The 213,896-nt window shown below is 36.9% G+C and overlaps 13 protein-coding genes, 3 long non-coding RNA genes and 1 other non-coding gene across 28 annotated transcripts; 10 read left to right on the forward strand and 7 right to left on the reverse strand.

The window, feature by feature from the left end:
• Nucleotides 1-40,250: 40,250 nt before the first annotated feature.
• Nucleotides 40,251-40,631, reverse strand: LOC134199870 (uncharacterized). Its single transcript, XR_009974524.1, has 2 exons — nucleotides 40,563-40,631; nucleotides 40,251-40,472 (listed from the first exon to the last, which is right to left on the reverse strand). It is a non-coding gene; the product is annotated as an uncharacterized LOC134199870 (long non-coding RNA).
• LOC101744612 (uncharacterized) lies at nucleotides 40,410-46,398 on the forward strand. The gene is made up of 6 exons (XM_004926493.5): nucleotides 40,410-40,946; nucleotides 42,370-42,578; nucleotides 43,466-43,601; nucleotides 44,161-44,426; nucleotides 45,057-45,165; nucleotides 45,793-46,398. The coding sequence occupies exons 1-6, from the start codon at nucleotides 40,904-40,906 to the stop codon at nucleotides 45,858-45,860; spliced, it is 831 nt and encodes a 276-aa protein (XP_004926550.1). The 5' UTR covers nucleotides 40,410-40,903; the 3' UTR covers nucleotides 45,861-46,398.
• On the reverse strand, nucleotides 41,856-41,960 carry Mir3253 (microRNA mir-3253). Its single transcript, NR_107538.1, has one exon. It is a non-coding gene; the product is annotated as a microRNA mir-3253 (primary transcript).
• Nucleotides 46,366-49,490, reverse strand: CPR140 (cuticular protein RR-2 motif 140). Of its 3 annotated transcripts, none has more exons than XM_021348229.3 (5): nucleotides 49,400-49,490; nucleotides 48,538-49,311; nucleotides 48,340-48,388; nucleotides 47,331-47,372; nucleotides 46,366-46,890 (listed from the first exon to the last, which is right to left on the reverse strand). In XM_021348229.3, exons 1-5 carry the CDS (start codon nucleotides 49,406-49,408, stop codon nucleotides 46,448-46,450), a joined length of 1,317 nt encoding a protein of 438 aa, XP_021203904.1. In that variant the 5' UTR covers nucleotides 49,409-49,490; the 3' UTR covers nucleotides 46,366-46,447. The 3 variants fall into 3 exon arrangements, with proteins under 3 accessions (XP_021203904.1, XP_012546125.1, NP_001166631.1); XM_012690671.4 differs by having other exon boundaries at nucleotides 48,199-48,388; NM_001173160.1 differs by lacking the exon at nucleotides 47,331-47,372 and having other exon boundaries at nucleotides 46,448-46,890; nucleotides 48,199-48,388; nucleotides 49,400-49,408.
• Nucleotides 49,491-54,778: 5,288 nt separating this feature from the next.
• On the reverse strand, nucleotides 54,779-79,588 carry LOC101744753 (facilitated trehalose transporter Tret1). The gene is made up of 9 exons (XM_004926494.5): nucleotides 79,263-79,588; nucleotides 63,449-63,584; nucleotides 61,333-61,547; nucleotides 60,649-60,793; nucleotides 60,039-60,177; nucleotides 59,254-59,420; nucleotides 57,804-57,999; nucleotides 57,372-57,555; nucleotides 54,779-56,744 (listed from the first exon to the last, which is right to left on the reverse strand). Exons 1-9 carry the CDS (start codon nucleotides 79,290-79,292, stop codon nucleotides 56,562-56,564), a joined length of 1,395 nt encoding a protein of 464 aa, XP_004926551.1. The 5' UTR covers nucleotides 79,293-79,588; the 3' UTR covers nucleotides 54,779-56,561.
• A 142-nt stretch (nucleotides 79,589-79,730) lies between these two features.
• On the forward strand, nucleotides 79,731-84,316 carry LOC134199871 (uncharacterized). The gene is made up of 2 exons (XR_009974525.1): nucleotides 79,731-79,846; nucleotides 80,818-84,316. It is a non-coding gene; the product is annotated as an uncharacterized LOC134199871 (long non-coding RNA).
• A 277-nt stretch (nucleotides 84,317-84,593) lies between these two features.
• On the forward strand, nucleotides 84,594-85,322 carry LOC119629250 (uncharacterized). The gene has a single exon (XM_038014437.1). It carries the CDS (start codon nucleotides 84,594-84,596, stop codon nucleotides 85,320-85,322), a length of 729 nt encoding a protein of 242 aa, XP_037870365.1.
• A 12,186-nt stretch (nucleotides 85,323-97,508) lies between these two features.
• LOC101744896 (retinoid-inducible serine carboxypeptidase) lies at nucleotides 97,509-100,971 on the forward strand. The gene is made up of 9 exons (XM_004926495.5): nucleotides 97,509-97,656; nucleotides 98,407-98,630; nucleotides 98,736-98,835; nucleotides 99,140-99,270; nucleotides 99,351-99,672; nucleotides 99,833-100,030; nucleotides 100,360-100,437; nucleotides 100,538-100,692; nucleotides 100,813-100,971. Exons 1-9 carry the CDS (start codon nucleotides 97,584-97,586, stop codon nucleotides 100,873-100,875), a joined length of 1,344 nt encoding a protein of 447 aa, XP_004926552.1. The 5' UTR covers nucleotides 97,509-97,583; the 3' UTR covers nucleotides 100,876-100,971.
• Nucleotides 100,972-101,521: 550 nt separating this feature from the next.
• LOC101745038 (retinoid-inducible serine carboxypeptidase) lies at nucleotides 101,522-114,075 on the forward strand. Of its 5 annotated transcripts, XR_005245303.2 has the most exons (10): nucleotides 101,522-103,296; nucleotides 104,547-104,776; nucleotides 104,928-105,027; nucleotides 105,108-105,238; nucleotides 105,698-106,004; nucleotides 106,548-106,724; nucleotides 107,094-107,171; nucleotides 107,524-107,678; nucleotides 113,187-113,299; nucleotides 113,804-113,937. XR_005245303.2 is itself a non-coding variant. In XM_004926496.5 (9 exons), exons 1-9 carry the CDS (start codon nucleotides 103,179-103,181, stop codon nucleotides 113,864-113,866), a joined length of 1,359 nt encoding a protein of 452 aa, XP_004926553.1. In that variant the 5' UTR covers nucleotides 101,522-103,178; the 3' UTR covers nucleotides 113,867-114,075. The 5 variants fall into 5 exon arrangements, 4 of the variants coding, with proteins under 4 accessions (XP_004926553.1, XP_062527550.1, XP_062527551.1 ...); XM_004926496.5 differs by lacking the exon at nucleotides 113,187-113,299 and having other exon boundaries at nucleotides 113,804-114,075; XM_062671566.1 differs by lacking the exon at nucleotides 113,804-113,937 and having other exon boundaries at nucleotides 113,187-113,504.
• A 3,171-nt stretch (nucleotides 114,076-117,246) lies between these two features.
• LOC101745231 (DNA methyltransferase 1-associated protein 1) lies at nucleotides 117,247-122,258 on the forward strand. Its single transcript, XM_004926497.5, has 8 exons — nucleotides 117,247-117,707; nucleotides 118,680-118,843; nucleotides 119,686-119,904; nucleotides 120,148-120,279; nucleotides 120,436-120,699; nucleotides 121,052-121,193; nucleotides 121,673-121,827; nucleotides 121,954-122,258. Exons 1-8 carry the CDS (start codon nucleotides 117,506-117,508, stop codon nucleotides 122,065-122,067), a joined length of 1,392 nt encoding a protein of 463 aa, XP_004926554.1. The 5' UTR covers nucleotides 117,247-117,505; the 3' UTR covers nucleotides 122,068-122,258.
• Nucleotides 122,259-122,816: 558 nt separating this feature from the next.
• LOC101745565 (rRNA-processing protein FCF1 homolog) lies at nucleotides 122,817-124,883 on the reverse strand. Of its 2 annotated transcripts, none has more exons than XM_062671568.1 (2): nucleotides 124,760-124,883; nucleotides 122,817-123,468 (listed from the first exon to the last, which is right to left on the reverse strand). In XM_062671568.1, exon 2 carries the CDS (start codon nucleotides 123,418-123,420, stop codon nucleotides 122,854-122,856), a length of 567 nt encoding a protein of 188 aa, XP_062527552.1. In that variant the 5' UTR covers nucleotides 123,421-123,468; nucleotides 124,760-124,883; the 3' UTR covers nucleotides 122,817-122,853. The 2 variants fall into 2 exon arrangements, with proteins under 2 accessions (XP_062527552.1, XP_004926557.1); XM_004926500.5 differs by lacking the exon at nucleotides 124,760-124,883 and adding an exon at nucleotides 123,561-124,411.
• Nucleotides 124,884-127,512: 2,629 nt separating this feature from the next.
• Nucleotides 127,513-129,358, forward strand: LOC101745713 (NADH dehydrogenase [ubiquinone] 1 subunit C2). The gene is made up of 3 exons (XM_038014355.2): nucleotides 127,513-127,842; nucleotides 127,970-128,113; nucleotides 129,241-129,358. Exons 1-3 carry the CDS (start codon nucleotides 127,683-127,685, stop codon nucleotides 129,288-129,290), a joined length of 354 nt encoding a protein of 117 aa, XP_037870283.1. The 5' UTR covers nucleotides 127,513-127,682; the 3' UTR covers nucleotides 129,291-129,358.
• Nucleotides 129,359-129,514: 156 nt separating this feature from the next.
• On the reverse strand, nucleotides 129,515-135,511 carry LOC101745864 (gastrula zinc finger protein XlCGF57.1). The gene is made up of 9 exons (XM_004926502.5): nucleotides 135,321-135,511; nucleotides 134,174-134,313; nucleotides 133,857-133,890; nucleotides 133,748-133,779; nucleotides 133,108-133,272; nucleotides 132,395-132,520; nucleotides 131,131-131,197; nucleotides 130,868-130,996; nucleotides 129,515-130,012 (listed from the first exon to the last, which is right to left on the reverse strand). Exons 1-9 carry the CDS (start codon nucleotides 135,429-135,431, stop codon nucleotides 129,608-129,610), a joined length of 1,209 nt encoding a protein of 402 aa, XP_004926559.1. The 5' UTR covers nucleotides 135,432-135,511; the 3' UTR covers nucleotides 129,515-129,607.
• Nucleotides 135,512-136,500: 989 nt separating this feature from the next.
• On the forward strand, nucleotides 136,501-155,789 carry LOC101746001 (aminoacylase-1). Of its 3 annotated transcripts, none has more exons than XM_021348254.3 (10): nucleotides 136,501-136,701; nucleotides 140,083-140,242; nucleotides 143,226-143,395; nucleotides 145,741-145,912; nucleotides 146,942-147,088; nucleotides 148,126-148,196; nucleotides 149,972-150,088; nucleotides 150,780-150,875; nucleotides 151,601-151,734; nucleotides 153,098-155,789. In XM_021348254.3, the coding sequence occupies exons 2-10, from the start codon at nucleotides 140,155-140,157 to the stop codon at nucleotides 153,300-153,302; spliced, it is 1,200 nt and encodes a 399-aa protein (XP_021203929.2). In that variant the 5' UTR covers nucleotides 136,501-136,701; nucleotides 140,083-140,154; the 3' UTR covers nucleotides 153,303-155,789. The 3 variants fall into 3 exon arrangements, with proteins under 3 accessions (XP_021203929.2, XP_004926560.2, XP_062527553.1); XM_004926503.5 differs by lacking the exon at nucleotides 136,501-136,701 and adding an exon at nucleotides 136,911-137,149; XM_062671569.1 differs by lacking the exon at nucleotides 136,501-136,701 and adding an exon at nucleotides 136,955-137,193.
• A 1,798-nt stretch (nucleotides 155,790-157,587) lies between these two features.
• On the forward strand, nucleotides 157,588-159,890 carry LOC101746289 (uncharacterized). Of its 2 annotated transcripts, none has more exons than XM_004926505.5 (4): nucleotides 157,588-158,386; nucleotides 158,614-158,961; nucleotides 159,136-159,314; nucleotides 159,706-159,890. In XM_004926505.5, the coding sequence occupies exons 1-4, from the start codon at nucleotides 158,266-158,268 to the stop codon at nucleotides 159,742-159,744; spliced, it is 687 nt and encodes a 228-aa protein (XP_004926562.2). In that variant the 5' UTR covers nucleotides 157,588-158,265; the 3' UTR covers nucleotides 159,745-159,890. The 2 variants fall into 2 exon arrangements, with proteins under 2 accessions (XP_004926562.2, XP_062527554.1); XM_062671570.1 differs by having other exon boundaries at nucleotides 158,042-158,341.
• On the reverse strand, nucleotides 159,518-161,721 carry LOC101746143 (39S ribosomal protein L4, mitochondrial). Its single transcript, NM_001309626.1, is given in 2 exon segments — nucleotides 159,518-160,534; nucleotides 161,026-161,721. Coding segments are annotated over 2 exon segments (855 nt in total). The 5' UTR covers nucleotides 161,664-161,721; the 3' UTR covers nucleotides 159,518-160,317.
• A 6,184-nt stretch (nucleotides 161,722-167,905) lies between these two features.
• Nucleotides 167,906-169,824, forward strand: LOC110385254 (uncharacterized). 2 transcript variants are annotated; one of them, XR_009974526.1, is made up of 3 exons: nucleotides 167,906-168,320; nucleotides 168,913-169,070; nucleotides 169,683-169,824. It is a non-coding gene; the product is annotated as an uncharacterized LOC110385254 (long non-coding RNA). The 2 variants fall into 2 exon arrangements; XR_002430555.3 differs by having other exon boundaries at nucleotides 167,906-168,028.
• Nucleotides 169,825-213,896: the final 44,072 nt, after the last annotated feature.

Raw genomic sequence — 213,896 nt, forward strand, 5'->3', positions numbered from 1 at the left:
AGGCTAAGAAATACTATTTAGGTTCGACCTTACGTTCCAAGTTGGAAAAGGGCTTTCACGGTGTGATGTTTGTGATGATAAGCTCTGCCAACCACTTAACACCAGGTAGGCGGTAAGCTCGTCTAGCCATTATTGTGCAAAAAAGAAAAAAAAGGTACTGTAAGTCGCAGTAGACAGTGGCTTGGCTCTACCCTTGGCGTCACTGATGTCCGTAAATGACGATAACCACTGGCCATCATGTGGGCCCTATATCCGTTTGCCTAGAAGATTAATTAATAAAAACTAAAAAGAATTCACAATGAATTCACTTAAATTGGGGTTAATCTATATTTTGACGGAAAGCTAATGAACTAAATTTTTTTGTATCTAAAATTCAAGTTGTACAGGGATTTCAAGATTATAAAAAATCGGAGCAATCTACTGACGTATATCAGGATTTTACTTTTTTCGTTTCTCTTTTACAGCCACAAGTAATGTTATAAGGTCAAGGTTTCCGTGCGACGTAATGCCCACTTCCCATCCGGCTTATAACAAAAATTTATACAATTTTTAGCATTAGTTTTTTTTTTTTGTACATAAAGCGGCTTTGTGAAAAGCAATAGTAAAAAAGCTAATTTTATTTTATCAAAAAAAATCGCGGTAATCCTTCTATTAAACATAAACTGAATAAATGTATTATTATTTAGTGAACATGAATGATTTTGTATGGTCACGGTGTGCAGTAACATTGTTGCTTATTGTTAAATATGTTTGTAGGTATTAAGAACAAATTTGTAAATAATAAGTTTATGTAGCTCAAGGTAAGCTAATATGAATATACTATATTGTGATCCATATTTGTGGTTATTTTATTTTACCTTTACGAGTTTTCATCTTACCTAAAATTTAATGTTTTTTTTCCTGAAATATGCCTCAATATAAAAAAAAATTGATGTTTTGATAAGTTACACAAGCAAGAGGTTTTAGTTAAAGGACCTCACACGTTATAAGCAATGACCTTATAAGTAATTCGGCAGTTGCCGTAATATTTTGGCAATTTTTTTATTACGTAGACGCCGTAGACCAAACATAAACTGCCACCGTCTACATTCAGACATGAGGCGGTAATCTCAATTATATTGTGCAAACTTTCTCAGTCTCCGAACTGAATGAATGACTCCAATGAATGTTTGCTATGCGACGAAATTTGGTATGATAGTGGTATTTTGGGAGGCAGAAGATTGCGCAAAGAATAGTGCTGTACAGATAATTTATTCTCTAATCTACTAAAAGAGCAGTAGTGGCTAGGTATTGTATATTGTATTGATTATTGAAGTCGTCGTGGCCTAAAGGATAAGACGTCCGGTGCATTCGCGTTGAAGCGATGCAACGGTGTTCGAATCCCGCAGGCGGGTACCAATTTTTCTAATGAAATACGTACTCAACAAATGTTCACGATTGACTTCCACGGTGATGGAATAACATCGTGTAATAAAAATCAAACCCGCAAAATTATAATTTGCGTAATTACTGGTGGTAGGGCCACTTGTGAGTCCGCGCGGGTAGGTACCACCGCCCTGCCTATTTCTGCCGTGAAGCAGTAATGCGTTTCGGTTTGAAGGGTGGGGCAGCCGTTGTAACTATACTGAGACTTTAGAACTTGTATCTCAAGGTGGGTGGCGCGTCTACGTTGCAGATGTCTATGGGCTCAAGTAACCACTTAACACCAGGTGGGCTGTGAGCTCGTCCAGCCATCTAAGCAATAAAAAAAATAAAAAAAATTCTATCAGGGTAAGATTATCTGACCATAAAACACGAATAAAATGTGTATGTGTTATATGCGTCTGCTTAAAATACGTAACTATATAGTTCAGAATATGGTTATATGTGTCCGGTCTTCGCGAATGAAATCAATTCAAACACACTGCTTAGTCCATCTGATGATGAGTGCTCACCATCGCTCATGGAGATCAGTAAGGGACACGAAACCTCATAGCGCTCGAGAAACACCGTCGAGCGGAGTTCATTTCAGAGTCTAATATGTGTATTATGAGTATATCTAATCTAATATGAGTATGCTGGAGAAATGATCTTGGGAAACGCACTGTGATTGAAAACAATGGAATGAACCATTATCTTCGGCGTGAACTATATATGTAAAGAAAATCCTTTTATCATTTAAAACCTTTTTAGAACTCTTTAGTTTTAAAAAAAGATTTTTCTTAGACGGAATCACTCACCTGCACCTCACTGACGGAATGCAGTGGAAAGAGAGCTCAATTTTAGTATAATAATACTGTTTAATCTTTTATATTAATTTTAAAAGAGATTAAGGGCGTTACATAAATGTTGTTTTCTTATTATATCATTTATTCTTTCGGAAGTATTCCATATCATTTTTTTTTATTTATTGCCACGATGGGTGAACGAGCTCACGACCCATCCGATGTTAAGGGGCTATTGGAGCCTACAGCATCAACAACACAAATACCCCCTCGAATCTAATGACCTTTATACTATTCAAACTGGAATGTGAACTCATTCGGACTCACAATCGCAATTAAAGTCTTGAGAATTTAAAAGTGTCTGGATCAACCAAAAACAAGAATTTTTATTTGACTGTTTTTTTAATAATACATTTAAAGTAAAACTGTACCTAAAAATATATATAAAAAAAACAGGAAGGAAAAATATTTTATTTAAATTTCCAGTATTACAGCTACCTTGAAGAATATGAGGTGTTTATTAACTCGAGGGAAAAACGAAAAATATATTTTGAGTAACAAACGCGATATTGACTTACATATGGACGGAATCATGCAAAATATGTAGATTCAAATTACATAATTCTTTTATACCGTGGGTTATTGAAATACTTGTTGAGGTATTCTGGTTGGATTTGGACCACAGCCATAATTAATGACTATAAAATTGACGCCACAGCCTTAAGTACATTCTGAATTGAGTTCTACGTAACTTATAAGCTTTAAACTAGTGTTTTAATTAAAACGACTTTTACGATTTAAGCTCGCGTCTATTAATTTTCTTTTTATTATTTCTCATAATTCGAATAATTTACAGTTTCTATCGTCACAAATGTCTAAGATATTTATTATTCGTTAACTCAAAAAATAAAATAAAAAAGTCGACATTTGATTATCGGGCTAAGGAGTTCCCGTATATCAAATCGGGCTAAGGAGCTCACAGTCCACCTGGTGTTAAGTGATCACTAGAGCCCATAGACATCTATAATTTAAATGCGCTACCCACCTTGAGATATAAGTTCTAAGGTCTCAAGTATAGTTACAACGGCTGCTCCATCCTTCAAACCGAAACGTATTACTTGCTTCACGGCAGAAATAGGCAGGGTGGTGATACCTACCCGTGCGGACTCACAAGAGGTTGTACCACTAGTAATTACGCAAATTAAAATTTTTGCGGGTTTGATTTTTATTACACGATGTTATTTATTCCTTCACCGTGGAAGTCAATCGTGAATGTTTGTTGAGTACGTATTTCATTAGAAAAATTGGTACCCGCCTGGGATTCGAACACCGGGTGCATCGCTCGACACGAATGCACCGGACGTCTTAGTACTTTAGGTCACGACGATTTGACATTGATGACATTTTCGTTTCTTTGCCCTCATAAAGAACTAACACTCGTATTGATGTCTGACTGTTTGAGTTGAATCTTCACTCATAAATACTTTATTAGGCCGACAGAAAAAGACGAAAACTTACGAATAACTACATTTCCAATTTTTTTCGTATGATTTAAATTTAGTTTCATTTTATTGAGTTAATAAGCAATTTGTTGTTTTTCACGCGTACTCGAAACGCTTTTTCAATCGTATTTTTGACTGGGTCTTTTCGCATGACCTCATTTAAGGAATAATTCTGATTCATATTTTTCCTGTTTCGGCCAGCTTTATACAACATTTTTATCCCTACATCGTATTAAGAAGTTTTCTTTTGAATTATTTCGCTTAAGTAAGAGACCTGAATATTTGGAATTGATGTAATATTATGATAAAAGTAACTTATTATAATATGTATGTAAATATAAACTAAATTACTTCGCCAGGTTTTTAAAACTCACAAAAAATGTATGTAATTCGTGTCTTAGTTTTCCGCACTTTCTGCGCACTGTTGAAAGATTCATAGCTGAATGAGTCTTTAGCTATGTTTAAATGTCTCATCACGAATTTATTTAAAACATTTTTTTCTTTAAATTCGATATAATAATTAATGATTACATCATATTTTAATGTATTATTTAGTATTAATATCCATCCATATTCAATTGATCTCAAATCGACAAACGCAAATAATCCAAACCTTCGATAAAACAAAAGTAATGTTGTACATATTTGAACACTGCACCAGGCTCCCATAGACACAGCCCACTGAGTTTCTTACCGGATCTTCTCAGTGTCTCGCGATTCCGATCCGATGGTAGATTCTACGAAGCACTGCTTTTGCTAGGGCCAGTGCTAGCAACGACCCCAGGTTAGAGCCCAGAGAGCTTACCTACTCCTTAGGTTACGCTAGCATAGCCTCTCAAGGCAACCAACTTAAGTAGGAAGAATATAAAAATTAAAAAAGAACCAGGCTAGCGATGCAACCAACCAATTCTGCATGAAAGAGATAGAAACTGTGCACCGCATACTTTATTACTCTTGTGGCCTAGCAAGGACAAGAATGAAAATCTTAGGAAACCGTTCACCGGACTAAAATGGACTGTATGCCCTTATCTCCAAATGCCATTTCAGGTTTTATGCGAGCGCTGTTTCAGAGGAAGAGAAGACAATAGGGAAATGACACAAAAGAACCCAAGGGACGTAATATCGGGAAACTGTTTGCGCAATTCCCAAAATGGCAAATAAAATAACGCTATACAAAATTTAGTTATACAACTTAAACGGTTTGGCTCCACTTAACAGCGTCTGTTTAATTTGGTCGATACAAGCAATAAACATTAAATATACAAACCGCAGATACATTTATAAGTACAAATACGAGAATTATAGAGGTCCGGCCGTTATTGGCCTCGCTACGAACAATTCGGAATAAATCATAGTTTCCCTTTGATTAGTCTAACCGCAATTCGTTACCGCTGCGGTGAGAACAGATTCTCTTTATTAATACCTTTAGGCCCATATTATTGTTAACTACAATTTCTAAATTACGTTATTGTCTATTTACTTTGTTATTTTCGTCACAATTCAGTCTTTGAAACAGTTTCCCGATGACTTCAGAGGTTTTCTAAGAAAATCTGAGTACCCGATTTAAATTATCACTGCTTGTCAGCAGAATTATTTGGCTGTCCAATATTTCCAAGCAATTGTTGAATTATGTAATTATTACGATCTATTCATTTCAAATAATATAAGTAGATTTCGAATTATTAGTTCTCATATCTCAGAAAAGTTGACATATCTCTGTAATTTTTTATTACTCCAAACAGCAATGAAATATACTAAAATCTATAAAGTGGTGGTTTTGAAAATATTGAATATTCAGTTACTCTTAAGACATACATAACCCAAATCAATATCAAAACACAACAGAGTTGCAAAAAAATCTAAAATAAACATTAAGTAATGAACTGAATAAGTGAATCGTGCCTTCAGCGATATATTGAAGATCAACCACCCCAGAAGCCTTTACTTAAATGTAGAACGAACGAATCGCGTCGATATATAATAACAGACACTTATTACAGTGAGAATGCGATATAACATTTTTAGGGAAATATATCGATAAGTTTAAAGCATTTCAAACATTGTATTTATTTGTCAAAGTCGACGTCAGGTTTTACATTGTGGTGTCTTTTATATTACTTAGTCCCACGGACTACAGTAGTATCCTGCGGAATGTGCACTCGTCGTATTTTCTCCTACAGCAAAGAGACAGAGCGTAGAGGGTGACAAGAATGAAAATTCCCACCACACGCTAAAAACGAGTCACTTTGTCGACTAGCGGAGAAGTATCCGACTTTCAAGGTTCAATGTCCGTGGCGTATGGAGTGATGTTTTATACTATAGTCTAAATCAGTGCCAATTTAAAGAAAAACCGTTTTTGATACACGTCAAGTGTCAGGCAAAAGAATAACACTGTGTAATAAATAAATAAATTTGGTAAAATCATGACTGCGTGCGTGTATCTTTCTATTTTAGTCGTCTTAGCATTTTGGTTTCAAATCTGAGCCTACAAGCATACAATTGAGATTTCGATCTCAATCAACCCTTTAAGCACGGCTATACGTCATATATACTTCGCCTTCCTCTCAAATATTTAGCCCACATTTACTACTAGAAATGCACGTTCGTTCTTAGTTTAAAACATGTATTTTTTTTCCTGTTTTCTATTATTCTGTACACATATTATGTATTTATACAGCTTTGCGTTTAAACAAACACATATACAAATAAATATCAGTAGTTAAAGGGTTTATCACCGTGAGCTGAGTTTCTCGCCGGATCTTCTCAGTGGGTCGCGTTTCCGATCCGGTGGTAGATTCTGCGAAGCACTGCTCTTGCTAGGTTCAGTGTTAGCATAATTCCGGTTTAAGCCCCGTGAGCTCACCTACTAGTTAAGGTTACGCTGAAATAGCCTCTCAAGGCCATCAGCTTAGGTAGGAAAAAAAAAACCTTAAGCTCATCAGGTCATTTAGTTCAACAAAATGCAAATCACTCCACCAATTTCTCAAACATACGAAACAAACGTAAAATTGAATTGAATTGAAAAGCATAGAAGCAACACACGCAAAAGATTATGATTCTCAAAACTTGTTCCACAACTTTCGAGTATTAACATAGTTTTGTGTCCCAGTCAATATTTAATAAGACAAAATGAACATATAATATCAAGCTCTAGACAACTTAAGGAAAGTATTTTTGTAGGTACAATTGACAACTAAACAATACACATTACGCTTTTTTTTTGTCAGGAGGAAATCACCGAACTTCCGCCCTCCACTGGGGATGGAGGGCGGGGCATTTCGGAGTTGAACCGACTAAAACCTCTTGTCGCTCAACAACCAGCATCCAAACCTCGCATGAGACAGAACTCATGAAAAGGCAAAGGGGGAAAGTGAAGCGTTTAGTGCGGAGCACATCTCTCCCATCACCCTCCCCTGGGGACGCCAGACTGGCGGTCGTCGGCGCCACGACCACCAGCTCTCTCGGTCGGCAGGCTATCCGAAGCCCGCCTAGATGGCGCCGGTTAGAATGGTCTACCCTACGGAATACCCCGCTGGGTCAGAACCAGCGTGGTTTGAGGATAGCCGGCCTTCCATCACCCGGATGCTCTTGCATAAAACGCGTGCAGAGCAGCTTGCACGTCGTCTTCTTAGGTTCCCTTCGCCGGTCTCCAGGCTGACATTTGAGGGAGACCCGAAACACTTAGAGGGCCAGGGCTTGGGCGAAATCCGCCTCCCTGGCCCCCGCTCGACGCTAGCTTTGTTTTAAAACTGTGTTAGTTTTAAAATTATAGCCTATTTAATATTTAACCTTACTTAAAACCCTTTGTTAAGATTATTAGGCAATTTAATTAATATTATTAATATTAAATAAATAAATAAAATTGGTATGTATTTTGGAGTTTACTCCTTAAGAATCGATTTACATATATAGGCCCGGGGTATGAAAATTATGGGGACCAAAATCGTACTAGAGAGTATAGCATGTCACACGAAATGCGTTATGCGCCTGATTGGCCATGGTGATGCGTGCGCGCGCCAATCAGGAGCCAACGCGCGGCCGCGTTATCGCAGGTGACGCCGGGCTGCTGCGCCGGCAGTCCGCCACAAAGCCTCGTACTGATCGCGCGTTTCTCTCATTATTGTATTTTCATATATTTGTTAGTCGTTTGTTTTGTGTCTCGTTAATTTGTTAATAATCTGTAGTGTATCGTGTTGTCGTAATATAGAACTATTTCTCGTATTGTTTCGTTTAATTTACCGACATCGTTTTGCTTGTGGCCGGACGCCGTTCGGGTTCGATTCCTGAACGTATCAACTGTTAGTGGGTTGATACCCGAATATAACCCGCTACAAATCATTTATTAATAAAGCTTTTTTAATAAATGCATATTTTACTGTATTCAACTGACACAAATTTATATTTATATCCAGTAAACTCCAGTCGTGCGTCGGAGCGGACACACACACTTTTTTTACTAAGCTGTATGTATGCATTTTTGTTTTGTTGACTAATGCCAATAAATCTTCATATATCCTTCCATCTTTAGATGTATTAAGTGCTATATACATAGATATTCGTGCAGTTTTCTCGGATTTTTGTTTTCTACGAGAAAAATTATAAAAGAATGGAGCTTGGTTGTTTATTATTATTAATCAAAAAGCTTAAAACATTATAAAATACATATTTTTTAAATACTATACAACACGGTAGTTAAAAGACTTTTATTAAGACCACTTAAATATGAGTTCACAGGGCATCTTAACAACAAAGCCAAGGGGGCTTTGATTATTTCATTTAGCGAAAGATTTTGAACCGTTTTGTATTTACTATCATACTGGCCGCTTGATGGTGAGTGGTTAAAACGCTCATAAGCGACAGCATTGTCAGGGGACACAAGTCAAGTCAGTAATACAGCAAATGTTTCCTTCCTCGTGTCGTACATTGTCAACATATTCAAAAGCTCTTTATAGAACTAGTCCAAAGTTTTCCTGTTAAAATTAATCTTATCAAAACTATTTAACATAATTACATAGCGAGGAAGCAGCGTACTTACATTAAAATTCATATAAGTTTTCCGTTCCCCTGAATAATACAACGATTTCAAAACAAATATATTTGTGTTTTCCATCATTTGTTCGACACGAAGCCGTTAAGGTATTCACAGTTTGTGTAAATTCAATCTTGATTTATTCACTATTCTGTATTGATGGCGAAACGGTTTGATATATTTATAAATAATTCAATCGACAGATTTCTTTATATATATTTATGTTTAACGGTAATTGATCAAGCGCGGAAACGACAGAATCCCCACGGATTTATCGTTTGCTAAAAGATTTATATATTAGAATTAATTCTTGAGTGCAAGTCTGTTTTATTTTAGTCGAAGCGGAGTGATTCAATATTACTTATTAAATAATGTAACAGCTATTAACGTTGAGCATAAAATAATAAGATTTTCGAATTATGTTATTAGTTTTAATTTAATGATAACGATGATGCTTCGCTCACTTTTTCAATTAAATTAATGAACCTAAAGGTCAAGGTAGCAGGGTCTATTATAAGTCCGCATGGATAGATACCAGTTACCACCATCCTGCCATCTCTAGCGCGAAGCAGTTATGCGTTACGGCTTGAAGGGTGACGAAGAAGCTATTCAATTCAATTGAAAATTTGCTCTCATACTTTAAGACAGGTAAACATTCTCGTTATTATATCCATAAGACCATTATGACCATTCTACACCAATTGGCCCGTGAGCTCGTAAATCCTTTCACCCAATACAAAAAAATGTACATTCTAATTTTATTGTAGAACCAAAATATATATGTAGTACATTTAAAAATAACTTTATTTATTAACCGCACCTGTGATCTAGTAAACTGTACTTTATCTGTAGGTTAGTGAACGCATATTAACATAGTAACTTCTTGGAACGACCCAACGTTCAAGAGAAGTCGAGGGAGACCACTAACCAGATGGGAAGATGACCTCAGACGAACAGCTGGCCCAAACTGGATAAACGTAGCATAGAATAGAGAGAGACGCCTGGGCAATAAATGGCTTATTATTATTATTATAACGTATTATTTACAAAAAAATCACAACAAGGGATTTTATCTTCTTCTTGACAACCTATATTCGGGGATGTGTCGCGGTGGGGTGACGACTCAGTTGAGCGCTTTGTGGTGCAGGGCTTGATAGAGGGTACAAGACCGTGCGGCAGATCACCGTTACGATGGACCGACCAAATAAAGGCAGCTCTAAACGGTCCCGTTAACGAGTGCACAAGAAGGGCCGCGGTACGCGAGGAATGGTGACGTCTGGTGAAACGCACCACCAGCCGAAATGATGACCACGACCACTCTGCCAAGAGTGCATGCGACTGAGAAGAAGAATGGGCGGAAATAATTTTTTTATCCTATGGTTTTTCTTTTATATTTTGACAATAATGAACCGAATTTTTACTGTCCTGATATTGTTAAGGGGTCTCAGTTCTTTCATCAGCAAAAGTTACGTCACATTTTAATAAATAAGCCTTCACTGCTGTTAAGAGTTTCACTTATTTAACTAAACATAAAATGATAACAATAAAGGCAAGAAAATCGGAAGATACAACAAAACAAAGAAACAAAAATACATTCAATAGAAAGTAACATATTATTGATACATAAATTGAGATTACAAAAAAACGACTTATCGATTGGCCATTAAGTTGAAACTAAGCGCACATTTAAAGCCCTCCTCCTACAACATCATGGTAAGTGAACGACACAGTGTGAGTACGAAACAATCGCCTATCGACAAACGCTATTATATATAAATGGTGTTGCGTGATCTAAAATCGTTTGCTGCTTGCATGTGTCTGCATTCAGCTATATTATAATAGAGGTCCTGTCCCTACTGTTTTCAGTATTAATTTTTGTATTATAGGATTAAGTATTGGGATGGTGTGGACATTTGTGATGAGATGAAATGAAAATGAGGTTGGTAAGAGTGTTAACTGTGAATGTGGAAGGATATAGAGGAAGAGGTAGAGACCTAAGAAGAAATGGATGGATTGCGTGAAAGACGATATGGGTAAGAGGGGAGTGAGCGAAGAAATGTTATATGATGGAAGAGTATGGAAGGAGAAAACATGTTGCGCCGACCACAGGTGACTGGGAGAAGGGCAGGAGAATGATGATGTGTATTAAGTATTGGTAGTAATCGTGACACATACATTGCGACCTCGCCTATTTAATTAGCAGTGTATTTTTATATTTGCGAAGTACTAGTGTCATCATTCACGTAATTTTATTCCAGCACATTGATGAGAGTAATGATGACTGATTAAAATAGATATATGCTTTAACAAAAACCGACTTCAAATAGAAAAAAAAAGATATTCAAAAACAAATTAATATACACTAAAAACAATAATCATCGAAATCGGTTGGCGTAATATTGAGTAATCTATCATCTATTTGTCGCGTACGTACTTAATGCAAATTTAAGACTTGTATGGTTTTCTCATGAATACCATTATCAGAACGGGTCTAAATAGGCCGACACGGGAAGCGTCAGCTTTCTAATAAAAAAAGAATCATCAAAATCGATTCACCCAGTCAAAAGTTATGAGGTAATAAAACAAAAAAAAAGAAATTGAGAACCTCCTCCTTTTTTGAAGTCGGTTAAAAACAAAAGGATGAGGGCTTATTAAATCAAAACCCTACAATTAATCTGAAGCAAGATACGTACTTTTATAGGATTCAGTCTATCGTAAAACAGAAATACTAAATTTCAAACTAAAAGAAATTTAATTTACATTGCTCGGTTTAAATTTTCAAAGGACAAATCGAACACTAAAGAATTTGATCTAAACAGATCTTAAAGTATTAAATTTGATTCGGAAAGTTAATTTTGTAGAAGAAAAAGTATTCTACGATTAAGTATTTGCGATTTTATACATTAATTTTACGTTTTAGAACCTAAAATTAGGAAAATAAGGTATTCCTAGACAACGCCAGTAGGGCAATTTATATAATGTATTTGCAGCAGCATTCTTAGTACTGATTGATTCCAAAAGGATTTGTCCCTTAATTCACCTCAACTGAAGTTAATTCTATTACTTCGGAGTGTATCAATAGTAATTGTAATTACTATAGGCTATTGTAATGTTCTCTTAGGACCTTAAAGCCTTATTGTACTGTTATTTATAATGTGGCTTGACTGTAATTCCTACTTTTAATAAGACAAGTAGTAACCAATTATCACTGTATGTGAAATAGGCAAATCATAAAGACATTGGTCATAAATTCACTGGTGATAGGACCTCTTGGAAGTCCGCACGGGTAGGTACCACCACCCCGCCTATTTCCGCCGTGAAGCAGTAATGCGTTTCGGTTCGAAGTGTGGGGTAGCCGTTGTAACTATCCATCCATCTAAGCAATAATAAAAAAAAAACATATTGGAACGAAGTTCCTTATCGCGCGTTGTGAAAGGGGGCTAGACGGAAAAAATTCTTACGAAAAGTTGTCACGACACTTTTTAGATCCGTCATTCTGACCAATCAACGTGTAGGCGCTTATCGCGTGACATTGCTCGTATCCGATTGGTCCGCGTAATGAGTACAGTATCTCGAGATAGCGTTTCAACAATAGTAATTTAGTTCATAGTATTGTTTTTTCTTCTTCATAATGCCGTAATTTATTATTATAACTTAAAAAAAAATTTACTATTCCTTCACTAATGAATCGAAAGGAACTTCGTTCCATCCGGGTGTCCCTTGACACCTCTGAAGTTTTATTATATCATAGCTACCGGCTTATAGTGCAACCCTACCACAATCAATTGCGGCACGTCCGCCCGCCCAACGCAACACGTTGCAATCACATTAACGAAACAACAAACATATTCATTAAACTCAATTGTTTGTTTCGCATTACAATAGGAAAGTGTTGTTTATGATACAATTATTATCGAATGTTTGAATGCGATTGATTGGTGCGAGGCTGTTAATTTAGTTACTGCTATGACAAACGGGACTTATTAAAAAGCTGAAAGATCAATTATAGAGGATACTCGAAGTTTCGCTATGAGATCGAATCAAGAAGAAATAAGGGGATTCGCAGAAGAACTAAGGTAAATCGCTCAAAGGATTGCGAGGTGAAGTGGCAGCTGACAGGCCACATTACTCAAAGAACAGATAGCTACTGAAGTCGAAAAGTTGTCTAGAAGTGACCGTGTACTGAAAAACCCAGCCTGAGTGGCCTCCCACCTCCTTGGACCACCTCCTAAAGGTCCACAGAATTCGCTGGATGTGGGCTCTCCAAGACCGATTATTGTAGCGAATCTTGAGAGAGGCCTATATCCAGCAGTGGACGTCTGTGAGCGTCTGATGACTACAAACGATTATTATTAGCAAATGTCGATGTTTTTAAGTTCCTCTCGGTACACCAGTTTTAGCAAACTTCATTCTTTTAGAAAACAATTACTTGGAGTTTTAGAAATGCTAGGCAGATCAAATCTATACTTAATATTATAAAGCTGAAGAGTTTGGTTGGTCGAACGCGCTAATCTCAGATACTACTGGTTCGATTTGAAAATTTTTTCAGGGTTAGATAGCCCATTTATTGAGGACGACTATAGGCTATATAACATCACGCCAAGACCGATACAAGCGGAGCACCAATAAATAATGTTTCAAAATCGGGTTTTTTTCCCTTTTGAGTGCTTCCACTGCGTGCGCTGCGGAAACGGTTAAAGTTTCGCTAATATAATGTATGACAGAATTGTTCCCCTTTGAAAGTTCTAAAAAAAGTCCGCGACAGCATATTATGACTATATTTTAATGTTGGCTCACTATAACCTTTTTTATGCTAACCAAATTTGTTCTAAAATAAAGCATTATTTGTGTAGGTGTTTTTATGAAGATGATATTAATCCCTATCCAAAGAAATACGTTATTCATTACAAGTATTTAATGTTAAAGAAATTTGCCCTCACTTGATTTTAATGAGTATCTCGCTATGAGTATTTTATTGAGTTTGAGAAGATATTGCATTTTTAAAATAATATCGCAGCAAAATAATGATCAAGCGTGTTATATCGATGTACAAGGCGCTGGCCGGGCGGTGCGCGGTGGCACAGCTTAAGAAAAATAACAATTAACACCCAAATCACTTCAAGATACTGTTGTGATCTGATTGTACTGGTTTCTAATTACGACTTACACAGTATATGCGTAATTACTGGTGGTAGGACCTCTTCTGAGTCTCCGCGGGTAGGTACCACCACCCTGCCTATTTCTGCCGTGAAGCAGTAATGCGTTTCGGGTTGAAGGGTGGAACAGCCGTTGAGCCATACTTGAGACCTTAGAACTTATATCTCAAGGTGGGTGGCGAATTTACGTTGTAGATGTCTATGGGCTCCAGTAACCATTTAACACCAGGTGGGCTGTGAGCTTATCCACTCATCTAAGCAATAAAAAAATAAAAATATTAATTGCTATTCTATGTCTTCGTTCTGCGACAATAGCTCAATAGCTCGTCCACCCGAAAAGACAATAAAAAAAAATGGGCTTGGAAAATTATAGATTTTTCTGGATTTCTCCAGGATCCCATCATCAGATCTTGATGATTACAGGACCATTCGGGAAGTCTACCTTTTCAAACAAAAAAATAATAATTATGAAAATCGGTTCAAACATTCTCGAGAAATCGTTGAGCATACGTAGACAAAAAACGGTGGTCGAATTGATAACTTCATCTTTTGAAGTCGGTTAAACAGTGTGATTTTGATACCTTAAATAGCTCCTTAACATTATATTATTCAAAAATATTTTCACTTTCTACGTAAATGAAGTCGCGGATAAAATTTTGCATTATGCCAAAGTAACTATTCCACGCGGACGAAGTCGCGGGCAAAAGCTAGTCCTCATATAAAGCGTAATGGAAGCGATTAAACTATTCTTCGAAGAATTAACTTCCCTCACGATTTAAGCACGTTTTACGGCTTAAATGATCAACTAAATTTTAAGACGTCTATGCCCAAGAAACTTAAATTAATCGAAATATTGGATATTATCGAAGTAATGAAATAAGCTCATAATACAGCGGTTTTTAAAACGGCCAGTAATTTACTTGAATATTAAATTTTATTTTTTTAACAATTAGTAAGGGAAGAGGCTCTATCTAGCTCTCTAGGCACACATCCAAAATACTAACACCTACAGTCTAATCTGGGGAAAACCAAATAAATACATATTAATCCATTCTATACTACAGTAATCCCTTAAATTAGGGCAGCGGGATTGCCTCGAGCAGGGAGAGATTGGGGGACATCGTAAGATGCATCAAGTCTGCCCCTTCCAACACTACCAAATGACGATCACGACCACTATGTCAAGGGTGACACGACTGAGAAGAAGAAATAGTACTCGAATTGGATCCACAAAACAAGTCCGCGAACTATGAGATGGTACAAGCTGTGCGGTGATTAAAATGCCTGAGACGGACCCCAATTTTTTTAATTAGTCAATCGTACATATACAGTTTCGATGACAGTGAAAAAATAATCAGTTGGAATTTATTTCTCGCGAGGCCTACTACACCGCGAGACCTACTACAACGCGAGACCTACATCAACGCGAGACCTACTACAACGCGAGGCCCACCATAACGCGAGGCCTACTACAACGCGAAACCTACTAAAACGCGAGGCCCACTACAACATGAGGCCCACTACAACGCGAGGCCTACTACAACACGCGACCTACCAATAAAAACAATATTGATCTATTATAATCTATTATTTGACCACAGACTTTATACAATAACAAAAGTTTCACAATTTATAACAAACAAACAGAACATTTTTATAAATATGTGTTTTGGCAAATACATGGTAGTCTGTTTAATGTTTGTGGATCAATGTCCGTATCTTACAATCGACATAACCTCAGGACGTTGACTGAATACTGGCCGTTTTCATCTGGCAAATAAATGAAACCAAATAAGTACACTTGTATAAGTGGCGAATGAAAGGCAATTACATGCAGCAGAGATGCGAATATTGCGATGTATGTATGTAGTAACGAGAATGGACAGAATACGGAATAAATATGTTAAAGGAAGTCTGAAAGTGGCACCTGTGACAGAGAAGTTGGAAGTGCGCGTTTATAGACATGTGATGAGACGAAATGACAATGAGGTTTGTAAGAGTTTGAACTTATGAATGCTTTAGCGGAAAAGGTAGAACTAAGAAAAAATAGATGGATTGCGTGAAAGACGATATGTGTAAGAGGGGAGTGAGCGAAGAAACGGTGTATGATAGAGGCGTATGGAAGGAGAAAACATGTTGCGCCGATCCCAGGTGACTGGGAGAAGGGCAGGAGAATGATGATGGGTGTGCGATTTCACGGCCCGCCTGGTATTAAATGGCTACAGGAGCCCATAGATATCTAAAACGTAAATGCCACCATTCACCTTGAGATATGAGTTGTAAAGTCTTAGTTTTAACACTACAACGGTGGCAAAATAGTGAAACATGGATATAAGAAGAGCAAAGATTAGATTTTTTTGTTTGTTACCGTTAGGTCCAGATAAAAGAAAATTCAATAAGGTTATTTATTATATAATAAATAACAATTCCCGAAGCGAAGCGAGGTCGGGTCGCTAGTAATTTAGTAATTCAAAATGTAGTTGGCGTATTACGAAAACGTGCTATTTATTCCGAAAGTAGCCCTAAACGATCCAAGTTATACCCAAACATCCGTGGGCATTAAAGCGATTTCCGGCTATAAACTACACGTGCATTGTTACAAAAGTACCGTAAGTACCTACCTACAATTTTATGCATGTACACAAACCAGAGTATCTATGTAGATTGTGTGTGAGTCATCAGTCAGGGCTGAGGGGAGGGCGCGTGTCTCGCAACACGACCCTCCTGTCGATAAGGAAGCGAGGGAACAAATTTAAACGGGAAACGCCTGAAAACGGCTCACGCTATTGTTGTACAAAACTCGTAGGGGAGATACGGGCAGGCCAATATCTCTCCGACTGTTAACATCGATATTTATTTTGTGTGTGAATTATAAACAAGCGTCCATCGGAGGACGTTAAATAAACTTTCGTAAAATTAATAGACGTTTCACAATTACAAAATAAGTGTATACCAAGATTTAAATGAAAGGTTTGTTGTTCTATAAACAAAGGGGGTTTGAAGCGAAGCTGCTTCAATGATTGTGGATCGAAATTACAATAAAATTAAAATTAAACAATGATAAAATGGATAATATTTTTTGTCAGCTTCTATTAATTATGGTATATATAAGTTGTTTAACAGTATTATAGTAGGTATTGTATTTGAATAACAGAAGTCATATGAAATGTTAATATGACTTTAGTTTCAAAAAAGGAAATAACCATATAAAAAAAAACTACTTAACTAGATTGTTACACATGATTAAGTATAATTACAAAATTAAATGAGGGTAAATAGTATGATTGATCTGCGTCGATATATTACATTAAAAATTATACGTATCTTTTGAATTAAGGCGATTCAGAAGACTAGGATAGTGGGGTCTATTGATGATACTCCAGTTCCTTGGCGTCAGTCGAAAAGTATTCGGATCAGATTTTGATTCCGGGAAGTTCCATGGAGCGTATTCCAATAGTCCCTATATTATACTATATAATATATATATTATATAATATTGTAATTAACAGTAGAAACGAATATGCATATCGAGCTTTTTATTTTAAGCGCTACAATAGTTACGTTCGTGTGAATCGTGAAATCTGGCAAAAGTTTTATCAAAGCTCAACAAGTGGTAAGTTGGAAAACACAGAGTCATTACAGTACGTGTAAGCTTACAAAATCTTGAAGACCGTAATAGTAGTAATGTACTTTTTAAGCAAAACATTTCTTGATAAGCTAGACTTAGAACATCAGAAGGACAATTAGCGTTTTGGAGCCAACTCTCACCCGTACCGGTAAAATGCAATTAATTTGTTGAAACATTGCGCATCGACATTCGAGAGAGAGAGAGAGAGAGATATATACAATGAAAAAATACAGAATACGGCTTTTAACTGTACGTGCCTGGTTTGGAAACTGCGATTCTTTCCTGCTAATAAATTCTCTTCGATCAAACGGATATTATAATTTTATTAGATTTTCTTGTAAGCCATCCTTTTGTATCTCATAAAAAAACGCTCATCAAGAAAAGGTAATAATAGTAGCTGCTTATATGGCTTCAAATTACGACTTACACAGTATTTGCGTAATTACTGGTGGTAGGACCTCTTGTGAGTCCGCGCGGGTAGGTACCACCACCCTGGCTATTTGTGCCGTAAAGCAGTAATGCGTTTCGGTTTGAAGGGTGAGGCAGCCGTTGTAACTATACTTGAGACCTTAGAACTTATATCTCAAGGTGGGTGGTGCATTTACGTCGTAGATGTCTATGGGCTCCAGTAACTACTTAACACCAGTTGGACTGTGAGCTCGTCAACCCATCTAAGCAATAAAAAAATAAAATCATTAATTGCTATTCTATGTCTTCTTTGTGCGACAATAAAAATATAAGTACTCAAAATTCTATAATAAGCATTTATTCTACAATGTTCAAGAAGCATTTTGTCTGTTATACTGATTATAATTAACTACATACATCATTAATAAGGCAAACCGCGATCTCAATCTTAATTACGATTAACTGGAAACACTGTTTCCCAGAAATAATTGTTAATGTCTACATTAAATAGCAAGTGTTTTAATGTAAGTACGACTTTTCCACTTGAACAATTTCGTGGTTTCTGTTAAATGTGTGATGTCACTTACAGATTGTAATGTAGGGCAACTTTAGGTATCTCTTTAGCCTACGGCCTACGAGAGAATTCGATAAATGCAATTATATTGCTTAAAACACAAAATGATTCCAAAAAAGTATATGCGTGACTTTAAATGAAAATACTCGCATCAATATCTAGGCAATTTTTTTAGGACAACATTTCTTTAAAATATTTATTGATCAACATTTTTATTAGCAGAATCACGGGTTTATGCTCAAAGCTTGAGTTTTACCGCTCAAATAGTCTTTAGACTTTTTATCGAATTATTATGTTTGAATTCATTGTAAGATTGACAGTGGCGAACTTGGCCCATGGAAAAGTGCATTTTTCATTTGATAGCTGACTTAGAGGTTTGTTTAAATAATTAAATTATTAAGGCTAACTGATTTAATTTTGAATAGGTTTAATATTTTAAAATTTAAACATATTCAGATACAAACTAATGTACACTGCTATGATAGATTTTTCATATAATGACAAAATCGATGTTTTCCTGGTTAATATATTGATGGCAAAAGGAAAAAAATTAATAGGCAATTCTGTTCATTTTTACCTTGTTTTGTCAGCCGAATCGTCATCGATTCGTATTTTTTTGGAGTTGTTGACGAACTTCATCGTTTGCTCAATTCTCGAAGCAGTTGGTTTATTTCCTAAATTACAAGAAAATCTGTCAATAAGAAGAAAAAAAGATTACATCTAATAGGTAATAAGCCTTGAGTTGTGAACGATTAAGGTCTTATTTCGTCCACAGGCCAAACATTAATTATTATAGACGTCAAAAAAAAAGATACTTTGAACTATAATATACATTTACAATGCTTTTTAAACTAATAAAATTTTATATATCATCCAATTCTAAACTATGTTTAATATTTCGAGTCTAAACTAACTATGTGGGTTTTACGGTAGGCAGCGGCTTGGCTCTGCCCCTGGCATTGCTGGAGTCCATGGGCGACGGTAACCACTCACCATCAGGTGGGCCGTATGCTCGTCTGCCTACAAGGGCAATAAAAAATAAATAAAAAGTAGGAACTGCTGCGATAACAGCGTTTTGATTTATACAGACTCCAGTAATTGATTCGTATGAACTCGAATATCCTACTTGTTGCGGTTAACTAGCTTACTCAGTCGTGACTTGCATCATAAATGGTGAGTCCCACGTGGACAAAACATTCGTATCTCCGCGCACCGATGGAGCCTAGGAGTGGTATGATGCGACGTGTTTAATGAGTCTTTGAACCGACTTTGAACCGTTTGACAACGTTAGATGTAACTAACGGTAACTAACTAAGAGGTAGGGAGTCCGAACGGGTAGGTACCAACACCCCGCCTATTTCTGCCGTGAAGCATAATTCGTTTCGGTTTGAAGGACGGGCAGCCGTTGTGACTATACTGAGACCTTAGAACCCATATCTCAAGGTGGGCGGCGACATTTACGTTGTAGATGTCTATGGGCTCCAGTAACCACATAACTTCAGGTGGGTTGTGAGCTCGTCCACCCATCCAAGCAAAAAAAAAACTAAAATAAATGTTCGTTCAATTACTAACATTGCCTGAAATGAATGAAATGGTGTACTTGTGTATGTGTGTAATTGTTGAGGTGGGTTCGTGGCCAACACCATATATAATGTTATATAGAACACTTTAATGTTATAGCCTGTTAATTTGTATAATGGTAGTTTACTGACGTTGTCCCGGGCGTGCTATTACCTACTCTAATTTCTTAAGTTCACACAAAGCAAGTTTGCAAATTAATCTGCCCAACCTTGCTTTATGACCCTGCCAGTAATATTCGATGGCCTTGTTGGTCTAATGGTTAATGACATACAACGAGATCCAGGTTCGTTTCCTGAACAGTATCCAGAGTAGATATCATTTTTTAAAAGGAGGACATATTTGGGATTTGTATATGTATTTCCGGCTCCAAAATACACAGGAATATCCTTTTTTTTTGGCCGGGGGCCTGATCACCTGCGGGGTCTCCACGACTAGGATGCGCGCGGGATATGTGGGGCTGGACGGTTCACAGATGCTGGGAGCAGACCGCGGGCTTAAGGAAGTTTTTTTTTAGTAAGCCCAGATTGACTCTGTACACCGTAACTTAAGTATTAGGTCTTTTTTTCCTACCTAAGCTGATAGCCTTGAGAGGCCATTTCAGCGTAACCTTAACTAGTAAGTGAGCTCACGGGGCTCAAACTGCTAACACTGACCCTAGCAAGAACAGTGCTACGCAGAATCTACCACCGGATCAGAAACGCGACCCACTCAGAAGATCTGGCGAGAAACTCAGTATGCTGTGTCTATGGGTTAATTCACTCGTCGAGCCCTTCGTCGCAAGCGACGGGTTCGACGAGGACGGTGACCGGTATTAGGTCAATGAGTATTCTAAACAAAATTTACTAAAATAACTACATTAATAAGCGTAAAGATTTTCTTCCAATTCAACCAATTCCATCCAATTTCCATCCTTTTTGCCTTCTAATCAGCCTCGAGGAGAGTTATTCACAATTTGACTGGTTGACGAGCTCACGGGGGTCAGCCTGAAAGAATCGCTAATATCTCTCCTAGCAAAGTCAGGGCATCGCTAATCTACCACCGGATCGGAATATAATGTCACAGAGAAAATCCGGCGAGAAACTTGTAGTTTTTTGGTCAATTTTCATGTTTGAACGCTTCGAAAAGTGCGACCAATACACCAAAAAGCACCAAAAAGGATCCGAAAGGACACGCTCCAAGATGCAAGTCAATTAAGTCTCAAAGGACAAAATCCAGTAATAAACTTAAATTAATAAATTAGTTCCACGTTAAATTATAGCGAACCGAGAATTGTCCGTTCCCACGTCAGAAAACTTTATTGCAATGAGATTAAAACTTAGTTACTTTGCCTGGCTGCATCCGTACTTTAGAGCTTGAACTATAAAACTTGGAAGTTTTTTTTTTTACAATAATGCGAAAGCCAAGCTTGTGGGTGGTTAATTCAAGAGAAATTTTCTGATAGGTTTTTGTGAAAATACTCTCGCGTTCTGAAGATCGGTTTTCTCATCTAAACAATAAATTGCTTCTCGACTACTAACCACTTCAGGTATGGAATATTCATATTTTCTCGCTTCAAATTTAAATGAACATATAGCTCACCGGTGTGATTAGTGCAAGTTTTTGACGTGACAACGTCTTATAATTTGATGAAGCCGGCTGCACGCACAAAAAACATGACTCATTGAGGCGTTCCATTTAAGGCTTGAAGTGCAAGCGAGAGCGCGCAACGAGCGACAAAGAGGCAAAATCGGCCTCCGCGTTCGGCAGCGTTCGACATCTGTCTCTCTCCTACTTGAGTGAGCGATGCATCCGCGTGGACAGCTGATATACAATAATACATTTACATGTTTTCGTCAAGTATGAAGTTCAGTGAAAAGTTAATGTGGTATCAATTGTCCATACAAAATATCTATCAATTAAATAAAATTAAAATTACGTAACGGCAAACGTAGTGGAGTTGCTCCAACAAATTTGAGTTAACTTTTACGCGATCGTAAAGTTAAAAAACTCACACTAAGCACACTGGTAATGAGTTAGGAACAAAGCTATCAGCAAAGTCAGGAGCAAAATTGAAACGCCGCCACGGATCTAAATCAAACAGTTCATAAATAATCAGCGGTTCTATTTGTCTATCATAAGTGTAGACAACAAGATGAATACAATACGCCCATTTAACACTACTGCAGTATATAATACAGCATAATCAAAATCTAGATTGTTTTGGTATAATGATACTAAATGTCTTGTTTACTAAATAAATTTAAATTATACTTTAGGTGGTGAATTATACGACCTTCAGGAAATTAAGAGCGCAATCACCATCGTTTTAAATATACTATTAAAATATATCATTATTGATGTCTTTCAATTGATCAGAGTGGCGTCTGGCGATATCTCATTTATTCGACTACATCAACATAAATTTATTACATATTATTATAATAATAATAAAATCTATATATTAATACGTGAAGCAAAAACTTTGTATCCCATTTTACGAAATTTGCGCGGACGGAGGAATATGAAATTTTCCATACTTATAGAGAATATAGAGAAGAAGTGCACAATGCTAATTTTTTTTTTAAATAATGCATAAAAGATACATACTATGCATTTGACGCACACGCGCATGCATAATATTTATTGTCAAACTTTTGTTCTTGACGTCTGTTGTCAAATTGAGATTAAATATTGTTTGTCTTTGTTAATATTTTTTATAGTGTAGTCTTGGCGAAATTTGTGATTATAGAAGTATATACAATCATAATAGTGTACAAACTTACATGTACTTTTAGGTTAGGAATATTGTGTTCTTTTTTTTTATAATAAATAAATTCAATTCCAATTATAGTCGAATTTCGACGACTGCGGGACCTCTAGTAATAATAATATAATAATAATATAAAAAATGTGTGTGTGTCCGCTCCGACGCACGACTGGAGTTTACTGGATATAAATATAAATTTGTGTCAGTTGAATACAGTAAAATATGGAAGTTACGTATTCTAGTGAGAATGATCCGGGAGTTGCGGAACACGTGGATGCGGTAATTAAGTAAGTCTATATAATTCACTTTTACAATTAATATATAAGTTGTCCATTCACTGATAGAAGGAATTGTTTATATTTAATAAGCTTTATTAATAAATGATTTGTAGCGGGTTATATTCGGGTATCAACCCACTAACAGTTGATACGTTCAGGAATCGAACCCGAACGGCGTCCGGCCACAAGCAAAACGATGTCGGTAAATTAAACGAAACAATACGAGAAATAGTTCTATATTACGACAACACGATACACTACAGATTATTAACAAATTAACGAGACACAAAACAAACGACTAACAAATATATGAAAATACAATAATGAGAGAAACGCGCGATCAGTACGAGGCTTTGTGGCGGACTGCCGGCGCAGCAGCCCGGCGTCACCTGCAATAACGCGGCCGCGCGTTGGCTCCTGATTGGCGCGCGCACGCATCACGCAATCAGGAGCCAATCAGGCGCATAACGCATTTCGTGTGACATGCTATACTCTCTAGTACGATTTTGGTCCCCATAATTTTCATACCCCGGGCCTATATATGTAAATCGATTCTTAAGGAGTAAACTCCAATAATAATTTTATTACATCCATAAAAATACGTTTACCGTTAATTCCTTTAATATTGCGTTACATATAAATTATCTTAATAGAATTCTGTCGCTATCGCCAACGAAACGTACATTCGCAGAATAAGCGGTCAATTAACCTATGCAAATTAAAATTAATTCTAAAATATTCGCGTCCCAGCAAACGTCAAGGGATAACTGAGGTGAAAATATAACTAGTTTGACCCGCCTCCGAGCCACTGTTCTGATTAACAAAAGTTTTCGGACTGTTTCATAAACGAAATGTATTTAAAGTTTTACCTACAGAGTCCGGAATCAGCTTACGTATATCTTCTAATGGTTTGTTGGTTCCATTTTCTTCTAATATCGAGGAAAAAGTATAATCATAAGAGATACTGGTGGTAGGAACTCTTGTGAGTCCGTGCGGGTAGGTACCACCGCCATGCGTATTTTTCTACCGTGAAGCAGTAATGCGTTTCGGTTTGAAGGGCGGGGCAGCCGGTGTAACTGTACTTAAGATCTTTAGAACTTATATCTCAAGGCGGGTGGCGCATTTACGTTGTAGATGTCTAGCTCCAGTAACCACTTAACACCAGGTAGGCTGTGAACTCGTTCACCCATATAAGCAATAAAAAAAAGGATATCTTAGAGGCAAAATAAAACAATGCAAAAATGGTTTTTAGGCAGAGACTTAACGCCTGGTATTGGTAATGGTAAAGAGTAACGAAGATAGTTTACCATCAGATGAGCCATATACTACAAAGGCAAAAAGAAAATAACTTCGCGACCAAATCGCAACTTCACTTACAGTAAATGAAAATTAACGTAAAGAAAAGTAAATAGACATCACTATTATTGAGTAAATAGGGAATGGATAACTTTGATAAAATAATTTCAAAGTCAAAAGTGAATTTATACATGAGGCCTTCATTGGATTTCATAGAATGTTACAAGTATGCGAACTCAAAATTTAATTATAAAAAAAAATAAAGATACGTCCAGTGTTGAGGGCCAGGCGAATTTACTGCGAGGCTGGAGTTAAATAATTTACGATCCATTTTAATCCCTAATGACTTCTAGTAATTACAATTATACTGAATAATTACTACAATAGTACATAAAGATTCACGCATTCAGACAAAAGACTTTACTGGTGGTAGGACCTCTTGTGAGTCCGCACGGGTAGCTACCACCGCCCCGCCTATTTCTGCCGTGAAGCAGTAATGCGTTTCGGTTTGAAGGGTGGGGCAGCCGTTGTAACTATACTGAGACCTTAGAACTTATATCTCAAGGTAAGTGGCGCATTTACGTTGTAGATGTCTATGGGCTCCAATAACCACTTAATATCAGGTGGGATATGTACTCGTCCACCCATCTAAAAAAAAAAAAAAAAACAATAAATGAATTGAACAAACTCGTGAAAATTTTATATAGTAAAAATTGTAAAAAGATCTTAACTAAGCTATTGCCTGGTTTGCAGACCAGTTTAAAGGATTTATAAGTTCACCTCCAATTCTCGCTTTATTATGATCGGGACCTAACTAGTCTTGTTCCCGAAAATGAATTCAAGCTTCACTACATACTTATAATTTTCGACAATTTTACAGCATTCATTGCTATTTGAGAGGTAAGTTTAACTAGCAAAAATCAAAGTCGAAGTTCGCTAGAGTCATTTAAAACTCGGCAATAAAAGTCTAGTCGACTAGGGTATAACAAATCAAAAAACTTTTCCCAGTCTGTTTCACTTTGAACTTTATTTTCTAAAAGAAAACCCACATATGAGTTAGACTCACCTTTTCTGGTATATTTTTATAAGCAATTTCTAATGTCGCTTGTTTCCTCAATACCAATTCTTGAAACAATTTTGCTAGCAGCTTTAAAATACTTTTAATGTTTTGAAACCAATTAATCTTATACCTTTAAACGAGCAATTTTGTATATCAATATATATATAATCTGAATCTCGGAAACGGTTCCAACGATTTTCATAAAATTTAGTATACAGGGGATTTCGGGGGCGATAAATCGATCTAGCTACGATTTATTTTCAGAAAATGTTGTTTTATTCGTGTTTTCAATCTATTGGCGAATAATAATACTATTTTTCTTAATTGAGGGCAACTAACCGCTTTAAAGACACAACAAGATGGCGTTATCAAAAAATAAAAATAAAACGTGCAAAGCTCGGTCATCATCTGGTAAAATGTAAATACAAGAACCGAATTCTTAACTCGCACCGAAACTGACAATCGCACGTTAATTTTCTCGTTAATGAATAACGACGTATTGCCTATTAATGAAGGCCCGATACACACGACCTCATTCCGATAGAGGCACCCGTCACGTGCGGACGTGCTCATCGTCCACTCGATCGCCCGGTCTTTGTTCGCCCGGCTTTTGTTAGCCCGGCCATTGTTCGCGCGGCCTGTGTTTGTGGTACATCTGCCGACTAAGTGCTCTTTCTGGAAGTTTTTATTTGTTTTGTTTCCTTTTGTTGTTTCTGTGTTCGTGGTACATCTGCCGACAAAGTGGTTTCCTGCAAGTATTTATTTGTTTTGTTTCTTTTCGTAATTTCTGTTTTGTTGTGCTTTTTCTTTGTCCTGTAGTAATCGCGCCACATTGCCACCTGTGTTCAATAGAACCGCTCAGGTCCGAGAAGTTGGGGCCTCGCCGCAAGGCGAGTGTTTTCAAGACCCGGGGCCGCGTCACCTGGGTACTCAGCGATCATGGACGCTGTATTCGCGGAATTCCTCCGACTTCGCCACCCACAGCTCGCCTCGGAGTTTCTGGCCTTCAAGGCCAATCACACTGCGAGCCCTCTCGAGGACTCCGCCGCGCTCGCTGCTCCTGCGTCGCCTGTACCTGCGTGCAGAGCTTCTGCATTGAGCACCGCAGCCTCTGTCGTGCCTGCCGCTCCCGTGTCGCCTATACTGGCGAGAAAAGCTGCTGCGTCGTCCGCCGTGACCATCGTTTCAGCTGAGCGATCATCCGCGGCCTCCGTCGCCCCCTCTAAAACACCTACACTTGCTCGTAGGTCGCCTGCACCCGCCTCCTCGTGCTCCGACTCTGACTCGGACATGGAGGTCGACCTCGCCCCCGCCTCATCGACGGATGGATTCACCCTGGTACAGAAGGGTAAGAAGCGTGCCGCGGAGTCTCGAGCTCCCGCGGCCGCTAAAATTAGCAAAGCCGTGAACGCGTCGCGCCCCCGCCCTCAGACTCCCGTTGCGCCCCCAGCCCGTGCCACTCCGTCGCCGCGTCCGGTGGCACAAAATAAAACCCAGACCCCTCCCCCGGTTATCCTTCAGGAGAAGGCAGCTTGGGATCGAGTTTGCCTGGCCCTTAAGGCCAAAAATATAAATTTCACGAATGCCCGTAACCTCGCGAACGGCATTCAAATTAAGGTTCAAACACCCGACGACCATAGGGCCCTCTCTTCTTACCTCCGTAAGGAGCGTATAAGTTTCCATACGTATACGCTCCAGGAGGAGCGCGAACTCCGCGTTGTAATACGCGGAATCCCTAAAGAGTTAGATGTAGAGCTCGTAAAAGCCGACCTGTTAGAACAAGGCCTACCAGTGAATTCTGTGCACCGTATGCACACCGGTCGCGGTAGGGAGCCATATAATATGGTTCTAGTCGCTCTCCAGCCTACCCCCGAGGGTAAGAAAATCTTTAACACACAGACCGTCTGTAGGCTCTCTGGTATCGCTGTCGAAGCCCCCCATAAAAAAGGCACTCCTAGCCAGTGCCATAACTGTCAATTGTACGGGCACTCTTCCCGTAACTGTCACGCGCGCCCCCGATGTGTTAAGTGTTTGGGCGATCACGCCACGGCCCTCTGCGCTCGCGACCAAAAAACCGCGACGGAACCGCCTAGCTGCGTCCTGTGTCGAACACAGGGTCACCCCGCGAATTACCGTGGTTGCCCCCGAGCCCCTAAAATAAATCGCCGCGTCGCCCGCCAAAACCGCCTCCGAGCTTCCGGCCCAGACATCAAAGCCTCGGCACCCTCTGCGTCGCAGGCTAAGCCAGCGTTCGTTCCGGCGGCGGTGCCCAGTGTCTCGGCCTGGGCAAAACCGCTGCCGTACACGAACACGGCTACAACTCCCTCCTCCGCGATTCGTCCCGCCCCCGCGACTCGTCCCTCTCCCGCGACTTGCCCTCCGACCGCGTCCGACAATCTCGCTTTAGCGATCGACTTCTTTCAGTCGATCAACTTTGAGCGCGTTAACGCTTTGGGCGACGCCATTCGCGCTGCCTCCACTGCACAACACTTTATCGCCGTTGTGCAGGAATACGCCGACGTATACGCGTCATTAAATACGTACGTCCTCCCCTCACTCCGCCGGTAATCAATGGCGTATATAAGTAGAATAAAGCCCCTATCCGTAACGATAGGATTTTTTAACGCTTACGGTCTCGCAAATCAACGTGATCAGGTTTCTGACTTTTTGCGTGACCACCAAATTGATATCTTTTTAGTGCAGGAGACCCTACTTAAGCCCGCGCGCCGTGACCCTAAAATCGCGAACTATAACATGGTCAGGAACGACAGGCGCTCTGCCCGTGGTGGTGGTACCGTCATTTACTATAGAAGAGCCCTGCATTGCGTCCCGCTCGATCCTCCCGCGCTCGCTAATATCGAAGCATCAGTGTGCCGAATCTCACTGACGGGACACGCGCCGATCGTTATCGCGTCCGTTTATCTTCCACCGGATAAGATCGTTCTAAGCAGTGATATCGAGGCGCTGCTCGGTATGGGGAGCTCTGTCATTCTGGCGGGCGACCTAAATTGTAAACACATCAGGTGGAACTCACACACCACAACCCCGAATGGCAGGCGGCTTGACGCGTTAGTCGATGATCTCGCCTTCGATATCGTCGCTCCGCTAACCCCGACTCACTACCCGCTAAATATCGCGCATCGCCCGGATATACTCGACATAGCGTTATTAAAAAACGTAACTCTGCGCTTACACTCGATCGAAGTAGTTTCAGAGTTAGATTCAGACCACCGTCCCGTCGTTATGAAGCTCGGTCGCGCTCCCGATTCCGTTCCCGTCACGAGGACTGTGGTGGATTGGCACACGCTGGGCATCAGCCTGGCTGAATCTGATCCACCATCGCTCCCGTTTAACCCGGACTCTATCCCGTCTCCTCAGGATACCGCTGAAGCCATAGACATCTTAACGTCACACATCACCTCGACATTAGATAGGTCATCGAAACAAGTTGTAGCGGAGGACTTCCTTCACCGCTTCAAATTGTCCGACGATATTAGGGAACTCCTTAGAGCTAAGAACGCCTCGATACGCGCCTACGACAGGTATCCTACCGCGGAAAATCGTATTCGAATGCGTGCCCTACAACGCGACGTAAAGTCTCGCATCGCCGAAGTCCGAGATGCCAGATGGTCTGATTTCTTAGAAGGACTCGCGCCCTCCCAAAGGTCTTACTACCGCTTAGCTCGTACTCTCAAATCGGATACGGTAGTAACTATGCCCCCCCTCGTAGGCCCCTCAGGCCGACTCGCGGCGTTCGATGATGACGAAAAAGCAGAGCTGCTGGCCGATACATTGCAAACCCAGTGCACGCCCAGCACTCAATCCGTGGACCCTGTTCATGTAGAATTAGTAGAGAGTGAGGTAGAACGCAGAGCCTCCTTACCACCATCGGATGCGTTACCACCCGTCACCCCGATAGAAGTTAAAGACTTGATCAAAGACCTACGTCCTCGCAAGGCTCCCGGTTCCGACTGTATATCTAACCGCGTTATTAAACTTCTACCCGTCCAACTCATCGTGATGTTGGCATCTATTTTCAATGCCGCTATGGCGAACTGTATCTTTCCCGCGGTGTGGAAAGAAACGGACGTTATCGGCATACATAAACCCGGTAAACCAAAAAATCATCCGACGAGCTACCGCCCGATTAGCCTCCTCATGTCTCTAGGCAAACTGTATGAGCGTCTGCTCTACAAACGCCTCAGAGACTTCGTCTCATCCAAGGGCATTCTTATCGATGAACAATTCGGATTCCGTACAAATCACTCATGCGTTCAACAGGTGCACCGCCTCACGGAGCACATTCTTGTGGGGCTTAATCGACCAAAACCGTTATACACGGGAGCTCTCTTCTTCGACGTCGCAAAAGCGTTCGACAAAGTCTGGCACAATGGTTTGATTTTCAAACTATTCAACATGGGCGTGCCGGATAGTCTCGTGCTCATCATACGGGACTTCTTGTCGAACCGCTCTTTTCGATATCGAGTCGAGGGAACCCGCTCCTCCCCACGACCTCTCACAGCTGGAGTCCCGCAAGGCTCTGTCCTCTCACCCCTCCTATTTAGCTTATTCGTCAACGATATTCCCCGGTCGCCGCCGACCCATTTAGCTTTATTCGCCGACGACACGACTGTTTACTATTCTAGTAGAAATAAGTCCCTAATCGCGAAGAAGCTTCAGAGCGCAGCCCTAGCCCTAGGACAGTGGTTCCGAAAATGGCGCATAGACATCAACCCAGCGAAAAGTACTGCGGTGCTATTTCAGAGGGGAAGCTCCACACGGATTTCCTCCCGGATTAGGAGGAGGAATCTCACACCCCCGATTACTCTCTTTAGACAACCCATACCCTGGGCCAGGAAGGTCAAATACCTGGGCGTTACCCTGGATGCATCGATGACATTCCGCCCGCATATAAAATCAGTCCGTGACCGTGCCGCGTTTATTCTCGGTAGACTCTACCCCATGATCTGTAAGCGGAGTAAAATGTCCCTTCGGAACAAGGTGACACTTTACAAAACTTGCATAAGGCCCGTCATGACTTACGCGAGTGTGGTGTTCGCTCACGCGGCCCGCACACACATAGACACCCTCCAATCCATACAATCCCGCTTTTGCAGGTTAGCTGTCGGGGCTCCGTGGTTCGTGAGGAACGTTGACCTACACGACGACCTGGGCCTCGAATCAATTCGGAAATACATGAAGTCAGCGTCGGAACGATACTTCGATAAGGCTATGCGTCATGATAATCGCCTTATCGTTGCCGCCGCTGACTACTCCCCGAATCCTGATCATGCAGGAGCCAGTCACCGTCGACGCCCTAGACACGTCCTTACGGATCCATCAGATCCAATAACCTTTGCATTAGATGCCTTCAGCTCTAATACTAGGGGCAGGCTTAGGGACCCCGGTAACCGTACTCGTCGAACTCGACAAAGAGGTCGACGTGCAACCTAACCCATGCATCAGCCCGCTGAGTTTCTCGCCGGATCTTCTCAGCGGGTCGCGATTCCGATCCGGTAGTAGATTCATTCGCGAAACAATTGCTCTTGAGTTGTTAGGTCTCCTTCGGAGGCGCTCGGGCAGTTGTTAGCAAATCCCACCCCTCTTGGTTGAGCCTTTGCTCGCCCACCTGTCCTGGTGAAACTGGAAAGGCCTTCGGGCCACCAGTAAACTTTCAATCATAAAAAAAAAAAAAAAAAAAACACACGACCGGAGGCCCAAAGCACAACGGCCATTACTCGAACTCGCACCGTCTTGTTTGTATTAGCTTGAATCTTTTATAAAGACATCCCGTGTCCCGCGACCCGTTTCTCTAATGATGATTTACTCGTGCGAGTTCCCACGGGCGATGTAATTTTCCCTTACTGAGGCTAGACTATTGTCCGAGCTAAAGTGAAAACAAATGAAGAAGCGGCTCGTTTTAATCATTCATCCGAGAGAGCATCGTGAGGTGGTCTTATTGAGATTTATGTGTCCTTTTATCGGTTAGTGTGGTGCACCCCGGGGGAAACGTGTAATAGCTTTTCTTTTATGTTTATTTGAACTGTTTCTGCATTAGCATTATGTTATTGTACTGTTTTATGGGACAAGAAAGACGTATAAATAATAATCTGCGGTGTCATAGGATGGAAATTATTTAGTTTCTAATAGTATTTTACGAAGGCAGCTGATCTAATGACTCGCATTATTCCCGTGAACATTACTGATATGCCAGCTATATTCAAATATTCTTTTCCTGTTCGATTTAAAGAAATAGATTTTTCGTTAGCGCAGAATACTTTTTTTTTATAAACGTTACAGATATATGCGACCTTCGCTTTTGTTTTCTGCTATTTCTACTTCTCTCTTACTAACAAATCCCTTAACTGTTCTGTCTTAAGTAGCGACCATACAACTCGTAAATCTGCAAGTTGAAATCGTTCTTATGGGCCAAAAAACAATCTTGCGTGCTGGTTTGTAGGGAACACGGCAGCTTTGACTTTGGTCTCTGTTTCAAGATATTTTTTCAAGTAGACGGGCTCACAGCATACCTGAGCAAGAGACCTTGAGTTCTAAGTGTCGTTTTTATAGTACAACGGCTGTCCTATTCTACCGAAACACATTATTGCTTTACTTCAGATTTAAGCACCGTACTTACCCGTCCGGATTCGTGTTAAATTGTGTAACACGATATTAGTCAACTACCCAATAATAAATTAAGGAATAATCACATTCTTTTATTTCTTTTTATTTAATTGCATTACGCTAGATTATCTAGCAAACTAATACCCCTCCTACGATAATTAATAATACAACTAGATGATGACCGATCTTTGCTCGGTTTTTTTTTTATAACGCCATCTTGTTGTGTCTTTAAAGCGATTAGTTGCCCTCAATTAAGAAAAATAGTATTATTATTCGCCAATAGATGTCGGAAAGAGTTGATTATTGAAAACATGAATAAAACAACATTTTCTGAAAATAAATCGTAGCTAGATCGATTTATCGCCCCCGAAGTCCCCTGTATACTAAATTTAATGAAAATCGTTGGAGCCGTTTCCGAGATTCAGATTATATATATATTAATATACAAGAATTGGTCGTTTAAAGGTATAAGATAACATTTTCTATCCATGTATCATTTGAAGACTCTACATGAATTGTTTGAAATATAAAAAAAAAAAAACTTAAAGCATTGAAATTAATTCTATAATGCCGACACCTTTTCACGCCCCACGTAAAATGACCATAATCAATCAACGGAACGTTTGTTAGATTTGTTTTATTATGCCAACTAAATGTTAATGGGGAACACCGCCGGATACCACTGTTCGCACCTGGATTTAATCAATCACAGTACTATGTAGGTTCATTTAAATTCTGACATAATTATTAAGGATTTAATGTGTTGCTACACTGAAAGGGCGCGATAAAAATTATTTATTTTTCTATGATCTTTTGACATCGATATGAGTGCTGCTCCAAGACTGCGAGAAAAGACTTGGTAAAACTTACATGATTTAGATAGGACTGAAAAAAGGTAAATAAGATATATTTTTTATAAATATTTCTTATTATATTGTTTTTCTACTATATTTATCTAAAATCTTATTAATTATACAATATTTGTCAAAAAAAGATATTAAAATTACAATTTAAAAAAAAACAGTATATGAAAATAGATTGCGTCTGCTGATAGCGGTGTCTACGATATAAGCCACCAGTGGTTAGGACTCCAGAGGGAGAAACCAGCGCAGTATTGAGGATAATTGCCTTCTGTATCACGCCTCTAACCCAGCTGGATAACAAAAATTTCTTGAGGTTTTCGCTATCAAGCCATGTTTTTTTTTTTATTGCTTAGATGGATGGACGAGCTCACAGCCCACCTGATGTTAAGTGGTTACTGGAGCCCATAGACATCTACAACGTAAATGCGCCACCCACCTCGAGATATAAGTTCTAAGGTCTCAGTATAGTTACGACGGCTACCCCACCCTTCGAACCGAAACGCATTACTGCTTCACGGCGGAAATAGGCGGGGTGGTGGTACCTACCCGTGCGGACTCCCAAGAGGTCCTACCACCAGTGATTACGCAAATTATAATTTTGCGGGTTTGATTTTTATTACACGATGTTTCCTTCACCGTGGAAATCAATCGTGAACATTTGTTGAGTACGTATTTCATTAGAAAAATTGGTACCCGCCTGCGGGATTCGAACACCGGTGCATCGCTTCATACGAATGCACGACGTCTTATCCTTTAGGCCACGACGACTCAACCGACACAACTGTTGGAACAATGATGGTTGAATCAACATGCCACATGGCGGTAGTCTCGTGGGCAAGGTCTGTTTTATTAATTTGTCCTTTTCTGCCTTGACTAAGTTCTCGTCATGAGGAATGGTGGTAATATGGTACAGCAGAATCAAGAAAACCCTATTATTATTATGATTGTTATTGTATGTAGTTACCACATGAAACCCTCTAAAATACATACGAAAATGATATCTTCACCTGAGTTGATTTTCAGGACTCCACACAAGGAACATGTGCACAGAAAGCTAAGCTATTTTCGTAAATCCAGAAGAGGATATAACTATATAATAGAATTTTCTCGAAATGGTCCTATTTAGAATACATATTTGCTCAGATGAACCTATTTTCTTATTGAACTCGCGCACATAAGCCCTAAAGCGGTTCCTTAATGAAAGGTTACAAAGAAAGCTACTTCTTTAATTTATAATGAAATATTAATTTGAACATACTATGTGTTTCAGGGTAGATCCAGGTCCCGAGGGTGTTCCGGACAAATCCATTACAACAGAATCGAATTACAAAACTCGATTCGGGAATCGTATTTAATGATTTCCCTGAATATTATTTTGTAAACCGCAGCCGGATAATTTTGTAACGGAAGGGTATATATGTATATCGTAGGGCGGGAAACATAATATGCAATCGTACTAATTTTTATATTGAAAATAATCGACGCGGTATCTAGGTTAGTTATATGAATAAAATCTTTGTGCACTACCTACCTTTTTATTGTACATATCACATATCGCATTCACGACCCGCCTGGTTTTAAGAGGTTTATAAGGACCATAACAACGTGAACTTCGTAGACGAGCAAGGATCCCAGGATCTTTTGATAGATGATATGAATTTAAAGCTTTTCCTGAAACTTTCATCGAAATCGCTACAGGCTTTTCGTAGTCTCTTAGTAGCGTACATAGTCACTCTCTATAAATAAATCATAGAAGTTCAGCTGTGCCCCTGACGTTGCTGGCGTCCATGAGCGACGGTACCCACTCCCCATCAGGTGGACCGTATGCTCGTCTACCTGCAATGGCAATAAAAAAAGACATATTTCGTTATTTCATCAATACGCGACTGTGCAAATGTAGCATGACACAAAACATTGCACGCCTCGATCTCCATCCATGCGGCTTCCACGTCATTACGGATCCTCCCGATCCATTAACTGTGTTTTTAAGTACCTCAAGCACCGGCCACCGAAGGGCTCGGCGAGTAAATTAACACAGACACAGCCCACTGAATTTCTCGCCGGATCTTGTTAGTGGGTCGCGTTTCCGATCCGGTGGTAGATTCTGCTGAAGAATGACTGAAGAATGACGCTGAGAAACACTGCTCTTGCTAGGGCCAGTGTAAGCAGCACCTCCGGTTTGAGCCCCGAGAGCTCACCTACACGCTAGGGTAGCGCTGATATAGTCTCTCCAGCCTATCAGCATAGGTAACAAAAAAAAAGCGGCGTCTATTAATTCATTGACGTTTCCAAAATCTGCCATCCGGGAACTATGAACAGAAAAAACGATATACGAAGCAATGGTCCTTAAATATAAGGACTAATCCAATCATCGTCGCTCAAGGACGACAGCAATGCCAAGGTCACAAGGTCAAGCCACTGCTTGTCAAATTATGTTATACCATTAATTAAAATCCATAATAAAATATTACCATACCATTAATAACCATTAATAACCAATATACCATTAATAAAAATAAAAGTATAATCTATTGTTAGGTTGTCTTTTATTCTGACCCCGAATGACGTCACGCTTAATGATGTTGTGTTCCGAGAATTTAACAGCGTGCGGGCTAGTAACAAAAATTAAGAGCTTTCGTTCCCCCATTACCGTCGTGATCTATCTGACATTCTGTATGTTCCATTACACATCCAGTGACCTTTAATAACCATGGTACACCTACTTTTAATCGTTAGCGGTGATTTGTATAATTAAATCGTAAAAATAATAATTTTTATTTCACGGATTTCAATTCACGGAAAATTCCATACGATCTATATCGGCCGCCGCGACAAGATCTGTTTTCGATATTTTGCAAATTTTTTTACAGTCTCCATAAATGCAGGATCAAAGCTATTTATACATATAAGCTAAGTAATAAGTAAAGTTAAACTAGCTTGGCACCGAATTTTTAAATATTTTTACTGACGGAAATCTATTCAGGTTTTCAGGCGAACGCAATGGAATACAAAATGTCGATTTATTTGCAAAAAAATACTTTAATGTGTACAGAATTAGGAGTTCCTGAAAAAATAACTTACTACTAATTATGTATAAATTTATATTAGCTATTGCTCTCTAATGTGAAAGTTGCGAACGTTTGCCTTAAACCCCAAATTGTTTTAAAACGATTATATTCCCGCTACTATTCAATTGTAAATTTCACAAAATCAAATCTCAAAACGCCTGAAGTTATTTTATTAAATATTTCGGAGTGAAGTAAGATATCATATGTTAAAACGGATTTGTACAATGGACCCTCAACGCATAGACCGCCCCCGAGTTAATTAATGCAGCCCGAAGCTAATATCAAACGCTACGAAATACTTGTCCATATGTCACCACTGTAATTATGATGCTTTCCTTTGTATTAAACAAAATGAATTGTCAGGCAAGTTTTGGAGATTATACTATAATCTAGAGAAGTATACCCATTTCTTATTGAGTAGTCGCATTGAATAAATCATGCTTGATGCTATAAATATAGAGTCAAATAAGATTGCAAAGAACAGAGCTAGCTTAGGAGCATTGAATTAGAAATATGCTACCGTGTCTTTAAACCCAGTCTTTGATGACTGGGTGAATCGTGGCGAAGGACGTCTCACCTTTCGTCTGGTGCAGGTGCTGACCGGGCACGGATGCTTCGAGAAGTACCTGCGCCGGATAGGGTCTGAGCCGACGACGAGGTGTCACCATTGTGGACAAGACCTGGACACGGCGGAGCATACGCTCGCTGTCTGCCCCGCTTGGGAGGTGCAGCGCCGTGTCCTGGTCGCAAAGATAGGACCTGACTTGTCGCTGCCTGGCGTCGTGGCGTCGATGCTTGTCGGCGATGAGTCATGGAAGGCTATGCTCGACTTCTGCGAGTGCACCATCTCGCAGAAGGAGGCGGCGGGGCGAGTGAGGCAAAGCTCTCCTCACTACGCAGAAACCCGCCGCCGCCGAGCAGGGGGTCGGGACCGGGGTCGTATCCGTGACCTGGCCCCCTAAGAGCTAGGGGTCCCACCCGTTTTGTGCGGGGAGAGACCCAGACGTGGGGTGGCGTGCTTTGCACGCTCACCCGCAGTAGGAAGCCGGGTGATGGTAGACCGCGTTCCCCCGACCGCTCTGGGGGAAGGTGTAACGCGGTGCCATCAAAGCGGGCTCTCGGCCCGCTGAACGAGGGAACCGGTGGTCGTGTCGCTGGCAGCCGCCGGTGCGGCGTCCGTGGGACGATGGGATGGATGTAATGTGCTCTGCGTCAACCCTGTCCCGCCGTTTCAATAGCCCCGACTGGGCTCCGGCCCGGTCCGAGGTAGGGCGCCGGCAGGAGTTTTTAGTGAGGTTCAACTCCCACATACCCCACCTGCCGCGCGGGTGGGGATCCGGCGATTTTATAATGTGGAAAAAAAAAAAAAAAAAAGTGTCTTTAAATACGTTAAAATTCGAGAATAAAAGACCACGCAAATGTTGTTAATTTATTTTCTATTAAAACTATTAGGCCAAAGAAAAGATGGCATTTGTATGGTCTAAGTGGGCTAAGATATTTTAGTTCTTGTAGTTTTTAAGCGCAATTGCTCGTAAATGACACTTAACTACAAGGTGAACGACACTGCCCATCGGGTTATACTGTCCTCTCAATGTAAGTTTCAACTCGCCACATAGTAAATACTTACTGGCATATTATATATTTACTGGAAAAACGGCAGTTTTAGCTTGCACAACCAATATTAGCTACGCTAGCAGACGAGCAAGCAGCTTAAAGCCAAATTTATAATAATGCGCCATTAATATTTTCAATATATTAGAAACGTAACGTGTGGTGACGGAGTAAGAATACAATGAGTCACAACCCCTATACTATCCCAGGGAGTTGTAAGAACCGACTAAGGGAATATGCACAAGACATCAGGGCAAGAGAAGGAAAACTCGAAATTAAACCCTGTGCCAACCCGTCTAGTCGCCAGCGTGGTACAGTAGGCTAAATACCTTGGAAATAACTGGAAAGATCACTTGGAGAGGCCTATGTTCAGCAGTGGACAGTGTAGGCTGTGATGATGAGAAACGTAACGATATACATACAAGGGACTGTACAATTGACCTGTTGAATTTATTAGAAAATTTATTTATTTAACGAGATATTTCAACGTAATTTTCACCAAATCATCTTACCGATTTAAAAATTGGTTCACGTATCAAGAGCCCGTGACCATACATTTTACTTTTATCTAAAATCGTGATTTGACAAGGGTTAAAAAATATTCCATTGATACCTAATACATGTTTTCCAAAGAGCGGCATCTAGCGACGTGTATTCAAACTAACGCAAAAGTAAAAGCCCTCGCTTGGAAATTAATTCAGTAAATTGACACCACAACTGAAAGCGCTGTATGAATTCGGTAATATATTGGTAGAAGAGCTTGCTATCCACATGGTGCTAATTAGCCAATGTAATCTATTGTACACAACAACAATAACTTCCATTTGTCAATATACAACTAGGAAGAGTATATAATCACTGCCTTAACTTTTTTTTTATGTTATTGCTTAGATGGGTAGACGAGCTCACAGCCCGCCTGGTGTTTAGTGGTTACTGGAGCCCATAGACATGTACAACGTAAACCCACCTTGAGACATAAGTTCTAAGGTCTCAAGTATAGTTACGCTGCCCCACCCTTCAAACCGAAACTCATTACTGCTTCACGGCACAAATAGGCAGGGTGGTGGTACCTACCCTTGCGGACTCACAAGAGGTCCTACCACCAGTAACTACGCAAATTATAATTTTGCGGGTTTAATTTTTATTACGTGGTGTTATTCCTTCACCGTGGAAGTCAATTGTGAACATTTGTTGAGTACGTATTTCATTAGAAAAATTGGTAGTCACCTGAGATTCGAACACCGATGCATCGCTCAACACGAATGCACCGGACGTCTTATCTTTTAGGCCACGACGACTTCAATAACTGCACTGGAATCAACATAGTGACAAAAGCAGACATCGTTAATTTATTGATTAGACTGGCTACCATACCACGATTCCTTGTTCGGAGATCGCAATCAATATTCGCATTCGATATTATGTATTTCGGTATTTTGATATAGCACGAACGTTAAATATATAATCATAAGTACTTTTTACTGTTCTTGAGTTATTTCACGAATCTCTCAAACCGTGTCGTCGTGACCACGAAAACTGTTTAGTATTTGAAACGTCGGAAATAACGAGTAGTTTTAAAGTAGTTACTGTTAAAAGAATAATTTTAATTATCTACTCTAATTGTCTACGTCTCGACAAAATCGAAGACAATAATTTGTTAAGATATTTGGTGTTAAGTATTTCGATGTAGCAACAATCTTTATTTGAGTTATTTGGTAATGCTTACTTGTACAATTAGTCGTAGGGCTTTATCCGTAGCCATGCCACGGAAATTCATAACTTAGGACCTTTCAGTATAGGATATTTTCATTATTTGCTCCTAGGATTTCCGTCGGAACATAAAATTCCATACTCATGTAATGAATTCTATAATCACATCCATATGACGTGTTGAATAGTCATACATTAATTTTCTAATAATAACCTACGTACCTACTGTGTTATCACAAGCATCAGCCATTATGAAGAAATAATATTGTTTAATAAAATCTAATACGGGATTTTATATGTTGCGCATTGCTGATGGCTCTGTCTTTTGCAAGTTCGCGAAGATAGGCAAAGATAGGCCAAACTCCCTTCTATTTCTAGCGCGAATCATTGGATCGGTCTTTTTTTAAAACGAGGATAGTAAAATCAATATAACAATACTATTAAAATATTGCCCTCATGTAATCGGAGATATACATATCCTTATGGATATGGGCTGCAGAATAAGTGGTCAACTAATAATATCGTTCAAGCTTATTGTTTTATGGTTTAACAGTGAAATGAAATGAAGTTCTTAGCCTCATTAAAGAAACTAAGTGAAACTTCTTATGTTTTATGGATTCGGGCCAATCTTTGAACACCAGCAGAACGATTGGAGCTCGTCGACCCGTCTACAATCATAAAAAAATATCCACAAATTCTACGCACATGTCAACCGTGACTCATGATTGTTATAGGGGAAATTGTTATCCAATTATTCATCAAAATTTTACCCCAAGCTGAACGTTGTTTAATCTTTCAATCTCTTTCTAAAAAAAACCGACATGTGCCATTATGCACATTTTGGGATACTTTTGACCGTAATAAAAACTATCTATAGAATTTTCGGTAGAGACTCTTATAGAAATATCCAGGTATTTTTGAAATAGCTTCATTTATTTTAGAATTTTTTAATTAAATAACTTTCATACAAGGTTGTAATAAAACCTACCCAATTAATTCTCATTAAATTTTATCTCCACCGCATCTTTTCATCAATAAACGTCCTTATTTTAGTATTTTCTTCGGTTTTCGCGTGTCGCAAACATTAGTAAAACTGCTGTTAATGTTTAAGGTTTTCGTAATCATCACCGACATCTGTTGGACAGTACGCAGGGATAATAATAGTTTAAATCACATACTTATTATCTCGGACAACTAAATTATCATTAAAAATAAATACGGAACCATAAAATTAGTCATATTCATGAGTAGAGGACTGTTATGAAAATGGATAAATGATAATATTCACTGGCGTACTTTTGTTTTTGACATTGGCAGCATTGTGGCGCGCATGCGTTGGCCAAACGCGACGGATTTAAATTTAGAAACGCGGCTGGACATAATTCTGCCGTCCTATTTCAATAGAGACACAAACGGGTTTTACACAAACAGTACGTAATTTCGATTAAAAATTAAAGCAAATCGTACTTTAAAATTATATAAAAATTATGATTCTGATTCGAGAAAATTACTATTAAACTATTGTGAAGTGAAGTGTAAATAGTATCAGTGATAAAACTGTGAAAATGTATGGCATTACAATCCTGATAATTTTGTTGGTAAAACAAGGTAAATTTATCGGTAACGCGACGAATTTGTACAGTTTTTGCTTAGGTCAAGAGTTTGCCCGTGACCGCAAAATAAAGAATTCGGACCGACGCGGCGACGTGATATGTGGAACTCTAAAATATATTTGAAAAACCCCACTAGATTTAACTGCGAATGTACTAATTGAAATACCGTTTAAGTTTTTCAAAGAAGCTGTCATTTCTATAATTATATTTAGTGAGGAGAAAAAACACTGATCCAAGTAGATTTTTTGAATATACATACTCTTGAATCATCTTTTCGTTTTCTTACAGTGTTATTGAATTCGTAGATAAGACAGTAAATTGTAATCTTAAAATTGAGGCAAGAAATATTGTTATATACTCAATGATTAGAATAGGTTAACTTATAATTGTCTTATCGCTTATAGCTATTCCGTCAATGCAACCATGTGTATACGACAAAGGGAAGATCTTCCACCAAGCGGGTGATATTTGCTCGGTAGACCGACGGTCCGAATGTTGTTGTTCGGAACTTGTATATATTCGAGCTTATCTTGAAAATTTCGTAAACGAGATTCAGGCATCTGTCAAATATCTTGTGTTCTGTGATGGCTACCGCCACACATGTTTAGAAATAAATAAATTAACACACGAGGACGGTGATTTCAAAAAATGTAACAAGTCGCTCACCTTTTTTTTTAACCCGACATTGTCACTATTATTATTTAAACACATTTGAAATAGCTGTCAATTATTAATCTACAAAACTAAACGAATTTAAATGTTACTTTACACAATATAATTACGCGAGTAAGAATTAGTAAACGCATATATGAAACCAACTAAGTTAACAAATTTATTTGTTATCCCTCTCATAAAAAACACGCCTTATCTCCAGTATGTTTTTTTACCGAAGTAGCCCAGTTTTTTTTTTTTCTTCTTTTTAAGGTATACCGTACACAGTGAGTTAAAGGTATCTTAGAACAAAATAATCCTTTATCAACTTACTATCAACGAGCACAACTATTAAAGCGATATAAATTAGACTTCCGACAATCGGTCACTGAATTTGATAATTTTTCATCAAAATCAAAACCGCTTATACTACTCAGTTCTCAGTCGCTCGTAACCTGAAAAACTTTAAAAGAATGCATTCGAAATGTCGGAAAAAATAACATTAAAATAAAACGTGCAATGTTATATTATACCAATAAACTAGTTTTAATTATGTCTACGACTCCAATAGACACAGTCCTCTAAGTTTCTCGCCGAATCTTCTCAGTGGATCGCGATTCCGATCCTGTGGTAGGATCTGTGAAGCACAGCTCTTGCTAGAGCTAGTGTTAGGTTGAACACGTGAGCTCACCTACTCGTCCGGGCGTCTCTAGAATAGCCTTTTAGGCTTCCAGCAATTAGGTAAGCGAAAAAAAGATGTTTTACAGATATCGTGAGGTCTGTGCGACTCGTGGAGCTCAGGGTTCCGACCCATGAGCGGGAAGGAGGCTCCGCGTTGCTCGGCTGCCAGTACGACCTGGAAGGGGATACCTTGTACGCAGTGAAGTGGTATAAAGACGGTAAAGAGTTCTTCAAATACGCACCGAGAATTCAAACGCCCATGAAACATTTTAAGCTGCCCGGTGTTCATGTTAATGTAAGTTTTCTTTCAATGCACACGCTTTCGGTAGGCAGCGGCTTGGCTCTGCCCCTGGCTATGCTGAAGTCCATGGGCGACGGTTATCACTCACCATCAGGTGGGCCGTATGCTCGTCTGCCTACGAGGGCAATAAATAAAAAAAAGTAACGATATAAGTATACCATGTCAACTAACAATTTTATTTAACGTGCTTTTCTATTTGCGACCCTTAAAACCTTTAAATTTAGGCCACGAATGTGTACGAATGAGGAATTAGTATTTCAGTACAATACAAATGACCTTTATGGATAAGGTCACAGTATAAATAGTTCAATAAAATCAAATACAATAAAATCAATTCAATAAAAAAAAACGGTAGGCAGCGGCTTGGCTCTGCCTCTGGCATTGCTGACGTCCATGAGCGACGGTAACCACTCACCATCAGGTGGGCTGTATGCTCGTCTACATATAGGGCAATAAAAAAAAAATTATTTTTTGAAAGCCTTATGTAATTGTATGTTATGTAAAGAATTACCTCGTATTTAATTGCGAATTAAGATTTATAGTGTCGTGGCTTAAAGGATAAGACATTTGGTGTATTCGTATCGAGCGATGCGGCTGTGCCGGTGTTCAAATACCGCAGCGAGGTACCAAATTTTCTAATGAATCGTACTTACCATATCTTCACGACTTCGACGATGAAGGAATAACAGAGTGTAATAAAACTCAAACCCACAAGAATCGACACTTAGACCTCATGTCGTAAGGTGGGTGATGACGTTAACGTTGCTAATATCAACGGGATTCGGTACCCAATAAGATTGAGGGGCCGAGAGCTCGGTTCACCCATAGAAGTTCACCCATAGAAGAAATCAAAACACTGCTTTAATTTTTTATCCACCTAGGAATCCCGATCCTCGACTACTGTTGTGGCTCTCGAAAATTTAACGCGCGAATCTGCAGGACTGTACGCCTGTGAGGTTTCAGGAGAAGCTCCTAGTTTTATGACGGCTCGTAGTGAGAAATATATTACAGTTCACTGTGAGTATAAATACTAATACATTAGGGTATAAAATTGATCTTATGGAGCGTCGCTTATGTTACTGAAATTTATGCTATATTGGTCTAAAAGTAACTTAAAAAACCTTAAAAAATCTTATATAAGTAGCGTCACATAGTGCACAAACTTTTTCTTTAATATCGATTCACTGAATGTCAAATTGAAATCGATAAAAAAATTGCTTAAACCACAAAATAAATTTTACAGAAAATGCTTTATTTTTATTGCATAGATGGGTGGACGAGCTCACAGTCCACCTGGTGGTAAGTGATTATCGGAGGCCATAGACATCTACAACGTAAATTCCGCCACCCATCTTGAGATACGAGTTTTAAGGTCTCAGGATACTTACAACGGCTGCTCCACCCTTCAAACCGAAACACATAACTGCTTCACGGCAGAAATAGGCAGGGTGGTGGTATCTACCCGCGCGGACTCACAAGAGGTCCTACCACCAGTAATTACGCAAATTATGATTTTGCGAGCTTGATTTTTATTACTCGATGTTAGCTTAATACTGATTAGATTTTTTCATTTCAGTAATACCCGATACAGGACCAAAGCTAACGGGCTTAAAAGACAAATATTTTCTCGATGATCTGGTAGTATCGAACTGCACTACAGCCCCCTCAACACCGGAAGCCCATTTGAAGTGGTTAATCAATGATAGGCCGGTTCTAAAGAGGTTCCTTCGCGGACCCTGGTACAGAGTTTCAGCGGACCGCCCCGATGCCATAGAAACTACATTGCAATTAAGATTCACAGTGACACCGTCAGATTTTGTCGATGGCGCCATGAAATTAACTGTACGTTTTATTCCCTACTAGCTGACCCGGCAGACTTCGTAGTAAGCCTTTGTATAAAATAAACTTAAAACAAACAAAAGGAATCTGTCCGACGGGGGACACATCAGAGGAAAAACAAAATTGTTTTTTTATTTTATTTAATTCCGACCATTTTCATATTTATCTACCTTTTAAACCTTCTCAGGACTTCTACAAATAATTCAAGATCAAAATTAGCCAAATCGGTCCAGCCGTTCTAGAGTTTTAGCGAGACTAACGAACAGCAATTCATTTTTATATATATAGGTTATTTAAAGCAAACAAATTATTATCTGGTCACAAAACTTTTAATTCAAAAACGAAATATTATAATGTTCGTAATTTTATTTTGTCCGTAATTTTATGTTATTTGTAATTTCAGTTTGAAACTTTTGGTAGCACATGTTTAAAAATGTTCGTATTTCGTTTCTAACATTTGTTACGTAACCTTTCATGGAATGACGAATTCTTCCGAAATTGAATGCTCGAATAAATATCTCTCTATGATTGTGATTTTAAAGAAATTATTTTCGTTGCCATAACATTTGCTCAGTTGTTCATAAAGGCAATCCAAATTCGATGCTAATAGCTCTGTTTCTATTATTATTTCAGTGTCAATCGACAATAGCACCACTGTATCAGCAAGAAACAACGTCCACTCATTATATAGATTTGCCACTCAGCCTAGAAACACCATCACCGGTTTCCTCTCCAAGTACAGGTAAATCTAAATTGTGTACAAATTTCGACATCATGGGTTTATGACTATTCGCTTGAAAACAATTTTTTGGATCTATCAGCAGAATCTGTCTTGACCTGTTTATTTTTTATAGCGTCTCATTGTCTCCAATTTAAAATTAATGTTGAGTTTGAAAATTTAGATACTCGATCTATTTGATCTAATATTCGGGATGATCAATATTTATTTGATCATAATAATGTTATGATGGAATACGGATAAGTACCGACACAATGTGTATTGAAGTAATTCGTTCTGATTTGAAGAATGAGACAGTTATTAAACGATTGGGATTTCGAAATTGAATGGTGGCATTCCGATAGATGGTGCATAAGTAACCACTTCCAAAGTACCACCAGGTAGACCACAAACTAGTCTCCCGATCAATTTTCAAAGAAAAATGCCACTGATAGGCTTCTGTATTTTCATAATATAGTTATATCTGCTTGTTGACTGTTTTCTGATGTTAATTGCGTTTTGGTGTGCAATAAAGTATGTTGTCTCTCTCTTTCAATATTTAATATTGTGTGAAACGAACATTAGAGCTTAAAAAATACCAAAAATAGTTTTATGTTTCACTTAAAGATAATCATGTTCTTTTCTTTACAGATCACGCCATCAAGACGAATTGGTCTATCTTAACTGTACTATTGTCCGTTTTATTTTTAAGGATATAAATATGGGTCCGTTGAAACACCTTGGACACCGCTTCGTGGAAAATGAATTTAGTCTACATGTATACTGTTACGTCAATTTTACGGAGCTCTAATTACCGTTTTGTCTAGACGTTGCAAATTTACTTTGGAGGACCTTAAGCATGCGTGAATAATTTTGACTTTATGTAATCCGAGAAACAGGACCTAGTGAGAAATGTGTAAAAAATTTAAGATACTCGTATTCCCTGGGGTCCAAGATGCTTTTCGTTGCATTTACGTACTAACTTTATTACTGAATTATAATTTTATGTATTTAATTTATGTAGTTTAATTCTTATTCTTCTTCTTCTTATCTTATATTATCAGCACGTTTACTAATAAATCGGTACTGCAATGAAATTGCGTCAATTTTTAGAAATAATTTAGAAATATATTATAATAGTAATAACTATATTTATTTTAAAGCTTTTATAGAATTACCATGTAAAAAAATACTGTCATCAAGTAAAATTGAATAATAATCACATTTTGAGAATAAAAACTTTATTTATACAGAAAATTGCACAGTCGTTTTTTTAATTATCGAAATCAATAGTGTTTTGCTTCCTTTAATATCCAGAGCCTCTAAGCCCATTAGGTCCACCACTTGGGTAACCATCACTTCCAGAAGTACCACCTGAGTTTCGAGAGCTTCCTCTTCCGCTGGCATTAGAAAAGTTACCTGGGTCAGCGGCAGACCCTCGACCATTTCCTCGTGGTCCGCCACTTGGATAGCCCTGGCTTCCTCCATTAAGTCTATTTGCGCCGTTATTACCCGATGAAAAACCTTGATTCCCGTTTTGTCCGGAACCTCCATTTGGGTATCCTTGATTTTGGCCATTCTGTCCACCACTGGGATATCCATTACCGGCTTGAGCATTAGAGCCTCGGAATTGACCAAATGTCTGTTCTCCTGATCCTCCAAAACTATCAACGTTGTTGCTCTGAAAACCTCCTTCATTGGGACCATTTTCAGTGTATCCTTGACTCAATCTTTGCGATTCCCCGAAACCTGTAGAGTAATAAGGGCTTGATTAATTTGATAAGTATTATATTGAACTACTACAATTCCGCATAGCAGCATTTAATACCAGTTGGTCTCTGAATCGGTCATTCCAAATCTCCACCAAAAAATATGTTACTCAAAATTTATAAAATAAGATTACAATGATAATAAAGGGCGCTGAATGAAAAAAACTATTTCAATTTATTTTCTTCGTTAGTCTCCGTGATTCAATGCTGTTCGGATCTACTGAATAAGTTTTATTATTATTATTTGGAATCTAGATTTCCTTATCTCTACACTTGTATGTTTTTGATACCCACTTCATAGGAAGAATCCTTAAATTAACACCTTCAGAGTGAAACATTCGCTTCAATTAATAGAAAAAAGAAAGAAGAAATAAGCTTTCAAGTTCAATCAAACTGTTAAACGAAAAAAAGTACACATACCACCCGATCCAGATCCTTGCCTTGACCCCCCATTTCCAGTACCTAATAAAGACGAAAAGATAAAAGGCCTTATTAATTTGCTGAGTTTTTTATCTCTTTGGACCGTACTTGTTTCTGATATTTACAAAATAAAATAAAAAGTAAACAAGGGAAGCTGACATAAAGCGATCCAAATATTTCTTATAAACGCTTACAAATAAAGCTAAAAGAGTTACCAGAGATATCTAAACCTATTGACGAATCCATAAGTGTTCGAATGGAAAAAAAACAATATCTGAGATAAACCATACTTGTTATGAAGCTACTACTGTGACTTCCTCATCATTTGTCCGATATATTAATTACCATAACTAGTACCTTTCTGCTGCAACCTTCGCTACGATTCCCTAAGACCACCACTCGGATAGATGATACTATCCTGCCTAACTCTAACGCAAAATAATCACACGGTACAAATTCGACAGAACCACAGATTCTTTACTGCAATGCAAGAATGAAGAATGAATGAAATGCAGCTGAGACTTTGGTATAATGCACCAAGATCAATGGTGGTAGTAGGTAAGAGTATCAGTAAGCACTAAGCATGAGATAGATAAGTCTAAATATTCGTCTGCTTATCGAAGCCATTTAAAAACAGTTTCGCAATAGTACCATACACAATATACACAATTCTACGAAATAATAATTATAAAATAGTGTACCCTAAACATACACATACTACTATTTCACAGCTGTGATCAACTCTTGCGATAAAAATAGACAAAGTTCATTTAAATGAACCAACACCCTGGAAGCGTTGAATAATTTTAATGGACTTCAGATATAAAGAGAAAACTCAGCATTAAGGCTGAGCAAAAAATAAACAAACCCTCATATCGAATCTGAGGCTTGTATCCTTCCAGGCCAGCCTCGTACTCAACAACCTGCTTCCTGCCATCTGGCAACACTACGTTATACTCCCCAGTGGCGAGATCGCCATCTCGCTGTTCTGAATGACCAAATTTAGTACCTGTCTGTTCATCGTCCACGTCATAACTAAACTGGTATTTTGCTGGTTCCTGAAATTTTCAAGTATGATTCATCATTAAATTGAAAATACTCTTAATACTGATTTTATTCAAAATAGTTTGGTTCTATGTCATTTGGTTTCATCTTTACTTAAATATTGATAAAGGGTTTAAGAAAATCAAAGATCTAAAACTCTTACATTATTGTCATCTCCTCCAAAACCTCCATTTCCTCCTCCAAAACCTGAACCACTGCCGCCGCCATTACCATGACTAGCACCGTTACCTCCGAATCCAGGCGTTCCATACGAAGAGGATGGTGTTCCACTAAAACTACTCTGAGAACCATCGGTCAAACGAGCTCCACCGGCATGACTACCGAAGTTTCCATTAGAATTTGAATCCGAATTGGAAGACCGAAATCCAGCAGTAGAAGGATTATAAGAACTACCAGGCTTCTGATCAAAACTCTGATTATCTGGTCCAAAGCTACCGCCATTAGAAGATCCGCCATTTCCAAAAGATTGTCTGCCCTGAGAATTGCTTGTCGGATGACTATTACTACTGGCACCAGGTTGGGAATGTCCACCGGTCAATCCCGAAGAGAATCTTCCATTTTGATTTGGAGTTCCATATTGTGAGTCTGGCTTTGCTTGTCCGGAACCCTGGCGTAGTTGTTGGCCTTGAGAAGATGACCCCGAACCAAAGCCTCCGGAAGAAGGTGGGCCATATTGTGTGTCTACACTGGATTGACCAGAACGACTAGGAGGCAGATAAGAGCTCTGGGGTTGGTTACTGGGACTAAATTGAGCTCCTGAACCTTGTTGATTATGTCCAGGAGCACCTCCTGAACCGGGAGGACCATACTGAGATGAAGGCCTTCCGTTTGCACTATTTGAAGGAGGTAGGTAACTGTTTACTGGTGGTTCACAACGGATTGCTGACCAAGCCAATATACTAATAAAGAAAGTTGACTGCAACATTAAACGTAAACATTATTAAAATTTAATAAACTATAAATTATCAATTCTTAACTAAAGTGTCAAAACAATTTTCACTCACTAAAATCATGTTTGAAGAGATCTCATGAAACTCAATATGGTATTTAACAAAATAAATCCTTGTGTGGATGTTTGTCACTGAACTTTGAGTTTGGAATACATTAAGGTTCACTAGTCCGTGCTTATATAGTCGGGATGGAACGGGTGAGCGTGATATCAATGGTAATGTAACACGCATGTCGTCGTGGCTTGGTCGAGTATCGTGCATCTACAAAGAAGCTCTCAAAAACAATTGCAAACGAAATTCAATTTTAATGAGCTATATTTTAATACCTATTTTTGCTAGCATCCTGCTCATTTATTGAAATATTCGAATATAAACAAAGCGCCATTGTGTGAGAAAATATTTCGGGCTTATGAAAACTACAGATATTGAAGTACACAGATTCGCGAAACTAAATTAAAAAAAAATCTTAAAAATCTTCTAAATCTGTCTTTACCTTAACAAGTGCACCTTTCAAATATGTAACATAAATTTTTAACATAATCTTTAATTTAAAATTACATTGAAATAGTTACCAACATTTTCATTTAATTCACCTATTGTTGTTGTATTAAAGATAATACAACCATTAAAAAAAATTTGTATTGTAAAATTGTTTTTAGTTTCCAAAAGTGTTTTTTTTTATTGCTTACATGGGTACACGAGCTCACAGCCCACCTGCTGTTAAGTGGTTACTGGAGCCCATAGACATCTACAACGTATATGCGCCACCCACCTTGAGATACAAGTTCTAAGGTCTCAGTATAGTTACAACGCAACGGCTGCGCCACCCTTCAAACCGAAACGCATTACTGCTTCGCAGCAGAAATAGGCAGGGCGGTGGTACCTATCCGCGCGGACTCACAAGTGGTCCTACCACCAGTAAATATTTGATATTATTTGCTAGTACCTCTAATTTCAAATTATGTTCACTCAAAAACTGCAAACTTTAATATATTTCTCGAAGGCAATCAGTGTAGTACTGCTATCACCATATATCAGGTATTTTATACAGATTTATTGAGAGCACATTTACGGATGTACACAATACAATATTGGTTCACGACCTGAGATTTATCTACGAACATATTTGGTGTCAAGAAAACAATATTCGCACGTAAGACAAAAAAGTTTAAGTTCGTTTACTTCAAACAAAAAAAAAATAGTATCCGAATTCGCATCTGATTGTGTATTTTTTTTAAGCAAAAACGTAATGTCTTTACTATGAAGTTAATAATACAGATTTCGAAAGATCGAGAGCTTAATGTTTTAAGTGAGATTAAGAGAGAGAGAGAGAGTATTCTTTATTGTACACCAAAAAACAAATAAACAGTGCGATACATTAAACACAAAAAGTACAATTGGCGGTCTTATCGCTAAGAGCGATCTCCTCCAGACAACTATCAGGTGGACAAGAATCATTTGGAAACGAACTACGCGCGGTGTACCAATCCAGTGAAATATATATGCATATATGTACACACACATACATATATATATCCGTAAATATAGATACAATTAATACACAATGTATTATAATATAATAATAATTATTAAAAAAATGTAACATTAATTCTTCGGCTTCCCTCGAACGAAGTCGAGAGCTTTCACTAGTCAATGTATAGGGCTTTATAGTCAACATATAAATCAGAACGTCTACATTTTGTAAATCGTACGAATCCGTGATGAAGTAATCGGTGCCTTCCCGCCAGTTAACGCGAGTCGTGCCGACGTGTGATACCATCACGCAACAGCGGCACAATCACACAGCTCTAACGAAGACGCTTTTAATGATCCGGGTCATAATCTATATACATAAACAGGGAAAGACAAAAACAGTTATATAACATATTTTTCTTTGTCGTCAACAAAAGAAGATTGTTATTTTTTATTTACTGTCTATTGATAAGCTTTGGTGTAAGCACTTTATTTAAACTTTCTCGTCCTCATTAGGGTAAACAAGTTAAGTACCACGGTAAGCTTTGTTTGTTAACTTAGTTTTTTTTGTATCCATTGATGAGTTTTAATATTTGTTTAATAAAAAAAAATCAGCACTGTTCGTTTTCTTAGATAAAGTATTATTTTTAATACACAAAATTAAAAAAAAACTTTAAATAAAGATAACGCATTTTAGGATAACAAATGAAGAAAAATTGAGTTTCATATTACGTTATATTCAGGAGTCTACATAATTTATTTACAAGTCTAAATTGATCCAGGAATATTGGAACCATGCATATGAATGAAGCGACGGAGAATCAGTAATAACAATATAGTGACATGCAATTTTCGCACGTCATCATTATTACTCATGCACTTGCTATTCATGCAAGAATTTAAAATAGGACACTCATTTTGTTCGCTCCCTTAGTAATTACAAACCAAAACCAATGACTAATCTTCTAATATTTTGCACACAAATCTTGTGTAGATTGTCCACAAGGTGCTCTAGTTAGAATATTTCGAAATACTCTTCACAATAACTAGCTTGCCATAAATACTGAGACAAAGGAAAAAAAAATATATTGCAAATAACATTTATTACTTTTACAGTGTGTTAGTTTAATACATAAATATAAAACAATTTAAAGTATAAACAGCTTATTCGAAGTGGTCTCCATTGGCTGCAATACAGTCCTTTAAACGTTGAGGCCAGTTATCAATAGAAGCACGCACTCTTTTCATGGGAAATTTTTTCACTGCCAATCGTACGGATTGTTTTAGGGACTCCAAATTATCATGGCGTTTAGAGCAAGCCGTACTCTCTAAAACTGACCATAAATCATAATCCAGCGGATTAAGATCTAGACGACGGCCAGTCTTCAACTCTGATGAAGTCCGAAACGTTCGTTTCCAACCAACACTGCGTAGACCGAGCTTTATGACCTGGCGCCGAGTCTTGCTGGAAGAAACATTCTTGATTATTGAACATGGTGTTGTTAAGGGGCTTCACTACCTTCTCAAGAATGGTATCTTGATACACTAGTGCCGATGTTTTGATACCTTTTTCACAAAAGTATGGCTCAGTCACTCCTTCATAGCTAATACCCCACCAAACCATCACTGAAGTCGGATAGTGCCCACGTTGCACTCTGTCGACTAATTGGGAAGCTTCCTTAAAGCTTTGAGCATAAATACGGTCATTTTGTTTGTTGAAATGTTGCTCAATTGTAAAAAAATTCTCATCCGTAAACAAAATTTTTCTATGACCTCCCTTTGCGTACCGCTTCAGTAGTTGTTTCGATTTTACCACCCTATTCTCTTTTAAATTATCAGTTATGAAATGACCAGTACGTCTCTAATAGGCTGCAAGTCCTAAGTTATCTTTTAAAATATGCGACATGGTTCTAGGTGCTATCTTCATCTCCCGAGATAAAATCTTTTGCTTTCGGACAGGATTTCTTCGAATTCTTTCCCTTACTGCTTTGACCACCTTTTTCGTACGAACACTACGTGGACGGCCAGGTCTTTTTCTGTCACGAACAGAGGAGGTCTCATTGCACCTATTAATAGCCCGGTACACAAACATTTTACGAATACCAAGCGTATGGAGAGTTTTAAAAATTGCATTTGGCTCCATACCTACTTTGTGTAATGCAATCACAGCGATTCGGTTCCTTTATCACCCCACTCCATTTTAATATCGCAAAATATTGTACAATGTATTGGCGCCAAAATGAGAAAACTCAATGAGCAATCATATAAAAATGACAGATTCCAAATTCAAATGTAATATTTTGTTTATTTTGAATTGTAACAGTATTTATGGCCAGACTAAGTATTCCCGCCGACAGGTCAGATTGCGCATAGAATTTATAACAACATTAAGTCTGAGGGTATTTGGAAAAAATATAGTAAAGAGCCGAAAATAAGTCTCTAGTAATGAACGTCGTTTGAAGTCGTCGTGGCCTAAAGGATAAGACGTCCGGTGCATATGTAGCGATGCATCGGTGTTCGAATTCCGCAGGCGGGTACCATTTTTTCTAATGAAATACGACGTACTTAACAAATGTTCGCGATTGACCTCCACGGTGAAGGAATAACATCGTGTAATATAAATCAAACCCGCAAAATTATAATTTGCGTAATTACTGGTGGTAGGACCTCTTGTAAGTCCGCGCGAGTAGGTACCAACCACCACCCTGCCTATTTCTGCCGTGACGCAGTAATACGTTTCGATTTAAAGGGTGGGGCAGCCGTTGTAGCTGTACTTGAGACCTTAGAACTTATATCTCAAGGTGGGTGGCGCATTTACGTTGTAAGTGTCTATGGGTGGATGAGCTCACAGCCCACCTGGTATTAAGTGGTTATCAGAGCCCATAGAAATTATTAATATTAAAACTTTAATAAACGTTTGTCTGAACATTGAGTAGCTTTGATCAAACGATTTCTCAGTGAAACTCAAATACCTTATACTATGTGCATACGTCTGCACGTCATATCGTTTGATTGGCTTCCTAATGAAAACAGGACTGTGGTTTTGGTTCGTTCCATCCCTTTGACTGATCAGACTGGAACAACTGTTTGATATTGCACTGCCAATTCTCTCTCCAAAGACGAGTATTGCGCTAATACTGAACAACAGTTTTGGTTTACTTAAAATTGCTTTATTTTTCGCACATGTGCGATATATATAATACGCACTCACTAATCTGAATTACTGTTTTCATTGATAAAATTGCAGTTTTGTATGAGAGAAAATTTTCATGTATTTTTTTTTAATTTCCATTGCTCACAGTATTCAACCTTTGTATTTTATTTTTATCTTTGTATTTATATTTTTCAGCGCAGTGACTATTTGTCGAAGATTTTCTTGAAGAAGTCAGCTAGATGGGATAGCTCTTCAATCATCAAATCATTCTTCGTCCGAGTATTGTTTTTTTTCCGGGAAAACAGCTGAATAAATTAAAAAAGAAAAAATGTGAGCAGTTCATACGCAATAAAACTGTAATCTTTAAAAGTAAAGTATCTCGTTTTCTCATCGGTTATATGCTACAGATATATGTTTAATTGTCTCTTTTTTTGTGTCGCTTTTCAGCTGTCATCGGATTTCTAGTCATAACGGCGCAAAATTACTGGTGGTAGGACGTATTGTGAGTCCCCACGAGTAGCTACTACCACCCTGACTATTTCTGCCGTGAAACAGTAATGCGTTTCGGTTTTAAGGGTGGGGCAGCCGTTGTACTGTAAAAACTGACACCTCAGAACTCATATCTCAAGGTAGGTGTCGGCATTTACTTTGTAGATGTCTATGGTCTCCGGTAACCACCGGTAAAAATCAGGTGGGTCGTAAGCTCGTCCATTCAACAAAGCAATAAAAAAAATTGTTTTTTTAAGTTTATGCTCACTATAAATATGTTATTTATTAAAATAAATTGATTAATAAAAAAAGTTTCGTATTTTTTGTGGTTTTTATTTATTTAGTTTCATATAAAATAAATAGACGTTTTACAACAATTAAAATAAAATACTTATCGCAGTAGTGAAATTTAATATTTAAATTAAAGTAATTTCTGTTTTGTGTTCACTTTCACAAAGTTCACTGTTACAATCATTAAAACTTATAAATTTTGAAGAGCTACAAAGTTATATGGCCTCACACATAAATAATGGATAAATTTCGAATTTCAGAATACGATTTATATAATTACAATGTTAATTTTTCAACTAATAAACATATAAAAATAAATTTTACAGAGAAAACATTCATTCAGCATGGTATAAAATTATAACGTTTAATTTCTTAGAAATATGTAAGAAAATATATTGGTGGTCGTTAATAGTGCATTCATAGACTTGTTTGTGATTGTTCATGGTAGAACAAAAAATAATTTATCAGATCGAATCTATTTTTATAATATAAATCGATTTTTTTAACAAATAAGCTATAGTTTCAACACAGTGTGACCGGTTATCTTGAATAGTAATAAATATTTAACACAACAGGGCAATAAAGGGTATGTGGCATTACATAGACTAAATTATTCGAGATAGATGATAAGAAAAAATATAACAGTAGAAGAGTATCTGTATATTATATGATCTACTTATTTTTTCAATGATTATATTAAAAAATTCTCAATTTAATCAATAATTTCTTATTTTAATCAGATTACACGACGTTTACGTCTTCGATAATGGTATTAGCTAAATATTAGCTAAATATAATTAACCAAACGTGAAACGTAAAATTAATTTAATTTAATATTATTTAACGTTATTAATCAATCACTTCAGTAAACATTCATAAATATATAATATCATCACACAACAACCTTATTTTATTTAATACTGCTTCAAATATACAAAAATAACAAATCAACAATATTAACGTTAATTCACTAACACAATTAATCTTTTAAATTCTGCTATATTATAATAATATATAATATATTGTACATAAGTAGTACTACACGTCATACGTCACAGCTAATGTTCTAAATTCGAATCATCTGCCATTTTCTCGGATTACTACTACTACTACTACTACTACTACTACTACTACTACTACAGTTGATATTTAATCTTTACTGTTTCCTTCTATGAGAACCATCACGCCAAACTATAACAATCTACATATATGTACATGCAAATATGCACCGCTTAAAGCTCATAAAACTCACCTCACTCATTCACTCGTGATGCTGTAAGGATTACGTACAAATTGACTACGAGATAAACTGACTAAAAAGGGGTACGCATACAATTTCAAAGTTTTATTTTCAATTGTGATTTTTTTGTCAACGGTACCTACATAAAACATAGATATAATTTAAATTTACTTACTCCGAACATCGGACCTTTATGAAGTCAATAAGAAAATAGTAACGGAGCTATTACTTTTTTTTTAAATAGACTATTATTCGGTTCTATTTTTTTAAATCGCAGAGGTTAAGAACCAACACTGCCTTTTATATTTGTTTTCGGAAGCAGTTCCAGTGCTCCCTGAATAGCAAAATATATGACCGCTTAGATACAGAGCGCACTAAGAAACCTAGACACCCATATTATTTACACTCGAAAAATGATACCATATACGGTATAAGGCAGACGGATTTAAAAAAAAAAACTAATGCTACGAGATGTGTGTAATTTAACTTCTTCAAAGATACGACCGGATTTTATACTAGTCAAATCATAAAACGTATATAGGAAATTCTCAAAAATAATACTGTTAAATTTAAAACACAGTTGCGACAGTCTGCATTTGCACTCGCTCTTTGGATTTCTTGCCGCGGAAGTGTTGTTCGATCTCGGCCAACGACTTGCCTTTGGTCTCCGGGACTAGGAACAGAACGAAGAAGAACGCGATGGCGCAGAAACACGAATACATCCAGAACGTTCCGGCTGATGTCAATACCCTCTGAAAGAACACAGTTATTTTCTTAACTCTGATTACATTGCTTTATGCGATTATTATATTTATTTATTAAATCGTATCAATAAAACGAAATACCATATTTTTTCTTCGCTTCATTAAAATGGATCAAGAATTTACGAAAATTAATTTATAGCAATTTTACAAAATCATTTTAATGTGTACTTTCCAATCTGTCTGTTCAAAATTCTCCCGTTTTAAAACATACTATTATGTTATTATACTTTCAACTTAAAATTGTGCCACACTGTTATGTTATTATATAATACTTTCAACTTGAAATTGTATCAGTATAATTATTACAAATCGATTTACTCTTTTTAATTCGTCATATTGATACAGAAAAACTTAAGAAAGAAATTTGAGTCTTCCTTAAGATAAATAAAATGCCAGCTGCATTTGAAAAAAAAATGTTTCATCTTAGCAAAGGTAAACTCAGCCGATTTTTTTTTCTTTTTTTTTACCCTTGTAGGCAGACGAGCCCTGATGGTGAGTGGTTACCGTCGCCCATGGACTTCAGCAATGCCAGAGACAGAGCCAAGCCGCTGCCTACCGCTGTCCGGTATCTATCCTATACACAATAACATTGTCAACTGTTAAGATAGAACTCACTTCAAGAGCATGATAAGACTTGATGACGGTGAACATGGACAGGAGATTGACGGCGCTGGCCATGGCCGAGAGCTGGGACCTGTGGTGCGCCGGGAACAACTCTCCGAGCAACAGGAACGGGAGACCACCAAATCCTAACGAGAACCCGACCATAAACACCACCAGACTTATTACGGGTAGGTATCTGAAAGTAAAAAATATTGAACATTTAAATATTTTAATTACTTTTTTACAATAATATTTAATACAGTTTTAATTAATAATATATATGATGATCACTAAATAACCTAGCCGTCCATGCGTATTTGGAATAGTCTCATAGGCTACCAATGATTACGTAGGGAGGGAAACCTGACCAAAATGACCAGTAGGTTTAAATGATAGTTTTAATTCTACTTGTAAATAGTTATAACATTACAATGACACACTTACCCCAAGAATGAAGAATTTTCGAACTCAAAATAGAATGCTGCTCCCATAGAGCCCATGGACATCGACATGATTGCCGCAGAGACGAGCAGCAAAGGCCTTCTGCCCGCACGGTCGACTAATAGCGTGCTTACACCGTTACACACCAACTGAACCAAGCCAATGATAATCGTCGCTGTCATTGCATCTAATTTGCTACCTGGGAACAGAGAAGCTCTTTGAGGATAATCATAAAAAAACAAATACTTTTCTCTGCCTAGACGTACTTTATGAGAATACCTATGTACATATGGAAATGCAAAATGTGGGTAGTGAAGAAAATTATCGAAATTACACAAATCGAAAACGATATCTTAAAAAATAATATCCAAATATGAATCATTCCGATCAGCAGTCAGATTATTCAAAATGTTCAGGGACAAAAATGTTTAACGAAATTCATTGATCAAGTAATATTGTTTTAAGATTTAAACGAACTGTTTTTTTATTCATTTGTAAAACCTAAATTAACTGGACTATATCTATTACCATGTCTCACTAAAATTATATCAGGCGCGCTTACATTGATATGCGATTTTAAACTTTAAAATAGAGACGGTAAGCGAATACAAGAGTTGTTTGAAATAGCGAGCTATTTTTATGTTAGACTTTCAATTGATATCCGATTTTAGTCACATCAGGGTATTCTACTTATACCTTCTTAATTAACAATATTTCCTATCTCTATTAAATTATACTGGTTTCCCATCTCTAATACATACTGGTACGGCGAATTGTAAGCTTATATGAATTTATCATCCTACTATATAGTTGTATCCGTCCGCTTCGCCGGGCATTTAAAATTAGCATTATTATTTCTCACCCCCACGAAGAGAAAGAACGGCCCCGCAACTGGTGTAGGGAGTCCAAAACTCATATAAATATCAGCCTATCCATTAAGCGGATGCATGATTCAGTAGTTATAACGAAACATCCGTAAAAACCACTGTAGATTTATATATTACTATAGATTTATTATTGTCTGAAGAGCATTTTTACGTTCCGATCTGAAGAGCGAGTCGGCCCTATTGCAATGCTGTAGATAAATCCAGCTCACATCTCAGGATAGCGCATAGTATTTTTTTTATTGCTTAGATATGTGGACGAGGACTCCTTGGTAACCACTTAACACCCAATATGAAGCCCACCTGGTTTTAAGTGGTTCCTGGAGCCCATAGACATCTACAACGGAAATGCCGCCACCCACCTTGAGATATAAGTTCTAAGCTCTCAGTATAGTTACAACGGCTGCCTCACCGTTCAAATCGAAACGCATTACTGCTTCACGGAAGAACGATGTTATTCCTTCACCGTAGAAGTCAATCGTAAAGATTTCTTAAGTACGTATTTCATTGGAAACATTGGTAGGCGGAATAATCAGATAGTTTATTTTTATTAGTGCAATTTTACTCACCAGCACTTTCGAAGATTTCCACAGTAAAGAAAATGACAGCATCGATACCACTGAATTGTTGGAAGAAGAGCAGTGCAAATCCAATGATGAGTGGTTTAATCACCACTGAAGAGAAGAACACTTTGCGAGTGAACAGACTTGGCTTTTCATTTAGATCTTCAGATTTTCTGGTAATTAAAGCAAAATTCCGCTTAGATAAATAATTTATAAGCACACTGATTGACTCACGATATTTTATTTGGCTGATAGACGAATTAAATATATTTTATTATTTATTCGTATTGAAGCGAGCCGTATTATATTTTATCATTATCTAAATTTTATTTCACCTCTCATCTTCATCATCTATCTTTTTAATCAGCCTTCTCCTGGCCCCTAATTTGATTTCTGGTAAGAGAAAGCTGTATGATGAGTTCATCGTGCAACTTCATTCTGTCGTAAAGCGACCATGCATAGCAGCCAGAATAACTCAATAATACCAAAAATACTTGTTATGGTTAAAATAACTGTAATCTCTATGCAATCCGGTTATCGACGTAATTTCGTGACAGTGTTTTGTGGTGTTTTTTTTTTTGAATGAAGGATTACTGGTAGCCCGGACACATTTGCAGTTTCAACGGGACAGGTGGGCTCAGCCAGGACGGGATAGGATTTGTTAGCAGCTGCCCGAACGCCTCTAAGGAAGACCTACAACTCGAGGACTACTGCTTTGCTTATTAAGTGTGGTGGTACTCTGGTACACTGGAGACACCATGAGCCGTAATCTAAAGTAATAAAAAACTTACTCGGGTGTATCATCTTCAACAGCTGCGGTAGCGCGAGCAGAAAGATGCAGCCACTTGATAGCGGGAGCGGGATCTTGGCCTTGCGCCTCCAGCCATACCGGAGATTCCGGTAGCGAAAATAATGCCAGGAAAAGGGCAACTGAAAGGATCAACAAATATTTATTATTAAAATATGAAGTGGTTACGGTATTTCTACGAAAACAAATGACTACCAAATTAGTACTTTCCGCTAAGGACGTCGATTGATAAGTCCATATTTGGAAGAATGGTGCGCGGAAAAAATGTCCTCTCTTAAAACGCTCATTTATTCTAGTAGATGGTAAAATAGAAAAAAAGAAGACTGATCAACTCTAACACTTCTTCCCTAATTTTCTTATATTTTCAATAAAAGTTTAGAGACTGAAAATTAAGCAAGAAAATGCTCCTTAAGCCGTATAATTGAGAAATAAAATGCAATTACGTTTTTAACATTGTAACAAGGATTAAGATATTTTAATACAATTTCTTAACTCACACTACGCGCACTTGTTATCTTACGATAATACTTAAAGACACGTTACTTAATTTGTAAATTAAAAAGCACTTTTGAACCTAGATCAAAATATCTTACCACAAAAGAACGCTGAGAAGAAAGCTAGATATCTCCAATAAAGCCAGTTTCCAGCAACGTAGGATAGCAAAATGCCCAAAGACATGGATAGGGTCGGTAAAGAACCCAATCGTCCACGGATCTCAGGGTCACAGCATTCGCTCACCTGTAATAAAAAAATAAGCCGTCAGTCAGAAGTATACTCGTGATCCTTCTCACCATTCCCAACGGAATATTCCGTAAATCCAAAACCATATCTATACTAATATACGAGTATAAATCTACAGTGATTTTTACGGATATTCCGTTACAACTACTGAACCATGCATCCGATTTACTTGAAACTTGGTATCCATTTAGAAAACACATGTACTTAATGGATAGGCTAATATTTATATGAGTGTTGGACTCCCTACACCAGTGTTGCGGGGGCGTTAATGATGAGAATCTTTGTGGGGGTGAGAAATAATAATGTTAATTTTAAATGCCCAGCGAAGCGGATGGGTACAGCTAGTATGGATATAAAACATGTTTATGTAACTATACTGACACCTTAGAACTTATATCTCAAGATGGGTAGCGCATTTACGTTGTAGATGTCTATGGGCTCCAGTAACCACTTAATACCAGGTGGGCTGTGAGCTCGTCCACCCATCTAAGCAATAAAAAAATAAAAATAAAAAATCAACAAAATTTATTACTTACATAAACTTGAGCTGGAGCAAGAGCGAAGCCGACGCATAAACCGGAGATCATTCTTCCCAGCAGTATCAAGGGGAAGTATTTGGCCAGACCGAGAATTATCCAGCCCGCAACCCACAGAGGCGCAGTGAGTTGAAGAGTCCGCCGACGACCGAGCCTCTGCATTAAGACTCCTGATAACAAGCTCCCAACAAACGCTCCTAGTGGAGGAATCGCACCTGAAATCAACAATTGCCTGATAAATATACATAACTAGCTGACCGGCAGACTTTGTAGTGCCTCAATCGATAAATAAAAGACCTAAACTTTTGTATAAAATAAACTTAAAACAAACAAAAGGAATCCGTCCGACGGAGAAAAATCGTTATTTTTATTTAATTCTGAACATTTTCATATTTATCTACCATTTAAACCTTCTCTGGACTTCCACAAATAATTCAAGACCAAAATTAGCCAAATCGGTCCAGCCGTTCTCGAGTTTTAGCGAGACTGCCAAACAGTAATTCATTTATATATAGATATACATAATATTGATTACCATCAGGAACTGTTATTTTAATCAAACGACATTATTCCACTCAATAACTCATTCGGTATTTGAAATCCGAAACAAACGGGTATCGAGATGAACAGTAAACGATGTTTTCAAAACATTAAGTCAGCAATGATCGCGTGTATTTTATTATAAGCGATATATTAATTTAATCAATAGCTCTATTCAATAACATTTCGCATTAATTAAAATGCTGAATTAATTTCGACACACGTATCTGTGATCAAAGAAAAATATAATCATAGGTACATAATTAGTTAATTATAATTCGTTCCTTTATATTTCTGATAGCAATAATAAATAATACACACAGAAAAACATTATAAAATCGACATATGGAACGTAAATCGACCGTCAAACTATCGCAAATAATTCGATGAACATGAACTAAAATTTGAACAGCAACTCTAAAATTACGGACTTGTTTGTACACCGTGCTTTCATGGATCGTTCACATTTCGTGGTAACTCAACTGGACAATAGCCTCTAATAAATAATTATTAAAAAATATGGTGTCGTTGACACTGAACACGCTAACGATTGATAAAACACGAGAAATAAGTACAGGCATCGCTAATTCGTTTTTCGCCATCATTAGCATGTACACAAAGTTTTCTTTTGAAGCAAAACACATATTGTTTTTGACGAAAACATCTAAATAATATGCCAGAAAAGGTGCTTATTCGTTCTTTTTGTACCTAGAACTGTTCAAATTTTACCATATTTATGAATGTTCAACTAATCAATAGTCACGTTCACTGCTAGTAGGACCTCTTGTGAGTCCGCGCGGGTAGGTACCACCACCATGCCTATTTCTGCCGTGAAGCAGTAATGCGTTTCGGTTTGAAGGGTGGGGCAGCCGTCGTTAGTTACGACTTGAGATCTTAGAAACTATATCTCAAGGTGGGTGGCACATTTACGTCGTAGATGTCTATGGGCTCCAGTAACCACTTCACACCAGGTGGTCTGTGAGCTCCTCCACACACCCACCCATCTAAGTTATAAAAAAAAAAAAAAGTAATACTTGAGTCATTAACGGCCTAGAATTTCCTAATTTATTTATCACCACAAATGAGCAGAGGGACGCACAGTTTATCTACCGTCAAGGACTTACCGGAGTCCGTAGATAACAATACCGCCAATTACCGTGAGATTTGAGGTTGAATTTAATAATTGTTGTCTCACGCTTGTGAGGGAGAGGAAGGGAATTCGCAAATGCTTCACAGCATCAATAGGCTAGCTTAAAATATACGTCATCAGCTGCGAATTTTATGACGTCACAGACATTCATACGTATTCTATAATCGCTTCGTAGAATTTTACGCAACGAATTTCATTCCTTTCTTGATCTGGTTGATAAGTTTTTGGTCTATGATAAGATATGGCCTACCCGATCACTAATAGCCAAGTCACTGCCTACAGCTGAATCATATCTGCAAACCTCGTTTGAAGAAAGACATGTTATAGAGCTCAAAAAATACCGTAGAGGGAAATTCATCCTAAAGCCCTATAGTATGTGGTAAAAAGGTCTCTGAAAACGCACAATAAACAAATCAAATTAATTACCGATCCATGATTTCTGCTCGCTACTCTGTATGATGTGTGAGTCCTCGCTTTCTATTGAGGGTATGGCTGATGCAGAGTATCCTCGCACCAGGCCGATTATAAGGAAAGATAGTGACGCACCCAAAGTCAGCCATAGCTGGAACAAAATGTATATTTTGAATGTCACAATTACAAATTAACGTTTCAAAAATTCACGCTGCGTCTCGTGGTAAGATTTTATTTTATTCAGGAGGAAATCGTCGGCGCCGCCTTGTCACATAGCAACAGGCACCGTGATGCCATGACCACCAAACCTCGATGGGCTGACGGGCTTTCTGAAGCCCGCCCAGAAACCGCCTCCAGCATGTACTCCGACATACTCCGCGCTGGTTCATAACCTACATGGGACGGAGAGTGCATCATACGTCACCCAGCCTGTCCCCAAGCCCGCAGGCAAAGCTTAACTGAATTCAAAATAGATCATGATTTACATAAAAAATCAGAATTATTAACTTAGGTTTCAAGTCTTAATTCAGTGCGCTTGATTTGCGCGAGGTATACGAATGATCACGCAAATTGACAATTGAACCAAGTTTCTTTTATTAAACGGCGGCGGCACTATCATCCCGCTTGGGTATTTACTATCATCCTATTTCTGTCGTGAAGCAGCCATGCGCCCCTATACAGTAAGCTTGAGACATCGACCCCATAGCTTAAGGTCGACGACAACACTCAAGTTTTGGCTCGTTTGACAATCGTTTGAAAAAATAATTAGAATTTTTTTGTGCTATATATACACAATAAGCAGACGCTGCCATTCCTTAACCTTTGCTCTGTTTCGTTAAATATTTACATTGTTTTGAAATTGAAATGAAACGCAAGATCTCGGGCGAATGAAAACAATACTGAATGAATAAATGAAATCAAAACATAGCGCGAACCGAGACTTCGAGGCGAACAAATTTCACAAGCCATAAGACTAGTGTGAAAAAGGTGCAAAAACATCATTCTAGATGTACCAAGGTACGATCTATGGAAATATGGTAAAGTCCCTTCAAATGAACAAGTTTCATAATCAAGAACGGTTTTTACCAACGGAACTCATTCGAACGTTTCTGACTTCATAAGACTGAAAACAGAATAACGCCCGCGTTATTGATCTTCATGGGAAATTGTAGAGAACGACATGATCTAAAATACATGATTGTTTAGAGACCCTAAACCATTCCAGAAGATTGGCTGTACTGAATTTTCGCATGGAAAAAGTGCATTTTTCTGCCGGTACCTAGCCATAATGTTTAAACATTGAATTAAAGACAATGGACATCGCTTTGCGTGAACTCCGTATTTAAAAAAATCTAAATTATAATATTATATTTACTAGCGAAGACTACACTGAAAGATCTTTCATATGATATTATAAAACATATTTCAAAGAATATTAGAAAAAATCTTACTCATTACAAACATTCATAATACTTTTCAAAGAAGTGCAACTGTCATACAATCAAATCCTATTATAATATCAGTTCAAGGACATTTCCTAGGTTCAAATACCAATTTGCTTGATGGCTTATCTAATGACTACGAAAATGATTATCTATTTAACAATCACGAGATCATGCACATAAAAATGAATGCCAATCGTGCGAAATATTCCAATTTTCTCGTAAGTGGTACAGAAATAGCTATGAATTCATATTGTCGAGGACTATTGTTAAAAAGTCAATTTAGTTGTCGTATCCTGTAAGACGGAGCATATGATAGCTGTCTTCCGTTGAGATATCAAGGTGTACACGCTGTGGGCGACAGTCAAATGACACATCAAATTCAATATTTTTAAATCAATTGAATGGAATTCGTAAGCGGTGCCTGCTAATAACAAAGAAACTGATCTAGAAAACTACTAGTTAACAAAGTCTTATCAAAATGTTTTCTTAACTATTCAAATCAATGTCTATTTAAATCAAAAATACAATATTGTTAATATTACTTATGACCGTAATTGCATCTCCAATCAACGCTCATAATATGTATAAATGTGAAACTAAGTGTGTTTGTTCCGCTTCTTACATCTTAACCATTGACATGAAATTTTACAAAAACAATGAACAGAATTGAACAGATTTGCAGTAGGCAGCGGCTTGGATCTGCTCCTAGCATTGCTGAAGTCCATGGGCGACGGTAACCACTCACCATCAGGTGGCCGTACGCTCGTCTGCCTACAAAGGCAATAAAAAAAAAAGTACAGCTAAAATACTTATCCTTATCCTTAAAATATTTATCCTTAGTATTATCTCCAGCGACACTGTATGTAAAAGACAGTCGGTATATAAGACTATGCCTCAAAATTAATTCAAACTAACCGTTAGTGGATTTAAGACGTCTCTCATCGGAGAATATCTGATCTCAGATATTCATGAAGACTCAAATCTAATGTCTTCATGAGTACGCTCATAAATACTCAGAATTAGCGTACCTTTTTTAATATCATAACATTCATAACAGACATTGTTATGTTTTGTGTTATGTTTCGTTATTACATTATTACAGTTTGACAATGATATTCACCATTTTTTTATTCTGATTTCCCTAATCTTACTTGACTTGTGTTTACTTTCCCTGAAAATTGAATGTTTGAATGACATTAGCAAATTTTCATAAGCGAAATCGGTGATCTGCCGTTATAGCGAAAGTACCCAAGTAATTATCCTATAAATGAATTTTGCAACAGATTTGTGTCGATTTAAAAGTCAGACAATACGCTTCCAGGTGTATTATATAGTATGTTAAACATTTATGAATGCATGACTAATCGTTCCGACAACTATTAAAAATAATAATGGATGATTTGTTAAGACTAGAATATGTGCGACGAAGTTTTTTACAATATCTTTTTCAATTGAAAACGTTTTGTATCATGAACAAACAGTATTATACAAAAAATTAAACGTGGCCCGTTTTAGTTTTGCCTCATTGCTTTACATTATCCAGTCGATTAACATATCTTAAACTAATTTTGTATTTATTTATTACTAGCGGAATATATTAAGTCTAGATATAGATTGGGTAGACGGGCTAAAGAACTCTCGGCCAGGCTGGTTTTAAGTGTTTACCGGAACCATCGGCATGACAAAGTGAATTTTAGGTATCCTTACTTGAAATGTGAGGTCTACATATGGCACTATGGAACCTATTATAGATATATCTACTGAGGCTAAATCAACGGCTGCACCTAAACCTTCCAGTACCTGCCCATGCGAGATTTCTTAATACACCATACCATACTATAATATACTATAATATACATACCATACCATAATATATATATTCTAATTCATTCAAGGTTGATTAACTTTCTTTTTTCTAAGCCAAATCAACAATATGAACATATTTTATCTACAAAGAGAGAGAGAAAAACATTGAAAACAGTCCACAGGCAGGTCTAATTTGTACAATAGGTCTTATCGCTAAAGGCGATCTTTTTCAGACAATCGTTTTCGTATAGGGAAATTCTGAAAATTATATCGCAGGTATGTTTGAACGTACCATTTCAACAATTTCAAAGTGATTTATAAAATAACCAAACCTTAAAGGACCTTAAAGAAATATAAATACATATTTAAAATAAATTAATAACTACACTATTTATGAAGACATATTTTCTGAAAATTTTATTAATATGATTTAATATTTTATATTACATACACGAGTGGTCTATAAATAGTATAAAGATAATCGCTTTAAATTTAAGCAAAGTATTTCCTAAAAATTCGCCGTAAACATAACGACTGCAATGTTGTTAGCCTCAATGCTCCATTAAAACAAACTAAGTCAGTGAGAATCATCTGGGCGACCTTTGCAACTTGATCCAATGGCACCGCAAAATAAGTGGGCACTTTGAGAAAAAAATGTAATTACAACGTTTATGGCAAGCCCGCTGTATGCACGGAATACAAACGGTTTTCCTCGATAGGGAATCTCGGATTTCCTGTAACTTTACTAAAACTAGAGGTCCCGCAGTAGTCGAAATTCGACTATAATTAATTGGAATTGTAAGTTTGTACACTATTATGATTGTATTTTATACTACATTATAAAAAATATTAACAAAGACAAACAATATTTAATCTATTCTCAATTTGACAACAGACGTCAAGAACAAAAGTTTGACAATAAATAAATAGTATGCATGCGTGTGTGCGTTAAATACATGGTATGTAGTTGTGTAATGTTTTCTTTATTGATTTAATGTATCTTTTATGCATTATTTAAAAAAAATATTAGCATTGTGCACTTCTTCTCTATATTCTCTATAAGTGTGGAAAGTTTCATACTCCTCCGTCCGCGCAATTTTCGTAAAAAGGGATACAAAGTTTTTGCTTCACGTATTAATATATAGATGTTTCAAGGGATACTAAATGTCGTATATCTCCTATCTAATGTTAATACTTCCTTATTACAGATCTGCATAGAGTCCATTATTGTCAATTCCTTTGAGTAGAGCCTTGATTTTTTTTGTCTGTGGCGTCGATTTGTAAGCAATCGTACTATAGCCCATCTGTCAAGTGGTTACATGGGCCTATAGACCTCTTGTGAGTCCGCGCGGGTAGGTACCACCACCCTGCCTATTTTTGCCGTGAACCAGTAATGCGTTTAATTTTGAAGGGCGGGGCAGCCGTTGTAACTATACTGAGACCTTAGAGCTGATATCTCAAGGTGGGTGGCGCATTTACGTCGTAGATGTCTATGGGCTCCAATAACCACTTAGCACCAGGTGGGCTGTGAGCTCGTCCACCCATCTAAGCAATAAAAATAAAAACATCGTATATAAATGCTACTAGGAATTCCACTAGCTTTGGGATGTGAGGGGAAAATTCATCCGATTGCAATTAACGCGGAGATCTGTTCTCCCCATTACCGAACAGGAGATATTTGGAGTACTGATTTGAAAAAAAATGTCTTAGTAAAATGGAATTTAAAAAAAAATTATTAAGTTTCATGGTTACCTTAGCGCATGAACAGTATAAAAATTCAGTAATGCGACATTCGCAAAACAATTTTACCTTATAAACATTGAAAATTGAATCGTCACGACAGCTGCCATTTTAGATAAGCAAAGATACATAGTACCGCCGGCCTTGTCGTAAGGTTAAACTACAGAAATCTAAACGATATATTATAGCAACATTTATATGGCTCTGTCGAAATTGCCGTAATTTTAGGCCGTACCTTTTGATTATCGTGTATCGTCCGAAAACAATCAAATTAATAAATAGGAAATAATAAGATATTGTTTCTTATTAACGAAATCCGACTTCAATGGTATTATAGCCTAATATAATGTGTTGTAATTGCCAGAAACTTTAACGGAAGTGCCACAACCAACTATGCTAAGTCAGATAAACTACGTCCGCAATTGAAAGCAAAAACAAATTATTTATTTATTAACATTTCGTGTATTTATAAGGTATTCTATATTACTCAACCAAAGGTAGTGCAGAGTAAATAATGTAATGTGCAATTAAATATACCAACAAATATATGTACAAAAAATAAATACATACTATACTAATACTTGTAGAGAAATCTCTGGGCTCACACTGATAGACACCTACTACCTGTCTCTGTTATGAAGCAACCATGGTTTTCGATCCGAAAGCTGGGATATATATAATTTAAATATGAAAATTGAAATTTCGACCTTGTGTCTCATGGTCGGTGTCGGCAATCCCGTTGCGATGTCTATGGACCGCTGGTATCTATTTAAATGTAATAAATGTAAATAATCAAATCAACAGACATTCATTTTATATATTAGGTTATGTTAACAAGATAAAAATTGAAAATATAATTTTTGTCGTTTGTTTTTTATTTATTTATTTCAGAAACGGGTGAACGGATGAGGTCAGTTTCCGAATCCCACCGCACGCACACCTTGGGACATGAGTTCTAAATCTCAATTGTATAACTTTACAGTACAATGGCCCACCTATAAAACCGGAAAGTACTATGGTTTCGCGGTATAAATATGCGTAAATAGGCAGTGTGGTGGTATGTACCCGTGCGGGCTCAGAAGACGTCCTACTACCAGTACTTGCGCAATTTTTTTACACTTTTTACTTTTCTATTATTACACTTTTTTTATTACACTTTTCTCTTTGTATGAACAACGTGGAAGTATTTTTTATTGCTTAAATGAGTAGACCAATTCACGGCCCAACTGATGGTAAATAGTTACTGGAGTTCTTAGACATCACAACGTAAAGTTTTTCATGAAAATGTGTTTAATTGATTTTTTCCTACTTATTCACCGGAAGCCTCTTAGGCTACCGACGAATAAGTAGATAGATCCAGCTTCTCGCGAACTGGTAGGGGAGCTCACGGGCTCACCTGCGAGAATTTCCTAACAAACCGAAACGCATTACTGCTTCAAGGCAGAAATAGGCGGGGTGGTGGTACCTACCCGTGCGGACTCACAAGAGGTCCTACCACCAGTAATAGATCACATCGCCGGGTAATGTTTTAGTCCACCGACGCTACAAAAACAACAATTACCATCACTTTGTTATATATAATAATACATAATTATTAGTTTACAAATCATATATTTCGTTCCTAGTACCTAAATTTTGCTTTCTATTGTATCTGTACTGTTTATCTGTTTTATTATTATTGTATCGATATTAAAAATTGGGTGACAGACGCAAAAATATATGCATCAAGGCCAAAAGATCGTAGTCTGTGCAGCTATCACTCAAAAGATAGCGATATGAGACACAAGACATCTCGTACTACGATTACTACACTACTTCCATATCACTTTCCGTAATAGTAGTATTGAGAAATTTGTTGAATTGAGAAGTTTTTTGTAACTAGTTTCAATCATGAGAAGGTACGGGTTGGCGAGTAAATTAACCCACAAAGACAGCTCGCTGAGTTTTTCACCGAATCCTCTCAGTGGGTCGCGTTTCCGATCCGGTGGTAGATTCTGCGAAGCACTGCTCTGCTAGGGCTAGTGTTAGCAACGTCTTAAGGGTAGAGCCCCGTGAGCTCACCTACTCGTTCGCGACCAGCTTAGGTAGAAAAAAGAAGAAGGTACTGGTGCGCCGCTTCTAAACACTATCGTGCCAATTTCTGCCGCGAATCAATCATAATTCATGGTTTAAAGATTAGAATTAAAATTATGGAATGGCGACTATGACCTCTAGTTTTTGTTGCATAGACAGGTAAACGAGCTCGCGGCTTAACTGGTGTTACGTGGTTACCTGAGCTCAAGGACATAACAATGTGAATCACGCCCCCCTTACCTTCAGTCAATTGAGGATTATATCTCAATCGTGTGGTAGTTATGCAAATAATTTTTTTGGTAGTTTCATTGTTATTATACGATGTTATTCCTTCATCGTGGAAATCACTGGTGAGCGTGATTTCTTTGTTTCATTAAAAAAATTGGTAGCTACCTGCGGGATTCGAACTTTGGCACAGTGACTTCGCTCGATACGCACACCCCACGCGTCTTATCCATGAGGCCACAACAAGTTCAAAGGCTTCGAAATCGTAAGTGAGAGTGAATAAGTCAGAGTAAGAGTAAAGACTAACATCGAGTCTTCGAGAGTTTTCGTGTGGTGTGCAGAACTTATAAAAATATATCGTACTATTTTTTGAAGCAATTAAAAAAGTAAAAGTTTAATCGAAAAATTGCTTGTTTTTTTCTGCTTGTGTATTTTTCTTCCGTAAAATGTTTTTTAGCCTCGCAATGGACAAATTTGTATATTAATATATTTTTTTTACTACTTTATAATACGAAAATTAATAAAAAAATTAGAATCAAATGAAATTCACAATGAACCAATTAATTCAATGAAGAAATGAAATCAATTAAATTCAATTCTGATCTTTAAAACTATACTACTTTGAAATTTTATTAAAACTTTTCGACTAATAAGTAGACAGGATATAAAACTGTCGTAAATTGAATTTTATGTAAAGATTAGTCACCATTAAATATTTATCTCTTGAAGAAATTTAATACAATACAAAAAAAAAATACCTAAGACAAAACATCAAAACTACTATGAATATTTCTACGGCCAGTCTTTAAACCATAAAGAGGATTCAAATATTCGAAACCGCTTAATTCAGTGCGACCTCGTTAGTCCATGTGCGTCACTAAAAACCATAAAAGTTTTTAATAAAATAACAAAACGTCCGTCGACTGCTTTTGCCAACGAAACGATCGTCACTTTTTTTTAATTATCTCTTTTCCTCGTCTAGAAACACGTTTTTTAAAGGCACGTTTATAAGACAAACGCAATTCTGCGGCTGGTTTGCTAATTAAATTAAATAAAAAATATATTCAAAAAAAGCAGATTAAAGTCGTAACCGACGGACGCAATTTGATGAATTTATTTAGTCCTATCTCTATTCAATGGAGGAAAATAATAGAGGTTTTACACTGATCATGTGTTATTTTATATGTATGTAGTTACACACATTCACACTCATTGATATTTACCTAATATTATACATTATACGACTTTTTATCTTGTGTAGAAATGTTCAACTTTAAAATTACACAAAAAATTCTGGATAACTTTCGAACGGAAATGTCACTTTATTTATTTATTTTACTGATTTAGTACGTTTTCCTCCTTCGAGAACACGCTTTTTAAATTTAAGATTGTTGCTACTCGAAATAACAATATTGACCTCAACGTTGTTTCAAGTAATTCAATGACAATTGTTACTTAAAAAGATTAAAGCCACGGAAGTAGGTGTATTCGTGAAGTAGCTGCCCTTGAGCTGTTAGGTCTCCATTGGAGGCACTCGAGCAGCTGTTAGCAAATCCTACCCCTCCAGGCTGAAACCCGTGCTCGCCTGCCCTGGTGAAACTGGAAAGGCCTAAGGGCTACAGGCAATGCTTCCTTCATTAAAAAAAATACACCCTAACCGATGGTGGTATGGAGGAATTTAGTTTCGGAAACAAAGATCCAGTTGGAGTCACTGATCTAGAAGATTAGTTAAAGGACGCGTAGAATGTAGTCTTGAGTCCAGTAACCACTTAACACCAGGTGAGCTGTGAGCTTGTCCACCTATCTAAGCAATAAAAAAAGTCTACGCGTCTACGTGTACGTACGTAAATAGTCTACGCGCTATGTTGCTGTTTCACGAAATTTAAACTGGCTAGACATCAAATAATTCTACACAGTAAATGAATAATAGATTCCGTTCACATTAAATTAGTAGTTGGTCAGCAGCTTTGGTCTTGCTACAATTTACTTACCAATTTGAAGTCGTCGTGGCCTAAAGGATAAGACGTCCGGTGCATTTGTTGTTGCGATACACCGGTGTTCGAATCCCGCAGGCGGGTACCAATTTTTCTAATGAAATACGTGCTTAACAAATGTTCACGATTGACTTCCACGGTGAAGGAATAACATCGTGTAATAAAAATCAATCACTGGTGGTAGGACCTCTTGTGAGTCTGCACGGGTAGGTACCACCGCCCTGCCTATTTCTGCCGTGAAGCAGTAATGCGTTTCGGTTTGAAGGATGAGGTAGCCGTTGTAACTATACTGAGACCTTAGAACGTATATCTCAAGGTGGGTGGCGCATTTACGTTGTAGATGTCTATGGGCTCCAGTAACCACTTAACACCAGGTGGGCTGTGAGCTCGTCCACCCATCGAAGCAATAAAAAAAAATAAAAAAAAGAAATTTGATCGGTAGAGATCAATTTTAAATTCTATGACAAGTTTCACGTCTACACTGAAGATCATTGAGGCTTTTGAGGAACCATTTTATTATATTAATTTCAATTCAGATTTATTGTTATTTATCACTAAGCCAACCATATATAATTTGTTATCCGGTTCAAGGTTAATCTATGAACGCATCGCATAACTTCATTTGATTCAAGAAGACACTCCAGATGATATAATAGATCCACTTTCACCTATCAATAACGTTATCAAAACTTGAAAGATAACGAACACTACAATGTTATCGGTTTTTTTTTTAATATGACCGTCTGGATTTAGATAAATGTTGATTTTTAACATAATGAACTTACTGGACTTTTTGGTCAGCAAGTAGATTATTTTTATCTCAACACAACTGGCATTTTAAGACGTCTTAGAGTAGGCATTGCGATATCACGTATCACGAAATAAGCAGAATTGTGATACTATCTAATATATCTATGCATAGAAATAAAATTGGTGTGTCTGTTTCTAATATTGAAATAGCCGCTTTTTACTACATGCATATAAATAAATATACGGTACAACACCAAAATAACATTTTTTACTATTTATGTCTGTCTGTTCATTCCGGCTAATCTCCGGAACGGCTGGACCGATTTTGATGAGACTTTCACTGATAGGTGATGATATAAGCAGTAACTTAGGCTACTTTTTTTAGACTAGCTTCGCCCAACGGTTACACCCGCGATACGACAATAAAAGTAACATCGCGGGACTCAGATATCAATAATAAAATTTAATGTTTCCGAAGCGAAGCGAAGGCGGGTCGCTAGTACACATATATGATGATATGATGACTACCCAAGTGAATTCGAAATTTAAAAAACGCTCTACCCGCGCTTCATATTAAGAATTAAGTAGATATCAGAGCATAGCTAATTGTGCGCATAAAAAAAAAAAAAAAAAAAAAAAAAAAAACACAACAGGTGAAACGAGTATAAGGAAATGAAAACATTGTTCTATCAACGATGACTGAATTTGTATGTCAATTAGGCTTACTACAATGCCTCATGAAGTCAAGAGAATGTCATCAATTTAATTATATAAAATATTATATTTCAAACGACTGAAGTTTTTTTTTCTTTTTATATTCACGTAAATTGTTTTTTTTTTTAATGATCGTAATAAACGCCATTTTTTTTTTCATTTTTAATTTTCATCGAACTTCCGGTTCCTGACCGGTTTCATTTTTTTTATTTTAAATTAAATTTTGGCATTAGATATGTATCTTAAGACCCACCCATGAGGTTGAAGTTTGAATTGTAAACAGCGATCGAAATATTTGTAGAATAATATGATAATATAATGCTGCCACTCCTACTCCGATGCCTCTATAAGTCGTTTTATACAAAACCAAAAGAAGAAATCGCGGTTGGATTCTAAGTTACAATACGACGCGAATGTTATTTCATAATGTTACAATGCGAAGAAAAGGGACAAACTATCATTGGCGGCGGTTACAGCAAAGTTTATTAGAGAACGAAGGAGACTATGGAGAGAATATAAAGCGGTAGGCAGCGGCTGGGCTTTGCCCCTAGCATTGCTGAAGTCCATGGGCGACGGTAACTACTCACTATCAGGTGGGCCGTATGATCGTCTACATACAAGGGCCATAAAAAAAAAGTAAACTAATAAGAAACGAATTAATCTTCCCTAAGCACGTGACTTTGGAATCTGAAAGATATCTGGCTTGTTATTTAAAATCATGTTAAACCTGTTGTCAAAGTTTGACAGTCTGTGAAGAATACATTTGACACTAATAGTATGTGAACGTCGAATTGTCAGCTCATATGCCAAAGCAGACTTCAAAAACCATACAATAGAATAAATTCATTTCACAAAGTATATGGGTTTGTAAGATCTCGTGTCTTTCTCGTTATAAATAAAAACAATCGAGTCTATTTTAATAATCTATCTGTGTTAGGTTGTGGATTTGGTAATGAAGACACCATGTCTTTTTTTTTCTTTTTTTTCCTATCTATGCTGATAACCTTGAGAGGCTATGTCAGCGTAACCGGGCGAGTAGGTGAGCTCACGGGGCTCAATCCGGGAGTGTTGCTAACTCTGGCCCTAGCAAGAGCAGTGCTTCACAGAATCTACCACCGGATCGGAAACGCGACCCACTGAGAAGATCCGGCGAAAAACTCAGTGAGCTCCATGTCGTAGTCTCCCTGTTTCTATGTGGAATGTTTTAAATTTCTTAGTGGGAGTAGTTGTGAAAATAAAAAAAATGTTGCGCACGTGTGACGTCATCGCCACGTCGGTACGGTAACTTTCGAAAAAACAAGATATTCCTACTACTCTTTAAACTCTACAACTCAATTCTCCATAATATCATATTATAACTTATTTCAATGGTTCAATATGACGTCACATTATGATAATTAATATAACTTAATGATCATTAAAATTTGAATGTTAAGCCCACACTTTTAACTAAAAATAATCGACACAGTCAAACTTGTATAAATTTTATAGCAAGTACCCAAGCGATATATAGAAAACGAACTTTCAAAACTTAAAAAGAAAACAAGTTAAATTATCCTATTTCTTTTTTTTATTGCTTAGACGGATGGACGAGCTCACAGCCCACCTGATGTTAAGTGGTTAGTGGAACCCATAGACATCTACAACGTAAATGCGCCACCCACCTCGAGATATAAGTTTTAAGGTCTCAGTATAGTTACAACGGCTACCCCACCCTTCGAACCGAAACGCATTACTGCTTCACGTCAGAAATCCTAATCCTAATTAATCCTTTTATTCCTATTATTTATATAATTCACACCCATCAATATAACATTTCACATCCAACCTATTCACAGTCACCTACAGCTACGCTAAGCAATAGTTGCAACACTGTAGGTCACAATGATAGACGTCACTATGGTAACCTTCATAATGGCAGCCATTGCCACGGTTATCGTATTAAAAGTATACATACTTAATATATTATTTTGTTAAAGGATACCTGTTCATTAAATTTTACTTTGTCATATTACGAGTATATTAGATTATAACAAAACGCACTGACGTCTTCCCTAAATATTATGATCTTCCTCAAACGTTACGTTATCAGTTAAACGCAATCTCTGAAAAATCTTAATCAATCATCGAAATTCAGTCATTTTTTTATCGTTCACTATATTTTTTTTATTCTACTGATTACTATCAAATTTTAAAAATCTTCTGGGTGCTGAAAGTGTCGACAAAGACAAAGATTTATAAGCGATTTATGTCTTTTCCTGATTTCTTCTTTACCATAATAATTTGCGCTACATTTCGAGAAAAAAATTTAATCGTCCAAACACGTTATTAAAGATCCAGAAGCCGTTATCACAGCATAAATATCATCGCCCGCCGTAACACCTACACTCAGCCAAACTTACACTGGAAAAATATTAACCTACCCTTCAAAACAGTACGCAGTATAAAAAAATGTAATTATCACTTACGTATATTATATATAATGCATGGTGTCTTTGAATTGTTCCCGACGATAATACAGTTGCATTAAAAATATACTGATACTTGGGGTCAATGGAACGCGGGAAGCGTTCGCTGCCTTTGCGTTACATGGCGTGTTTACGAAATATACACGTAGTGAAATCACAAGTAAATACTTCCAAAAATAAATCCAAGAGTAGTAATTTTTGTTACAATTACATAAATTATCTCTTTCTGCTTATTACAATTGATTCTTGTTTCGTAACTAACATTATCTTTGTAAACACAATACCGCGCGTCATAAATTATAATAGTGCTGCAAACTACATACACTTATTTTCAGGAAATTAATAGTGTTAATTCGCAATTTGACATGTTTTTGAGACGTGACATTGCAAGTTCGTCTTATCAATAACGACATTATATACTTTAAATTGTACAAAAACGCACTTGTACGTAAAACAAAAGTATGGTTACGCAAAATGTCACTTCAGTTGCGTTAAGGTTTTGGAACAAAGTTCCTTATGGGACAATGCGGAGGGGTGCTCTAACAGTGAAAAAACGTCCGTAACGTAAGATTTTTATTATTTATGTATAGTCTTAATATAATGGCTAGATAGTGTCTAATGTATAGTCTACGTGATGACGGTTATTATTATTCATATAAATAGCTGTTTCTTTGTATATTATTAATCATTATAAATCATTGTGAATAAAATAAAGTTGATAACTTTGTAAAGTAGTTTTTTTATCAATAAAAAAATCATAAAAAAAAAATGTATACCCGAATAATTATTTTCTTTATACCTCGACTAAAACTTAAAATTAATATTTTTATAATAAGGAACTTCGTTCCTATCCGGTGTCCCACGACACCACACATTATTTTATTTAAAGTTTTTGGTCCATGGTGACGGAGATTTCATTAGCAACAAGCAGGCAATTAAGAGACTCAAAAACCATATCAAATTTGTCATCGAAACGTTTGTATGAAGTTGGAAACCTTAGTGAGTTTGATGTTGTAACGTCGCATTCTACAGAATACCATTTACTTCCCCTAATATATAAAGAAAGGTCCTTTTGGATTTTATTAAAATTCGTCATCGTTCGTGACAAAGAAAACTGTGAATTATTCTGAAACTTCGAAAATATAATAATATAATAATGATTAAAAACGCGAGATTAAAACCGTAAAAATAGCTTTAAATATGTCTACGATTCACGTAAACTGAAGAAAATTCCTTTGGATATTTGTAGTATTCGTATTTCATTAAAGTTTTTTGTTAGTTGTATCAAATACAAAATTAGCTATATATTTATTATTTGTATAAAAACATCGTAATTCGAGGGTGGTTATTTCAGTTTTGAAACGCGACATTTATCTTTGTAATTTAAGGTCCGTTTTATTTGGTAATAGGATCAACAAATCGATGTTTTTAATTGAACTTCAATTAAGTTTATCCCATTCAAATAGATGAAGCAGTTTTTTTGCTATGATATTTTTGCCAAATTTTTAATTTTAAATGGCTCTCTTGTAAAGTTGCAAAAATTTCGCTTAAACCAAATAGGCTTTCACCCCTTCATTTGTATTATATATTTATGTATGTGTAAGAAGGTTTACGACCACAGCATTTCTGGCTTGTACAAGTCGTTGCAACGCAGCAAAAAAATGTTAGCCCTACCATGGCTATGAGACTGATGATATTATATATTTATATATTAGTTTCTATATATTTATTTATATATTTTTTGTTACTTAGAAGATTGATCGGGCTCACGGCCCACCTGGTGTAAGTGGTTACTGGAGCCCGTGCCGGAGCCCATGGACACAAAAACGCCACTTTGAGATATGAACTCTAACGATAAGTAATTTATGATGGCTATTCCCACCCCGTTCAAAGCACAACACGTTTTTTTTTTTAATTAAAGGATTACTGGTGGCCTTGAGGCTTTTCCGGTTTCACCAGGACAGGTGGGCGGGAAAAGGCTCAGCAAGGAGGGGTGGGATTTGTTAACAGCTGCCCAAGCGCCTCCAAAGGAGACCTAACAACTCAAGCGCAGTTGCTTCGCGAATGAATCTACTACCGAATCGGAATCGCGACCCGCTGAGAAGATCCGGCGAGAATCCGCCGGCAGAGCGGTGGTCCCTATGCGGGTTCACAAGACGCTCTACATACCAGTAAATATGCAAATCGAAATTTTTGCAAGTTTGGTTTTGATTTCACCACATTAGTCCTTAGTGAAAGTCGTTCGATATGTACATGCATCGATTAGGAACTTAAATAGAAAAAAATGTTGTGCTTGTCTGCGGGATTTGACCACCGGCACTGTCACATAGCTCCTACGCGAGTATATCGGGTGTTTTATACTCCAGGCCAAAACAGCTTAAAACATTTTACTGAAAGTAAGTTTTACTTCGCATTTAGTATAAATTTATTTAATAGAGCCTTTGTGACCCTATACTGATTAATCAATAAGTTAAATTCAGTTAAGTGACCAGCATCAGTAGCTAATATCGTTATCTATTTTGAAATAACTCCTGATGACCCATGATGAAAAACCTTTCGAAGATTGTTTTTGAAATTGATTTTAAAAAAAAAACTCACATAAAACAAAACTAACCTGTTTCAGTAAAGCCGGTGGCAATTTCATGATGACAATGTGAATATTGCAAATTTATTTGCAGTACTGATCTATAAGTGTCACTTAGTACTTTACGCGTTCAACAATCACGCTATATTAAATAATATTATCTTCTGTGCGACCGTTCGTACTGGCCGCCGAGACTGACTGCCTCACGATCAGCTCCCAAACATCTGTTTTGAGGAAGATATTTGTTATTGAGTGATGGTAGCGAGGCATTGTCAGCGCAGTCATGTGAGCTAAGCCTATACCGGGCTAGCGCACTAGGAGACGATAACTCGATAATGAATAACGCTCGCAGATTAACTGTGTCAACAAACATTGCTTTGTAGATTTTTATACTCATTTAATTCTATTTGAGCAACACATTGTCGAAAATGTTAACTAAATATTGCTGATTTTATTAATTTGCGTTCAAGAACTATTAACAAGTCGCAAACGGTATTAATTTACACTTGAGGGTAGGTAAAAATTTATATGCATATATGTAAGTCGTCGTGGCCTAAAGGATAAGACGTCCGGTGCATTCGTTGTTGCGATGCAACGGTGTTCGAATCCCGCAGGTGGGTACCAATTTTTCTAATGAAATACGTAGTTAACGAATGTTCACGATTGACTTCCACAGAGAAGGAATAACATCGTGCAATAAAAATCAAACCCGCAAAATTATAATTTGCGTAATCACTGGTGGTAGGACCTCTTGTGAGTCCGCACGGGTAGGTACCACCGCCCTGCCTATTTCTGCCGTGAAGCAGTAATGCGTTTCGATTTGAAGGGTGGGGTAGCCGTTGTAACTATACTGAGACCTTAGAACTTATATCTCAAGGTGGGTGGCGCATTTACGTTGTAGATGTCTATGGGCTCCAGTAACCACTTAATACCAGGTGGGCTGTGAACTCGTCCACACATTTAAGCAATAAAAAAAAAAAAACGATGGAGCTAAGCCATCGCGTAGTAAAATAGTAAAAATAAAGCCTGCAAAAAAAATATTCTATTACGCGTAATTCTTGATGGTAGAGCGTCTTCTGAACCCACACGGGTAGATACCACCACCCTGCCCATTTCTACCGCGACGCAGTCATGAATTACGGTTTGACGGGTGGCACGATGTTATATCATACAATTAAGACTTCGGCCTTTTTTATTGCTTAGGTGGATGGACGAACTCACGGCCCATCTGGTGATAAGTGGTTACAGGACCCCATAGGCATCAACAACGTAAATTCTACCATCCACCTTGAGACCTGAGTTCCATGTCTCAGTTTTTGTAGTACAGCGGTTTCTCCAACTTTTAAACTGAAACGGATTACTGCTTTACGTCTGAAATAAGCAGGGTGGTGGTACCTACCCGTGCGGACTCACAAGACGTATGTACTACCACTAGTAAAAAAATTAATGTCTCAAGGGTGGTCGCATTCACTTTGTGATGTCCATGGTTGTCGATAGTTAACACTAGGTCATGAGCTCGTCCAACTGTACAACCTTTACTTTTCTTCTATATATTAGATTTTGAATTGTTGTTTTTTTTGTTAAGGAGGAAACTGAGCTTGGACTTCCGGCTTCACGTTGACAACGGTAGACCGAACATGTTGGAGATGACTAAAATCCATAGCGGCTTTTGTTTTGGTTTGACCGAAAAAATAGTACGTGCCTGCCTAATTTGAATGCCGACACCATCGTATCGTTCAATAAGTGCACACCGACCATTTTATCCGTTAGGGCAAAAATACTTCAAAATCTACAAACTTTCTTCAAGACAAACTTCAAAACAAAACATTCGTTTGAAGTCGTCGCGGCCTAAAGGATAAGACGTCCGGTGCATTCGCATCTAGCGATGCGACTGTACCAGTGTTAGAATCACGCAGGCGGGTCCCAATTTTTCTAATGAAATATGTACTTAAGAAATGTTCACAATAGACTTCCACGGTGAATTAGTAATGCAATTCCGTTTGAAGGATGGAGCAGCTATTGTACTGTAAAATCAAACATTTACGTGGCGGCATATACGTCGTAGATGTCTCTGAGCTCCTAACCACTTAATACCAGGTGGGCCGTGAGCTCGTCCACCCATCTATGCAATAAATATAAATATATTATAATCCATATTTGTATACCTTCATGTACATACAATGTAACGAACTAATTTAATATACTGACTATTGTAAATGATACCTACAAATATTGACAAATAAATCACTGTGACTGTGACTTTTATAATATGCACATAAGATTTCGAATCAAATTCGTATATAACATGTTTTACACGTTTTATAAATTTCGCAAATTATCGCGGACAACTAATTTAAATTTTAGAATATGTATTTTTTGTAATGACGTCAAAGGCGTCAATCGATTTTTTTAAAACTTGCAATAACGATCGACCTGGATCAAATAATACGCGTTATTTAAATTTGCAAAAAATTTGAAGTCGTCGTGGCCTAATGGATAAGATGTCCGGTGCATTCGTGTTGAGCGATGCACCCGGTGTTCGAATCTCAGGCGGGTACTAATTTTTCTAATGAAATACGTAATCAACAAATGTTCACGATAGATTTCCACGGTGAAGGAATAACATCGTGTAATAAAAATCAAACCCGCAAAAATTATAATTTGCGTAATTACTGATGGTAGGACCTCTTGTGAGTCCGCGCGGGTGGGTACCACCACCCTGCCTATTTCTGCCGTGAAGCAGTAATGCGTTTCGGTTTGAAGGGTGGGGCAGCCGTTGTAACTTACTTGAGACCTTAGAACTTATATCTCAAGGTGGGTGGCGCATTTACGTTGTGGATGTCTATGGGTTCCAGTAACCACTTAACACCAGGTGGGCTGTGAGCTCGTCCACCCATCTAAGCAATAAAAAAAAAAGCATGAAGGACGAAATACGTAGTACAATCTCGAATTTGTTCAAGGCTATCGAAATGTTGCTCTACTCAACTACAGCTATGAATTATTTATTCGATTTAAGTGTTCAAAAAATTTCTACAAAAAAATCTGAACGAGTTTTAGAGTGGTCTGTTTACACCACATCCGCTTAATAACGATGGTTCGATGGTCTAACAACATAATTTAATTTCAATTGTTTTTTTTTTGTACAATATGTTTCATTTCAGTTTTACTCAAAAAAGTCGGTCGATATATATTTTTTTAACTCTTCTATTAGTTTGACCTGTATTATTATTTATTACTCTAGCCGTACTCGGCGCTTCGCTGGACATTCAAAATTAACATTATTATTTATTGTCATTATTATTAGGGAGTCCAACACTCATATAAATATTAGCCTATCCATTAAGTACGTGTATTTTCTACATGGATACCAAGTTTCAAGTCAATCGGATGCATGGTTCAGTAGTTATAACGGAACATCCGTAAAAACCACTGTAGATTTGTATATTAGTATAGATATAGTATATATTTGTATAAAATATTATTTTAACGTAACTTTCGCAAACTTCAAGATTTCACATTAATTTATAAATTTGTTCACGTATCGCCTAATACAACATATTCATTTTATTATTTTGGCGCAATATTACTTTCATTATTATTTCGGATTGGTATCAAAACGTTTTCAAACGCTTTGTGACCATTGCCACCACTACAGATGGTAATATGCACGCAGTAATTAATATACTAAGTAATAACCATTATTAGACATAATAAAATAATAAATAAATTTAATTATTCATGTTCCAAGCTGGACAGTGATCATACAAAAAAAACATTGAAAAATCTAAATAAATTAACTTCTCGTTTTGAATATTATTCATAAATGCAGTATTATTATTTAAATTTATTTCTGCGGTAGACGTTTTTCTATTTGAAACAAGTATTTTTATTGTTTCCATTAAAAGTTGTAGGAAGTTTCTTTTTAGCACTGTTATGTAGGTTTATTATAATTATGCGGATGGCGAATCGGTCTGATTTGTTTATTCTTTTCGATAAATCAGTTAACTAGACACGAACTCTCAAAGAACGTAATGGTCAGAGCAGTTCTTACGTGATTGGGCTCTGTCCGGCCTATACATTCCCCCTCATCCGTTTGCAGTGGTAACATCCTCATTTCATTTTCCAAACATTCGTGTCCTGATTTGAAAATGCAAAACATATTTCAAATGTCGTCAATTTCATGAAATCCCTCTTGTTTTTTTATTGCATAGGTTATAAGTGCTTTCTGGAGCCCATAGACATCTACAACGTAAAAGCGCCACCCACCTTGATATATAAGTTCTAAGGTCTCAGTATAGTTAGAACGGCTGCCCCACCCTTCGAACCGAAACGCATTACTGCTTCACGGCAGAAATAGGCGGGGTGGTAGTACCTACCCGTGCGGACTCAAGAGGTCCTACCACCAGTAAAGACGTATTGTACACCAGTGTGTACCCAGCGAAGCTTAAAGCTGAGCAAAGATGTAACTAATAATGCGTTGATTAGTAATTATAATTATTAAACAAAGTACATAACTATTCACTAATGTACCGAATAAGAAAATCAAGGGACTTTAATCACAGATTTCACAGAACATTTTAATTTATAAAAAAAAAAATCAGTTTAAAAGTAAAATTAATTAAATGTTTACTTTAATTGTCGTGATCAAGATAAATTATTAGATGTAAATAATGAAATGATTGTATGACCAAATTAAGCTTGCAAAATCTTCAAATTAATCGTACTTCTAGAAGTATCATAAAATACTTAGAAAGATTCCATTATATAGATAAACGTCTGGCTAATATAAAACGTAAAAAAATCGTTCAGACACTTTTCATTATGCAAAAACATATAATTTTCCAAATATCGTACCAAATAAATAAAGCAAACAACTTTAAAATCTATAGTCATATGCGGCTTTATGCCCATTCGCACGGTTGCTCTAATAAAATGGACACTTTAACGTTCAAATCCGAAACACGTGCCCGGAGTGATGTTAATTATCACGTGAACAGATAATAAATTGGTATATTATTTACATTACGTCTAAGCTCGTACACAAATGATGCAGGAAAATTTTAATAAAAACTGGTTCGATGGTTGATGTTTCATTACTGGATTGGGAACTTTGACCATAACCTAAATGGTTGCAAATTTATTTTAGTAAATAATTCGATGTATTACGTATGTATTACATTAACTCTGAAACAGTTCATGGAGAAAAGATGGGAGTATGCACAAAGTATTCATTCGCTCTTTGTTGAGTTTGCTAAAGCCTACGACAGCATAGATAGACCGACTCTATATAGAGTTCTCACGCGCTTTAAAATCCAACAAAAACTTGTGAGAATGGTGGAGGTTGCTACTAGGGAAAGTAGAATGACGGTACGAGTTGGCGCTTATCTTACTGATGAGTTTGACGATGTGACTGGACTCAGGCAGGGGGACGCTCTGTCACTAATGCTGTTCAACCTGGCACTTGAACACGTCATACGGAAAGTGAACACACTTAATGGCGGAGTGTGGCTCAATGGACAGCATAGGGTGATAGGAAATGCCGATGACCTCGCTCTACTTGGAGAAAGAAAGCAGCAGTGTTATAGACGCACTCAACTGCCTCCAACAAGAAGCTTCTCGGATTGGCCTTCGCGTGAGCCACGAGAAAACAGAGTATCTTCACATGCGTCGTACAAAAACATAAGACGGAAGCGAGAAAACCTAGTTGTAGGAAATACGAGGTTCAAAGGAGTAGCTAAATTCCGGTACCTTGGCTGCACTGTAACAGACACCAATGACAGGGAAGATGAAATCGAAATTCGTATACAAAATACCCTACGATGCAGTGCAGCCCTACACCCGGCTCTCTCTTCGAAGCTACTAAGCAGGTTCACCAAGATTCGGATATACAAGACTGTAGTCAGACCGATCCTATTGTATGGATGCGAAGCATGGTCGCTTACACAGAAAGAAGAGGCAAAACTTCTCGTGACGGAGCGAAAGGTATTGAGAAAAATACTAGGACCAGTTCGGAAAGAAGACGGTTCTTGGCACGTCCGGAAAAATAAGGATGTGGAGAGGCTTTTTGGTGAGCCAAATATTCTGGGTTAGATGAAGGAACGGAGGCTCGGATGGCTCGGACATGTAGTACGTATGGAGCAGGATCGAGCTGTGAAACGGGTGTACACGGGTGTACCGGAGGGACGCCGCCCCGTAGGGCGGCCCAAGTACCGCTGGTCTGACGCTGTGGAAGGAAATTTACGGGAGCTCCAAGTGTCGGACTTGCAAAGTGTTGCGCAGCGCCGAAATGAATGGCAAAGTTTATTGTCGGAGGCCAAGACCCACTTCGGGGTCATAGCGCCAGCTCAGTAGCAGTAGTAGTAGTAGTATTACGTATGTATGCATTGCGTGAAAGACGATATTTGTAAGAGAGGAGTGAGCGAAGAAATGTTATATGATAGAGGAGTATGGATAGAGAAAACATGTTATACCGACCCCAGGTGACTGGAAGAAGGGCAGGAGAATAGTGATGATGAATTCCATGCAAATATTTTTGCAAAATATTTAACTGAATTTCAGATAACACTGTACTGTCAGTGCCAAAGAGATCTGTCCCTTATTCCTAGGACGGTATTTTTTTCATTTTGCCATCTCTCAGGAATTGAGGCATGTTAATAAGGTAAAGTTCGATGAGCAAACTTATCTATGATTGATGTGCGAACTGAAATATGTCAGGATATAATGTTAATTTGAAAATTATAAAATACTATTGAACTACTAAATTGTTTCTAATTATGCACGTCCTAACAGGTTATGGGCCCAGGACGTTGCAGAAAGTGAAATAGAAATGATTTAACGATTAATTGTTTTAATAGGCGTAATCCGTTGTGTCAATTATTTCTTGATTTTTTTTTTGAAGTTGAAGAAACTACGAAATGACTTCTAATATTAATATTGATCGACTTACGGGTGATAACTATGACACCTGGAAGATTCACATGCGAGCTATTCTGAAGAAGAATGATTTGTGGGAATACGTATCAGGAAAAATACCGAAACCAATACATTCAGATTCTAAATATTCTGAATGGAATAAAATGGACGGAAAAGCCGAATCGGACATATTGTTAGCTGTCAGCCCGAGCGAGTTAATTGCACTGGATGGTTTAGACTCCTCTAAAGCAATATGGGACAAGTTAAAATCTATGTATGAGTCAAGCGGGCCAGCGCGAAAAGCGTCATTACTAAAGAGACTTGTATTAAATCATATGCCAGAAGATGGAGACCTACGAAAACATATTTCTGTTTTTTTCGACTGTGTTAAGAAGCTTAAAGAAATCGGATTGATAGTGATAGATGAGTTGCTTGCTATTTTATTACTTTATAGTTTACCGGATTCGTTCTCAATGTTTCGAACAGCAATGGAATAGCGTGATGATTTACCATCAACTGATGTACTGAAAGTGAAGATTATCGAGGATTATGAAGGTCGGAAGAGTAAGATAATAGACCAGAGGGCTTTGTTCGTCAAGCGTACCAATATTAAATCAAATGCCAACCCGAAGAAGAACTTCGAACAGCACACAACTAAAAACATTGAGTGCTATCGTTGCGGTCGTCTTGGGCATATGGCGAGAGAGTGCAGAACTAAAAACGTGAGTAAGCTTAAACAAAGCTCACATAAAGCAGAATGTAATAGTGATGATGAGCACAAGACAAATATGTTAGTAAGTACCACCAAAGAGGTGATGATAGCCGAGCAGAGAGCTCCTGTATGGTGTATTGACAGTGGATGTACGGGACATATGTGTAACAACAAACAGTTGATTAAAAATTTTACTCGAGATGATACAGACTTGAATTTGGCTAATGGTAAAACTACAAAAATTAGCGGATCGGGAAAAGTCAGTATTATGGTAGACACAGGCAGCGAAAAGCGCCATGTTGATATTAAAAAAGTGTTCTACGTGTCGGATCTACGAACCAATTTATTATCAGTTGCGAAGATGACAGATCACGGGTTTGAAGTTCGCTTCAATAAAAATTATGCAATTGTCATAGATGACAATAATAAGGTTCATATGCGAGCGGATCGAGTTGGTAACTTATACCACGTCCGAATGAGCCAAGATGATGTCAATAATGTTGAAATGGTGAAAAAACCTATAGATATGTGGCACGAGCGCCTCGGCCACCTTAACGAGCGTGATTTAAAGGCAATGGCAAAAAATGGCCTTGTCCATGGCATATCATTGAAGGACAACGAAAAATTGTCAGAGTGTGAAATATGTATAAGTGAAAAACAGACATGCACGCCTTTTTCTAAAGGAAGCGAAAATCGTACAAGTGAACTATTGGAGATCGTGCATACAGATGTGTGCGGACCAATGAGACAACAGTCTATGGGCGGTAAAAAGTATTTTGTCACGTTCATCGACGACAAATCAAGATGGTGTGAAGTATACTTTATTGCTAATAAAAGCGACGTACTTCAAGTTTTCAAAGATTACAAGGCTTACGTGGAAAAATTGACAGGAAAGAAGATCAAAAATCTACAATCCGATAACGGTCGAGAATACATTAACAAAGACTTTTATGATTTCTTGAAGAAAGAAGGAATAAGACGGAGGTTGACGGCACCTTATACGCCTCAGCAGAACGGGATTTCGGAGAGAAAGAACAGGACATTGCTAGAGATGGCCCGTTGTATGATGCGTCAGGCGGGAAGCCCTCCTGTTTTTTGGGCTGAAGCAATTAATACTGCTAATTACATAAGGAACCGATGCCCAACTGCAGCTCTTGATGGTCAAATACCATTTACCCTGTGGACAGGAAAGAAACCTACCGTAATCTACATGCGCGTGTTTGGATCGAAAGCGTATTATAAAAACAAAGGAACGCAGAAGGGAAAATTCGATTCAAGTTCAGAGCTTGGAATATTTATGGGCTATGCTACTGAGTCTAAAGCTTACAGAATACATGATCCTAAGACTAGAAGGATCGTCATTTCTCGCGATGTGAAGTTTATGAACGAGACAGCATTCTGTCATGAGTATAAAGAAATACGAAATGATGAAGAAGAGAATTTTGATGATTCGAAAATAGTCGTTGAATTGAAAGGACATGATCAGAAGAAGGAAGATCGAAAAACAAACCCCATGAGAGGGAGAGGAAGACCAAGGATAGTTCGTACTGGCTTAGTGGGAAGACCGCGCAAAGAGTATAAACCAGCTACTAATAGTACAGAGAGTGAAACAGAATCGGAGTATGAAGTAGATAATGAAGAAACGACAGCTGGAATTGCGATTATGGAACCTAAAACATGGAAAGAAATAGAAAAGACTGATGACGAACCTGAATGGCGAAGGGCTTTAGAAGACGAGTATTTGGCACAATTAAAGAATGTTACATGGGAAATAGTCCCACGACCGAAAAATAGAAAAGTGATAGGTAGCAGATTTGTATTTCAAACAAAGAATACAGGGAAGAAAGTACGGCTTGTCGCAAAGGGATGTTCTCAAAGGCCAGGGGAGGATTTTTACGAAACCTCTTCTCCTGTTGTAAGGTCTTCATCTGTGAGACTCATAGCTGCAGTGTCAGCTGAGTTAGGATTAGAGATGCATCAAATGGATGTAGTAACAGCTTACTTAAATGGTACTCTCGAAGAAGATGTATTTATGGAAATACCAGATAAACTATCAGATGTCTTAGAAAGTGTATTAGCAAACCAAAATATTGGATCAAAAAGAGATATTATAAGAGATAAGAATATACTTCATACAGCTAAACGCTGGAACGAAGCATTGAATGAGTGTGAGAATAATGTGTGTTTGTTAAAGAAGTCTTTGTATGGTTTGCGTCAATCAGGATTACAGTGGCATAAAAAGTTAGTAGGAAGGTTGAAGAATATTGGTTTTGAAGCATTACCACAAGAACCTTGTGTGTTTGTTGCGCAAAGGGATGAAAAAATGATGTTAATTGCTATTTATGTAGATGACATTATCCTAGCAACTAATGATGAGGTGTGGTTGCATGATGTTAAGCGTCAGTTATCTAATGCCTTTGAAATGAAGGATATGGGAAAAATCAGTACTTGTTTGGGTATCGAATTTTCACGTGATAAGGAGCATAGAGTGTATTTAAAGCAAGGTGCGTATATAGATAAAGTATTAGAGCGTTATGGTATGAGTGATTGTAAACCTATATCAACACCTATGGATGTGAACGTTAAACTAGAAAAACCCAACAGTGTAAACAATGATGTTATGAGTCAGTACCCTTACCAGAACCTAATAGGTGCCCTTATGTATTTGGCTGTATCTACCAGACCGGATATAGCTTATACTGTAAATTATTTAAGCCAATTTAACACTAATTATGATGTACAGCATTGGAAGGCAGCTAAGCGAGTGTTGAGGTATTTGAAAGGTACATCAACTTTCGGCTTAATGTATGAGAGGACAGGTGTACCATTGTTTGGTGTAGTTGATGCAGACTGGGGTGCAAATACGATTGATCGAAGGTCATATTCCGGTTTTGCATTTATTTTAGCAGGTGCCCCAATTACCTGGGAAGCACGAAAACAGCGTACCGTTGCATTATCGAGCACAGAAGCCGAGTACTTGGCGCTTTCTGAAGCAACTAAGGAAGCTATGTATCTCAGAAATGTGGTAAATAATATTGGTGTAAAATGTGGTTGTGTGACATTATTTAATGACAACCAGGGTGCTATGAAGCTTGCACAGAGTAGAAGCTATCATTCTCGCACTAAGCATATTGATGTTAGACACCATTTTGTTCGAGATATGTGTGAACAGAGTGTGATTGATTTGAAATACTTGAGTACAGACAAAATGCCTGCTGATATTTTGACCAAGGGCTTGTGTGGGACGAAGCATTATGAATGCATGAACAATTTAGGAATGATGGAATAATCATAATTGTCTGTAGTTAAAAGCTCACGACTTTAAGGGGAGGTGTTAATAAGGTAAAGTTCGATGAGCAAACTTATCTATGATTGATGTGCGAACTGAAATATGTCAGGATATAATGTTAATTTGAAAATTATAAAATACTATTGAACTACTAAATTGTTTCTAATTATGCACGTCCTAACAAGGCACCCTGCTTATTTCTGCCGGAATCATGCCAAGCTGATGCCTAGCGCTGACGAATAACATAATAACAAACTTCCACAATTAAGGATTAAGAACATGTAGTAAAAATAAACACAAAAAAAAATTATTCATTAAAACCGCTTAATTACTTTTATTTCTTTTAAATTGCTTATAACCTTGTCTTAAGCAATTAGCGTAACCCATATACATCAACAATGTATTATTATAAATGCCACCATCCACCTAGAGACATGAGATTCAGTTATACAGTACAACAGCTGCCCCACCCTTCAAACTAGCAAACATTATTACTTTGCAGCAGAAGCTCTACCGCCAGTAATTACAGGTTGTAAACCGTATTGTAAACCCGCACTACTAGTGAATACGACTAAATCTGCCCTAAACCGGTTACCATCTAGTTTAAAGGATAATACAGCTATCACTCTAAAGCAATAAACATCATGCATGTTAAAATATGAATAAAATATTAACACTAGCGGCCCGCTCCGGCTCCGTTCGGCTCTTTAACAAAAATTTCAACGATATTTGACATTGTTTTATTTTTTTAAATAAAAGAACACTTATTGCGGCACAACTATAATAGTTAGACATATGCTGTCGCTTGAAGCTTTTTCTAAATAATAATGTGCTCTACAAAATTCTAGTACATTATTTTATTCTATCATCAATAGTTTTGATGATAGCGATGTAAAGAATATTTTAGGTAATTTTTTTGCACTTTGGGTTACATTATTGGAGTTTTAGTAAGGATCCCTAATTTTTTTCAAAAACGATTATGTCTGCCTATGTCACTCGGGAATAGTATAGCTTCCAACAGTAAAAGAATTTTTCAAATCGGTTCAGTAGTTTCGGAGCCTATTCAATACAAACAAACAAACAAATCTTTCCTCTTTATAATATTAGTATAGATATTCTGTTTGACGTCTTCAATCACGTCATCATATTTTTGTTTTAGTCTTGTATGAGATTTTCGAAAAATCTCTATCGGAAAAGCATCCAAAAATTCCATATATCCAATTTCGTGACTTATATAAAAATGTATAATATGTATAATAAATACCACTATTTTGTAGACAATACTCAATTCGAACGGATTTTTGGCGGAGATATACGACGCTCGTCACTAATCACTAGACCTGGTGACGCATCTTGAAGCTACACTATCAGCTGATAATAAATGATAATAGCTCGGTTACAATAGAGACAAAAATCTAGACCAAAATCAATTTTCCCGTGAAAATCACTGCGACTATAAGAACTTAAGTATAATTTGATTTATACATTTGATTTATACTATATTTATGTTCCACGTATGTATATATTTTTTTCAAAACACTCTGTTTAAGACAATACACAATTTATTAATTTCTTATATCGAATCGTCTTCAAGTCTTGAGTGTTACAAGTGATTTTTTTTTTATTGCTTAGATGTGTGGACGAGCTCACAGCCCACCTGGTGTTAAGTGGTTACTGGAGCCCATAGACATCTACAACGTAAATGCGCCACCCACCTTGAGATATAAGTTCTAAAGATCTTAAGTACAGTTACACCGGCTTTCAAACCGAAACGCATTACTGCTTCACGGTAGAAATAGGCGGGGCGGTGGTACCTACCCGTGCGGACTCACAAGAGGTCCTACCACCAGTAATTACGCAAATTATAATTTTGCGGGTTTGATTTTTATTGCACGATGTTATTCCTTCACCGTGGAAGTCAATCGTGAACATTTGTTGAATACGTATTTCATTAGAAAAATTGGTACCCGCCAGCGAGATTCGAACACCGCTGCATCGCTCGATACGAATGCACCGGACGTCTTATCCTTTAGGCCACGACGATTTCGAATTTCGATTTAGTCGTAAAATACCTTCACATAAAACAATATTTTGGACGGTGCACGTGCGACATTCTGGCACCGTGCTAATGCCAAATGGATGAAAAGTACCAATCACTCGTATCGATAGTATGAATCACTTTCCGAACCAAAGTCTAGCGTTAGGAAATGTTGTGATCATCAAAACAGCGAAACGGCTACCTGCCATTGATTGCAAATTCCAATTGTAAACAGTTACTAAGGAAGCTATAGCCGCCCGCATTGAATTTCTCAATTAACTACTTTTTGCTAGTACCGATCAAGGCTATGCTTTGTAACTCTGTTAAGATTGTCACAATACGTGGGGCATTTTTTTTGTCTCATTCTATTACCATTAATTTGTATAGGTTAAGAGCATCTATCATTCTTTAGTAAAACTTCACGCGTAAAGTTTGATCACGATTTTACAATTTGATTTTTTTGGTAATTTTCCTTGACAAACTTAAATTGTGACGTAATTATTTTTTCAAATTCAGTTTTGTATTTGATCTTCTCGAAATTATTTCACCAAAATGAATAGCTAAAGAGTATTTTTATTAAATATACATAAACTTTTTAATTTTAATAAAATAAAAATTTATGTTTGCGATTGATGCCAGAAAACTTGTCTGAAATCTCAACAACAACTGAACCATACAATACAATGTTTTTACCTAATTGTTTTAACAAATTATTTATAATTAAAAATAAATAAAAGACATATTTTTTTAATTAACTTAATGAAGAATAATTAACGATCCTTCTCGTGCTAAATGGTTGACAAAGCCCATAGACAACACCTTGGGAGATGAGAATAAAGTCTTTTTTTTTTTTTTATTTATTGCCCTTGTAGGCAGACGAGCATACGGCCCACCTGATGGTGAGTGGTTACCGTCGCCCATGGACTTCAGCAATGCCAGCGCTGCCTACCAAATTCTCTTAATATCTTGTGATTACAGTGGATGATGCACAACTTCCGGCCGTAGCCCTTGTAACTTAAAGAACGTCTATTGTACCCTATAAGATCAAGCGTTATCGTGTAGGATCAGCGGAGCCGAACGATTAACCAAGTCTTGGTGGAGATTCGCGAGGCTATCCATCATTGTGTCCAGTTCCTCACAGTACACTAACGCAATGAGTTAGCTAGTGTCGTTTGGTAAGAAGCTGTGGTAAATTATACCAGCGTCAGACCACTAAACAGTGTCTTTATAGGACTAAGTTTTCGTTTCGGATATTACGTAGGTGCTGAACCAGAGTATAACTAACATGATGACCGCTTACGATTATCAAAAAGAATAAATAACCCAATGGGTTAGCTTCTCAGCGTTTCTGATCTGGTAGATTCAACGAAGCACTGCTCTTGCTAGGTTAGTAATTCACTTAGGTTGAACCCGTGAGCCCATCTACCAGTCCGCGCATAGTTGGAATAGTCCCTTAGACTACCAACGATTAAGTAGGAAAAATAAATAAATAAAGAATCAATTTTCCGTCGCAAGTGACATTGCGACTCAAATCCCTTTGTCTTTATGTCTGTTAAGCAACACCAAACATACCTTAACGCGTTCGTCGTACTGGCGATCATTTCTACCTTTTATATTTTACCTAGTATGACGCAAATGAACCAAAATTGTTTTGATGCTAACATTGAAAGCTGCTGCTAACTCAACAGTAGATTGAGTTGGTAACCGTACTCGTCGAACTCGACAAAGAGGTCGACGTGCAGCCTAACCCATGCATCAGCCCGCTGAGTTTCTCGCCGGATCTTCTCAGTGGGTCGCGATTCCGATCCGGTAGTAGATTCATTCGCGAAGCAATTGCTTTTGAGTTGTTAGGTCTCCTTCGGAGGCGCCCGGGCAGTTGTTAGCAAATCCCATCCCTCCTGGCTGAGCCTTTGCTCGCCCACCTGTCCTGGTGAAGCTGGAAAGGCCTCCGGGCCACCAGTAATCTTTCAAACAATAAAAAAAAAGTAGATTGAGTTTCGTCAACTTCGACTATCGCCTTTAATTCGTCGTTATTAGCTCTCCAGCGACCACGGCGTTCATTTTTAGATCAAAATTGCCATGTCGGAAGCGTTCACGCCAATAACGAGTCGTGCGTTCGCTTGTTTGTTGTGTTCACTTCGTACACGTTATTAATGTTGTAGGTACGCCATTTATGCGCCATTACTACAGCGACGGAACTCGTACTCCATAATTATTTGTGTATTTTACGTGTCAATATTGATGAACAAGATACAAATGTAAACAAAACGGTGAAAACAAAACACTAATGAATAAATAACTGAACTTGAAAATATGGTAGAATTTCATATTTTTAGAACAAAATTGGAATTTATAATTTATTACCAACCACACATAAATTATTTTTCAAATGTCCAGTATAAAATGGCAACTCCATAAGCAAAAAAAAGAAAGAAAAAAAACGGTGTATCGTGACTCCCTAATTTTTTATTTATTTATTATAAAAAGATTACTGGTGGGTCGGAGACCTTTCCAGCTTCACCAGAACAGGTAGGCGAACAAAGGCCCAGCCAGGAGGGGTGGGGTTTGTTAACAGCTACCCGAGCGCCTCCAAAGGAGACGTAACAACTCAAGAGTAGCTGCTTGACGAATGAATCTACTACCGGGTTGGAATTGCGACCCGCTGAGAAGATCAGGCAAGAAACTCGACGAGCTGATGTATGGATTAGGTTGCATGTCGAGCTCTTTGCCGAGTTCGACGAGTACGGTTACCGAGGTCCTGAAGTCTGCTTCTAGTGCTAGAGCTGTAGGCGTCTAATAATAGTGTTAGTGGACCGAAAGGATCCGTAAGGACATATCTAGGGCGATTACTGCACGAAACGGAGTCAGTCGATTCAAGGCCCAGATCGTCGTGTAAGTTGACGTTCCTGACGAACCACGGTGCTCCGACGGCTAACCTGCAAAAACGTGATTGGAGGGTTTCGAGGGTGTCTATGTGCATGTGGGCCGCGTGCGTGAACACCGCGCTCGCAAATGTCATGACGCGCCTTACGCAAGTTTTGTGAAGTGTCACCTTTTTCCGAAGGGACATTTTACTCCGCTTACAAATTAAGGGGTAAAACCTGCCGAGGATAAACGCAGTACGGTCGCGGACAAACTTTACGTGTGGGCGGATTGTCATGGATGCATCCAGGATAACTCCCAGTTACATAACCTTCCTGTCCCAAGACATGGATTGGCTTAAGAGGGTAATCAGGGGTGTTAGATTTCTGCGCCTAATGGGGGAGGAGATATGAGTTGAGTTCCGCCTTTGAAAGAGCACTGCTATGCTTTTCGCTAGGTTCATATCGAGGCGCCATTTCCGGAACCACTCTCCGGGGGCTACGGCTACGCTCTGGAGTTTACTCGCGACCAATATGGTGCTCCTTACCTCTACCTTCCATAGCTCTAATGGCCCAGTTAACGGTTCGAAAATATTTTCTTATTAATTTATATTTAAATATTTTATTTTATTTTATTAGATATTTACCCATAAATTTTAATTCAATTATTATACTTTTTAAGTGTTAAAAAGTGAACGACGGCTTTGCTTTAAATATTTGAATGACAATGTAAAAAATTTAAAAAGCCACGTTTTATGTATGTTCTTTTTTGTGTCAGCTGATTTCTAAGATCGTTTGTTTCATTGAAAACAAAACTTCATTCGTGGACACATAACTGACTGGATCAAACAATGGCAAAAGCAAAATTCACTGAAGCCCATTACTGAAATCATTAAAATACATTTAAAAACAAAACATTAACAATGTCAACCTTAAAGTCAGTAAGCAACGATAAACGTGGCTGTGCACGTGCTTTTTTATCGTCATCGTAGGCAAGTAACCCGTAAATAGTCTCGACATTCTTTGCAATCCAGCGCTTGGTAATTATTATGATTAGTAATTATTAAAATTATTAATTTCATTGAAATTGAAAGCTAATTCAATAAACAGGTTATTATTCACATTTCTTTATTTATTTATTTAAGGATTACCGACAGGGTTTACAGTAAGACATAAAATAACATTGACATGTATAGAGCAATTGATAACTGCAACTATAATTAGAGGCAATCACAGCATGCATTACATTAATATATCAATAGATATTTAACAATACTATTAATAATAATAAAAAATTAAAAACAAAAGAAAGACAACAAGGACAGTAATACCCGAGTACTCAGACCAAGGAACATTGATTAAAAAATCGATATAGAGTATCGATCTACCGAGCGCAATCATAGCACGAACCCTAGTGGTATCAATAACTAATCACTCTGTGCTGGGTGCATTATTTCAATGACGTATGTCTATTTCAATGTCACAAATATAAAAATCACGTGTGTAAATGATCTATGTACTGATACTATTAACGATATTTCGCAGGTAAACTTTGGTCTAGTATTATCATGTAGGTCATGGTAAAGTTTAATTGTACTAATTTTTATTTGAGGAAACCTTTTGCTGGTTGCTTCTTAAATTGACTATCGCAAATTTATAAGGACACAGTAACTATACAGTATCGATATTCCAAGATCACCATTTATTTGTTGAACGTATTCATAAAATCATAATAAACATATTAAGCAAATGAAATAAATTTGCAGTTTCGACGCACGACTGGAGTTTTTTATTATTTTTTCAGCATGGCAACGGCTACGATGTCATTTCTACCGGTATCGACTCTATAAAAACCTTCAATTATTAATTAAATGCATACATATAAAATGGAGCGGGTCGAAATGAAGTTGATCTAAATGAAATATGTAGTAAAAGTAAGAAATAATAAATAACAATTACGTTTTTTTTTATTGCCCTTGTAGGCAGACGAGCATACGGCCCACCTGGTGGTGAGTGGTTACCGTCGCCCATGGACTTTAGCAATGCCAGGGGCAGAGCCAAGTCGCTGCCTACCGCAAATGCCGCAAGTTATAGACGACTACGTCATTATGTTTATTACTACTGAATATATATATTTGATACACACATTTAACCATTACATTACACTTCCATCTTTTAAGCATAGTAGTAGGCCAATCGTCTTATGAAAATAATAATCATTTACAAAATTAATGATAACTAGCGACCCGCCCTCGCTTCGCTTCGGAAACATTAAAACACACATGAAACCAAAAAAAATAATAAAAAAAATAATAATAAAAAGTAGCCTATGTTCATCAGGGACAATGTCGGCTTCTAATGGAAAAAGAATTTTTCAAATCGGTCCAGTAGTTTCGGAGCCTATTCGAAACAAACAAACAAACAAATCTTTCCTCTTTATAATATTAGTATAGATATAGATTTACAAAATTAATGATAATAATTCGATGATAACGAATAATCTTTAGATAAATACTTTCAGTACGTTATTCTGCGTTGTATGACGAGTATTCATAAAAAAATGTCGCTTCTCTATTTCTTTTTAGCGGTATTGTTCAGTAAAAGTGTGTCAGGTGAGACAAATTACGAATCAGTTTGGCTTTATTTTTAAAACATTTTAATAGTTACACGTGATTGGTCTAAAAAGATGTTTTTCAATCTAATTTCGAAACCACAGAATTACTCAGCATTCGTAACAATACGTGTTTAAGTATTCATAACTTTGGATTTGAAATACATGAACCCCAAAATTAGATCTCTAATAGTTTGACAAGACCGTTCAAAAGTAAAAAAGATATTTCTTTAAGTGTTATAAATAATATGTAAATTAACGTTGTTTTTAAGTAGCATAATTAAGCAGTACTAGTTCTGGCCAGTCTACTCAACTGATGTTAGATTCCTTACGAAACCCATGATACATACCATAACAGACGCCTGATTTAATATAGCGAATAATAGCTTTCCTACTGTTTGTGCTAAAAGGCGTAAGATAAATTAAAATAAGGCAGGACAACAATTCCCTCGTTCTCGTTTCTTCGCCGAGTAAGGTCGGCACAACATAATTTTAGTCATCCGGCAGTTTGCTATCAACCCTGCTAGGGAGTGATAGACTTAGGGTTGGCAAACGATGACGAGAGTCAGGGAGAAGATTAAATTTGTAGACTATTAGGCGAGTATAGTAAAATTAGTATCAACGTATGACAAAGAAATACTTTCTGCTAAAGGTATCTTCGAATACGTCATCAAGCCTCATGGTCTATTGCAACTAGAGAGATTAATGTATCAGTCTGTAGGTTTATCTTAAAGCAACTTTTGACGTGCAGGTCAATTCGGTCCGTTTGAACAAGACTTCGGCTATGTGACGGTAAGAGAAGGAGCTCACATGTTTTGGTGGTTATTCTACACAACAGCTCCAGTAGAGAAATATACTGAACGTCCACTCATCGTTTGGTTGCAAGGAGGCCCTGGGGGCTCCTCCACAGGAATTGGAAACTTCGAAATTTTAGGTCCACTCGACTTGTCTTTACAAGAGAGAAATCACAGTTGGGTAAGAATTAAACTAGACAAGAATGAATTATTAGGTCTGCTTATTTTTCAAATCTTTGCAATACATTTTTAATGTATTAAAGCATAACTATTTTTTTATGTGCAGGTGAAGAATTTCAATGTTTTGTTCGTTGATAATCCGGTAGGCACTGGCTTTAGTTATGTTGACAATGTGATGCAATTAACTAAGACGAATGATGAAATCGGTAAGAAAGCTAACCTAACTAAATTTTGAGGGATACAATTTGAATTTCGATTGAATGGTTGAAAGTAGAGAGCACCATGCAGCAAATTTCCCGTAAGTGGGACCAACCAAGACAAGGTTACAAAGATTTTTCCGCCTCTACGTAAATTAAAAATGGACAGCTGAAAGAGAGGAATCGCGCTTGGTACTAAGACTTACCACTAAATGCGTGACAGCGTCGACCACTGATCCAATCTTGGGTCCTCCAATCCAACCAATGGATAACAAAGAAAAAGTAAATCTGATGTAATTAATATAATTTTCAGCTCTAGATTTCGTTGAGCTAATGCGTGGATTCTACAATAGACGTCCTGAGTTCAACGATGTTCCTCTCTACATTTACGGTCAGTCGTACGGTGGTAAAATGGCCATTGATATGGGTCTCCGCATGCATGAGGTAAAACAAGAACGTGGCTAATTTCACAATTAAATAACTTTTCACACATCTGACCTCCTTCTCACTTTTTTCCGGATTAGGCCGAAAAAGCAGGTACAATACGCTCAAACTTAAAAGGAATAGCGATGGGTAACGCTTGGATATCTCCAGTAGATTCTACTCTCACTTGGGGTCCACTACTGTTAGCTGCTGGCTTAGTAGACCAAGAAGGATATGAGGATATTCAAGCTGCCGCCAGGGAATCCGAGCGATTATTCAATGAAGGACAGTATCTTCAGTCCACGACTCAGTGGGCAAACACACAGCAGGTCGTATTCAGAAGAACTACAAGAGTGGATTTCTACAACATTCTCACTAAAATGGAAGTTTCCGCTTCTGTTCCAGACACTAGATCACCTATTGGTAAAAAAACTAAATTAATTTTCATATTTGTATTCTAATATCATCTTGAATATCTATCTACAGAGGAATGCTCTGAGAAATTGTTCTCCTTTGCGGTAGTTCGTGGCTTGACTACGCCTTGCATTGCACCTACTACTAATTATATTTTCTGGACTTTTAGAACTATCGCGGGATATGTTGATCCGCGATCGACCATACATGTCTCCTGTGAGACAGGATGAATTAAACCTGAACACTTTAATGAACACTCAGGTCAAGGAAGCTCTGAACATTCCAGACCATGTGACATGGGGCTCACAGTCTGGTAATGTTTTTAATATGCTCAGGGAAGATTTCATGAAACCAGTCACAGAAGGAAGTAAGTTTTTTTTTTTATTGCTTAAATGGGTGGACGAGCTCATAGACCACCTGATGTTAAGTGATTACTGGAGCCCACAGACATCTACAACGTAAATGCGCCACCCACCTTGAGACATGAGTTCTAAGGTCTCAGTATAGCTACAACGGCTGCCTCGCCCTTCAAATCGAAACGTATCACTGCTTCACGGCTGAAATAGGCAGGATGGTGGTACCTACCCGTACGGACTCACAAGAGGTCTTACCACAAGTAAAATAAGTTTATAAAGTACCATCGAACTCAGGATTAGAGTTTGATTAATAATAAAATTAAGGTTTTTTTTATTACAGTCGAAAAACTCCTGAATGAAACAGACATTATTTTGACCAAATATAACGGAAATCTAGATTTGATTTGTGATACACCTGGTACGTTTTAATATGATATTAGACTATGAAAAATCAAAATATTTTAAAGTAGTAAGATTTTGTATTGTACAAATTTATTTTTTTCCAATAACTTTTCTAGGTCAAATTTTATGGGTAGACAGGCTTCGGTGGCCTGGATCGGAAGCTTACAAAAATGCTCCTCGTCTTCCTATTTGGGAAAACAATAAACTAGAAGGTTATTATAAAGCCTTCGAGAATTTTAGATTCTTCTGGATCAATGTGGCAGGACATAGCGTAAGTTCAAAATTAAATCAAATGAAAATACATTATGGAGTATTCTTACTTTAGTGTTTTAATTAGATTAATCAAATATTTAAGGCTTTCAAAATCAACCAATTTTCTCTGATTTCACAGGTACCAAGGGACAACCCAGAAGGAACCAACGCTTTTCTACGCGATATGACTTCGTTTGGTTAAAACTACATTTCATATCGCTAATGCGCATTCTAAATAATAATAAAAATATAACTGAAAAATTTGTTCATTAAAGGAATGATTATTTTATACATTGAAGCTTCTTTTTGTTATTGAAAATATGAAACATTAGTTTTTTTTTATTGCTTAGATGGGTGGACGAGCTCACAATGTTAAGTGGTTACTGGAGCCCATAGACATCTACAACGTAAATGCGCCAGCCACCTTGAGATTAAGTTCTAAGCTCTCAGGTATAGTTACAACGGCTGCCCCACCCTTCAAACTGAAACGCATTACGGCTTCACGGCAGAAATAGGCAGGGTGGTGGTACCTACCCGCGCGGACTCTCAAGAGGCCTCTATAATTTGCGTGATACCAGCAGTAATTACACAAATTATAATTTTGTAGGTTTGATTTTATTACACGATGTTATTCCTTCACTGTGGAAGTCAATCGTGAGCATTTGTTGAGTACGTATTTCATGAGAAAAATTGGTACCTCCGCCTAGGATTCGAACACCGGTGCATTGCTCAACACGAATGCACCGGACGTCTTATGCTTTAGGACACGACGACTTCAAACAGTACAGTATTAAAAACATATACTTAGTCTGGCCATAAATACTGTTACAATTAAAAATAAACAAAATATCTATTGCAAATAACATTTATTACTTTTACAGTATGTTAGTTTAATACATAAATATAAAACAATTTAAAGTATAAAAAGCTTATTCGAAGTGGTCTCCATTGGCTGCAATACAGTCCTTTAAACGTTGAGGCCAGTTATCAATAGAAACACGCACTCTTTCCATGGGAAAAATTTTCACTGCCAATCGTACGGATTGTTGTGTTGTTAAGGGGCTTCGCTACCTTCTCAAAAATGGTATCTTGATACACTTGTGCCGATGTTTTGATACTTTTTTCACAAAAGTATGGCTCAGTCACTCCTTCATAGCTAATACCCCACCAAACCATCACTGAAGTCGGATAGGGCCCATGTTGCACTCTGTCGACTAATTGGGAAGCTTCCTTAGAGCTTTGAGCATTAATACGGTCATTTTGTTTGTTAAAATGTTGCTCAATTGTAAAAAAATTCTCACCCGTAAACAAAATTTTTCTATGACCTCCCTTTGCGTACCGCTTCAGTAGTTGCTTCGATTTTACCACCCTATTCTCTTTTAAATTATCAGTTAAGAAATGACCAGTACGTCTCTTATAAGTTGCAAGTCCTAAGTCATCTTTTAAAATACGCGACATGGTTCTAGGCGCCATCTTCATCTCCCGAGATAAAATCTTTTACTTTCGCACAGGATTTCTTCGAATTCTTTCCCTTACTGCTTTGACCACCTTTTTCATACGAACACTACGTGGACGGCCAGATCGTTTTCTGTCACAAACAGAGGAGGTCTCATTGCACCTATTGCCCGGTACACAAACATTTTACTAATACCAAGCGTATGGAGAGTTTTAAAAATTGCATTTGGCTCCATACCTACTTTGTGTAATGCAATCACAGCGATTCGGTTCTCTTTATCACCCCACTACATTTTAATATCGCAAAATATTGTACAATATATTGGCGCCAAAATGAGAAAACTCAATGAGCAATCATATAAAAATGACAGACTCCAAATTCAAATGTAATAGTTTGTTTATTTTTAATTGTAACAGTATTTATGGCCAGACTAAGTACATATTATCTGTGTATTTTATTTTATTCTCTTACAAAAACCGAGATTTAGGTAAAGTACTATCTATGCTTATCTACTTTGCATTATGAAAACTATCAATATTACAACTAGACAAGACTCATAGCTGAACTTTCAAATTTCTTGAAATTAAAGAAAAAAAAATCGAAAATTAAACAATCACGTTCTGTAATGTTTTTTTTTGTACACTGACTTGAATATTCTTGTAGTGAGTATTGCCATAGATTAATTCTTGCAATTGATACGTTTTTTGATACGTTTTAATTGAAAATCCACCCAAAAAATAAGCAAAATTGATGTCCATTACTGTTGTTTTTTTAATTTTAAGTCTTCAGTTTAATTTGACCGCTATGTTTTAATACTTTGACCTTGAAAAACAATTCAATTATAGGTACCTTTGAACTACATACCTACATGGATAACACAAGACGGAGTTGTTATCACAGAAATTAGGATAAAGTACTTCACTGTCGATATTTAATCTTTCTTCAAATTGATAATAAAAATTAACGTATTGTAATCGAATATTTTCGTGATAAATAAAGTGCACGCGTATCGTGCGTAATTACGAGTATAATTAAAAAAAAATAGCAAAATGTCGAGGAAGACTAACATAATAATAGTGTCAGTTATATTAGGTTTTGTGGCAGCAGCTGTGATTGGATTTCTAATATGGTGGCTGGTAACTGATACAGAGGAATTTACCATAATCAGTGAGTCACTTTTAAATTTCGTAATTTTATTTATCGTTCAAAAACGAAACATCTCCAAGTCGGAGGTAATTTTGTTTTTTGATTAAAAAGTCTTACTGATTCGGTCATCATCATTCTCCTGCCCTTCTCCCAGTCACCTGGGGTCGGCGCAACATGTTTTCTCTTTCCATACTCCTATAATAATAATATAATATGATCCATAATCATAATATACCATTTCCTCGCTCACTCCCCTCGTACACAAATCGTCTTTCACGTCTTTTACTGATTCAGTAGAAGAGCGAATTTTAGAATATTAGTTTTCGTTGAAAAGTATCTCTATACTTTTATTACAACTCGAAAACGGATATCTGTATAACAGATAACTGATGAATAAATGAACAAACTCACGGCCCGTCTTGTGTTAAGTTGTTATTGGAGCTAATAGACTACAACCCGAATTCTGCTATCCACCTTGAGACATGAAAAGTAGGTTTTTTTTTTATTGCTTAGATGGGTGGACGAGCTCACAGCCCACCTGGTGTTAGGTGTACTGGAGCCCATAGACATCCACAACGTAAAAGCGCCACCCACCTTGAGATATAAGTTCTAAGGTCTCAAGTATAGTTACAACGGCTGCCCTACCCTTCAAACCAAAACACATTACTGCTTCACGGTAGAAATAGGCAGGGTGGTGGTACCCACCCGCGCGGACTCACAATAGGTCCTACCACCAGTAATTACGCAAATTATAATTTTGCGGGTTAAATTTTTTTGTCTCAATTGTAGTACAACAACGAACTCACATCCTTTTTAAGCCATGCAATTATAGCTAAAGAGAATAGTCAGGGCGGTGATATCAACCCGTGTAAGCTCACAAGCCCCACCACCAATTAGTAATATATTATGATGAATAAAACGTGAATACATACCTACATATTCATACATATTTTAACTCACTAACACTTAAACGTTACGCTATTGTCCATACCTCAGAAGTGAAATTGTAATTTTACGGGTATTCCGAACCGAAGGTACTGACAGGTAGAATTCATGGTTATAGTAATAACTCCATTGTCTCCTGATATCTGCCGGAATAAAACACGAAATGGGCCACTGAAAATATCCATGGAAAAATCAAAATTAACATTTCACTTTTCCCCGTTTCTCCTTCAAAAACTTCTCCTTCCTTTAAGTTTCTTGTTTTTTTTTTTATGATCTTCCGAACTCATTATCCGGAGTGACGTCATAATGTAAATGTTTACTTCTAGAACTCGAAGGTGAAGGCATTGGTGATATTGAATACACAGCAGCATTTACGAGAATAAGGGGGAGCGGCGATATATTTTGGTGGTTCTATCCCACTCTCCCTGCTGTCAAAATCATAAAACCTATTATATTGTGGGTGGATGGCGTCACTGGTGTACCGCCTAGTCTACTGGCAAATTTCGGCATGTTCGGACCGTACGACTTCAACTTGAACCAACGGAACGATTCTTGGGTATTCAGTATTCTCACGATATTCTTCATTAATACATTTACATTTCAATATTTTTTTATATATATAAACTTGTGCAATTATTCAGCTACAGAAATAGACAAGACATCGTTACCGGCATGTATGGCATTTAATTTTCTTACACCGATTTCAGATTAATAACTACAATTTACTATTCGTGGATGCACCGCTTGGTACAGGATTTAGTACAGCCCAGAGCGACAGTCAGATTCCAGGGAACCTTGACGCGACTAGTAAGTAGAGAAAAACACTTGTGAAAATGTATTATCAATAGATTAGTGATATATTGCAATGTTTGGATTGTTTATTACAGCTGACCATCTGTTGTTTACCTTGGAATCATTTTACCGTCTTCATGAAGACTACGCAGATACCCCACTCTATATTTTCGGTGAAGGGCATGGTGCGCAAATAGCATTGGCTCTCGCCAGGAGGCTTGCCTCAGTAAGTAGCCTATTCTAATGGCATTTTGCGTTCTGTGAGCTTAGTGCGAGTTTTTTAACGTTCTCGATAGCGTAAAAGTTAACTCGAATTTGTATGGACTTGGTACGTTTCCCTACGTTTGACGTTAGGAGCGCTATTCCAAGTCGTTAAAAAACTCGTAATAAGCACACTGTACCGAAAATGTAGCATCATAGATAAAATATAATTGTACAATTAGGACTTCGACCTATAAATTCGAAGATGGGTCACGGCATTCAAGCTCCCAACGTGAGGTTCAAATATGTGATAAAAAACTACAAAATATTCGAAAGAGATTACCCATCTTTTAATGTCCTAGAAACGTAAGAAAGTCAATTAACCAGACGTTCATAGTACAGAATATGGTCACAGAATAGGTAAATTTACAGTTTACGTCGTCACGGACGATTAATTCATTTTTTTTATTTATAAAAATTTCAGACCGATCCACCTGGCAGGTTCCAGCACAATTTGAAAGGAGTCGTACTCGGTAACGGAATTGTTTCTCCTGCTCTCGCCTTGACCAAACTGGGATTTTATTTAGAAGAACTTGGTTACATCGATGCTAACGGGAGGGCGGCCATTGAGACACTTTCAGAAGACGTGAGCAGCTCGGTTAGTGGCGGTCAACTAAGAGATGCTTTTGACAAATTTATTACACTTGGAGATTTCGTGAATGAAAAAGCAGGCGCTGTCGCTGTTAACTTGGGGCATATAGTCGATAAATTGACACGGGAAGCGTCAAGAGGTAATTTATTTTCACACTTTAATTTAGTTCTCATGAAACATCCAGAAATATATACATAATTGGGTATGTCTAGGTACACTCTTTGCCATAAACATAAGGGGATCTCTTTCAATTCAGCTCTCATCTACTTTTTGTTAATTGGTCTGTAGTTTCATTACGAGATTGTATTTTCCGTTTTTTTTTTGATTTTGATGATCACACAGATATGCTGTCATGAAATTAGACTGGTGATGAACTTGAGAGACAGATAACGACACCCTTGAAACAGAACTAGTGAATTCATCCAGTTTGAGCGTATTAGATTTGTTTTAACGAGTACTCAATGGTCACAAAGATTGTTCCGTTAGTGTTTTAAAACTTACCTATGTTATTTTCCTAGGCGAACGTACTTCATTATTTACTTTTTTCAATAAGCTATTAACTAAACTATTATTAGTAGTATTGATAATGTAGCTAGTTTAGGGTCCAGTGACAATAATTACAAAATTACAGCAACAAAAAAATCCCTTAAAACTCGATTAAATAAATATTTTCTAATTTCAGATTATTTCGGTCAAAGACAATACATGCAGGAAAAATTCGGTTTAGACGCCTTTTCATTCATGCAGGAAACCGTGGCTCCTGCTTTGGGTATACCATCAGACGTTTCGTTTGACTACAACAGAGCTGCTGTCGTTGATGCATTCAGAAACAATTTTATGGCACCAGCCACACCTCACGGTCGGTGCACACTCTAAATAATCTATACTTAATATTATAAAGCTGAAGAGTTTGTTTGTTTGAACACGCTAATCTCAGAAACTACTCGTCCGATTTTAAAAATTCTTTCAGTTTTAGATAGCCCATTTTATTGAGGATAGGCTATAGGCTATATATATAACATCATTGTAAGACCAATACAAGTGGAGAGCCAATAAAGAATGTTTCAAAATAAGGGTTATTTTCACTTTCTACGTAGGTAAATGAAATGGGGAGTAATATTTAGCGTTATGCCAAAGTAACTATTCCACGCGGACGGAGTCGCGGGCAAAAGCTAGTGTCTAATAAAGATATTTTTTACTAGCTATTTAATATCCCTTTACGTTTCAGTTGAATTCCTTCTTAGAAACACGGACTTGAAGGTGGTAATTTATAATGGAAATCTCGATGCCGTTTCCAATACTCCAGGTATTTGCTTCGTAATTTTTATATACATTTTACCAACGATCCCATGCTATAGTTTGATTTCAAAATTAATTTGAAGGATTACAAAAACAATGACACAACTAATAAATAAATAAAAAGATTAATTTAATCTCTAAATATTTCACAGATACTGAAATTGGGTTGACGCGCACTTTGAAAAGATTGTCTTGAAAGTTTTGTTGTGAAAGTCTGATAAATTTGAAAAAAGCATAGAGTGGAAAAAAGTCAACTCTCCTGTTCCCCATTGAAGTGCCAGTGCTATAGCGATATCATGTCATTGTCATTGTGTTCTGCCCAAGGAATTTACACGTCTTTATTTACTATTTGATTTCAGGTCAACTAGAGTGGGTAGATAATTTACAATGGCCAGGTCAGGAAGAATTCAAAACTACTCCTCGACGAACTTTAGTAATTAACAGATTAGTAGAAGGCTATTTCAGGGAAACTCCGAGATTGTCATTCTATTGGATGAACGCAGCTGGTCAATCGGTAATTTATAAATAGTCTTTACAATCTAGCGACTTTCAATTAAATGACCCAAATATTTTCATTTCTGTCAGTCCTCTTAAATATTAAATGTGTAGCAAACCGACCGGTACGTCACTCTCGCGGCCGTATGCCCGCTCGCTATACATAGTTAGCATCTATGTCGATCTTTTCAACAGTGTATAATCTATGTTCCGGGCGCTTCCGTTTTGAGTGTGAATAGCGTGCGCCCGCGTCTAAATGTAATTATAGTTTAATATTGAAAATTGTTTGTGATAAAGGAAGATTAAAATTCGAAATTCGATATTGGTGACTAACCCATAGTTTTAAATACCCCTGAGATCTACCCCTCACTATATCTGGCTGCCCAACGTTTCCTAATTTTTTTCTTGCTTGGACTAACAAAATGGCGCGCACGCTTTTGTGAAAAATTTGCTAACTATTGTATGCTGTTGGTGCTTAATTGTAAAGAATGCCTTTAACTAGAAATCAAGATCGCCAGCAACGTCGCGAAGACGACGTTATTCCCGCTGCAGATGCAAATGCCAACGAAAATCACGAGGAGCATGATAGCCCCCATGATCGCCCCCACGCCGAATCACGTAGCAACAATTCTACGTTCAACTTGGATGATGTTTCAGCGTTGATGGCCTCGCTGCAACGTTCGCAGGCCGAAACATTTAAGAACATTATGTCGTACGTGATGGAACAAAGATCGTCGACTCCGGCACCTCCGCCGATGCCCCCAGTGAACGTAGGTCGTACCTTGGCGCGTTGCAGAGCTTCTTTCAGCGGTGCACCTGGTGAATCTGTTGAGGCCTTTATAGATGCAATTGAAAGCTATACAGAATGCGTTCAAGTATCTGACGCTAACATAATACGAGGCCTAGCCATGCTTTTGTCTGCTGACGCAGCTACGTGGTGGCTAGGATTAAAGCATCACATCTCCACTTGGAACGAAGCCAAAGAAAATTTAATATATGCATATGGCACCCGCCTTCCACCACATAGAATATATTTGGAAATATTTGCTTCCCCGCAGGATAACGAAAACACAGACAAGTTTGTTGCTCGTATTCGTGCGCTTATGGCAAAGCTACCGCAGGATGATATTACTGAAAAAGTACAACTTGATATGATATACGGGTTGCTTCATAATAGAATACGCACAAGATTGCGCCGTGAAGAAATCACATCTTTCAATTCATTAATAAACCATGCTCGGAATATAGAAGATTCGATAGAGGAGACTCAATCGAGACCAGTGTCGTCCACTAGTGGTGTGCGTTCGATCCGTGCCCAGCCGGCCCAGGCTGCGAGTCGGCCTGAACCGTGCGCCGCTCGTGCGAGTGCCCCGGCGCCGCGCGCGCGCTTTCCAAACTCCGCCGCGGCCGTCGTGCCCGCCACCGCTGTGCCTGTCGCTGTCGCCCAGCCTACCGTTGCCACGCCTGCCGCTGCCACGCCTGCCGCTGCTGTGCCAGGTTCTGCAGAGCAATTCGTGACCACGAAGAAACAGCGTCCAGTGTGCTCCTACTGCAAACGGTTTGGACATGCACGGGAACAGTGCCGTAAGTTAAACAACCGAGGTGAGCAAAGTCAATCTAACTTTTCCGAGGGTGTGCAAAATGACAATAATGCGTTTTATAGTGTTCAGTGTAATGTTAATAATACTAACACAATTAGTTCTAATTTACCTGTTCAGAATGCAATGTATGATGTTAAGCAGCATGACAAAAATAATTTTCTGAGTAATTTTGAATGTCAACAATTTTGTAACCGGGATGCAAATATTAATTATGCTACCATTAACAGAGGCTCTACTTCCAGAAAATCTTATTTTCATGCCTGTAATGATTCTGTGTCAAAGAATATTAACTGTAATTGCACTAGTAATAATGAGATGCCAACCTTTTGTGATTCTCATGTTTCATATAATCAGGATGTTCGGACAAAGTGTAAAAATTTAAATATTTGTTATAACCAGGGAACTAGACCTAAATGTAAGAACTCATTTTTACCTTATGATCAAATAATTGAACCAAATTGTAATAATTTAAAATTTTCAACTAACCATGACTGTGACACAAAAGGCAGTAAGTGTAATTTTGGAAAAATTAACGAATGTGTGGAAATTGATAATTGTCTGAATTTTAATTATTGTACATGTGAGGGAAGTGTTGTAGCGTCCGTGTACGACCGTGAGAGTGATAATAGGTATTTGCATTTACGGCCTATTTTCAAAATTCAAGTTCTCGGTAAACATGGTACTGCACTTATAGATACAGCAGCTAAGCATTGTATTGCTGGTCACACGCTGTATGCTCTCCTTCTGCATAAGGGTCACCCTCTTACTCCCTCCACTAGGCGAGTCAAACTTGCTGATGGGCATGTTCGGAATATGGATGTATTGACAACCATATTACCAGTGAGGTTAGAACACATAGTGATTAACATTCCATTTATAATCTTCCCTGATTCTAATGATAATGAAACTCTATTGGGTATTGATTTTATTAATGCTGCCAAAGTTATTATTGATTTTCATCGTCATGAATGGTATTTTAGTACTGATGCTAAGGTGCATTATAAATTACTTTTTGAACCTATGTCTCGTGGTGTGTGCATAGCTTCTGCTAACATGCTTCGGGATGATGAAGGCATGCACTTGCAATCAGCTGAGCGCCAAGCATTATCTGAGTTCCTTATTCGGCATGAAAGTATTTTTACAGCAGGGGGAGGTCTGACACCATTCATAGAACATTGCATAGACACCGGAGATCACCCCCCGATAGCTGTGCCGCCCTATCGCCTTAACCCTTCCAAGAAGGAGACGATGAAGAATGAAATAGAGAAGATGCTGGCAGATGACATCATTGAAGAGTGCGAATCCGCCTGGTGCTCTCCTGCATTGATGATACCGAAGTCCAATGGTAATGTAAGATTCTGCGTGGATTACAGGCGCTTAAATGAAGTAACCAAATCGGATACTTACCCACTCCCACGCATTGATGATCTTCTCCAGAGTACGAAGAAGAATTGTTACATGACCACAATAGACCTTCGTTCTTCATATTGGCAAGTTATGGTCCGAGAAGCAGACAGAGACAAAACAGCTTTTGTCTGCCCCCTAGGCACTTACCGTTTTAAAAGAATGCCGTTCGGCTTGAAGAATGCGCCGGCGACTTTCCAAAGGCTTATTGATCGTCTACGCTCCTGTGCTGCTTTGAAGGATGTTACAGTACTTGCTTATCTAGACGATTTGTTAATTATTTCAGAAGGATTCCAGCAACACCTACAAGATCTGGAAGCTGTTTTTGGACGTTTGTCTGAATTTAAACTTCACGTAAACAGAGAGAAGTGCACTTTTGCCAAAGAAAGGGTCCGTTATCTGGGCCACGTCATCACTCCAGACGGTGTGTCTCCTGACCCTGAGAAGGTCAGTGCTGTCCTTAATATGCTGGAACCATCTAACCTAAAACATTTAAGAACTTTTCTCCAAACATGCTCTTGGTTCAGGAAGTTTATTCCAAACTTTTCAAAGATAGCAGAACCGCTTACTCGACTGACCAAGAAGAATTACACATGGAGCTGGGGACCTGAACAAACACAGGCATTCAAAGAATTGAAGCGTCTGCTGACCACGGCGCCCGTACTTGTTCAAGCGAATTTTAAACAACCCTTAGTACTGCGTACTAACGCGAGCAACTATGCACTTGGCGCAGTTTTAGCTCAAGGGGAAGGCAAGGACGAAAGGCCTATCGAGTATGCTAGCCGCCTACTCACCGCAGCGGAGCGCAACTACTCTACTACAGAACGGGAAGCGCTTCTGGGCCGTGGAGCGTTTCAGGCCATACCTCGACGGCCAACCAATTATTATAGGCAGTGACCACCAACCCTTGCGTTGGTTGCTTTCTTTAAAGTCTCCTGCTGGTAGGTTGGTCCGTTGGGCGCTTAAACTCCAAGAATTTGACATCAGATTCGAGTACACCCCAGGAAAAGCTAACGTTGTCGCTGACACGTTAAGTAGACCGATCTGTTCCAACGAAACACAAAATAACTGCGGCATCTGTTCTGTCATTTGCGACCTGCCCACCAAGTCACCTACCCAGTTACGTCAAGACCAGTTGACTGATCCGGAAATACAGAAGATCGTCACAGAACTGGAAGGAGTGGATGAACTTGCTGCTAAAAGATGGTCAGAAAGAGGATTTCTAATGGAACAAGGTGTTTTATATCGACTTAATCCGGATTCTGATGCCGAGGCCCCACAATTAGTCATTCCTGCCCATCAAGTGACCGACGTTCTCAAAGAGCTTCACGATGCCCCTACCGCTGGACATGCAGGAATTGACCGGACTTACCAACAAGTCTCACGTCTGTTCTACTTCACAGGAATGAGAAGAATCATAACCGACTATGTAAAGGCATGTATCCATTGTCAACGCTATAAGGCTGCTAATACCAAGCCTCCAGGTCTATTGCAGACGCCGGTGATGAACCAGCGCAACGAGGTCTTGGCAGTTGATCTTTTCGGCCCGTTGCCACCTGGAAAACAGGGGGAGCGTTGGATCTTGCTAATAGAAGATACTGCTACGAGGTGGACAGAACTTTTCCCATTGAAGGAAGCTACTGCTGAGGCGTGTGCACATGTCCTCATAGAGGAGTATTTTATGAGATTTGGTCTTCCACGCCGACTAGTTTCTGATAATGGCGTACAATTTATTTCGGCAGTCATGCGTCAATGCATGTCCATCCTGGGGATAAAGCAAAACCTTATCCCTCTCTATCACCCAGAAGCAAACCCCGCCGAACGTAAAAACAGAGATCTTAAGACTTTATTAGCACAACTCGTGGAATGTGACCACACTTCCTGGCCAAACATGTTACCAGTGATTCGGTTCGCTCTTAATAACGCTAAATGTCGCACCACAGGTTTGTCACCTGCTTACTTGTCATTTGGCAGAGAGATGAGGTCCCCCACAGAAGTCACCCATGACCTTCGTGCTGTTCTAGACAAAGATAACTTTGTTCCCCAAATAACTCCCTATCTCAGGAAATTTGTTAACTCCTTTTCAGCGGTGCGCGAACGTGTAGAGACGCTTCAAGATAAAGCTAAAGGGTATGCTGATCGTTCGAGACGGCCCATTGAAACATTCAACGAAGGTGACATGGTTCTCATCAAATCACACGTCCTCAGTAAGAGCGCTAAGGGCCTTACTTCTAAGTTTGTTCCAAAACGCGATGGTCCGTATCGCATCGTTAAAAAGGTCAGCCCTACTACTTACCACGTCGCGCATGTTGACAAACCTGATGAAGTTTTAGGGAAATATCATGTGAACGATCTCACTCTATACCGTGAGAATCAGAGTGATGCTCTTCCGCGGCCGGTGATGCCTAAAAAGAAACGTGGTCGTCCCCCAAATAATGTTAAAACAGATTCTCGAGTTCCAGGGCATATGACGACACGGCATGCTGAACCATGTGCTGAAGCTCCACGTCTTTCTCCCGCAGCTGGTGGTATGGTTGGTCTTGCGCCTGTCCCTCAGCCCAGTAGTAATGAGATGCTAGTCCAGGAGCGAGGGCGTCCTCCAGGACTAGAGGGGGAGTATGTAGCAAACCGACCGGTACGTCACTCTCGCGGCCGTATGCCCGCTCGCTATACATAGTTAGCATCTATGTCGATCTTTTCAACAGTGTATAATCTATGTTCCGGGCGCTTCCGTTTTGAGTGTGAATAGCGTGCGCCCGCGTCTAAATGTAATTATAGTTTAATATTGAAAATTGTTTGTGATAAAGGAAGATTAAAATTCGAAATTCGATATTGGTGACTAACCCATAGTTTTAAATACCCCTGAGATCTACCCCTCACTATAAATGTAATTATTATCTATGGTCAGTCCCCAAACGCAATGCCCGTGACTGTTATGTCAAGATTTCTTGGCATTACAATCACGGGAAATATATACAGGAAACGTTCGAAAAGTTTTCGGGTTGTAGAGCGAATATGAGAGCGCACGTCATTTCTGCCCGAAAAGCAGGCACTTAATATTCATGAAAAGCAGATGAAGAAAGCAACTCATGGTTTGTCTACTCATCCACAAAAAATATTTCAATTGGCCTTTTTTCAGGTTCCACTCGACAGTCCACTAGCAATGCGACGGATTTTGGACAGGATAACACAACCCAAATGATATTAACAAAATAATTAATGACAGAAAATATTTATTTTTTTTATATGAAATTAAACTTTAAATTCATATTGCTTGTAGGTTTTTTTTGCTACACGATTATTGTGAACTTTCTTCGATATTTTTCTCTTACGTGCAGTATGACTTAGGACTACTGCACACGTAGATTTACACTTTAACCTCTACATAAATAAGATAATTTTTTACTGAAATTTGTTTTTTTTTTCATAATAATTCTACAATTTAAGTGAGAGCTGTTATAATAGTTTAAAAAAATGTTAAATAGTAATCAATAACGTTTTGACCGAGGTGACCCCCTTATCCTACCCGGGTTTTGACCTCGAGGGGGATCGGGCGAGCTTGGGTGAGAGCGCGAAGGAGTCGTTTAGTGGATAGGTTCCTAAATGTCATCCCTTGAGACCGCGGTCTCCTCCAACATCTGCAGACCAGACCCACATACTCCGCGCCCCCCTAAGCCCGGGCACCTCTTAAGAGGTTCGGCCCCGGACCAAAAAAGGAAGGAAACAATATTATTTCATATTTTTTACCAACGAAATTTAAGTTAGCCCTTGGAAAATGCCAAAAAACGAATTATTTCTAGAATCGAATGATAGCTCTTATTAATGGCAGATGGTGCGATGGTAAAAAGAAGATGGCTGTATTCTTTCCAGTTCCAGTTCAGAGTTAGGTACAAAATTATAACCTAAATTTCATGATCCCCGGACAAGAAACCGTTCATAAAATGACAAAGTAAAAGATGGATACAATAGATCATACCCACCCTGATATAGGAACAAAACCATAGATAAAGTATAAAGAATTGTTCTCGTTAATTCTACTTCAAAAATTCATTTTAATGGCCTTTGTAGGAACACGAGTATGCGTCCCGCCTGATTACGAGTAGGTACATCATAGAGTTACTATTCTAACTGGAGTGCTTACTTCGTTTGACATAAAAACTAAAAATATACTTTAAATCTATGGCTTAAAGTTTATTTTTAAATAGCAAAAGATGTAAGGAAAAACGGTCTGAAAAGAGAATGATTATTAAGTGGTGGTGTCCCTCTCGCACATTTTACAAACAAAAAGCAGTGTTGCTAGCTTAGAGGATTTTCCACAAAATCTCGTAATTTAGACCCCTGTCTTAGTTATCAAAAATGGCTTTTAGTGGTTAGTGGATTTTTTAGTAGCTTGGGCGTTGTTGAAAATTATTGAAAAGGTTAAAATCAATCCACTTTACAGGATTTTAAACATTTTATGACAATAATATATCTAAATACATATTATTTAAACGATGTGACTTAAACTTAACTAGAAATTGTTGCGACAATTTAGAATTTCCATCAACGTCAAAAATTAAATTGGTTCAAAAGAAACGTACAAAGTTGATTTTTAATAGAACATCATATATTAATAAAACTCATTAACAAAAAAATTATTGTTCTATAATAATAAGAACTCTGTTTAATGGAAAATTTAATGGTAGGTACGTCGATTTCTGATGGTTTTCATGTTGAATTTGGTGGGAAGCCAGATTAAATGTTGGCATCACCGAAAAAGAGCTATGAATGGATTAAAAGAAAAATGGCGTCTATTTACGTTTGTAGTTCGAAGTTAAAAGGGCACTGATACAGCTTGTGGCTTGTTTTTTTTCGAAAATCGTGAAAGTTTCCGTGTAATCATGGTGGATACTTGTATTGTAAGTGGTTGTAAGCGAGAATCCTCTCCAGTTTGTGGAATATCCTTCCATATGTCAGATTCATTGATAAATGTTTACTAGTGTGAGCATATATTTTTAAAATGTGAGATATTTTTTCTCATTATAATATTTAATACCATTTGTCTTGTAAATTAAACTTAATCTATGTCATATACTAAATTTGAAAAAACAATCGTGAAAATCTATAATTTTACAATCTATTTTTCATATTATAAGAGCCATCACGTGGTATTTTTTGAACTTTTTTATTGTATTGAATAGCATCGCACGCAAGCATGTATATCATTTGCCTGACGTTTAGCGAACGAGAAGGTTCTTCTAGTAAATATGATTTCTGGAAAATGTCCTATATAAAGGTCAAACAAGAGGAATCAAGTACTCAAACGCAAGAAATAAAAAATACCCCGAGAAAAGCAAAATTACGACAAGATGTTAAGGTTTTGAAACAAAAACTTAAAAGTCGCGAAATAGTGATTGTAAATATAAAGTCGATTTTAGATTTATTAAAGAAAAATGGCGATTTTTAATTGAATTGAAATTTAAATTGCGAAATTTTAATGATACTCATGGTCCACTTAGATATTGATTAAAATAAATTATGTATTTCGTTGGAAAAAAAGAATTTACATAAAATAGAGAAAATGTTATATTATAAGACTACAGAAAATTAACTGAACTTAATAATAATATAACCAATATTTTGTAAATAGAGATCAAGTACTATGTGTATTGTGTTATGTGTATTGACTTGTCATTTAAGAGTTATTTAATTGTCTACATATAACAAATAAATGAATTTCAGTTCATTTCATTTTATTACCCATTGTGTTTTATTTCCTAAAATGTAACTAGTAGACTTAATATACACGTGTCATGAAAATAGCAGAGAAGTAAAAATACAAGCAATTTTAAATCAATTGAAGATGTGAATGTAGGAAAAGAGCACCCGATACGCGCAGACCATGTGCGTTGCAGTGTCTCACTCAGTGTGTCAAATATTAATTTGCACGGCCCACTTAGCTAGTACATTAAAGTAGGAATTGCGTAATTAAGTTCAACATAATATTTAAGTCGCGGTTGAATATTCGGACGTTAAACATGAGTTTGAGGAAGTTTAAGTAATAGAACTGAGGTAATGATGTTTGTAATAAAATTCAGTGATAGATTTTAGACAACGCAGCAATTTCTAAAAAAAACCGTCGAAAAAAGTCACCATGACGACGAAGCAATGTTTAGAATTGAATTTACATAAATAAACTGTTGTAAGCACGTGTTTTGTATTTACATAGGGCTACACAGAATTACTTAAGGTAAATTCAAAACTAATGCATGTGTATAATTTTGTCCTATAAATAAATTTTATATGGTCACCATATTAGACAAGGACACCGCGACCAAAAAGTATTCTCTTTCGAGACCGATTTCTCGGCATTAGACAGCACTCCAGTTGTAGGTACTTATTAACTCCATGAGGTACATATATTAAGTGTATAATCTATGGTAGGTACTGTCATGGACGTCAACAATACCAGAGGCATAGTCAAGTCCAAACACAGCTTAAATTGAATGTCCGTGAGTAATGTTAAATCAATCAACTTTTAAATTTATGCTGTATATTCCTACTTTCGTTGACACTAAATAATTTTTGACATTTGTTTGACATCAAATATCTTTTGATAGCTGTCAAGTCGCGAGTTGTAGCTTGTAACTCCGAAAATTAGTATGAATTTAACTAATTTAAGTTAGATAAATAAAAAGACTTTTAGTGAACATGATGATAATACGAACTCAATAAATATAAAAATACGAAAAACAAAAGTACTTCATGATACAAAATTATATTTTATCAATTACAGTATAATTTGTTGTTCGAGAAGAATTGTAAGACTGCTGATTCTATAAACAAATTATTTGATACAAAAATGGCTGATATTCTTGATATATTAGACATAGAACAACCGGCAACAGAGATCAGCAGGGACAGTATTATACATGGCGATAAGAACAAAAAGAAATATGTTACCGCTAAAGCTGTCAAGAGGCCCGAGGGAATGCATAGGGAGGTTTTCGCATTACTTTATAATGACAATAAGGAATTACCTCCTTTACTGCCTACTGATACGGGTAAAATAATATTTTAAGCATTACCTTTCCTATTCTTCCACTGACAGATCTGTTTTTGTAGTTTACATACACTAAAATCACTGCAGAATGATACTGCTACACCTGTATCTGTGAGATCAATATTCCAATCATACAGTATAAAAGCTGTCCCTACAAACTGGAACATATTACAGCTTTTGGGCAAAAAACAAACACTCTTTATTCCCAGTATTTACACAAAATGTTACTCATGTTACCGCTAAAGCTGTTACTCAAAAACACTACATCATGAGAGTCTTTTGTGAATATGTGTTAAATATGGATTCACGATGGATTCACTGAGTCACTATTCCGATCTGGTGATAAATTCTGCAAAGCACTGCTCTTGTTAAGGCCAGTGTTAAGTACTTCTCTCAGGTTGAGCCTGTGTGCTTACCTACTAGGCCGCCTGTAGTTGAAAGGCCTTGCAGCTATCAATGATCAGTTAGGGGAAAAAATATGTATTTCATAAAAAGAAGTTGAAATTTGAACATTTGTATAAGTTACATTGCTTAATACAAGTCCACTGAGTGTCTTATCCTTAAACCATGACTAGAATTTCACAGAATCATTGGAAGTTATTCAGTATTTTGTCCCTGCTATTTAAAAACAACATATTTGACTTTTGTGGTATTGCTAGCTGAGAATTTATATATAGAAGACAGCTTCGTATTACCTAAATGATGCTATGTTGCTAGCAAAGTAATTATACTCTGTAAGGTAAATGATTCTGCCCATATTGAGGTTAAGGCTTACGTTTGATAAAACATTGGTTGTTCTGTTCAAAGTGTTGGTTTCAGTGCGATTAATATTAAAAAGTCGAAATTAGAAAACTAAAGGCAATAGTTACATTGTAACATTCAGTGTTATGCATTCAATTGGCAATCTATTAATTCTAAAGATGTATGATAATTAGTTTCATAAATATAAACAAATGACAAAAAAATATTTTAGGAAAAGCATACAAACAGACAAAAGCCAGGCTTGGCATGAGGAAAGTCAGAAAATGGGTATGGGCACCATTTACTAATCCTGCACGTAAAGACAATGCAGTTTTCCACCACTGGAAGAGGGCATCTGATGAAGCTAAAGAATACCCCTTTGCACAATTCAATAAGGTATAAATGTAGAATTTTTTTAACATTCATACCTGTGTTAGTAGCAATTTATTGATATATTGAAATATTAAAACTATAATTCATATGAATGTCATTTATTTAAATGAACCTTCCTTTCAAGTCAAAAGACCTGATTTGCCTTTCTAATATCATCATCATCATCATCATCATCAGCCTGCGGCAGTCCACTGCTTGACATAGGGCTCCCCCAATCCATAGCCTCTTCTTTCTAATATGAGTGATCTAAATCTTGTATTTCAGAACGTTCATTAAAAATCTAACTGAACATTTCTCTAACTGATGATTATTCTCAGAATGTTTTATTCAAAGAAATAAAAACTTTCAATGCAAAATGTCATATCTGAGTCGCCTATTATCAAAGCCGGCAATGTGACTTTTGGAAAATTATTGGTAAATCAGAAAAACGAATTATTGACTTTGTATTCCATTGGCAGTCACAAAACTCTTCTGAACGACATCTTAGATAAATAACAGGTTAAGTATTAACTTTTATTTAATGCAGGTTTTGAACCGTATTCTTTGAAAGAGATGATTATATTCAAATCAATCTGTATTGACATATCAATAACATTTTTTTGTCCAAATGCACAGATTGCCACCTTTGATAATAGACGACTCATCTCAATTCTAGAGATTGAGCCACAGTGAGTTGGGGTTGACTGTCAAAGTTGAGTTTTACTATTATGAAGTCACTTTCTACTCTGCTCTATGCAGTGACATAAAATTACAAATAAATTAAGACAAATTAAATGAAAATACACATATTAATGAATTCTGAGCAAGATTGAAAAAGGTAAAAATATCATTATTATTTTTTATAGCAAGTGTCAATACCATCTTATTCCGAGTCCGAATATAACCAATACTTAAAATCTGAAGATTGGAGTCAAGCAGAAACTGATCATCTGATGGATTTATGCCAACGTTTTGATTTGCGATTTATTGTAATACATGATCGATGGGACAGGGCTGCATTCAGAGATCGAAGTGTAGAAGATTTGAAGGAACGTTATTATAATATCTGCTCTATTCTGAGTAAGGTGAGTATTATTATTTGGTTTTTTTTTTTTAATAACTGGCACACTGGAGGACTGGTCTTAAACAGATCTGTCACCAAAATGTTAATTGTCACAACCATAATAATCCATCAATGTATGTCAAGTTATATGTTCAATAATAAATGCCATTTAAAATATGAGTGGTACAAGATGGCCGCAGCCAAAACTAAATCTTATCATTAAAGAAATTAAACATAATTTTGCAGATACTAAAACATGTTTCAGGTTAAGACTAATCCCTGGTCAAACACAGTTACAATGGTGAATGGCGAAAAACGCGTCTATCATTACGATGCTGAACATGAACGAAAGAGAAAGGAACAACTGCGAAGACTATTTGATCGCACTCAAGAACAGGTCATTTCTCAAATATATTATATACAAACACATAACCCCATAATAATATTGGAATAATTGGAAAAATTAATTTAATGCAATTTGCCTCACAATTTCATATCTACTAGTTAAGTTAGTCAATACCAAATGAAACCGTTTAGTATCTTATGTTCAAAGATCGATGAAGAGCAAATGCTGCTAGCTGAACTGAAAAAGATCGAAGCCAGGAAACGGGAAAGGGAAAGGAAAACTCAAGATTTACAGAAACTTATATCAAGAGCAGACAGCGGCACTATTACCCCATCAACTCCGACAAACCATAACACAGAGCCCCCAGGAACACCTTCAAGCATGGCTGCCAACATGAGGAGGCATGATCGGAAATTACATAAGAAGAAGATAACCACACAGCAAAGACCCATGCGTGCTGTGGAAAATGTGGTAATTTTACTTAGTTAACAATTTATAGGAAAGCTGTTATACTGTACAATTTAAACTGCATATCTTAAGATGGAAGGTGGCCTAAAAGTTGTGGTCTTTATGTGCTGGGTAACAATTTGACACCAGGTAGGCCATATACTCTTTAACTTTTCTATGCACTAAATACCAAAACATATCTGTGTTCATCACAATATTACGTTTTAAGAATATAATTAATGTTTTGTCAATTAATAATACATTATATAAATGAGCTTTGATAAATATCTGAACCACAAACAACCAACTGCCTAGTTATAATTTAACAGTGGCAGTATTATATATTATAATCTATGTACGACGTTGTATTGAACAGACAGTGGAGTGGTCAGGAATAAAGTTTCCGGAGGCTCGAGGAACTGGTGTATGGCTACGCTCTCAACGCATGAAACTGCCTCCTGGAGTAGGACAACGTAAAACGAAAGCTATTGAACAAGAGCTTCGACTAATGAACATAGGTCAGTGTGATACATAAAATTAGTCATTTTTCCAGCACAACTTATAAAGGCCTTATATGTATATAAATTAGTGGACGAAATCATGGACACTACAATAATCTTAGTTAACAGACATATAATTGAGATTATTCAATGTGCACTAACAATGCATGTTCATAATGAAAGTAGAAATGAAAGTCAATTCATATTTTTACAGCACTACTTTGCCCAACTTTTTAACTTGAAAGATATAAGTTGAGGGAGATTAATTATTCCAAGAATATAAAATCTCTAAATGGGAGGTCAGATTCACGTTTGAATGTATTTATGGGCCCTGTAACCACTTACCAATGAGACTGGCCATAAGATCACCTGCCCACCTAATTTTGAATCAATTTTAAAAAGCATTGTATTGCTGCATTAAACGTAACAACTAACAAACTGTTAAATACTAGGTACTAAGCAAGAAAAATTTCTTACACATTTTTATATATTTACAGATATAGCACCAACTCCAACTGAACCTATCTGCAAACATTTCAATGAGCTCCGCTCTGATCTGGCTTTGTCCATAGATCTGAAAAATGCTTTAGCATCCTGTGAGTTTGAATTGCAAGCTTTGCGCCACCAATATGAAGCTTTAAACCCGGGAAAGGTAAAAATGTGACTTCTATATGAAATTGATAGGCTTTTAACGTAATTGCCAAATTAGTGATTGTTTTTAACTTTTTTTTTGCTTAGAATGACTAAATGTTTAACAATCTTAACAACATGGTTTCAGACCCTTACGATTCCAGCATCAATATGCAACACAAGTGTGGACAGTGACTCGAAACCAGTTGGTGAAATAATTGATGTGGTTGGTTCTCCTGGTGCAATGAATACAACCATATAGTATTGTTATTGTTACAGAGAGTAAACAATGAACTGTTTTTTTTTATATATTTTCACAAAAACTTTAAATCAGAAAAGTAAAAGAAACAGATTGGTTGTATTCTAGATAAGGACATTTTCAATGTTAGATTTAAATGTATGTACACCACTGAAACTTACTTCAGAAAAATAAATTAACATGCAATAGACAAATTGAGCTTTTATCTGACCTAAACATTCTGTTTAAATATGTTAGGCCTGGCACATTATTGTAAAGGCAGTCCATATATCGTTTTTACGTTTTGTGGTAGGAGATACTAGATACTTGCAATCCATGATGATATGTAATTACCATAGCCAATAGACATGGGCAGTGCCTTGAAATAGCAGACAGTAATAGTTTGTTACAGGCTTTTTAAATCATTTTATTGCATTGATAAGTAACCTGGCTTATACACATCACAACATGAATGCTTAAGACACACAAAGTAGACGATTAAGTTGTATTGTATGTTGGTTGTTGTACCACTCAAAGCCAAACGCTGTAATGTTGATTAAAGTCTTCTAGATAGGTAAAGTTAGAAAAAATCTCACTAGAGAACACTAACAAAGCACTGCATGTTTAATATAGATATAGGCTTAAAAATAACAATTTGAACCATTATTGAACTTACATTTAAATGCATTTGAGTTTGTGAATATGTGGCTGCTTTGCAGTAGCAGTGGACTAATATTTTAAAAATTCTATTACCATTAGAATCAATACAAAAATTTATAATATAATATTTATTAAATTAAATATCTAATGTTAAATTGCTCCTTTTGGAGCACCATATGCATCCGGCATTCGTTCTATTGTATACTTGTGTTCCGCAACATACATTATAGGCACACCTGGTATTTTTCTAATTCTTCGTTTCAAATCTTTGTCATTTGTAGCTACAATATAACATTTATGTTGTGTAACTCTTTGTACTAAACAATCATCAGCATATGTACCTTTGTGAAGACATGCTATCCTCTCAAATCGTGGGTCCTTGATAATCCTTAAAGCTACTCTATACTTTCTTCCAAGTTTTTCCAATTCTCCAAGGACACAATCAGTAATATATGGTATGCATTTAGCATAAAGACAATCCATCATATTTTGTATGATATCAAGTTTGTTCTTTATTGAGAAGTTGATGAAGTTTGTGTCAATTAGTACATGATATGGCGGTCCTAGCTGCATGTTGTATTGGAAGAATAGTGCGGAACTTGTTTGTGGGACTTCACGTATTTTAATTACATGAGGATCTACAGGTTTCTTCTTCTTTGGTTCACTCCTTTCGCTATTTTTTATCCGAGAGTCGCTGGGGTTGATCATTTTTTTCATTTTTGCAAATCTTTTCTCTACTATTTTCCTCGTTTTTCGTTGTTTGCCCTAAAATAAATCAATAATAAGGTTATGATTCTATGTGTTTGCAAATTTATGTAATAGCATTATTTTTTACTGAAAACGTCTTGGGTTCTTACCATTATAATGATTTATAAATATTTGTATTCCAAAAACCTTAACTTCTATTTTAATTGACACAAACCGATACAGTAACGATAAACCCTACGAACAGTACGATGTGCACCCAATTCTTATAAATTTTATTTGTTATTTCAAAATGCATCAATACTAAGGATTTCCGATTTTAGTATTATTATTACAATCTGCGCACATTGCAATTTACACTCTTATATCCATATTTAATACACAAATAAACCAAAAATATATCAAGATTTATGAATAACACCACGTTTTTTTGACAGTACGACATATAAAGTTTTTTTTTTTTTTTCTTCAATATGGCGATCAAACTTCATTCGGAAGCTTATTTTAGCCAGAGTCGAGTCAGCCAAAGGCGACATAGTAACTTCATCTTGAAATGTCAAGTTGCCATGATATTCCAGTGTAGAGGGATAGGAGCAGGGACTTTAGAAATAGGCGGTATAGGAGGAACTAGGGCAATATATACATATAGTAAAATATAGTAATGTAAAGAAGAAAAGATATTATAATAAAATATTATGGAAGGTTAGAAAAGAAATAAGAGCTTTAGTATATTTGAAATCAACAAAGGAAAGTATAGTGTAGGAGTCACAAGGGAGAGGAGCACGAAATTTTATAAGGAATTCATAAAGTGGTTTGGATTTGTATTTGACACATTCAAATAATGTATGTTCGATGTTTCCATTGGTATTGCAATGTTCACAAGCATCTGAGTCAACGACACCAATTCTCGATAAATGACTGGGTAAACTACAATGGCCAAATCTTAATCTCGATATGGTAGATGTTACTTTTTTTGGGAAATTAAACTTAGAAAACCAAGGTTTTAAATTAATTTCGATATGAAGACGACGATATCGTCCACCTTTTGATAAACAAGACTTTTCCCACTCGGAGTTCCAATCTACATATAAAGTTTAGGTTTAAAAAGTAATATTATTTTTATTTTTCAAACTGGAAAGGCAAATATATCATACCATACAGCCTAATCTATACTTCTATACTAATTTAATTTAATAATATTATAAAGAGGAAAGATTTGTTTGTTTGTTTGTATTGAATAGGCTCCGAAACTACTGAACCGATTAGAAAAATTATTTTACTGTGTGGAAGTTACACTATTCCCGAGTGACATAGGCTATAATCTTCTTTAAAAAAAATTAGGGATCCTTACTAAAACTCCAATAATGTAACCCAAGGTGTAAAAAAAATACTTAAAATATTCTTTACATCGCGTGCCCTGCGAAAACTATTGACGATAGAATAAAATAATGTACTACGACTTTGTAGAACACATTATTATTTACAAAAAGTGTCGCGACAGTATATTATTATGTCTAACCATTACAGTTATGTTCTTTTATTTAAAAAATAAAACAACGTCAAGTATCATTGAAATTTTTGTTGACCGGAGCGGGCCGCTAGTCTTTTAAATACTTTTTATAAGAAAAATGAAATAAAGTTGATTATTATGAAACATGGAATGAAATGAAATGAGATGAGACGTTATGAGATGAAATATTATCTCAGTAAAATGGTGGTCTTACTAAGACTTTTTCAGTGGACTTTTTGGAGGATCCCGAGAATTACGTTTAGCAGCTTTGCTACATTTTCCCACATTTGTGCACTTTCTACGTCCAGCGAATCTTTAAATTTTCCACATTAATGCACTTTCACAGATACTAATCAGTTAATAAACCCCCGTTATTACGCGCTGAAGGCTGAAGAAACACTCAATTAACAAAAGAAAATCCATTCGCAGAAATTCGCACCTAGCGTTTGTGTCAAAAAGCCCTAGAAAAATTGATACTAGTACTCTGTATGAGGGCTAGTTTTTATTTATTTATGACACTGAAGCTTTGTTCCCAAAAATTTTTTTATTAATTGCCATCGTTTTGCCATCAGTACATCGGTAGTGCAATTAGTTTTACAATAAACTGTACATCTATAACATATCTATACGTAAACTTGTTTGCCAGACTGAAACTGACCGAACCGAAACCAGAACTTTCTTTACTTTAATGTATTCTCTTACCCCCACATATCTCAAAGAACATTTCGTGTTCCTAGGTGATACGCATAATTTTTGAGATCATCGGATAGCCTGAGACTGAAAATGCCCGCGCATTCTTCATCATTCTTTAATAATTCATTCACCATCTAGGCGGTTCGATTGTGGAATGCTCTGCCGGATCAGTGAGAAGAGCTCCAACTTTACTGCTTTAAAAGAATGGTGAAGGAATATACCTGCTATATCTTTATCTTTTCCAAAATTTCTGTAAATTAAATGGTTGTCTGGAAGAGGTCGCTTTTAGCGATAAGGCCGCCTATTGTACAAATGTGTCTGCTCGTTGACAGTTTTTTTAATGTTAATTGTGTTTTGGTGTGCAATAAAGTGTATTCTTTTTCTCTCTCTCTCTCTGTAATAACTATAAGGACAATAAAAATGGGAGATTAACGTAAAAGTAGTTTTAATTATATCTACGACTCTTGAATATCGAAGAAATTTAATATTTTATAGCTTACGACTTAGCTTATCTGAATACAACAAATAATAAAAGTTAAATTAAAAGAAAGATATTAATCTAAATTGCAACATTTAATTCAAGAGAAAATCTGTGTTAATGAATAGACTATAAACTATTCTATTAGAGAACTAAGCCAACACATGATGAAGAATAATCATGAAACAAGGCTTAAAAAAGGTGCTTATTACTATAAAATTGTGAAAACGTAGAATGAGATGAAATTGAATTTTGTCTCTGTTTATTAATGGAAATTTAATGATATTTCAATGGATTTTTTAGTTTTTATTTCTGCGAATTTCTTAGCAAAAAATTCCACCAAATTCAGAATAAAGTTTTCAAGAAGTCGTTGTTCAAACAAGTTGCTTTTCTCTTTGTTACACTTTTACTGGGAGTGACGTGTTTAATTTATACTGACTAATATATAATTTGCTAACTATTATATTAATGACTAGCGGCCCGCCCTCGCTTTGCTTCGGAAACTGTAATTTATTATTGATTTGTCCACTATTTAATGGATGTTATTATACACATAAACCTTCCTCTTCAATCACTCTATCTATCATCAAAATCCGTTGCGTAGTTTTAAAGATTTAAGCATAAATAGGGACAGACAGATATAGGGGCAGAGAAAGCGACTTTGTTGTACACTATGTAGTGATTACGACTTGTCTTGTAGTAGTTGAGATCCAGAGACGGCTCACTGAATTTGACCCCATTTTGATTTTCGAATATTTTTTACCGACAAATCCGGTGCATGCGCAGTGTACTTAGGCGTGAGATGAAGGTTTGCATATTAGATATAAAATAATTAATAATTAGGAATTTAATTGTTTTTATGATCGAACAATCACCAATATTCGTCGAGCAAACGATAATTGATCAAAATTAATTAATCTGAGTGATAAAAATAAAGATATCTAGTAAAGGGGGCCAACATAGCGGTGATCATTTGTTTAATTAATTATAAATAAATAAAAGACGAACAAACAATGTTTACATTCGAACATTAACGAACAAACGACGAACAAATAAATAAATAAAATCCGAATATCAAAAAAAGAGGGGCTAAATTCACTGAGCCGTAAATGACCACCATTTTACTGAGATTATATTTCATCCCATATAATCTCATCTCATTTTATTTCATCCCAGTTGATTAATGTCCCAAATTAATTATTTTCATTTCATTTCACTCCATGTTATCATTTTTCATAAAATTAAGAAATATATTAATATGGTTATATATATAAAATATATTAATATAATAATATGGCTCTAATAAAGAAATAAAAAAAATAAAAAAAAAAAAAAAAAAGAAATATATTTAAAATAAGACATGACTTAAAGGTCTTAGTTACCAGGTCATAAATTTCCTTAAAAAAAAAACATTATTACCCTCCATTTCATAGAATATATAGAGCAGACAAGGCTGCATGGGCTTAGATCCCCTTGCCTTTCCTAACAAGGAAAAATTGTACCAAAAAAAAAACATTAATACCTACCTACATTGAAAATTCTGAAATTCGAATCTGATTCTGAAGAAACCAGAGTAGATTGCCAATTTCGAAAATGTCGCTGCATATGTCTGCCCAAGAACTCCTAAAATTAGGAGATGAAGGACGACAAAAACCTTTTCTGAACAAATATTGGCCTGAAATAATAGGAGTTACGTTCGGTATTGGCACAGGAATGTTTCTAAACTTCCAGACTAAACGGCCAGTGTTCAGCGGTTAGTAATTACATAACAATAACAAATGTGTTTTTAAATATGAATGAGGAAATAGTCAAGAAATAATCTTAAAAATTAGGCAACATTCCACTTGAATATTAATGTTCTTGCTTTTTTATTTTAAAAGGTATCCAAAAACATATAATTGCAACTGGAGGTTGGGTCAGCATTTTAAGTTATGTACAGCATAAACGGAATGAATATTTAGCAGAAAAGGATGCAGTATACAGGCATTATATAGAATTACACCCAGATGATTTCCCTGTTCCCGGTATGTATGATATTTAAAAAGATTATAATATCAGTTGTATAGTGTGCTTAAATGTTTTTGTCTTGTACTCTCATTCAAACTACTTCTGTTTTTTTACAATGTCATCGAAGTTAAAATGTCTTTTGGTAAAGCGAAATTCTCTCTGTTATGAATATCCAGTATTCCAATTGTACACAATACCATATATTTTGATAAACTAGATTTTTTTGTTTGTTTTGGATATCTCTGCAGATACAATTGAGTGAGCTATCACAAAAATGATTAGACATTGACTATAAATAAAATGTATGTTAGCATTATCATGAGGTGTATTTTGACTGTTTAAAAAGTATTTCTTGTTAACTTTTGGAGGATAGCCATAAAAGCAGCTATTCTTTAACACTCAATAAACCCTTTGACCATGATAGGTTTTATGAGCCCATAACCAATTTCTAGGTTTGCAATGTTTTATGTAACAGATACAATTTTTCCCTTCCCCATTTCATTAAAGTCAAAAATTTTGTTTTTAATTGGCATTAAATATGATTGCAATACCAATAACTAATCTTATTATTACGACAATTAAAATTACTTTTGAGATTCTCGAACTAATTCATATATTTCAAATGCTCTACATGTTTACTGGTCAAGCACAACTCTAGTGTTTTCTGTTGACATTGAATATTATGCTACTGTCTGATTTTTTATAATTGACACAATATTACAAATAGGTACAATAATTGTGTGATTAAACTATTAAAGTACTTTTCTAAAGACATCTATGGATCATGTAAACTGAAGAGACTAATGTGTATTATTGTAATAAATAATATTTAAGCAATTGTCACTTCTTGACAATATATATTTTTTTGTCCATATTGTTTAAATATATCAGTCTTTGTTACTAGTATTGTTGGGTAGTGTTAAAAAACCTACATTACCATCTGTAAGATTATTAACTTTCACTGGTACACTTACATCAGTGGTAAGAATTATGTTCATTTCCTTTAAGTTTTGGCCACTCATTAAGAGAGGATGTTACCTAACCCATAAATGAAATAAATAAATATAAACTCTTATCCAATAGGACAATGACATTTGCCAATGTTCTTGGATGTGACTAAGCACTATCAATATTCCTTTTGCAGAACGTAAGAAGATTGGTGACTTGTTTGAACCTTGGATCCCAGTTCGTTAAATGTAAATTAAATATTGAGTTGTTGTGAAATGTTAAAAAATGTAAAATAAATAGTTTTCAGTAATTTATTTCAATGGTTTCATTTATTTTTATTGAGTTAACACTTTTGTAATAAGGTAATGAAGAATATTAAATAACTGAACATTTATCACGTTGCAAGTTAAGTAGAAAATATTTATTTTAAAATTAAGAACTCAAGTGTATTAATTTAAAAGGAAACAATATTCTTTAGGGTTGCATCATTTTTAATAGCTAAAGCAGAATACAGTGTGTAAACAGATCTAAGCTTTCACTTGAAAATTCATTTGGAAAATATCTTATGTTGGACCATAATTCTTTTGTAAAGGATCATAACCTTTATGCTGATGTAGATAATGCTGTGCTAATGCTGTTATATAGTTAAATCCTTCACCACAAATTGCACAGTTGTGATTCTCAAGCACTTTATACTGTGAATACATATCTTTAACATGTTTCTCATTATAGGATATTAATGACTGATTATGTTCCAGTATCTGAAGTATGTTTGTCGTAGGTTTCTCTCCAATTTGAGTTATTTGGTTTATATTATTCGATTCCTTAATGGGTATGGCTGGTTCTTTGCCTACATCTATACCGATTATGTCTATGGTATTACTGTTATTAAATGCTTCTGTTTGTATTTTATTTTTTTGACTGGCATGACATGACATGACTTGATGTTTCTTCAATTTGTGCAGTTTCTGAAAATAATTTTTAATAAGTATATATTTTTTTAACTTTTGATCCGGTTCTTTTTGCAAAGATAAATGAATACAATATTAATGAAATAACCAATTCGCTACATACTAGACAAACAGGTCCAAAAAACATTGGAGAAACAATTTTATCCATATATATATTAAAGTACTTCTAATAAATCCATTTGGTAAACAAGAGAGTGGAACATGGACAAAAAATATATTGGACAAAAAAATTATTATATTTTATAAAATATTAATCCCTTATTATTCGCGGTAGGCAGCGGCTTGGCTCTACCCCTGGCATTGCTGAAGTCCATGGGCGACGGTAACCACCCATCATCAGGTGGGCCGTATGATCGTCTGCATACAAGGACAATAAAATAAAAAAAGTACCAATACAATCTATTCTAGATGCATGTAATTTCAATCTCAATTATCTTAAATGTGCAAAGAAAGTAATGCTCCTTGGCCCTGTAACATAACAAAGCATTTAAAATTTTACGCCTTATTTTTTTTCCCATTATTTCTTGCTTAGAGCGGTGGACGAGCTCACAGCCCACCTGGTGTTAAGTGGTTACTGGAGCCCATAAACATCTACAACGTAAATGCGTCACCCACCTTGAGATATAAGTTCTAAGATCTCAGTAGTTACAATGGCTGCCCCACTCTTCAAACCGAAACGCATTACTGCTTCACTGCAGAAATAGGCAGGGTGGTGGTACCTACCCACGCGGACTGTTTTGTTAAAATGTGTATGCAAATTGGCGAGAAATAAAGCCAACTTCGGACGTTCTATTATATTTAAAATTTTGATTTTGTCAACGTAATTTTGGACTGCCATTTAAAATTACTCACAAGGTCTCTTGAATGTATGTAGGCAGATTCGCACAAATCGCACTTAAAATTTTTAACGCCGCGATGTTTGCTAATGTGTCTCGTTAATTCACTGGATGTGATGAACTGTTTGTGGCATATCGTACATTCCTGAAATTCATATTTTCGATTAAAGTACCTACACAATGATAGGTTAATTAAAATATTGGACAGGTGAGCAGGGTAAAAACTTCATAGCCGAACGAATTTAGTGGTTGATAGGTACACGATGATAAGTGACTCACATGATCGCGTTGTCCTGTGTGAATTTTCAGATGGGCTTGTAAATTTCCTTGTGCAGAAAATCGTTTACTGAAAATATTGTAATTTTACAAAATAATTAAATTTATTAAGAGCGTTTCTTTTTTAAATACGTTGATTAGTGGACGAGCTCACGATAGACTTGTTATATTACAAACGTTAACAAAGCCTATAAATATTCCCAACGTGAATGCCGTCATCCACCTTGAGACATGAAGTCCAAAACTCAATTGTAATGTGTATCAAAATAAGAATAAAAGCTGTCCCACCTTTCATACTGGAAGGCACAATAAATTTTGAATGCGCGTCCGTGAACAACTTTTTAGTACATATTTCCTTAAAACAATTGGCAGCTGCTTTTCGATTTGAACACCGGCATAGTAGCAGCGCTTGACACGAGTATACCGAGTGTGTTATCCTCTAGGCCAGGGCTGCTCAGTCAACGGCCCGCGACGCATGTTTTGATCAGAAAATAATTTTGGATATAAATAGTTTGGAATTCGAAATTAAAATTCTTCATCTAAACATTTAATCAATATTTGGTTTTGGTATAATTTATCTTTTTTCCTGTATCCTTCCATTCCTATGTCATCGTTTAAAAGTGAGGCTATCCTTTACTACTATTGGGGGAATTCCCGGAAAGTATTTATTACCCTGTATTTTTTTACTTGAAATAAATAAATTTTGTAATAAATTTAATTAGCCCGCAAGGTATGTAGTTTGGACAACCCTGTTCTAGACCACGCCGACAAAATCTTGTCTAGTCTTTAGTACAGAGGATCAGTGTGCTTAGTGCGAGTTTTTTAACGTTCTCGATAGCGTAAAAGTTAATTCGAATTTGTATGCAGTTGGAACAGCACCCCTAGCGGCAAACGTAGGCAATTTTTTTTTTTTTTTTTTTTCCTACCTATGCTGATAGCCTTGAGAGGCTATTTCAGCGTACCCTAGCTTGTGTAGGTGAGCTCGCGGGGCTCAAACCGGAGAATTGCTAACACCGCCCTAGCAAGAGCAGTGCTTCGCAGAATCTACCACCGGATCGGAAGCGCGACCCACTGAGAAGATCCGGCGAGAAACTCAGTGGGCTGGAGACGTAGGCAAACGATCCCATTCCATACAAATATGAGCTAACTTTTACCCTATCGAGAACGTTAAAAACTCCCACTAAGCACATAGATCGCCTGCCAATCTCTAATACTACACCCTATAATCGTATCTTGCGGAACTTGAATGTCTAATATGTTTATTCACCTGCACACTTCGCACTGGAATGGTTTCTCCCCCGTGTGGATACGAAGATGTATCGTCAGGTTGTGTTTCTGGGTAAAACGACGAGGGCAATACATGCAAACGAACGGACGGTCACCGGTGTGTGTTCTGTAACGTAAGGATATTATAGATAATATTTCTTTAAATTAAAAATTTCAGACGGGGAGAAATAAAAAAAAACAAGAACTCTTATTTTTGCAAATATGTAGTATGTATATATATTTGATACTGCTCACTTAAACTTTACCGTACGATCTTTGTTTTTTCGACCAAATGAAATTGGTCAAAACGTAATCAAGAACTGTTATATTAATTGTGAAAGATTAAAAAAATATATGTCATAACTTTTACTGGTGATCATGCTTACTACTGATCCTATCTTGATGAAACCAGTATTGCTTCGTTTCTAAATAAAAAGAGAAAGAGATGCTCTTTGAATACACTGATGTACTGTATATCAGATATACTTGATACTGCTCAAGATAAATATGATTTTGATTCAATTATTGGGATATATATTCAGGTGAGCTGAAAGCATATCTTATTAAAAATGTGTATTTCTCATTAACATTTGAACTCTTTAACGTTTGATGTAGACTGCATTTTATTGAATAGAGCAATATAGTTCGGATATAGAAGGCTAGACTGGCGATATAAGTTATAGAAGTATGTAAAGTATTTTGTGGCATACATACCTTATATGCATTTCCAATTGAGCTTGACACCTAAACTGTTTGTTGCACTGGTAGCAAGAGTGTACGGACTTTGGTTTCGGTTTAGGTCCTCGTTTCAACTTCTCAGACTCCGGTTTACGTTTGTAATTCGATAGTGTTCGTTTCTGTTGTGATAATTTACATTTACTGAAAATGAAACTTAAATCTTTAGATTAAAGAATTAATTTTCTTTATTGCCCATTTAGGCAGACTAGCATGCGGCTTACCTGCTGGTGAGTGGTTACCGTAGCCTATGGACATCAGCAATGCCAGCGACAGAGCCAAGCTGCTGTCTACCTATATTCACGGAGACATGCATAGACGTAATATGTATGTACACAGTGGAAGTGACATCGATGAAAACTCAGTTTGTAACGATCATTGTAACTATATAGCATAGTTATTAATTGATGATTTAATAATAATTGCGTAGTTTATAGTTAGGTTAGCGTTCAAAATATCTTTTTTTTTTTTTTATTACTCAGATGAGTGGATGAGCTGACAGCACACGTGGAGTCAAGTTACCATACATGTTTAGTTTATTTTTAATATTTGTATTGAGCTTAATCTTTTTTTTTCTAACTTCACAGTAATAGTTAGTTTTTAGTTATATTGTCATTACCATCTTTTGATTATTGTTGAATATGTTGGAGCCTGAAAAAAAAAGTCATAAATTATATTAGTACTCCAGCATGTTACATTATCATCACAGAAATTATGTAGATACTCACAATTGGATCTGTCATCACCATCGCATCTACGGTTCTGAAAACATTAATTAAATATTTTAAAGACACTATAGAAATAAAATCACAGTATCCCAGTACCGAGTAACTATACTCGAAACCATAGAACTTATATCCAAAAAATAGGTGGCTTGCTCATTTACGTTGTAGATGTCTATGGGCTCCAGTAACCACTTAATACCAGGTGGGCTGTGAGCTCGTCCACCCATCTAAGCAATAAAGTAAATAAATAAAAATTTCTCATAAATGTGATTTAGTTGTTATAAGGGACTAATTAGAAGGATTTAATGCAATATCCTTACTTGCTCGGTATTCTCAGCCCGATATATTGCCTCAATCGTATATCAGCACTTTCGCAGGTCTGTTTGAAATGATAAGCCACACCTAACTTGTACATGCAGTTACTGCACATAAACTCTGGCAAGCCATCATCTCTGCTTATCTGTAAATTTTTCAAAGTAAAGCAATGGCGATATCATCTTACATCATCTACATGACAATCAAGCTCACTCTGTCTAGAGTGAAATGATTGTCATCTCGGTCTGGTTGTTTGTAAATGAGATATGAATAAAATATAAAAGTAACACAAAAATCACTAGTACAGTTAAACAAGTAGAGGTAAAATAAGTTGTTGTGTAACTAGCATCTGCTTCTCCTCGCAAAAGCCGCAACCAAGGAATAAGACAATAGATAACAACTACCATTCTGCCAGTAGTGTACCACTGAGAAGAAGAAGAATAACTAGCCTACAATATATGGTTTTTTTTATTATTTGGCATAATAACAGAACTGAAAATGCTCCTTACTCAATTTGAAAAATATATATTTATGGATTAGAAAATATGACAACATAGATAGGTCAACCGAATGAGTATATCAGAGGAAGTGTGAAAGTAGCCCTGGTAATTAACAAATTAAAGAGCGGACGGTTAGCGTAGTATGGACATGTGATGCGGAGAGAGAAGATGCATATGTCTATCAGATGCATGGAAATGGTAGTGCAAGGTAAAGGGGGAAGAGGTCGATCGAAGAAGACCTGGAAGGAGTGTGTGAACGATAATATGAGAGAGAGAGGAGTGAGTGTTGAGATGACGGCTATTAGAAGAGAATGGAATAGAAAAATTCGCTGTGCCGACCCCACATAGTGGGATAAGGTGGAGAAAAAGATGACGATAGGTAGGTTTCGGTTAAATGAAGCATATTACATTTGTTAAGAAAGTTTAAATCTCTTTTATAATAAATATTCATGAATGAGTTAAGCTCGCCTTTGTACATAGTATTTAGACATTCTTTAAATCTGTTTTATTGTATTTTCTTTTTGTGTACAATAAGTATAAATAAATAAATAAAATATTCATATTGATAGAAACAGTTGTTAAATCAATTGTATCTTGACGATAATTTGAATTTACTTTTTTTTTTTGATAAATAATCATAAGATCAGTATACCTTTACGTTACAACAATATTCTATCATGTCACACAGCGAAATGTTGAAATTTTTAGCAAATATTGAAGTAAGTACGCCTTCTTCTAAACATATTCGGCATATTTTATTCATAATTTCAAATTTCAAATTAATTGTTGATTTTTTTTGTCTACTTTGTTTGATACACAATTTTTATATCCTTGTTTTAGATAGGCAAACGGAACAAAACACATACACTTCATTTAAAAAAAGCTTAAGAACATGTCTTTTGGATTAATGGTCAAATAGTGCAGAAATAAAATAAAATGAATTATTGAATTATATTAAACGAAATAAAAATCCATTGAGATGAACCAAAACTGTAGATTTTCCATGAAATTAATTGAAGTAGTCTCTCAGTCAATAGAACTTAATTTAATGAGAGCTTAATGAACTTTTAGAATTAAACCGAAAAACCATGTCCAACTTTTATTTTATTTTCCCTCTATAAGGAAGATAAAAATAAGAAGCACCATGTCAGTGTATTAAAAAGAGTATGCTGAAAGGAAGGAAGTTAACGCGGTGCCATAGCAGCATGTCATGTGCAAAGATTTAAAAAAGCAGCGCCATAAACTACCACACTTCATTTCAATCCAGTACCTACACTTCATTCTATTTAAAAGTGCTTTATTATTTCCATTTCCACTTTCTACACTAGCGCTATTTCAATGAGTCTTCGAACAATAGCTTGCTGTTTACAAATGGACACGTTTTCAACTGGCTCCCTGTACAAGATGATACTTCTTAGGTCTATCCTTCATTCCTTCATGTCTACAACGGACTGATAAAAATCTGGCGATTTAATCTTGACATAAAAAAGTTAGTCATTAAATTCTGATTAATCGAAAGTAAAGACACCATTGCTTATCTTCGCCCACCTGTGTTACATTTTACGTTATACATTTTATATTTGCGGTTTGAAAAGACGAATCTTTATAATTTGTAAAAATTGAGTGACCCAAGAAAAGTTCGGCTTATTGGCAGTCCTGTTTACCTTTTTTTAGTTTAAATAAAACACTACAATTAAGATTAGAATTAGAACAATGGCTCGTTGTGCAGAATACCATGAAACCAGATCAAAATCAAAATACATTTTACTCAATACAAAATCAGCAAATATTAAACACTAACAAATCACATTAATAAATGTCACAGACGACTTTTTGGCGCGAACGCGAGGAGTGAAGTTGTGTGATTTGTTTTATTTTGTCTATTTAGTGTTTCTTCAGGTTTAAATGTGTAATAACCGTGGTTCATTAACTGTGTATAATCTGTGAAAGTGCACGATATTGTGGGAAAATGAAACAAAGCGGCTGGGTGTAGCTTCTCTGGATTCTCCAAAAATTCCACTGAAAACGGCTCAGTATAAGACCACCATTTTACTGAGATTATATTTTATCACATATCATCTCATTTGTAAATTTAATTCTTTTTATTTATGTTATGTCGCGATTAGTTTCCTTCGTTTTTTTATTATTCATAAACTGTAAATAATTAAAACGGCGAATTATAAAAATCTTATTACTTGACGCTCGCTAATGCACAAACCGTGCCTGCCCCAAAAAATAAAGAAGAAATGTCAATTGTCATAGACTACCCGCAATTTTTTAGATTGTACTGAAGTAGGTAGGAAATAGGAAACCAGGTCTATGTTTTTTAGAAAGTCAGCGACCACTTTTAGTTTTATTTTTAAATATACAATTTTAACTGAATTTTACAAGAGTAGAAAAGTAGCCTTTTAAATTAAACTGTACTGTATACCTCGTGAAACAAACTTTTTCGTGTTACGACGCTTCTGCTTAGAACATGAGGTACGAATACAACTTAAAAAAGTTGGAATATTTATATTTGCAAGGTACAGTTTTATGTTTAATCTAAGAAAGTTATCATAATGGTACTACCTACATATTTATAGAACTAGGTGTAATTGTAATAACTACAATATCAATTATGGTTGGCTATGTATTGATTAAATATTTAAATTTATTGATTACAATAGTATATTTAAGGATTCTTATGAATTTTATTTTAGCCATGACTATTCTCATTTATTTTGAATTTCATTCTATTTTAGCTAGAGTTAGTGGTTTTTCTATGCACCATTATATTCTGAACTAGAAATAAACTACTACTAGACAGATTAAACGAAAAAAAAACCCATCCTACATTGCATTAAATGCTTTCGAAAAGTTTTAGATTTTATAGATCAATCAAATATATCAGAGATTGTATGGTATTATGCACCTGTAAATTGTACTATTGGACATCAGGAAAATTTGGACATTACGAACAAAACATTAAGTAGTGTAACATTATTCAGTGAATTCTACTTGCTCCTTCAACTTGCAAGTGACCCTCTCAGTAATTGCATTTGTCACTGTAAAGCATTGCACGAACACCAGTTTGCATAGACAAGTTAGGCCCTGATTGAAAAACAAGGATTTGTTGCTGTCCTTTCTGTATAGGGTAGAGTAAACTTGTGCTCTGTAGATCCTTGGGGCAACCTTAAAAGTGAGCACTCAATCGTTATAAATTTTTTGTTACTCTGCATCTCAGAATACAATCAACATATAAAGGCTGCGAACAAGACATGATCTCTTTATTATGTTCAGCAACATTATAATCACCAAATGCATAAGGTCCCATAGCCCACGAGTCCAGGGCAGAAGAACCTTAAGTTTATGTATCTAACATAGACATCAACTGATGGAGTTCACTTAACATCATAAACTAACTGGGATTAATTGAGCTTGGCTTAGTCTGATTTTGCTGATAAAAGTCTATATGGGGAATATGTGGGAAACAGTGAAAATAAAACTAAAGTTGATGAGAGATATTCTGCAATTGCAGACTCAGATATCCAATTGAAGTATGGACGATTAAAATCATTAAGTAAAATTCTAAATAATTAACCTTACAGTAGAAGTAATAACAAAAGCATAGAAAGAAAGATCTGACAGTTGAAATAGTTTAGTTCCTATGCTTAGGTTCCAAAGAATTACAAGACTTTAAAGCCTTCATGCAATTGAAAAAACAATTGACCTTTCTCATTCATTTGTAATTCACTCATTTGTAAATTGTAGTCATCGTCGTGGCCTAAAGGATAAGATGTCTGGTGCAGTCGTAGGTAGCGATGCGGGTACCAATTTTTCTAATGAAATACATACTTAACAAATGTTCACGATTGACTTCCACTGTCAAGGAATAACATCATGTAATAAAAATCAAATGCGCAAAATTATAATTTGCGTAATCACTGGTGGTAGGACCTCTTGTGAGTCCGCACGGGTAGATACCACCACCCCGCCTATTTTTGCCATGAAGCAGTAATGCGTTTCGGTTTGAAGGGTGGGGTAGCCGTTGTAACTATACTGAGACCTTAGAACTTACATCTCAAAGTGGGTGGCGCATTTACGTTGTAAATGTCTATGGGCTCCAGTAACCACTTACCGCCAGGTGGGCTGTGAGCTCGTCCCCCATCTAAGCAATAAATAAAAAAAAAGATTTCTCAAAATAATAAAAAATAAAGCCGCTCTCTGCTTCTATGCTAGCTTTTTTATGCCACGCGACCTCTTTTAACTCACTAATACATATGGCGTGTACGGCGTGGCGATTGGCGAGTACATATTTCATTAGAAAAAATTGGTACACGCCTGAGATTCTAACACCGGTGCATCGGTCAACACGAATGCACCGGACGTCTTATCCTTTAGGTCACGACGACTTTAGGGTCATCAGTTTTGCGGATGTCATAAAACACAATATAAATGATTTTAAATTGTGTATTATTATTGTTCATGAAGAGCACTTGTAATGCGTGGGTAATGTTAACAAGCTTTTATTAGCTGGGAATATTTGTGTGTATGTTTGTATACGTCATATAGAATATAATATTATATGTATATAGAGAATGATGGATTTCTTCGGATAGGTTTCGCGTCGAGATGGCCAGTCCATAGAACGCCTCGTTGTACAGGGAAAGGTTGATGGTACAAGACCGCGGGGGTGGTCACCAATGCGGGGGATCGACCAAATTAAAGCTAGATTGAGCAGGGTAGATGGCGGGACATCGTGAGACGCACCAAGTCTGCCCCCTCAATACTACATGACGATCACGATCTGACTCTGTCAAGAGTGACACGATTGAGAAGAAGAAGACGTTTAAATAACGTAATCTTTGAAGGTCATCTTGACCGACATCAAAACGTCTGATTAACTTTTTAATTTAACTGAAGGACACCCATCATAATGATTTTCTAACTTCGCTCTAATATCCGGATTAGTTTAAATAGTATTAAAAAATAAGTTTATTTAATTGCTACCCAAGCGGGTTCTATATTATAAGTTATATTATAAACTAGCGACCCGTCCTCGCTTCGCTTCGGAAACATTAAATTTTATTATTGATAGGCGCGTCCCGCCATGTTGCGCGCGGTACGACAATAACTGCGGGTGACGCCGCGGGGCGAAGTCTAAAAAAAGTAGCCTAAGTTACTCCTTATATCATCAGCTACCTATTAGTGAAAGTCTTATCAAAATCGGTCCAGCCGTTCCAGAGATTAGCCGGAACAAACAGACAGACAGAAAGACAGACAGACAGACAAAAATTGTAAAAAATGTTATTTTGGTGTGTGTACCGTATATACTTTCATATGCATGTAGTAAAAAGCGGTTATTTCAATATTACAAACAGACACTCTAATTTTATTTAAGTATATGTATAGATTGTATAATTCGTTATCAGACAGGCCACTTGATATTCGATGCAAGCGCTGAAGGCGTTCATTCCACATCAAACTCTCGACAGAAGCGCACGATGGCATCGACTTACCAAAATAATCCGTCTATCGCTAATTTCGTCGAGTACTTGAAAATACCCAGTGTCCAACCGAACATTGATTACAGTAAGTTTCATAACAGAATTCATTATTAAATTAAAAATATTTTTAGTAAATGTTTAAATAATTGGTATTCTAAAATGTTCTAACATACGATTCGAACTCAAATAAATATTTATGCTCCGCCATAAATTTTTATTAAAGCGTTTAATGTTTTTGTGTTTAAGAAGCATTTACCTCTTTTAAAGTTTTTACTAAATCGTTTTTTCTGTGTAATATAGTCTATTCTCGTATACAATTCGTTTTCGCGTAGATATCTAAATAAGATAATGTTTATATGAATTTAGATAGCGTAATTTGTTTAGGAACGCGTATTTGCTTAGTTAAAAAAATGCAGTTTTAAACTAGCGTAAAAATTTGTAGTTATAGGAAGCATTGTTTCAGCGCTGGTAGTCTCACACAATATTTATCGTTGTAATAGTACTTAGTCGAATAAATTGGGGAAAGTAAAATAGGAAAATTAGTTATGGTTCTACTACTATGTATTTACGAATTGGTTCCAATAAGCTGGGGTAACTCGTGGAGATATGAGATCGTGATTTCGGCTTTTTTTTTCCGGCCGGGGGCCGAACCTCCTACTAGGTCCCCGCGCCTAGGGGCTGCACGGGGTATGTTGACGATCTGCAGGTGTTGGAAGCAGACTGCGGAGCCATGGAATTTTAGGGCCCTACCGCATTAAACGACTCCCCTGCACTCTTACACCCGACCTCCGATTTTCGTCAGGGGTCAGAACCCGGTCAGAGTAGGGGGGTTCCCGCGGTCAACACTACAACCAGACACGCGGCGCCACCCCGAGGACGCCCGCCCGACGGGTCGTCGGGCGATAGTCGACGACCAACGACGCCGGTCTCCGCGGTACGGCGGCCCTACCAGGCCGGCCAGGTGATGCCTCTGGTGTTCCGGGATACTCCGCTGGGCTAGAACCAGCCTGTCGGGTCGGAACGTGATACACCGCCGACCGGGTTGCTCTTCCACAGTATGTTCGGCGACGACAGCGACGACGACACGCGGCCCACATCGCAGGCCGCAGCCGCCGATGCGTCGTCCCATCCTCCTGGTGCCAGCGCGCTAGAGTGACGATAGCGTGCGGCGCAGCCTCAACCCCCTTAGGTCGCCCCGTGTCCATCACCCGGACATCACTGCCCCTTCATAGAAGCTGGAGCTGGACAAACGCCCTCCTCTGATCTCCGGCTCGGCGGCGGCGGCACGGCGGCCAGAGGGAAGAAGAGCTCTCCCTCTCCCGTTCCGCCGCCTCCTTCTGCGAAATGTTGGACACGCAGAAGTAGAGCATCGCCTGCTAGGACTCGTCGCTGCCGAGTATCGTAGCCACGACGTTCGGAAGCGACAAGTCCGGTCCTATTTTTGCAACGAGGACGCGGCGCTGCTCCGCGAAAGTGTGGCAGTACGCGAGCGTGTGCTCCGCCGCGTCCTCGTTGCAGCCACTGCAGTGGTGGCACTTCGGCGTCGGCTCCCTCCGGGCGACGAGATGCAGGGAGCGACCGACACAGCGTTTCCCGTGAGCACCTGCGTCGCTCAGAAGATGAGACGTCCTCGGTCGCGATTCACCCAGTCCGAGAGGACCGGGCGGAGATCGCATCGCCACGCGTAATTCGCAACGAGCGCCTCCGCTTAGGTCCAAAGGAGGCGTCCCGGCGAGCACGCACACCGCCTCGAACGACGGTGCGGTATTCGCGAACCGCCCTGACCGCAATTGCGCGCTGTGGACGTCGCAACGTTGCGACGTTGTCGCGGGTCAGGGTGTTTCACCACACGGGAGCCCCTTACAGTGCCATCGACCCCCGTGTAGTGAACCTCGATTAACTCAACCTGACTATAAAAGTTGGATGGAATCCAAGATTCCAATGTAATTGAGACTTCGACTCCAGTCTCAAGGCGGGTGGCGGCATTCACGTTGTAACCCGTAAAGGGTCCGGTAACCACCTAACATTAGGTAGGCCGTGAGCTTATTCATCGACACGCATAGTTCATCTCTCAAACGAAACGAACTAAATTGTGTTAATAGATAATGTGCAGTTAAGTTGCGAAGCGTTATCCCTCGTCTGCGGATCCAAGCGTTTGTCACGTGTGATCAGGATACATTCATTAATACGGAGGGTTCTCAATTGGAGACCGTGGTACTATTATGTGAAATAGGTCCATTGCTGATACAAACAATTTGGCGTAATGGGCTAACATTATAATGTTCTAAAACTAGTGTATTATTTTTGTTGTTTTTGTTTTAAATGCCTTAATAGGCAGACGATACGGCTCACCTAACAGTGAGCGATTATCGATCGTCAAGGAACAGGCATATCCGGAGCACAGCGTAGCCCATTGTCTACCCCCAATTTTTTCGTATTTCTGGATCAGGCGTACTTATTCTTTCTTTACACATACATGTTTTCGGTACCGTATTTGCTGATTGCGATTCATTGCTTTGGGCCGTCGAATGCGGAACGTTTAACATTTTGTCAACAGCGATGTGTACCACGCATGTTTCATTTTGATCCTGAATGTCCAGTTTTCATGACAAGTATCTGGAGTTATATGACGACCGTACGTAACCTATAGACATGGCGTCGTCAATGCCGTCTTGATACGTCAGATCGAAATCTCAATTTTATTTCGAAACGTCTCCTCCTCACCCTTTGAAACTGAATGCGTTGAGTTATGAATGGTGGTACTAACCCATATAGGTCAACTTTATCCAACCTTTTAAGAGCAGATGATAGTGATTTCGTATCTCAAGACGGATTATTTTTTGAGTAATTTTCGGCATCGATATAGGCTATGTTTCTGGTATTGCTGACGCCCATGAGCCAGGGTAACCCCTCACCATCAGATAGGCCGTGTGTTTATTTGTTCATAAGGGCAATATTAGAAAAGTTATCACACTAATTTATGTCAATAAATCTCGTGGTTGAATTGAATATAAAGCATTAAAAAAAATACCAATAAGAATTATTTTGAAAACTCATCATTATTACAGGTGATTGCGTTAAATTCTTAACGAGACAAGCGAACGAAATTGGTTTAGCCGTAAAAGTATACGAGGTCGTACCGACGAAACCGATCGTCGTTTTGACATGGACCGGAAAAGAACCAAATCTGCCGGCAATATTATTGAATTCGCATATGGATGTTGTGCCGGTTTTCGAAGTGAGTATTGGTAGTTTTTTTTGTGTTTTTTAGCGCACATTGGCTAAAGATTATTGCGATTATTACGCTAATATTTTAAATGCATGGAAACAATAAGACGAAATACCTATCAAATCCGAAGTTGAGCTTCATTTGTGGCAGTATACATGTCCGCACGGGTAGTCACCACCACCCCGCATATATGTCCGCACGGGTAGTCACCACCACCCCGCATATTTCTGAAATGAATCAGTAATGCGTTTCGGTTCGAAGAGTGGGGTAGCCGTTGTAATTATACTGAGACCTTAGAACTTATATCTCAAGGTGGGTGGCGCATTTACGTTATAGATGTCTATGGGCTCCAGTAACCACTTAACATCAGGTGGGCTGTGAGCTCGTCCACCCATCTAAGCAATAAAAAAAAACATGATGCAAATTGCGATCGTTTCGCGCCATCAAGCTTATTTATGCAGTGAAGCAATCAAGCATTCGGGTTTGAAGGAACAAACTTTTAGAAGATTTCGACCTCAAGCTTCAAGTTGGGATTCGTGTCTATGAGCTCCAGTAGCGATTTAAGATCAGACGGGTTGTGAAACTCGTTGCCCTCTTCTTCAACCCATATCCACCCAATGCTGAGTGTAGGTCTCTTCGAATGTATCCCATTCTCTTCGGTCTCTTGCCTTTCGTATCCAGTCCTCACCAACTTCTATCCAACCCCATTGACCAGGTCATCGGTCCACCTCGTTGGCTGTCTTCAGACATTACGACCTTGGCCTATCTACACTATAAAATGCCATACAAAATATAACATAGGTACACATATATGACATTCCGAGCAGAAATTATTTTTATTGCTTGAGATAGCCTGTTATCGTCTAAAAGATATGGTAAAGAGCCAAAGTCGAGAATACAATGCGATATTGCAGTTTGTTTTATTTGTACCGATAAACTTGTCTTATTTACTATTCACTATACTATTTAAACAGTTGCGATGGTAGGTATATTGTACAAGGAACATTTTAAAATATTTAAATTTCCAAAAGTCTTGTCCTTTAACGACATAATTTAATTAGTTATAAATGTAATAATAGGCGAAAAAATACTTTAATATTTTATTTCAAGACAAGACATTATAGACAAGTCAAAGAAAAACAAGGTATGCTCGTAGTTAGTAAAAATATAGTTTTAAAGAGCTTCGGTGGCTCCACCCGCTTTGTGCGGGGAGGAACCTAGGCGTGGGGCGGCGTGGTAGGTCGCGTTCCCCCGACCGCTCCGGGGGAAGGTGTAGCGTGGCGCTATCAATCGGGCTCTTGGCCCGTCGACCGAGGGAACCGGCGGTCATGTTGCTGGCGGCCGCCGGTCCGGCGTCTGGGGGACGGCGGGATGGATGTAATATGCTCTGCGTAAACCCTGTCCCGCCGTCTCAATAGCTCCGACTGGGTTCCCGCTCGGTCCATGGTAGGGCGCCGGCTGTGAGCGGCAGGAGTTTTTAGTGAAGTTCGACTCCCACATACCCCACCTGCCGTGCGGGTGGGAATCCGGGCATTTTCTCCTGTGGAAAAAAAACGATTAAAGGGAAAATCGTGGACTAAGCGCGCTATATATAAGACCAACGTTATGTTGTTGTTTGAAATTATCATAGTCTAAATACGAGATTCTCTTCATAATGTCGTTAGCGTGGTTCAGCTTATTGCAGAATTTCTTCTATTTAATGGTCGTTTTTCGACATGTGAACAAACATTTTATACGATAATAATCGCAGTCTGATTCAAGTTCTTTTGTATAGAGCATAAGAATGTACTACATTGGTCTAAACAGACTTATATATGCCTATAAGTATATTATGTTATATCGAGGTGTGAAAGGCTATTTGGTTTAAGGCAATTGGTGCTAGGACCTCGTGTGAGTCCGCACGGGTAGGTACCACCGCCCTGCCTATTTCTCCCGTGAAGCAGTAATGCGTTTCGGTTTGAAGGGTGGGGCAGCCGTTCTAACTATACTAAGACCTTAGAACTTATATCTCAAGCTGTGTGGCGCATTTACGTTGTAGATGTCTATGGGCTCCAGTAACCACATAACACCAGGTGGGCTGTGAGCTCGTCCACACATCTAAGCAATAAAAAAGAAAAGAAAAAAGCGCCATTTCGCTTAATACACGACATTTATCTTTCTAATTAAAGGTCCGTTTCATTTGGTATTAGCATAAACAGTTCGATGATTTTAATTAAACTTCAATTATGTTTACCCCATTCGCGTAGCTGAAGAATTTTGCCAAATTTTAAACTCTATATGACTCTCCTGTCAAGTTGCAAAAATATCGCTTAAACCAAATAGCCTTAAAAGAAAACAATGTCATTGAATTCCAGAACAGTTGGACATATCCACCGTTTAGCGGACACATAGACAACGACGGAAAGATTTTCGCAAGAGGCTCCCAAGACATGAAATGTGTTGGTATCCAATATTTAGAAGCGATAAGGAAATTGAAAGCCGCCCAAGTTACATTGAAAAGAACTCTTCATATTTCCTTCGTTCCTGGTAATTAAGTACACTTTATACATAATACATTTTAGTTCTCTAGATTTTTTGGCGCATTAGAAATCGCTATTAGATACATAATAAGTATGTGCGAACTAATCTAGTATTGAAGATATAAATAAACTAGCGGTACTCGCCCGCTTTGCTGGGCATTTAAAATTAACATTATTATTTATTGTCATTATTATCAGGGAGTCCAACACTCATATAAATATTAGCCTATCCGTTAAGTACATGTAGTTTCTACATGGATACCAAGTTTCAAGTCAATCAGATCCATGGTTCAGTAGTTATAAAGGAATATCCGTAAAAACCATTGTAGGTTTATATATTATTAGTATAGATAAAAAATGTACTATGAAATATTGAAAAAATACCAGAAATGCGATCAATACCTTATTTTAATGCTAAATTTTTAACCTTGATTGTTTTGGCTACGAAGGCACACGAATATACGCCCTTTACCTAATCGTAAGTGTCGATCACTCATGGGCATTAGCAATACCAGGGGGAAACTCCAAGCTTTCGCCTGCTATCGATGACTCTTTTCTAGATTTGTTTGGAAGATTATGTAATAGGGATGAAGTCTGCTTCCGTGGTAGTTTGGTACTATGCTTTTCCACCAGAAATAGCTTGAAGTTAGTTTTAATGGTATTGTAGGATCGGTAAGAACGGAACGTATGAAAAGAGTGCGGAATGGAGCTTTAAGATGTAAGTGAGAGAAAACGGAAAGAAAGGGAAAAGAGAATGACAGAGAAAAGGAAGATGGCGAAGACGGTAAAAAAAATGAGAAAGGCGTAATAAAAGTGTTAATTATTTTATTATTATTATTATAACAGAAGATTTTGGAACAGAGGAAGTTTTATTTTATGCGCTGCGATCCCTATTTTACAGTATTTTTAATTACACCCATAAAATATATATTCGTATATTACATGTTTTTGTTTAAATTTTTTAATTATTCATTATTCAATAGGATATGCTTAAGTGTAACATGCATTTATACTAGTAACTTATTTAATGTTATAGACGAAGAAATCGGCGGCCATGATGGCATGGAGAAATTTGTTAAAATGAATGAATTTAAAGCTCTCAATATTGGTTTCGCTTTGGATGAAGGAATGGCATCTCCTAACGAGGATTTCATTGTTTTTAACGGGGAAAGGAGTATATGGCGTAAGTAAAAAAATATTGTAGACTTAGAATTTTAGTCATATTCCAAGGATACATTCAAGCATGTAAATCATTTAAAAAAACTTGAAGAGGAGAATCAATATGAAGGTTTTTAACTTCAATATCAATTGATAAACTTCAAATTCAATGACTTGAACACATTTAATTGACATGTGTTTTTTTTAATTTCCTCTTTTTTTTTTTATTTGTTAATTTTAAAAGAACAATAATAAAAAAATCTAATCTTGGCGAAGAAATTGAATATGATGTTTACATAATTGAATTTGATATTTAACAAATTTAAGTTGAAGTCATGAAGTCAAATGTGTAAAAGCAATAAGATGATACGAGCATTTTTAATGCAAAAGTTCAATATGGGTCTCCTTTTTTATAACTTAGATGGGTGGACGAGCTCACAACTCACTTGGTATTAAGTGGTTACTGGAGCCCATAGACAACGTAAATGCGCCACCCACTTTGAAATATAAGTTCTAAGGTCTAAAGTATAGATACAACGGCAGCCCCACCCTTCAAACCGAAAGGCATTACTGCTTCACGGCAGAAATAGGCAGGGTGGTGGTATCTACCCGCGCGGACTTACAAGAGATGTTCTCTTCTCTTCTTTCTCGTTTCCTCATTACTGAGGGTCGTGACCACCTTGGTCCAGTTTTTGCACCAGCTTCCTCCAATGTTGCCTGCATTCGGCCTGCTTAATGGCGCCCGGGACGCTAGTGTTTGTGACCTCCTTGACAATGTCCGTCCTCCTGGTTGGCAATCTTCCTCGACTTCTCTTTCCTTCCACGTGACCTACAACTGTTAGCTTTTCCAAGTTGTCAGGATTTTGTCGAGCCACGTGTCCGAAGTACTTGAGGAGACGCTGCATACAGATCTTACCACCAGTAATAACGCAAATTATAAAATATTATAATCAAAACTGAAGGGTTACAATTATTCAATAAAATTTTTGGCGTTTACCAAAAAAACGAAGAATTTTCGATTAAGCCACTTAAATTTTAAAGTTGCGAATTGTATTTGAACAGAAACTCACGTACATTGCACTGGCCAGCCCGGACATGGTTCCCTGTTGATTCCCAACACTGCCGGAGAAAAGGTAAGCTAAAGAGTTACTTAATTATATACTGACAAGTGGCCCGATCCGGGTTCGCTCGGGTCTAACAAAAATTTCAACGATATTTGACGTTGTTTTTATTTTTTAAATAAAAGAACACTTATTGCAGCATAACTATAATAGTTAGACATATGCTCTCGCAACACTTTTCGTAAATAATAATGTATTCTACAAAGTCGTAGTACATAATTTTATTCTATCATCAATAGTTTTCGCAGGGCACGCGATGTAAATAATATTTTATGTAATTTTTTTTCACCTTGGGTTACATTATTGGAGTTTTAGTAAGGATCCCTATTTTTTTTAAAAAAAAGAGTCCTATGTCACTCGGGAATAGTGTAGCTTCCAAACAGTGAAATAATTTTTCAAATCGGTTCAGTAGTTTCGAAGCCTATTCAATACAAACAAACAAACAAATCTTTCCTCTTTATAATAATAGTATAGATTGTGCACTTTGACGTCATCGTACAATAAAGGCCGTTCTCGGACCAAAATAAAAGTAATGTATCGAGTTTAAAAACTATAAAGAACGAACTAACAATTAGTTTCATCTCTTTTGAACTTGAAAATTTGCACACGCATGTAGAAACTATGATAATACAATGAATTCGTTCTAATATTCTGACTACTATTAACTGAATAATAGTTAATAATTATTGTCTGAATAATAGTTAATAATTATTGTCTGAATAATAGCTAATAATTATTTTCTGAATAATAGCTAATAATAATTAACTGAATAATAGTTAATAATAATTAACTGAAAATTTTCAAGTTGATCGGACGTCTTTCCGTTACATGTATACAAACGAACATAATGCAGATATAAACTTGATTCAGTACAAACAAACAAACAAACAAGCAAATTATCATTACAATGTTCAAGATGATTTCATTCAATTATATTGATTAAGTTTACTGTTACATTTTAATCTTTAATAAAAAAAAAATAGTATCAGCCCTAGTTATACTGAATGAGTTAACTATAGGTATTCTGAAAATACATAGTATATGTCGGCGTTAAGCCAGAGTTTACACACATAAGGCCTTTTACAATGAAAATACAATACAATTCTATAAAACTTTAACATTACTCGTTTTCAACAAAAAGCCACGCCTGAATTATTCAGTGGTTCTTACACAATTAGCCATTTTGTGGTGGTTATAGCAACTACAACTTCTTTTATACAAACAAATGTAATTACTGCGAAACAATTCACAAAACATAGCTTAATATTCAAAATACATATTTTAGTGATTTTACATGACTCACATTTAATTTATTTTACATGAATTACTTTTAAGTAATATTAACTAACATTGTTATTATCCAGCCTAATAATAGATGGCGCCAACAACATCATTGCATAACAATTACAATACTTAATTAAATTATTAGTACTGTTAATTTTAATATAAATTATTATTAATATTTATGCTTTATTCATATTTAATCATTTATACAGTCATTTGTGTTTTTAAACAATAATATAAACATAAAACATATTCTGAACATTTTCACATCAAAACAGTGTCAGCTAATTATTAAATATGGTAGAATAACAGTTTTGTTGCTAATAATAAATAAATATTAACATAGAATAAACTAAATTATATATTATTATGTTAATTATTGCCAACAGTGGCGTTTGCGCCCATATATACTTACAAAAATAAGAAAAGCGTGTTAAAATGTATTTTTTTTAATACTTACCGAATTCCGAGACGAGATATAAATGTATATATATTAATTTCAGATTAGATACATCATCAACAAGTTCATGGACCTTAGGGAGGAACAGAAGAGAATTTTGGACGGAGATCCGAAACTGACCATCGGTGACGTCACTACCGTTAATTTAAACCAGCTTTACGTACGTTTTTTTTTAGTTATATATACAAAAACTCGTTTTTGCGTTTATTTTTTTAAATAATACCTAATTCAGTATTGTTAAATTCTATAATAATTTAAAAAATCTACCAAAAATACTTTTGTAACAAATTTCAATGTCGAAATTTTATACGGTCTATTTTTTATCATGTGTAATCGGAATGAATGTTAGAGGAAGTCTGAAAGTGGCACCTGAGACAGAGAAGTTGAGATGTGCGCGTTTGGAATGGTATGGACATGTGATGAGACGAAATGAAAATGAGTTTGGTAAGAGGGTGTTAACTATGACTATGGAAGGATATAGAGGAAGAGGTAGACCTAAGAAGAAATGGATGGATTGCGTGAAAGACGACATGGGTAAGATGGAAGTGAGCGAAGAAATGGTATATGATAGAGGAGTATGGAAGGAGACAACATATTGCGTCGTCCCCAGATGACAGGGAGAAGGGCAGGCGAATGATGATGATATATGTAATCGTATTAATTTCTATTTATTTTACAAGCTGTCCCGTTTTTGTATTAAATATTGGGGTAAGTGTGGGCTTACACCGTTCACAAGATATAATAATTGGCTTTGAGCGTGTATTTTCTTATTTTTTTTGAGTGAAACTTGCACAATAATACAGTCGCAGGAGATTTGGTGTTTTCGTTTTTAACAATACCAAACCTTTCAGGGTGGCGTGCAGTCGAATGTGGTCCCGGAAAAGCTGACGGCCGTTTTCGATATACGATTGGCCGTCACCGTCGATCACGTGGAGTTTGAAGCCATGGTATGCGTGCTCGGTTCTGGGAATTCGCTTTAGATACTTTATAGTAGGAATGCGAGGAGCGAAGTTGTGGGAATTGTTTTTATTAAATTAGCGTCTCTTCAGTTTCGAATGTCTACTAAGGGTGGCTTATTAAACGTTTATAATATGTGTGAGGGCTCAAATGTTAGGAACTTGTCATCAAAAATTCCTCCGGAGGCTCAGAAGTTATCCACAATTTCACTCAGCTTTTATTCTATCTGATCTCACCTTGTTTCTCATATCATTGTTCATATAACAGTACATATTATGTATGTATAGAATTTTTACAAATTGAACTCTGGCAACATTGGAATCGCAAGAAGTCAATTGCCATACTTGAAAAATATATTATGAAAGTAGGTAGATAAAAATTCAGTTTAATTTTGACTTTTTTTTAATAATATAATTAAACTGTTGCATATGCTTAGACATATATAATATAATATTAAATATTTATATTAATTATGCTGTCTAAGTACAGAATACGACCTGATGTTAGTTACATGAAAATATTCAAACTGGCTATTGTCATAGGCAGTGCGTTTGTCATTTATTTATTAGTTCTTCTTACTATGCGGTTTCGACCTCATGTTTGGAGTCGGACAGCGGAGTTAACGTTCCAGTGTTTATGAGGCTCGCATACAAATATATTATATATTTCTTAAGAAATTTAAATGAATTTAAGATAATGCAAATAAAATTCACAGATCAATCAATGGTGCAAAGAGGCCGGTGAAGGCGTCACCATCGAATTTGAACAGAAAAATCCTTACGTTGAGTGTACTAAGGTAGACGCTTCTAATCCTTTTTGGACCGCCTTCAAAGCAGCTACTGACGAATTGTAAGTAATACCATAATAAATGACTAGCTGTACCAGTTCGCTTCGCTGGGCATTTAAAATTAACATTATTATTTCTCACCCCCACAAAGATTCTCATCATTAACGCCCCCGCAACTGGTGTAGGGAGTCCAACACTCATATAAATATTAGCCTATCCATTAAGTACGTGTATTTTCTACATGAATACCAAGTTTCAAGTCAATCGGATGCACGGTTCAGTAGTTATAACGGAACATCAGTAAAAACCACTGTACATTTATATATTAGTATAGATATAGTGCGAAATACATCTTATTGAGAGGACAAAGGCTATTTACTTTAAGCGACATTTTTGCAACTTCACAGGAGAGCCATTTAAAGTTTTAAATTTGGAAAAAATATCCATAACAAAAAAAAACTTCTTCAGCTATTTGAATGGTAAACTTAATTGAAGTTCAATTAAAATCATCGAACTGTTTATGCTAATACTAAATAAAACGCACATTTAATTACAAATATCAATGTCGCTTATTAAGCGAAATGTCGCTTAAACCAAATAGCCTTTCACACCTAGATATTATTATCCGGTAACGTAACTATAAGCCACTGTATAAGCGCTGAATAGTAAATGCTTACTAAAATTATTTGATGACGTAGTTATATCCGAAGATGTCGCCGTGGCATACACATGTTAACGAATGACTTTCACGATCGTTTGGAACCTCTGGGTCTGCGGAGGGACTTCGGTTCCCTCTGTATTTTGTACCGTATGTTCCATGGGGAGTGCTCTGAGGCCTGAGGAATTGTTCGAGATGATACCGTCATCTCGTTTTTACCATCGCACCGCCCGCCACCTGAGTAGAGTTCATCCATACTCCCTGGAGCCACAATGTTCATCCACAGTGCGTTTCCAGAGGTCTTTTTTGCCACGTACCATCCGGCTATGGAATGAGCTCCCCTCCATGGTGTTTCCCGAGCGCTATGACATGTCCTTCTTCAAACGAGGCTTGTGGAGAGTATTAAGAGGTAGGCAGCGGTTTGGATCTGCCCCTGGCATTGCTGAAGTCCATGGGCGACGGTGACCACTCACCATCAGGTGGGGCCTTTAAACCTAGAGTTTTAAGGTCTAGTATGGTTTATAGGCACATAACACCTTCATGCAAGGTAAAAACTCAAAAATCTTAAAAATAGTACTTAACCCCTTCATCCACTCATGTCTTCAATTATAATTGCGTAATTATTGGCGATAGGGCGTGTCGTGAGCCCTTCAACGAACTCTCATTTCATTGAATAACAGACAGATGAGTGGTTCCGTTTAAGTATAATAATTTAAAACGTAAGAGTCTTAAACGTTTTTCTTTACATTTATGTATATTCCAATCAGGCAACTTAAGTTGGACATCAGGATCTTTCCCGGCGGCACTGACAGCAGGTACATAAGGCGCGTCGGGATACCCGCTATCGGTTTCTCTCCAATGAACCGCACCCCGGTTCTCCTGCACGACCACGACGAGTACATCCACTCTGACATATACCTCAGAGGCATAGACATATACGTGAACATAATCAAAGCCGTGGCCAATGTTTAATACATACATGGTCGTTTGATTAACATTTTCACAAACAAATCAAACAGTGGGCTTAGTGCGAGTTTTTTAAGGCTTCGTCAAACAGAACGCGTACTTAGCGCGCGTCAGAGCGTTAAACTGACGGTGCGCTATGACGCCAAGATGTGTTGTACTGCTATGGTAACATACTGTCAAACAGAGCGCCAGCGCTATAAGTACGCAACGCTCTGTCGCTGCGTTAGGACGCTTTGACGTCAGGCGTTGTAATTTCTTACAAATTTCATTTAGCGTCCGAGTGAATATGTATTAAAATACTGGATAATGCCCGAAAAATTTATAGAATTAGTTAGGAAATACCCATGTTTAAACAATGTCACATCTGAATCACTCGACATCTTAATACTTTTAAATTTTCACATTGCTATCGAAAGGCACTATGATTTGACGTTACGTTGCGTCAAGGAGCGTTGAATTCATCAAGTCGATTTGTGTGACATATAAAGGCTTCGTCAAACAGAACGCGTAATTAGCGCGCGTCAGAGCGCTAAACTGACGCTGACTGAGCGCTATGACGCGCGCTAAGTACGCGTTCTGTTTGACGAAGGCTTAAAGAGCGCGACGTTAAAACGCAGTGCTAAGTACGCGTTCTGTTTGACGAAGCCTATACTGAGATGTAACTATACTGAGATGTAACTATACTGAGTTGTAATTATACTGAGATTTTAGAACTTATATCTCACGGTGGGTGGCGCATTTACGTTGTAGATGTCTATGGGCTCCAGTAACCACTTAACACCAGATGGGCTGTGAGCTCGTCCACCCACCTAAGCAATAAAAAAAAGCCTTTAACGTTCTCGATATCGTAAAAGTTAACTCGAATTTGTATGCAGTTGGAATAGCGCCCCTAGCGGCGAACGCAGGGAAACGTTGCAAATCCATACAAATTTGAGTTAACTTGTACACTATCGAGAACGTTAAAAAATTCACACTAAGCACTCTCGATATTCGTGAAAATTTTACTATTAAAGATATATATAAATATCATTGAGCTGCTGAATACAGATTACCCAATTCAGTCATATCAGGGTTTTATGGATATACAAAATGTTCAACAAAGTGACAATTCATTCTATACTAATAATTGAAAATTACGAAATGACCACGGTCTGTAATTTTTTCACGCCCAACTCGATGTATCGATTTTGTTGGAAATCGGCATAAAGAGAAACAATATAATATTGTACTACTACGTTTCGTCCCGCTGTTTTAGGCCGATTAGGTCTATTCGAGAACTACTGTATTAAAAAATACTAATATTTTATTAAAATGTATTATCGTGGTGTGACCATCGTTAACTAAAGTTACTATATTATTAATATCCTTCCAATTGTGACGTATGAAAGTTTTATAACATAAAGTTTTACTTGATTTTTTGTTTCCTCTTGATTTCGTTATCGTAATAAATTATTAGAAAAAAAAGACGTGTATGTATGATATTAAAAAATCTTTATTTAAACGCACATTATCTGATAACGTTTTTGCAATATGCTTATTATTACTATATAATAATATTATATTAATAAAACATAAAGATCATGTTAATGTAAATATAATTGTATGCAGCGGCTTGGCTCTGCCCCTGGAATTGCTGAGGCCCATAGGCGACGGTAACCATTACCTTCAGTAGGCCGTATGCTCGTCTACCTACAAGGGTAATAAAAAAAGACGGGATGACAGCTCACATTTGATATGACCGTCTCATGTATGGCCTCTTTAGAGCTTTGTTGTTTGAAATGCAGCCTTATTACAATACTAGTGAGACTCATGTTGTCTCAAGATCTGGGGCGAAATTCACTGTACGTCTGTGGGCCTTTGTGTCCATTGAACATCAGGTGAACCGCAATAGGACCCTAAAATAAAATAAAATATGATTTGTGATTATCCTAAAGGTGCAAGGATATTTTAAGTGTAAAGTATTTAATACTGCCCTAGTATATGTATGTATATCATGTTGTCTTTTAGTTTATAGTATATAGGGTGTGTTGGAAACGAATTACGCTATGTATACTCTGTGTACAAGTAAAGTAAATTGGTACATTTTATAGGGAAGAGTGGCGTGCGGAGACAATTTATTGTTTGATATTTCGGGCTCACGAAATATGAATTTGCTAAGATGACAAATATTTATGCTTTGTTTACTAATTTAATAATGTTTTCCGTAAACTACACGCCAGTAGCGAATCCTCTGTTTGATTTAGAAAACGATTTCAGGACACCCTGTATATCTGCTATGATATTACTTGAGTCGCATTGTGTTGTAACAAAATTTTATTTTATTATTTTATTTAATGTGCGAAGACTTGAAGAAATTGTGTATTTGTTGTCAATTATTTTAAAAGATAAAACTATAGTTTAATGTTTTTGTTCTATATTAAAGTGCTATATTAAAATTTGTTTATTAAAATGTTGAATTAATTTGTTGAACCAATAAAATCTTTGGAGTATAAAGTTGTTTTATTAATTTAAAAAATCATGTTTGTTAACCAAAATACCATGTTCTTATGTGCATCCGAATATCCGAATGCTTTTTAGCTGTCTTAGAAATTTGCACTTTAAAAAAATGACTTTAGAGATTACCTACTTTTTGTGATGATCAATATCGTAAAACAAACGATGATATGTCTTGTTTTTTTTTAGTTATTCTACAAGAGGGACAGATGATCTTTTGGGGAATGCTGAACGACGAAAGGAAGATCTTCCACCGAGCGGGTGATATTGCTCGGTAGACCGACGGTCCCAATGTTGTTGTTCGGAACTTGTATATATGCGCTTTATCTTGAAAATGTCGTAAGCGAGATTCAGGCATCGGTCAATTATCTTGCGTTGTATGATGGCTACCCGCCACATCACTCCCCTCCGTGGCTACCCGCCACATACCTCCCCTCCGAGACTGGAGGGGAGGTATGTGGCGGTAATCTTAAGATCCAGTATATAATAAATGGTGATCCTACCTTTACGTGTGTGATGTGACAGAATAGAAACATCACAGGTGTAAAAGACGATTAAACTAATCGTCCCGAGAATGGACGCCAAGACTCAGAATATTTTACCAGCATACGACGATCGCCAAATAACATTAGCATTCCAGAATTATTTAACTAGCCTTAACGTTAATTTTTCACCACCCTTCGTATTTTTACGGCGAAGACGTAAACATAGCTAATACACTTACTATTTAAGAGACGTAAAGTAGCGTTCCAGTTTGAATAACGGTACAAACTTATTAAACATTATTGAGACTTCGATCTCAAATTTCAAAGCGGGTGGCGGCAAAGACATTTGTATGTCTATGGGCTCTGAAACTTCTGGAAGCCATTTAATAATACCAGGTGTGCTATGACCTCGTTCATTCACATACAAACTCCACTAATTTTCGGATATTATTGTAATAATTTAGATTTACACTAGCTGTTGCTGCACTATTAAGTTTTATCAGATTAATATGAACCGAAAAATTAAAAATTAGCGTAACCATCATTTTTTTAGCATACATAAGCAACCAGGCAATATTGGGCTTGCCTTAATTTTGGCATGAATTTCATACATTTTGTGTATGGGCTCCGATTACCCCTTAATATCAGGTGGGCTGTGAGCTTATTCAACCATCTAAGTAATAAAAAAAAAGTATGGATGTTTGTTACTTAGTTGCGCAGAAAATTATTATCATAACAGTGAGAAGGTTTATCACAACCGCTAGACAGACCTTGAGTTCTCCCTAAGAGCCCATTAAAGTAACTATTTACTAAAAAGTATGTTATTTAATAATTAAATATGGCTTTGATCTTTTCTTTTAGTATAACAAAAGACGTACTGCAATAGCATTGCTGCCAGCGTCGATTTTATGACAATATTCAATTATTACATAAGTTCATATAATATGAAAATGAAACTGGAGCGGATTTAATTTGGGTGAAATGAGATGAGATGAAATACAATTAAGCAACATTCCAGTATAATAGAAGAACTTGAAAGGCCACGTACAATGAACTTATTTCAATTTCCCGAATTTGTGCACTTGCAGAAATACTACACAATTAATTAGCTACCATGATTTCATGTTTAAATCTGAAGATAAACTGAATTGACAAAATACAAGAATTAAAATAATTTGTTTTTCACGCTCTCACCAAAAAGTCGGCCTTAGAATTACCGTAGTTTGAATCTTTAAGCTATATATCTTTTGCCTGTTAAAGTAGACAAATAAAAAAAAAACATTGTTGGCCGTTATCGAAATTTCAAACAACAAAACTGATTTGAAAAGTTGAAGTAGGGATGCTATTTCTAATCACTTCAACCAATGCTTCCCGAAAAAGGTGTATTTATAAATCGATTCAAAGCGAAGAGTCTGAAGAATCGATTTAAAAAAGGGCTCGAATTTACTTTCTTTAAATGGAAAACAATAAAAATTACCGGTTCAATAACTCACGTAACAAAAGAGTCAGTTAATAAGGACGAGAATGACGCAACGGTAATTAACATAAAATGAACATTTTCACACGTGATTAGATAATTTTCATACGCGAACAATACTTTGTTGTTTCTTTCGAATGAAAAACTGAGTTTGATGGTGATTGATTGGGTGTAAAAGTGTTCATTGTTCAAACCAATGTATTTGTAATTGTATTGTTTATGGGTGTGTTCTATCCGAAGCCAAAAAAATCTAATATCGATTTTCCATTTTAAAACGATTCATTGATTTAAATCGATATCAGAATCAAGCTCGAATTGTTGTCCATACGTTGAAGAGTGAAAGTGTTCACTGTTAAATTGTTAAACATGAGCTATACTTATTAAGTGCATCCTAATTTGCTAAGACATAATTTAAGCATATAACACCGCTTATAGACTGTCGTTTAAGTCTAACTATTTACCAGCTGGCATCCAAGTACTAAACTATTTAATTGGAATTAGTACAGATATTAAAATGCAGGATGACGAATACTATCAAATAACTTCACAGTTAGATGCGAGAGAAATATTGAGATATTTGAACGATTTAGGTATACAAAATATTAGCGGGCAAGTTTTGAAGTACTTTATATCAGGTACCAACTTAAATGTTATAAGTTTGTTTGGAATTCAATTTTCCTTTTCGATTCCAACTATATTGCCTTGTAATTATTATTTTATAGTTATTTTTCTTTTATTCGTGGTGTTTTTAATGTCTTATTTTCGTTTTCTAGAGAAATGTTTCAGAGAGTTCATTTAAAGTCTAGTGGATTTATTTTTATTTTCTAGAAAAAAAAAAACTTTTACTTAAATATTTTTTCAGATCTAAAAAAGCTAATAAAATACGAACTCCAGAATCGAGATAAAAATTCAGCAGTCCAAGAATTTGACACTCAATGGTCAGACAGACTTCATAGTGCCAGTACATTCTCATCGAGAATCAGGTCAAGAACACAAGATAGTACAAGTTGCAATAAAGAATGTCAAAAGTCGAGTAGAAAAAAAATGCCAGGCCTTTTTAATACATATCCGCATTCAGCACCAAATCTAAGACAGTTGAATCCAGATACCAATTTAAGTAGAAGGGCATGCTCTTGTGTAAGGGTTGAAAAAAAACAAGATTTAAAACATAAAGAAACAAAAGACAATATTGTTAGTTCTAACAATAATTGTGAGTATAATATTAACTCTTGTTTAACTAAGTCTTGTAACCGAATTAATATTAAAGGATATTTTTTGATTGATATTTATGTCTAATGCTAAATATTGTTGATTAATTGATTTGTTGATTTTTCATCAGTTTTTAAATGTGGTAAATTTCTGTCATAAAAAATCTTTATTCCAGTAATAAAAGTTTCTAAACAACCTACAAATAAGAAATGTGATCCAGTTTCTTTATATCACTATTACATGTCACTATGGGCCAAATATAAACCTAATGTACCAGGAGAAAATAATTGGTCTGACCTCAGGTGGCAAATTAGACAAAAAATGGCAGGAAGTTTTCCTAAACAAGGACCTAAGGTAATTATCATTGCTATATTCAGTTATAACCAAATTTGAAATTATAATTTAAATTAAAAATAATAAACTATTATAAATTAAATTATAATTTCAAATTCAATTTTAAAATATTACTACATTTAAATTGATCACATTAAGTTACTGAGAATAGTTGGCATATGAATAACTATAAATGTTAATTATACTTTTCTATCCAAATCAAAAATCTACATTATTCATAACTTTGTAGAACTATATTAGGAAAATACTTATTTTACATATAATTCTACCCCTCTAGACTAATATTTACTTTTGCTTAAAATAAGCAAACATTTCCATTGAATTCTTATGACAGTGCGGTCTGTGGTTAGATGTATGTATCACTAATACTAAATTATAAATACAATTACAGGTGCCTGTAATTAAAGGAAAAAATGAAGAAAATAGTTGACTAAACTAAGGGAATATTATTTCCTTTGTGTTTTAAAACCCATCAATTCCAGATTAATAATTTGCTTTTGATGGTTTTTTTTGTACAATGTGACATCTATGGAATAATACACAACATATGGAATAAAAAATTAATTTAAAAAAAAAGATTGTTTATTTTACATAAAATATAAGCTATTGAGTTTAAAATTGTAAGTAATTTGGTCAGCTTAAAAAAATAAATCATTAAGTGTTAAATAAGTAAACAAAAACTTTTGAGAAAGGGGAAATTAAATTTGAACAAAAAATGTGTATTTATTTGAAATTTTAATTGGCTCTTATAATATAAATCTAAATATTCTACTAAATGATACAATATTGTAATTTTCATCACATGTGCCACAAAAGATCTATTATGAACCTTCATTTTGCTTACTTCACTTCCCTTTTCATCACCAGATTCAGCTTGCTACTTTTTTAAACACTAATGTAAAGGACAGAGCTGTTTGTACACTTAAGTACATTTATTTAATTTTCGTACATCTGTTAGCTTAAACTTTTTCACAAATTTTCAATTTTATTTACTTTTTCAATTCTAAACTTGATCTATTTTGAATTTCTTCATCCTTTCTCTATTATCACTGTGCAAGTGATATAATAGTTTCTCTTCAATTTTTTCAGCAGCCGCTTGAGTTAAAACGAGAGTGTCATGTTTTAACATTGAGTATACATTCAGTCCGTATACTGGCATAATGTTTACATGCAACAAGTTATCTGTGGCCGCCGTAATATTCCTTGGTGCATAGTCGGTGCTGAAATAGTTTAGTAGTAGTAGAAATTTATACAAAAAAGAACTTTATAAATTTTGTTAAAGCTGATTTTAAAATTAAATTTGGTTTATTGCTGTTGTAGGTACCATAGTGGTAAGTAGTCCCATTCATTCATGGACATCAGAAATGCAAGGGCAAAGTCTTACTGTTTAACTGAGGACTCTCCTTAAAACTCAAAGAAAGACATCTCATGGCACTCTGGAAAAACAATGGAGAGGAGTTCATTCTGAAGTGTGTTTTGTGGATGAACACATATAGAAGACATATCTGCTGAAGTTGTTAGCCATGTGATGATAAAAAGGAGATGATGGGATCTGTTATTACTAACAAGTCGTCTCTTAACTCCTAACTGTTGATTGTCAACAAAAATAATGTGATATAGTACAATACAACTGTACAACATATTCACTGGCCATTCGAAATTGCCACATTACGAAGTAAATTCTAATTGTTTCAACCACTAAAATACTTACTCGTCAATAATTAGAACTGAAGGCCCCCAGTTCCTATTTTCAATAAGATCAACCAAATACTGTGATTCATCTGTTGGCAATTCTAAATCTTTAACAATATGGAGATCATCTTGAGCTAGTTTGGCTGACAGTGTTGTAGTTAAGCCATGTAGCCTAAGATGAAATGGTAGCATAAAGAAGTGCGATTTGCCTGAGCGAGGACCATGGGCTACACCTCCACCACGAAATAGGGGTGATCTTATTGAGCCATGTCTGGCGCGACCCAACCCTTTCTGTGGCCACGGTTTCTTGCCTCCACCCCGAACTTCTGCTCTCGTCTTGGTATGTGCCCAGGAAACCCATCTATATTTTCTTTGCCATATAACGTTGCTGTGGATTATGTCGATCCTAGGTGGAGCCGCATAAACCATGGGATGTAATTCGATTAAGCCGAGTTTTTTTTCTTCTACACTGTCCAAATTCTCGATCCAAACCTCTCTGGGTTTGGTGTACAGCGGTGGAAACTCCCATTCCTTTTTTAAAATGTTAATAGTTTTATTTGCGGTAGTGGTTGTAACGGCGGCTGAATTCAACGAACATAAGCGGATTTGAGGAGATACATGTAGCCTTTTTATAGCATTAATTAGTATAGAAGCCATGTTTTAAGAACTTTTTATTAATTATACACACAACAGAAAATGTTTCAGAACATTTCGATATTTTATTTTTTTATTAAAATTTATAGGTTATTTTGTTTGATTCCTCTGGGTCATAGATAATACATTTAATATTTTGGATCACTAGATAGGCAAAAGTATCAAAGATCTTAGCGCCAAATCTTTTGTAACAAATGATCAAAGTATGTTTTGTTTAAAAATTGAAATTGAACTAACTTGAATAAAACTAGACTTTTTGACGGGATACAACGAGCAAAGTTGAGTGAGTGGTTTTACTTTCTTAATTTTGTGTGTTATTCAAATTTAAACAAATACCAATGGTGATTTATTAACTTAAGTAAATAAAATCGCTGTGTGCGGCTTCACGATTTCTTTTATTTTCTGGAACATTGTTTCATTTTATTTCATCTTATCTCGTTTCATATAGTTTCATCGTAATTGATATCAATATAACTAAATATTATGTTTGTATATTTATTATAATCACTATTACTAAAAAACCGACATTGACAACGCTCTATCACCATTCAGAAACCGCTCTGCCCATTTTCCGGTGAGTCCTGAGTCGCTTTTTATAACATACGAAGTAATGAGAAGTGCGTCCCGATCCGGCAAGCTAGTTTTGGTCCAGCGGGGTATTCCGAAACACCAGCGGCATCGTCTGGGCGGCACGACGGGCTGCCGTACCGAGACGGCCGACTTATTAGAACCTTCGATTCGCCTCGAAGGCTCCGTTGGCTTGGGGTGGGCTGCGCCGTCTAGTTGTAGTGTTGGCTGCGGTAACCCCCTTACCTCATCCGGGTTCTGACCTCGAAGGGGATCGGACGCTTGGGCGAAAAGTGCAGGGGGCCATTTAGTGGGTAGGGTCCTGAAAACATTCCTGATAACGAGCCTCTGGGCAACATTCCCAGGGATATCGCTCCTTCCCTCTCGTTGTGACGGCGAGAGAGATTGAGCGACGCGGACGAAAACCAGCACCCCTTTTCGTTTTTATTATTTCTTAAATTATTAAAATTCCTTTAAAACTTAGTAATTCAGCGAATCAACAAAACACAATTTTATAATTCTTTCTTTTCTTTTTTTTTGTTTATATATTTTCGTTTATTTTATGTTCATATAATTCTTCGAATTTCGTTTGTTTATATTTTGTTTACTTTTACTTTTAATGTTACCCCACCCCAACAAATTCGTTTTAAATTTCAATCACTTTCTACCTTTACGTTTTGTTTTATTATTATTTTGTTTTGTTTATTTTCTTTTCGTCGTTGTTTTGTTTCGTTATCGTTTTGTTTCCTTTTATGTTTTGGGGTCACGTCCGAACCTTTTTCGGTGTGTCCAACGGGAGATGGTGGGCCACTTTTGGCCTCCCTTATTGATGGAGAAGAGAGCCGGCGTTGTTTGCGCATCTTCTGGCTGCTGGTCGCCAAGTCCTTAGCTATGGCTATAGAGGAACACCCTCCAGAGGGGGTACCGGTATACCGGTGTGGTTTCGTTGGGCGTTGGGCGGTGGTTTGTCGTGTTGCTCGTTGCACTCAGCGGGCCGATGGCTAACCAGTAATCACCAACACGTGGGGGACGGGGGCTGCTGCCGCGAGGACGTAAACCTCTTTAAAAAATGCCCCAGGTGGAGGGCTCGAGGGAGTCCAGTCTTGAGGGTACCACCAGATTCCAGGGGACTGACCCCTGGTTAATCAAAAATAAGTAATGAATAAAATTGCATCTGTTCAAAAGTCGGCTCGACCGCCGGCGTCCTCCGCTCCGTCCGACTCTTCGGAGGGAGAGCCCGTGCGGACCACTCGGTGCGGACGGGCTCTGATTCTCTTCGCACATTCAAAGTAATGGGGAAAATAATGTCCTCAATAGGCGAAAAATCGGGCGCAGGCTTGAAGGGCTAGTATGGGTCGGCCCTGAAATCTGCGGCCGCTTCCCTAGAAGAGTGCATGGAGGAGGTGGCAGACCACACGACAAATACCGAGACGGCGGGCTTGCGGCGGGAACTGAACCTGCTGCACGCCCGCTTCGAGCAAATCTCGGTAGAGAAAGGCCGACTTCGAGCTGAGCACGGCGGCAACGTAGCGGCAACGTAGCTCGGCCCCTGCCCCTCCTCCATCCGAAGCGGAAGACCCTATAGAAGTCGAGGAGCTGAGGCGGCGACTCGCAATGCTGGAGGCGCGAGGTTCCACCGTGAAGCGCGCATGACCACCCCTCGCTCACTAGATAAAAAGGCGGTGCCCCAACACCGGCACCGCGGGAACAGCAATAATATGTTACGCTGACGACACCTGGTCGCAGCCCCGGGGAGGGACTACCGAGAGTTTGCCTGTCCAGCTTGTGCAGGCTCGATCCGAAGGTTGGGTATCGAGGTGGCGCTCGAGAAAACCCACGCCCTGTTATTCTACGGGCAGGGGCGTGCACCGCTACCGGGTGCCCACCTCGTGATCGGAGGCGTTCGTATCGGGGCCACGAATTGGATGGTCGGCTGATGGCGACGGCCGGCTCTTTGAGTAATCTCTTGGCATAAAACTTAATTAAATTGAGTGAAACGAGATGAGATGAGATGAGAAGGCTGGACGCCACAAGACGGTCCCTGTAGAGGCCCGGCGGGGGGCTTCTGACCTCTCCAACTTCACTGCCGACGAACTCCCTCTTCTTCGATTCTTCAGTGGCACCGGATCTTCATTAAGCCCGGGTCGTCAGTGAGCGAGACGGAGGCTGGACGTTCAAGGGCGTCCCACTGCCGCTGGCTTGACTTAATGTTAAATTTGGTAAAAAATGCATACAGCACATAGTACCCTTCTTTTTCTTTGTACTAGATATGGAACTCTCTTCCCAGTATAGTAGGTACTATTTCCAACAATGCCGTCAAACTTCTTAATTGCTTCTGCAAAGGAATTTCCCATAGTTTGCCACAGTAGATTATTGCATGACTTTATGAAACAATAAGTATCTGTGCTAGGAAAGTATTATTTTGCTTTTGCTGCATGGGTATGAAACATTTTACTTAAAAACCAATATCCGGCTTTATTCTCTCCTATTCTTTTCCCGTCATAATATTTCGAAAATCACAATACGATACAGCCATTTTGTTCTTGAGTGCAGGTCAACATTTCCTTTCCGTTTATTGCGAAAGCTGCTCGGGTAACATTAATTACCACATCACTGAGCCTAATCGCCCTAATCCATTTCACATCAAACGTAGACGACTCGATTTCTTGGCACAAAACTTAAAGAGTGATAAATATGGTGGATAATTACTATTAATTACCATAGCAAATGTTACATAGTCACTGTTTTAATGGGTAAATAGTTATAGTTTGCTTAGCTTTGATATTTAAGTAAATTTTTTTCTTAGTAAGTAAGTATTTAGCACGTCCTCAAGAACGGTTTTCACTACGAAGGAATAGCTTCATGTGATTAAATATACTGGTGGTGTTGTGAGCCCGCCCGCGTAGGTACCATCATTGTAAATGCCATGCCACGAAGCAGGCATATTTTCCGGTTTGACAGTGTCCATACAAAAGTAAATTGAGTGGATGTCATGTTTCAAGATCCATTTCGTAAAGTTACGAATCACAACAGTACTTACCTACTAAAGAAGTTTAATAAGGATTCTCAAATTGAAAGCTTTTATGTACTTAAGTACACAAGTTCCTGGAACCTTTCCGTGACGTACGTAACGTCGAGCTAAACAAAAACTTTCCTACTTATTTACATTCGTATGCCATTGAATTTCGCATAGGTCGTTTTCTTTTCAATTTCACAGATCAATAAACTGAAATCTCCCTATATTACCTCGGCACGGTGCTGTGTGTAACCGCCGTAAAGGATCGTTGAATCACTACACACCGACATTGTATAGCTCAATCTCAATTTCAATTTCATCTCGGTGATTTGGCTCAGCATTAGGTGCGATTTATTTTCATTCTTAACGTGCTGGGTAGAAGGTAAATGTTAATGCTCGGCTCGATTTATTGGTTTTCATAAGGAGCTTGGCAGTCGCGTGTTAGGAGAAGCTTTCTAATTTACTTGTATGTGTTTATAGACCTTAATTTTAAAATATTTCTGTAATTAAAACGCATTTTTATTTTATAGTGCAGAATAGAATGAAGTATCAATCCTTGCGTTGATAATGAGGTCGTGTTCAAAAAAAAAATTGGTAGTAGATGTAAGATGTAATTTATATAAAATATTTTTGCCCGATTTTGTCCTGATACGAGATCTCAATATATTTTTTATAATATTCTATTTAATTTTGAAATAACTGTCAGGTTCGTAATTTTTTTTTGTAAAATTTTTACTAGTCGTTATGATAATGAAATCTGTCATTTTATGTGACCATGAAAACCGTAAAATATATCATCGGAAATAATACAATGGAAATAATGAGCGCGAATTGAAACCATAGAAGTAGATTTAAGAATATTTAATTGTTAGGTTAAAATGTCCTAAAATGACCGTCGCTAAAGTGGTTAGATAACGATTAGTTTTTCAAATATTTTAAATTCTATCGTACAAATATATTATGTGAATTATTTGATTAAATTGATTTTTAATTGGAATTACAATAGCTTCCAAATAGTGCTTGAAGGAAAAATCGGCACCCCGTGGTTATGTAATGTATGTAATGTAATGTAAAATAATAATTATTATAAGTAATGTTAAGTACCATTAAGTCGTACAAGGTGGTGATACAATGCGCGTCCTGACATCTATAGGCTCCAGAGATCACTTGACATCAGGTATAATGAATAGTATAGAACGTGAATTTATCCATCTATTGCAATAAATCCACAATTATTTTGTACAAACGCTATTCATGCGTTACAGTTTTCTTTTTTATATATTATTGTGTTAATTGAATATCTATGATATTCATCATACTGCATATATTTAGTACAACAACTAAGCACATAAAGTATTCTTTTTCAATCCTACGAACACTTTAATTATGTACAGGCACGCGTGATATTCGTCGGACCTGGAAAAATAGACTGATTCTAAGTATACTCTCCTTATTACTGTACTTTAAAAAGTTTTCTAAAATCCCTCCTGGCTGAGCCTTTGCTTGCCCACCTGTCCTGGTGAAACTGGAAAGGCCTCAGGGCCACCAGTAATCCTTCAATAAAATTAAAAAAAAAGATTTCTAAACAATTTCAATCTTGATTTTATTTTCACTATCGGTTTTTTTTTAGCGAATCGTAGACAAAATGAAAACTAATTAATACGCTTCTTTTTACGATTTAATATCGCTTTTGTTATTTTTATTGTATTATTTTCAACCCTTCGAATAACTTCGGGTTTTCGTGGTCACGGACGACTAGCTATGACCTTAATGATAATAACAAATGCGAGATTAAACCGTAAAAGTACTTTCATTTTATTTTCATTGTTTTACTATTTCCGTTTTTGGAACGAAGTTCCTTACGGCAGGCTTGGAGGAGATAGGGATTTTGCTGCGCGATCGAACTGAAAAAAATGTGGTAGTAAAACCGTAAGAAAAAGTCCGTGGAATAAGGCCTTGTTTTCCGCACAGCGATATTTCACCGCGCGATTTTTTTCTCGTAATTTTTTTATTTTTACACTCATCTTTTTTTTAATACTTTGCTTTCAGCGTAGTCAAATCTGTTTTTGTAAATTTCTCATAATTAAATTTAAAAGTAAAAAAAATCTCTGCTTCTTAAGATCTGTTTGCTTCGATATTTAAAGTTTTAGATTAATAAATACTCGAACTATTCAATAAAATAAGTCTCATTACGTAATAACGTTCTTAATGTATGTAATTAAGCTAAATATTCTGTTCATAACACTCTAATTAATCCCACAGCGGCAGTCCCGAGGGGTATTATTTGCCATAGTTTGGGAACAACATTTCGTATTATAACAATGATATTTCATATATTCTCATTTATGAAATGTGTGAAATTTGAATGGCCGCTCGAACTAGTTGAAGATATATTTATACAGGTAGAAGGTTCGTTAAGTCTCCACGAATTGGTAACATTCCTGATAGTTTTTTTTTATTGATTATGTGGGTGGACCAACTCACGGCCTATTGATCTGATGTTAAGTGGTTACCGAAGCCCATACATATCTACAACGTAAATACCGCCACCTACCTTGAGATATAAGTTCTAATGTCTCAGTTTTTTCAGTACAACGGCAGCCCCACCCTTCAAAACGAAAGGCATTACTGCTTCACGGCAAAAATAGGTAGGGCGGTGGTACTAACCTGTGCGGACTCACAAGACGTCCTACCACCAGTAATTACGCAAATTAAAGTTTTTGCGGGCTTGATTTTTATTACACAATGTTATTCCTTCACCGTGGAAATCAATCGTGAACATTTGGTAAGTTCATTAGAAAAATTGGTACCTGCTTGCGGGATTCGAACACCGGTGAATCGCAAGATACAAATGCATCGAACGTCTTATCCTTTAGGCCACGACGACTTCATATTATTATATTATTTTTATTTAAATGTAAATTGCACTTTTGGAATGGACCAGGACACAGTACATATTATGGCGTTATGTTATAAGAGCTGATAGACTTCCCATGTACTTTGAGATGCCAGTTCGAAGATTTAATTGTACTAGAGGTCCCGCAGTAGTGGAAATTCGACTATAATTAATTGGAATTGTAAGTTTGTACACTATTATGATTGTATTTTATACTCCTATAATCACAAATTTCGCCAAGGCTACACTATAAAAAAATATTAATAAAGACAAACAATATTTAATCTATTCTCAACTTGACCACAGACTTCAAGAACAAAAGTTTGACAATAAATAGTATGTGTGTGTGTGCGTCAAATACATGGTATGTAGTGTGTGTGATGTTTTCTTTATTGATTTAATGTATCTTTTATGCATTATTTAAAAAATATATTAGCATTGTGCACTTCTTCTCCATCTATACTATAATAATATTATAAAGAGGAAAGATTTGTTTGTTTGTTTGTTTCGAATAGGCTCCGAAACTACTGGACCGATTTGAAAAATTCTTTTTCCATTAGAAGCCGACATTGTCCCTGATGAACATAGGCTACTTTTTTTATTTTTTTTTATTTTTTTTTTTGGTTTCATGTGTGTTTTAATGTTTCCGAAGCGAAGCGAGGGCGGGTCGCTATATTCTCTATAAGTGTGGAAAATTTCATACTCAATTGAAATTTCGTAAAAAGGGATACAAAGTTTTTGCTTCACGTATTAATATATAGATTCTATTACAGTTGTCTCGCCCTTCAAACGCATGGCTGCTTCACCTCAGAAAATAGGAAGGTTGTGGTACAGGATCTATTCGTGAGAACTCATAACAAGACCTTATTACCAGTGGTGCTACCACTACAAGCTTAAATGTAGATTAGATTTCAACCACGTTTCTCAATAGGTATGTACGTACTTATGCTGTAAAGTGTAGAGTGTAAATACACGATGTATAGTTACTGTAAGAAATCAATGAAAAACCTATTTGGAAGCTCGACACTGGCAGACAGAAAAAAAATTTCATATAGATAATGTATTCAAAATACAAAACAATTGTTACGCGCTGGGGTTCGAGATAAATAAAAATTCTACCGAATTACACAATTAACACTGTATTAGCACTTAGAACACTTATAACACTTCACTAACACTTTAAAATTCTCAATTCACTTCTTCCGCTTCGCTTCAGGTGATCCGTTCGCTGTTTCGCTTCGAGTAGTTCCGATTATTAATTGACTGTGTGCCATCTCTGCAACGCTTGTATAGCCGATACCACATCCCTAGAATTATCGAGAATATTCCACACATTTCGAATATTGTGTTTTCACTATCTGACAAAAGATGGCGTTGTACTTCTCGAGCGTTCTAGGTGCTACTAGATCCTTCGATATTCGTTCGACTATTCGGCGATAGATGGCGTTACTCTTACCGGCGTAACATAATAATAAATAGTATGCAGTGTAAAGTAAGAAAAATATTAATTAAAAGACCAATGAGATTGCCCCCATTTTTTCAGATGTCTAACAAAGGGCTTTTCGGATACGCATGGAACTTTACTGATTACGAATGTTGATCCACAAGCGAATAAAGAGTTCGTAATTAGAATGTACGTAATTAAGTTTAGTATAATTGATATTTATTAAAGGAGATAGAATGTGGTTTTGTCAGTTTTTATTTCTTGATCATAAGAACAATGCGAAACATAGCCTCAGTCCTTGTCCTTAGAAGGAATTCCTTTATTATACGAATTGCTAGTCGCTCTCTACGATATTCAATTAGCCCAATAAAATATAAATGAAGGAATTTCATTCTTGCGACGGCCGTAATAAAATAAAACTCATTTTAACATAAATGTCATCTATGTTGTTCGGTTTTTGCGAGTCGTTGACGTAATTATTAAGTCTTGTTTGGGAATAACGAGAATGGGAAGATCTTTCACAGATCCGGTCCAAAGTCCAGGTCAACATGTTTTTTTATGCAGGAAAGATTACTGCTGGCCCGGAGGCCTTCCCATTTTCACCAGAACAGTAAATAGGGTCTAAATATTGTTGATTTATATACATAAAATATGTATGTAAGCTTATCTTGAAAATGTCGTTAGCGAGATTCAGGCATCTGTTAAGTATCTTGTGTTCTATGATGGCTACCGCGTTTATGATTATTATTTTGGATTTTTTCTATTTCCTTTGTAGTACCGATGTAGTGTAGATGACCCACCTGTTGGTGAGTGATCACCGTCGCTGGCTGCAACGACAGCAAGCGACGTAGAAAACCCTCTTGTGTTTTCTCTTCAATTTTTCATATTTAGGATACAATGATTATAATCATTATCTCTTATTCATTAGCTCTTAGCAATTCATTATATATATATAATGAATTCATTATATATATATAATGAATTGCTGTTCGTTAGTCTCGCTAAAACTCGAGAAGGGCTGGACCGATTTGGCTAATTTTGGTCCTGAATTATTTGTGGAAGTCCAGAGAAGGTTTAAAAGGTAGATAAATATGAAAATGCACGAAATTAATTAAAAATAACAATTTTGTTTTTCCTTTGATGTGTCCCCCGTCGGACGAATCCTTTTGTTTGTTTTAAGTTTATTTTATACAAAAGCTTAGGTCCTTTGGTTATCGATTGAGGCACTATGAAGTCTGCCGGGTCAGTTAGTCAATTTATAATAAATAAAAAGAGTATTAGAAAAATACCTACATTTATTCAAAAAGTATACGAAAAATAAATGGAAGCCGGAGATGGTGTTGTCCAATGTACGACGTTAAGTAATGTTTTTTTTCAAATTGTTATTTTCTTTTGTTTACATATTGTAATCTTATGATGATCTATTTAGTTATATTCTAATTAGATGAGGACTGGTGGTCTGACCCGGAGGGATATTAAAGAGCAAGCGCAAGACAGGCTGAAGTAGAGGCAACTTTTGAGGGCCCTATGTATGTACCTACCGGCGGGGTAGCCTAGGACTACACTAGCAACACTTACAAAAACGACACTCTAACAACAACAATCTCACACTTCAAAACAATTTCAACCATTCAATTAGAATTGTGGTTTGATTGGCAAACACACAAGATAAGATACAGCCCACTTCTAGACACAGTCAGATCTTCTCAGTGGGTCGCATTTCGGATCCGCTGGTAGATTCTGTGAAGAACTACTCTTACTAGGTCCAGTGTTAGCAACACTTCCGGTTTGAGCCCTGTGAGCTCACCTACACGTTAAGGAGAAGCTGAAATAGCCTTTCAAGGCTATCAGCATAGGTAGGAAAAAAGATATAGGTATATATATTATCTGATTGTATTGTGATTTAGCGATTTTTGCGCCAGAGTCTGAACGAGGTCCCCGCGCTTAGACATTGTAATCCAGTCTTATATTGCTTTGGTTTTATTCTTGATGTCGAATAGAGTAATGTAGATTTGTGACAGAAAAAACCATACGATCATAAAACTTTGGTATTGTTAATTATGATATACTATGAATTTGACTATTGGAAGCTCGCATTTATATTTTCCCGGACCTAGCGTTTCCAATAAGAAGCGGCGAGGCTGGGTCGGAAAATTGTAAGTACAATCCCATTAAATCGAGAAAGCGCTGAAATATCTTATCTACATTGAAAATGAACCGCAGACAGACCTGACAGGACAGCGAAAGGTGAAACATATATCCTACTTTTGTTTAAAGGCACAAAATATAAAATTTAGTACTACTGCACGTAGATTTCCCTAGGGCGTGTCATACTGGTAGATGCCGTTCTCATATGGTTCTCGTGAGGAATTCTTAATATGAAGATGTTTCTCTCTAAATTCTGATGGGAAGCAAATCGGTGCATAGCTCTGTGGTACATAAGCAGAAAGTTGTAAATACTGTGTAACAAATTAATATTATTACGCGCTGGGGTTCGGGATAAATAAAAATTCTACCGAAGTACAAAATAAAACTCTATTTATCTTAGAACACTTAAAACACTTAACGAACACTTTACAACTCGTAATTGACTTCTTCCGCTTCGCTTCAGATGAACTGTTCCCTGTTTCGCTTCGAGTAGATCCGATTACTGACTGCCTTTGTACCATCTCCATGCTTTTATAGTCAATACGACATCCCTAGATTTATTGAAAAGATTCTGGGCAACTCAAGTAGCTTTTTTTTTTTTTTTTTTATTGCTTAGATGGGTGGACGAGCTCACAGCCCACCTGGTGTTAAGTGGTTACTGGAACCCATAGACATCTACAACGTAAATGCGCCACTCACCTTGAGAAATAAGTTGTAAAGTCTCAGTATAGTTACAGCGGCTGCCCCACCCTTCAAACCGAAACGCATTACTGCTTCACGGCAGAAATAGGCAGGGCGGTGGTACCTACCCGCGCGGACTCACAACAGGTCCTACCACCAGTAATTACGCAAATTATAATTTTGCGGGTTTCACTTTTATTACACGATGTTATTCCTTCACCGTGGAAGTCAATCGTAAACATTTGTTGAGTACGTATTTCATTAGAAAAATTGGTACCCGCCTGCGGGATTCGAACACCGGTGCATCGCTTCAACACGAATGCACCGGACGTCTTATCTTTTAGGCCACGACGACTTCAAGCTTCGATGTGTGTTTCCGCTATCAGACAATAGATGACGTTGTACTTCTCAAGCGTTCTCGATATTACTAGTTCTTTTGATATTCATTTCTGCTGTTCGACGGTAGATGGCGTTGTTCCTACTGGAGTAACAATATTAAAAATATTAGATAACAGGCTAATATTATCAGTAGTTTACTATTTAATTTCAAAATTCTTTACCCCCAAATATCGAACTGTGGTTAAGGCATGTTCCAAAGCCGCATGATGGTACTTATGGTGGCGGATATCTTGCTTATTTCTAAAGTGACGCATACCGGTCTGAAGATTGGGACGGTTCTTTTGTAGTACAATTAAGACATTGATGTCATATCTCAAGGTGGGTGGTGGTAGTCGAATTCCTTTAACCACTTAACACCAGTATTCAATTACAGTATTCGCTACAAAATTCAATTACATTTCAATTTTATCGTGATATCTGTGTCATGTTTTCATTTATTATTCCACATTACTCCAATATTTATTCATTTACGTAATAAAAATGCGATCAAGGCAAGCACTCACGATAATTCTCGTTAAGAATGGCCCAAATATGAAATGGGAATGTACGATGTTAAAATGATTATTATCCTACATTCTTTTAGGCCATAATCTCATCCATCGTTAACTACGTTTCTCGATGTCCAGGATAAGTTGACCCTTGGACTTTTCCTCAAATCTTTGCGTTGCTCTGGATTCGTTTAGGAAATTTTTACTTTGCTTATCGGCCGTCATGTAAAAACATTCCAATCAAGGTTAAAAATTGGAAGTGAAAATCCCGTAAAACTGATATTGTTCCGCTTGTTTTGATTATATTAATAGTTCTAGGGATCACGCACGGGCCTCATGTATTTTTAATAAACAGTTAATATTACATATAAATTGTATTATATAAAATTTCTGTTATCATTCGATCAAAATTTTTTTTGATAAAATATTTTCTGATACTAAAAGGTTATTTTTTTATTGCTTAGATGGGTGGACGAACTCACGGCCTACCTGGAGTTAAGAGGTTACAGGAGCCCATAGGCATCAACAATGTAAATGCCACCATCCATCTTAAGATATAAGTTCTAAGTCTCAGTACAATGACTGCCCCACCCTTCAAACCGCTTCACGGCAGAAATATGCAGGGTGGTATCTACCCGCGCGGACTCATAAAACATCCTGCCACCAGAACTATTCTGTTTGACTTTTAATCAGAATGCTTGGTGCGCATGTCTGGCCCCCTTGACTGATGTCTTATTTATTTTAAATAAATAATCTTGCTAACGAAGATAGAAAAGCCCCATATACATCAAATACATACATACATACACGAATACGATTTTTGCGGAAGATAGTGGTATGAACGTGACCCAAGCATTTCTGATATCCAATCATTTTAAGGTGTGCTGTACGCTCGTCTACCTTCTAAGGCAAGTATGATACGGTCCAGAAGAAGAATAGTTTCCTGTGATGAATACATTAGAAGGTTCATAGTTTTGATCACAGCAAGATTTCCACTGTTTAAAATGTATTCCGAAAATTATTGATTTGAGCCCTGTCAGCGAATTAATGCCGTCTTTGAAAATATATATACCATTTTCAATATTGGGAGTAATCTAGATGATCAAATTTATTGATACAGATTATTTATTAAGTTGTCTCTAAAAAAAATTTATTTTAAATTTATTTTACCTATTTTTATTTTGTGTAGAAAACACTGTAAAATCGAAAATCAAGAAACATTTTCAATGAAGGGAATATTTAGTTTGTAAGCTTCATTTTAGAGTACAGTTTGCATGCTAATCAGTGAAACTTGTGAAAGTGAAGCTTTAAAGAATTTATTCATAATATTTATAATATAAAATATAATTTTAATATTAATAAACATGTTTTAGGAAAATAATAAAAGCTAGTCGATCCATTTTCTCTTCTTGGAATTCCCACAACTTCATATTTCTAAAGTAAAGAAAATGGAACCCGCATCAATCGCAAAAGTACACAAGCAACACTTAATAAGCAATAAAAAAAAAACTTGCAATTAAATTTCCATTAATATTCTTCTTTGACTTTGTTAGCTAATGTTCAATGAGTTCTCTGTCGAATCTATTTACATCGTAGTATTTCAAGCACTAATTTCAGGAGGACTGAAGACTACTTCATTGGTTCTCAAGTGTCATTGAATTGGTTTTAAGAAGTTTGGGTTTCTAATGCTTGATAGTCTGACAACGTTCTCAAACCCCTGTTAACAGGTAGTGAGCGCATTTTTTAAATGATTCGAATTTTATGTCAATAATAACGCAAATTTAATTAGAGCAAATAATGCTTTGGAAATTATTATGTATAAAATTAAATTAAATTTTAAACCAGAAATATTTATTCACGTATGGTTCTTTTTTAATGAGAGTAGACATAAAACCTATCGCATGGCCAGTTATATAAAAAACATAAAAACAAAAGTCAAAAATAAAAAAAGAAGACTATCGCCGACTGCACCGCACGCGTTGTACACGCACACGCCGCTTGTTTTTTCACCTAAATATTTTTATGGACTTTTATTAATTTTCTATTAAATTACGAACTCTTACTGACGATCATACTCGTCGTTGCGTGAGTGGTATACCAGTTTTATGAGAAAATAATTTAGAAGAGTGCCGTGTCAAGTCGTCAGGCCAGCCGCCGCCATTACGCGTTGTCCAGCAGTGACGTTCAATTCTGCAGTCTGTAAGAAGCTAGCGACGGGTTGGCAGGTACGTCTACTCCTTATAATCTAGCCTCGGCCTGCCTCCTCTTTTTGTGCATCTTTAGCGATACTCGCCCCCGCAAAAACATCCTTCCAAAAATATAGAACCAGCGCACCGCCGTGGTGAAAATTTGTAAAGAGTTTTTCCCACTGACGAAAACAAATTACAAGTATTACAGACGTTTAATAATAAACATTTATGTAAAAATTATCTACATGTTACCTGTTATTTAATGTTGACGAATTTTAACTGTTTTTTACTGTATTTAAGTGTATTTATGCTCTGTTCAGAGCGAGTTAAGCGTTCAAAACATAAAAAAAAATTGTAATAATAAAGTAAAAATAATAAGCGCGAATAAAAATCGTAAAAGTAATTTTAATTGTGGCATCTTTACAGCCGCATATATACGCATAGTACGCCTCTGGAACGTGTTTTATGGAGTTTCTTCAACGCTTTGATACGTCTTTTCGGAAGGAACCTATCATTGTTTCATGGGCGATCGTAACCGCTGTTAATGCTAAGATGGGCAGAGAAGTTCCAAGTGTCTGTTTTTCTGGTACAACAGCCTTCAAAGCGAAGCGAATTACTGTTTCGCGGCAGAAATAGGCTTAGTGGTGATACCTACCCAATAGTATACGTCAGAGGTCGGCAAAGTGCGGCTCTTTGAACTCTTGAGTGTGACTCTGGCGGCAGAAATATCCTACGGGCTTGCCCGGCCTCTAATATTATCCGGCTGTGGACGAAAAATCCGGTTAATAGTATGTACGGTCATTTAATATCAGCACCCCTGACTGATGTCGATTATTATATATATTAATCGAAGCAGTGTACAATATAGCATTTATTTTATGATTTGTAATAATAATTTATTACAAAAAAAAATATTATTTCAAGAAAAATATAACTTTTTAATATTATATAGTTCTTATGCATTATTATAAATATGAAATGTTATCACAAACAATATGTATATTGTTGAAAATTGATTGTTATATGAGTTTATTTAAAAATGACTGTAAATTTTGTATTAACATTTCATCATAATTTAATGAATCTCTAAAAATGTTTACTACATTTACAAACAGATTTGGCTCTCAATTTTTTTTAATCGTTTTTAATTTGCATATCTGGCTCTTTGGCTAAGAAGTTTGCCGAGCACTGGTTTAAGTGATTCAAGAGTGCTGGTTTGTCGATAAAGCAGTCAATTTCATTGAGAGAAAAAACTGTATTAAGCAGTATACGACTATGTTGGGCATTTCGATCTTTTATGTCTGGGTAACTAGAAAGTATTAGCCGTTTTCGACCTCTGTAAACGTTCGTCTCAATGCCGTTGGCTTATGTGCTTGAATAAATTGAGAGAGAGCACCAAACGGAAATTGTTCAGTTGTAAATCCAAGGAAATGGTATGAAATATTAATAAAATCTCCATTTCAAATGTACTTAAATAAAAGTGGATAACTTAGGTAACTATTTACTCGCTGTTTGTATTGTATTTCATGTATTTAGAAATCGTCACAGCGTTTTAATGCAAACGGTAGGTAGCGTGCTGATACGTTTTCTAAGAATTTTATTTATGTGCGGAAAAATATTGAACAATTTCGTAGAATTTTTAAAGTGTATAAATAGGATGATACTAAGAAAAAAATTGGCTTAGGGGCTTTGTGTTTTTGTTTTATACATCGACGCTTGAAAGGCAAAAGTGACTAAGCGACAATAACAGCTTTGTACATAAATGATAGGCAATAACCATATTCGATGCGCAAAAAATATAAATATAATCTAGGTCTATTAAAATCATTTCAACCCTTCAGCTACTAGCTAGATTCTACTACAGCTAGATTCGTTAAAATAAATTTTGTTTTCAGGTATTTCAACTTTAAATTAGTCTACTGTAAAGTTCACACATTATCGCTTAGTCACGTTTGCCTCTCAAGCGGTCGACATGTTACAAAAAGTAAAATTATAACCTATTATATTTAATTGTTATGGAAACTGTCAAAGACCGTATGTGCCTTAAAACATATTATAAGTATGAAGTTAATCATTATTTCAGAGATAGCGTGATGTGGGTATGAGGTTTTCGCTTCGGACCGTATCGTTTCATTATTTCTTCTACAGAAGAAAAAGATTTGTGTTAAAAAACTCAAAATCAGAAATACATTTCTGATTTTGAGTTTTTTAACACAAATCGTTGATATACTTTTAAAATGAAGAACAGGAAAATAGTTGTACTGATGGAAAAAAAATGCTTGACGTCGTTTTTTATATTACTTATTACTATAAATATACTACTTATTACTCGTGGTTTTTTCCCAAATTTAATTTCATTTCCTAATTTAATTCAGTAATCAAAAGATATAGATATGTACCACTGAGCTATGAAGCTGCAAGATTTATCTGTATGGTCCGAATGCTCTTCGAAACAACATAAAGATATTTGCTTCCCATCCCATAATTTATTAACCGCGTCCCCACACGACGAAGCGATATGACGTCACCGATATTGTTGACTGTTTCTTTGTCGTTGTAAATTTCATATCAAAATTATTACGAAAAATGTGCTATAAAAATAAATGGGCCTAAACGAGACATTAGTGACTCCTGGTAGAGCCAGTACTCGCTTATCTGTCCTGGTGAAACTGGATAGGCCTACCGGCCACCTTATGAAACCGGCTTCCTTAAAAAAAGCACAGTCATTAGTGAAGAAAATCGTTGATTTTACATCTTTGTCGACGCTGTGAGAGGATTGGAGACGTGAGTTGGAATAAATCTTCCTTAAGGCATGTTTTAACAAAAAATCCCGGAGCCGTTTTGAAAACAAGAGAATTTTTAATAAATATATAAGTTTTAAGAATTTGTCGGTGTGAATAATAATGATATATTTAACATTTGGTTTGTAGTTGGTTGTAATGAACATGAAAAAGTGAATGCAATGGAAAGTGAGTTCAAAGAATCGATCATTTTAAATGTACAAAGCATAAATTGCAATGTGCTGTTACTAGATATTTTATTCTCACAGACTTGTGTTACTGTTTTCCGAATGTATGACTTCACAATATGTTCTTCGAAAGCGAACATTTATATATCCTTATAAACTCTTGACCCGAATTCAAGTTTATATAACCAAGCTTAATAAAAGATCAGTACATTTATTTCTTGGAAGTCCGGTACTATTCTCTCCGGATCCTTTATTTCAATATAACAGTCAATTATAAATGAACTCAAGTAAAATCTTTACTTTTCTGCGGACCGTAATTGTTCATTACCCCGGGGAGTAACTGAGCCGCTGCTATAAGCTATGTTTTTAGTGGCGGTTTCTTATAGAATTTTTACTATTGTTCAATATGGCCAAATAAGCATATGGCTTATTCTGATGTTCAGTAATTGTCAGATCTCATAAACCTTATGAATATTTCCATATGCTATATATGCATATTCAAAAGATCAAAGCGTGTCGGCTGATCCAGCATTGAACCGTGACCGACACACGATTGTACCGTGTGAGAAACAGGTCTAACCACAAAATAAGCGTAATTACGTAACTATAACTAAAATTAGTTTTATGGTTTTATATTGCGTTTTTTTATTGTCATTCTTATTTCTGACGATTCGAATACCTACGGAATCTGAAGTCGTCGTGGCCTAAAGGCAGTGGCGTAGCTACCCAGGGGCTAGGCGGGGCAGTGCCCCGGGGCCTTCAAGCTCAGGGGGCCCTCGAATAATTACCAGAAATCTCGATCGAACTTAACTTTTGGAAATTTCTCCCATTTTCAAAATAAAGATGACAAGTTGCAGCTCCACTTTGATCATGACAGCTCAGTTGAGAGAAATTCAAAAGTTATGCCTAGGGGATTCCCCTAAATTCTTTCTGTAGGTTGGCTGTGCTGTCAATTTGACGGTTAGTGATATGTGCGTTTTATTATTTATCGATGTGCGTTTTATTGTGAATTTGAGTTAAGATTCTTTTTTCGAGAACGGTCCCATTTTTTAATTTGCCCCAGGGCCCTTGGTTACCTACGCCACTGCCTAAAGGATAACCGTGCGTTATAAAAACAAATATTCTCGACTGACTTCCACAGTGAAGGAATAACAACTTCTCATAGTGATTTTCATTCCTCTGATTATTTGCCGATTTGTGGCTTGCAGGGGACTTTGGTAGGGGAAGAAATATGATTATATTTATAAAGGCAGGTTTAACCACTATCACAGTGGCAGGTTCCCTTCATGGGTGCAGTGCAATGGCCTCGAGCAGGGAGAGATGGCGTGACGTTGTGAGACGCGTCAAGTTGGCCCCCTCTAACACTAAACAACGATCACGACCACTCTGACCAGAGTGACATGATTGAGGAGAAGAAGAAAGGCAGGCTATACAGTTATTTATCTACAATATATACAAAGTACAATTATTTTGGTTGTAATCTCTAGGTTTTTGCTAATACTTTGCCAGCCACATTTGAAGTAGTGAATCCTTTTTATTTAACACACATGCCATCAGAATTTCTGACGATATTAAATTACGCTGTTTCAAAGTTGCAATTACTCAAACAACGGCTACACCTGATGCCACCGGGTCACGGGAGTAAGGATAAACTTGTTAATTCACTACCGGGTGAGGATACAATATATTCGGCGAAAAAAAACATTGCGCCTTAATTGAGAAGTTTGAAGGTCATCCCTGATAATTGGGTTCATACGTGCTTAACCCGAACGAAGGATTGGACGTTCTATATCATCAAGTCGTACGTATACAAAATAAATTTTCGTGCAAATATGAACATGCATAATTATTTACTTCTGTATTACTTCTGGGCGCTTTTTATTTCCAATTGTTCATTAATTACATTTCATTTACCAGTAATTAAAGTTACATTTAAGATTTAATCTTAAATTTTTCATTACGATTATCTAATTTTCAATATTTTACAGATTTCGTAGTCACGGCGATTGACGGACGAAAATAGTTTTAAAGTATTCGAAGAAGTAGAAGAATTTAGCAGACTTCATCTTATTATTGTAAATATATGAACTATAACTAAGTCAACGACAGAGATATAAGTATAAAAATCTCTGAAAAAAAAAACTGATAATCTATTACACAACCATCCGTAGGACAATCCGTAGGCAGCGGCTTGGCTCTGCCCCTGGCATGGCTGAAGTCCATGGGCGACGGTAACCCCTCATCATCAGGTGGGCCGTATGCTCGTTTGCCTACAAGGGCAATAAAAAAAATTAGATTGTAAGGATGTGTGGTTAATAACGCAACTTAAAAAAAAACAGCCTCATCTACAAACTTCGATCAACAATAGTAACTAGATAAAGGGATACGTACAAAATTAAAGCAAAAACTGTCCGCGTGAATATATACTTATATAGCTACATTCGTTTACTAACAAACGGAGAAAAAAGTTTTGAAACACTTTTACGTTCAAACTAATAACAACTATGGCACCTAGTAATAAAGTCACAAATCTCCAAAACATTATCTAATACTTACGATCATTCGTCACATAAAACGAGCAAAGCAATAAATTACTCCTGTCACTTACCAATAAAAAGACATATTTTAAACAACTTTTAATGTTAAATCAATCTTAACTAGCAACAAATAAAGTAACTTTTCCCTTAATTGCTCTGAGAACTAACATCGTTTTGCTTTATTTATTTTTGCTTCTTGAAATGCCGATTTGTATTTACTACAGGAGGTAAGGGAGTCGCGCTTAACACTAAAATAATTTATTAATGAATTAAAGTAAAAGTTTAGTTGTTTACTTTTTATGTTTTGGAAATGTATGTTTGTTAGTATCTATACATTACTTATTATTTTATTAGCGTTACGTTTTTGTGTAATATATATTTTTAAGTTTTCGCGACCAGTGCACATAATAAAACAACGTTTAAACGGTTTCAAGCGTGGTATTTTTATTACAATGTTTCGGCCACGTTTCAGTAGCCGTGAGCACGGAAGGCAAAGATGTCCAGTGTCAATAAGCGGAGATCTTAGCTGGCTTATAAAAGTCATCTCTTGTTTCTCTGGCGACAATCGAGATCCATTCTGCACACGTGATTGTTAGGAAAGCTAAAATAAAAATGGAAAGCTAAGTATCTAATGAGAGTCTAACAAACAGACACAAAAGCAGCATTAACCAATTTTAACCAACTAATTTTGAAGTGCTGCTAACAAATTTTAAAAAATTATTACAACACAAATCTACTCCATGCATTTACTGTTCTGTTAAGCAAAAGTTTGTCCATGTGTTGGCCGAGCCTTGGCCAACATTTGTAGCGGTGGTTAAAAATCGGTAATTTTGTTCAAAATTTAATATTATTTATAAGTTTAAAGCTTACAATATAGTTTATACTTCATGTACTTACCGAAAGTAAGATATTCCGGCCGTTAAATTGCTTTTTCGGGCCTTATTTTTGCAACTTTTGAATACACACTGCGGTATTGTGAGACGGGTTGACATTGGCTGTGTTTGAAGTGAACTAAACAAAATAAGAGCTCACATTTCAAGTGCGCTGTTATTTGACGAGACGGATTTTATGCACTGACCCGAAATCTAGTTACTATTGTTGATCGAAGTCTACAAACGTAGGTAGCTGTAATTTGTTAGTAAAGAATACCGTTTCAAAATAGACTTCGTTCCCGTTTTCCACGCATCATAATAACGCCTCCGTGGAACTTAATTGTAACGTCATTGTGAGTGATGGACGTGATAAGGTCACAGAGATGTTTTCTGTGATTTTCTTGGAACCAAAACGAAAATCTCAGCGATCCGAATATATTTTTAACATTAGTAATATATAGACAGACATAAATACATTTCTTTATTAAATAAAGTATCCTGAACGACAAAAGTTTCTAAAAGCAATAAAATAGAGGCGAGATTAGACGACAGAGACGTTTTATCGCGTCTGCAATTTATGAACTTCAGAAAATATAAAAAAAGACTTTATTGTATTCTAAGTTATGCTTGTTTTTCACTTTACGGTCATAAAAGTTATAATTATATTAAAAAGTTAAAAAAAAAAAAAATCTGAGTAAATTAATAGTCGAATCAAATTCGGCTAATGGAAAGTCGTTCGTATTGAATTTTTGCATAAAATGCATGGAAAATTAACTCGTGCAGTTTTATGTTTATTCATTACGTGTTTTGATACCTGAGCTACTTTTACCGAAATTCGGATGTGTTATATTTTTAACAATGTCGAAATTTATCGTTAAATTAAAAGAGGCATATGTACATTTATTAATTTTATTTGTAAATTCAAAACTGTGTTTATATTAATTCGTTTTTATTTCACACAGCGACGAATCAACGTCTAAACGTAATTTTTGCAAATAATAATTTTACGGTAACACATGACACGTGTTATTGATTGATAATCTATACTTCTATACTATATATTATATCTAGAGGTTTTTATGGATGTTCCGTTATAACTACTGAACCATGCATCCGATTGACTTGAAGCTTGGTATCCATGTAGAAAATACATGTACTTAATGGATAGGATAATAATATTTATATGAGTGTTGGACTCCCTACACCAGTTGCGGGGGCGTTAATGATGAGAATCTTTGTGGGGGTAAGAAATAATAATGTTAATTTTAAATGCCCAGCGAAGCGGGCGAGTACGGCTCGTTATAGTATAAAAATGCAGTAACGCTAATGTAAATTGTTGTGGTGAACCTTCCGGTAGACTAATGTCCAGAAGTGCGTGTGCTGAAAATAATAATAAGCGAAAGTAGGGGACAAGAGAAATCAAACTTTAAATGTAACTGGTTAAGCTAAAAGGTAGCAATGAACATGCGATCTTGGACGGTGTTATTACGTAGTTCGACATTTTCAATTTATTATAAAAATATGTTCTAACACCCAATTTCCTTACGATTTATATTTTATGTCCCGAAAATATAACCTTAATGTTGTTATAAGTAAACATAATTAGTTGGAAGGCACGAATGTCATTTCACAGTATCGGTATCAAACGTTCAATAAAATTAAAATGTGGACAGAGAGGAAAATTGTTTTATGCAAATTTATATTTCTGGAGGGAGGTTTTAAGTTCCTTGACGATCCGAGGTATCCTCAAAGTGCTTTAATATAATTAAGGGAACGAAAATTTAGGTCACGTTTTGTACAATAAAATATTTAATATTTTAAAGAATTCGGGTCGGTTTTTGAATGATATTTTTTCTTGCATTAGACGCGTGAATGACATCATGGCCCATCTTGTGTGAAGTGGAGTTACTCGAAACATCGAATGCTGCCACCAATCTTAAGATAATATTTGATTACAATTCATTTTTCATTACGTATTTATAATTTGCGGATTGTAATATCTGTGATGATATGATCTGTGACCACAAATAGAATATATCAGACATCCAAAACGGAAAATTTATAATATATTTAAACACGAAGGTTAAAATTCGATTAACTAACCCCTGGTTTCTCGCCGGATCTTCTCAGTGGGTCGCGTTTCCGATTCGGTGGTAGATTGTGTGAAGCACTGTTCTTGCTAGGGCTAATTTTAGCAACGCCGCTTTGTTTGAGCCCCGAGAGCACACCTATACGTTGAGTTACGCTGGCATAGCCTCTCAAGGATACCAGCTTAGGAAAAAAAACGATTATAAAATTGTGTACGTCTATTTTTTTTATTAATTACTAGCTGACCCGGCAGACTTCGTAGTGCCTCAATCGATAAATAAAAGAACTAAACTTTTGCATAAAATAAACTTAAAACAAACAAAAGGAATCCGTCCGACGGGGGACACATCAAAGGGAAAACAAAATTGTTTTTTTTTATTTAATTCCGAGCATTTTCATATTTATCTACCTTTTTAAACCTTCTCTTTTAACCTTCTCTGGACTTCCAGAAATAATTCAAGACCAAAATTAACCAAATCGGTCCAGCCGTCTCGAGTTTTAGCGAGACTAACGAACAGCAATTCATTTTTATATATATATATATAGATAGAAGATAGATTTTTAACATTGTATCAATTTGATTGTCCTTGTTTCTTTGCATTCTATAACCGTTGTACACCGCTTATCCGATTGAGGTAAAGTTTTCTACAGCCGAACAAGCTGTAATTTAGGTCATGTTCAATAGTAACATTTTATTTTTTATTTATTTATTTATTATTAACATAGAAGTAGAAACACAAGCATAATGTGCATCTGTGCTTGAACTAGGTGATAAAACCTGTATCTCAAGCAGCAGTGCTCCTCGTACAAAGAATACAACAGTTTTACTTCACATACACAGAAATAGAAAGTTAATAGACAAGAAATACACTGAAATTCATGGTTTACATAGAAGTGACAAAATGTAAGCTTGAAAATATAAAAATTAACAAAAAAATATTGAATGAATGTATTAATGTACCCTCTGTGTGTAATGAGTCTGAGCATGAGCATTAACTTACGATAGACAGCCTAGAGTAGAGCATGCTTTCTTGTACACGTACAAAATAAAGACCAATACAAAACATTAAATACAAAAGTAGAATCCGCGATCTTATCACTAAGAATGATATCTCCCAGATATTCATCGCGGGAACAAGAATCATTGATCGATTAAGAATCATGTTTGCAAGAGTTTTTGTACGAAATGTCTACAGTTTATGTTTTCGGCGCTAATTATAGACAAACTTGACTAGCTTAACGCACTCTATGATTAAACTAAGTAGTTTTAAAGTAATGTTGTAACTTTAATTTGTTTTCATTAGTCACGACGCTAACACAAAGGAAGGCGCAGGGTTCAGCTAAAACTAAATTGTATAGAGTCTGTAAGGCATTCCGAGAATCCTTTCGTCTTAGATGTTGGGTCCATGTAGACCTTCCGGCATTTTTGTGCAAATAGCTCTAACAAAAGAGGGTATTTTCTTAATCAATAGTGATAGGTCAATATTCAACCCGTGGCCAATAATTTTAAAAACGAAGAACGGTAATTCTTTTTCTAAAAATATTTGATATCGGTTTTGTTATTGATTTTTTTTACGTTACCCATTTCGTGCGAGTTAATGTTAATAGCGTACTATTTTAAGGAAAAAAAAAGTCTTTGCCCTAAATATATCTGGGCTTGCGGTCTCCTTCCAACATCTACAGACCTCCAAATCCCACATACCCCGCGTATCCCCTAGGGGCGGATACCTCGTAGGAGGTTCGGCCCTCTCACCGAAAAAAAAAGGTTAGTATTTAGTCGAGCCTTTTAATAGTAAACGTTGCGTTGCGTTCAGAAATGTTATCTGCAGAGTACGCATTGTAGAGATTAAGTGGAAAATAATGCCGAGTAGTAAAAACGGTGGTGGTGTTGTCACCTCAAACGCAGGTCAGGAATCACTTCTGCGAGTTACTATCGCGAAAGAGTCAAGCTTTTGACCTTGAAGTGTGGCCCAGCAGTGCGAGTGGCGGTATTTTTGTTTTTATTTTTTTTATTGCATAGATGGGTGGACGAGCTCGCAGCCCACGTGGTGTTAAGTGGTTATTGGAGCCCATACACATCTACAACGTAAATGCACCACCCAACCTTGAGATATAAGTTCTAAGGTCTCAGTATAGTTACAACGGCTGCCCCGTCCTTCAAACCGAAACGCATTACTACTTCACGGCAGAAATAGGCGGGGTGGTGGTACCTACCCGCGCGGACTCACAAGAAGTCCTACCACCAGTAAAATCTTCGTGTTTTATGTCCGTGTTCTTCGGTAACCCTTCGTGTATCATCATAGAATCCTCTTGATACGTAGCTCTAACTTTACATCACGCAATATTTTTTAAAGTATTAATTTCATATCTGAGCCTGTAAACACAGATAACTATTCACTTAGCTCACAAAAGGCGCTCGAATTTACCAAAGATTCCTTAATCGAAGGATCCGATGTCATGCGCATAATCAAAGATGGTTTATTATCGACATTATCTTATTAATTGTAACAGCGCGGAGGCTGAGCTTGATAGGTGCGATTGAATATTTATTAAGCGTTGATTTTCTGCACATCGTAAAGAAATATTACACAGATGTTTACGCTATATCTATAGTTATCCAAAATAATATGATATAATTTTTGTGCCTTTGTTTTGAGATAAAAAAATTATTGCCCTTGTAGGCAGACGAGCATGCGGCCATCTGATGGTGAGTGGTTACCGTCGCTAATGGACATCAGCAATGCCATAGGCAGAGCATAGCCGCTGTCTACAAATGCCTGAAACAAATCGCGCCACACCTGTCGTATGTTATTGATACCATACTAGAATTTGTCGGCGCGGGGTACCACCACTCTGCCTATTTCTGCCGTGAAGCAGTAATGCGTTTCGGTTTGAAGGGTGGGGCAGCCGTTGTAACTATACTTGAGACCTTAGAACTTATATCTCAAGGTTGGGTGGCGCATTTACGTTGTATTCTATTATGGTTTAATCTCGAATTTCTTATTGTCATTATGTGTGCCATATTTCTGCCGTGAAGTAGTATAATGCGTTTCGGTTTTAGGTGGCAGCCGTTGTGCTATACAACTTAGACATAGAACTTATGTTTCAGGATGACACCTGTAGTGGTAGCCACCATAGAACACTTTTTTTTATAGCTTATATAGGTGGACGAGCCCACGGCCCACCTGGTGTTACGTAATTACCGGAACCCATAGACATCTACAACGTAAATGTCGCCACCCACCTTGAGATAAGACTTCCAAGGTCTCAGTATAGTTACAAGCCCAACACTTCAGACCGAAACGCATATTACTGCTTCACGGCAGAAATAGGCAGGGTGATCGTACCTACCCGCGCGGACTCACAAGAGGTCCTACCACCAGTGATTACGCAAATTATAATTTTGCGGGTTTGGTTTTTATTACACGATGCTACTCCTTCACTGTGGAAGTCAATCGTGAACATTTGTTATGTACGTATTTCATTGATTGACAAGATATTTGACAGACGCCTGAAACACGCTAACGAAAATTTTAAGATAAGTTTGTATAGATACAAGTTCCGAACAACAACATTCGGACCGTCGGTCTACCGAGTAATTTAACTCGCTTCGTGGAAGATCTTCCCGTTATCGTTAACCTCCAAACTTGACTCGCGACTGAACAACTGCAGATGCCGCAACTGCAACTTCGACTTACATAGTTCCCACACTCTTGCAGTTAAACACAAGTCTATACACAATCTAAGCAATAATAAATATTAGTTTAAAAAAACTACAAAAATACGCTTTTATAGAAGAAAATCCCACTAAAAATAGATAGTAAATTTGAATTTAAAATAGTCTAAGAAAAAATGATTTTATTGTAAAATAAACGTGGGCTTTTCAGGATATTATCAAAATAACCCTTCTACTCATATCTGTTCTTAAAATATTTATAACTACTGATACCATGCACACCACGCTTTTTTTTACAATAAAATATTTTTTTCTTACCCTGTTTTTAATTCAAATTTATTAAAATTTATTTTCTATTTTTTAGTTGCGTTTTCTATAAAAGCGTTTTTTGTTAGTTTTTTTAAAGTATTATTTATTACTTTTCATTTTTTAGTTGAATTTAAATTTTCCCATTATTTTTTTTATATTGGATTGTCATCGGTCCTTTTTAAGTATACCAAATTTCGAGTTAATCCGACGTTTTGAAGAGGGTCAAAATCATGTTCAAAGATTCCGTTATATACTAACATACATATAATACATCTGAAGCTAATAAAAGCTTACTAAAAATAGAAACATTTTGTGATGAAATCATGCGATCCAGTTTGAAGGATTGTGATAGCCTAACCTATATAGATACTTCTTTTATTCTACATTTGATATTCCAAATTTTGCATAATAGCTAAACCTTAATCGAATCGCCCCATATATCACAAAGATTTCTTATTCCATTAGGTATTTGCTCTTGACCCAAAAACTCCCTATTAATGTCGATTGTTTTCTTAGAACGCGTTTCATTCGGATCATTTAAATAACGTAATTTATAAGGCAATAAGACACTCGCAACGAAGCAATATAAAAATTATTTTTAAAGGATGTCTGCTGAATTTCATACGAAAACGATCATGCGAGCGATATTGTTTTGGTTTTTTTTGTTTCTTTTTGGTTTTATTGCTTAGATGGGTAGACGAGCTCACAGCCCACCTGGTGTTAAGTGATTACTGGAATCCATAGACATCTTACAACGTAAATGCGCCACCCTCCTTGAGATACAAGTTCTAAGGTCTCAAGTATAGTTACAACGGCTGCCCCACCCTTCAAACCGAAACGCATTACTGCTTCACGGCAGAAATAAGCAGGGTGGTGGTACCTACCCGCGCAGACTCACAAAAGGTCCTATCACCAGTAAATCTTTTTTATTAATTTTGTAATATCTATTTTTTAACTTCCAAACAAAATTGAATAGTTAATTCTTCTAGCGCTTTTTTAATAGAAATCATAACAAATGTTGCTAATTGCAGTGTTTTAATATAGCTATATGTACTAAAGTTCAAATAGTTGTTTTCGAAACCATCATCATTATTCGATCGTCATCTCGCAGCTTATTTTGTGCCTTATGACGTCACCGGTACTATTAGATCTGTTCAGTCATGATTTGTAAAGTTTGCGCGGTTTAGTTTTTCTTAGTCTAGTCGTTTAGCTTTAATAAAGTCATCCAAGTGATCGTTGTCGCCACGTTAAGTTGACATAATTAATATATTGTTTTATCTTTGGTCCTTGATACGCGATTCAAAATATCTCAAAATTAAAGTGGTAGTTTTTTTTAAATTTAATACTTTCACAATATTTCAAATAATTATTACGAATTGAATAGAACTATAAGAACTATAGTTATAAGTCGTAGTTGATGTGATTGGATGCACTGTCTTAATGTTTCTGTTTAAATGCTTCAATTCTATTATGGGGCTTCGTGTTAGTCGTTTCTTAATGATATTCCTTGTTACTGTATTGTCTTGTTTTTTTTTTCCTTTTGTTTCTCTACCTATTCCCTAATAGCTTAGAGGGCTATTCCAGCTACGCCCCGACATGCTTTTGTGTTGTAATCATTTGCATTCATTTCTTAGTGCTTCATTATTATTTAATACATCTTTATTAGTCATCCAAGGTACTTGCAAACTTGAGCGGCTACAAAATTTCTGCATAAGATTCATATTTGGTTTACGGAAATATGATCATGTATCTGAATTTCGCACTAAACTCAAGTGGTTACCAATTCGCCTTCGCCGCAATACTCATGTCCTTTCATTACTATACTGTACTCTCTTTAACCCCCATGCCCCCATATATCTCAAAGAACGTTTCGAGTTCCTACGTGATATGCATAATTTTTCCCTGAGATCATCGGATAGCCTGAGACTGAAAATGCCGGCGCATTCATCATCATTCTTTGATCATTCATTCACCGTCCAGGCGGTTCGATTGTGGAATGCTCTGCCGGATGCAGTGAGAAGTGCTCAAACTTTAAACTGTTTTAAAAGAATGGTGAAGGAACACTACTTATCTTCTTAGTGCTGTTTGTTTGCATCATCATTTATTATTTCCATACTGTTGATGTATTATGTGTATGTAAGTAGGTATATTAGTATGTATTGTATGTAAGTATGTATATTGGTATATAATAATAAGTATATATTTCATATTATATGTAAACGGTATATATTTTGTTTATTGTATCTATATATTTTCTATAATGTATTATCTATAGTACACCGCAACATACCTGCTATATTTTTTTATATTTTCCAGAATTTCTATAAATTAAACGGTTGTCTGGAAGAGATCGCTTTTAGCGATAAGACCGCCTATTGTACAAATTTATCTGTTTTTTGATTGTTTTTTTGAATGTAAATTGTGTTTTGGTGTGCAATAAAGTGTATTCTCTCTCTCTCTCTCTCTCTCTCAAGGTACTGTCATAGAATTGTCTTAATAGGCAGCGGCTTGGCTCTGCCCCTGGCATTGCTGAAGTCCATGGGCGACGGTAACCACTCACCATCAGGTGGGCCGTATGCCCGACTGCCTACAAAGGCAATAAAAAAAAAATGGTTCATTATTTCATCCCTGAATCTTGACTTTATTAGTTTTCTTATTAAAGCAAACTGTCCGATTTTGGTGGCTTTCAATCGTTTACAAAATTTAAAATTTAATGACACTTCTTGATTTTTGTTACAGCTACAATTAATTAAAACTTGTTAAAACAAACTATTCATTACTAAGAGATAACAAAATTTCTTACGTAAACAAAACCCTCGGGCATTGTTCTTTTTACATTGGCTCGTGAATATGTTATTGTGTGTGTAATATGAATTGCGGAAGGACCTGCATTTTGGGGTTTTGATGAATATTTACATAATGGACCGGAAAGGGACGTCCGTGCACGACAAGGGAAATTATTCTCTTCTATTCTCGTTTCGTTACGAAAACGACTTGTGATTTAACCGAAAAATTATGAGGTTCATTATGAGATGGGTTTTTTTTGCTGCGTGATAAATTAATGAGAATTAAGGGCAGTTAGATGAATTTCGGTGCAGTTTCGATTTCGTGAGATCGGATTACGGTCTAGGGTGGGCTGTGAACTCGTCCACCCATCTAAGCAATAAAAAGAATAATATTAGTTCTAATTATTTAGCCTAAAGCTAGAACTTCGGTAGGCAGCGGCTTGGCTCTAATCCTGGCATTGCTGAAGTTCATTGGCAACGGTAACCACTCACCATCAGGTGGGCCGTATGCTCGTCTGCCTACAAGGGCAATAAAAAAAAAGACTTTTGGTTTATACAACTGAGACTTCGAACTTATCTCTCTAGTGGCTTCAACATTCGTGTTATAAGTTATATGGCTTGTCAGTTCTAAAAATAACATATAAAGAAACAGATTTTGCAAGGTTAGTCTATGGTAATACAACTCATTCCCGAGGGCCATGACTACAACCCAAGGTTCCTGAATAAAGATTTTACATCAGTTCATTTCTAATTAACTGTTCCATAGAGATAGTGCTCCGGAGAGGATAGTACTTTAATTCCGACAAATGTATCTATACTAATTATGTTTTAATGATCTTGATTTACTTTGGTTCATATAGAATATTAGGAAGAAATGACATTTCATATTCGAAGAGCTCAATGTTCCTTAAAAAGCTTCTGCGGGAAAGCTTAGATTAAAATAAAACTATATTACTGTTACGCGCTGGGGTTCGGAATAAATAAAAATTCTACCGAAGTATAAATTAAAACTGTATTCACACTTAAAACACTCAAAAAACTTAACGAACACTTTAAAATTCTAAATTCGCTTGTTCCGCTTCGAGTAGTTCCGATTACTGACTGACTGCGTTTTTTTTTTTTTTTTTTTTTCCTACCTAAGCTGATAGCCTTGAGAGGCTATGTCAGCGTAACCCTAACTTTAGTAGGTGAGCTCACGGGGCTCAAACCTGACGATGTTGCTAACACGAACCCTAGCAAGAGTCGTGCTTCGCAGAATCTACCACCGGATCGGAAACGCGACCCACTGAGAAGATCCGGCGAGAAACTCAGTGGGCTGTGTCTGAGAGTTAATTTACTCGTCGAGCCCTTCGTCGCAAGCGACGGGTTCGACGAGAACGGTGACCGGTGCTTGAAGTACCTAAAAGCACCGTTAGTGGATCGGGAGGATCCGAGATGACGTGTTTTGGGCGACGTCGACTGCTTTCCATTCTGTCCGCAGGATCGGGAATGTAGTTACCGGCGGCCACGATGAGAGGGTTCTCGTGTCGTGCCGCTTTATCGAAGTGGCGCATGGACGCCGACTGCAGATACTTACTGATGGACTCTAAGTCCAGGTCGTCATGGAGGTCGACATTCCTGACGAACCACGGGGCTCCGACGGCTATCCTGCAAAAACGGGATTGAATGATTTGAAAGGATTTTAAGTGTATGCGGGCCGCGTGAGCGAACCCTACACTTGCATAGGTCATGACGGGGCGTATGCAAGTTTTGTAGAGTGTCACCTTATTTCTAAGGGACATTTTACTTCGCCTACATATCATCGGGTAGAGACGTCCTAGGATGAAGGCGGCACGATCGCGTACCGTCTTAATGTGGGGGCGGAATGTCATCCTACTGTCGAGGGTGACGCCTAAATATTTGACCTTCGGGGCCCACGGTATGGGCTGGTCGAACATCGTGATTGGGCGAACGGCGGGGGCGGGGGTGTTGACGCGCCTAGTCGGGAGAGGGATGCTCAGCGTGGTGTTCGGAGGGCGACCCCTTTTGAAGAGCACCGCTGTGCTTTTCGTGGGGTTAATGTCGATGCGCCACTTCCGGAACCACTGTCCCATGGTGGTAGCTGCGGTCTGAAGTCGTCGATGAAGCAACGCCTTCTTCCTACACGAGTAGTAGATGGCGGTGTCATCGGCGAAGAGCGCCAGATGGGTCTCCGGAGACCGGGGTATATCATTGATATACAAACTGAATAGTAACGGGGAGAGGGCGGAGCCTTGCGGGACTCCGGCTGTGACGTGACGGGGCCGGGAACGCGTTCCCTCGACTCGATATCGGAACGAACGGTTCGACAAGTAGTCTCGTATGATGAGCACGAGTCTGTCTGGCACTCCCATGTTATACAGTTTGTATATCAAACCTGACTGCGTGCCATCCTGCAACGCTTTTATAGTCGACACGACATCCCTAGATTTATCGAGTACATTTTGGGCAAGTCGAGTAGCTTCGATGTGTGTTTCTGCTAACTTACAATAGATGGCGTTGTAGTTCTCGATTTGACTAGAATCTTCGATATTCGTTTCTGCTATTCGGCGATAGATGGCCTTACTCTTACTGGCGTAACATTACTATTATATTAATTCTGCCGCGAAACAGCGACATTCCGGCTTTGAAGAGCGGGACAAGCGTTATAAAAGGCAAACGCAATTGAGATTTCGACTTCATATCTCACAGTGGATGCCGACATTCACAATGTTATGATCATGAGCTCCGGTTATCACCTACCTTCAGATGAGTGTACTTGTTCACCGATCGATGGAAACGGAATAGCAAACTCTGTGTTTGTTTTGTTTAAAATAACGTCTGCTAACTTAGGATAGATTACAAAAGCGTAAGACTGTACGCGTCCGGGCGTAGCTGTAATAGCCCCTGAGGCTACCGGCGAATAGTTACGGAAAAAAAACCTAGGCTGTTAGCATTTTCAGCTGTATTTAAAAAGAAAAGTTAGATTGTATTAACGTCACTGTCTGTTGCCGAAATATTAATACTTTAATTTTCTTGATATAAATAGGCAAAGATAAAAAAAACAGTTCTGGTAACTATTCCTTCTTTGTTCATCAGTCGATTTTCTTTATTTTTGTTTATGAGCTAGTTAAGTCGGGCACCTCTGCTGACGCATGTCTGCAAAGGTAGATCTTCGGCGAACTCAACTGCTGAATTGTAGAATTCACAGACGACGGCATCCGCTGGACCGGTGGTCCGATGCCCTTCCCGTTAGATTAAGATTAGTATAAGTTAGTCTTAAGTCAGATTTGGTACGGAATAAACGTTCATAAAATATAGTTTCTATTTTTTAAAACGTACTCCGCGTGGCCCGCAACTTGACTAGCTATTCACAAGTTTTCGGTTTATAAATAGAAAAGTTAGAAAAAGTTACCTTTTTTTTTCCAACCTTTTTAACAAAAAATATTATTAATAGAACAAAATAAATAATAACAGAATAAAAATAGAACGAAACCTTTCGGTGTCAGTGACTGTGGACGTATTTTGGTCACTGAACGAATAAGACATTTATTTCTTTTTTTAAATTACAGTTCTCTGAGCATTATGTATCCGCAATATTTAAATGTCGGCGAATAAAACCATAGTCGTCTATGATTATGAAGACTGTAAAGTATTTGAAACGTCGGAAATTATATGATGACAATAAAAACGCGAGAATGGATCGTTAAAACTAGTTAAAATTGTATCCACAACTCGCGGAGACCGGGGAAAATATTTAGGTATTTCTTTACTTTTTTGATTGATTTTGTTTTAAAATGCGTACTGATTGTATTTAATGTATCAATACAGCTGCAACAAAATATCAGATGATCAATTTAGACGACTATGTATTCGACATTTGAAACGCAATCCGATAATAACAATTGTATTTACATTAGTTTATGTACAATTCAATTATTAGAATTCTGTTTGGACAATATCACGTGGTGTGGACCGTCACTGTTTGTGGAGATCATGTGGCGGAGATACTGCCCTACAGAAAGAGATGCGTCGATATGCGCCAGATAGCTTCGTCTCTTTCGTGCTTAACCGAATCGATAGTTTGGTGCAACCCTGCCAACACTGCAGCGGTTTATTTTGTAGCAGTTTGTGTATATAGTTCCTTTTAAAAGAAACAGTTCATTCAGCTGTGGTTACTTAATGAGGCTATTTTATAGGAGTGTTATTCGAGGCTAAGTTCAGTGTTGTTGGGCATACCTTTCCCTCTAATTCGGCTTAAAGGAACATAATTCATGGTCAATCCAATCTTTTCAAAGTCCATGGATAATAACAAGGCCGTGCACCTTGTGATGAAGTTTTGGATTTAAATTAACCGTTGTGTTAGAGTGGGCATAATAGGAACAGCTTCTTTGATGGAACTAACTAGCTAAATCGAATCTTGTCAAATGATCGGCTTTTGTTATTTGATTTTACCAACATCATTTGTTTTTTGGGTTATTTAACTTTTAACAGTTAAATCTATTAGTGCAATAATTCGCAAATCTATGCAATTGTTAATGGTATGACAAATCCGAGTTGTTACGGGTAGGTATCATGATCTTTTATTCTGTGTTTATGGGGATGTACTCATACGTTTCGGTTTGAAGGGTAAGACATCCCTTGCAGTACCAATGAGAGAACGACCTCATATTTTGACAAGAAGATAGCCACGTCCACATTGAGGTAGGCTTCAGTAGTTACTTAGTAGTTTCAGTAGCTTCAGTAGTTTGGAACCTTTGGGTCTGCGGAGGGACTTCGGTTCCCTCTGTATTTAGTACCGAATGTTCCATGGGGAGTGCTCTGAGGAATTGTTCGAGATGATACCGGCATCTCGTTTTTACCATCGCACCGCCCGCCACCGGAGTAGAGTTCATCCATACTACCTGGAGCCACTGCGGTCATCGACAGTGCGTTTCCAGAGGTCTTTTCTGCCACGTACCATCCGGCTATGGAATGAGCTCCCCTCCACGGTGTTTCCCGAGCGCTATGACATGTCCTTCTTTAAAAGAGGCTTGTGGAGAGTATTAAGCGATAGGCAGCGGCTTGGCTCTGCCCCTGGCATTGCTGAAGTCCATGGGCGACGGTAACCACTCACCATCAGGTGGGCCGTATGCTCGTCTGCCTACAAGGGCAATAAAAAAAAAAAAAAAAAAAAAAAAACTTAAAAAAGGTGCAATTCGACGCCTTGTACGTATTTAAGGAAAATAAAAACACTTTAGCATAATTCATTATTTTATTTAACCTGCTGCTTTTAATTTACTGTGTATCTAGTGTGAAAGCCCTGCCTGCGACGACGACGAGACCGCGTCGAGGCGACAGAGTGGCGCCAAACACCCTTTCATCCAGCGTAAAGAACGGCGCAATGCTCAACCGCGTACTAACAAAATACGAATGTTTTGTCAATTAGGTGCGCCTCGTTAAAACGTAAGCTGCCTGAGATGGAATACAGTTTAAAAAAAAAAAAGGATTACCTAGCTTTTTTGTGTTGTTACCCTAAAATTTGAGTCCGCACGGGTAGGTAACCACAATCTCCGCCTATTTCTGCCGTGAAGCAGTAATGCGTTTCGGTCTGAAGGGTGAGGTAGCCGTCGTATACTGAGACCTTAGAACTTATATCCCAAGGTGGGTGGCGCATTTACGTTGTAGATGTCCATGGGCTCTTGTAACCACTTAACACCAGGTTGGGCTGTGAGCTCGTCCACCCACCTAAGCAACAAAAAAATTATATTTGACGGAAATTTAATTTAAAAAGCCCCCTCCCCGTGGTATATTACTGGAGGTTTAGTCCAAGCAGGGTTGACGTAAGACAGGCGGCGAATCGTAAAACACAAGCCAAATGACTATAGAGGATGATGAGATCGTCCGCCGATCCCAAATAATGAGAATAACAGCAAGAAGAAATGTCTTATTTATTTGGTAAGGGGAAATGCTAAATCACTACTCACTTTGAGACAAGACTGAAGTATCAGATCTTAGACTCTAAACAGCCTTATTTGTTTGTGGTCTAGTAGGTGCTATTGTGGTATCCCGCACATGCTAAGTTCTTGTATAGAGCTTGCGATCCGCCTGGTGTTAGATGCTTACTGTAGTCCACTGACATCACAATGTCAATGCCATCGCCTTGAGGTCGATGTCTCAGTTGTATTGTAGAACGGTTGTCTCACCTTTCAAACTGGAAGATGGTTTTACCTACCCGTGAAAGGTCACGCTCCAACTTACTAATAAAATTAACTTTTGTTTATGGTATTTTCAGAATATTAATATTAATAACAGTGACTAAAGTAATTTAAAAAAAACATTTCAACAGATTTTACTATCGTCATTTTATTGACGTGTTGTTCATCTGTGAATTTCACATTTGTCAATTGACAATTTTATCATATTAAAATTCATACTTTTAGTTTACTAGTCAAATCCGGCTTGCTTTACTGGCCGATTTTTAATTTGTCTTTGATTCCTGATCGCCAGTAAACTTCACAGAATCTCTGATGGGTCCATTTGGAGATCTTCTGAAAATTTCATCAAAATCGATCTAGCTATTTCAGAGCGCATATAGAACATAACAACTTTTGTAAATGTACTAGAGACATCCGCCATTTCGCCCGCAACAAAATGCAATTTTATATTAAAACATAAAAGTCATAAGACGAATCAGAAAGCTAACTGCTTAAGAAAATTTTAGGTGAAAATATATACAGTCAAAACCGTTTACTGCGACATCGTTTAATACAACATGCCGGTTATAATAACCAAGAACAAAGGTCCCGGCTGAATGCCATATGACCGCCTTATTAAAAATATTGCTTTCTACGACATTGGTAATAACGACATACCTCACTCATAAAACGACCACATTTAACTAATATTTCGGAGAATTAGATCTGTTAGAACGACCAGCTAAGCTGTATTGTAAACAATTTGAATAGGTATCCACATTTGTCTTCAATGGCTTTTAAAATCGGGAAAGAAAACAATAGGATTTAGTTTAGTGTAGGGTCTTTTCTAATTCTTAGAAACAAAACACGTGCATGCGGTAGTCATAGCCCGCTTCTTCATATCTCTTCAGTTAGTTAGTTACTTATCTATACACAAGACGCACCAAAACTTTGTGGAGTTATTCGTGAAACTTTCAAAATGTCGCAAAGAAAAAGAAAACAAATTAATATTGAAGAAAAATCGCGTATTATGTAAATATATTTTTCCAATAATTCCCTATCGATTTGTTTGTACTTGCACGATACACATTAAACATCACCGGTTGTTACGACTATCGGTTTTTACGACTGAATATGAGCAGTCCCTTCGATGTCGTTATAACAGATTTTGACTGTACAGTCTCTTTTATATGTATAGACCTACTAAAGTCTACTACTCTATTTATCAAAATGTATTTACTTAACAAATAATATTTCAGACTTATAAGTTTTGAAAAATGATATTATAATCATACATGGTATCAAAACTATGTATATCATAGTTCTGAAAGTATTAGAACTATTTCTATTGATATGTACTATTTATTTGTTTTTTAATTGCATGGATTTTTTTCGTCTAATTTACTGTGATCTCTCGATTCATACACTCTACTACAATGTATTTTAAACATAATATTATATCTAATGGCTTAATAAACAAATAAATAGTTACAAAATATCAAATGTTTTCGGAAAAAGTACACGACTTCCCTTTACGTTAACAATAGCTTTTCGTATCAATATTAAACAACAAAGTTCATTTCTCATTCGGAGATGTATTCAAAAGTTTGTTTTGAAGAAGGCAATTTATTTTGAAACGTAAGAAACTGTTCTTTACGAACACAATCCAAGGCGAAAGTCAAACATTAATACTTGACGACGACACTTACGAAAAGTCTCAAGTATATTTGAACGAAGTTTGATTGGTTTTTATTAGTAGCTGAGCGAGTCGATCATTTCTTGTTGAACAGATACATTGATATTAGTCAATTCCGAGATCGGGTTTTTATGGTTTCGGCCTTGAAATTCACTTTTTATTTTTATTGATTAGATGTGTGGACGAGCTCACAGCCCACCTGGTGTTAAGTGGTTACTGGAGCCCATAGACATCTACAACGTAAATGCGCCACACACCTTGAGATATAAGTTCTAAGGTCTCGGTATAGTCACAACGGCTGCCCCACCTTTCAAACCGAAACGCATTACTGCTTCACGGCAGAAATAAGCGGGGCGGTGGTACCTACCCGTGCGGACTCACAAGAGGTCCTACCACCAGTAATTATGCAAATTATAATTTTGCGGGTTTGATTTTTTATTACACGATGTTATTCCTTCACCGTGGAAGTCAATCGTAAACATTTGTCAAGTACGTATTTCATTAGAAAAATTGGTACCCGCCTGCGGGATTCGAACACCGGTACATCGCTCAACACAAATGCACCGGACGTCTTATCCTTTAGGCCACGACGACTTCATATTTACTAGTGATGTTAAAAGGTACATGTTCGTATAAATTTTGAAGAATATAATGAACGAGGGCCCACGAGGTAATGGACATTTATCCGAATCGGTATATATAGGTATTTATGGAAATAGTTTTTAATCTAATTTCTGGTATATGTCGTAGCTTAACTGTGAAATGTGGTCGCACTGTTATGATGCCCTCTGGTTCTTAATTCTGTTTTCATCATCACTTTTCCCGAATAGCATCAGCACTGATCCTTTAGTACAGAGCAATCCCTTTCTTCCCAGTCAGTCCTATTCCTAATTCCACGTGGCACGGTTGCTGTCATTGTTGTTATAATTCTTTGTATTTCTATTCCATTTTTTTTTTTTTTAAATAACTCTAAAAGTAATACGCTTCTTTCTTGATTCAAAATTGATCCGCTACTCTTTAAACTACGCAGAGTTTCATTCAGTTCTCAAACAGAGGTGAGGCTTTATGGATCAGGAGGAAATTGCCGGATTTCCGATTACACGTTGAGCGCCGGCGGTAGGCGGCGTGTGTTAAAATAGAATCTATTAAAACCTTCTATCGTTTAACAACTCGTGGTTGACCTTGGACAGGGTAGAACTCTAAAACTGACAGAGACAAATTGACACGTTCAGCGCGAAGAACATTTCCCCTCGATACATTTAGCTGTCTTGACTCCACCAGGAGACCAAGCTGGGTTAGAACTAACCGAGGTCTCATCTTCTATTACCCAGTTACTATTTCGCAAGTCGCGTATAGAGCAGCTTACATGCTGTCTTCTTAAGTCACATTCATCCGTCCCCAAACTAACACACGGAGGGAATCCAATACTTAAACAGAAGGAATCGGATAAATTATCGGATTGTTCCCTCGTTGTGAAAGTCATTGATGAGTACGTGCTAAATGCGTATTTCCTTTGAAAAATTAGTGGGGTAATGCGGGATTTGATCACCGCCATAATCATTTGATACGACTTCACTAGGCGTCCTATTCTGTAGGCTACGACAACTTCAAAGCGAATTTTGATGTTATTATATAATTAATGAGTAAAGGTTTTATTAAATTCTCCTATCTATTTAAATACTTTATAATTTGTTAAGTTTCCAAAGGATGCTAGGAAACTTATGCAGACAATTTTCTTTGACATCTTATTACGTTACTGACCCCTGCTGATTGAGAACTGATCGCGACATCCACGGACTAACCATCGTAGTAATGCAATAATTCGTTCTAATTTGAAGAGCAGAAAGGTCGTTGTATTAATGCAATTGAGTGTTAAATATTACGTCTAGACACGTAAGCTGTACATAATAGTTTAAAACATCAAACGGCACGAGTTGATTGTGTCCCCAAGGAAAGTAATAAAAAGCCTTCATCGATGTACTAGCTACTACATTAAAGAAATAAATTTTGTTCAGTTTTTTGTCATGGTCGTTCGTTTAAGTATATTCGAAATATCTTTATTTCTGGGTCACACTCGAGAAAGGCGCTAACCGTTTCAAGTGGTCGGAGAAAAGAAAATCGCCTTTATTGCTCTTATTCTACGATAATGACGGGAAAATGAATTATGAACTCGTAAAATCACTCGATTCGTATGTTGGTTGGCTTCGGAATTTTTGTGACCGCCCTACTGTTTTTGATTTAAAGGTTTAGTTTTTAGGGCTATAGTAATAAAGAATAATTTTGAATATATCAAAGATTTTACTTGAGTTGTAAAAGCCAATATATGCTATATAAATCACGTTACGTTCTCTTCTAAATAGCGTCTCGGTATTTGGGTAATGTGTTCGTTAATTAATCTTGTAGTGTGGAAATAGAAAAAAGAAATACACAGCGCTTAACTTTTAAGCGGTCCTAATCTTTAATTTGTAATAAAAACCCAACATTCGTGTTTTCTAAGCTAACTTACATGATTTATTAATTTCTTCCTTTAACGATCGATGTACCCTGGAAAATCCTAAAAAAATCGTACAAAACTTATTAGATTCATCTTTACGTTACGTTATGTCGTAGCGATTTGTTAATTCCAAATTTATCAATTTTTAACATGTCAAAAGACAAAATATATTGCTGTCTCTTTTTCATACCTGAAGTGGTAAAATCATTACCATGACAGTATTCCCGGATTGCGAGATCGAATTAACCGACTAAATTAAACTAAATCGTCACAATTTCAGCTAATGCAATTTGTTAAGGATAAAGTCAGGATGATAAAGTAAATATTTACGTAAATTCATGTCTATTACTGAGGAACGACTTGATTACGTGAGTGCGCTCATCTCTCTATCGTTGGATGCCAGGCGACGTCGGTATGTCGCGGACACTTCTACTGCTAAAGACAGAGAACGAATAACTCCACGTTCTATTAAAATACTTTAGGAGTCGAACCTTGTAAACGAAGGGTTGGATGAGTAAATTAACCTACAGACACAGCCCACTGAGTTTTTCGCCGGATTTTCTCAGTGGGTCGAGTTTCCTTATTCGGTGGTAGATTCTGCGAAGCAACGCTCTTGCTAGGGCTAGCAACGTCCTCTGGTTAGAGCCCAGAGAACTCACATACTCGCTCGGTGAATCTAGCATAACCGCTCGAGGTTACTAGAAGAGGTAGAAAAAAACCTTATAATTAATTTAAAAAAGTCTAGAATAGCACTACCCTATGTATTCGCCGACCGAGAGGGCTGGTGGTCGTGGCGCCGACGACCGCCGGTCCGGCGTCCCGAGGGGGAGGGTGATGGAAGAGATGTGCTCCGCACTAAACGCTTCACTTTCCCCCCTTTGCCTTTTCATGGGTTCTGTCTCATGCGAGGTTCGGACGCGGGTTGTTGAGCGACAGGAGGTTTTAGTCAGTTCGACTCCGACATGCCCCGCCCTTCATCCCCAGGGGAGGGCGGAAGTCCGGCGATTTCCTCCTGACAAAAAAAAAAAAAACAACCCTATGTATTCACGTTCCTAAAAGGCGACTAAGGAATCATCAGAGAATCGGCAACACAGCTTACTGAATATTAATCATGCCAGCGTCCTGCCATCGTTACCCGGTTATTGAGTATATCTTTATTAATAACAATCTATAAACAAAGTATCCATCCAATCTCAGTAGATTGGATACATTCAGGACTTAAACGAATTAAAAATCAGAGGAGTTAAAACGGTGTTGTCAACTTTGAACCAATTTCGAACTTAATATACGTATACACTTACCGGTGGTGGTTTTTGAAGTATTTGCTGGTAGGCGGTGGTTTGTCGGTATTAATAATGTCTATCAGTAGCGATCCACTCACGATGACGTGAGACATAGACATGTTCTTGGAAAAAAATAGGCAGTTAAGTATGCTATCTATTTTTATAGGTCTTACTTACTTTTCTTTAACTAAATTAAGATTTTTGAAAGTCTCATCAGAAATTTGACAATGTTTTTGTAAAACCGTTTTCTAGTATAAACTCTACATTTTAATCATAACATATCATATACTTTATAAGCCGAAAAAAAATCATCTGAAATTTCATCATTCACACTTCTCAAACGCTACCTAAAACCAGGCTTTTCTAATAAATATTAATCATTATGGTAGACTGCAGCACATAGCAATACGGCGGAGCGTATCGTCACGTACGCCCATTTCCGTCGACATTCATATGATTTCTTAATAAAGTGCGATCCGAGGCCGATCCAGACGCCCATATCAATAAGTGGGGGGATATTTAATGAAATTCCCTGGAAGAATTCCTCGTCGCCTCCTAGGTGGGAATATACGGCTTTACTGCCCTCTATTATTCGATTATCGTTTTAAATTGGATTTTTCTTTGTGGTTGTATTATTATAGAATGTCTTACTGTTTAATTTATTGATTTCGTATTTGGGTTTTGAGTAGTATTAAAAATCAGTAGTAAACTATTTTAGTTTAGGTCCTTTTACACGTAGAAACACGTAGGCTTAGAATAATTTTTCGATTAAATTTTTCTGGTGGTAGGACCTCTTGTGTGTCCGCGCGGGTAGGTACCACCGCCCTGCTTATTTCTGCCGTGAAGCAGTTATGCGTTTCGGTTTGAAGGGTGGGGCAGCCGTTGTAACTATACTTGAGACCTTAGAACTTATATCTCAAGGTGGGTGGCGCATTTACGTTGTAGATGTCTATGGGCTCCAGTAACCACTTAACACCAAGTGGGCTGTGAGCTCGTCCACACATCTAAGCAATAAAAAAAAAACAATTATCTCATTATATTGTTATTATCAAAATTATCAATTATCCGATTGTTAGATGTAGTTTTTCAAATCACCTTAGCGAATCTGTGTCTTAGATTCGACCTCTGTTACGACTTTTGTCAAAAGAGCTTTATTTTTAATGGAAAAGTGACGTTTTTACAGGTGATGATTATACGTACATTTTTTTTATTAACTTAATAAAACTCTAGCACTGACATGAAGATAACGGATTATAAAGACCATCGGGTCAGCAAGTACTGCGTATGAGATGCTCATGTCAGGTGGAATAATACTAAAAAAAAAAACTTCAAAAAATTTATCACCTAGAATGTTAAATATCGGTTGGAACCGTGTAATCATCATCGTTGCGGTTAGAATTACTGAGAGAAAATTTCTAAAGCACGAATTTTATTTTATGATTTACGATTGTATATGTATGCAGAGAAGCCATCTGGCCGGTCGTATATTTACATAATTGTGTCCCGCGAACGCTTCGAGGGTAATTTTGTGACGTACTCGTAGTTGTAGGTAATTATTTTTATTATTATTTTTTAATTTTTTTCTATTACATCAGATTTTGCATCCATATTACGTTCATTAATCTTTCATATTATTATTATTATTATCAGCCCACAGACGTCCACTGCTGGACATAGGCCTCCCCCAAGCCTCGCCACAAAGACCGGTCCTGCGCTGCTTGCATCCAGCGGATCCCCGCGAACCTCAATAGGTCGTTGGTATATCTTGTGGGAGGCCTACCCGCGCTACGTCTTCCGGTACGCGGTCGCTACTCAAGAACTTTCTGGCCTTTCACATCTTTCATATAGTATACCAGAATTAAGTAAAAATAAGAACTACAATCTCGGAATAAAACAAAAACAATAATATTAATAAAAAACAAAAAATCTAAATTAACATCAAAACTACCTTAACTTAAAGGCTGGTTTGGATCCAGAGTGCTCAACATGCACACGTGTCCAGTGTTGCATTATTGGGCAGTCCAGATCCATTATATTATACATAATATATTATACATAATATAATAACGCGTAAAGCTTAAGGACTAAGTCAGTATTTGATATTCGAACGTAATTCAAACTAAAATCATTTTGGGGATTCAGTTCCTTCCGGTGAATAGGATTAATAGGGTTAGGAAAGGAATAGATATTGATGATTTTAGGATCTCTGTCCAAAGTTTAACGCAAACTTCAGAACATGGTATGGCTTTAAAGATTTGCGTTCGGAGGATATTCGAGTTTTTTGAACTCGTAGCTCGGGGGCGCGGTGACAGCCTCTGAGTAACATTTGCTAATAATAAAATACAGGAGAAGAGACGAGAAGGAGCCAAAGACATAGGCCAGCACCTTAAGTATCAATTACGCCGAAGCTGTTTCGTTGTAATTTTAATCGAATTTCGTTAAAAACCGAAATAAGAGGAAGAACACATCGCACATCTTCTTCTTCTTGCTTCGGTTTCCTCAATACTGAGGGTGGTGACCACCTCCTCGACACAAGAGTTTATTAAGGACAATTCCACGCCATTTGCCTCTATCTTTTGCTTTGCTTACATGGGTGGACGAGCTCACAGCCCACCTGGTGCTAAGTGGTTACAGGAGCCCATAGACATCTACAACGTAAATGCGCCACCCACCTTGAGATATAAGTTCTAAGGTCTCATGTATAGTTACAACGGCTGCCCCGTCCTTCAAACCGAAACGCATTACTGCTTCACGGCAGAAATAGGCAGGGTGGTGGTACCTACCCGCACGGACTCAGAAGAGGTCCTACCACCAGTGTAGCTATAGTTGTATATTGTCTTATGCGACGTATTAACTGACTGATTTTTAGTTTAGTAGTTTTGGGAAATACTGTGAAATTTTTGCACTGATGGGTGACAGAGATCACGGTTCCATGATACCGGAGACCCTGAGACGTGAGGCCGAAATCTTTTGTAACGACTATCCCAACCCTTCAAGCCAGAATGCATCACTACGTCGACACGAAGTGATCTGCGCAGCGAGATGTACAGAAATAAAACAAAATGGTGACGCAAAGCATTATTTATTTAATGTATTATTTATTTATTCTATTATTATTAATGTATTCCTTATAGCATTAAAGTACTATACGACAGCGAAATGCTCTTTGATCATATAATTTAAATGTATTTAAATATGATTTGATACGTGGACCGGCAGAGATTTGAATGTCAAATCAGATCAAATCAGAATGTCAAATCAAGCAGATTTATGTGCAAATTAATATTTGTGCTGATATGTACGTTATTTCTGTTTGTGCTTCCAGCATTACTGTTGTCCATTAGCTCGGTGATCACTCATCATAGTCAGTGTGCTTAGTTAACTTTTACGCTATCGAGAACGTTAAAAAACTCGTACTAAGCACACTGGTCTGCCACCCACCTTGAGATATAAGTTCTAAGGTCTCAACTATAGTTACAACGGCTGCCTCACCCTTCAAACCAAAACGCATTACTGCTTTACAGCAGAAATAGGCAGGGTGATGGTACCTACCCGCGCGGACTCACAAGAGGTCCTACCACCAGTAATTACGCAAATTATAATTTTGCGGGTTTCATTTTTATTACACGATGTTATTCCTTCACCGTGGAAGTCAATCGTGAACATTTGCTTAGTACGTATTTCGTTAGAAAAATTGGTACCCGCCTGAGATTCGAACACCGGTGTATCGCGCTCAACACGAATGCACCGGACGTCTTATCCGTTAGGCCACGACAACTTCAAAACTAGGTCAAACTAGGCCATGATCATCGATGAATTTAGAAAACATCACGATCTCGTAATTTTATCAGTTGGTGTTAGTTTGAACTGTACTAAATAGTATTAGAATCATTGTTTTCTAACTTATCCAGGGGCAGTTTTTAAACTTCTTCCACATGCATCCAAGTTTTGCTATCTGGCTGCTATAAGCGAAAGCTTTCTGAAATAACTTCAGTATAACCTTATATTAAATATGTTTTTATTGAAAGAACAGATACATTTGCTTAAAGTAATATTACGAGCTTGGTTTTTCTTGGAAAATTCCACAATAGTTTTAAATGACGTACTTCTATAGCTGTCCGTACTTGTAGTAATTCATGATATCTTTAAAAGTGCTGCCGAATTTTTAATCTATTCCATTAACTAGAACAAAAATAGTTATACTGCATCATAGCTCTCCTACATGATAATATTAGTATTTTATTGATTTTCGTTGAGGTTTGAGCTATTATTATATTTTAAACTGTAGTGTACTGTAAAAACGGTACCGTAAAAACTGAGATTTAAACTCAAGACTTAAAGTGGGTGGCGGTATTTACGTTGTTGATGCCTATGGGTTCCGGTAACTACTTATTCCGGCAATAGGCGGGGCGAAATCTCGTCCACTCACGTAAGCAATAAAAAAAAGTACGGGGAATATTTTATGTTTTAATTGCACGTCTATTATACCCTTCAAAACGGAATACAAGAGGGAGCTACCGATCCATGCGAGCTTATAACACGAATACACTCTACCACCAGTAATTTAGCAAATTGATAAATTTTGCTACCTACGTGCGAGATTCGAGTATGAGCAGAGTACACTAGAGATCGTATTTTGAATATTCCTTAATATTCGTTAACGTGGTAATAGCAGTGGGCAGGCCATATAGCACGAAGAACGGACGCCGATGGGGCAGAAAGATTCTCGAGGGGAGATTACGTATAGGCAAGCGCTTTGTGGGATGGCCAGCTACCAGATGGATCGACGACTTAGTGAAAATCGATGGGTCACGTTGGATGGAGGTGGCAACGGACCGGCCGCCCTGGAGACCGATTGGAGAGGCCTATATTCAGCAGTGGACAGTAGAAAAGCTGAGATGATAATAATGATGATTCGTTAACGTTAATTTACTGGTGGTAGGGCCTCTTGTGAGTCCGCACGGGTAGGTACCACCACCCTGCCCATTTCTGCCGTGAAGCAGTAATGCGTTTCGGTTTGAAGAGTGGGGCAGCCGTCGTAACTATACTTGAGACCTTAGAACTTATATCTCAAGGTGAGTGGCGCATTTAAGTTGTAGATGTCTATGGGCTCCAGTAACCACTAAATATCAGGTAGGCTGTGAGCTAGTCCGCCCATCTTAGCAATAAAAAAAAAATATAGCCGAAAGGAGTAGTAGCAATTTGGTTTGGGTACCACGTAGGCATTGAGGGAAATAAAAATCCTTAACTAGTAAAAAGGGGCTCTGAATAATGTCAAGACCGGAATGTATAGAAATGATAATGAGGATGATTAATAATGTGACGTAGACTTATCCGACACGAAATCCTTCCTAGAACGGACAATAGCTGAAGATTAAATTACACAATGGAGTTTCTAAGTGAAACTAATATAGACAAAGCCAAAAGGCGTTATGGAAGTTAGTTCAGACATTTGCTTAGTATCCTCACTGGATATTTCGGCATTGGAGAGCGCTTACATAAAATCTATATATTATTATTACGTGAAGCAAAAACTTTGTATCCCTTTTTACGAAAATTGCGCGGACAGAGGAGTATGAAATTTTCCACACTTATAGAGAATATAGAGAAGAAGTGCACAATGCTAATATTTTTTTTAAATAATGCATAAAAGATACATTAAATCAATAAAGAAAACATTACACACACTACATACCATGTACTTGACGCACACACGCATGCAAACTATTTATTGTCAAACTTTTGTTCTTGACGTCTGTGGTCAAATTGAGAATAGATTAAATATTGTTTGTCTTTGTTAATATTTTTTATAATGTAGTCTTGGCGAAATTTGTGATTATAGAAGTATAAAATACAATCATAATAGTGTACATACTTACAATTCCAATTAATTATAGTCGAATTTCGACTACTGCGGGACCTCTAGTTAACGTTATTACGTCGACGAAACCTGCAGTTTCTCTATATTGTTAAAATAATATTGAACAAAAAAATTCTTAATTGAATGTAACGTAATTTTTATGAAAATTTTAAGAAGGCGCTTTTTTGCCTGTGTAATTAAAATAACAAGGTATAAAGTATGTTGACCTACGTAATTGAATAATGCAATTACACTGAGGGTTTTGGGGTCTCGATAATTGTTTGCTGGAATTTGAGGATGATATTCAATTTTATACTTTGAATTAAGGAATAAAAGTAATATTATTCCTTAACTGAAAATTATAATTTGCGTAATTACTGGTGGTAGCACCTCTTGTGAGTCCGCGCGGGTGGGTACCACCACCCGCCTATTTCTGCCGTGAAGCAGTGCTGCGTTTCGGTTTGAAGGGTGGGGCAGCCGTAACTATACTTGAGACCTTAGAACTTATATTTCTGGTGGCGCATTTACGTTGTGGATGTCTATGGGCTCCAGTAACCACTTAACACCAGGTGGGCTGTGAGCTCGTCCAACTATATAAGCAATAAAAAATAAAAAACAAGAATTAATCTTCTTGTTATCATTTAGTGATTTGCGTTTAACAAAAGCTTGCCTAATTGACTGTTTTCTTGACTTCATATACTAGACACTGTGCTTTGGATGATAAACTTTAAGCAATTATAAAAATATAATATTAAAAGCGTTAAATATTATTAAGAAAATATTTTAATAAGCCTACAAATTATATGACTACGGTAAGACGTAAAGTTAAAACAGAAATACAATTTTATGCTTTGTAAATTTGTCCTTTATGTTCCACAAAGGTTCTTAATTGAAGTCAATTTGAGATTAGTTGAGATACAATATTGAGTTTTACGCGATTCTCGAAAATTAACGTGAAAATAGCGAGCAATCCGTTGTTTTATAGGAAAATGAAGTAGGTAAAAAAATATTTTGTCGTAAAGCTATCAATGTCATTACGTCTTGTTTAGATCACAATTACGGTGACAGGTATTATCAATCCTTTTAGTTTAAGTATGTTTTTATTATTATCTTAGTACCTGTACTAATGCTGCTCCCGAATTTACCTGAGGCAGTAGTGAATCTCGATGCTCATAGAGGAATATCAAGATGTAGAAACGCAATTGTCCTTCATGTCTTCTTCTTTTACTTTTTACTGGTGGTAGGACCTCTTGTGAGTCCGCGCGGGTAGGTACCACCGCCCTGCCTATTTCTGCCGTGAAGCACTAATGCGTTTCGGTTTGAAGGGTGGGGCAGCCGTTGTAACTATACTGAGATCTTAGAACTTATATCTCAAGGTGGGTGGCGCATTTACGTTGTAGATGTCCATGGGCTCCAGTAACCACTTAACACCAGGTGGGCTGTGAGCTCGTCCACCTAACTAAGCAATAAAAAAAACCTTTTATTTCTCCTTAAACACCGTTCGCATGAGTTTTTTTGATGTTGAGTTTAGTTGTAAAATTTGGGTTTGATAATCTATTATCTAAGATTCTTATCCTAAGTGGTTTGTCACGATCACAGACCTCTTTCGACATCTAGATCTTCCGAGTGGAATGCTATACTTTGCGCTGACAAGTTCATTTTGCACAGGTGCTCTCAAGTGACAACTTAACAATCAAGCCTTAGCTTGTCCATCCATTTCCTGATAAATCTACGCAAATAGGCCTCTTTGGTATTTGGTCCCTCTTTTAAGCGATATGTGTTTGAACTCTCATATCCACTGCAGGGTTTCGCTATCCTCATCCTTTCACCGGGAACACATGACTGTTCCATGCTATAAACAGGTAAATGTGTTTGGTTAACGAATAAAAATGAAACCCCCAAAATTATTAATTTGCGTAATTACTAGTAGGGTAGGGCGTCTTATGAGGTCGCACAAGTAACTTTTTTTTTTTTTTTTTTTTTTTTATTGCTTAGATGGGTGGACGAGCTCACAGCCCACCTGATGTTAAGTGGTTACTGGAGCCCATAGACATCTACAACGTAGACGCGCCACCCATCTTGAGATACAAGTTCTAAAGTCTCAGTATAGTTACAACGGCTACCCCACCCTTCAAACCGAAACGCATTACTGCTTCACGGCAGAAATAAGCAGGGCGGTGGTACCTATCCGCGCGGACTCACAACAGGTCCTACCACCAGTAATTACGCAAATTATAATTTTGCGGGTTTGATTTTTATTACACGATGTTATTCCTTCACCGTGGAAGTCAATCGTGAACATTTGTTGAGTACATATTTCATGAGAAAAATTGGTACCCGCCTGCGGGATTCGAACACCGGTGCATCGCTTCAACACGAATGCACCGGACGTCTTATCCTTTAGGCCACGACGACTTCAAACTTCAAACTTTTGACTAAGTTTGCAGCATCGGAATCAGAACTAAATAGCTACACGGTATTAACAACGATTATTTGTAAATCATCATCATCATAGTCGCTTACTCTTGGCAGCGCAGTCGTGGTCATGTGGAATCTGTTACACACTATTCTACAAAGCAGCTTTGCCCTAATCAGCTCGTTTACGAGCTCACTGTGTTTTTCCATTAGAGTCATCATTTTTAGCTTTCTTGTAAAATCAAATCGTATAGAAAACCAGTTAGAATCTGGAAGCCGTCGCGAGCATACACTTAAAACATACTAAAGTTTGAGAAGTCAACAATAGTATTTTAAATTGTGAAGTCTAATAAAAGACAGTTTAGTTGTGAAAAGTGTTTTTTGTTTTTTTAAAAAGAAGTTTGAGAAAGGCCGTGTAACTAATCCTTGTTTAATATATTTATATATATATTTATATAAATATATTAAACATATTAAATATATTAAAAAAATAAATATATTTATAATAATTAATTATAATAAATATATATTTATTTATGCAAAAATATTAACAAAGACAAACAATATTTAATCTATTCTCAATTTGACAACAGACGCCAAGAAATAAAATTTGACAATAAATAGTATGCATGCGTGTGTGCGTCAACTACATGATATGTAGTGTGTGTAATGTTTTCTTTATCGATTTAATGTATCTTTTATGCATTATTTAAAAAAAATATTAGCATTGTGCACTTCTTCTCTATATTCTCTATAAGTGTGGAAAATTTTATACTCCTCCGTCCGCGCAATTTTCGTAAAAAGGGATACAAAGTTTTTGCTTCACGTATTAATATATAGATTATTATTATATATACATAGTAATATACAGTGAACAGAAATCATGCAAAAGAAGATCTATGCGTCTTTATGTTCATCGTTTGTCGACTGGTTTACTTTGAGCTAGAATTCTCAGTATCGGCTTGCAATGCCTTAAAGCGACACGTCAAAGCGAAATGTTGCTTAGATCTCGTAATGAAATGGGGCTTCTCGGATGATGGTAATGAAAAGGAACATTGTATAGACTTACACGTATTATATTCAAGGTAAAAATAACCAAATAGATAGGAATTGTATGTTCATTTACAATTTTTTATTTGTAAAAATTTGAATATTATGTATAAATTTTTTATAAGATATCTAGCTGAACCGACAGACTTCGTAGGGCCTCAATCGATAATTAAATACCTAAGCTTTTGCATAAAATAAACTTAAAACAAACAAAAGGAATCCGTCCGACGGGGGACACATCAAAGAAAAAACAAAATTGTTATTTTTATTTAATGCCGCGCATTTTCATATTTATCTATCTTTTAAACCTTTTCTGGACTTCCACAAATAATTCAAGATCAAAATTAGCCAAATCGGTCCAGCCGTTCTCGAGTTTCAGCGAGACTAACGAACAGTAATTCATTCATATATATATAAGTATAGATAAAAGCTTAAAATAAATAATAAAAATGTTCTCCGTAAGAAGCTTAAAATTGAAAATAATGTTTCATTATTGTATGACTTTAATTTTTATCTTTATTCTAACGTAATTGCAACATAAATTGTCGGGTTTTTGTCGCGTCGTGAATCCTTTACAGCAGACACATTTTCAGTAGACGTTATACAGAAAATTACAGCAAGAAAAATTGCATTTTATGGTTAGTTTCTGAATTCATTGTTTCCAGTAACCGTAGGTAACGTACCGAGAATTGATATTGATGAGTCTATGCTCTTGATCTACTTCGTTCGTAATTAGTTGTAAATTATTGTATGCATTATGTACGATAAGGAAGATATACTACCGCCAGCTCAATTAAGAGTAGTGAGTTTGAAGACCGAATGTGTTTTTTTTTTGTTACTTTATAAAACGGGTAAATCGAGTCATAAGCAGTTCGCCAATTCTTCAAAATCAAAATAAAATAGAAAATATTAATATCGTTCTATTTTACTTTTTGTTGATGTAAAAAAATCATCAAGCATCACCGTTATTTCCTGAGTCCTGTGTAATGTCCTTTTTTAAACAAGGTTTCAGGTAATTCCTCGCTGACAAACTGCTAATTAGCTGTGTTCCTGGAATCAGGGTTGCGACTGAGCGACAGTCATATCTCATCATTAGGTATATCATACACTGCTCGTCTGAGTGCGAATAAAACAGTAAAACAGACTGACTCGGCGGTAGTTAGCGGACCTTACTGTTGCGCCGAGGGTCGTGGGTTCGATTCCCACATCGGCCAACAATTGTGAGATGAAAAGTTTGTTTGCTCATTGCCTGGCTGTTTATTATCTATACATGTATGTATTTAGATATTTATAAGTATGTTTCTCAATCTCTCGCAGGTACCCATAACACAAGGAATCCTAAATTGGGGCTGGATGCCCGTTTTGTTCCCAGTTACATATTAAGTTATTTATTTATTAAAACTACACATTCTTAATATTTCCAATCCAAGATGTATAAATCTTTCGTCTTTTTATCGGGCTATTCTGACGAACATGCATTAAAACGTTTCTGATAATACTGACTAGCTTTTTAAATTAATTGCATTCCAGATATCTCAATGATGTTGCACGCAGTAGCATCACAAGTATCACGTAGATAGCCGCGATATAGCTAGCCGCGTAATTTTTAAAACAATTAGGTACTAGATTACGTGCATATAAAACATCTCGAACACAGCGTACGCATGAAAGAGCAGCCATAAAGCCGTGAGCGGAATGTTCACACGATGGTGTCATTAAAGCCGTGATGGTACAAATTGGCTGAAATTATGACGAGGCGGGATTTCCAAGAGGGTACGCGAATTCACAACATAATTCCACCGACTTCCTCATAATAAATGGTCTCTTAGAAACATAACGTTATACGTAAAGATATATATACACCGAACTTATTATTTAGCGTCGTTTCGGAACTGTCACAGCCTTCAAGCCTAAAGAAAGGGTCGTGTTCTGGACCTCGAGATGTCAGCCGCAGCCGGGTAGAATTATTGTCTCCTTGATTGTTCCCCGGACGCTAATTTGTAATCGTTAGGTGCCATTAAAGAGCCCACTCAAGACTTTAAGACCTGACTATTACTTTTAGTTGAGATGTTCCCTTGAATAACTTAGAGCGTGTTTTATGTTTGTAAAAAAAAACAAGTAAAAAGATCCACACACACACACACACACACACACAAACTAATATTATCTATAATATTACTTATATTGTAATTATACTGAGA

Source organism: Bombyx mori, chromosome 12 (assembly GCF_030269925.1).
Source record: "Bombyx mori chromosome 12, ASM3026992v2".
Taxonomy (NCBI): Eukaryota; Metazoa; Arthropoda; class Insecta; order Lepidoptera; family Bombycidae; genus Bombyx; species Bombyx mori.

What these genes read in the sequence shown, in the direction of transcription:
- LOC101744612 (XM_004926493.5), top strand. Translation starts at nt 40,904, where the DNA reads ATGTATGGCATTACAATCCTGATAATTTTGTTGGTAAAACAAG. An exon ending in TGCCCGGTGTTCATGTTAAT is followed by an intron (nt 42,579 to 43,465) that starts GTAAGTTTTCTT and finishes TTATCCACCTAG; the next exon opens with GAATCCCGATCCTCGACTAC. An exon ending in GAAATATATTACAGTTCACT is followed by an intron (nt 43,602 to 44,160) that starts GTGAGTATAAAT and finishes TTTTCATTTCAG; the next exon opens with TAATACCCGATACAGGACCA.
- LOC119629250 (XM_038014437.1), top strand. Translation starts at nt 84,594, where the DNA reads ATGACGGTACGAGTTGGCGCTTATCTTACTGATGAGTTTGACGATGTG.
- LOC101744753 (XM_004926494.5), bottom strand. Translation starts at nt 79,292, where the DNA reads ATGAAATTGCCACCGGCTTTACTGAAACAG. An exon ending in TTGCTCCAGCTCAAGTTTAT is followed by an intron (nt 60,794 to 61,332) that starts GTAAGTAATAAA and finishes TTTTTATTACAG; the next exon opens with GTGAGCGAATGCTGTGACCC. An exon ending in GGAAATCTTCGAAAGTGCTG is followed by an intron (nt 58,000 to 59,253) that starts GTGAGTAAAATT and finishes CTCTGTTCCCAG; the next exon opens with GTAGCAAATTAGATGCAATG.
- LOC101745713 (XM_038014355.2), top strand. Translation starts at nt 127,683, where the DNA reads ATGTCGCTGCATATGTCTGCCCAAGAACTCCTAAAATTAGGAGATGAA. An exon ending in TAAACGGCCAGTGTTCAGCG is followed by an intron (nt 127,843 to 127,969) that starts GTTAGTAATTAC and finishes TTATTTTAAAAG; the next exon opens with GTATCCAAAAACATATAATT. An exon ending in AGATGATTTCCCTGTTCCCG is followed by an intron (nt 128,114 to 129,240) that starts GTATGTATGATA and finishes TTCCTTTTGCAG; the next exon opens with AACGTAAGAAGATTGGTGAC.
- LOC101746001 (XM_021348254.3), top strand. Translation starts at nt 140,155, where the DNA reads ATGGCATCGACTTACCAAAATAATCCGTCTATCGCTAATTTCGTCGAG. An exon ending in ATGTTGTGCCGGTTTTCGAA is followed by an intron (nt 143,396 to 145,740) that starts GTGAGTATTGGT and finishes ATTGAATTCCAG; the next exon opens with AACAGTTGGACATATCCACC. An exon ending in TCATATTTCCTTCGTTCCTG is followed by an intron (nt 145,913 to 146,941) that starts GTAATTAAGTAC and finishes TTAATGTTATAG; the next exon opens with ACGAAGAAATCGGCGGCCAT.
- LOC101745038 (XM_062671565.1), top strand. Translation starts at nt 111,440, where the DNA reads ATGCTAGCCGCCTACTCACCGCAGCGGAGCGCAACTACTCTACTACAG. An exon ending in AGTATGTAGCAAACCGACCG is followed by an intron (nt 113,300 to 113,803) that starts GTACGTCACTCT and finishes GCCTTTTTTCAG; the next exon opens with GTTCCACTCGACAGTCCACT.
- LOC101746289 (XM_004926505.5), top strand. Translation starts at nt 158,266, where the DNA reads ATGCAGGATGACGAATACTATCAAATAACTTCACAGTTAGATGCGAGA. An exon ending in TTTGAAGTACTTTATATCAG is followed by an intron (nt 158,387 to 158,613) that starts GTACCAACTTAA and finishes ATATTTTTTCAG; the next exon opens with ATCTAAAAAAGCTAATAAAA. An exon ending in TTCCTAAACAAGGACCTAAG is followed by an intron (nt 159,315 to 159,705) that starts GTAATTATCATT and finishes ATACAATTACAG; the next exon opens with GTGCCTGTAATTAAAGGAAA.
- LOC101745864 (XM_004926502.5), bottom strand. Translation starts at nt 135,431, where the DNA reads ATGAATAAAATATGCCGAATATGTTTAGAAGAAGGCGTACTTACTTCA. An exon ending in GGGCTGAGAATACCGAGCAA is followed by an intron (nt 133,891 to 134,173) that starts GTAAGGATATTG and finishes TAATGTTTTCAG; the next exon opens with AACCGTAGATGCGATGGTGA. An exon ending in TTCCAGTGCGAAGTGTGCAG is followed by an intron (nt 131,198 to 132,394) that starts GTGAATAAACAT and finishes CAATATTTTCAG; the next exon opens with TAAACGATTTTCTGCACAAG.
- CPR140 (XM_012690671.4), bottom strand. An exon ending in TTGGAGGAGATGACAATAAT is followed by an intron (nt 48,389 to 48,537) that starts GTAAGAGTTTTA and finishes TGAAAATTTCAG; the next exon opens with GAACCAGCAAAATACCAGTT. An exon ending in GCCTCAGATTCGATATGAGG is followed by an intron (nt 47,373 to 48,198) that starts GTTTGTTTATTT and finishes CGTCTTTATTAG; the next exon opens with GTACTGGAAATGGGGGGTCA.
- LOC101745231 (XM_004926497.5), top strand. Translation starts at nt 117,506, where the DNA reads ATGGCTGATATTCTTGATATATTAGACATAGAACAACCGGCAACAGAG. An exon ending in TGCGTGCTGTGGAAAATGTG is followed by an intron (nt 120,700 to 121,051) that starts GTAATTTTACTT and finishes TGTATTGAACAG; the next exon opens with ACAGTGGAGTGGTCAGGAAT. An exon ending in AAGCTTTAAACCCGGGAAAG is followed by an intron (nt 121,828 to 121,953) that starts GTAAAAATGTGA and finishes ACATGGTTTCAG; the next exon opens with ACCCTTACGATTCCAGCATC.
- LOC101744896 (XM_004926495.5), top strand. Translation starts at nt 97,584, where the DNA reads ATGACGAGTATTCATAAAAAAATGTCGCTTCTCTATTTCTTTTTAGCG. An exon ending in GTTCAGTAAAAGTGTGTCAG is followed by an intron (nt 97,657 to 98,406) that starts GTGAGACAAATT and finishes TTTGACGTGCAG; the next exon opens with GTCAATTCGGTCCGTTTGAA. An exon ending in TCAATGTGGCAGGACATAGC is followed by an intron (nt 100,693 to 100,812) that starts GTAAGTTCAAAA and finishes CTGATTTCACAG; the next exon opens with GTACCAAGGGACAACCCAGA.